Genomic DNA, 243,793 nt, shown 5'->3' with positions numbered 1-243,793 from the left:
GATGGAATTGTTGTAAAGCATAAATGGATTTGTCATTAAGGAAGAATAGGTTACAAGAGGCGAAACTACCTTGAGGAAGGCATTCCCGCCTGGAGTTCTCTCCAAGTGAGGAAGCCCACCCATCCCACACAGGCAGTCACCAGAAGCACGTTGCTTCTCTCCTCCCGCTCCCAGAACAAATAATAATAATAATAATAATAATAATAATAATAATAATAATAATAATAATAATAATAATAATAATAATAATAATAATAATAATATCGTTTTGCTGATATACATGTTCCCAAAACTGGGATGGAAAAGAGAACAGGAGGAAGGTACAGTACTCCTAGAGCAAGGGGGTAAGTTTCTCTGCTTTGGTTTGGTTCTCTTTGGCAGGAGGCAGCCCCATTCAGAGCAGACACCTCTGCAGGAGGATGGGGACACCCCTCCCGCCTCTCCAGGACCCCCTGTCCCACCGCGGGCACGGCGAGGAGCGAACTTCAGCGGGGTGAAACCACCAGCGCTCAGGAAAACATTAAAAAAAAATGCACTTTTAGCCCCGACTGGCTGGGTTATCACAGTTCTTTTTATCCTGGTTTAAGTGCCCCGTTTCCAAGTCATCCTGAACGGGTCCGTTCCCGACCTCTGTGCGAGGTACCAGTATCCCTGGAGGGATGCTATTCGGAATGCATAATAACACAACAAAAATAGTATATTACATTGTACTTATTGTAGTTAGTACAGCATTACTATTACTATTGCTGTTGCTATTGCTGTTACTGCCACTATTACTACTATTACTACTATTTCTACTATTTCTACTATTACTACTATTACTATTACTACTATTACTATTACTATTACTATTACTATTACTATTGCTATTGCTATTGCTATTACTGCTACTAATGCTATTATTGCTATTACTATTACTATTACTATTACTATTACTATTGATATTACTACTATTGCTATTATTACTATTAATACTATTAATTACCGTAATTAAAAGAAAGGACAAAGAAACCAACCTGCGGACTGGACCACTCTCCCCCACGGACGGACAGATAGACAGACAGGTCTGCCGGTCCCTGTGGGTCCGTGAGGGGCGGTGAAAATCCCGGTGTGGGGTTGGAACGGGATGGGAAGGGGAACAGGGATGGGAATGGGAACAGGGATGCTGGGAGGGATACAGCGGAGCACGGGGCGCTGCTGCCCCCTGGCGTTGAAAATGCCCCCTCCGCCAGCGCCCTCCGGGCTTCCCTAGAAATAAAGAGGATTTTCTGCTTTTTTAAGAGTTGCCCGAAACTTGGGAAACCGCCGGGAAACGTGGCGGTGTTGCCGGGACGGCGCGGAGCTTCCCGAAGGGTGGAACAGGGGAAAAGGCTGAAATTCTGAAACGGGGAGGGAAGGAGATGAGAGAGGAGAGGGCGGCAAGGCAGAAAGTTTCGGAAAATGCGGCAGAATGAGGTTGAGGAGAGGAGCAGCACCAAGCGCGAGGGCAGAGGAAGGGACACGGCCGAAAGGGACGTGAAAAGAATGTGAAAAATCACCCGGAGCAGGGAAAAAAGTTGTGTGTGTGCTGTTTTTTTAATGCTTTTCTCCTTTTTTCTTTTTCTTTTTCTTTTTCTTTTTCTTTTTCTTTTTCTTTTTCTTTTTCTTTTTCTTTTTCTTTTTCTTTTTCTTTTTCTTTTTTGGGAGAAAGAGATAGTAAAATAAGAATTATTTTATTATTAGCAATATTTTCCTACGAAGAAATTCACACACTATGGTAACAGACAGCAATACTGGAAGGCCATGCTGAGTTAAATAGGTTATTTAGTAAAAGCAAAAAAGGCTATATTTGCAGATAAACATTTTTTTATACAATCACAGATGACATCTGCTGACATCTGCTACAGGCAGATTGATCCTGATGTTTTAATATGAGTCTAGCATGAAGAGTGGAGCTATTCAAGGATCCTCGAAGAATCCTTAGTTTCTGCATTGAATGGTTTTATTCTTGGCAACAGGGTAGCAGTCTTCCTTCACTAATGAAATTCAGTATTGTTAGATGATACAACTGTGTGAGATTTGGAGGGACTGAATAACAGAACCTGACCAATGGCATTTGCAGGGGTTTCCAGCAGTGATGGTAACTACAAGGAAGTCTGGTGGGGAATCAGACTAAGTGAGCTGTGGGTATTTATTCCCCTCAGCGACAAACTAAAAGATACAACTGAGTATGTGTCACACGCTGTTCCTTAATAACTAACCGTTCATGATCAGCTCGTGACAAGCAACCAATCCCACGTGAGATCTTGGTTTATTTGCAAACCCCTTCGTCAAGGTTCCAAAAGAAGGAGACAGTGTGTGTCGACACTTGTTTCCTCTCAATATCCTTTTAAGTTTTCCATTTTTCTCAGGTCGTGTTGATGGCAGGGTTTTCAGATCAATTGTTGACATTCCCCTATAAAACCTTCCTTCTCTCAGCATATTACATTTGTGACAAAGATGGCTTTTCACTACTTCCTACTACATTGTAGCTATTCAACAATAACAAGCACTGCCCCTCTAGATTGCCCAGTCATTGATTTTCACACTTGCTACTGCTAGGTTCTTATAACATGTCTGTTTAGCATTCAGCATGGGATTTCTTTCCTGTTGCCTACAGCTAGTCTGGAATGCAGAGGTGTTGCAGACTTTGTGTCTCAAATAAATCCCAAGCATCCGTCCTTTGATCACTCTTCTGCCTTCTTACATGAAGTAGCGTGTTTCTCCAGTGGACTGCAGCCTCCATCCTCATCTTTACCCATCCCAGCTAACTAAGTCTACATTTGTCTTGTTCCTCTGCTGAATCTACCTTCAGTCACTGACAGGTTTCTCCTTAAGGAGTCTGTGACCTCCAGTTCACACTCTGTGACCTGCCTCTGCCTTAAATGTTATGTCCTGCCTTCTTTCTAAATCCCTTCTCTCAGGTTGCTACATGTTCTGTCTGTTTTTCATCCAGAAGGCCTTTATTTAACATTTCTTTCCACCTATACCCAGCCTCATGAGCTCTTAGTGCTAAGACACCAAGACACTAAGACCATCTTCGGCAGCATAAAGTGCATCATATCCTCAATTCATGCAAATGAAATAGAAAAGCACCATTCCCTATCAGTTGCACATACAAGAAAAATGTTTATTTTTGTCAGTGCTATGTCAGTAACATGACACAACTCACTAAATTGTGTGGATTAGACTTATAGAAACAGCAGTGATTCAGGTCTTGTTTGCTTGCTGTCTTTTATATTTTAGGTAGAGGGTTTAGTTCACTGTACAAAATGAAGATGAACAACAATAAGGTCTTGGCTTTTGATCATGAGCTCAAAGATGAACAGAGAAGATAACCCCCACTTCATACAATATGGCTCTGTGTAACCCTGCTTTTTTGTAAGAAAGAAGCATGAGAAGTTTTGGTACTAAGTGTTAAAATTGCCTCTATCCAGAAAGGTCACTGAAGGCTTTCTGAACCCATCGGCCTTTTTGAAGAACGTGTCAAATTCAGCATGGCTATTGAGCACTAAAAACAAACTGCTGTGCCTTGAAGTCCACTGATAGCATTGCTTCCTCAAGAACATGTGCTTGCAGAAGGTAAATCAGGGTGATACATGTGTGCATTTTTTTTTCACATGATGGGAAATGCCTGGCTTTCCTAATCCATCCATCCAGATGATGGAAAACAGAGGCACCATCATGACTTCCACCTTACAAGTGTCAGACAATGTAGAGAGCCATCTGCTTATCCTGTCACTAGAGGCTTTCTGAACACGATGTTCCAATTCTTCGTCCCTTCAGTGATTTATTGGTGAATATTGCAGTTGCACCACTTAGAAACTGCAATAGTCACAGATACAAAGTCTCCCGGTTTTTTGCTAAAGTCGTTTTGTGGGAGAGAGCCAAAATGCAGGCAAAGTTAGTGGATAATGTGTCTAAAGCTTTCTTTAGAAACACTTTCACTCCTCACACTCATTTCTTCAAAATCTAGACTTTTGTGATTGGCAAAATCAGCTCTGGAGATTTATACTTCAGGAAACATATCATCTATAACCCACCTGTGTTTTATCATTGATTTCTGTTGACTGAAGGCAATTTTTTTTGATGGTACTATTGTGCAAGTGCTCTTAGGGGAAAGAAGTAGTAATCTGTTCCTTCTTTTCCACTGTATGTCACTTGTTCTCCAGCCTTGCAAAAAACCTGAACTGTAGACACATGTCATTAGTTAGTCATTGAACAACATACTCATGCAATTTTGAGTAGTTTTGTTTGTGTGCTGTGCTTTTGGGATCATATTTATTGCCTACCACGTCAGTAGAGACATACAAAAAAATCTCATTCATGATACATTTTGTAATGAGACATTTCCTGGGGCAGCATTATGGTCCTTATGTCCAAAAATTGATGTTTTCCTGTGAAAGCTGTCTGATTTTATATGCAGACCTCTGGGTCTTTTCAGCCTCAGAATAAGGATGACACTAACTGCAAACAACAGAGGAGTGACTATTGGAAAACTCAGTTCTTTTCCTGTGATAATTTTTTTTTAAGTGCATGAGGTGTGTGATCGAAGCTATTCACAATGTTTTTTCAGCAAGGTCTTGAGCTGCTTTGAATGGCAATCGATTTTTGTTTCTCCAAAGGTGTACGTTACTGCCAGTACCAACACATTTTGTATCAAACAAAGTACCAAGTACAGTTCTTCTAGACCCTATGCCGAAACACATGGAGGATGGGGGGGCGATTAATGTTAGTCAACACGGCTTCACCAGGGGCAAGTCCTGTATGACCAACTTAGTGGCTTTCTATGATGGGGAAACTGCAGCAGTGGAAACAGGAAAACCAATGGATGTCATCTATCTAGATTTCTGTAAAGCCTTTGACATGGTACCTCACAAGATCCTTCTCTCTAAGTTGGAGAGATATGGGTTTGATGGGTGGACAGTTTGGTGGATAAGAAATTGATTGGATGGTCATATTCGAAGAGTAGTTTTCAATGGCTCAAATTCCACATGGAGATCTATGACAAGTGGTGTCCCTCAGGGGTCTGTACTGGGACCAGTGCTGTTTAATATCTTCATCAATGATATTGACAGCAAGACTGAGTGCACGCTTAGCAAATTCGCAGATGACACCAAGCTGAGTGGTGTAGTTGCCACACCAGAAGGACGAGATGAATCCAGAGGGACCTGGACAAGCCGGAGAAGTGGGGCTGTGAGAACCTCATGAGATTCAACAAGGCCAACTGCAAGGTCCTACACCTGGGTCGGGGCAATCTGCAGTTTCAGTACAGGATGGGGGATGATGTGATAGAGAGCTGCCCTGCAGAGAAGGTCTTGGGGGTGCTGGTTGATAAGAAGCTCAATATGAACTGGCAATGCACACTCATTTCCCAGAATGCCAACTATATCCCGGGCTGCATCAAAAGAAGTGTGGCCAGCAGGTCGAGGGAGGTGATTCTGCCCCTCTCTTCCTCTCTTGTGAGACCTCACCTGGAGTATTGTGTCCAGTTCTGGAATCCTCAACATAAGAAGAATGTGGAACTGTTGGAATGGGTCCAGACGAGGGCTACAAAGATGATCAGAGGGCTGGAGCACCTCTGATATGAGGACAGGCTGAGAGAGTTGGGCTTGTTCAGCCTGGAGAAGAGAAGGCTCCTAGGAGATATTATAGACACCTTCCAGTACCTGAAAGGGGCTACAAAAAAGCTGGAGAGGGACTATTCATAAAGGCACATAGTGATAGGACTAGCAACAATAGGTATAAACTGGAGCGGGGCAGATTTAGACTAGACACAAGGAAGAATTTCTTCACTATGGGAGTGGTGAGGCCCTGGAACAAGTTGCCCAGGCAAGCTGTATCTGCCCCATCCCTGGAGGTGTTCAAGGTCAGGTTGGAAGGGGCCTTGGGCAGCCTGATTTAGTGGGACATGTCCCTGCCCATAGCAGGGGGGTTGGAACAGGGCGATCTTTAAGGTCTTCTCCAACTCAAACTATTCTATGATTCTGTTCTATGATTCTCCATCACCCATGATAAAGTTTCTACCTTTCATACAGTCCTACTTTTTTTTAGGACACCACGTAACTCAGGAGAAATTAAAGAATGAATTCAACATCAATCTGAGACAGCATAGTGAAGAAACTAATGTATGATTAATCAATAAGATATTGAAGGATGGTGGTGCAACTAGTGCCAATTCACAGTTTTATGGAAAACAATTTTAATCAAAGAAACATGATTTCTGTGTTTATGAGATAAATGGCTTGACTGATAAGAATAACTGTATAGTTTTGCAGTGTTGTTTGATTTAGTGATGCATGACAGTCTGGCAGAAGACTATTAGGCTATCAATAAAGCGAACTGCATTATGGATTAGGAACTATTCAACTGGTAGACATGCCAGTGGAAAATCTGTCAAACAAGTGTCTTTCTGACATTTGCCTTTTCTGACAGGATTCTCATTCATCAGCTGAGTCTGTTTTTTTCTGGTATTTTATTAACAAGCAGAAAATAAATGTAAAATCACAGCTGGCAATATTTGTTTATGATTTAAGCTTTGGACAATGATTGCAACAGGGTAGTCTTACAGCATATTCTAGGTTTTCACTCAGAGTATTTTCTAGTACATTCAAGTCAAATGTGAAGTCACACATCACAGGACAACAACAGCAACCTCCTGCAAAGTGGCGGTTCTTTTGAAAACTAATTCTTATTACTTTTCAAAGTAATAAAGAAAGAAAAAAAGAATCTCTTGTTCTCAAAGAATGGTAAAGAATTATTGTGCACAGAAGATATTTTTTCATTTTCATACTGCTCAGGTTGTCGAAGCCAGGACATTGTCCCATGTTTTGAGGTTCACCTTTTAGAATGGAAGTTGAAAAGGTGGAGAGCATGTCTAAAAACTCTTTTAATACTGGAGACCACAAAAGCGTAAATCACGCACATAAATGTACATCTGCCTACCAACAAGAGACTTGCTCATAAGCATAAGTAGCTTTATAGGGAGAGAGGTACTGAAAAGGTCTTCCTTGGAGAAGGGAAAAACAGTGCAGATGAAAAATACTTATTTATCAAGGGTAGGCATATATCTTTAATGGACAAGTGAGATGCCTTAAATACATATTTTAGCATGTTAGTAAGCTCAAAGTATGTTGTCATATGAAAATCTACAGCCCACAAGACTTCAGCTGAGACGATCTCAGGTTGGTCTGGTTTTCTAACCTGAGGGGATTGCTTATACCACCTAACATTAAACACTTAATTTAGGACGTTGTTCCTTGTAGGTATTCAGTAGTCACTGGAGGGAGACAGAGTCCTCTGTGAGAGCATTTAGGGACTGTTTTCAGAAGGAGCCTCATCTTTCTGTATCAGCTGTATAAGGTGTCCACAAAGAGAACGATGTCCTGATGCTGCTGGTAAGGCAGGGTTGTGTGGTGATGATACGTATCCATCTCATTGCTTCTCAGCAGCTGGAAGCACTTGGAAAACAGTACTTACCCAAGCAGGCATGGGAACAGGACACCCCAAAAGTGTTGTCTCAGGTGTTCTTGTGAGAAACAGAATGGTCTCCAAGAAAAGGGTGGTCCAGAAGCAGGTGGTATTTCAGGTATGGTGTCTGCACAGAAACAAATGAGGACAGGGTGCCTGAAGGACTAGACTCTGCTCTGGAACAGCAGCAGGTGGTTATTTGGAATGTATTTAGGTTCCATTATTGTGTATCACAATCAATAATTTTAACTGTAAAATAGCTATATACTTAAGCATAAATATATAATCAATTTGTCTTACTTAAGGTTTGTAAGTTATGGAAAATACTGGCCACGTATTTCTTAATTGCAAACCCAGATACAATTATCAAATGACCCTCAAAGCCTTTTCAAATACACCATGGGCTTCTCCAAAGTGAGAAGACAAAACCCAACTCATGAAAAAACCCCAGAATTCCCACCTGCACATTCAGAGATTAGAAAGGATCATTTGTATCATATCATCAGATTGTGTCTATTTTGAAGCTCTAGATGTTTGCACAAGAAGGTAACATGAGTGATATTTCTACCAAAGGCTTGCCAGCTGAGAGCAGCAAAGCAGCAGCACTAGCGGTTTCTATAGCTGCTCTGCCCGATGGGAGCTGCCTTTGTGTGTCTGAGGGAAGAGATGGGCCCACAGGGACCATTAACAAGCTTGGGTTTTACTGGCAAATCCATCAAAACATAGTTATTAACACATGTGCACACAGAGAGAAGAGTGCACAATTGCTTCCAGCGATGCTAAACTTAGGGACTGTAGATCACAAAAATGGTGCGGTAGTGTCACAACACCCATCTTCATTGTGCCCACTTTGACAGGTACCTGCTCCTGAAGAAGAAAAGGAGCTCCTGCTGCTCACCGAGGAGCTGGGAATGGGAGTGCTAAGGAAGGACACAGAGTCAAGCTCCCACCAGAGTCAAGAGGTTTTAAAATAACTCTTAAATTGTTCTGTCATGTTTTCCCTTGTGAAACTAGGGTGTCAGAAGCAGGGATTGTCGCACAAAGGGGCAGGTCATGGTTTTATGGTGTGGCTTAGACTGTGTCTGCACTGCTGTACTGCTGTGCAGCAGAAATAGCAGACACTCAAGGGAGATGCCTCGGTGCTGCTTCACAGAGGACGTGGTGCCTGCCTGCAGCTTTCATTACACAGATCCCGAGGCCCCTACTGAGTGTTAGAGAATTGCCTTCGGACAAACAGGTCCTACTATAAAGTCCATTGAAGGCTACTGGAGCCCGTCCCACAGATTAAGTGCGCTTCAGCTTGAAACATGCTGTGGACATGCCTGGCCAGTTCAAGCAAAATGGTTATATAGCTGTGCAAGGGTGTCTTGGCAAAACTCTTTAATCAGACTTTTATTTCACATTTCTTTGTCTATGAAGCTGGATTGATAGTCACACAAGTGGTGCCAAGCCACCAAAGCTCTCTCCCTCTTTGTAGAGATGGCAGAAGCTAATTTAATCAACAGATAGCCTTCTCCATTCCAGCATGCAAGCAAAGGCAAGTCTGACATCATCCCTCACCCTTAATACACTATGTATGTTTACATCTGTCTTTTGCTTACTCAGAGATTTGCAGTTGAAAAGGTCCTGAATAGATCAAGAATCTCTCTGACACAGGAGAAAACCAAGATGCAGATTGCCTGGGAGGGACTGTGGAATATTCATTCATTTAAATTTAAATGGCAATCAAGGTGAAAAAATTGCCTAAATAAAACTCAAGGCATCTAATACATATTTAATAATAATATAAAATTCCAGCAGTAAAAATAATGATTTGAAACAGTATCTTAGCCAGTCAGTTAGAAAAGCTTTGTTGCAGTCCTACGTCACTCTAGGAAAAATATTCCCATTGCTCTCCAAAAAACCCTTACTGAACAGATTTCTTTTGCAGCATGCCCAGAAGAGTGACAACCCTAAATTGTACACATTACATAAAAGAGGGGAGATTGGGATTAACCTTGTAGCCTTAACTTCAACATGACACCCATGCACCCTGGCTTGTCATTCCTTTGCAAACTCCAAGACCTCTGTTATTAAAGACTTTCGAAAGCATTTCTGCCTTGTTGCCTATCTGTTCACCAACTCTGTTATAAAAATTAAAATTTTCATCTCCTAGCACATATTAAAAAAAGAGAGACAGAGGATCAAAAATGAGTGGGAAAAAACCAAGAATTTTGTCTTTAAAAACATTGCAAAGCCCTTTTAAACCTAAGCTTGTGGATGGGAAACATTTTTATTTTTTATAAGAAGGTGAAAGTCAATGGTTTAGGAGACAGTTTTTTCTCTTCTGTGCTACACAGGCAGGTAGATGATGAGAAACTTGAGATCCAAAGCACTTAATGTTATTTGTCGTACAGACACCAACACTTCAGAGATGGCCCACACACTGACAGACTGGTCTGGCACAGTAAGGAGAACTGGGTAGTAACCTCCTGTGTAAAGCCCAAGTATCACAGACCTTACACGGGGGATCTACGTGGGATTTGAGTAATCTCTGAAAAATCTGCTCTGCTTGACCTGTTCTTGGTCTCTTCTAAACCCCTTGCCTTTCAGCAGAGGTGTCTGTGGATGCTCGTCCCATCACCAGCTTCTTGGCCCTCACATTGGTGTGCAGCTTGTATTTCCAGCTACGAAAACTGAGCCATGTCTTTAAAAGCATCACCAGTTTATGTAAGAGCTGCCCTCCAGGAGCACTACGTGATGAAGGCTATGCATGCCTCCATCACCTGAGTACCCCACAGAGCAGAGCAAGTTGCTTTATTCTGCTTTGGGCATTGTAAGCACAGGATGAGGTTTTTCTGTGTATTGTACCAACAGAGAAGAGTTTTACACTGTAAATTAAATCCAGTCCTGCTTAGCCCATACTCTGGGATAAAAAAGCATTAACCTCAGGGAAATAAGGTCTCCAACACATGAGGCTGAGTCAAGGTGTTGCTGTGCAAAGCCAATGTGGCCTTTTTACCCATTTCTGGCTGACTGCATTTACCAGTAGTTGGTAAACCTGGTATAGGAAGGAAAGAAGGAAAGCACAGGAGTGGGGCCTCCTGGTGGAGAGAGCATGGTTGCACCTGTTCTCCTAAAATCTGAGGAAATTCAGGTAGGCAGCAGTGAAGTATGAGGTTCCTCTAAAGTAACTGGATTTAGTACAACAAGTGGAATTGGATTTATTTTGGTAAGGAATGGGTCACTGGTAGCCAAAGAGCAAGATCAGAGGAAAATCAAACACCTCAGATAAAAAGGAAAGACCTTTTCTGAAGCCTCTCTAAGTTTAATACTCTGCATCTCCAAAAAATAGGGCAGAAAAACTGTATGGGAGAGACTAGTACTTCTGTCTACTTATAAAATTAGCTTCCTTATAATCTAGTAGGCTGGAGAAATCTGCTGCTGTTCAGAAGGTGGGAAGAGGAAAGGTCTGGCTAATGCTGCCTCTTCGGCAGCTATTCAAGGATTGTTTGAAGGAGACTGATGTTAGCATTAGCAGAAAAACTACCCAAGCTCAGCTATGCAGCTTGACCCCAGCTGGCAGCATAACTACAGAAGTTTCTCAGAAACAGCAGTCGGTCTGTTTAGCTTTGTCAGAGGAAATTGGTGCGAGTGGGCAGCTCACACTCCCACAGCTATAAAAACTTCTATGATAAGAGACTATATTGGATAAAAAAGATCTAGAGTGTTATACTCTCTACTGAAAAATCAGCCGTAGTTTAAGGTGATTTTACTGTCTTATATACAAGCATTATCTTTCCGTGCTTGGCAAATAGGCCAAATAATTTTGATGCAAACTGGGTCTCCATAGCACAAATATGTTATAGTTTAATCAGAACGCATTTCATATTTATTTCTCTGTGAAGCTGGATTGATAGTCACACAACTGATGCCAAGCCATCAAGTGTCTCTGCTCCTTTGCAGAGACAGACAAAGCCAGAGGAGGCCACAAAGACGATCCAGGGCTGAAGTGGGTCCCATATAAGGACAGACTGAGAAACTTGAAGTCATTCAGCATGGAGAAGAGAAGGCTCTGGGGAAACTTCATAGCAGCCTTCCAGTACTTAAATGGGGTTACAGGAAAGCTGGGAAAGGGCTATTTATCAAGGGGTGCGGGGGCAGGATGAGGAGGGACGGTTTTCAGCTGAAAGAGGTGAGACTTAGAAGAGATATTAGGAAGAAATTTGTTACTGTGAGGATGGTGAGGCACTGGCACAGATTGCCCACAGATGTCATGTGTGCCCCATCCCTGGAGGTGTTCAAGGCTAGGTTTTGTGAGGCTTCGAGCAACCTGGTGCAGTGGAAGAGGTCTCTGTCCATGGCAGGGGGGTCAGAACTGACTGAACTTTAAGGTCCCTTACAACCCAAACGATTCTATGATTCCATGATCTTTTTCCCTTCCTTTCTGCTTCTGATGAGGAAAAAGTAAATTTTCAGTTAGTAAGTAGCCAGAGAGGGATTATACAACAAAACACAGAACAAACCTTCTGGTACAGCCTAACTGATGCTTGTGCAGCCACAGCCACTTGGAATCTGAGTCCTGATATCCTCAACTAAATGTGTGATGAGAGCCTTGGCTTAGCTGAGCCTTCCAGTGATGCTGTTAGACTTTTTCTTACTGTGAGTATCCCCACTGGGGTCACTTCTCAAGCAAGGTTTACTTAAAATGTTAAATACCAGACATAAGACAATTTTAATCAAAACACCAATTCTGCAGGAAAAGATACTAAACACCACCAGGGAATAAATTCCCTTCTCTTCCTATACCTTGTAGCCTTTACTACTGGTCTTGTGCTCCACTCCAGCAGCCTTTGACAGCCTCTTGCAATGTACAATCTTTAGACAATTCCCCTCAGCCTCTGAGGAAAAGTTCCTTCCCTCTCTCATCTTAATGTTTTCTAGGGGAGGAGATTTCTTCTTGTGATCAGTTCCCCATCCCTGTTCAGCCTGATAGTATGCACCACTCCAGAAAACTCCCTGCTCAGTTTCTCCCAGTAAGACTCCCTCTCTGTGTTTTTTCCAGAAGGCTTTGGTTGCATGAAAGAGTAAGAGTCATGGTAAAGCAAACTGGTTGGCTTCCTAGACACAGCCTTTCAAAGAAAGCATATGACATGAATACAAGGAACTACAGAGAGACCGAACACCCCACTGCAAGGTTTATGTTTAGGATACAGGATGCAGCAGCAGAACAGAGACCAAGTCAAAGGAATCATAGAATCATAGAATGGTTTGGGTTGGAAGAGACATTAAAGCTTATCCAGTTCCACCTCTCTGCCATGGGCAGGGATACTTTCCACCTTCCATCATCTTATTCAATGACTTCAATATATAAAAAACTTGCAAAGTCTCAGAATTATAAGCACTCGATTATAGTTTCCATGTTCCTTCCCTCAAGACTGTCATTCAGATGTTACTTGGCCTGTGATTTTCAATTAGATCTCCTTACATGGAGTGTAAGTAAAATTGGACAAATTATTATCTCTGAGAAGGTGAACACCTCCCCTGTCATCCTGGCTCAAACTGGAAGCCTTGATCTGATCTGAGGAGGGGAGATGACACTGACCTGATTGCTACTCTCCAGCATGAACAAGTGGATAGGAGAGGGGCAGAAGACATCTGTGATCATAATTATTATCAATCACTCAGGAATGGGCAAGCCAAAAAAGCTGAATCAAAGGCAAAATATGATCCAAGTGATATGCAGCAGCTATAATGAGGAGCAACAGAACTCTCGCTTATGTAACGGTGTCCTCAAACTAGAATTTTCACAAAGCATTTCTTTAAGGTGAAGCCTTCCTGCCTGCGTAGATGCACATTTAAACAGCCACATGTAGACCGACCACAAATTCTCAGTCTATATATTATGATTAAAATTATTTACCTCACTAATATGATAGCATTCTGTCTCAAAGTTTGTTAAGTTATATAAAAATATCACCAGAAAAATTAAAAAGGAACAAATTTGCACCTTGTAAACACAGCATATTAAAAAAAAATAGAAGTTGTTATGATGAGTCAAGAGAAATTTGGGATATCATTTTGCATAGGGAAATCTTCTGAAAAATAAATCCATACGTATATGCTATTGCACTAAATAGTCTTTCTTTTCTGCTCCCCATCTTAAAATGTATCAGAAGGACATCAGTAATCCCTGAGGTCCAGTGTAAAAGAAATGTGCTTCAAAGCCTTCCTTCTAGCCAGAGCACATCTCAGACAGTGTGGCTGAAGGGAGATAAAAGAAGAAAACTGATTTTTCTCCTCTTCCTATTACTCATCTGCAGCTCAATGCTTGCCATGGCATTGCCTTCACTGACTATGTAAGTTGTCAGAACATCTATTTTTCTGTGGCGTTTAGTTCATAGAATCACAGAATCACAGAGTGGTTTGGGTTGGAAGGCACCTTAAGCCCATCCAGTTCCAACCCACTACCTTCAGCTGCCCCTGGATCGGGCTGCTCAAAGCCCCATCCAACCTGGCCTTGAACACCTCCAGGGATGGTGTAGCCATGATTTTTCTGGGCAACACGTGTCAGTGCCTCACCACCACTGCAGGAAATCATTTCTTCCTAATACCTCTTCTAAATCTCCGCTCTTTCAGCTGAAAACTGTTCCCCCTTGTCCTGTCCCTGTAATCCCTGATAAAGAACTCTCCCCAGCTTTCCTGGAGCCCCTTTCAGTTCTGCTATAAGATGCTATAAGGTCTTCCTGGAGCTTTCTTTTCTCTAGGCTGAAACACAGTGACAGCTGAAGAGGAGAGGCTGGGGTTGTTCAGCCTAGAGAAGAGAAGGCTCCAGGGAGTGTAGGAATAGGACTAGTTGCACATGTAGTTGACTAGTTGCACCTAATAATGTAACGTGATAGTTAATTAGTTGCACCTCTAACTTCCATTGCTTGATCTATAGATTGATTCCAGTTCTGCAAGTTCCCAATTTCTGTATGCACTTGTGAACACTTGTAACACTGACACAGCCATATATAAAACTAGATCAGGATTAGCATTACAACTATTAACATGTAGCTTCTATTTTTTAATCATTCAGATTTAGAACAGCTGAGATTTTGAACAGAATTCAAAAAGATAGCACTGAAATGATGTTTGTAGATTGATTACTCTTCTTGTATGCTTTTTAATTTGTCCATCTGTCTCTTTCTATCTGCCTTCTATGTTTGGACAAAGTCTGTTTTGCTGCAAGAATCAAGTTACTCGATACACTGAATTGTTCAGCTAATATTCAAAGGGTATAAATAAAGAAGAATTCATTGCAGGAGCCTGTGTTTGATAAAGGCTCAGCCTCTTCCTCTACACACTAAGGCAGTACAAGACCGCTTTTTTACACTGCATCTGTCATGAGCATTTCTCATGAGTTGCTAAATTACTCTCACTAAATGACTTCATGGTGAGACTATTAATAGACTTGACTAGTTCACAGAGATACAGAAATGTTTTTGGAAACTCCTAAAATACCTCAGTTTACACTCAAAGATATTAGAAGCACTATAAGCCATCATCTAACAGCCCCTGTTCTAGATCTGTGTAACATGTCCATGGAATCTTACTCAGTGGTTTCTGCACCTAGCCCTTTAATTTTGCATAAACCACAGTGTATCCTTTGTTAAGTTAGTCAGCCTAGACACAGAAAACAAAGTCTGTGCAGGGATGGCTAATCCAGCACATCCGTTTGCACACTGATCCCATGGGCTGCTTGCAAAAGCAGTCTGAAGCCCTGACATAAGTACATGGAATACATTTCCCAATAATGCTGTTCTGTGAAATTACCCATGTAGCTGGGTGCTCTAAGAGTGAACAAAGATTTCATTATTTATCCTGTGCATGTGTGTGTTTCATTAATGAATTTTGATGCCTAATACTGGCATATTTGCAGATGCAAGCAATTTTTTTCACGGTGGGAACTGTCGCAGTGCCTTAGCTGGCACTTTGCAGACAACTACAAATTCATACTTCTGAGCAAATTTCTGGTAATTGGTTGAACAGAAGTACCTGAAATTACAGCCCCAGGCCTATGTCGGCATCATTTCCGTGTTTTCATTTCCCATCTCTATACTTATACACTAATATTGTCTCATTCCTATATGTGCACATTAGTTTTATCAATCACACACGTTTAACTGTACTTATGTGTCTGTAAGTTATGTAGTTATTATTTTTTCCTGGCTATTGGGCAATTAACAAACAGGTTCACGTTTACACTTCAGTCAGCTGGGTGGGCCCCACAGTATTGAAAAGGCAAAGCTGTACTAAATGGAAAGGCCTGGCAGTTTCAGATCTTGGCTTGTTATGCATGCTGACTGCTTCACTTGTACCACATTAATTTCTAAAACTGCAAAATCAATAGGTATAGTGTGAAAAAAAACGGCTTGCAGGGAAAAGAAGGATGGTTACATTATGTGCTATCTAGACACAAGAACTCCCATATAGATTCAGATCAGAAGTCCATTTATCTCATTATCTTCTCCATGTTGTCTGTAGAGGATTTTCAGGGGGAAGTACATAAAAAAAAGGCATGTATGAAGACTCTAACTTCCTTTATGCTACCTGAGGATGGTAAGTGTATCGTCACACTTAACAGGGCAAATGGAGCTACATCCTGTTAACTTATCTAAGCCCTTATGAACTTACCCAGGCTTCTGGCTTCCATGATATTTTAAGGTCGCAAATCCTGCTACTTAATTATATGTAAAGTAAGTGTGTAATGGTATGTCCTCGTAAACCTGCTGTCTGATGGTTTCTTTGGACATCCCTTGCTTCTTCTGTTTTTGAGGGAGAGAACACAGTAGTTTCCTGTAGATCTGCTGTTTTCATACCATTCACTAAAGGATATACTCTCTCATTCACTTATTTTCCAACCTGAAAACACAGGGCTTTTTTTTGTAATTTCTCCTTTCATGCACTTTTTTCCCCAGATCATCTTATTGTATACTCTTTTTGAGGTGGAGTAATGTGTATTAGATCAGGGTTTCCCACTGTACAAACACCTCTGCAAAGGATGTCATATTAGACATTTCATAGCTCCCAGTTCCTTCCCCAAAAAATTCTAGCATAGTGTAAAAAGTTGTAAAAAAGTGACTTTGGGCATCTGACATGGAGAGATAGATTTACTTCAGAAGACTAAGTCCCACATGCATTACATTTTCACAACTGTATCTTCGAAGGTGTGAAACATTGCTGTGACACAACCGTGGCAGTGCCGCCTCCTCCAAGTTTATGTCATAATCTTTGCTGAGTGAAAGTTCAGTGTCCACAGGCTGAGAGCTCTGCTGTCAACCAGTCTATTTTTCCATGGCTACTGACAATGAACTAACGATATGTAGGCCAGGAACCTCTTTTCAGCTTTCCGAGTTAACCAATATGTAATACAGTAAATCATAATTAGAAAAAGTGATGTTTTTCCCAATAAATACATGTCAGAGAGAAACAAACGCATTGCATTTCAAGTGCCATTGTTTTGAGATGTATTCAGATATGAAGGTATAGAACGGCAGAAATTAATGTGCGGGTCATTTTTTTTTAATATGAAATTCCTTCCTTTGTGATGACTTTCTCAGTGGTTCAAAATGCAGACCGGTAAATACAAATGACTGGATTTATGCTGGCTGTTTTGGTGGTCTGCACGCTGTATCGTGGCTGGTCAGCTCCTTGTAGTCACGTTCCAGATGTTTTTTTCCTTGTTTCTTCCTTTTGAGTTTTGGTGATACAACACAATTCTGTACATATTTGTCACAGGATGATGTGTTTTTACTGTGAGACTGCATGACCTACCCTGAGCAACTCCCCTAAATTCAGAAAGTGATTTGCTACTTACTGTACTGTCATAACAAAACTGTGGTTTACACCAATTATGTTTGTCATGCAAATGTGCTACTTTAAAGTTATTCCCACACAGTGAAATGTTCTATTGCATCACTTCTTGCCTTCAGTCAAAGAAGTGAAACCTTCACAGCTAACAGTGATCAGCACACACCCTGACCTCACCCCCTCAAATGAAACAGTATGTTTTCTAGCCTAAAACAACTCATGGGTCATTGTCCAGACTCTTACAGATACTTGAAAGTCAAAACCCTCGGCAGGCTGTGATGGAATCACAAACAAAAGCAGAAAGACAGAAGAGGGTAGAAAGGACCATTAGAACAGCACACTTCACAGCTTTCAGAAGCAGCGCAATCATTACAAATTCATTTGCACAAGCATCTCTGTGTTAGCTTTGAACTATCTCTAGCAAACAAGGTGACGCAGAATGGAACCAAAGTACACTCCAAAATCTGATGGGAGAGGAGGAAGAAATACCTTCAACAGCAGGAATACTACTGTTAGTCATAATGCCTGATAACAACAGTTGAAGTCATGACAGACGTGTTTACATGAGCTGCAGAGAATTCAACTAGATTTACCTACTGCACATGCTTTGAATGCTCAGTGTAAACTTAGGAGTGCAGCACATGAGTATGAAGTAAACATAGCTTGAGTTTGCTACGGATAAGCAGACTCAGCTTCCCAAAATTAAGGACTCCAGAAAACTGGAGTTCAATTTACTTGTATGTGGGAACATTCATGGAGTAGGTAAATCCTTGCTGCATTGGTCTGCAATGGGAAATTTCCACCGAATTAGTGAGGTACAAGCTGCGTTTGTCACTAGAGGCAGAACGGTGTCCTTCTGCTCTTTAGAGACTAAATGTCTAATTGTTTTAAAATCATTTGTCTTTGCTGGTTACTCTCAGCCCCCCGTGGGAATGTAAGCGTTACATTTGAGGAAGGGTTAGGTGTGAATGGGTCACATTGACAATAAGCAATGGCATGGACACAACCAACAACCTGAGCTCTATTTTATGAGAGGTATGCAACAGCTGCATAGTTTCCCACTTCTAAAAAGATGCTATGTTGATTTTTACTAAAGAAAAAAAGGGAAAACTTTGGAGGGAAAGCAAACGCTTTGGATGGATAAGGTACATGGCTCAATTATCTCAGATCACACAATTTACAACTGTTCTTCAGAATGATACATGTAAGCCTAAAGAGAGAGAGCTTATTTAAAGAACTAGTGACCTCCCCATGCCCACTGCAATACAACACTTTAAAAATTGTTTATAGTTCACAGAATCTGAATCAAAGTAATCAGTATGTGCATGGATATTTTTCCAGAGTAATAGATAAGAAAGCAGAGTATATAACAGATTCATTTGTTAACGAATTCCTTTTCCAGTGCAGATATAGCATTATCAATACTAATCACACAGATGACTGATTGCAGGAGCAAGTACTCCCAGATATGAATTCTCAGAGATTTCAGAGACTGTTACACTTCAAGTGGCTTTCCAGAAATATTTTGCTTATACTTGCCAATGATGACAAGAAGTGATTTACTTGAGAAAAACATATTATGTAATAAACCCAATGATATTTAATTTCAGTTTTAGCATCCAATTATTACGCTGTGTCCGACACTGCAATGCTAGAAATGCTTCCCTTTAAGAAAAAATTCGTTAAAAGCAACAGGTAAATAACAGTACAGTTGTTTTCTTTCATAAACATATTTAGAAACTAAGACTTGTAATGTTATTTTTTGAAATTGCCACATTCACCAAGCACCTTCAGTAATTAATAGCTTGCCTGCCTCTGGCATGGGAAAAAACCTTGCTGAATTAAAGTGATCCTTGTATTTTTAGACTCCAGAATGATAAATGTTAGCTGGGAAAAAATAAATTAAGCAACAGCAAAAATACAAAAAGGGAAAAGATTAATTCTGACACAGGCCCTATGAAGCTATCACTCTACAGAACATCTATAAAGCACAGACCTAATAATAGAGGATTTCAACACAGAACATGCTCTTTTTGTAGGGTTTTTGCATGGTTCTCTGCACAAGGAGAAATTGCAGGACATGTATATATAGGAATCTGGATTCCTTGTCAGGGACTAAGTACCTAAAAAGCCAGAGTTCATCTCACCTAGCTCCTTCGCTTGCTCAGACATTAGGGCCAAATTCAGATGGCTGCATCAAAACAACACTAACTTCCAGAGCAGTAACGAGCTTTCCCTAACTTGTTGGGATGATGGGTAGTGAGGTATTAATATTTATGAGCCACTGATATGATCAGGATGCCACAAAAATGTGCTTAACTTTCTAAGCAAGCACAAGTGACAGGCAGGACCTTGAGGCAACTGATGGCAGCTAATGTGCTGATTCTTTCATGCGTTGCAGTGCTAACACCGAAAACAGAACACTATTTAAATTAATAAAAAAATGCACCACAGACACAATGTCACTAAGAAAGCCAGTAACTTTACTGATTTGTCTGCAAAATACAAATTATACCTTATTTCCAGCAGGAGAATCTTTTGAAATTTTCTCATTTTTGTTCACTACAGACAGCTGAATTAAGTCCCTTGAGATACACAGATGTGGTTTAACTTAGTTATAACATCTTGTCATCTAGTGGCGACAAAGTCCAGCTTATGCCGCTGTGAGCCTCTACTTTAATATTTGTTGCAAATGCTTGTATGCTCCCATTTACAAGCTATTTTGTTATCACCATTGTTTATGGAAGCAAATCCCCATGAAAGAGAAGAAATAAAAGGAAAAAAAAAGGATACAACAAACCATCTGAAGCAATCCAAGTGTAATGCCTGCGGTAACCCAGGTCTGGTGTTAAGTTACTCCACAAAAGACTCTGGTACTGCATTTGATGTTTTTATTTTTATTTTTTTTTTAAATGAGTTACTTAACTGACCTTTTTTGAATCAAACTGAGGTATGGATCAGTCTGAGGTATGAGCAGGGAAGGTAGAAATGCAACACCTGATTATGAAAATAATCAAACAGATACTTTTGATGCAGAAGGTCTGTGGCTCAAAGCTTGGATTGCTCCACATCTTTGGTTAAAATATATTAACAAAAGCCTTTTATTACATCTACAGTCTGAAGCATTCTAACAGACACCAACGTTCCATCAGTCCTTCAAGAGACCTGTAGTGGCAGGAAATTAATGCCATATAACTGACGACATCACAGCAGATGGCACAAACAGGAACAGATGAAGTATGCCGTGTTTAGGCAACAGCCTTTATTGAGGTTTCAAGTGGCTTTTAAAAAATTACAAAGCATTTACCTTCAAGGCGAAGGAAGAAGGAAAACAAAACAGCTCTGTTAGGACTATAGATAAAAGAGGGTATATAGGATAACACATACAATACAAAAGGGTTGACATCCTTGAAAACGGTCTATGAGTTCTTTTATTCTTACGCTAGCTTTACCTGAAAAAGATCTGAGGACAACAGATATTTTTATATTATTCATTAAAAACTGCTAAATTCCTCTTCTGGGAAAAATATAAGCCATTTTGTTATAAAACACAACTTTTGAAAAACACTGAAATGACAAAAGCTTTACTGCGAATGGCTCAATGCATACAATATACAGGGTGTGCAGGTAGGGTATATCATATAATTGTCACCAGCAATTAAACACTAACTGACAACACCTTTTAATAGAGGTTAGCTTAGCTATAACAATACTTGCAGATGTCTAGAATGCCACTTCAGGTGTTTGAACTTACAATTAAGAATGTTGCCTAAAACATTATATAGCATGGGTTAAGGTAAAGTAAATGTTAATACTCTTTCAGGGCTCTGCCCCAAACTCCTTAAATACAAAGGAATCACACAATAAACCCAAATTAGCTTTGCAAATACAATAAATGGTAAGGTACAGATAAAGGAACAAGAAAGGTAGACAGTTATAGTTTACAGAAAGTGACTTCACAATCAAAGTTGTGCTTCTTATCATTAGATCAGTTTGCAAATATGCATTATCCCCCACAATTTTGCCAGTATAAGTAAGTTAGTTGCCCTCTGCAGCAGGAACAAGAGGGATGACTGGCATTTATTTTCATGTGATTCTGTTCTACTCTTGTTTATATAAAAATCACTGTCAGAGTTAATATAAATTGCCCAGGCAATACTTTTCACGCTACTTTCTGCTTTGTTACTTGCAGTAATATATTACACTGCATCTTCATTAAATACGGTATCTGTCATTTTTCATGCGTTGCTGAGGCAAATCGCAAGGTAAACTATTAATATGGCTATTCTTCATATATCAATAGACCAAATCCCCGTCCCCACTGACAAGTTTCTACTACAATACTGATAAAGTTGTATTTTTTCTTGAAATTACAAGGTACATTTGTGATATATTTGCATATTTTTGACACACCGAAGTTTAAAATTCTCAGAAGAGAATATGAGTATAGGTTCATTTGAAGGTGAAGAAAGTGGTTTCAAAAACAGTTTTTTTGTGTTTTAAAATTAATCATGGGCCCCATTTTACCTTTTTTTTTGTTGTCTTTTGTTCTTTTTAAATTTTTTTGGGTTTTTTTGGTTTTTTTTTTTTTTAAAGACATGCGTATCTTTTTCTTTACCCTGCAGATTGCTACTCAAGATAAGATGGACGCAGTAGTAGCACAGTATTCCGCTCAAAGAGTTTCCCGATTATGCACTAGCCCCTGCACGGCTGAGAGTGCCTGTAAGGCAGGCTTTTTTAAAGTCGTGATAAGTGAAAAGCATATGTCTTAATGCACACTGTGGTCTGTTCATCGTTCTCTGCTAGAGAGAGGTACACTCTGTCATCAAGCAGTGCACAGCAACTGCATGTATAGGTGGGAAATAGGAGTGTGGATTTCCCTTAACAAAATATTCTGTGTCAATATTTAGCTGTCGCAGATATATTCTTCATCATAGTGTCAATGCATGTAGGTGAGAGCTGGAAGGACTCTTGGAAAAAGGAGAAATATTACAGTTTTACTATGGCACTAACATTTTTCTTAAACACTTTTTCCCTTCAACAGAAAAGTTAAACTGAAACACTCGAATACACCATTTTTTTTTTCTAATAAGCAAGAGGGACAAAAAGGGACTTAAAGAAATGATACATTCCCTCTGTTCAAGCTGTTTTAGTCAAAGGAACAATATGAGGCAGGAGAAAATGTGGACGCGGTATGCTGAAGCAAATCTTGCCTGGGTGGAAACACACAGAGAGCATTGTTCAACAATGTGCCCACTGTGAGACAACGTGACCGCAGAGGGACCCGACAGCCAGCACTGGCTGTGTAGGATAAATCGGCTTTTGAGTGGTACTTTAGCTGATGATCTCCCTAAGAGTTTTAAATCTGTGAGAGAGGGGAGTAATCTTTGTAACGGGCATCTTCATGCTCCCTTTAACTCTTCCTACTGCTTCTGCAAATATTCACCTGCACTCACGTAACTGACAGCCGTTAGAGCTGTACATCCCATTCTGACAGGCAGAATACCAGCTTCATTAATGAGAAAGGGCCGAGTAATGCCGCTTCATCATTTAACCCATGGAAAACTACAAGATACGCAGGACATTAAGTAATAGAAGGGCCCTTAACTTGTTACAATGCACAAAACAGCATGAAAGAACTAATCAGTATATACAATGGATCGCAGTTCACTCAACTGATTGTAAAATGCTGTATTAAAATGATTTTAAGTTGTTACATCATGGGTAAATTCTAACTTTTCTACAGATCAGTCTTTCAACAGCTGACTTTGATCTGTAAAATGTATACCCAGTAAAAGAAAACCAAAAGAAAATAGTTAAATGTGCAACTGCACAAATATATTTCCCCACTATTAAGATAACAAAAACTTTTGCTATTACCATAATTATTATATATATTAGAAAGCTATACACAAGCATGTTAATTTCACAGATTTTTTTAAAAGATTCTTAATATTTTATATAATTAGAAATACACATTTCAAAAACAAAACTTCTGCAAAGAGAAAACAGTTATCTTGGTTAGCAAAGCATGGAGTTCTTCATGGCTTAGGGTAGTGCTTTCTATACAAAAGAGTCCTTTTTGCTTGTTTCTTCAGGACTGTTTAAAAGATTAGCGAAGCTATCAAGGAGAAAAGAACACATTTTGGCTTAAGGAAACTACAAAAGCCACAAATGCTTTGCAAACTCTGTCTTACTTTTTAATATGAAAATAAGCAAAATGTAATGTACATATTTTTATAATTTTTTTTTATTTAATAAGTGATGCAGACCCAGAATATTTAAAATTAAATATGTTAGCCCTCGAACTCAATGTTTTCACAAGTATGGTCCTCTTTAAATGGTTTGATCCTTTTTAAACTGAGTGCCATACTGTAATGATATGCCTGCATGTTTGTGAGCATTTTCGGTGTGTTAGGTGACCCAGTCTCTTTCCATCATCAATTCACGGCCACCCAACTGCTGGGTCTGTCAAAACATCTGTACATTTTCTATATGTTGCATAACAGCTGCTTTCTCTCTCAGTAAAGATCTGCCGTTTCTGGCAAATGTTTTCTTTTTGTCTATTTACATGTAAATAACGTTGAACCTGCAACATGACACTATCTATTGTAACATACATTTTGCAAGGGAGCACAACAGTGAAAAGAAGTTAGCCTTAAAATCTATTTTGTACAAGTGTTCTGTTGTACAACTCAAGTGCTAAGCTTATCTCAGCATTTCTGTTTATCCTTATACTGTATCACTGAGGCAATTTAAAAGTACTTTTACAAAACAGAGTACCTGACTTATTTTTTTTTTTCCACACACAGCACATATAATGCATATCGACCCCCCCTCCCCCATTAAGGTATAGCACACACACACTGCAAGAAAAAAACAAAACCTAATAGGTAATAATGTTATCATGTCGCCCATCCTTCAGAGAGCCGCATGCGCTTGACAGAGGGGCTTTCCCTTTCGTCCGGCGAAGGTCTGGTGAGTCCAATGGGGGAGTGGAATTCATTCCGGTGATCTTCTCGGTCACTTCCATCGTAGGAACTGCTACAGCTGCTCAAACTGTCAACAGGAGATCTCCCCGCCTCATGGCGCGTGTGCTGTGGGTATCTCGAGGGTGTGGTGGTACGGTCTCTAGGAGGAGAAACAGGTTCTGACTTGATGTTGAGGCTTTGAGTAGAAGGCAGGGAGAGATTTGTACTCTGAGATAAATGAGTGCTAGTGCAAGCTCTGTAGGAGGAAAGGAAACCCAGTTACAGACGGAGGAGGCATGGAGCCCCCAGATATGCACAAACACTCGCACAAAACACCAGTGTAAAGGCTTGCACAGGACCAGCACATGCTGAGAGCAGGAGGGCTGTTTTCTGGGCAGAATCACAAATTTGATGAGATGAAAGCATCTCCACAATTGCAGTTGGCTTGAGCAGGACGTGCCCTTGGTTTGAAAGAAGGTCTCACTTTCAGTCTCTCCTTTTTTCAACAACAAGTTTTGGAACGCAAGCCTTTGCACTGTTGAACCACCTGCAGGTTTCTTTATGACTAATGCTTGTGTGTGTTTGCGTGTGTGTATGCGCCAGCTGAGACAGAGGAGGCACAGACTTTCTGCTGCAATTAATCCATTTAGTTTGAAAGCACTCAACTATTTTTATCACTGCTCATTCTGACATTTGACTTTAGATGCAAAACAGAAACAAAAATTTGGGCTGGGTACATTTTATACCTTTTGGAATAGAGCTGAAATTACTGGTCCTAGGGTTGACCTTAATAAAATACCCCAGGCAGGCAAGGATTTAGATATGATTTTATGGTTTAAATCTATGAATTCATAACTCAGTTGAGAATGTTTTTGAATAAACTACCAAAGAAAAGCTGAAGAGTAGTGAAAGATGTCAGAGGTATTTCTTATTTGCCTTTTGGAGAGTCCAGATTAGAGGATGCTCCAAGCATCAAGTGAAACTGCTATGCTAAAACTTTTTCAGAGGCAAACTATATTACTACTATAAGTGTATTTTGTAAGCAAGTAGTGGTGGAGGAAAGCTGAAACAGGCAGGGGGGAGAGTGAACACTGAGACTGCACTTCTTCTCTATGGGAGAAACGAGATCACTTGCATCAGCAGGATGCTTTGTGCAAAAGCACCACCTCCCGGTAAAACCTGAATTTTCTCATTATTAAAATCAAGGTCTCAGCTTGCAGTTCACATTATGCTCCACATCAGGGACTGTTTGCTAGGCTGAAGTTAGTGTCCAAGCCCAGAAGTTAGTGTCTAAGCCCAGTGACACACTTCCAAGGTTTCTAGTATTGAGTATTTATACAGGGGGAAATTGAAGGCAGCAGGAGCAACAGGACACTTAGCCTTATAAGATTTTAAACCCTAAGGGATGCGCAGGCATTTTCATAGAAAGTAGAAGAAATATTGGTATTTGGAGGTAATTTTTAAACATGAAACAATGAAGTTTAGGTGTAGTTCTTTCACCTAGTGAAATATTCCACTTGTCCTCATTAACTGGGTTTTGGCTTTACTTAAGGAGCATTTACTATAACTTTGATGAAAGGCAAAATGTTGTTTACTTTTCTTCTGACAGATTTAAAATGGAACTATATGACTTCAATATTGAATGATACCAGCTGCTTTTATCAGGAAGTGTTGCAGTCTTTAATAATGGATGAATCTTGTTAGGAAACAAAGAAAACAGGATGTTCTATCTCTAATTGCTTTTATCTACCTTTCATCCCTATACAGATGAGTGTATCAACATCTGCAGCCATCCCTTTCACAAGTCACAGAGTTATTGAGTAGTAGTCCTCATGGTAGCAAATGCAGGCATTTTTTTTTTTTTTGGCAAAGAGGACATTTTCTTTGATTTTGTAACTATTGAATTAACACATATATGATACTGTAAATATAAGACTTTGTCATTCCAATTTAGTGAAATAGTCCACTCTTTTCCTGAAAACTTTTTGAAAAGAATCCAATAAGAATTAAAAATACATTTATGGGGTTTTGTTTTGCTTTTCATTTCCAGTGACTTTACTTTTCACTTGCTCAGGATGCTAGGACTTCACCTAGGAAAACAGGCTGCCAGTTTAGCATGTGTGATAAGATTACATATGATTTTAGATGTCAAGCTTATATCTGAACCTAAAAGTCCTGTAATACTGAATGGTGGAGCCTGAGGATTTGATTTAGAAGTGTTTGATATGAGCAGATGACATGCTGCTTTGCAAAGCTGGGGACAGCTAAAAAAACCCTGCTAGTTAAACCCAACCACACTCAGTCAAATTTGTTCACATGGAACATACTCGCATTCTACTGTGTGACAGCCCTCCAAAGGAACAAATCTAGAGGGATAAAGTGTATTTCCTGTGAAACAGAGGTAGCATTGCTACACTGCAATGTTGCTTTTTAAACAGTGTTTAAGAAGTGAGGATGAGAATGCTTCATTACAGACTTTTCTTTAGATTCCTTGTGATGCTTTTGACACATCATATGTAAATAGTTGGCATACAGATTTGTGGCAGTTTCAAAAATGCTACAGGTTCATCTGCATTTTTAACACTTTTTTTGTGAATTGAAAAAAAAGGTTAAGAAGTCATTTTGGCAGGTCAGGACTAAATTTTTGATGTTGAAAAATACAAATAAATTAAAGCAATTAATTCAGGTCACCATTCAATTTTTTTTTCTTAAATATGGTCTCTAAAATGTCTTTTGCTGCTAAAAATATTTCTGAGTTTTAATATCTGTGTTTTGTTGACTATCATTTACATTATTTCATTATCACTTTCTGAAACATTTTAATGAGAATGTCTTGGAAGTGAATATAACAAGAAAATGTCAATTACAAGGAAAAGATTCTGTTACACATAGATGCGAAATAGTACATACTTATATAGTCTTTAGATCTATACTCTAAACAGATGACTGATCTCTATTTAGAGTAGAGCTGTATTATAAAACGTGAGAATTCTATTTGCTATTAAATTATTTCTTTTCTTGTACGTGTGAGTGTAGAAACATCTGTTTGTATCTGCATGTATCTATCTATATTTTTACACAGTCACTTAATTTAATTACATAATTTTGGTTCAGGCATGCTCTGTTTTCATAATTTGAAACCTACGCTAAGTTCACTGAAAAACAAACAGGTTTTAAATATCAAAAATCCACAGAGAAAATGAAGCAAATAACTTTAAAGGATATAACTATAAGCACTCACTAAGTGCCATACAGTCTAGTCATACTGATGCAATTACCTTTTTTTCATACATTGTATCAAACAATTTCATTTTAAGGGGAAAAATTAAGAAAATGAAAGATTTAATTTCACACAGCAGTTACTATTCCAGCCAGTATGAATGAAAATGTGACATTATTTAGAATACAATAGCAACATTGGAGAAATGTTGGTTCCTTTCTGGGTTCAGCACTGACCAACTACTCAGCTCTGCTTCTAAGAGGTGGGAAGCAAATCAGGAAATCAGGATGCAACAAGCTTGCAAGTGAGTTTAGTCCTTGCAGATGCCAGTGAGATCAGTTCTGTGTGTCCATCTATTCAAATCTCCAACTGGTATGGAAGCTCATCATGCACAGATAGACGTGCAGGTGTGAACAGGTAATGAGTGAGGACATGAATGTGCACCAGATAGACAGATTTTACAGAGCGAGAAAGCAGTCTACTAAAGGAAGAAAGAGCCTCATGTACCTTTTTTTTTAATGCCCATACTTTCTTCTCTAAATTACTTTACTTCCTCACTTCATGTAATTTTTCCCCATAAATATATCTAAGGAAGCATTGAAAATTCACTGCAAAATCTGGCTAAGTAACTACCAATGCACTAGTCTGCAGCTAGAAGAATAGAGGATACCTTTGAACTGCTAGCAATGCAACCTTCCTCCCTCCCCTCTGCTTTTCTTTCAGGTAAAAGCAAAGTTGTGTTTTCTTATTTTTTGATCAGTGTAAAAGACTGTCTGTGTCAAGATAATTTAATTCGCTTTCACACATTAAAGTCTATGCTTTAAAAAGCAATTTCTAAACGAAACTAAATCACTGGAACGTCTTATTTACAATGATGGCATAAGAAAAAAAGGCTCAGTCCTAAATATTTAAGGTTTTTATTCAAAACAAGGAAGTTAGCAGAACTGATACAAAGGCACATAATATAATGTCATTGCATCTATATTTTTCAGTAAAAATGTTTCAATGGATAATATTACCTAATCAAAACTTATTGTTGTTAAGTAATAAGCTTGCTATGCAAGAGCCACAGAAAAAGTAAACAGTGTGCATGGATTTGGACAATATTTTTTCATTCAAGGGGGTAGAAATTTGAAGAAACTTCCTTTATGTAAACAAATATCTATACTAAGGATTCTTCAAATAAAATACTGTGACTGAATTTCTAAGTTTGCACTCATAATTTACAAAATCCAAAATTTTACCCATGCAGAAAAGAAAAAGGACTGAGAAAAGGGTCTCTCAGACTGTGAAATATGGATGAAAGGGAACACTTTCCATATAATGGACTTGTGCGTAGAAAAGTTTAGATAATTTATTTCAAAGTTTGTAATGGACTTCCCTTCTGGTTAGCAGTAATTAATTTCTAGCAGACTCTTTGGTCCATCTTAAATACACAGTTGCCCTCCCTGTTAAGGGCATTGCAGCAATATTAAAAAAACATCCCAAAGTTTTGGGGAGGGATCGATTGTCAATAGAATTTCTGTGTATTTTTTCTCCAGCTGCAGACCCAATTAAAACTAGTGAAAGTACTATTTTGCTTTTTAATCTAAAATGTTGAGAAGCATGACTTGTTTTCATGTCCTAGTTGTATCAAAACAGGCTCTACCTTGTTATCCTATTCAAAAGCTGTGCAGACATGGGAAGTGAACTGCTCCCATGTTTTCATGCCCCTCAAGCCCACTGGCATTGATATAGCTGTGAATTGCAGAGTCAGCATCAAGAGTGACAGGTTGTAGGGATCAACAGTTGTATTAAAGATGGTTCTGATAGTGCTGCTATGATTACTGGGGACTTATCTGGAGAAAGCGAATAGGTCTAACTACATTCTATTCTATTGCTAACCATATTCTGCCAGGCATTGAGGAAGCAGAGCTGTTTTTCACCTTTAGGCTTTAGAGAAAAACAAAATCTGCCGGAGAAGTAGGATGTCTTGTCAAGTAATTCTGTTTTCTCACAGGTTTATCATTATCAACAAACATCTCTCAGTTGCCAAATCTTTCCAATACAGATGTCACTCAGTATAAGGATTTGGGCTGTCAGACCTTTTCTAGATACATTTTCTCAAATGCCTGAGGATGACTATAATTTTTTGTGATTGTTTTAATCCTCCTGCAAATTCTAGTTTAGGTTGACATGCATTGAATATGTCCTGTATAATTTCAAGTTTTTCAAACAATCCAAAAGTTAGCATAGTTGCTTTTATATATAGAACTCAATGACTAAAATAAAATAAAGACATGATTATGATTTTCTGCACAGAGAGAAGACTTCTTCAGAACTGTCAGTGAAGTAGCTTTCATAGCTGAATTCATTTACAAATCACTGAAAGAATAATAATAAAAGTAGCAACTCAGAATGTATTCCACCAACCACAGCCATTACACTTTGACATTCTGTGATATGAATTAGAAACAGATGATGATGTGTGACATATCTTAGAAGGCATGTAGTTAGTTTAGGATTTAATGTAAACTTTTTTTGGTTAACCAAATACCCTAGTTACATTCTTTGGTACACCACTGAAAACAATCAGCTTATTGTAAGGTTATACACTGATATCTAACATGTGAGTTTTCAATTTATTTGAGATTTTATGTCTTTAGTTGTACAGTTACTCTGATTGTTGCCCCAGACATGGTGCAAACTCAAAATGGAAATAGAAGAAGTGTAAGAGGAAGGTATTAAGGCTACATTTTCTAGCACAGCAACTATTTCAGTTGCATGTTTTCGTGAAGTTAGCATCTATATGTGCTTATTTACATAGAAATGAGGTTCAAAATATTTTTTCCTCTGAAAAAATTGTATAGCTGTCCTTTAAAACCCCAAACCCTCTGTGCATGGTAAGGAAATTACATTAAGTTACAAAATGTGCTGAGATAAGTTAGAAGGAAAATTTTGAAGTTTAAGCCACATTTATAGTATTGAATAGTTCCACATTACAGCAATCATCTTGCAAAACAAATAGTGCATACCTGCAATACCTGAAAAAAAAGTTTACTTTTGAAATGCATGTGAATTAAGTTTACCCTCATAAATCCATTCCAGTTGCCTTCGGCTTCTATTTTTCTAATGAAAACTTTTACTATTCTAACATGTCTAGCCATACCATAGGCTATGTGTGCTGAGCTGGTGACTGTGTAGAGTCTTACTCAATAGAAACTGAGGATGCCAGGATTTTTGAAAATCATATTTTAAAGTTCACTTTCAGTAAGCCAAATAGCTTGTTTTTTTTTTTTTTTCAGGAATGCATCAGGTGACTTCCCTGTGTGAATTTTGACCCTTTCAAAAATCCTGAAATGATTTAGCAGAGTGCTTCATCAATCTTGAACAAATGTCTTGAAATCAGCCACTAGAGGGCACGAACACCTATCCTCCTCAACAAGCAAATAAATCACAGTGAGTTCTGTGGGCTTATGTCTCTTAGGCCTAATTACGTTATTTGAGAGTAGAAAGCATTTCCAAATAAATGAAACTTGAATGTCAGAGCTGAGCAGAAGGGAGTATGTGATTATTATTATTAAAGGTTAATGCTTAATCTTAGGTCAAATCATTATGTCACTCTTACTTGATTAAAAATATTTAGAAAATTTTCAAGTTTACTGTAAATGTTTGTGCTATAGTAACTGGAAATAAAAAGCATAAATGGAAAAATACAGAAACAGCACAATATAAGTGTTTAGTTTGGTCTTAAGTAATGAAATAAAATGCTATTTAAAGAAACAGAGAGTGAAACAGGAATAGTAGTCTTTACTGAGAAAATATCATGGACACAGAATATTTAGTTTTAGCTACCTAGAAAACTTCTCATGAAACACATAATTCCAGTTTTGGGAAACGGAGCTCTTATGCATAGTAAATATGTCCTGGTATGTTTCAGATTTGGGATTCCCGGGGTCACTGTGGAACAAAAAAACAAAGGAAGTACTGCTTACCCCAACTGGCTGAGGGCAGATGGTGGCATGTTATGTAGGTGTTGTTGTTGCCAGCCAGTCACAGAACCAAGATGAAGAGCACTGGCTGTATTAAACCCAGAGAGAGATGATATATCTGCGCTACTCAGAGAATATTCTAGATATGAAAACAGAAGAGACAATAATTAAGAGATAATTAAGGAGGAAGCAATTAAACAATAACTAGCATCATAATTTTCACATGTCACTTTTAAAGTCTTTTAATTTTAATTACACCAATCACATTAAGTTGCAACAGAGAAAGTAGACCTTCCTCTTTCCTCAACCCATTAACTTGGGAGCAAATAATGCACTAGTAATTATTTTCTAATTTAGTAGTGCTTTTCTGGATCTGGAAGATCTGAAGCATTCTTAGCGTTTATATCCACCATAACTACAGATCCATTCTCATAGAGCCAAAGACTTGAAAAACATAATAATATTTTGATTACAGTATTCCTTACAGAACCCAGCAGACTGCCTGAACAATGCATGTCTTCTCTAAGAGCATTCAATCTGTATGCCAGCATGCTCTGTACAACAACAATGTCCCATGGGATCAGGAAAGAACCTCTTGAAGCTTCATTTCCAGTCTCTCTATGTATAAATGCGATATCCCACTAAGTTACTGAACTCTACTTTTAAGCCATGGAAACTGCTTGCTCCTCCTACTCTTATGACTTTAGGAAGGCACTCAACTACATGAAATTACCCGTTGTACTAGAGAATACTAAGAAGTGTCTTTTAAGTTACATTTTTTAATCAAAGCCTATGAAAGAAAGCTATCAAAGTAGTTTTCCATTAGAACAATATAGCTAACTTTTAAATAGAAATGTCTCAAGTTAGCGACAAATCATACAAAATAAGTAAATGAAGTGAAAAAGCATATCAGCTATGAATTTTTCAGTTTCTTCCAAAGAACATTAGCTACTTCATTAGCACTGAGACAGACATTTTTCAGCATCTTGCTCCCTCCCCCAGCCTTTACATCTTGCAGTGATACTTACCAGTACCATATGTTGTTGAGATGGCTGATGGGTATCCTCCCATCCCTTGCCCTGGTAGAGTAGGAGTTGCTACGGAAACCACTGGAGTAGCCAATGACTGAGCAGACTGGGAGTTATTTATCCTCTGATTCTTTTAAAGTAAGTAAAATAAACATATTATTCACTAGTTTTAAGTCAGCTGAGTGTATTAGCTTTCTCGGTAAGTTTTGTACATGAGAAATAAAGGCTGATATATGTTTCTAGAAATTAATCATTAAACATGTGGTTTTTATGAACTCTGCCAACCCTATCATTTACAAGCCTTCAAGAGACCAGTTGTCACCATAGTAACCCATTACATCAATATCTCCTAGGTAACTGAACTAGTAACAAGTAAGATATATTTTATTGTGGGTAGAAGAACAGATCGTGTGAAAAACTAATGAAATATGTAAACTCTATTCCCATTGTTTTCCTTTTCACTCAAATGGAAAAAGAAAAAAAGTCATATTAAACTCCAAAGCTAGTCTCACTGGATTTTATGCTTTGAAAGTTAGGGGCAACCTGATACTGCTGAACACCTAACTCTTACCAGCAGATGGTGCTCTGACTATTTCTTTTCTGTGCAATAACACTAACTTCAAGAGCTGCTGGACAGCACAGCAGCTACCCGTTTATCTTTAACTACAGGCCACTAGATGTTGCACTCTGAAAATTGTGCTAGACAACTCTAATCCTGTGAGTGGCAGGATTAAATGACCTGAGACCCACCAAAAACCTGTCATCTTGAGTGGCAGAAGTTTACATGCTCTCTAAGCACCAGCAACAAGAGGGATTTATTCTAGCATGCGTAATTTGAATATATGCAACAACTGCACCTGGCCCTCCATACTGCTGTATTTCAAAAATTATCGTGACCTTTCTGCTCACAAAACAGTTATGCTGAATTTTTCAATTTTATTTCAACCAATGCTTCATCTACACAAGTGTTAACCATAGAAAAGAACTGATTGTTTTTTCCTCGTTATTAAGGTGAACATCACTACCACTTACCAGAAGCAGATCAACATCCTCAGACTGAGTGCATAGGAAAGGAGCATTAACAATTAGTGAATATAAATATTTACCAGGATGCAGATTTCTAGCCTATGGGATTAGCCTAATCTGATAGGGGCAACAAATTAAACACTTTCTGAGCATAGTTTAGAAAACTAACACTTCATAGATCTCCTCTTTGTTCTACTAACAAGATGTTTGTCTCACCTGTGAGGACAATCTACCCATTTTTCAGCGCAAGACTTTCTCTAAGAATTCATTTTTTCTTCCACAGCCCCAGTGGCTGTAGAATGTGTTGTTATACCTGGTTTCAGGAGACCTGACTATTCACAAAATCCCTTGGAAAGTATCAGTTTTAAGGACCTTGGAATAAATCATTGGATGCAGACAGCTTGTCGTCATTGCCTTGGTCAACTTTAAGCATTGCCTTGTAAGAGACTGTTACTTATCCTCTCAGAAGGCAGCACCACATTTATAGGAGGTTTTAGTCTGACATTAAAAGTTAATTTATTATGCTTTGAGCCGAACTAGACCACTTGGAAATTGTTTTAATAGCATCTGTTAAATAATAGAAAAATGTGTTTACAGTGCCACTGTAAACTCACTTTTAATGCTAAATCTCTCATGACTGATTTACTTGCAACCACTAACTGACTTTTGGAAGAGAAATACATGATAGGCACCTTTTGTATAATAGCCTGCCTAATTTTTGTTAATCCTGTCAGGAGATAGTGCAGTTTTGTGCTTCTTGTATCCTGCTCTATCTATTAACTAACTCTTTTCATTGCAAAATTTGGCCTTTGGAGCTCAGAGTGATAGAGGTAAAATTCATTTATCTTTAGTTTATCTGCCATCTGCTAAGTGTGTGTGTTTAAGTATTTAAGAAAAACATAGTAGGTTAGGAATATCCAGGGTTAAATTCAGCCTTTATAACAAACCCAGGAAAGGCTCTTTCAGCCACTAGGAAAGAGAATGCAGAAATTTAGACCGTGCAGGACACAGTTACTATTTTGCAACTCAACAGAAAAAAGAGAGGAAGTAAATATGACTTCAGAAAAGCAATCAAACAGGCTCTGCCTACATCCTCAGTTTGATGTCAAGACTTACAGTTAGACAGAAAGAACAAGCAAGCAGGAATGTGGAATGTTGTTCTGCTGACTTTAGCTGCTTCAGCAGGTCTTGAAATTCCTAAATATCTAGATTGAAAAAGCTATGAAAACACATTACCACTGATGGCATTGTATTCTTGCTGCCAGGTGGAATAAGCACGCGGAGATCTGGTTTACGGTTGTTCATTCCTAAATTCATTGGAGGCGGAGATTTTGCTTGCATATTCTTGTTCAAGTTGCCAGGTGAGACCAGCAGACCTGGTGAGTTACGGGGGTTGCCATATCCGTTTCCTGCAAAGATTAGAAAACAAAAAAAAAAAGAAAAAAAGCAAAGAAAAAAAAGAGAGACTGTAATTATAAATGCCAATGTATTACTTACAATCATAGAATGCTTTGGATTGGAAGGGACATTTACAGGCCATCTAGTCCACCACCTCTGCAGGAGCAGGGACATCTTCCACTGGACCAGGTTGCTCAGAGTCCCATCCAACCTGACCTTGAATGTTTCCAGGGATGGGGCATCCACTACCTCCCTGAGGAACATGTAGCAGTATTTCACTACCCTCATCGTAAAAAATTTCTTCCTTTTACCTTAAATCTTATAAGGCTTAAGATTGAACAGTAAAAACGTCAAATAAAAAAACTCAAGGTAAATACCTGTGCCATGTAATGTATCTTTGAAGGAAAATAAAATTTATGCCATATTTGGAAAAACTGGCCTTAAAATGCTTTCTCTCATGGCAGCCAACACCTCCGTGATGTGCTGAAGTATACGACTCTGTTTACAGTACCATGGTGCATAGCACAATATACTGCATGCTCAAAGCAGCCAAGATCTATTTGCTTTACAAGACAATCAGGAAAATCAGACAATCCTATGGCTTAGGAAAATGTCAAAGCCATGCTGTGTTTTCTCTACAACTACAGAGGATTCTGCTTTGCCTGACTCAGCCCTTTCCAGGTCAGGATTTTGTTTTGTTTTTAAACAAAGGATGAGTATAGCAAGGCTATAATTTCCAGAAAAGGCAGGGGGTGGACTAAGAAGATTCTTAAATGCTTTTGGCTCTCTTTCACCACACTTTTTGGACCTGATTCTGTCAACACCAAAGTCAATGGGAGCAAGAGCATGACCTTATTTGGAAAATACCACGGTATCTTTTGTCTTCATCTCTTCCCTGCTTTCTGCAGGCCCTAGGAACAATTCTGACAGGCAAATGCTTTGTTTGCCTTTTTCAGAAAAGCATTCCCTTCTCTCACTATGTAGTACTGACAACAGTGTATCCACAAGGTTACTGACCTACCATTCCACTTAAAATGAGATCTTCTATTTAATCCATGTAATTTTACCCACACAAAGTCTGTGGAAAGAGATGACTTTCACTGTAGTCTTGAAATCCTGTCTACCCAGGTTCAAGAGAAACATAGAAACTGCCCAGTAGTAGAGAGGGAATTGTATGAAATGAGTACAGAAAGAGAAAATGTTTATGGATAAATACCAAGAAAACAAATGCAAGGTGAGATTTTCTGCGCTGGGCTTATCTTTGGTACACAACTTGCAAGCTGCAACACAGAACCTAAAAAGTGCTGGATGATGACCGAGTGAGTGTGGCAGACTCCTGTGAGTTAGATGCCTTGCAGCTTCAAATTTCCTTTGTAATCCCAAAGTCAGTGAAGAACTCGTTGAGGTTTACAGCCCTAAAGGACATGAATGGATTATGGAACGAAATTTGATAAAGTCTCTGAGGTGAACATGACAATGAGAGTGAATCTCTCTTCTAGTTAGGATAATGAAGCATGTCCAAACATGACCAACATTATATCATGATTTTAAAACACAAGCACATCAGCTTATTGTGTTTATCACATCTGCAAATCCATGAAGAAATAAAAATTGTCAAAATACAAAAATATTACTCCAAGCTCCGGAAGACCTTAGGCTTAGGACACAGGAAAAATGTCAAAAAGTGCTTGAGTTTGGTATTTGTGATGTACCTTTAGTCACAGGTCTGCCTTGTCTTGTTTATCCTCATGCTTTTAATTATAATGGCCTCCCAAGCCTTTGCAAGATGTAATTAATACAAAAACTTAGAAGCACTCAGATAATTTCAGATATTTCCTACAAAAATATTCTTCACAGTTGATTTTGTTTATTTCCTCAATAGCATCTTACAGCTAGTAAGATAAAAAGAGTTAATAAAAATAGTGTATTTTACACATACCATGCTAAAATACCAGAAGGCTGTCAAGAATTTTTGCTTTTACATGGGACGGTTTTTTTAAACGAATGATTGCTCTTAGCATGGATTTGCCACATACTATGCTCTAATTAATGTTATGTTTTACTAGGTAGGGCAAATTCAGATGGAGTATTTTTAATATATAACAATGTTTTCTTTGAGGAGCTATAAAATGAGCTCTGAAAAGCAGTAAGGACGTGGAGAAGTAACCAACAGACAAAAGGCAAGCAAAAGTAAAGGTTCTTTGGTGCTGGTATCATACAGGGAACATTTCGCCAGTAAGTTATAAAATTGCTCTGTGAAATCTGTTGTGCATTGAGCATTTTTTTTCAGACAGTGAAAATGAAGTTGTTTGAAGAAGCAGTGTATTTTCTTTTTTAGTTTTACAACATAAACCCTAAGATACTTTTAAAAAAACAGCACACAGTGTAATCTATATATTTGTTTCTATGGTTGTGATTTTCAGAGAACAGATTCCCTTACCGGACAGAATTCTCATTGTCTACAGAATATTTACTTAATATAAATTTCTGTTAAGAGGAAGAATGCACCAGTGTCAAACTTCAGTCTTCAGAATCTTTCATCTGACTTTCATATTATTTACCTGCCGATGTAAAATACTTTGAATAGTGATAACAAAAAATATTTTGCACAGTGACAACGTTTCTTACATCGATATTTTTAGAAAATCAAATTATTTTAAAGAATAATTGCAATCTTCTCTTTACCAGCAGATTTCTGCTGTTCGTGGCATATTATGCGAGCTAGCATTTTGGAGCCATATAATAACCATTCCTCTTTCCAGCCACCAAATTGTTATTCTTTGGCATAATGTGGATTCAGGAATGTAAGACTGTGGGTCTTTAACCAATGATACAGAAACCCATCATTTGAAAATCAATGATGAATGCATGTATGCAGTTTCCAGTTAAGAAGAGTCTGCTCTTAAACCAGCTCTTTAAGCTGTATCCTCTTTACTCAGAAATCTGTGGCCTGCTCTGAGGCAGCTGTCCCACCTTCAGATAAATCCACCAAAGAAAACGGCCTCATTTACATTCAGAGGCAAAAAACCCGTATAAGACTTCTAATACACAAATTAAACCTTCCTTCATCCTATACTTTAAAATTACACTCTGCCTGGACAATTATCAATTTAGATGTGACTGTATGCAGAACATTGCATTCCACTATCCACTTGAAAGAGCAAAAATTATATGTCATGTACGAATGGATTTCCTGATTATAGATTATAAGAAAATGAAAGCCAGATGGATTTTAGAGCAAGTTGGCTTTACATTTTTATTTGGTTAAAAGCCATATTTTTTGCTGCAATAGAAAATTTTTAAACATTACTGATATAACTTGTAATGTATAATGAAAATAAAAACAGTAGATGCACAAGTTTTAAAGGGCATATGTCAGAATCTGTAAATTTGCAGCATTTTCAATTCAAGAACTTTTCAGAGAAAATATTTTTTCCTCATGTTGTTTGTTATGCTGACTTGAAAGAGTAAAAATATTTTACACAGAAAAGATTTTGTTTCTAGACAGAATTAGTGGAGCAGCACGTGTCATGAAATAATGCAATGCCAGACTTTGTATTTGGACTAATGATAGAATAAAAAGACAAATGCTTTTCTGAGCATAAAATACTCTTCTTGGGCACGTTCCCACATTTTGCAATTAGGCACAATGAAACTGACTTTAGAAGGAATTCTGTCCAAGTGCAGACTGAATGATCAATCCCTGCAACACCACTTTTTAAAAGCATCCAGAAAAGGTATTTCTGTGCACTAGTACTTAGTCAGTTAATAAGAACAAGTAAAAAGAAAAAAAATTTACTCATGGAATACTATAATTTGAACTATGTTACAAATTCGTGTTCTACCATCTTAAATTGTTTTAAGAATTTTTAAGGGCATTAATAGGGTAAAAGTTTATTTCGGACAAGATAGAGAGCAATGTTTACTTTTCTTCTTTCATCTCCCATTAGTAACACTTGTACCTTACATGCAGTTTTGGTCATTGCTATGACAGTGGTTGCAAAGTGGCTGCAGTTCTTGACATTCTCAGAGTTAGTGCAATAATTCTGTACTGAGTGTTTAAGCCAGGAAACTTTCCACGTTAACACAAATGAGGAAAGAATAAAGTATATACATATCTCTCAGCACTCTTGAACAACATTGTTGTGATTTGAAGTTCTCAAGTCTTGAAAAACTGGAAAAAATCGTATTTTAGATTTCTTGAAGTTTTAAATCTGTCATGTCCTTTCTTTGATTTCTCATCCATTTACTCTAATACTTTTCACTGACCATATGGGTTTAGAATTTACAGGATTTTTAGGAAACCGGGATGTCTACTTCCCTTCAATTTTAATAGGAAAAGAGCTTTCAGATTCTTAAAGGAATTATAGTAATTGTCATTTCAGGTTTCCAAAAAGTGTATGCTCTTACTTGTGGAAACTGTTATAATTCTTCCAAGAAAAATGCAAACATTCCATTTCATGGAGGATTCCTGTTCTTACATGGTTATGTTAAATGCACATCCTATATATATATATGGTTTTATGACTGACCACCAAGCCTCTCAAAAAGAATGTTGAATTAATCTCTATCAAGATGAAAGCCAACTATGTTACAATTTACCTCTACTTAAAAATTTACATATATATAACTAATCAATGAAGTAACAGAAATTTTGCTGAATTTACACCTAGTTTTGCACTCTTCACTCAGTTAATTTTCCACTTACTGGAGGAAAGGTAAATATTCCTAATAATAATTAAAAGGCAATAAAAGGGTTCCTTTTCTCTCTTACACCATGTGTGTTTTTTTTTTTTTTTAATGCAAACACACTGTTAGAACAGGCAACACTTTATTACACAAACAAAATACATACCAACAGTAAAGCACTAATGCCAGGAAGCTGTACTGGCGTTCATCTAAACACAATTTTAAAAAGAGATAATTGAAGGTTCTTGCTCACACATTGGGTGCTCGTCATTTCACAATACATGACCTCTACCAACTGCAGGCGGTAAAACAAAACCAATGTGCAGATATGCTCGCCCAGAAAAAAGAAAATCTTTATGTTAAAGTAGCTGCCCATTCCCACAACATAACACTAATGGACATTCTTTACTGAATTACTGAGAGCCAACTCAGACAAATGTGGTATATAAAACCTACTGACTTTGTGTGAAAGAATTCTGAGGCATCTTGTGATGCTGCTTTTTGGACTGAAATAGGATGAAAGTACTGGGAATGCATATGCAGCTGGAAGAATGGGAAGGGAATGGGGGAAAAACTACCTCAACAACCCTTTTTTATAGTTTTAGAAATGAATCATTTAGATATAATGTAAATAAAATATAGAGATTCTTACAACAATATAAAACTAAGTTGATACCCAGGTCTCACTCTTGCCATGTAGGTTGTATAACTGCATTAGTGGGAAGTTCTTCCTCTTAAGTCTAAAGCAACGTAATGGCACTGTTGTCCTATGCTGGGGAAAGAGAGAATATTTGGGAATCACTAAAATACTGCTAATATTGTAGCCAATTTATGTGTACATAAGGGCCACCTGCACTGGGGCTGCACAAAGCTAAAGGCTACGTCGTATATCACATTTTACAGATCAAGGTGTTTTTGAGATCTCATTCTGGAAACCAGGGTAAAAATCCACTGCTTCCACTGCAAAGGAGAGAAATGGTCTCACCAAATTTCCCAAGAAAAAACTGTGTGCATGATCTGCTTAAATTTTTAGAATATTATAAAGCAAGTGACTTCTCTGTTCGGTGGCTCACATTTTGTTGGTCTACTGTGTCCCTGAGCTGGTTCAAGTACTTGGGCTACATACTAAGACAGTACGGGTCTTACTGCTATATCCTCGTGTTTGGTGTCACTAATGGTCCTCTAACCAATCCTATGGTTCTCGTCACCAGGTCAGATCCAGCCCAGGCTGACATTCTGGCCCATCCCTGTCCCCATGGAGGTGCCTGATGCCTGGAGATGGGTCTGCTGCTCGCTCACCTGCCCTGCTCCCTGGCCAGGACAGTGAAATGGTCCTGGATGCAAAGCCCTGCCCTGCTGACCCCAGGGATCCTCTGCTATTCCCGGACCCCTTGCTGCCCCCAGCCCCCAGGGTGTCCTGGCAGAATGTTTCTCATCATGAAAGAATTGAAAAATAACTCTTTCTCTTCAAATCTTCATGTTGAGTACTGCCAGCTACCTTAATGAACTGTTTACACTGGTGAAATACTCAAAATTATTTCTTACCCTTGGGCTAGTGCCATACAAAATCTGGAACATCCTAACAATGTACTTTATGTGGAGCATTTGCAGGTGCACACAACTATTGCTGAAAAAGGGCATGTATCCCACACTGCAGCAACGGGGCTCAGATTGCCTTCAGGACAGAGATGATGTTTCTCAGGCAGAAGGTGAATGGCCACATAACAACGTGAAACACTTTGCAAAACACATTTCTAAGGACATGCTGTGAATCTAGGAGGCTAGAAATCTGAGATGCTTTTGCAGTCAAATGGAGAAATAGATGAGTTAATTTAGATGCAGAATGAAAGACCATGAGAACAGAAACTTGACCTGTGTATCACAGATCATTACACTTCATGCAAATACTTTACTGCTGAGTCAAGTGCATAACTAAGTGCATGGCAAACTAACCTGATCACCAACATTGCGGTTATGTTTTGTTTCTATAATAAGAGCCATATTTAAATGTTTCTAAAGTAGTTTTTGCAGTAAGTATTCTCCCTCTTTAGTCTAGAAATTCACACCTTAATAAAATAAATGTAAAGGTGGCACCTGATTGTCTACAGAATTAGCCAGTGGCTACCCACATAAGGAACTGTGAGCAACCCTTCAAAACATTTCTTATTGCACTTAGGTTTCCCAAGCTGCAGGCAGATATTTCAGCACATCTCTGGCCTCCCTGCAGCCTTTGGAATAGTGGTATATTACGGGGCAGCGAGGGTCTGCTGCAAACGATGCACTGAGAGAAGAGGAAGTGTTCTTCCTCTTCAAGGATGATCATCTGTAGCCCTCATTGTTTCGCTTAGCAAAGAAACAGAGCAATAGATGATCTAAGTTCAGGTCCTGTTTGTGCTTTTTTTTGTTTGTTTTAATTTTGCAATACAGTTACTGCTGCCAGTATGCTTATGTTCTTATATTGTCTGATCACAGCATCTTACTATTTGCCTTTGTAATCCTTTAATGTCACCTCATTTCAGGCATCTCATAGCATATAGCTTTAATGCAGAAACACTATCTTTCCAATAACTTTACTTCTGATTGTATTGATTCATTTATTTCCACTTCCACAGCACTATTTTGTTCTAACATGGTTACTTATCAGTAGCTATGCTCATCTCAAAATCCAGATATTACAAGTTACCTTGTTTGGCTTGAAGCTTCACCGAAACGGCACAGAAACTAAGTTGTAATTATTCAGAAAAATAACTTAAAATTACAAATTGGTCTTTATTTTTTGTACCTTATAAATATTACACTTCTGTAATTCAAACATACGAGCACTGCAAAATGAGTTTTGGAACTACATTACGGTGTGTTTTAAGGTCCAAACAAAATGTCTGGGATCAGAGAGTCATTTAAAAGTCTCCTACCATGGTAAAACAGGTAGCCTGTCTGTGCTGCTGGCTACTGACATGAGGAGCAGGCACAGTGCAATGTCACTGACTATGTGTAGTGCTCTCTTGTCACTCTCTGTTCATATTTGCAAAGGTTAGCCTGCATTTTGTGCTAGGAATGCAGTGATCTTCCAGACCAAGATTTAGCTTAGCAGAAGAGGTCAACACCAAAAACCGAGGTGAATTTTCAATGGTGCTCATCTGAAATTTAGCTTGCAAAACAGCTTTTCTGAAAATTTTGCAGTAAGGAGCATAGGCATGATCTCTTAACATGCAGGATGTTCAGATCACATCTGGATGTCACTTGTCTGAGACACTCTCCTCTTGAAAACATGTTTTCAGGACTTAGCTTGCCTCTTATAAGTTAATTCTTCTTCCAGTAAAATAATTACATAACACATTTTAGGAGTCTTTATCTCTTTTCATCTCATGTGCTAGCTGAAAAGATGCTCCATTGTAGTCCTGTTTATACAAAAAGCACAAAGTATTTCTTTTTTAAAATGATCTATTCTAGAGTCAGAAGAAGGAAAAAAAAAAGACTTACATTAGAGAGAAAACTACATAACTGAAAACCAGAATATTTTCTGAAGATATATTGGAGAAATATATGAGCATGGGAAGAGTGAAGGACATCTTTCTCCTCCTGACTGCCTGAGTGAGAGCCTTGGACAAATCATCTGCTTTTCTCAAATTATTTGCTGATGACAAATAATACCCTTTTTTTTGGTGTTTGAAATTAATTATAATTTTGAAGAAACCTGCCTTTTTAATGAAAAATATTTCAAGATGAAGTACTTCTAAATATAAATGTAATATATTATTTGAAAATGTACTTTCTTGCTTCCTAAAGAAATTTAAAAAAACTGATAAAAGTTTTTTTCATAAACGTGTAGCAAAACTGTCGACTTCTTTATTAAATCAAAAAAATTATAAAAAAACAATTAATCATGCATAATTTAAAATTCAGTGTCAGGAAAATTTTGTGACTGTATACATTAAACACATACGATACAAACAAATTTTTAACTTACTAATGCTACTAACACAGACACACACCCAAAAGGAAAGTGTTTCACACATAGATAATACTACTTAGATTTGATCTGAAATTTAAGCAGATGCAAAGAAAATCTCAGTAGTTAATGCATACTTTTCTCCTCTGGCTTTTATTTCTGGGAGGCTATTCCAACTGTTACTAAAGGAAAAATCTGCTTGTGAGAGATTTTGAAAACAAATGGAATTTATGGATTGAATATCTTAATTGGGTAATCATGTTAAAAGTTAAAAGGCAGGGGTCATGTTAACTTAATGCTGCCAGGATCTTCCATGTGTGTCTGCAGTCCTGGCTTCAAGAGGTTAAAAGCATTTCTTGCTTTCTTTCTCAGGGCAGTCATTGCTGCATTCCAGATCCAGGAGGCATCAACTATCTCTTTCAGGACTCCGGACAGGCATGAAATCCAGATATTTGCTAATTTGCAATTCCTTCTTATATTTTCTCAATTTGAACAAGAATATGGATTGCAGTGCCCTACAGAAGACATTGCGGTGTCTTAATGAGCAAGAATGCAGAGACAAAAAACACTGAGACCCCTGTCTCACTGAAGTAAAGCATAAAATTCCCCCAGACTTCACTAGAGAAGGATTTTATCTAAAGAATCCAAATTATTTTTGAGGAACGTTTGAAACTGCTTGTCATAAAGGAAAAGAAGTCAATCACGCCTGTCTTTAAAATCCCACTTACAAAGAACCACAGTTTGTATGACTCACTTAATTGTTCATTACATGTGAACTTAGGGCTTTCTCCCTTTCAATCCTTTCAAGCTGTCTTTTTATAAATACAAATATTGAGACACTTTTGATTAGTGAGATGATGAGACAGAGAATAACTAAATAAATTTCTAAGTCAACACTTACACAACTGATGGAAACCTAATAAAGGCCAAATTCTCACAGATTTTCATTGAGGTCTAGTCCAAATGAGGTTAAGTGGATCTCTTCATTGGCAAGAGGTCACACAAGTTAGCTGTAAATACACACATCCAACCTTTGTATACAACACCCACTGCAGGGTGCTGGTTTTTTTTTCCCATTTATCCTTTTTAACCTATTCTCAAAGTTTCACTGATGAGATTTTTTTCCTGCATGAAAATGAGTCTGGATAAGCTGTACAAAACAGATGAGTTGCTTAGGACAGAACCAGGACTTAATTTTGGAAAGTTCTGTGCTGACTGCCTACACAGATATGAAATTCAGGTACTGTTAGATAGACAATTTCCTTCATACTATGGATTAGAGCTGTCAAACAAGTTCTAGTGTTCTTTCTCTTTTATCACAAATCTCCTACCTGTAGGTACTTCCCTTAAAACACTGAAAGAAAAAGATATATATTGTCCTGATGTGGAGGAAAGCTTGGAAAAAGAACACTTAATGGCATAACAAGAGTGGAATAAGAGAAAAGAAAAGAAAAGGAGCATTGTTATGTTTTTAATTTCTTCTCCGCCTCCACGGTTTTAAGTCAACCTGCCAATTTATGAATTCTTACTGTTTGGATTTGGCACTATTGCATCACAAAGTCTGTTATGAATGACTGTGTATTCTTTCTTTTGGACCGTAAACTTCCTTGGACAGGAACTATTGTTTACTATACTTTTGTACCGCATCTTGCCTAATCATTGGATCAGAGGTCTGTGGGCGACTGCACTCATCGAGTAATAAGGGAAGGGCAATGAACTTATCATGCTCTCCCTGGCAAACACAGTTCTAATAGGTTGCCCATAAACTGAGGTTTGGGAATCATTGTTCTAAGCTCACTTGTTTATTTAACCTATTCCACACTTGTAGCCTGAGATTTATCTTCTCCTTACTATACTAAGCATAATTTCAGGGCACAGCGCAGAATATTTATTTTACCTTTTAATTTTTCTTTTTTTTTAAAATTAGTTTGGTTATTTGTATTTGTAGTTTCAAAAGACACTAACGCAAGCAGGTTTGAAATCCTTGCTTATTTTTAGTACTGCTTGTAGGCTTATTTGGGCAGATTGCTTCTTTTTAGTAAATCACACTTTTCTGAGAAGATACAATCTGGATTGCCTCTACCCTCAGGGCTTATGAGTTAAAAACCCCTACTATTACATATATTCCCATGTGGCTTGAAATACTAGTAGAATATATAATACATTCACCCACAGTCAGTACAAGACCATGAAAAGAAAAAGGAGTAGGAAAGAACTAGCAAATTCTGATATTGGCTGGCAGATCCAGGACCTCAGCCCTCAGAAGATGAGAAGGCAGCTGTTAGCTTGTGGTTAATTTCCAGAAGGAAATGACTAGCTGCTGATTTATAGGTAAATATGGCATTCAGTTATTAAAAGACATGGGATGAATTTTTCAAAATGCATTGCTGATCTTTTCAGTTTCTAGTCAATTTAAAGAATATGTTTAAAGATAGCCTGAAGATGCTTAGTTTAAAGAGGACAAGCACTTATTCCCTCTGACAGCATACGTAGAATCCCAGGTAGTTATGAATAACTTGCTTTTTTAGTGTAACGTTAGTGTCAAGAAGAAGGCTGTACAGAAATCAGATCATGAAATAAACATATTACAGAAAATAAATAAACAATTAAAGCAACTATATTTTTTGTTATATCCATTGTGATTTCAAAACTTCAGATTGAATTTCTCCTTTGATTTTACCATTTATCATGGTTTAAAACATAAAGAAATTCTGTTGATTTAGATGGGCTTATTCCGTTCAAAATCCCACTTAATTATGAAAACTAAAATGTAATAATCTGAAAATCAAACAGTGAAAAATATAACTCAATCTAAATACAAAACTCAGTTTGAAAATTGAAAGTTTAAAGCACGGATTCAAAGAAAAATGTCCTCTGAATACTGTTTTACTTTGATTTTAAAACCATTGTCATATTTTTAGAGTTTGATTCTTTTATCAGGCTTTCAAAATGAATATTGAGCCACTAAACAAAGCCTGAGTTCAGATCATCTATAGTATTAAAACTTTGTAGACGTTACTTATTTCTGGTCGAGTTACTGCTAAGTGGTTTTGTTAAAGAATACTCTCTCTAAAAATTAAAAGAACTTCACATAGTGTGTTAGGTAAATGGGTAACATATCACTTAGTCTTCATATTAGTTATGGGGTAAGATTGAATTAGTTTTAAAGCATATCAGTTTGGTCCAAGAATTTCTTGTTCTCTCTATCAAAAGCTTCTGGTTTGAGAGAACAATGCCAAAGACATTGTTGTGTTCCTAATTTAGCAACTATACTAAATGTAAAGTTCACTACAATTTTGTTGGCAGTTGCTTCAATCACATGATTGAAATGATTCGTTTCGTTAAGAACAAATTTACTTTAACAAACCTGAGATAACCTTGGTTTAACTTAAAAATACCACTGATGGTATTTAGTTGTGTAGAATAATAAAGAAGTATTCAGCTTTTTAAAGTTCTATTTATGTCTTGGGTTGACTCCCAAGGTAAATTGTGGATGATTTCAGGGCTATTACTTCAAATAATCCAAACCAACAAAATAACATACTTCTCAAAACACAGGCTTAACTAATCTTTTTCTGTTTCTGATATTGCAGTTATAATGCAATTTGTTATAATGTAATTTGTTGAAGTAGTGCAGAAATGGAGGGGTGGTGTTAGTAACCAAAAGTAGTTTCATTTTATAATGGCAGAAATGAAACTCCTTAGACTCCTCTTCATGGACTATGCTATTTTGAATATATGCTATTTTTGGACACTGCAGAAAAATGCAAATTCATAAGGTTCTAATTTGGCCAGAAATGTGAACCCCAACAAATTAAACCACATGATCATGCTACCAGCTTCTAAGATGCCAAATAGAAGAAAACATAGAGGTCTCTGTTTCTTGTGAAGAATGATAAACAAAGAGAACTTTTGATGTTTATTCTTCTGCACCCTAAAGAAAGAGGACTGTCCAAAATAGTGCCATTGTGGAATGATGCAATTAAGACAGAGGATTCAACCTTATAATGACCTTTTCGTCTTCCTTCAGTCCTGTATCAAATACTTCCTACTGCTCTGCATTTGAGAGATTTAGAAAACACTTCTGTAATGGTGTTTAAAGCTCTTATTGCCAAATAAAGAACAAAGACCATTCATACAATTAAATATTTATGATGCATTCCTAGCAATGCCCCTCATATATACGCCCCTCAAATCAATTGCCTACTCCAAAGTTACATTGCTTGCGAGCTTAATGCATAACCCTGCATGCAGGAAACACAAATTCTTAGTTTGTGGGTAAATAATCAAGCTATCCTACTCCCTATGCTTATATATGCTTTTAATATATTTTGAAGAAAATATGTATTTAGAAAGAACATAAATTTTCAACTGGCGTATTTATATACAGATTTTATTAAGCTAGAAGATTATTAAGCCAAATGCAAGTGCAAACGAACTTTTATTTTAATGCGTGCCCCGTTTAAAAGAAAACATTGCCTTCTTTACTAATTGCTTTCCAGCATCCTTCCAAAGGAGCAGGGAAACCAGTAAGGAGGCGATGCTATTTCTTCCAGAGGCAGTAGAGGGACCCCTTTAACAGGGCAACCCATTCCCAATTCTGCCTCCTGAGCTGCTGCCACGCGTGAGCCTGAAGTTAGATGAAACGCGAACATCGCCAGAACGAATCTTTCTTTAGCTAACAAAAGATAATTAACAAAACTGTAATTTCCTATCATGCTTTCTTTCCTTCTTCTTCTTCTTCTTTTTTTTTCTGAGAACAAAAGATACTAATAGCTAAGTTCCCATGGTCTGCCTTCCCTACTCTTGAATTAACACAAACCGACCCTTCAAAGCGCCGGCATGGGTTTAACGTGCTTTTTTGATACAATGCTGTGCAGCTTCAGCTTTACTAGAAATGCATCACGCGAACATCTGTGGCTCATCTATGCACAAAGATAAAAGGGAGGGTGGTCTAACACAGGCGGAGAAGAGTCAGGGAAGAAAAGATCACTCTATCCAGAATTTATTTATAAGTTATTTTATGAGACGTCAGAATCAGCATGTATGTCAGTCTTGGTTTATAATGCACAAAATGGATCTTCCAACTATTTTTCCATACGGTTCTTGCTGAGAGCAGTTAACCCAGTAAAATTGGACGTACTCCATGTTTTACCACTCCGATTATTTTCTTCTAACATATGTGTTTACTTCTCAAACTGAAACAGTAATCTTGCCATTGTCTTTTGTAATCTTTATTTGTAATAATGCAACATTGCTGACATTGCTAACAAACCACTGGGTTTACTGAGCAAAGGGGACTACTCTGACAACATTGCTTTGATAACACAGACCCGAGCAAGTACACTTCTCTTTACTTCTACGGGAGCAGGTTTAAAAGGGCTAATCTTTTTCTCTGCATGGGCATTTTGAAAATCCTTTCCCCTGTTGTGTACCAAGCACTTGAGCAAATACATAAAACTAAGCTTAAGTTAATTACTGATTATTTAAGTAAATGCTAACAGATTTTGCTGACGAGGAAGGGTCTTAGAGCAGGGGCTTGAGATCAAACCTGTGCTTGGTAGATTGAAATCTAATGAGCGACTCAATATTGAAATCTTTACTCAGGCTTAAATTCATGAAGTGAAATCCCAGTTCCACTAAAGCCAATGGAAATAAACCCTGTGACTTCAGAAGGATCAAGGTTTCTGACACTGGCCTCAGTAGTTTTTCCTGAACAGGGCCATGCAATGGACTCAAAAATTTGTATGGAAAGGCTAATGTGAAGGAAAGCAGGTATTTGTATCTCTGGAATTTGTTGAGGTGCCAGATTTTTGAAATTGCTGAAAACAAGCCTCTCTCTAATAGTAAGAAAAGCACAAATATCAATTCCCCACCCTGTAGCTGGGGAAAATAAACGGATGCTGATCACTTTCTAATACTCCGCTTCCAATATGGAGCTATTTTAGGACTCAGCCTTTGAAGGAAGTCCTTTTTTTCAGTTAGAAAAACAAATTCTTTTCTCTTTACCTGCACTGGTGCCTGCACCGGTTGTGAGGTCCCCACCCATCAGGCCACCTAGGGGGTTGAAATGAAATACTACAAGTGAGCACATTAAATTATAACAGGCAAACATTCAAAACATTTTCTCAAACTTCAAACAGCCTGCTCTAGTACACACCACTGTTTTCCTCTGACTTCTACAGCCAGATCAGACTCACAGTCATAAAATTGTAATGTTTAATGCTACCCTACGAGACGTTTGCCTTTCAAGGACAAACAAAACATGTAGTCCACAACATTTTATTATTTTATTTGCAGTCACTCACAGCATATGGAAAATCACTTATATTTGAAAGTTACTTATAGCAGTCCTTCACTTGAAAACTACCTTTAGTTCAGTATTAGTCAGAAAAGCAAAGGCTTCCACATAGGATTCGGAAGAAGACACTGAAAGTTCCTGGATAAGAAAGTTACTCAGAAGCTATAATATATATATATACATAGCTTTTGAATTTAATTTCTGCAGCCTTTCATGGGCATTTACTCTAAGGACTTTAAAACTTCTATTTGCACTTGGGGACCTCAGATGGTCCTGTGAACCCAGTATACTTAAGGATCTTGGTGTTGCTTCAGCCAGACAGATTGTATGAACTTAATCTGTATTTATCCTATTCAGAGGTGAGCCCTCATCATCACCAGAGCAGAGCACAGCCTCTTGCTGTACAAGGCACTGAAGTATAGAGTTCAACTATCGTTTACCCATTAAGGAATTTGTGAATGCTTAAATAATAATAAATTCTGCACTTAGCTTCTAGACTGCTGACTTAAGTAATGAGTGTCCTTTTATTCTTTGTTCAACTTGTTTGCACCAGCTGCATTTTCTCCTCTGCCCCCTTAAGCTTTATGGTATAGTGAGTTCCTGCATGAATTAAGTAGACAAGCTGCCTTTTTATGAAACAGCAAATTGTCTGCCCTTTTATCCTTTATTGATTTCCTTTAACCTTAGTCAATATGCAGCTTTTTCCAGACCTTTTTTATTTTCTAAATTGAGAATACAAAACTCTTGGCTTTTCTTTTGATTTTTCAACACAGCAAATTTGGACAAATTGTTACAACTGGTAAAACCACAGTTCTTGTTTCTCAGGGTGGAGCTTAAAGTGACTTAAGGCACCCGAGCAGCTGATAGAAGATCATTTAAATAGATGGATGTAACAGAGCCTACCTGTGTTACCTGCACTCGGAGGCCGATGTGTCACGCCAGGAGACATGCTATTTCTTTGCAATGAAGGATGAGCCAGCGGCAAAAGGTTGGGGTTTCCCAGTGAGCTGACTGGGTTACTGTATACCAGACTGTTGTGGTTGGACACTGGGATAGAAACTGGCATCTCAAAGTTTGGTGGTGGAACAGCCTATATAAGCAAAAAAGGGAAACAAAGACAAGAATAGTACAGAAGCACAACAGCCTTCAAGTACAGTTACTCTATATTTAGTTCAAATATGTTTTAGTTGGTGGTTAAAACATTTACACTTGTTCCCTTCCCCCAAGAGTTGAGAGAAGTGTTTCCAAAGAGTTACCAAGGCTTTTAAATATGATTTTTCAAATCATGATTCCATCTTCCAGTAATGCAGATTGCACATTTACTTTTTAAGAACTGGGAAGATTTTTTTTTTTGTTTAAAACATAACCCTGCTTTATGAAGCTTAATTTTCTTTTTCTTTCATTCTATGAAGTTGTAATTTTTCACTTGTGATATCTTAATCTAGTGTCACAGATGACTGCAAGATCAAAGGTACATGATTATGATGACTTCATTGCATGGAGAAAAATTAGAAGGGGTGGAATGCAAAAGGGAAAGCTTTAATTTCAGCTTATGTTGCTTTAGCAACCAGAATGATCCCAAATCACATTAAAGGCACCAACACAGTACATTACCTTTTATAAAGATTCTGTCTTTGCTTGGAGGGGCTTAAAGAAACAAAGTTCTACTCAGGGACAGGTAGCAAATATAGGAAGTTTAGATACAACCAGTCATTGGGTTCTTTGTGCTTTTTATGGTTTTTATAATTATTTTTGGGGGTGGTGGTGTTTGCTGATGCCTTTTCAATACGCTATTTTCATACTGTAAGGCAAGATCCTCTCCTGAGCTGCTTTCCTTTGCAGGAATCCCTTTCACCAACAACCAAATTATTGTCCAGTTTGACAGAGGGTGTAAGGAGATGTAGTACCCAATCCTCGTTATCCTCTTAGAAAGCTCAGCTCATGTTTTCTTGGTCAGTTGGTGGATTTATTGGTTGGGGTTCTCTTGGGTGGTAGTTGCCTGGATTTATCTAAAATACATGACTCTGGTGGCATTCAAATGCATTAGATCTTCATATTTAAATTATCTGTTTTAAAAAACAACTAATTTCTTGCCTTTGTGAACAGAAAGAAAACTTTTCTGGAACTACCTGACAGCATTTTAGATATTCAAATACCTGAATGCAAACAAAGTACCTCTTAATTTGCCATTTAAAAATCTGATAAACTTCAAGATCCCAAACCCATAAAAAAATTCTTTAAACCAGACTTGTAACATCATCAGAGGGAGGAAATCAGAGAATTTAATTTTGTTCCTGGCAGCTAATAGCACTAGTAAGTCTTCAAGGACCTAGGGAGTATGTTGAGAGCTGGGCATATAATCTGCTGTGTCAGGCGACCGAGGTGCCCTGACCTTGTGCCACCCACATATCTCTTCTCTAGCTGGCCAGAGCTGTTGGCTGCACCCTGTGTATTACACCACTGGCCATCAAATTACAGTTATTCTTTTAGGTTTTTTTTTTTTTTTTTTGTCCTCTTCCCTTTCTAGAGGCAGACATAATTTTGCTGTAAGTATAGAGGAAACATTTTGCTTGACCACTGAAATTCACAGCAAGATTTTAGCTCAGGGTATGATGTGAAGGATACATTACACAAATGCCTCGGGACTTATTTCAAGCTGTTAATTTAGCTCTGAAACCCTTTACATAGTCTGTAGCCTGGTTTTTGAGATATGCCCATGGTATAACGGCTGAGATCAGGTAGAGCACTCAAGCAGACAGACCCGGCTGCATTACTCCCCAGCCAGGGGACTGTTTGTTGGGACTCACTTCCCTTTGCCAAGAAGCACAAAGGCACTCCAGGGGCCACATTTTCATAGAGTTGTTTTGCTTGAGTAGTGTGGGAAGTGGAAGAGAGTTATCTTGGAAATTTCTGTGTTCAGTGTGTAAGAAGCAAAACTACACTGCTGCTGGGTCTGTGTATGGATGCTGAAACATAAAAACGTTTGTGTCTCACAAACAGAAAAAAAACCCCAGAATAAATGATTATGTAATTAATAATGTAATTGCTGAAATATATTCTTTATTTCTTTCAGAAGCAACCTTTTTCTTGCCTGCAGATGTTCTGACAGTTGGAAGTCTAGCTCGCTAGCTGCATGTGTGACTTATCTTTCAAAGGAAAAATTGCATGTTATATTGAATAATAGAATCATAGAATGGTTTGGGTTGGAAGAAACCTTAAAGATCATCCAGTTCCCGCCCCCCGCAACGTGGGCAGGGCCACCTTCCACTAGACCAGGTTGCTCAAAGAAAGGAGTACCACTGTACATCACAACTGACATCTAGGCTTAGTGGAAAAGGGTTAACATAGCATAATTTCAAACATTTTGTCAGCCTGAGGGTACGTTTTGAAGCAAAACGTTCTCTTCACTGGCCACAGAAGAACTCAAAGTGTTCCCAAATCCAATGTAAGTCAGAAGCACGTGGCTGCTTCTAGAGCTCAAAGTCAACTGCTGTTGCTGGTTTCTGCCTTTTCAAAAGATTTTAGCAACTGAATTCACATGAGGATAGACATCTTATCTTTACCTCCAATCTTATCCAAGATGTGAATAAGCCAACACAGGACCTCTTGTTATTGCAGCGTTTGGGGCTGTGATGGAGATTGCACTACCTGATAACTTCAAGAGCATGATCCTGCCCTCTTGAGTGCCAGTCCATGCCAGACCGAGTTTTACCCACTGGAGACCACTTTGTGCAATGTCTTCTTCACCTCTGTCATGGAATCTGTGAAACCTGCCCTCTGAGCCTGGGTAGATACTAATATTGCCTCTATTTTCTTAATTTATTTTCCTAATTCAGATTTCTGATGAGTTACTTAAACTAGAACATGGATAGAAATGCAAATTTAAAAGTCTTTTCCACCCTCAGCAGGCTTATCTGCTTTCATTATTATGCTCTGTCTTTCTTCCATGTATGAACCAAGCCCTTCAAGGGCTGGAATATTTTATTTCTACATTAGTACAGCACAGAAGAGCTCCAGCCTTCGTTGTTTTTGTGGCTGCCGGTCTCACTAGTCATCATTTCTGTAGTAATGGTGTCATTTTCACCATTCTACCTACTGTCTGGATGTACTTGTATCTATTTATGGAGCACTTCAAAGGCAACATTCTCTGGTCAAAGTCAGTTGACTAACTCTCTGCTTTGCAGCACAATATGCACTTCCTCTGGAATGCAGTAGTTTTTGTTTCTTCTTCTTGGGAATCAAACATTAGAGAGAGAAGTTTAGCTGTATAAACACCAGTATTAAACATTAAGTCTCTAGCTACAGTTCTGCTCTGGTTGCTCAAATTTTCTTGTCTTTTATGTCCTTCCCCAAGAACTGCAACCTGCTGCAGATTCCCTAGTCATTCTTGGTAGTAAGTCATGGGGCATATCTATTCCAGCTAGTCCCGATGGACATTAAAGCTTATGATGCAATTGCGTAGTATCTATATTAGTAAATTAAACTTGCCTGGGTATTGAGGCCATCTGAGGCCACGGAGCACTCCATGTCCATACTATTAAGTTTTCTCAACCTCAAAAACATCATGACTACATATAAACTGTCAGTAGGGAATTGTTCCTGGCCTGGGCTAACAACCAAGCAGAGCTCAGAAATTGCCTAGAAGAGCGTTATTTTGACCTGTGCCAAAAGCATGCCAGGGACGATTCAAACAATTCAGGGCAGAGATAAGCACCTCCTGCTGCCTTGGTATGTTCTTTGCCATTTGCTAATTTACTAATATAGATGGAGCCTTGCTCTAACATGTGTGCAGCTTGCCACATTTCGCTTTTTATTTTTCTCTGTCTTTTCTCCTTTGGACTCAAGTGCCAAAGCAAGCAGATGGCTCACCCTAGAGTATACCGCCAGCGTACAGCACACGCTGTGTTAGGTACGTGCTCCACAAGCTGGGGTGTGCTGTGCAAAGTGTTGAGGACTCAAACTCCTTAGAAATTACTGGACCAAACATTCTATGTTAAATATTGTTTTTATCCCTCCCATGTTCAACCAGACTTTCATTTGTTTAGAGACAGAGATACTTATAGCTCCCTTCTAGTGGACTATTTCTGTCTCCTTGGCTTTCATCACTCTTATGAAAACTACAAATAAATGTCTAATTATTATCAGATGTTTTAGAACAATATAAATACTTATCCACAGAAAATTATCTGAGGAAACGTTATTGGCCTTAGCTGTTAGGAGCAAAAGCCAATTTTGTTTTTATTTGGCAGCAGCTTTATTCTGTTACAAGACCAGACATAGGCATTGCATTGTTTTATGTATTTTGTAAGTGGTGATTTAATGCCTCAACTTGGTGACTTTTTGTTCAATTTTGCTTTCCCCCTCCAAATTTCTTGGCTGCCTTTGATGATTACAAGTAAATGAATACAACTGTCCTGACTTCCCTGAAGTTATACTGATTTGTACAGTTAAATATATTATTGTATATAATAGAGCACATTATATGTATACTATAAAATACATTATCTTTACAAATTTCCATTATGTACTAGCTTTGATCTCCATATTGCCTGTTACATCTCAGCTTATGCTGGGAGAAGGAGCTGCTGTTGGGGAGGGCACCTACTGATTCTTTCTTTTGTGGTAAGCAGCTTGATGGAGTGCACAGACCTTGAGCTCTGCATGTGAGGTATTCAAAGAAGGGATATCCTGTCTTACATGAAAAGAAATGCTAACATAACAGTTCTGTGTCTCTGAAGCATCTCTGAATTTCACAAAAAGATAATGCATTGTACCTTGTATCATCCTTGCAAGATAGGAAGACACATTATACCCAAAACACAGCTCAGGAAACCAAGCTAATTGCTGAAGCAGGTCTGCATTTGATGCCAAAAGGTTGAATTTAATGAAAGCAATCAGAGGGAGAATCCATTAATTTTTGGTAGAACAAAAGTGATGTACCATGTTTAGATTAACTGTGTTGTTTCTGATTCCTAGAACTTTCCCAGTTTTACTAAAAAGATGATTTTTGCAAATGCTTATGGAGGTAAGGAAAGTGACCGAACTCACTACCACAGGAATGAGGTTTTTTGCAAGGCTTTTTTTTCTCACATGTTAAGATTTCAAATGGTTATAATGTCCTGCTTTGAACAAAAACAAGCAGCAGGAGAGAAACAGAGGATCTGAAGGACCATTCCAAACACAATTTTTAAGTTAGACAAGACTTGGTTAAGTATTATCTGATTGAAAATTCTGTCACTTTGATTTAAACAAGCCAAAGGTCATCCTTGAAAGAGAGAAAGAATGGCAATTGGTAAGATTTTGACATGAAAAAGTGTTAAGCATTCCAGCTTATAACAGCCACCCTAAATGTTGCAGTCACTGTCAAACTGAGTTCTATCCTGAGAAACTAAATCCATGGTGACAGTTTTAGAGTTGGGTTTTTTTTTTCCAGAGAAAAACAAATATGCAAAAGAACCAAATGAATAGGGAGGTAGAAAAAGATGGAATATATATGTATTCCTCCCAGATATTTTATATACATATTGGACATTCTTTACCAGCCATTCCAAACACTAAATTATCAATTTTGGTACCATTATGATCTCTGGGAAAATCTTTATTATTTAACACCTTTAAAATCCTTCAGCTGAGACTTAACGTGAAGAATGCTTACACTGCATGAGATGGAATCAGAGCAACCTTAAGAGGCGACCTCAGCTTAGCTGTCATATTTTGTACGCACAATTGACTAGCATTACAGAAGAGACTTTGCTCATTCTGGGTGTACAGACATCCATTTTGGCAGCTAACCATACAACCTACATGTGGGAATGAGGAATGAGCAGATCCAAGTGACCTCTTCTAGAAGCAGGCAGAGACTTATTCAAATCCAGCTGCTTAGTTGGACCTGGGTAAACCTTTGGTTTGCTACCCTGTCTTCCACGCACAGTTGGAAGGAGGACCAAATAGAACCTCCAAACATCCACATTCTTTTTTTAATGGCTTTATGAGTGTAATACTAAAACATAATGACAAAGTATTTTTCTCCTGTACGTCTTGTGCAAACGAAACAGCACATGCAGAGTTATTTCTCTTAGATATCTGGCAAGGCATACGACTGATGGTTAGAAATTTTGACTTGGTTAAAACAAAATTTAGCTCATGTTAAAGCATTAAAGAAATGCTGATGAGGTCAAAGCAAATTCTCTGACAAAGCTGTAAAATCACCCCAGCACACAAACATGTCTGAATCCTACCATTAGGCTCTCATGCACTCTGTTTCTCTGCAGCGAGCAAGTAGCTGTAACCCTTCAGTGCTGCAACTGAGTTTAGCAGAGACACTTGAGAACTGAAGCGACACGCACAGAATACACTGATTACTATATATAAAGGAATTTCAGTTCTACATTGTTTTTTTTTCTATACCACCACTGAAAGTATTCTGTGGGTTTGTCAGCCTGTCCACAAAGGAAGATTTCCATTGTTATTTTTTAGATATAATTTGGGCAAGTATTGTGGTAAAACAGTTCTGTAAATCAAGTGAATATAATGTGTATATGTATATTTCACTTCCTTCTGTAGGTTTCACCTGTAGCAGGCTTTGTCTGTGTGTCAGAGGTAAAGACTTGGAAGAAAGATATGTGTCGTGAAATTTTCTGACCACAGTGTTTAATTATATACTGAACTATTAAGAGCCTGTTTCCAGCTGAAATGTTTTCCTTAAGAAGCCAGAACTGAAAGGGTTATGGTTTGTTACTGCAGCAGTTATCAGCAGCCAGCCATCTAACCTTTGGTACTTACAGGTATTTTATGGCTCTTGATCATATTATCAAATTCTTCATTAATTTTTTTGTATTTTTCTTCAGTGCGTGGGGTGAGAGCGTAAGAGGAGTCAGGTTCGGGGCTTTCACAACCTTTGTTTTCTTTCTTGTTCAATGCCTGCCAGGTTCAGAGAAATATCAAGAAGTAAAAAAAAAATGAAAGAGAGCTCAGAGTACTTACACATAATCTTTGCCTGCTGATCATTAGATCAATATCTTCATTAATTTTTCTGTACTTGTCCTCAGACTCAGGGCTGTGACCTACTGAATCGTCTGCATCGGGGTCTGGGCTGTCACAGCCATTAAGTCCTTTCTTTCTCAATGTCTGAAACAGATAATTTGGAAAGTTCAATCCTTGACATGGGCTGCAAGAAAAACTCATAAGTATTACAATAACACAAACTGCCCAACGATGGAAGGTGTTACATCATGCTGTAGGGAAAGAAAGTGACTGCAGATCCACCACGCTGATCCTGTAGGTCGCTAATTACAAGTGGAAGGAGAGGATCTCACAAACCTCCTTCTTCTGAAACTGGAATCAATCAAAAAAGGATGGAACTGACAGTCTGGCAAAGTGCCTGTGCTAGTACCCCTCCTCCCACCACATCTGATAGCATTAAGGGGTTAAGACACCCACCCAGAATGCAATTTATTTTAACATATATATCCACTTGAAAAGAATGAACACTAAAAGCCAAAGATGCATACTGTTTACAGTGGAATACCCTGGTGTTTTCCTTTTCTCTAAAGAAAGACACAGGAGGAAGAAAGGGGAAAAAAACAAACAACAAACCACATAACATATTTGGGAATTCATGTTCTTCACAGAAGAAGAAGGAGAAGTATCTAAATTGAATTCTTCCTTTGAAAAGTATGTAAGGGATGACATTAGCTATGCCCTGCCATTCCTAAGTGTATGCTTTTGATAGGACAAGGAGCAGGACAGAGTTGCTAATGTGGCTGTGAAGTACTGATTAAGAGCTTCTAGACATGGTGTTTACATTTATTGACTGCAGTTACAGTGCTACAAATGCACAGTGCCAAAGCTTAATGTACAGGAAAAAGCACTGCTAAAACAGATGCTTAGTGAAAAGTCAAACCAGATGAATTTCAGGTTGAGCAACTCAAATCAACTCTCACAACCATGATCATCACCTCCAAGATAAATAATAGAGATAAAAATGCTTAAAACTAGAATGAAATCAGTAGCTAACAATTCAGAATTGTTGCCTGGTCTCAAACTGGTTTTATCTGATCTGCCTTGACAGATGACCAAAGAAGAGTCGCTCATTATGGTAAAGAACCATGAGAAGCAATAGTACACAAAGTCAACATTTGTTAGATTTCTCAAATTTAAGTTTAAGAATTTAATAGTCAAAAAATCTTCAAAGAACCCATTTGTCTGCTACTGCTTTTATTAAACTGCTTGCAGTTCCTTCTGAGTTGAAAACTCTCTGAGCAATGTCAGTTACAACGTAGATAGCACCCTTGTGTGGCTATGGTTGTGCTGTGTATTAGTGTGGGATGCTCTAACTAATTTCTTTTTTTGCCTTCAAAGAATGTCTGCCTTTCATCTGAATTTTTTGTTCCTTTTGAAAATGTACATTTCCTAATTATTTTCTTTTGTAACAATGCACAGTTTACCACCATTGCAGCCCCCAAGTAATATATCATACCTTGTTTCTGTAGTATTGCATTTAATCACTAAAAATTAGACTCAATTTTCTCCATTTTACCCAAGACTTAAGACACAGCCCACACATTCCTGCAAAAGCTGTTCTTGTGAAGATGCACCCCTTGAACCTCTCATTTTCAGCAAGTCAGCAAAGTGTTAGTGGTCTGCTGTAAGGGATCTGAGCTATCCAGGCTCATCATGGACCTCTGAAACAGAATGGGCAAATGTGGAAGGCTGTCTCAATGTAGAGCTTTCTTTTCAAACTTTGTACCTATGCAGGCTTCATGTCTAATTCCATGAGCTACAACTGAGACACAGACAATTATAAACGCATTTGAATCAAACCTTAAGAAGCTAAACCAGCCTGAATCATTCTCCCTCTTTTCTCTCCTTTACCTTTTAAATGTGAACAGGCAGAACTGACATAGTCACATATGATTTCTACTGCCACTATCTTGAAACAAGCCAGTTACAAAGCGCTTTTGCAATCAGCGGTTGTCTGATAGATTTAGTAGATAATATATATTAAAAGTGAAAGTTCTCTTTTACATCTGAATAACTAATCTTAAACTAACGTTGTTCTCTTCATGTAAGTACAAAATAGTTGCACTCTGAATATGTAAAATACCATGTTTTCAAGATCCATTGGATCAAGCTGTGCAGACATGAATTCCAGATCAGCACACTTGGGACATTTCCTTGAGCTCCATGTAGTCAGTGATGGATCCCTGCTGATTCACATGGACCCTCTGAGGAATGACACTGTTGTAAACTGGATTGGCTGGCACCCTCCAGTCAAATCTTTGAGATGAAAGTCCAGCTCCTCTATTTATAAATGGCAAGGACCTCTTTTTTTTTTTTCACCAGGGGTCAACAGAGCTGCAACTGAACAGACTTAAGCGAGGGAGGTGTGCAATTGTTACCCCTCCAGATGAAGAGTAACATGAAAAGACAGGAGGGGGAATGTTTTGCAGTCTCTTTCAATCTTTTCCATCATTCCCAAATCCTTGTCTGCTATATTCACTAGACTGTATCTGGCTGAAGGATGCACCTTGTCTTCACACACTCACAATGCCCTGAAGTTCTGTGATTGACTACTTAGCTCTTATGTGAAACAGTCACTTCTGTGGTTTGTAGATCAGGAATACACTACTATCTTTCAGACAACCAGAGGAAGAAAGGCCATGTAACCCAATGGAAGTCTTGCAGTGGTCCCCCAAAAGAGACCAGATTGCTTCCCAACATAGCAGTATTTTTATAAATATTTACATTTGTTTTTTTCCCTATCCTTACAAAGCAGGTTGCTGCCACACCAGGCAGAGAAGATGCAGTCTCAGAAAGGCCAAATACCAAGTTTAACAAAATCATGCTGGAATTCTACCTAAAATTAATTTTTAGCCCTAAAAAATAGAGGTAAACCCCATCTGTCCAGTGTGTTTGGCTGGTACCTTGGCTGACACTGCTAATTAAGCTCATTAATGCAGTGCAGCTCGCCATCCTGCCCTTGTTTGCCCCTTGCTCCCAGAAGAGAAAACAAGAAAAGAAGAACATGCTTCAATGAGTTGAAGCAAGGTTAGACAACAGAAATTTCCACAAGTGTGCTGCAGTCAGGGGCAAATCTCCCAAACTTTGTAATTGCAGTAACTAGTGTCTAGTTATCTGTAAATTTGGGATAAAGTGCAATATCCAGAGAAGCTTTCCAGTGGCTGTGTTTCTTGGTGTTTCTCTTCCCCCCTGTCAACCCTTCTGCTGATCTGGGTAGTTTCTGGGTGTAAGGACTCATGGTGTAAATTTGCCTTCAGCCGAGAGTCTTTCTGGGAGTAATTTCTGGTTTCCTTTTTCTGCACAAGAACATATAATTTCCAACTTGCTGGAATTTCATTGTCTTTGAGACCCCTCCTTGTGTGCCAGATTTTCTTGGCACTGAATAAAAAAAAGAAAAGTTACAAGGGAAAAGACAGAAGAATAGACTGATAGACTGCACAGGCACATGATCACACGCACTCACATACCCAGTCTTCCTCTCGAGAGGTGAGCAGGCTGAAAGTGACATACTTATCCTCTGAACTAAGGTACTGAGTGGTATTCAGGACAAATATAATGATCCTGAGCGTGTTAGCATGCTCTGGCTTCTCAAGACACAGACTGCAGTTTTGCATGTTATCTTGCCTTGTTTGTTAACTTGCTCTCCTTCACATCATTACCTACCCCATTATACCTCTCATAAATGTCCTTTATTTCTGTGTTGTAATGCATCTGATACCAATTGGTACTAAAAGTGGCACTGGCCAATATCTAAGTGATCCATCCACATTCACAAGCTCTCTGACCTCTGTGACAATTTTCTGCTTATCTTTTGCTCTGTGTCACGTCTTGAAAGCAGAGGCTGATTCTAGACATTGGAAAAGAGTGGAGTCCTTAAGACCAACTGGGTTTCAGTAGGCTAAAGTCTTTGACCCAGTCTTGTAGTGATTTATAAATCATTTTTCTTACCATGTTAAGCTGTCCGCAGCCTCTTGCAAACCCTGGAAAATAGCCAGACCTATCGTATCCTCCTAGAGATTAGCTAGTTTCCAAAGTTTTAATGACTATTCAGGGAATTTTTAAGAGGATAAAATTACACAATTGTATAGTGCATTGCATTTTAGAGAACCCCAAGCCAAATTTCAGTTATTTTTAAAGAAAAGAAACCATTTTTGAACTACGGAAGCTCTACTTCCAAGCAATTAAACAAGTAATTATATTGGACTCCAATATCCTAAAACCAGCCAAGGCATTTGAAAAACAAAATGGTTAAAGGAAAACAACCTTTGGCTGAAATCTCATATGCCAACAATTTAGCCTAAATCCTGCTCTATAAATCTCACGGAAGTGCTGACTTTGTGACATACTGGCTGCTGTTAAATGAAGTATAAACAACTATTTACTTTCATTTCACGCAAAATTTATCATCAGTACAAAAGCACAAAAGAAAATATGACACTACCAGCCAGGTCTGATTTTATCAAGGCAATGGAAATCATTGCAATTTGAAGGCTTTTGAGGAGGAGAAGCCTTTCATTTTCCTAATCCTGTTTCTGCAGTATTATTATCTTCTGTTAGCATTTATTCAATGGGAAGAGTAGAGAAGGTTAGAAATACAATTTTTGATTCACTCTTTCAGTTTGCTCATCTTTGTAGAGAGGTATCTATTTTCTTCTTAGCAGGATCACTAGGCCTTGATATTTGGGCTTCGGAATACTTACTTTATAGCTGCCAAATTAAAAAGACCAATCTGACTGAAAAGTTCCCCCAAAGATTCAGACCAGCCACTTTGTCTATTCCATTTTGATATCCTCTGCAACAAAGACCAAACTATTGCAGAATTAATCACTATCTTCATTTGTGTCATGAAAAGTGTGATCTGCTGACACTTCATCTTTAATCAAAGTTTACAGTGTGGAAAAACTCAGAATTGCCGATCTACTTCTAAAAATTCCCGTATCTGTTATGTTGTTTAGAGGCCACCACAATGATTTCTAACTAATAATCCCAACAGTGACCATGGCAGTCCAAAGTTGTAATTTGGTAAATTATATTCCACTGTCAGAAGACAAACCTCACAAGTACCCTTCATTTTCCACTATCTACGTGGCAAAGCAGACAATAGCCCATTATAGAGGAATGATATGCTATTGTGTTCAAATGCTTTATTATTTACAGCCATTTCAAAGAAACTGACTGTATTTATGGGGGACCCTCAGAAAAGCAGAGACTATTTACTTCATGGACCTGATTAACTTAAGCATCAGTTTGCTCTCTGTGCAACAGAAACTTTAAAGTTAGAAGGTGTTGAGTAAAGACAACCTTCACTCTCTTCTCTCGCACAGTTATATAATGATGAAATTTCATGATGAAATTGCATGATACAATGTATGGTGCAATCAAGTAATGAAAGGTTCTAGTGAAATGAAAAACACAAAGAGGAAGAGATAGGTTGCTATGGGAACCGTCCATCTGAATTCCCTGACTTCTGTGTAACTAAAATCTTAAATTTTATGTTCCATTAATGTAGAGTTCTTAGATTTTTACATTTAATAATGAACATAGACTAGTATGCTGGTACTAATGTACTTTAATTGCATGTTTAGGAGAATCAGATAAAACATTATTATACTTACTGTTATCTAGCAAGATCCAGACCAAAAAAAAGAATGTATACCAGTAACACAATAAAAATGGAACATTTCTTACGTCTTTTGTATAAATCATAAAATGCTTTTGTGGTTTATACTCTTTTTGAAACAAGCTACGGGGCTTATATAATAGCTGAGCTTCTATAACCACATGTTAACCTCTTTGTTACTATTTTATTTTCAGCGAAGTTTCAAAGAAAAAAAAATTTCCATTGTCTGTTCACATATGTCTGTCTTCTTCAAGCACGCATTAAGTGTGCTTTTTATGACAATACACCAAACCCTCTGCTTGGATTTGCTTCTCATTTTTGCATGCCAAGTGATTATTCTCTCCTTCTTCAAGTACCTTCTCTAATCACACCTCTTGTGAAACCAAACAATGCCAACACCCTTTGCCAGTAACATCTGCTTCTCTTTGCTTAAGAATGATCGACCAGCATGTTATGAATGTTTATCCACGTATGCTGCAAGCTCATCAGGACATGAGGTTTCTACCTGCTTAGAGTTCAGCCTGTTCTCTTCCACTCCTGCTTTCAATGTGCCAAGGCATACCCACAGTATTTTGTAATATAAAATTGATCCACGTTTTTTAGAAATGGCCCTGGGACAGTGACGTTTTTACTTCTTTTTTTCCCCATAGCTGTGCTATGTACATAACCTGGGTGCTGGGAGCTGTGCAAGGCATCACGCCTGGAGCTGAGGTGACACACAGTCCTCCAGAGGTGTAGCCTGTTCACTCTGAACTTGCAGCCTGTAGCAGGCAGGTCAGCCTCACCACATTTCCTCCTGCCTCTCTGCAGAGGGTCTCCTGCATCCAGATGAGAGAGCACAGCCTGGCCGCTGTGCTTGTGTTGCCCCTCCAGAGGGACAGTGGGACTGGAGATGGGTAGATGACAGAGCTTTGCTCTCTAAAAGAAACCAAGAACAATCCCTTTCCTTAAGGTTCAATCTCACCCACTTTTCTATATAGTATTGACTTAAATTACACAGGGCAACTTCGGCTTTTTAAATATAAATAGAATAAGGGTATGTCAGATTCAGAGATCTCATAGCAGTTAATCTAAACCTCGTATCTCTCTGGAAGTTTTCAGAAAGAAACAAAAGCAAATCACGTGAAGACTCCAGCACTAATGATTTGTATTAAAACTTCTGTTAATGTATACAATTAAGCTCAAATCTTCCTATGTTCGTAACTATTTCATGGGACACACAAAAGACTTCTGCCCTCCACTGTGCTTGTAAACTGTTTTTAAAAAAAGAATATAGATCTTAATAATTCCCGAAGTTCTAAGTAAGGATATTTCCTCATCCTTCAGGCTTTTCCCATCCGTCGTTGTGGCGCAAAAGGTCTGAAAACCCGACAAATCCCCCTGGGCAGCTGACGTAGGATTCCTACGCCAACCCTCAATGAAGGGGATCATGTTTCCCTGGCCTTGACAGAGGAGACGGGTGTCAGCACCCGCCAAGCCCAGCCACCCGGGAATCCAGGGGGGGAGTGGAGCATCAAGTGACCGTCGGCACTGGCTGGCACGATGTGGCCACATCCCGGCGGGGAGTGGGTCCCCAGCCTGGCCACAGCAATGCCATGCATCCCTGCCATCCGCACCTGTCAGCGCCGGCACCTGCTGCCCCATGGCCATAGATGGCTGTCTCTGGGGCTGCAGCGCTGATTGGGGATGCTACGCTCCTGGTCCTGCTGGCTGACCGCTTTGGGGTTGGGTTTTTTTGGTTTTTCATGACTCGTGCTGCTGCCAGACTTCTCGTCTCTCATGTGGTCACAGCCTACAGGAAAGCAACATTTGCACTGTACAGGTATATACACATAAATACATGTATATATAGATCTATGCATATATTTATATATACGCATACACACCCTCCCCTAGTTCATTTCTCAACAACATTTTGTTCAAATCTAGAGGGATTTATAGAAGTCTTCACACATAAGCATGACCATCCTCTGTTTGCTATGTTGCAGTATAATACTGACTTAATATTGCTGGTATGTTGGATTAGTGAAGACAAAAAAAGAGAAGTGCTTTTCAAGATAAGATCGGCATTTTCTAAATCATGAATTCACATGTGAGATTAATTGGAGGTGATAAGATTAGTGACATAAATGCAATGCTGACCTAATTGTGATTCCAGCTTCTGGTAAAATCACCTCTATAGATATGTAAGATTTAAAAAGAAAAAAAACCAACAATGAACCTTGGACAAACATAATTCCTTTTAAATGTTAGTCAAAATTTACTCTGCTGTCAAATGCACCCTTTACATCCAAAGTGTGTTAAAATGAAACTTCTCTGCAGCTGTTTTTAAACTTGTACTAACTGAACAGACAATCAAATTCTGCCCTGTTGTGTTAAAAAAGCCTGACAGCTTTCCACAGACTGTCTGTCTTCATGCGCAAAATTAACAGAGTATTTGCTTAGATCACAAGGTATTTGTGGTTTAAGAGTGGAACAGTTATCACAACTCCTTGAGCACCCCAGTGATTATAACCTCTTACTGAGGGTCTAAAGGCCTCTCACTGACACTGTTTTCCACCAATGGAAATACAGAAGATGTACACAAGGGCAGTAAACTTCAACTTGCCTTTCTGTTCTTCCCATCAGTCTTCATGCAAGCCACCCTGCCCAAAAATGTGTGCCTTCTCCTGCAGAATGAAGGATAGCACCACAGCCTAGTAATAAATACCTTGTTTTCCATAATTCATTTTTGAAGGTACATTTACAAAAAGAAGACTTTCACTAATTCTGAAGGCTCAGTATTTGTGGAATGATTGCATGAAGACAAAACTTCTATACACTGGCTAGTTCCACTAATTTGCTGGCAGGTGCACCTCCAGCCGACAAGCAGACCTGATCTACCAATAGGTGAAAAGATGGCCTAAGAACAGAATAGATCATGGAATCATAGAATCATAGAACAGTTTGGGCTGGAAGGGACATTAAAGCCCATACAGTTCCAACCCCCATACCATTAGCAAGGACATCTCCCTTTGGATCAGGCTGCCCAAAGCCCTGTGCAACTTGGCCTTGAACACCTCCAGGGATGAGGCATCCATGACTTCTCTGGGTAAGCTATGCCAGTACTTCACCACCCTCATAGAAAAAAAATCTTCCTAATATCTAATCTAACTTTCCCCTCTCAGATTGCCCTTCATTCTATGCCTGTATTCCCTGATAAAAAGTCCCTCCCTAGATTTCTTGTAGCCCCTTTCAGTACTGGAAGACTGCTAGAAGGACTCCCTGGAACCTTTCCTTCTCCAGGCAGAACAATCCCAACTCTCTCAGCCTGTTCTCATGTGGGAGGTCCTCCAGCCCTTGGATCACCTTCGTGGCCTCCACTGGACTTGCTTTAATCCATGCATCTCTGACTTGCCTCTTGCCCCCTGGCTAATGTCAGTTCCAGCATAATATCAGTCCATTATGCCCTTTACTGATTTTTCAAAACAGGTTAAGTGTATGAAGTATTTAAAAGATTTTCTCTTAGCTTTATTGAGCATATTTAAAATAGAAGAAGATATTGGTGAGACACAGTGCATTTGATTTGTACTGGGTTTTGTCGCCAGATACAGAAAGTATATGAATGGAAAAATAAACTTTACGGTAGTTCAGCAGAATTCTCTCAGCTTCTTTAGGGAATATGAGGCCACTTAAAAATAAACACTGTAATCATCAACAGGTTGTTATTTCCCTCCTTCTTTTTATGTTCGTCCATCTATAATCCTTCTCCACTGACTCCAGTCCTTCCAGATGGAGCAGGGCCCTCAATATTTTCATTTGTGTCTAATTTAGTCAGACATATACACAAATACTAGGCTGAAGTCAGGTCCCATTTACACTAGTGTAAATCTGTAGCTGGATTTGGAACAGCTGTAAAGACACCACTTGAGTTATTCTAGATGTACAGTGGTGTTACCAAGCCTGTTACATCAGTGTTACTATCTCTTGAAACATACAGTATTTGAAATATTCAGGGCTTAGTATAAATGGCTGCAGAAACAATTAACTATTTAAAAGGCAGCTGGTGTTTTTCCATGCTATAAATGGGAACTTTTAATGCTAAATGCCGTATCAAAATACTTGAGAAATGTGACATATAGAGTAACACATACATTGTACAGCATCCTTTGTGGCAAAAACTTATTACAGAAAGAGTGGTAGCTGAAAGGAATTAGACTTTGCATGCATTTTGAGTCCTATCTATGTTCTAAAACATCCCAAAGAGATTAATACATGCTGAAATTATATATTTAAGGACTGCTTCACGCATCAATTAAAAAAAGCCATCCAAAGGCGACTGTATTGTCAACTTGTGTAGCTACACTAGCCAATGAAGTTGTCAGGAGTAGAAATGATCTGTACCTGAGACAAATAAAACTGTAACAGACAACATAAGTTACTTGGGATAGAATTTTTCCTTGGCCATGGGGCAAACAACTTCAACCATTAACCATGGGGCCAGCGAATATCTGATGACCACAACATGGTGCTTTTCCATTTCATCTGAAACAGAGCACCTCCAGCAGCACTGAACTGACTCAGCAATGAAAACGCCACCCACTGAGACAAGAACAGCACTTCCTTTAGCACCTGGGTTATCCTTGGAGATCTCCCATAAAAATGTTGAATGTATCAATGTTCTGAACAGATTTTTCTTTTTTTTTCCCAGAGTTTGAATATTTATTTTACAGCAGATCAGATTACAGGGTATTACAAAAAAATGGTACCAATATGACCATGAGCAAATGCTGCTGTACAGTGGTTCATTTCAGAGGAAAAAGAACATTCCCTTTTATTTTTACTGTACTGTAATTGTTTCATCCATTGGTAAAAATGCCCAAATCAATACATTGTGTAAAAATGGTGAGTAATAATAGAGATTAGGTCTCTGAAACTCTAGACTCCTGTTTCTTTGCAGGACAGAGGCCTTAAATAGCAACAAAGCAATAACCATCAACTCCCGTTCTGCTGATAGAGTCAGGTTTTCACCAAGAAAAAAGAGAAAGAAGTCTCTCCACTAAGTTCAGAGTGAGCAAGCACTATTTAAGAAGAAAAATTGGCCCATGGTTTTAACTATGAGAGCAAGATGACTCAAACGATGCAGACTTTTATACTTAATTTAAGATGGCTTTGTTTTTTTCTGTTAGACCAACAATTCATATAAGTTCTGTTATTTTCCAGAAACATTTGTGCAAATTTTATGTATCTTTGATCAGTTGCTAAAATCTCCGGACTAGGATATGCATTTGTCTGCTTACCAGTTTCATCTGCTAGAAACAAAGGACTGGGTTTTGTTTTCTCACGGAAAATCCTATGGGAGTGGCATGATCCAGACAGAAACTTTGCAAGTTGAAACTTGCAGATTATTCAACTAAATACTAGCCAAAAAAGGAAAGAGAAAGTACAGTCAGCAGCGGAATAAAACTCCAGAACTGTGGATTATCCTAGAAAGCTGGTCCTTCAAGGTTTCCTGAAGTGTAACCCCTTCAAAATTCATTGTGTTCCTATCACTCTGCAATCCCTTTTTTGTCTCAAAAGGAAAGAACCAGAAATGACAGAATTAGAAAAAACTGGTCAGATTTGCAAAACATTTTTGATAATTTACAAAGCTTTCCAGGCAAAAGAATTCTAGATTTCCATTACTCCAAACTGTGCCATCATGGAGGCAAGAGATTATCCCCTTTATAAAAGATTATCAAAGGGTTCAGCTGCTTCTGTTTACCCCAGGAAACAAGTCCCCCTTTAAGTCCCCTTTCTGACACTAACTTCCTGCAAGGACATTGCTAATTCAGTTTTCTATCATTCTCCCTCTATAAAAAGTTAAATGCTAGTGACAACCAGCATAATTGGGGGGTTATAAGAAGGAAAAACCCAAGCAAACTGTAATGTACTCTATAAGAAGTCTAAATTTAATATAGACAGAGAGACCCTTTGCATACATCTGCAAAAAAACCACTGGCTAGCATGTTACCCTCTGTATCTAAGCTAAATTAACAACATATTGGTCAGTTTTAGTGCCTTGGAGGAGAGGAGAGGAGAGGAGAGGAGAGGAGAGGAGAGGAGAGGAGAGGAGAGGAGAGGAGAGGAGAGGAGAGGAGAGGAGAGGAGAGGAGAGGAGAGGAGAGGAGAGGAGAGGAGAGGAGAGGAGAGGAGAGGAGAGGAGAGGAGAGGAGAGGAGAGGAGAGGAGAGGAGAGGAGAGGAGAGGAGAGGAGAGGAGAGGAGAGGAGAGGAGAGGAGAGGAGAGGAGAGGAGAGGAGAGGAGAGGAGAGGAGAGGAGAGGAGAGAGATCAGATCTTAATTCAGAAACTCAGCATCTTTTCATGAAAAATTCAGCTATCTCCAGAAGCATCTAAAACATACTTTGAATGTTAGGGTTTTTCATTGTAAAACTGGATTTCTTTTTTTGGACAAAATTATAGTTTTGTAAAGAAGAATTGGTGTATTGTCCTGCCAAAGACCTACTCTCTGAAGTCTTCAAACCTTTAATCATATGGTATTCCCACACAGAGAATTCTGTGGGCTTACAAAAGATGTTTCTGCTTGGGTCCCCTCTTTCTGCAGGAAAGCTGGACAAGCAGAGAAAGATTTCAGCCTGTTTAATTTCTTCCAAGACTTGGTAGAGATGGGAAGGAAGGACACCGTGAACATGTGCATGACCGGTATGTTCATTTGGTGAAGACTGAGCTGTGGGCTCTGAACAGCTTTGGTGGCTGTCAGTGCTGCAGAATAAATGAGTGTGCATTGCAGCCTGCTGTGCCCTGCTATCTAGAATTACTCACCCCATACCAGAACTGTGGGGGTGAAGTAGCTGAGGGGTGGGCATGCATTCCCTTCCTCTGAGTCTGCTGCGAAGGTGGCAACCTCCAATGGAGGAAAGGCAATAAATAGCTCAGGGGTACTCACATCTCCAGATACCACAGCTGTTTCCTTAGACAGCCTCCATCAGTGTGTCACAGAGCCTTGTTACATATAAGAAAGGGAACATTTCCAGTTGGGAATCCCAAACCCAGAACAGACTGAAGGACTGTATTTGTTCTTTAAGGAACTAGCCTGCTTCATGATTTTACCACTTTACTGTGCTTTGTAACATGGACACAGGTAGCATTTTGGGGATTGTGTTCCTGAAAAAAAGGTAAATCTTCCAGCTATCCAGAGAAATGTTCAGAAGTCAGTAACATTCTGACTGTTTTCCTAACACACTCAGTTGGTGTACAAGGGAGAACCAAACTGGATCCCTAGCTAGAGAGAGCCTGAAATCCACAGGTGCACAAGCACTACTACTCCCAGTCCCAAAATCTAACTGTGCTAGAGCTACTTGGAACAAGTACAGGCTGAACCTGAAACCATTTGGCTGAGAGATGGAACAATAGCACTTTCTATTGACGTTATTGTGGCAAGAAAAACAAATTCCTTTACTTATTCCATCATCTTGGCTACCTTCTAAGCTGTTTGCAGCCATCATCCTGCTGTCACAGTAGTGAGGGTTCTTTCCTAAGCTCTGCAGAGCATTTACAATACAATAAGGCAATCTAGAGGAAGAGTATTACATTGAATAATAAGGGAATAGTTCAGGTTCTCTAACATTTATTTTATATTTGCATATGAAAATTCTGTTTTAAAATCAATCAGAAGCTGACTGTGCCAAAGAAATTAGAGACTGTGATAAGATTGAAGGTGAGATAAACTCAAAATATATGTGGCTTTGCCTCTTAGCATTGATGTATTAAAGTCAAAGATCTGGCAAAGATATCCTGACTGATTTCAATAGGCCCAGGCTTTCACACAGCACTTAGAGTAGCAAAAGGGACCAGCAATATCCTAAATAACCAAAATTTCATGGAAAATCAGAAATGCTATTAGATCCTTTCTGTGAAAAGGTCATCAGGCATATAAACAATGAGCATACAAGATTTTGTCCAGTTCAGACGAGCACAATTTTGTTCCTAGTATCTGCAGAAAGGTTCACAGTCCTGAGGTTTGCCTGAAGTATCTCAGCAACAAGAAATTTTCAAACAAACCACAGCAAAGCTTACTTACATTGATTCCAAAGTTTGGCAGGATTCCTTTTTCTGCCTGGGGTATGCAAGATCACAAGATCCCAGAATAAAATAGTGATAGAAGGAATGGATAAGTACTTCTTTTATTCCTGCCACTGAATTGGTCACAGAGATCATTTAGTCAGCTCTTTTGCTCCCATCACTCTCCGTGAAGGAGGAGGTGGAATTAAGAACATTTCTCCCATGAAAAAGACTGTAGGAGTAGGAGGATTTCTCAGACTCCTTAACAGGAAGGGAATGAAAAGTTTAGTCTGTGGGAGAGACGAGAGGTTTCAATAACCCTTGGGGATCCAGCATTTCACCTGAAGTCCAAGCCCAGAGGTATCTAACATCATTGGGCACTGGAACAGTCTGCCCAGGGAGGTGGTTGAGTCCCCTTCCCTGGAGGTGTTTAAGGCACGGGTGGACGAGGTGCTAAGGGGCATGGTTTAGTGTTTGATAGGAATGGTTGGACTCGATGATCCGGTGGGTCTCTTCCAACCTGGTTATTCTGTGATTCTATGATTCTATGATCTGTCCAGGCTACAGTTGTGAATTCCGTATGGGAATTACTATCAGGTGAGTTTAGTCCTACTAAACAAAATCCCTACTATTGATGCGGGTCAAGTCAGAATTTTCAAATGTAATTATCTATGGGGGTCCTAACAGTTCAAGGATTCTGCTAATGAAGTAAGTTAGGCAGAACCCCCTATACCTGCCAAAGTTTGAAAGCTCCAGCACATAGAAACAAGAGCACACCTTTCTAAGCACCCTTTGGAACAGGAGCATTTTTTAAAGTGACAGGATAGGAAAATGGTCAATGAGGAGTGTTCCTTCTTAGCCACATTGCTTTGAGCTTACACTGAAACCATAAAGAGCAGTCCACACCCTGCTGCAATTCCCTTGATGCAAGGAAGGGCCCTGTGACAGGAAAGGGCTATGGAATAGGTCCAACAAAGGATTTAGGGACACACAAAGCTCAGTTTGGCAATACTTACTATTTAGGTACCTGACCTCCAGAGTGGAATTCACACTGTGTTAGGATCTGAGGCTTTCTGTGCAGGGCACCGGAAGAGTTTGGTGCTACAGAACAGGATACAAACCTCACAGCATCCAATGAAGCTGTGAGTGACCCAGACCAAGCAAACAGAGTTTTGCAAATCCTATCACTCATCAGAAGTTACACTGCTTATCCAGGGCTGCAGAGACACCTTCATCCACGTACTGGGCGTTGGGGAATTGACTCAAACATACTGTCCTCTCCTACTGTCTCCCAAAGACTTGAGGAAGAGTCACTTATCCCTTTTAAGAAAAGGATGCTGCTCCAGATTTTCCATAGGACAACTACTGTTTAGAAATCTGATACAAAACTGGAAATATAGCTTCTGGGTTTTTTTCTGACCTGAATGGGCTCAAATCTGTTCTCTACCATATCCCTGTAAGGGATAGGATTTATCCAGCTTCCCATGCTTCACAAAGTTCTAGATAGGTTAAATCTCTGTTCTTCCCTGTAATATTTTGCTTTTAGATAGGTTAAATCTCTGTTCTTCCCTGTAATATTTTACTTTTGTGCATTAACAAATGCAACATTTGTTGGGTCAGAGAAACAGAACTCAGTAGGGGACAGAGCTGTATGACTTGTTTGCATTTCTTGGGGGTGAGAATCTGTTGAAATCTGATTTCTGTTCCAGAGCTGGTGTTTGCATTTTACGTTGAACAGGCTCTCAATAAAATGCAGAAATAATCCTTTAATAAAGGAATTAAACTGAAGTCTCTGTCCCTTTGATATTACTTAAACATGAGTAATATTTCCTCATTCTCTTTTGTGAAAAGCTTGATCCTATACTCATGCATTTCATTAGGAATCCTTTGCCAGGGATATTTTGTTTGTGGAGGACTAAGGGTTCCTAGGTATTTTGGAGCTTGAACGCAGAAAAGACTCTCAATTTTGGGCCAGATTAGGTTAATACTTAGTAAGCACAGACCCTTAGGAATTTTCAAGGTCAAATAATAAGATCTTTCACAAAGTTCATGTGCTTCCGGATTAGATTTTTGGATAAATGACCTTAGCTGCCATATTTTATCATTTATGTTTAGTTACTCCTGTGAAAAACTTTTAGGTATAGAGTAGAAAGTACTGAGCTTAATTATGAGTTTTTATTCATGAGTTAAATAATATATGTGGGTTGTGTAAAAAATTTACATCTGAGAAGGCAAGCTTCTTTTCACATAGGTTACAAAAATACAGATTAAACGCTAAGGCACATACTGGTAACTCATGGAGTCAAAAGTGTGAAGCTTCCATTTTGCTGATCCATGTTTGAATATGCTAGAAGTATGTAGCAACTAAGCCATAGATTGAAATAATGAAAGGAAAAATTATGTTTTATATGTTTTTCACATTATAGCCATGAATTTATTTTAGTAAGCTAAATACACTTAGAACACAATATACTCCATTACAAACTGCTTCTTTGTCAAGATTTTTATCTCTTTTGAATCAATCTATAGCAGTCTTCTGTTGTTTAAAGTACTCTTATTGACTCTTCTATAATTTGCTTTCTTTGAACAGCCTGTGTGCTGTAACATTTGATCAAAGAAATAAATACATACTTTAACAACCCAAAGTAAAGTGCATGCATGTTTTTATAACTCTGCACTATAAAATGTAATTATAGTTGTCTATAGATCACACAGGATGTTATAAATAAATGGGTTTGGGATTTTTTTAATGCAAGCCTGTCGGGTATATAATGGAAATTTTCCTTTAACATCACTGTCTATCATGCAAAAACATTAATGAACTGTTTAGAACACAGATGATGCAACTCCTTTTAATAGACGATTTTACTCCTCCATTAACTGGTAACCATATGTAAAAACAGTCATAGCAAAATTAAGTAAGGAAAACACAACAGCTTAAAGCTGTGATTTATAAATTACCACAAAAAGAATGTGTTAATTGAAACTGTTCTACAGGCTCGCTTTAAATTAAAAAAAAACTATTTAAGATGTAACTACATTCAAGAGTTCTGGACTTTGGACATTAATTCACAGCTGACCACTAGACTTGTGATTATTAAAAATGTAGAACAACAAAGCATATGTGTTTGAGGTTTTATAACCCTGCAAATTTTGGTAACTTACTTTAACGTCAACTGTCTTTTATATAAACAAACACATAGAGGCCTCCCTGAATTCAGGGCAAATGGAGTCTGATCAATATGAACTACATAATACATAAAGGATGGATGCAAATTTTATAGTACACAAATAAATAATTAATTAATGCCTTCTTACTGTAACAAGGAATAAAAGTCAGCATATTTTGAAGTTTAACAGAACTTTTGCCAGAACAATGAGAACTGTGGAAAGGCATCTCAAGAACAGATAGTGTTATCTGTGTGCAGTCCAGGGAACGAGAGCTATGGAGGCATTTAGCTGCCTGCAAAACAGAAGGTTAAGGTGCTCTGGCCTGAGCAGAGCATTTAAAATGCCGGCTCCCTTACAGGTGGAATGAAGTAGGCAAAAAGCCAGGGTGAGGATGACCTTTTGTATCCCCATCCTCTTTGGTGATGATGCTCCTCTTGCACAGTGCCTTTGTTACTCAGGGAAGGGGGTTATCTTACTGCCAGCTCTCTGTGGTGTGGAACGGAGGTGGACATTTTTACTTCTCGGTATAGACACATAAATGCTACTCATGCTTTAGATCCCAATTCTGACACCCTTACTGGCCCTGGAACTGCTTCAGAAATAAAGCCATGATTCTGCTGGTATTTGCAAGAGCATTCAATTTTGTTCTTGTGAGTAGTTTCACTGTTCAAAACAGGACTTCTATGAACCTTTGTAGAAATAAGACGTATTCCAGTATTGTTTACTACAAAAGGAAATTGAATGCATAGAATTTGGAGTCTGTGCTAGGAGCTGTAACTAGAGACTTTTGAATTAAGTCAGAAAGCTCCAGGTGACCACCCTAGGCTTTAAAACAGGGGTCTAATTGAACCTGAATGGTGGACCTTACATATCAGTGTTTTTTGGCTTTTGATGGCATAGGTCTCTTTTTACCTAACAGAACTATGAACAGTGGCCAAAGCCCAGCATCTGGAAACTTTTAACACACTAAAAAACCCTACCTTTGCTTGTGTGTAACCCTATGAAGAACAGTGCAACACTTGCTGATTTTGCTAGGTACTTCGTGCTGCATAATCTTCATCACTGGTTTGATAAAAAAACACTTGTCAGCTTATGGGAGCCTAATAAAACAAAAAATCTTGGGGGAAAAGAGGGCAAGGTCAGTAGTTTGCATTAAAGATAGTTGTGAGATAAGAGAAGATTTGGTACTTCAATGCTTGTAATTATTACTGTTGTGTAAGAATCCAGGTAAACAAACACACTTTGTATTTGCTTTACAAAGCAGGGATGTCTCAATGATGAAAATGAAAAATGGGTTTGCTCACAAAAATCTTTGTGTCTGGAACACAGCTATAAGTAGCTCACTATCTAGGTTGAAAATGGTAATGCAGGGTAGTGTGTCCTATTTTTCCATGCTTGCAGTGAAGATACAATACGGGAATTCAGCCTTGGTAATTACTAATACACCACACAGACACAATTACACCCTGTGTACTGCATAAAGGAATCACTTGTGGTCTGCCTCCATTACAAAGAGCAGTAGGGGGCCAACATGCAAGAAGACAAAATGCTTTACAAGGAGGAAGGAGACCAGAAGAGTCGATGTACCAAATACAAGGACCTTGATTCTTTTTGGGGTAATTTAAGTCCCTTTCCATCAATTATCGTCCTTTGTCTCCAGAGTCTTATCATAAACAGCATTACAGGAACTGAACAGAACAATACTGAGGCTCAAATAACCCTGTGAACTGTGCTGACATTTCCACACCCTGTTGCTGTGTTTGACCAGGTTACTCAGCTTTAAAAAAAAAAAAAACAAACAAAAACAAGACCCTGAAAAACTCCATGCAGAACAACCACAAACATTCCTGCTTTAAGTAACATACTCTCAACCCTTCCTGGTGTCTTTTCTGCCACCTAGTATTACTGATAGCCCACACTGCAATACCACAGCGGTGATGTGATATAAAAACCTCTGCAGCACAAATGATGGTCGACTTTCTCTAATATGACAGCTTTTCAAATGAAAAGTTCCCTGCTTTGCAGGGTTCTCAACAGGTTTATTTTTAAGTTAATTAGATCCTGCCCCTTGCCATTCCCATCTCCTCTGCTCTCTTGGTGAAATCTGAGTTTCAGAATTACAAATTAAAAAAATCACTTCTGTGTATATATATGTAGAAGTGCTCAGCAGCTAAAGTTTGATTTTTTCAGTGAAATAAATCAGCTGTCTGCTCATTTGCTTTTACTGCTCAGAATCAAAGTAATAAATTTTTCTTTCTTATTGATATATGATGTTTTGAGGGCACAATTTTAAGTATGAAATCAATGAAAAGCATCTATTTTTTTCATTCATTCACACTAGATATGTGACATTTCATGGTAATTGCAGCCATTGCTCATCTTAAAATAAATTAAAAAACATGTGGAAAGTTAAAAAAAGGGATCTTAGGAAAGTCAGCTATTTTTGACAGTAAGTTAGCTTCTGTGAAACAAAGCCTTGTCTTTCAGAAAGTGTTTACGATCTATGAGAAAAAAAAAATATATCCTTGGGCTAGAATGTTTATTGGCACCTAGGAGTCTGCAGAGAGCAAGTCAGGCCTGTGGTTTTTTGAGGGCACTTTATCATCGCATGCATTCTCAAAGGGATCTGTGAATGAATAGAGCTGGATTACTCAGCCTTCTATTCCACGCCTATTCCTCTCCATTTTCCTTGGCAAGACTGAGGGCCAAGCTATTTTTAGTTAGGCAGTTTTCTATTTTTAGACAAATATCAGTTAACAGGCATTTGTTAGGAAAAATTTAAAAAAAGAAAAACACAAAAGGGGGAGGGGAAGAGGCTTCCCATCTCATATTGTGAAGCAAGCCCTTCAACCTGTAACTCCAGGCGTTTCAGCTGCTTCCAATCTTAGAAAAATAAAGAAAATTCAGAGTTCAGGGATTTAAAAATAAACCTACCCTCTGGCAAACAGACCAAAATACAACAAGCTGTTACTATGTGAAACAGTGACTACAAAAACAAAGAACGTTCTCCAATGACTAGATTGGGATAAAACTTTGGAGCTATTAAGTTATAAGAATGTTACATAGACATGTAAGATTTTTCCAACTTCTCAGCCAGATATATCATGTTTTGGAGAAAGAATCAGTGATCTGTGAAATAGACCATGCTGTAAGAAATACAGATTTAAGTTTCCAGTTTGACAAAGAAAGGAACTATGAGTAGAGCTTGAAACACATTTACATTCTGCATATATTTTTCACCTTTTTTTATCACAGCGTTTTTAAAATAATCAATCCAAAACATTTCCTAAGTTGTTAAGATATTTTTAAAATGATACTAAGATCAAAAGACTAGAAGAAAGACAATGCGGGGACATAACCAATAACAAGAACTGATCCTGAAGAAATAAAAATCAGCAGAGATTCCTCAAAATATACACAAAAATATCTTCTGCTCTACCATATGCTTCAGAGTAATGAATTTTGCATCCATTCTAGCTTTCTCTGTCCCTATTCTCTTCTATCAGATACAGAAAAAACAAGCTATAAGGTGAGCTGCTTCAGTTTCATTTGAGATACACTAGGATTACAAACTATGCTTCATGTCAAGCAAATCCTTGCTGCAAATAAGTTATAATGGAAACTTTATTTTTTTGAGAGAGAAAGCAAACCAAAACAACTCAATATGCAACTTTACCTTAGCTGCATTTTTCACACACAGGATTAATTTGAAATATTTTAGAAAAAAACATGAGTGCCAACACTTGACCCTCTACTTCTCTTCTTCTAGGTTGCAAAGCATCAAAATCTATCACTTACTAGATGTACCACAACCGGATGCTTCAGAGTTACCAAGAAGAGCCTAAACAATAGCTTGTGGATACAATGATGGAGTCAAAACCCACATGTGGATAAGGGGGAGGAAGGAAATAAATTGCTATCTTTTGGAGTAGTAGAGGGACTAATTTGGACAATCCCACTGTCTGGAACAGTACTGAGGAACTGCTTTGGACATAACCAAATTGCCTTACACAGTTTTCCAGCTTTGAAGTTTTTCTTGCAGTGTTGTTATAGCAAATATTTACACAGAACCCAAACTGATGCAATAATAAGAATATCAGCTTTTGTTTAAAGAAGATGTATTTCTAAATTAATTGCTTGAAAAACTGAAATTAATAAAGTGGAGAGTTTTTAAAAATATTTTTGAAAAGGAGATATTCTCCTCTCCAAGTCCATTTTGTTATTATCAGGGCCAGAAAAAACTCACATGAAGATATTAGGTTACAAATACATTTTCCAAAGGCTCAAAACTCAGAAGGCAAACAAAGAAAGACCAAACAAATATTAAAAAAATGCTGAACATCTTGAAGCCAATCCCACGATTTTGTCACACATGAGGTTAGCAGTAACGGTTTGGCTCATATTCACTAAAAATGAAACAAGAAGTAAGCATTTAAAAAGCCTATATCACCATCCAAAGGAAATTCTTTGGCCAGTTGACCCTGTCTAATCATCTCCTGGCTGGTGGAAACTGGTAACAGTAGCTGTTTTTTTTAACAAGCTGGTCTTCAACCAATTTACAGAGGAAATCAATAATGCTAGCCCCATTTTACAGATAGGGAAACTGAAGCGTTAGGAGGAAATGTGACTTGTCCAAGGTCACACAACAGTATTTGGCAAAGCTATTAATAAAATCCAAGTCTCATGAGTCCTAGTCCAGGGCAGTATCCAATAGACTGTACTGTCTTTAGATCACCCTGAATAACCTTTTCTTATATACAGGCTTACTTTCTATACTGTCCCAGATCTTCAGCCCATGGTAGCTGTAATAATTCCCCTGATTTCACAGGCTGAAGATCTGACTTGATGTGTATTTCACTGCATGTTTGGATGCAGTATTATGATAACAAGAGAAGAAAATCCACTTATTACATTAAGCTACAACAGTTGCCTTACTTATCCTAAAAAGAGAATATTTAGAGAGTTACATGGGCTTATTTACTACAAATATACAGATAAGAGTCTTAATTGACATGAAGAGGCTTTCAGAATCTAATTAACCTCCTAGCTAGTCATTAGCTCCATGACCTTTAGAAATAATTGACAGAAGGACTTCTTTTCCCCTCTTCATCTCATTCAGAACTTCTACACCAAGTGACTGGTCCTATATGTGCTACAGGACCCACAGCACACCTGTAAGAACTGATGGGAGAGTGTGCATTAAGTCCATCAGCAAAACAAGAATTCCTGTGGCATTCCTCCCTGGCACAATACACCGCTTGTGCAGCATGTCACATTCACACACCTCTCACTGCCTGACTGCCACCCTCAAAAACTCCAGCCTTTCAAGGTAGTAAAGCTGTACTAAGTTTTAAGTCTGAAAACCCTCAAGCCTGTAGGAGATTTAATATTATTTCATGCCTGTTAGGACTCTGTGGCTGGTCATACTGGAAGCAATTGCATTTTTTATTCAAGCTAGTTCTACAAACCTGTGGAAGTATTTATTGTTATCTACCATTAGTTGCATGTTTTCATCAGAGATATTTTTTTTAGAACATTTTTTTTACCAACCAATAACACACATACAAAAGCAAAATTCTGAATTGCACCACCCTGCAGGGCTTGGTTTTACTTTGTTCCCTATCATCTTAACTTCAGGGTCTGTAAAGATGTCTCTGTGTGTTGTAAAACACAAACTACGTGTAATCTGTAGGGAGAATTTCACATCTCCACAAGCTCGCTTATTCCCCTAGAGGGAAAATGATACAGCAAATGGCACTCATCTTTCAGGATATATTCAGTTCATTCTCCCACACCAAATACTGGAGTCCATGGTGGAAGCAAAAATACTCTGCAAAAGGCCAATTCATCGGCAGTTACTAAAGCAATGAAGATAGATAACCATATGAAAAACAAGTTAAAAAGATGATGCTAGATGCTAGATGCTCATTATCTATGAAAAAGAATCTATAATTTGTAAATTATTTAAAATCTGACTTATTATTGCAAATTAGAACTAGGTTTTTTCCCCATGACCCACCATCAACCCTATTGCAATGGCCCTAGGATAATTAAATTCTCCTAGAGGACCTCAGCCTAACTCTTGATGAGGTGTTCAGTATCACAAGATACTGAACAAGAGTCCACCCAATGTGAATTTCTCCAAACTTATCCAATTTTGGTGAGAAAGGAGAGGGAAAAGGGCATGGAGGAGCATCAAATGTAATGGAAAAGTCATACCTAACAGGCAGACTGAAAGAGCAGCTGGTGAGACAAAGGAGAACACAACTTAATCACACTCTCAGGGCAGGAAAACAGAAAAAGAAGTATGTTTTGAAGAGCAGTTGATAAGAGATTAAGGTGGATGAAACTGAGGATGTGTTGAAGATTAGGTGACCCTCAGAAATGGTCCTTGGTATGAAAGGTATAAACACTGTTTGATTGAAACAGGAATGATGTACCTTGCATGGAGAATGATGTTATTTTATCATCATCACCTTATTTTGCTACCTGTACTTACTGTGCCCTGTAGGCTGTAAATATTTTGCGGTAGGACCTATTAGTATGCACTAGAAAGAGCAAAATTACAAGAGGGAGTGGAGAGGTGGCTGAAAGGACATGTTATGCTTGATAAACATTCAGATGGAAAACCCCTGCAGAGTAAGATAATGTATTGCTGAGAAGCCAAACAAGGCTAAGTTTTTATTGAAGCAGTATATGACAGCTTGCAGGAGCTGACATCTTCCTATATCCAGAAGTCTATGTCGAGGACCCTGAACTCCTTCTCGTTGAAGCCACATGCCAGTAAAAGACAGAGCCAAAGGTAGATAGCAAAAGATATATTTCAGAAAAGGAAAAGACACTGGGGTCCTAGAAGAGCGATAAAAGGCAGCTGCAAATATCAGGCAGATGTGTGTGCATGCATGCAAAGTAGCAGCTGTAAGTTTGAAATTCACAAAATTCAGAGAAGGTTTGGTGGGTGATCAGCACAGATAACACAGAACCTCAGTTAACAACAAGAAAAATAAAGGAAGTTTGTGTTGTTCCTCTTTTTTCTTTACTAGTAATTAGAGGAATGGCAGAGGGGAACTGAGGAGGTGGATGTATGCTGGACAGAAAATGGAAGATACATTTAATGAGATTAATTTGGAAGGGCTGACCTAGAAGGAGAACTTGAGTTACAGGTAGCGGCCACTGAAACAGCAGAGGAATAGAAGCCAATTGGAGAAAGAGGGACAATTAGAGTAGCAGGGTCAAAGAAACTGATGGATTGGGGGCTTGAAGAGAGCTGAAAGATGAAATCATTAGTGATTTGTGGAGGAATGATTTATGTGCACACAGAGCAGGGATCAGCGTATTAGATTCAGTATCTAAGAAAAAGAATCAAACCCAGAACTCAGTAAAAACTCACTAGAGGTCTGCTAAAGCTGAGACAGTAGCTGATACTCTGATGTGAAAGAAGTGACAAGGCAGAAGGGACAGTGAGAGAGAGAGAACGCAGGCAGGAAGTTTCACCTTAAATCAGCAAAGGCTTGATGGCTTAGCTGAAGAATCACAGCAGATTCCTGTAACATGGTCAGGGCTGTAACCACGCTTGGAGCCAAGATGCAAAGCATTTCCCTCTATTCCTGCTCTGAAATATGCCCCTTGCAATCTGAGGGCTACTTCCTTTCTCAGCCACTCAGTGGAGGGCTTACAGTGCTTTGGCACTGGATTCTCATTACTTACAGTAATGTGGCAGTGAAATATCACTGAAATAAATTGTTTTACAACCAGTTCTGACAGATACAAGGAGGGGATCTGGTCTCATTTTAAACAAATGCGAAAAATGCATAATGCACGTACCTGTCTGTTGTAAAACTCTGACATTTAGTCTTCTCCATCTCCTTGCTGCCTTAAGAAAATTATTGCCTAGTCCTACACAACTCTGCTGGTAACATTAAATGAGAAACTCCTAAGATATTTTTTTTCTGATAAAGTAGATAGGAATTGGATGTACCGACAAACTTCAAAGGACAGACAGGAACTCTAGTTGTAAAAAACCTACTTCTGTTACAAAGACTGTGTAATAAATGCTACAGGATTTTGTACGAGACAAGATGTAATCCCATTTTAAAGTAAAGAATTACAAGTCTTTGTGTAATTATATTACCAGATTTTAAATGAGAACTGCTGAATGTATTGTTGTTGGTATTTACATACAGCACTTGGAAGTTAGCATAAAGTTGAAATTAATCTATTTTTCCCTCGGTGTTGAGGGAACCCTGCATAGGTTCTGCTGTTCCTTAAAATAAGTTTCTATATCCAGCAAGCATGCTGTACTTTTTAACTGAAGCAAAATTGAATGAACGTCTGTGGTGTGAGTGGTTTGGTGGGTAAAGACATAAAGGCTTCAGTTTTAAGAATCCAGTTAACTCTAAACAGAAGTCTCAGAATGAACAGTTTTCTTGCAGAACTAAAGTGTATCATGAAAACTCCACACAGAAATTGGTGAGAATCACTCATAATTGTCACTGGTGCTTAGAATAGATAAACTCAAATGTTGAATGCAAATATTTTCTCCTTCATAAGTACACATTGACTTTTATTTGCCTGTGGATGTTGCAAGTATATTTATTTACTGGGTAATAACTGAAACACATTCTGCTGGTAGATGATTTTTGTGATCTAAAGAACTCAGATATACCAAAATGAATGTTAATCAACTCCATTTTGACTGAAGCAACTGAGAAAGACCATCTCAGTTGTATTTATTACACATAAATAAAATTACTACATGTGAAAAGGAAGTATAAGCTTTTTGTTTAAACCATTAAACCAAAAGAGCTCAAAGAAAAACAGCAACTGAGCTTTAGCATTCTCTTCATATTAGCCACTAAATTTTACATCATGACAGATGTAGCCAGATCACATACCTATAAGCTGAGTAGGATCAAATTGCTTGATTTGCAGTTATACAAGTATTAAAATAAATGTAGAATAATTTTTCCCTTGAAAAGCAGTGCAATGTTTATTATATGCGTGATACTTGGTCTCTTCTGACACTACAAATAACACATTATGTCCTGAAGACTCATTCCTTCATAAATGCTAAGTAAAATTAATTTTGGTAATTAAATTGAAAATATTTGCTTAATAAAATTAACAGCTTTAGACATACCTACATGAAAATTCCTGTATTTTTTCCATTTGAGTAGCAGTGATTGAAATTAAAAGTAATTAATTAGATATCGGAGTCCTACTTTTTTGATTTTCTTTGAATGGAGATTGTTCAAAGAAGTTATACCACAGTCTACTGACACAGTTCTACCAAAACCAAAAAGTAACTAAATAGCTAATACTATGCTGAATGTGAACAGAAATTGGATTCTAAGTTAAAGACCTTTATTGGACTGACAGTCATACTTCAAATTTTTGTTAGGCTACCTAAAAAAGTTTTCTTTCTGTAGTACTGTGCAGAGATCTGTGAGCACAGCTATGCCCTTTTCTTCCACTGAAATATAGTTATTGAACAGTCATTTAGTTGAAAATGATCCAATTTAATAATACTGTCTGATTCTCAGCTGCTGTTGATTGCTCTGGAAGAACAAGATTAAAAACTTGTAAATGTGAAATCTAGCTGTCTTAAAGTGAAAAAATGGACTAATTGGAAAGAAAATATGTGTAATATAGTCAGTTTGACTGATCAATTTAAATATTTAAATGTGTGGCAGATTTATATCCTTTACCTAAAAATATATCCAAATTACACTGTGAGTCAAGCCATTTCTCAGGCTCTGTACTTTCAGAGTCTCTATTCCTCTATTGTACTTGTAACTGTGATGTTGCCTATCGAGCGAAGGCACGATAATATGAAACCCTTGTTCAGAACCTTCACTCTCTACAAGTACTCCTGAAACAGTACTCCCATTGGCATGGCTCGAGTATTTTGCATTACAGGCAGAACAAGGGAAAATGTAACAGCAAAATGATCAAATGACTGAATTCACAGCTGACAGCATACAGAAAAACTATAAATGTAGATTTAATTTGGCCTTTCCTGCCTATTGTTAGGTTACTCAGTCTAAATAATAATTCAACTAGCTACTTTTATTTGGCTCCTCTTAGAGGAACGAAAAGGGATGCCAGCCAACTTTAGATACAGATACAAAATTCCATGTCTGCATGCAAAACTGCCTATCAGCCTGTCCAAACTGGCCCTCTGTTTTTGCAGGGAAGGGACTTTGCTGGTGCAGAGAGTGCTCTTTCTGAAAATCTCAAAGTCCCAACACAAGAGACATCATTTTAAATATTACTTTTTCATTTAAGTTTCCTGAAAAAACATAGTCCTCATGATCAAAAGTATTCATTCATTGTGAAGTAAGTAATAAAACCCTGATTACTGGCTTACTCACCTATTCCCACAAGAAAGCCTGCAGGAAGAAGTAAAGGTATCACAGGAAACTTTTCCTGCTAAGAATATTCTGGCGTTTTGCCATGAAAAGAGGACAGGGAATTATTTTGGAGACAGAATTTGAATTCTGCTGGACAGGACATGGGCTAACCAGAGCTAGGTGACAGGAAAGGCTTCATGTCTATATAAGAGGAAAAGAGATGATGGAGAGGAGGAAGAAATTATGTACTTTCCTCTTAGTCTTAACTCACATAAATTTTTGTTCTGCTGTCAGAACCTCATCCTCTCCTAACTGGGGAGAAAATCTGCTGGGAGATCATGAAGGAAGCAAAACAGTATCATTCTGTGATTTGATGATTCTGTCATCCTTTATGCTGACGTAAGGGTAGACAGAAAAGTAATATATATTCCTGGGTTGCCGTCCCTGCCAACATACAGTGGCGTGACTGTGACATCGTGTAACAAGTGTAGCAATGTCTATTATAGAGTAATTTTTCTCCATCAAAAACATATGTACTTCACACACTTACTTTCTTCCATTGCCAGTCTCAAGCACACGACTAACCTGGGTGAAAATTCCAAAAGCAGTGAAGTCTCATTGTAGACAATATCCAGATTATTTAAAAATGTGAAACTAATGCCTTTAAAAATATCTGAAATTGTCTAAGCATATAGGGCAAAGTATTCAGTAGTATCTATGAATAAATTTTCATTGATTTTAAAGACAGGACCTCGTCCTTCAAATAATTTTTAAATGATACCATCTAATCACTTAGGTGCTTTGAAAACTGGAGTTGCACAACTGGTCTGAGTGTTTCACTTCTGCAACAAAGTTATTGAAAGCTTTGTTTATATTGCATGACTTGAATCGTAATGTGATTATAAGCAAACTGACTTTTCTGCAAATATTAGAATGTTAAATTTTAATTAATAGTTTTCAGTAATTGCAAATACAACTTGCCATGTATAATCATTTTTTAAAAAATAATTACAAGGTGTCTCCAGCATTCTGATAGTGTTGCTTTGATACTGTTATTACTATGCTATTACGCATTCTGTGAGAGGTAGCTGAAACATTTTAACTGTGCAGCTGGTAAGTGGAGTTTTCTTGCATTTTATTAAACCTCCTTCTGTAAATAAAAAAAATCTCAATGAGCCAGTGATCCTGCATCTTTTTATTCCACATCTTTTACACTGTATTTTTCAGTTCTTCCTGGACAGATGGGATTGTAAACTTTTGGAGTGTGGACACAAGATACAATATTTTTTGGAGAGTATGTCACCAGGAGCAACTAGGGGACAAGGGGGAAATTGAGATGCAAGGTAGTGGAGAAGGCATGGAGTGGACAAATAGAATAAAGGGGCAAAGTAGCACAGAAAGCTGGACAACAGGGAGACAGAGCTCCCATCGAGATTCAGCAGGATAAAACTCACAACAGACTGGATCCCCTCCTGTCTCTGCTGCATCATCTCCAGTCCCCAAACCTACACTCGATCGCCCCTATTCTGCTCTCCTGCTGCCTTGTAGCCTCCAGGATAAGACTAGGACCCTTGAGAAAGATGATCAGCCCTCTCACTTTGAGTACCTCCATCTGAGAGTAAAGTGAAAAAAGAATCCTCCCTGACACCTAATCTTACCTCGACAATGTCTGAATTTGTTCGACTCTCGTGAGGCTCATTGTACTCGGTGTATTTCAGCAACACCTTGTCCATATCAGTGCTGGCATACTGGAACAGTTTGTTGGTGCTGTTGAAGATGATCAGAGCAATCTCACAGTCACACAGAACACTCAGCTCATAAGCCTTCTTCATTAACCCAAATTTCCTCTTTGTAAACGTCACCTGGAAAAAAAGAAAAAAAGAGGTCCATCAAAAATCACCTTGCTGGTCTTTGTAGTGTTTTGTTTTTGGAAATACAAAAAATTTTGTGACTGCTGTAGTCTTTGAACTGAATACATTCAAAAGGCAAATATATAAATATAAATATAGTTCCAAAATAAAATATAAGTATATGTGTGTGTGTGTGTTGTGTAAGTGAGGAAATACGCCTAATTCTCACTGCACAAAACTCAAGGTATGGGTAAGGGCACGGGTCATTTTCATTAAGTAGTTCTACGAAGTGTTGGTTCTGCATCTTTCCCTGTAACTTTTTAATTAGTACACTCCTTATACTGCATTCATCTTTCCCGACAATATTTTAAAATTGCACCTCAGATCTGCAGCTGTAAATAGTTTGAACATGTGGGATCAATTCTTATTTTTCATAGTGATTGACTTTGTTTCCATGTCCCTCAACTCCTTCTAGATTTTTAGTGTAAGAGAACATTTCATACAGAATTAAAGTTGTCTGAAACAGATGCATTCTTTCTTTAAACACACACAATAGTTTTGAAGAAACTAGTGAGAGAAATGAGAATTATAAAGCATGAATGAAGAACAAACGATAGGTGACCATAAATAATGCCACTTTTGAAACAAGGTCTTTTCTAAGCACAGATGCAGTATACTTTATTTCATTTCAAATTTGAGGCTTAGGAATATGAACTGGCATTTTTTAGTACAAAGAACTTTGTGTCATATTGTATTGGAAAAATTAGGGCTCCGCTTCTCAGTAGGCCAGCTAATGCCCTGACATCATGCAAAAGCTAATCAGGATGGAAAACATCATTACTCTGTACAAAACCAAAATTTCCCTGAGGGACTATTTTGACAACATAAGACATGTGCATCAAATAATTTTTTCTCTTTTCTGCACTAGCTTACAAGTTCCAGTAAGAAATGTGACTCAGAATAAGAAAATACCACGAGCAGGTTCAGCTAATTGTATGATTGAATTTTTCTTCTTCGGTTTCTCCATATACACAATTTCCACTAAATGCATACAATGACCATGCCTTTTTTTTATATCTATCTTTTTTGTCTCCTAATTTTCAGTGACAAGAAATTTTAAGATGAAAATACAGTTTTGCTAAGCCTATTATTTAATTTAACATGAAGTCGAGGTGCTTGATACGTCAAGGACAGGCATGCAACCAAATTTGTAGGTCTGCCTAATCCTGCACTTGTTGCTAACATTCCTTAATACCCATAAGCAGTAGCACCTCTGCACTTTAATGCTGAGGCAAGAAGATTCGTCTGTATGCTGTTCATATGGCTGCTATTTTATCTTGTCACGCTCCTAATGCAAGTTAATGCTAACTGCGACCCCAGACTACCTTAAAATCCCAACGCGTCAGGCCATGGAAAACGTGACCTTTAAGTATTGCTAATCCCTATTTGCTAGTCCATCTCAGAAAGATGGAGCTCTGTGCCAATTCTATGAAAATTTATTCTCCCAAATGTACACTGAATGTTATTCCTTTCATTGTCATTTCAATCTCCTTAGCCTCTGTCAACATACTGCTAGAAAAGATGGATTGCCATTAAATACAATTATTCAAGCATTTTAAAAAAACCCCAAACCTTCCACAGCACTGGTCTCAAGTATGCATAATTGATAGCAAGTTCTTTCTAAATTTGTCTGTCTCAATGGTTTTTGATATTTGGAATGAAAAACATGATAGGTATTAAAACTTCATTCATTATTCTGAAAAAAAACCCATGTCTTTCAAATACTCCTTTAATGTTTTCTATGATTACAGAAAATTGCAATGCATTTGTTGAAACATATATATCTTTATATATAAAAGCATGTTTTAGAAAAAGCTAAACATACAGAAAGTAAAATGTACTAACTCAACATATTTTTCTGCATCTAAAATGCCTTTCAATCAATTTTTTGACCACAGGGCTGTAGGTGGAGTGTCTCGGTACAGTATGGTTTCTGTTGCACAAAAACCTCAGAATTCAGCATGTTACAGCTTCTTGCCATCAAAGTACACTCCAGTATAGAAATATCTTTAAAGCCACTGTTTGTGTTTACTGCTAGATGCTCCCGAACATTTAGAATAACCACACAGCTGTGCTGCATAGCACATACTTATTTCATAATAATTATCACTGGAATGATACTGGTTAGAGTTCCTTCTTGTGGAAAGTGGAAAAAAGAAAAAATCAGGCAGATTTTTTTTCTTTCTTCAAATATGATCTTATTTTCCCTGAATTTGATTTATTTTTAATTCCTTGATCTTTCTAACATTTTCTAAATCTATCAGAGAATGCTTCCTGCCACTGCTGATAAATGCATTAAAAAAAAAAATTGTATGTGCTACTGTTTCTATGGTGAACTAGAATATTAGTTTTCTTTTTAAATATGCAGTTCATTGTGGCTTATCTTCACATACACATATTACATGTGTATATCTAAACTTATTGTGTTTTTACTGCGCTTTATTGTAGTAGCGAACCTGTATTTTTAACAGTACAGTGAAAGGCGAGTAACTTCGGGTAATATTAGGAATATTCTTCAAACCATTTAAAAACAATGATCCTTCTTCAAACTTTCTTCTATGTGGTCACACAATGAAGATGAATAAACCTCTCTTCCATATGCTAAAATATTTTTGTGGGGAACGTAAGTAGACAGCATCTTTATTATAATACTTAACTTTTTCTAGGTCTGAGTTTGTTAATCATTTTGTTATGTTAACCATACTAACCCAAAATAGAAGTATCTAATATATATTTTCTAAGATAACAGATAATACTCTAGTGTTACAGAAATTTTGCTGAGTGGTAAAAATTAGCATAAATTATTTAAAAAGTTGGTCTCTTCTGATAAGTGGAAGGCAATGTGCAATCTACACTTGAGAAGCTTTCATTATACTTGAACTGACTCAGTGCTGAGAATGAACAAAACATACAAAATTCTCATGAACCCAAGCTTTTGAGTAGCTGTAGCTACAGTATCAAAAAATCCGGGTGGTATCATAGTTTTGTTGTCATATATTGCATTCAAAGTGCGCAGTCATAATAGCATCACAGAACAAGCAATGCAATTTTGTCATTTGACATAAAGAACACTAGCGAGACTGAAAGAAAACACACATACCATGAGACATTTCATGAACATATTTAAAACTAGACATCTCAAAAAGTGCATGCATTTTGATATCTGTTTAATATTCAGATTTTTTTTCAGCAACAAGAATCTAATCACTATATTTTCTTCCCTGGCAACATCAGTCAAGGTATGATTAATTATCCCTGCAGACTAAACCATTGCTAATTGGTAGGTTTTTTTCAGGTTCACATTTTTTCTCCTTTTTAGGAGAATGATAGGCAATTTAGGAAGTCCTTCTCTTTTTGGAATATAATATTTTATAATGACAGTGTGAGAAGTGGGGAGAATGAAAGTGGAGTGAAGAGAGGAAGTGGAACAGATAAAAGGCCAGCATTCAACTGACTTTAAAACCTTTATAAGTATGGGTATATAAAACACAAGGTTTGAAACACCGATACAGTTTCTAAATTTTGTTATGAAGTGGTTTTATGCATTGTTTTACATATATTGCAAAAAGAACGGTTTGCAGAGAGTGCCACATCTACCTCTGAAACGTACCAAAAAATAACCTAATTCCATCCCTTCTTATTACCTGAAAACCCACCGGTCTGTTAATGTTTGTCTTAGCCCTATGGTTATTTTACTTATCCAAAGATTATTATTAAAAATTTAAGACCCAAACTGTCCTCATATTGAGAATGGTGCTGCCGAGAAGGTGGTTTACTAAAGCCTGCAGCATTTTTGTATATGAAGAAGCATAAACGTTGTGGACTTTATAGACTGTGAGCAAATCAGATGCCACTTTCAAATATTGGGAAGGTTAGAAAAAAACCCCAGTAGTGAAGCAGCAAGCTTCCACCTTCCTTGATATAAATCAAGGTGAGCTTTTGATGCATATTGGATGAAATTCTGACTAAAGGTGAAACCCACTGTATGTGCTAAAGGAAAGGCATTGACAAAAGAGGATTGCTAAAAGGATGCTTTTTTCCACTTCAACTCTGGCTCTTGAATACCATAGAAAACACGTCTCACCTAGCAATTCAAGCATAAAGAGGCAAGAGTCTTCTGAGAGGTGGTTCATGGACTCATGGCAAGGTCTGTAAGTGGGCTGCAGGCAACGTGAATTCAAGTACATGTAGCACACATTGCAAAGTGCTCTGCTTAGAGGGTAATGTGGCTCAGAGCAGACTTTCTTGTTTAATCACTTGTAGGTAAAACTTACCTAAACTAAATAAACTAGAAAGTTTTGTTGCTTGGTTACGAGTACAAACTCTTTCACATGCTGAAATTTAAATTTCAATACTTCTGTGTGTAAAAAGTAGTAGTGGCCACCGGCAGCAGACTTTATTTAGCTAAATGCATAACAAAAATTATATGCTTCTTACAGATGTTAATACATCATTGGAAGAACAGAAGCGGCCACAAATAATGCCATTAAATGCATACAGCTTTCAGGATACATTATTTTTCTTTGTTGCAATGTGGACATTGCTTCTTGGTTTTGTTTTTTTTTTATTTTTAATTTGTGTCCTTTTCTCAAAAATCTCACACAATCTGAGAGGCTGAGACATTACAGCAATCTGTATTTGTCACTAAAAGTCTCTAATATTTTGTGTTTTGAAAGTAGCTGTCCTGTGATCTTTCAAGCAACTCAGTTCGGGCAATGGCAAAATATTTGTGGTCCACTTACTTCTTCCTACGCTGATTATAAAGATGTATAGCTGCTGACATAAGAAAATGAGACAAATAGGGAATCCGCATATAATCCTTCCCAAATTCATTTCCTGCCATTAAACATATCTGAATGACTACTGAAAATCAGGGACAACTGATGCACAGAAGTGTCTGATACAAACACTGCTTCTTCTTGTTTCTTCTGGAATATCTACCTTTCTAAAACGGGGATTAGAGCAAGCATGGTAGATACGATGTGTGTGACAAACAGAAGGCACTACATGTCCAATCTAACTGCAACCATCATAAAGTCAAGTTGGCCACCTGTAAACTAAGGGATTCTTGATAAAAGGTCACTGGCAGGCACCTACTCCTGTCACAGGCTGAAACACCAAATAACTACTCGAGAGGCAACTGCTTGTCATACCCTCTCTTCCACTTACTTCTATTTGATTTTTGTAAAGATCAGTTTGCCGAATGAAAAGTCCTGGCTGTAGCAACCTTTATGGCAAACCTCAGTGGGACTGGGAAGCAGCATCAGTGCAGGATTCGCTCCAGACAAACCTTCGTTTGTGCAATAGCTGGATGGAGCATGTTAAATCAAAGAGCCTTTAAAGAGCAATAAAGGACTTTTAGCAGCCTACTCCCATGTTCTTACGACCCTCCAGCACAACTTGCAGGATGAGACAGCAGTGATTTATGCTGGTAAAAGAGCTATTGTCCTGGAACGCCTCAAGCATATTGAGCTATTGCTTGCTCAACAGACAGATACAGAGGAGTTCTAAGCAGCATGCCCTAAAATTATAGCTGTAACAAATAAAATGTTCAAGATGAACCCACAGAAAAAGAAAATTTTTGTATTTGCATGTTACTTCTCATTTTTAGTATAGTAGTATGTAAATAACAGATAAAATACTTAAAATAGTGATATTATTTAGTCTGCCCAAATGCAACACAAGGGTGATCTCTTGTATGATAATTTTCTTTGTAAGTAAAGACAGGAGGGATAACTGGAAGATGTGCTAATTAACATGATATAGCAACTCAGAAATTAGTAGATTGCGCAGTATCAATAGGCTTCCCAGTTTGACTTACAAATTAAGACCTAAAACCAGACAGGGATGCAGGAATAGTGATGGTTAATCTCTGATACTTCGTTTCAATTGCTGAATCGGAGAAATAAGATCAAACCCATTACAAATATATGTACAGATACTTATGTATTTCAGGGAAAACCCATCTTCTCTATCAAAAACACAGTAAGTAATACAATATACAAGAAAGTCAACTTCTTTTTTTCGGTATGCTATACCAGTTCTGGAACAAATAGATGTTTAGGGTAAAAAACATGTTTACTAGTTCTCTGCTGCTAAAATGTTCATAAGGTAAAGGTCAAAGAATATTTCATTCCCTGCTGAGCAAATGGTCAGGAAGCACATTTGTCTGCATTTCCTGTCATAACAGGAAGAGTGTAACTTCTTCCTCTCCACAATGGCTTCAGTTCTGCTTCCCACCTCCAGCTCTTTCTCCCCCAGGGCTTTCCAAACCATTCCTTACAAGACAGCAAGGCTGTGCCTGTGTCTGCGCTGGTTTTTAGCTCTGCTGTGTTGGCAGATGCCTCATTCATTACCACGCTCTCTTTACTTAGGCTTCTTGCTCACACTTTGAATTAAAGGTAATTTGACCTAAATATTTACCTTATGCTAATTCGCTCTAAATTATGTTCAGAACATACATTTATCATACAAGCACCCTTAAATATAATGCATTCTAGAAATTCACAGTTCAGGAACTCCCTTTAAACTTTACTTCTCAAGCAGTCTGCCATAATGTGAGAAGTGCTGCCAGAGTTGTGCGGTTCACTACAATTTAGGAGTCAAGAAAAATTGGGGTGGGTTGTTTTCTTACAGAAACCTAATGTTACCCCTGAAAAAACAGGATCAAAGGCTAAATGTAATGCTATATAACATGCACAAGTCTTATTGTGTGCAATGTAATGTAAGCAAGAGAGGGAACTCAAATGAAAAAGAGAAAAATCATGTGATGTTTGAGACAAAGGTTCATTGAACAGAAAGATGGTTAGCTGCATAGCTAAGCAGTTATGTTTCAATATGAAAACATTTTCCTCGGGGGTAAAAATCATAAAATCTCAGATCCTGGATAAAATGAAGACATCCTGTGAGGGCAGGCTGAACATATCAGGAAAATGGTGGAAAAAATGTTTTCTAACTTGTGTTCATGTTAGCACTGATATGCAAATATCTTCTCTCTTTCTACAGGGGAGTTCTGATTCAGCTGATAGTCTCATACTCTTTCCTTTTAAATAGAGCTGAAATATGGATAAAAATAGATACTTGAGGCTGAAATTAGTTTTGAAACTACCAGCATTAGGTATCGAAGTCAGTAGAACAAATCTAGGTCTTCCTGCAACCTGTCGTTTCCCTCGAGGATATTCTTCCCCTGCCCCATAACCTCACTTTACTTATCTGCTTTACTTTGTTCTCTATTGAGCTGATAACTGCAGTGAGTCTTGGTTTATAGCTTTACAGTTTTGCTGGAATCAAAGAACAATAAAAAGCCTGTGCATGAACAAGTTAAACAGTATTTGTTTCTGTTGTACCCCATAGAATTACACAGACATGATACTTCAGAAAGGATCTCTTACTATTTCAGGATCTTAATATTGAAGTGTACACTTTCTATCGTATTTAATAACACTTAAGCTCCCAGCAGCTCATTATAGATTGAAAGAGATATTTAAAAAGTATGCAGAATCATTAGCTAAGCTCAACTTGGTTTAAGCTGTGGATCTGACAACAGCATGCTTTACAAACAGGAAGAAAAATGCAGAACTAATAAGCAGATGATCGGAGGGGTGGAAAATGGGGGATCGCCTTATGAGACCTGACATTTCTTAATACTAATGAGAAAAAACCAGCGAATTAAAAGCAAGGAGATGTTCCAGACCTGATACCAGAATGTCATGGGGTCAGTATGCCCTCTTTCCTTGGTGAATGTATCTCTGGATTTAGCTCACATACCATGGATTTAATGAGATATTTTGTAAGTGACCTTCTATAACAGTAACACAATATCATTTATGTCATTACACCTATTTATTTCAGGCCTGGGCAGCCTTGCCTGGATTGCTGCAAAGAGAGTTTCAGATGATCCCAGTCTAGGGCAGACCACAAAAGGCCTTCATTAAAACTACTAAAACATTTCAAACAGATGAAATAGCACAAGTACAAGGACTTTTCTGAGGCAGATTAATGCATTTTTTCCATCATGTGTTTGCCATAATATAACTAGTTAAATTACATTTTTTCTATTAGGAAAACACAGGAAAATAAAGTTCATCTGAGTTTTTGCAAATGCCCTTCCTCTTTTTTTTTTTTTTTTAAACAACCTAGGACTCTTCTCAACAGCATTGTCCAATCTTGATTTCTGGATTGCAATTTCTGCACAAAGAATTAGTAGCAGACAGGAGCTTCCAACAGTCAGTGCTAATATTTGTGGCTACTGGTTCTATTCATGGTGCTACTAATATAACATTTGTGTCTACTTGAATGGGCTGTTGACAAGACTGCCACAACTTCATGAGCAACACTACCAGAAATTCATTCCACATTTTTGAAGACTATATTATCCAGTGCTGCAATAATAAAAAGTAAGACTCTGGTCACATTGGCTGCTTACAACAGGATTCTCTCTGAGAGCTTTCATTTCCATTGAATATCACGATGGCAACTAAACTACATAAATAAATACACACTTAGTCTAGCCCTGGCAATTACTCATACTTCTCCCTGTGGCTAAAAGCAGAGGAAAAGGGAATTCTTCAGATGTGCTTTTCTGAAACTTTCACAACCCGACAGAATTCAAACATCCTTGCTACCTTTGTCACCACATGGTGATTATGAGGGCCAGGAAAATACAGCCTGCTGGCAGCCCACATGAAACAACATTAAATTAATGGCTCCTGCTAGTTAAAAGCCTGAATTTTGCACTCAGTGGAGTAAATGACAGAGCTCTTATGTAGTCCAGGGTAAAAAGGACTGGGCCTGTAATGTCTGGGTTTCAGTAATTCTGAATGTTCAAGTTTCAGATGGTTTTTTTAAAAGTACAGATCATATCCCCCATTGTGTGTTTCTAGAGATTTGCAGCCAGACTTCTGACTCTGGGCAGTTTCAACTTACATTTAGTACCTGTATGGTCACTACATTACACAAATCCAACTGACTAGACTTGTTCAGGAGAAATCCTCTTGAAGGGAGATCAGCACTATTTTCGTCCTTCCCAATCCACTCACACAAGCACTTTGAACAGTAGAGGAGTCTCCTACTGTAGCAGACAGTAGTGTGGAAGAATACTGCTGTTGTACTGATAGAACAATTACTCCATTCAATGGTTAACCTAAATAGCTAGTCTGGACACTAGGCTAATGAGTGGAAAAGCAAGGACAGAAATTACCTTCCACAGGCCTTGTAAAAACTTAAAACTTTTGCAAAAGCTCTGTTGTCCAAATAGATTGACTCTTGCACTGAGGGAAGTCAGAATTAAGTTGTTGCTAAATCCCCTCGTTTGATATGTGTTCCTCCTATTTTTCCCTCTGTGTGCTGTCCTGCAGAGAATTTAAGTGCTTGGAAACAGCTGAGGATGCAGTATCCATGTGTATCGTATTCCCATCTAACATGACTTGTGTTGTGAAACTGCATGGAGTTTGAATATAAGCAATGATAAGGCAGTTTCAAGTCATGCGTTTGCTGCTGTTCTTCCAAACTTCTTTCAGTGAGGTAGTAAGAAACAAAAGGACAGTCTCCATCCATATCATAGTAAAAGGAGCCACAAATAAGATTTGTGGAACTATGCTTCAGCTTGTATCTTAATTTTATTGATCGAATTCCCTGATGCAACTTCTTAACATGCATTCAGATATATTTATGTCATCATGTAAAAAATAATATAGGAACATAAATGAGTAATTATTTTAAGATTACTGGAAGTGTGTAAGTTAGAAAACAAATAAACAGATGCATCTTCACAGAAGCAGCAACAGGACATTGAATACTTTATATTTTAAGGAACAGCGAGGCTTGTGAGAGAGTCTCTCTTGTATAAATGGTTAAAAGATTAATCAGCTATTAGTGAAAATCCAGTTGTACTTAATCACATATGTATCAGTACAACTAAAGTGCCTGATCCAACAGTTCAAATGAATCAATGAAAATCTTTTCATTGGATTTACTGAGCTTTACATCACGGCACTAAATGCAAAGGGGATAAAATGAGTAGAAACACTTCCTTAAATTATGTTTCAATGTAAGTATAAACAAGAAGGAGAATAAAGCCAATTACACTACCTGGATGGAAAAGTAACCTAAATCTATACCTTCAGCCTCACAGTGACTAATCAACATGATGAATATTATGAAATGCTAGCAAGATGAACACTTTCTGCAGTAATGCTGCATTTGTTAGTATTCTAATATTAGGGTTTTATTCATAATTATTAGTTCTGAAAGCTGGTGCTAGAAGCCTTGAAACTCTACTATGAATGACTTGAAAGACTAGCTATCTTCATTTTTTAAAGTGAATTTAGTGTCTTGAAAGGTATCTCCATGACAAAACAGGAGATTAAATTCTCCATAAATCCTGTATTTGAATAAGCAAGTTGAAACTGAAGCTATCGTATGAACTAATGTTACTAATGGCCAGATTTTGTAGTATCATTTACAAAATAATTCAGATTCACTTTGAAAAGTTCCAGACAACTAGCGTCTTAGTGTTTAATGATAAATTCAGTTCAATATTTCAAATACAAATTAAATTCCAAGCTTTAAATCAATTAAAATTAATACGGTTATGGTTTTACATTGATGGGATTATTGCTTTTTGGCTTGGCCCAGAGCAACAGGCAGCCTTCAGGGAAAACACAAAATGTATCCATTATAAATATAATATTGGTTTTATACATGATTTTATGCCATGGAGAATACAAGCGACTACAAACACTACAAAATTTAAAAATTCTTGGAAAGCTTATTTAAAAACTATAATTTGTTGTTATGAATAAGATGAGGTTTCTAAGGCTTTATAAAATCCTCAAACACAAACTGCATAACCTTTCAAAACCAACCTGAATATATGAAGAAATTCATAGACCAAATGAGTAGAACTAATATATTAATAGTAACTCATTATAAAGTTCTTAAAAACAACTGCTGAAGGTTACTCCTAAATTGCAGCCACATATATGAAGAACACTAATCACAGTTTTAAATACTTTATGGAGAGTTTCTCACACTTAGGAATCTGCACTTTCAATAAAATATCCATCTGTTTATGTAAAATTTAAACAGCAGCAGCTTTTCACTGATTTTAACATGCCAATTGTTGAGTTTTATTTTTCTGAAAACCGGAAAGTAGTTTCTCTAATTTCTGACCATGTTTTATCTAGCTGAGATATTTGATACCATGTGACAGCCATGCAGCTGTTTCATCTAAAGCAGTGGTAATAATTAATTAATCAGTCCTGCTGGACCTATTTAGCCATAGCACCAGCCACAGAGACTTCATTTCATATTTGCAACATGCCAATACTATTGTATGTGGGATTAAGAATGTGTTAAGTCTATTAAAATTCTTTCTACAGTTCAGAGAGGAAAAGATGAGCTTTTTTATGAGGTGCCAATTTTTTATGAAGGAGGTAAAAATAAAAACACTACAAACATGTAGAAACATAAATAATTTGGTTCTATGAATTTAAATGCAAGTCATCCTGCAAATAAACTCATAATAGTTTGCAAAATAGAGTATTAAAAGCCTGCATCTTGTAACAACTTGCAGATGCATTTAACCATGAATATTACACACTATAGTCAAAGCAAGTGCAGAAGGGGACCAAAGTGGAGCATACACAACAGTCTTCGTAGAATCAAGGTCTCAAGTAATAAATTCCTAACTATGCATGTTCCTAAACTTGAAAAAATTGCGTGTGAGGTTGCTAGTTGTTTCCAAAAGTACTTTTTCTTTGATAGTCTTCCATACATGATGTATATGTCCACATACATGTACGCATGTGTTTATGTATATGTATATGTACATGAAATTATCAACTTTTTAACCACATGAGAATAAGCACCTTAGAAATGTAATATGATGTTCAAATGCAGTATTTTTGCTACTCACCTGTCTGTTACGTTCGTCCATAATCCTCGTAATCTGAATCTTTTTTCTCCCCATAGTCCCCGTTTTTTTTTCTCTCCTTCTTCCTTAAAATTATGTCTTTTCCCTTTCTCTTTTCTTCCTCTTTCCCGTTTCCTCAAAACAAACCTTCTTCAGCACTTGCACTACTCAGTTCACAGTCCCCTGCATCCGTTCCTAGTAAACATAGAAAGGAAATCAAATGTTATGAGAAAATTGATAACTAGATGAAGTTTGTATGAAACTGACCAAGCATCCTAGGTATAATTTATTGTACAAGTAAATTATAAGAAAAATTTACTGCATCTATAATATAAGTAATGCATAGAGAAACAATAATTTAATTCAAAGGCTTCTGTTTATGAACAAGTGTGCCAATATATCAAGAAATGAAGAAAAGGACTGAAATGCACATTGCCAAAACTTTAATGGAATTAGGTATCTCTAGTTTTAAATATCACTCACTGCTCTAATATGAAAAATTACCTAAATCAGAGAGTTAATGAACCTTTCTATGTATGCTAAGTAGGCCAGCTAATTCATTTCTGAAGGAAAAACAATCTTGTGTTTTGACAGCAGAGGTGATAATGTCCCTCATTATGCAAATATGATGGACCTTTATTAAAGTGTTATTTGATATATGAGAGATGGCAGCTACTTTAAATCCAAATTTTTTAACCTTATTCTTTAAGGATATGAGTTAGTGCTAGTATTACTCAAGATACTTGAAGTAAACAGTAGTTCATTTTCCCCTCATTTCATTCCAATGTAAACTCTGAAATGTTCTGACGAATGATTTATAGCCAGCGAACACAGACACCTTTCCTTATAAAAATTCTTGCACCAAAAGCCAAGCTATGTAGCACAGAATAATTAGGACAGATGATAATTTAAGAATATATTGAAAAATATTTTCACAGTGTTAGTAATGCACTGATTCTCCCTCCCTGAACTTTACAATACCAGTTCTGTCATAAAAGTAAGGACAGTTAGATGTGATGTATAAAAATACATAATGCAGGACACATTCCACATTTCAAAAAAATGTCATAAATCCAGAATTAATTTAAATCATATGCAAAGTATTTTTAGCAATAAAGAGCTTGATAGAAATACAAGAAAATACAGAAATTATGTTCAGTCCAGCACTAAAAATGCAACTTTTTTTCCCTTTTTAACCTTAATCTGTACAAGGTTAATTTAAAATTACTTTCAAAAGTTTTTTGTTATATCCATGCTGTATTAGAAATATTGCCTTGGAAATAAAAAAAAAATCAGTAGTATTAAAACAGAGGCTGGTGTTTCCTCATTTATTTTAAGCTCTTAGTCTTGTAGCCAGCCTGGTAAATTCTTGCAATATGTTACATAAGAGTAAGTCAATGTCCTGGCCATTTAATCCATTATTTGGCTCTGATTCAAAGCTACTGAGGTAGAAAAGCAAGACCTCACTCATTCTGATCTTCAATATTCTGATTTTCTTTCCATACATTAAACTTTAAGCTGCACAAGTGTTTTATTGCTCTAAGAAAAAAATAATTTAACAAATAAGTAGTCAGTCTGAGTTTTCTAATTAGCCACTGTGATATAATTAATCTGCTGGGCAAAACAAATTTTCAAGTACACTCTTATTAACTCCCTAAACATGAAGGGCTTTCCATGTTATTTGCTAGGCTATTTGCTATGGTAAATGATTACCATATTACAGAACATAGAAGAATTCACGTGGACAATATAATAAAGTGTAAAGGACGCAAATTTTTTTTGCTGCTTTTTACTTATTGGAAAACAGTCCAACTTGTCACTTCTTAAAAAGACACAAAAGTGTTTGATCATATTTACAGCAAAAAAAAATGAAATTCCCAAACTTTGAAATAAATTGATTAGATGCAATTATAAAACCTTTTTTTCCAAAACAAAGCTAGGAGCTAGTCTTATCTGATATTCAGTGTTGACAAACAAACCCAGTCTATTTTTAGAAACAGTTTTAAATTTCCTTGGATTGGGTTTCTTTCCTGTTTTTCCTATAGTCTTACCTCTGATACAAAGAGCAAGTTAGAATGGTGTTTCCCATGCACATGTAGGACCCAAAGGAGTCTAACAAGCTTTCTCTGTAACAGTAAGCCAGTACGCTAATCCACAGCAAATGCATATGGAACAATTTCCTTTCCTTTCATTCAGCTGAAGCCGGTGGCACTATCGGCTTACAGCACTGCGCCTGCCTAAGCTCTTATTCACGCCAAGGTGGAAGGTCAGGGTGGCCAGATTAGATCAGTGGTGACAGTTTAGAAAGGATGAGAGCTGCTCTGCAGATCAAGATGTTGATGCTGAGTTCAGAAAAATCACTGAATACTGAGAGAATCTAACAGAAAGGGCAAAAATCTTAGTGGAGGAGCAAGATGCTGAGTCCTTGCCACACATTTAAGACCAGTCTTCAAACAACAAAAGACTTCATAGACAGTTTAAAGTCAGAACACTCAGAATTCCTATGATCTACACAAAATCATCTTAAAGTAATTTAGGCAATGCTTGATGAGCAGAATCTTCTTCTTCATTACCTGAAGTAATCCACTAAATACACTAGTATGATTTTAAGAGGAAAAATAGATGTGCCAGAACATAAAGTTGAAGGGATCAAAGATGATTTAGTTATTATGTCATACATTCCTAGAGAACCTGAAGGAGAAGGCAGAATGTGTTAGGTCATATGTATCCAACATACAATTTGCAAAGAAACATAATTTTCCCTTATCAGGCAGCTGATTAAATTTTCTTGCTTTGATGGAAAAAAAAATCTCACTCCTGTTCACTTTTTGCTTACTAGTATAATTTCAAATAAAATCTTTTCAGTTTTCTACCAAATTTGTTTCCTTTTTTAAAAATAATATCTGCTATTTTTACTGCTACTAGAAGCAAATTGGTAATGCTGTGGTATTCTCTAGATCAGTCTAAGTCTTTTACAAAAATATACATATCAACACATACTGCTTCATGCAGTGCTACTCTTACTACGCGTTTCCCTGCAGTTCTATTCCTTTCATTAGCATACACATTTGCACATGGACCTGTATAAAGCAGATAGCTGGATTGATTCCAGATCAATTAGATTCAGATGAGTAAATCAAGACATCTGATTCAAGGGCTATAACCTTCAAAGGCTGGTAACTTCCGAGTCATACAGAACGTAAAGAGCTCTGGAGACCATCAAATCCCCATGGCTGCTCCAGGACTTCACCAGTGTTCTCAGTACTTTTTGAAAGTTCCTGCAGGATTAAGGATTATATATTAAGTATATAAAGTTCCTGTTGACTGATAAATTGCATTTCCCCAACATAATAAAGCACACTAGCTACAAAAGTTAAAGGTACTACAAAACTCAAATACAGCTGCAGGGTTTCATTATCCAAGAGAGTCTAAAAAAGAACTTAAAATAATTCCAGAAGCTTTGTTGAAGCAACTCTCCACATAAAAGAAACCTTCCAACCTAATGACATGGTTACATGCAAACAAATTGTACTTAAAGAAACACATAGTTACATGCTATGGTGTTACAGCCTTCAGCATTTTTTCTTTTTGCAAACCCAAACATAAAAAAAAATATAATCAGACTGCTTACAAAAAGAGGAACTTCATTTTTGGCGGGCTGCTGTTCACTATATGATTTGGCAGAGGCAGTGGTGGTGACAGAAGGTTGGTCTGAACCTTGAGAAGGGAAAAGAGCTAATGGACAAATGCAGCTGATCACTTGACCGCTCCTGTCCCTCTCTCGTACATTCACAGTCTTACACGCGCGCACATACACACACACACACACACACACACACACACACAGAGGCTGTCCCTTCTCTGCAACACAGAGGAATCTTGACAGAATGGCAGGAAACACGCACAGAGTGGTCAGGGAAGGATATGATGTCAGCAACCACGAACAATAAAAGGTGTAAAGGTGCTTCCTTCCCTAAACTGTTCCAGAAGTGCAAAATGGGAACCAAAACTCTCCACTTCCTTCTCCGAGCAGAACTGTCTGAATCTGCTCTGCTGCAACACCCCAGACAGAGAGTTCTTTGAACAGTCACACCAGGGGCAACAAGGAGTATCAAAACAGGAGAGTCAAAATATTTAATTTATAAACAAGAAGGCAGCCAGAGAAAAACTAAGTTAAAATGTGGTCGGGTTTAGCATTTTCATGGTTGCTTTACAAAAGAAACAAACTTGCCATAAAGATCTCCCTGTTCCATTAAGCAGCTTGGGTTAATTAGGTTAAAACTACAGAACCAAACCAACTTTTTTTATTTTCCTGACATAAGAAAGAAAACAAAAAAATGCTGTGCTCATTTTCTTGCATTCTTATCTCAGTAAATAAAAATAACTTCAAAGATCTATGAACTTTTTTTTTTACAAGCCTTTCTGTTTACTCAAAAGTTTTGAATCAGATTGTAACTAAAAGTCTAAATATACTGAGTGAGAATATATCAGCTACTTCTCTGATGAAACATTAGCTGCAAAACCTGCAACATAACCATGAAAATCCACAGTGGGGAACACATATTTAAATAAAATGGTCACTGAAATGTTTTCTATAAAAACCCTGGTTGGCTATGTTTTGTACACCGACAAAGACAGCCACACAGTAAAGAAGCAGCCGGGAACACTGCATCAAATAGACGCTGATCAGTTTGGGTCTGTCACCTTGAGCTGGATGAAGTTGAAAGAAATAAAGAAAAGGGTGAAAGTAACAATCACCTCTCATGTTATCTGACTTAAATCAGCTGACGTTAAAGACAGAATTGGTCCCTCGCATTCAGTGTGGTTTGGTTGCATGGTCAATACAGAAGACACAGTTTGGCCATTTACAGAAAGGTTATGATAAAATTATATATGTCATCACTACCGTAATGCATCAGTAAAGCAGGAATGGCACAATCTACAGTACGGTTATCCAGGCAGAAAGCCATGCAACAAATGAATCTGAGTCATCCTAAGGTTTCAAACATCTGTCCACAACACCCTGATTTAGAAATTAAACATAACCTACATTTATGTGTTTTGATCTTATGGCTAGGCTGCCACATGAAAGGACTGGAAGAGAGTTAATTTTAATCTACTAAATTTAACTCTCAAGAGATCATGCATTTTGCTGCAAGAAGTAAGACATAAACATTTAAGCCATAATGGATATAACGTGATGTGAAATGCTATGGACTGTTGGAGAGAGAGTAGTCAAACTTAAAAATTCTGTACATAAGGAAAATGTTTGCACTCTTTAACTACCAAAGCTTTTCTTTATCTTTTCCTTTATCTAATCTGATTCCCAATTTATGGTGTGAGTTTAATGTATAGCAAAGAACAATTCAAGAATAAAGAAGTTCTGCATCATATGTTCATAAACTTGCACTGCAAAATGATTCCCTATATTTACGTTGTTAATTAAAAGTTTTAGAGAAAACTTGAATACTTTGATCTGAATTCATATTTCACTAGTTTTCCTACTGTTTTTGAAAACAACTGCTGAATTCTAAGATACTCTATTCCAACTGGTAACCTATTTAATTATCTGTTTATTTGTAAGGAGAGCAGAATGTGTTTTTGTTAAGCCTGAGCTTCAGGTGACACACTTTATTTGCTTTTCACATTTATATTTGAACACGTTCCTATCACACTGACAATGATGCAATGAATTGCAGAAAATTCCTCTTTCAGTCAAACTACTATCTTATAATGAATCACATTATTTGTATGCTGAGGAGGAAGAGGCATGAGAATATCTAACATTGTGAACTATTTGGAGTTAAGCACTTCTGAACACTAGCTGTAAGAATACTTCAATACTCCTTTGAATCAGACAACTATGGTCCCCATTACTTACAACTCAAATGTGGCATCAAGTTATCTCACAGACCACAAAGTTATGCAATGTAGGTGGAAGGATTTGACTTGCTAGTGTTTAGCCAAGTTCCCCTGAAAAGATTTTTTTGGCAAACTGAGAATCCCTGCTGAAACAGTGAGGAAGATGGTACTTCCTAATAGTATTCCTATTTCATTATGCTACAGACCCTGCTTTTCTAAGTTATCCAGGTGCTGAACATCCAGTCTGCAGCCACCTACCAATTTAAGCCGGTCCATGCCTATATGAAAATGAAAAGACTGACTTCAGGTTTACTTTCCAGAGGAAGGTGCTAAGAGTTTTCTATCAGGCACAGTGAAGGAGGGTTTTCTGAGCAGTTTGTATGTTTTATACCAAAGTTGGACATCTTGATAAAGATCCATGATAGGAGTCCAAAGGCTTTCCAAGGGACTGTGGGATTTGCCACAGGTGGTGAATCATTCCTTGCAGTGGTGCACCAAAAGAGGAAGCAACCACTGGCAATCTAGATGAAAGCTGATTGCCTGCAGCCTAGTAAGAAGAGATATGTGCCTGCTATGCTTGATGAAGAAAGGAAGGTTTGGCTAATTTACAGCATTTCTGCAGAATAAATGAAGTAGAATATTGAATTCGTAAAACAAGGAATGCAGATACTCATGTATGTTTTGAGGAAAACAACTAAGTGAAATGCAAGTATTCTAAAAAACATTCCCCTGAAAAGTTGCTTTTAAATCTAGGGTGACAGGCAGATGATATTTCATTGTCTACCCACCACCCAGCTGAAAAAAATGGAAAGCAAAGAGTTTGAAGACAAACTTTACAGGTTTATGATTAGGTTCGTAATGTGCCTTTCGCAGCTAGACAGGCATAATGGGAGTCTGACCAATAAATATGGAATAGGATCCTTGAAGTGCTTGGGAGACTGGATCAAGCATAACAGTTTATTGAATCAGACAAGCTAATAATACAAAGGGAAAAATAAAGGACTGAAAACTGATTTATCTAATTGGTCTGAAATGGAGACGGTGAGGAGGAATGGGAACCTGTCTGAAAACGGAGTAGGGAGATTAGAGTGCTGCAGTTTCAGCTATGAGTCTTGATAGTTTTGAGCTAATAATTTGATTGGATTGCATTAAAGTTAATAGATGTACAATAAGTATCAAGAAAGGTGTTCTACAAATTCAGTCTCATTTAATGAGCTGGAGAAGGGGAAGCATGTCAGTGGTCATCAGAGTATGATTTATGCCTTGTATACTGAAAAGGTGTTTTGGAACTACTCTGATCTTGGTCTACCTGTATTTAAAGACATCGTTCACACCAGTAAGATAATAATGCTTCTAGCTCGGGAGCAGCAGACAAGTACAAAGGCCTTTGGAAGGTGTTGGCTTATTACAGGAAAACTGAGATCTCTAGAGTTAAGTCATTGCATCACTGAAAGCAGTCTCTGGCTGTGGTTAAATCTAGATTTAGAGTGTTACAAGTGCTTGTATGTGAGGAAGTCTGTGGCGAGGCACACAAATCCCCACAACGGCTTTTAAGAATCAGGAGACACTTCCAGGTACTACTGGAAAAAGCTGCATACTGCAATATCAGTTCACAGTCTGAAGGTGGGCATAAGTGTTTGGTAATACAAATACCAATGGCAGGCAATTTTAGACTGTCCTCTATGTTCTCAAAAGGATTCTTTGTTAGTAGAAAAGATTTTTGATTACTTTCTGCCTATGATTTGCTGAAATGCAGAAATGGAAGTAAGCTTGGTTACTTAGGCACTTAGGCAAGACAGCTGGAGACAGCAGTGTCTGAGCTACAGTCAGTGATCGGTCTTGAAGCAACAGACAGAGTAGCTAGAGAAGAGAATTAAATTTGGAGTAAAACAGGATCTGTTTTCAGATCTACACAGACATGGTCTCCTTCATCTTCATCCTGCAAGCTCTGGAGCAATTAGATACGCTGTGAGCCAGGATCCTCCCTTTTCTCACCCAAAGGAGACTGTAATCACAGCTATCTATGTTTCACAATGCAAGCTGAGTTCTGCTCTTCTAGGTTGGTGCTGCACCACCACTTCATTTCTGTGAGGAGGAACAAAGATGTGGATTGTAGAAACCTAATAATCATATTTTGAAAAGGGATATCTTAGACATTTGCGAATGAAACTTTTCAGGAAGTATTTAGAGAAAAGAGAAAGCTTTCAGAAACAGGAAATTTGTGGCATGAACAGGACAAAACATAATAAGAGCCCAGAGACTCTTTAAAGCAAATAAGTGAGTGAGCACTGTACCTGGTTCAAAGCTGAAAATTAGGAAGGAGGTAGGAGAGGGGCAAAAATGAGGATGAAAGTGCCTTAAAACTCAGAATATAAGTGTAGAAATTAAGACAGGGAAAAATGAGATAGGAGTAAGTTCCTTGTTAAAAAAAAAATTGTGCCAGACAACAGGTTCTATGGAAATACTATGAAGGGATTATTAAAAGGCATCTTTTCTGCCATGATCAAAGTGAGGGACAAAACTTGTGTAAAGTCTGGATGAAAGGAAAACTGTCTTGGGTTAGTAATGGGACATAGCTTGACAGGAAAATTGTATTAATAAGTTAAAGTGGTATAACATTTTTTTCTAGCTGGGAAGTGTTGCTTACGGTGCTGCTATTTTAAAAGTAATTTGAGTAACGGTTGGAGGAGGAGGGAAGGTAGAAGGGGTAGGATTACTGCTAGTAAGCATAACTTCTGTGATCTTAAACACTTGAATACTTGAATAAACAACTGCAAAGAACTTTGCTAGGTATTATTTTATGGAGTTATGTGATTTGTGACCATGGAGAGAAGCTGAGAAATGAGAGACACTGGGAAAGAGCTCAGTTACAGAAAATACTGGGTAGAAGTAAACTGACACAGAGAAATGGCTTTGGAATTATTGCTGATTTGAAAGGGAATTCAAATAGTAATACTAGATAATGGACATTAATCCTCAAGTCTTTCCACATTTAGAGACATAAGATATCTGTGTAAACAAACAATATCAAGGAAATAGTGAATCACTTGCCAGTTTCCCTGCTTTAATGGAAGCAACCAGGAGTACCCTGAATTTGGCTGGCTACTCAAGTCAAAAGGGCTAATATCTCTTAAGCATATCCTTTAATGTGGTTCAGCTTCTCTCCAGAAAAACTGAAGCAATCAAGTGGGAAAGACTTCAGGCAGCTGTCCCTGAGACACAGCTGTTCCTCAGAATCTGGCCAAATCTTGGAAGATCCATGGAAGTTGTGTGCGACAGTCTCAGTAGTTTGCCGTTATTTTGTACAGGCTTAAAAATAACTGATTTTATGTGGATTGACTAATGCCTTAGGTATTGTTTTTATTTGTTTGGGATTTTTTTTGTTTATCCTTCACCAGTATATCTTGTATTATACAACAGATCACCCAAACCAGTCACCAACTTGTTAAAGATGGAGTAAGACTCAAGCAGATATGATTTTAAATCCAGAAAATGCCAATGATTTCTGTGTGGCTACTCCTCTATACTAATGTAGACATGAGAACAGATCTATCACTAGTACGGAAGAAGTTAGACAAGCTTTGTAAGCAGAGTTAGTATCTGATATGATTAACAAAGCTGGCAAAAATAAGTTCTCTTTATGGTGTACAAGCCCTTCTTTAGATCTTCAGCATACTCCAAATTCATCCATCTATGTAACCTGGCTTAGTGAAAGCTATTACCTCTGCCTAGGAACTGTCTCCCATTTGTGGTGTCAGACCATCTCAGCTACAACTATATTACTACAGTAACAGAAAGTTGGTTTTCCTACAACATAGATAGGACATGTAACTTTACATAAATATGTAAATTTATGTAAATATGTATCTTTCTTATCTAAATACCTTTATTAGATTTCTAAGGCAACCTCAGACCAGTATATCCTTCATCTGTCAATTCATTTCTTGGAGAGGAATTTTTAGAGATAGAGATGTTCTGCTTCTCTCTTTCATATATCCAGTTCTAGAAACATACCTTTTTCCCTTTAATTCCTGACCTTCCCAGAAATGTTGAAAATTAAATATAGTTCTTCTGAAATGTAAAGTAGACTGCATAGCCTGGTGAAGAGCTGCTAACTGTTCATTCATTCAGTCTAAATGTTAATATGATAAATATGAGTATAAAACCTATGACACTCCCTGAACTCAACTGCTTGCCCAGAGACAGCTGCAGGCTTAAAATGAGGGGGAAGATGGAAAAAAAAAAAGGAAATATATCAATCTTCCCAATGACCATGACAGCTGAAAAGTCTACGTTAATGCTTCCAATCCCACCCAGACATTTTTTTCCCAAGGACAAAAGAAGATGAAATGTATGTCAGGTACATAATAAGGCTAATAAAAAAATGAAAACAACTGCATTTCACTGAATAGTGGTGAGGAACTGCCTCTGTCTGTGAAATATATGTCTATTTCTATTGGCAAAGCTCAGAAATTAGAACAGGTTGCTGCTTTTTAAATATACAAAATACACACAATTTAATGAGAAACACATGAACTCAGAATACATCTGTTCTGAGAAAAGGGAAAAAGGAAAGTACAGAGGCAGCATAGCAAAGAAGTACTTATATTATGATTACAAAGTTCTGATACGTCTTATAAGCCACATGACAGGAAATAAACCTTGCACATATATTGTCTGGTGCATCATGTCTGAAATTCTGCATACTTAGGATGAGGCTTCTATTAGAAAAATGGAAGGTACTGACTACCAAGAAATACAGTACTTGTCCATATCTGCTAGTTCTAGCACACCATCACTCATTTGCTGAAGCTACTTAATTTCTAGCTCCTGGCTGTATCTCGTCAAGAGGCAACTCTCTTCTCTGGAAGTTCTGAACTGGATTCCCACTGATTTGGAACTAGAAAAAATATGTGTAAACAGACTTGATTATGAGAAATGAAAGATAAAATAGAAATTGTTATGAGGGAGAAAACAGAAAGAGATGTCTCATGGGAGAAGAAACAGGAAGGGTGCCTAAAAAGATTGACTCATGCTGTTTGTTAAGGAAAGATTTTTCTGTTGTTCCATCTTAGTGGGATATTCTACAGATTTTTTTTGTCCCTCATAGTGGAGAAAGAGGCAATAGATGCATTTGTATTAACAGTATTCGCGTGAAAAGAGAGAGAGAATGGACAAATGTTAAAATATACAGCATGCTGAGGAGTTATGCTTTGGCATAAAGAGCTAAAAGAGCTGCACTTCAGACACTAAAGATATATCTTGAGCCAATAAAATAGACATAAATAGCCCCATCTAGTTTAGTGTGCTGTTCAACCACATCATATTTCACATTCAATTTTTGAAAATTGTCTTAAGTAACAAATTCATACTTTCCACATGATGATGTGTTCTGATTTTTCAGAGAATCAGAGTCTAACAGCTCTCACTTCAGGACCTGTAAAAGCGTACTGAAATGGAAGGTGTTTACCACCTATCACTGTCTGCAACTACAAAAGCCACAAGTGAGCATCACACCCTGGCTACTGAACCTCATCTGTAACCACTCCATTAGCACATGCAGCTGGATTTATTTATTTTATTCCTCACACGTACAAAACACATTGCATTTGGAAAAAAATAAAAAAAAAAGCAAAACTTCAACATCCTTCCTTGACAAATATCAGAAGAAAACAGATATATAAAATGTGCTTAATTGCAGAGGAAATACAATGCAATTTGCCTGACAGTGTCCATTTTATCTTGAATGAGCAGTCTTTTTTCTAAACGAATCATTGCCCATATTCCTTATTTTATTATTGTCCTAGAAGCCTGCAGAAAGACCAAAACATAATCAATACAAAGATACATTAGCTAAGTCTTTTTTGTGGCCTTGAAAATGCATTATGTTTTCTCAGAAATGACACTTTTCAAGCTCTATTGATATGCAAGGTGATTTCTGACAAGAAATATTCTTAGAAACAGAAAGCTGCAGCAAAAGTAGCAGGCAGTACAGAGTAAAGAATTGGATCTAAGGTTGGGATGCAAACGTAGCTGAGATCTGCTTCTTTTTATGCCAAAAGTATTTCATGCCACCTTCGTCTTTAACTCAGTTTCTCTGTTGGAAACCTGAGGATAAGAAACACGGGGATTTGTTCATGCAAGTATTCTGAGAAGTAAGTACAGTGGATATTTACTACATAATAGAGAAATTCTGAGGGACTTCGGTAAATATGCTATAATTCTCATCTGGCATAGTCAGTGAGTATGTAAACAAATACAGAAAGTCATTTAGCAGATTTAAAAATGTATGAAAGTAGTGTTAAAGGCATGATTACGATCATAAAAATATTAATATCTGGGATTAAAACCACTGATTTCCAAAAGTCATAATTATTTTATGTGCCTAAAGCATTTATATATACATGTTCTTGCACTATAACCCGTTATGCTAATGTATATCTTCTGGAAATAAAGATATTTGACAGTACTGTCATACGAGGTCCAACATGGTACACAGCAGATCCATCAATTTCCTGTTTCTTACTCTCTCTCTTACAGCATCCTAATCAACCTAATTAAAGCTTCGTTCATTTGAAACCTCAGATGACAATTTGTTTAACTCTATCCCACTGTGGTCTTTTTATAAAGAGAATTAAATTTGATCTTCTGACAGCAATTATTAAATGATCCCAACTGGCCCCAATTAAGACACACGGCTCACAGGCCTCAAAATCCAATAATGTGCCAAGCCCTCTCTTTCACTTGTACATCTTCCTTTACCTTACTTTATTTTCTTATACCCAATTTAGCTCATCTTATCAAGTGGAACTGAATGCCATTGTGTAGGCTAATTCAGGATACAATACATCAATTTACTTCCACGGACATGGTGAGGTAGGGACAACACGCTCAAAATCATCATTCTGAAACCCCTCCCTGACTCAACTCACCTAGCTTTAATGCCTCTCACTGTTCTGCACATGACCTACATATGCTGACTTTTAAAACAGTGCCTACAATGAGCAGTGATTAGAGGAATATATTAAATATCCACAATGTGGGTTTTGCACTGCTCACAGTTCTCCTTGCAGTAACATGTCTCTTATTTAAGCATCTCCACTTGGGCATGCACGTGTCTGTTTCAGAAATCTGAAAGAAGCCTGACACTCGTGTAACTTCTAAGGTTAACCTTTCTTTAACTTCTGCTCTAATTTTTCCACACGTGTTCAGGGGTATGCTGTGAAGAAATGTTCCCATGATTTCAGGTAAAGGCAGGTAGCCCCAGGATTTAGGACTCATTGATTGTGTGGTACTTCAGGGAAACAGCTGAATTAAAACCAGCCTCAGGAGACCGAAGTAGCTTCCATACACATCTGGCTCTTCTTATTCTAAACTCTAACACCTGCCTGGAAATTTAACCCCCGTCTTTTCTCTGAAGAGCAAATGGGACAGATTTTTCTACTGCCATTTGGTTTAGGTCAAGGCTGAGCAGTGTGGTGTTCTGCTAAATTAATTGCAATGTAATTGATATTGTTTGACACAGTTTTTGAAAAGATGATGCTCCATCCATTTTATGACCAGACTGATCTCTCTGCATTAAAATAGATAAGATGTTGTACTTCTGCACTTTTACCTTAAGTACTGTTTTGAGTAATAACATACTAAAATACAACACACATTTTCTATCTCTATATTTCTAATGAATTGCTATACAAGATAAGATTCAGTATGCGATTATCATCAGGAGAGTAAGTAACAAGTAAAAAAAGCTCAAAGCAATACTACTTCCATGGTGCTGAATGCTTTCTGTATTTCTTTAATTTGCATACAGAACAAATGTAAGCACAATATACTGTAAACACAAAAAAGTTAGAAAGACATTCAATTTCAGTGCAATGTCTTCTTCACTAGCAGGAAGATGTGCAACTTTATGTAAAACATAATTAGACACATTTCCTGTCCAGCTGGAAAACATACTTTTCTTTGTAAAAAATTTAAAAACTTTAGTGTTGCCAATGACTTCCCAAAAAGTAATATAAAATTATTTTTAAAGAACTTGCAAATGTTGCATCTAGCAATTTAAAAAAAAAACCAACAAAACCCCAAAAGACTTCAGAATGCTGGCAACAGTTTTACTCCCGGAAATAATATTTGACTGGTAAATTTGGACTGCAACATGCAATAAGAATTGGCAGAGAATTTCTAATAGTGCATTGATGCTTCTGAAGATTAGTAAAGATTTCAGTATAGTGTGCTGCAAATTATTTCTCATTGTATTCTAATAATCCCACATGAGATGTTAATTTTAGATCATTCTTTCGCAAAAAACAGCAAGCCCTGTAACAGATTTAGTGTGAAGAGCTGAAAATATCCTGTGGAAAAAAATCTGTACAGAAATCAGATCAACCCAAATCCTGCCATTACTCAGCACTGCAGTGACGTGCAGATGTTTGTAGTGGTTTAAGGAGCCAGCGGGGGCTGGAAACTCTATGTACTCAACTCCAACATGATTGCAATTGAACCTCATCAAAGTAAGAGCTCATAATTTGTCACAGAAAACAGCCAATTAACATATGTTAGGAAAAGGCTCCCATAAAGATAATATATGATTAAAGATCCAATGCAGCTGTCACAAATCAAAATTCTGCATTTTAAAAAGAAATATTAGTCTGGGTTTCTGATTGTTTACATCAATAATGGATGCTATATTTAAAAATAAAACCTACAAATCCCCCCAGTTATAGTATTTCCTCCAAGTTTGGGCTTGGAGTTACAGCTTACGGAGATCTGGGTACTAAAGTAGTACTTATTGTTCTGACTGTTGTGCTGTAAATAGTTAAGACCCTTTCAAAACAGAAGTTATTTTGTTTTAGTGCTTTTTTAAAAGACAGACTTTCATTGTGAATGGTGTGGCCTTCATTGATGTGCTTTGTTGTCAAGACATTCCTCTGAAAACACAGCATGTCCTTATGGCTATAAAAAAATACAGTATTGCAAAAAAATGTATGATAGCCCCAGGACCAGTGCTGTGATCCTAGGTACTCAAATGCACAGCCATGACCGAGACTGCACTGCGGCTAGTTCCGTTATTTCACATTTACATTGGTGAAAATGAGATCTGAATGTAGCCTGCAAACATCCTGTAAGTAAATACATTAATTAAAAATAGTTTTCATGTATGTATGCATGGAAAATGAAGCCTGTTGCTTTATTAACACAGAACCCTGTCTACAATGCCTAGTCTGAACAATTATCTTTATTCCTTATATCTTGCACATTCCTTGTATTTTTAATTACTGGAACACTGCATAATTAAATTTCTGGTTTTTACAAGCATTATGCATTTTTTTCCTGCCAGCGTTTAGGACCCTGTGTATCGGTCAGTAAAATCCAAGGCAATCTGAATAGTACCTTGTTTGTGTGTGTGCATATGTGAGCGTGTGTGTCCTTGTCTTGACACTGTGTTTTAAAAGGAAGTGCTTCCTCTTTTCTGTTTGAAAGAGACCCAAGAAAAACAAAGTTTTCAACTCAGTGTGACTAGACACTAGTCAATGTATTTTTAAAAGTGCTTTTAACTCCTGTTCAGCCAAACATAATTTTGTGTTGATGAATAAAAGCAGGGACAAATTTTAATCAATGTTAACAGAGAACAATATAACGGAGACAGTCTTCTCCTGAAGTGGAATATGATGATATTTAAGGTTTTTTTTCTCCTCTTTAAAGTCCTTCAATGATTCAGAAAGGCTGTTTCCATTAAAGTTAGAAGCTGTAATTTCTGTCATCAGCACAAAGTTAATTCTTTTAAATCAGCACTCATTATACCGATACTGAAGTATCTGTCGACTTTAAAGCTGTAGTTTCAAACCCCCTGAATAGGCACAGACTTCTGAATATGCTAAAACTTAATATGCCATGAGGTCAAAAGGAAAACTCTTCAGTGTTTAAAGCTACTGGTGTGTAAGGCTCACTCAAGAAGATCAAAAGCACTGAACGTTTCTGACCCATTTATATGGAGCAAAAATTCTAAATGTTCTTTAATATTCTTCAATACTTTATACTAAGATAAAAAATAATCATTATGAATCACTGTCCCTTTTAGCAAAACACTGTGAATAATGTTAAGGTTATGCTGCCTTTTTTTTTTTTTCCTCAGGAGTGTGTTCATTGATTCCCAAGCAATCAGTAATATTTTTGATTAAGATCTCAGAAACAGCTGAAAATCCCAAGGCTTCTCTACTATTGAAACTTCACATGTCTTTGGCTGTCCCCAACTAATGACAGTAAACTATGCAGCCTCCAGCTAAAGAGATTAATTTCCATTTTGCAATGAATAGACAAAAGGACTGGACAAAATCCATTCCATATCAAGTACATTGTCTTGTCTATTACAGAAAATACACTTCTGGCCCTAGAGACTGTTTGAGATGGGAATAATAAAATTCAAGCTGCCACAGAAGTAGTACTTAACAAATGATATAATAAACAAGAGTCAGATGAGAGCTATATTTTTCCTCATACTTTTTTTTTTAAAGTATAAAACTACTTAAGCCAGCTTCAAATTTAGTATTTATTCCTGGTAATAAATCTTCTTTAATAAACTGTGGCTAACAGTAACAGCAGAATAATTAAAAGCAAGTTCTTCATAATAAGGAAATATTGTGTCAGAGTGATTTCCTATTCTGTAGACCTAAATTTCCTCTCTTCATAGGTAAAATCAGATAATTTTACAATTAGACCATGCATAAATGACAAGTCCACTGCTATTAAGCAGCATATTCTCCAAGCATAATTATCAAATTTATCTGCTGTTGACTCATCACAATACCTCTCAGTAAGAAATCTCCAGAATTCTTTTTTTTCTCTCACTTCATTATGCATGATGAAATACTCTGAAAATGTTCATCCTCCTATCTATCCATGTTGTGCTGCAGAAGTGAAAAATATCTGAGTCAGTAATGGCTTCTACTAAATGGAAATATTGATGGCATGTCATAACCCAATTCAAGATATTACAGGGTTTTTAACAATTATGTTAAATATCTAATTGGAAAGCTTGGAAACAGAATTCCTTAAAAATCCCACTTTCTGATTGCTTCTGTGGGTATGGAAGTTAGGAGCATTTTTTCTATTTAACAATAGCAGCACTGAGTCTTGGGGAAAAATATTGAGAATAATGCATTAAATGTTGAAGATTACTCTAGTATCAAGGCTGCAGACTCCATATGTTCTTACCCACACATGTCTATGTTATTTTCCTGTGTAAATAAAGGGATAATATGCTGATGCTTCTTAGAATCTCTGATGAGTCCACAGAGTGGCTCTGGAGAGAAGAGATGAGTTACTGTGATATGGAAGGCTCTAAATCCTCACAGGCTGCAGCAGTACTATACAGTAACAAAGCATCATAAAAACGAGGCATGAAATTTTCGACTTATATAAAAATAACAATAATAATAGTAATAGTAACCATAGTAGTAGTAGTAATAATAATGATAATAATAGATTGTTCTGGATCAGCCATGTTAGTGTAAAGGTGTAGTCCTGTATGCTACCTAGAGATGACCACTAAGGAATCAAAGACTCTTCTGCATGAAACAGTTATAGAGTATATTGAATATATTCAAGTAGAAACTAAAAACTTTTAACAGCTTTTGCTGTTAAAATTTCTACATTACTGAAAAGATAAAGGGATACTTTCAAGTCCTTTTAATAATGCAGCATTTTCCCATATCATCTCATGGACTTAGTTTTCAACACCACCAGCCTGAGACAAGAATAAACTGATTTATAGCCCATGTTAGAGGAACTTGCTGCTCTGTTGTCACTTTTTTTCTTGGCTTCAGTACATGGAAGAGTCTCTCTTGCTGGGTTTTACATTTAGTGTGGTTTTGGGGCTGTTTTTTAGGCCAAAGTATTTAATTTTATATTTATTTTGTTTTCTGTTGATCCTTTGATGTTAGATTCCCAGATAATTTGTTCCAGTTGACAGAGCAGTTTCTTCAGATGAGAGCCATGCATTACTAAGCCTGTAGCTCCTGCTGAAACCTCTTGCAGGGATAAGCAGAGCCTGTAGCAAATCTGCATGAGCCTGTTCTGGTAACCCCATTGCTGTATCATTCTATAGAAATAACCACTAACAAGGCACATGCAAAAAAATTGTGGTCTGGATTCAAGTGTGCATAGGCTGGCAGTTGTCAGTCTTACAGCACAATACCTTGTCTGATAAAAAGACATGGAAACACGGCGTCCTGCATTCTTCTGCTAACGTTGGCTAAGACAGCGCATCACTGGCTTCCCTTCACCAGCCAAAAAATATGCTGACCATGACATTCGTAAAATCACAGAATGGTTTGGGTCAGAAGGCACCATACATATCATCCAGTTCCATCCCTCCTGCTATAGGCAGCGCCACCTTCCACTGGATCAGGCTTCTCAAATCCATGTTCAATCTGGCCTCGAACACCTCCAGGGAAGCGGCAGCCATGCCCTCACCACTCTGAGCAACAAAACTCTTCTTCATATCTAAATCTGCCCTCTTTTGTCTCAAAAACATTAACTCTGGTTTTAACACTGCACTCCCTGATAAAGCCCCCCTCCCTAGATTTCCTCTAGCCCCTTTCAGTACTGGGAGGCTGTTATAAGGTCTCCCTGAAGACTTGTCTTCTCTATGCTGAACAGTGCAAACTCTCTCAGCCTGTACTCATATGAGAGGTGCTGCAGCCCTTAGATCATCTCCGTGGCCTCCTTTGGACTTTGTCCAGCAGATCCATGTCCTGCGCTGAGGACTTCAGAACTGAAGACAATACTCCAGTGAGGTCTCATTCAGCAACACGGTCGTGGCAGGCAGGTGTTAGTAGGACTTCAAGTATAGGGTTTTAGGACCACAGCCGCCTTACTCAACCTGGCTTGTCTGATGAAAAGCAGAGAGCAGCAAGAATAGAAAGTCTGATGGTACTAGGAGCAGACTCCAAGGGTTCCTTCAAAATTAAGCAGGCTTTGCAACTGCCACAGGCAAAGCGTATTCCATATCAAGGTAGATAGGCATACAGCAGAGTAGTAATATTTTCCTGTTTTCTCAATCCTTAATCAGTGCCATGCTTTTCTGCTGTGTAAGAGGGTGAGATTAGATGTTCATCTTTTTAAAGACTTGTCACCCTCGATTAAAGAGGTGTCAACTGCCCTTAACTAGTATGGCATATGGCCACCCTTGTTAATGAAAGAGACACTTCCCTGCGTTGCTGCAGTCAAACCGTGTGCTGGGATCCTGTTGATTCTCATAAGCTAATCAGGATCAAGCTGGGTCAGATTTACGTACTGCAAATTCTTTAGGACAGGGACAGTCTCTTCTTACAAGATTCTGTGGTACAAAAAATAACAAGTGTAATAAAAAATATTCGGTCATAACTGGAACATCAGAATATGACTGAACTCTTTTACATGTTTCACTGTAGTTAACAGAAGACCTCCAAGCATTTGCAGGTAATAATTGAAGTTAAGACACATTTCAATCAATGGTGGTTTAAAGCACCATGCTGTCAGAAAAGAGTATGTTGCAATGAATTTGAAAACCAAGATCCTGATCACTGAGATCATTAAGTATTTCATGCCAGTCTTTACAGAATGATTTATGTCTACTGTCCTGGCCAAATTCCATCTTGGATCATTGTTCTGTCCATATGAATTCTAATGCAGTTGAAGGAGTTCTTTACTTTTTGGTTTAGACAGATTTGGTAATGTTCTGTTTTGTTAGAAGAGGCATTTCACCATGTCTCTGCACTCAGAGTCACGTGAATTAATCGCGTTCCTTGCTTATAGTTTCCCATCAACAGGTTGAGGTCTATTTCATACTATAAAATTAGAAACCATCTCTATTAATAGGAATTTCAGTGTGTCTGAACTAAGCAAAGTCTGCCTCTCTTACTAGCTTTTTGAAAAAAGTAACACAGAATGAAAGAACATAAGAACCTCCCTTCAAAGTAATGGAGATTAATGAAACCATGAAAATTTTGCATGCAAAAAACCCAAATGAAAATAATACCTACATTTCCGCTTCTCTGATATAATTGATTGCAACATGGACTTTTTGGAAATACCATCTTATGGATGACCGTAATGATGCCATGGAAGAAAATAGTGGTCTAAACCTAAAGGGATGATAATGCTTAATTCTTGAGAGCTTTCATAACTGATAAACTTTTCTTAACAATCACTTGGTTTATATGAACAAAACTAACTGCTCAAAGAAAAAAACACCTTCATATCACTCAGAGCTGTTCTTCTTATCACAACAGCAGAAACGCGTTCCTGTAAAAGTTTCAGTAGCCTATGCTTTTACTTGCATTGGTTTGCATACAGAGCGATACGGATCAAACTGGTGGACATAATTCAATCTTAAACAAGCAATTCCCATGGCTAAATTGCGTGAATAGTAAATTGGATCACTGGAATTTACTAAGAAACACAATTTTTGACAATAAGGCCAACTCCTTAGAAACAGGGAAGGACAGTCTCCATGAAAACAAGTTCCTGGTAACATAAGAACGGATTAAGAAGAAGCACACACAGAGGACATGAAAGTTAGCACTGCACGGCTGACATGGTATCGTGCAAAAGACAGAACAGAAAATTCTCCACACAAAAGAAATTAGGTAGGAAGAGAGGAACAAGACTCTTTCTCCTCAAATATGTTTACAGTTTAACCAGTCAAAGATAGAGTTTCAGGTATCGTAGGTAATTTTTTTTAATAGTACTCAGTTATTAAATTTTACAGGTGAATTCCAAATTCTCTATACTTTTATGAGATGTAGAAATAAAAGAAATACCTGCTAATTAAGAAACTGTCTCGATTATAAATTCTTCCTCCAAGTACTTCTTAGAACAGAAATTTCCACACTGTAATAAGTCAGAAAACAGAGATAGAGGTACTGCAATGTGCTATAACACGGTAGAGTTGAAGGCATTTTTATTTTAGAAAAAAATAGATTGTGTTTCCTAGCAATATTCTGTCACATACAGTTATCTGTTCTTGGTGCAGAGATTTTATGCTCTTCCCAGTGATGGGAAGGCAGAGATTTAGATATTGTCCATTTGATTAAATAGGTTGAGAAAGTTCTATTTCTGAAAACTTAATTGTCTATAAATTCTATAAGTTGGAAATGATAGTATGAACTTTCTTCTACACATGTATATCTTCTTACTAAAGTCAGGCAAACTTCTATGGGTATTGAATGTGCTTGCCTGCTCTCCTGGAATAATGTTTGGAATAACAGCTTTTGGCCCAGTCGATTTGAATACTAGCATAAAAAGAAAAAATGAAAATCACAAAATTATTATTTGTTCCTTCTCATAATGTGTCACATTACAGGAACCTACACAAGGGAACATATTGGCACAGGAATGTTCAGGCAATTCTGGGACAGACACATCAGTCAGAAACAGTAACTTTCAGTGGGTACAGATCTTGAGGTTAGTTGAGACTAAACTGAGGGAAAATTACAGTGTATGCACTGATTTACTTCCTATTGGATAATATTAAAAATAAGAAACTTTCAAATTTTAAGCAGACTGTATTTTAGTGTGTTACTTTTCATCTGGCTGACCGAATTAAACTGTCTATCAAATGAATTTTTTTTAAGTAGTTAAGCAAGATGAAGGTGGTGCTGCAACACAAGCTTGAGTTTCTTAGTGTTCACTTTAGAGCAGTTCAAGGGCAAATCTTCTGTCCAAGGCTGAGCCTCAGTTCACTTTTGCCAAATAGCAGCACTGACTTAAAGGAGATGGTTTAATGTTTGCAACCAGCAATGAGATACTTCCTAAGCCTGAAATTATAGCCTATAACTAAACAACTTAATCTCACATTTTCCAAGGTTTTTCCAAGGTTTTTCCAAGATTTTTAATTCAGTCAAAAAAACCAATTTATAATTAAATTTAGGAATGACATTTTAGATTCCAGTTTGCTGTAAATCTGCATGTGAGAATATAGTGTTAGATGTGTAGATAAGTATAGTGCAAATAAGAATATTTAATTCTACTTTTATGGGGGTCTTCCCCCCACAGTTTGGCTGTTTTTCCACTGAGATTAATGGATTTTTCCATTCAGTCAGGTGAAAACCAGTGGTATCATTTGGGCCTGCTCTCACTGAAAGAAAGGCACCTTGTGAAAAATATGATACAATATATTCAGTACAATAAGATCATTAGCAAGTAATTACATATATTTTAATCAATATCTATTGTGAGATAGATTTTTTTATAAGCATCATAAACTTAATCCTTTGTGAACTACAGAATGAATAGTAATATAAACTGTCACATTGTTTTTGACTACCTGCATGACTTTTCATGTTTTACTGCAGAAAATGGGCGCAGTGTCGTGGCTGCAGGGTTTGTATCCGTGTAGCAGGATTACATGTCATGCACATTATGAAGCTGAGAAGTGTGAAGGGTAAATATGTGCATTGCATATTGGTGGCTCATCTTAGTGATGTTGTGCACCTGTTGTGGGATGCTGTCACTCGTCTTAACTCTTCCCTGTTCTTGGAATAATGATCAGTAACGATAAGTAATTTAGTTCTACATTCTTCTTCTCTTCTGCCAGTGAGATAAGAAGGAAAAAATTCCTAGTTTGCCTTGTAAGAATGACTACGTACTCCCTGTAAATGAAAATCTGGTAATGCTGTCGTACAACATTTTGCCCTTGCTGTCTTCAATAAATCTAAAATGAGTTTTAAAGATCTGCTGTAGCACAGTGCTGCAGAAAATATATTCTACATCTTCAGTCCATTTTTAATCACTTGTTTCTTATCAATGATTCAATCTGAGATTATGAAGCAGGTTCCCTTTATTGTATTATAGTCTGAAGTCTCTGTTCTGACTTTTTGCATTCAAGCACACGTATCTTAATTCTCTTCTGCTGTTCATAAAAGATGAATTTACTACTTAGGTAAAATGGAAGAAAAAAGGAAAACACTTTGAAAATGTGTAATAATGTTACAACTTCTGCATGTATGTTTAAGGAAAACTGCTGTGTAAATAAAGGTTATATGCAATATCCTGAAGAGATGAAGGTTCCATTAGAACCAAACACACAGAAATTTAAGTAACTGAAAAGCTCTGATTTGTTCGGTCATCTGACTTATCACTTGTCCTCCATCTTATCATATGGTGAAACCCATGGCCACACTACTTTTACCTCTGCCTTGTCTGTTTGTAGTAGTTTATCTCCTTGGATAATGATGATGATTATTTCATAATTTTAGTTTTTCTTATGTCAGTAGACCAAGAATATGTCCCAGCTGCCACCTCATTCATTTTCATGTAATATTCCAGCATTAAGTCACTAAGCAACACCATCTGAACTTGTCAAAATTAATGTCAGAAAATGACTCAAGAAATAACCTTCACTTATGGACTTCATCAGGTTCCAGGGCACTGCAGAAAGGACTAAGATCAAACAAGAGACAGAGGATTGAAGATCCTGGGCAGCAGCTTGTTTTAAATATATTTTTTCAAGAAAATAAAGAAAAAGAAAATATGCATCCTTTCATTAATGGAACAGCTTTTCTGGGTCTAATAAATCAGAGAAATTGTTCAACAAGAGTTCATCCTTGCACAGAGATTACTTGTGAGACGCTGCCAAGGTCAGAGTCAGCCTGGGTTATCAGCCTTGGGCTGGTAAGTGCCAGACGAGCGAGTTAAGCTGTCTTGATTCTCCTGTCTGTGCTGCATAACAGCCAGTTTCTAATTGCATGTGGAGAAACAGGTAAGTGAGTAACAGCTTCTCTCAGTTTACAGAGAAACGTTACATTCTGACACACTACTTTTTCAGTTGTATAAATTCAGACATATGTAGGGTGTAAATCCCTGAAGAACGGTGTCCTAAGTATCCAACAAAGAGGGAAAAATAATATAAAATATTGTCATTCTTTAAGGATAATTTTGAGTCAGCTCACTAGGAGTATTTTTTGTAGTGCACATTTGTAACCAGTATTGAAATACGTTATCTATTATTTAATGTAGCAATTTTGTGCTTTTGATTTACACCAGTGTTTTGGAAAAATATCTGAAACAGAGGAATGTATTATTTAGCGATGGATGACCTATAAAATGTGCTGCACATCCGTACCTGTAATTGACAAATATTCTTACTGTGAGCATCAGGTATGGCATAAGTAAAAATAAGTAGTGTGTTCTTACTGGTTATTCAATCCCTGAACTGTAACAGAGACATTTCTCTACTTTGAATAAAAATAGATTTACACATCTCTTTTATAGTTTTGTATCTAGGGAGAATAAATCAGAAAGCAAAAGAATGCATGTTATTCCACGATGCCACAATAAAATTTGCTCATAAGAACCAGTGCTATTAAAAACATCACATTCTGTGGGGATTGTGGTTCAAGGTCTAATGATTAAGAGTAAGTTACCCTGAAGACTATCCAGTAATGAGGATTTGTAAATTCACAGCTTAATAATATGCAATACTTTTAGATTGTTTAAAGAATTATTTGGGCTAAAAATTTCCTTGGTATTCTCACTGACTGTAATTCATCAGAAGACTGCTAAAAATAACAAGACAGAAAAACATGTTAAAAAATCATCTGTTTAGCTGACCTGGCAGAACAAGGAGTTTGCACTGAAGCTAAATTTAGAAAGATCTAAATATAATGAAGTTAACTTCAGGTATGAATGTCAGCTTCCTCCATTTCCTTCTTTTTTTTCCTAAAATAACTAATTTGTAAAATTTGATTTAAGAAAAAAGCCCCACCACCAACCCTTAGAACTAGATTTTCATTTTGTAGTAAAACATAAAATCTAGAATATGTTCTGAATTGTGATAATTTTAATCAGACTATTTAAGTAACTTGTATCCACGTAATACTTTAAAATCCTAAGGCTTTAAAATAATTCATAAGCACACCATCACACCAACCAGTCAAGTGAAGGCTTAATGGGTGGGCTTTTTACTTGACAAAAATATTCGTGACATTGCTAAAACATCCAAAAATAGTAAACTTGAACAACTGTGCAAGTCTTTGCAGCACTATGGCTTGTAGCCCCAAACCCACAAGCATGAATGTATATGTCTAATTTGAAACACTTGAATAGTTCACTGAAGGCTGCAGAACTGCTCATGCACCTAAAATTAAGCACACATGTAACGGCTAATATGAATGAAATCACAAACGTTGTTACTGCATCCCAATGAGTGAAGCAAGCCAATGAGAATCTAAAATCAAAGAGTATATGAGAGATGCAAAAGCAAAACCTCTGGTGGACACATGCATCTAAACATGGGTACTGTGTTGAGGTGAAAGGTGGTACTATCAGTGCATGGAACAGTGTTTAGAATGATTTGGTAAAAAGTGTCCCAGCTGGTTCCAGAATGGAATTCAGGTGTGAAAAATGCAATCAATTATTGGGCTGAAAATGCAGGCATGGCACTGAAGGAAAAAAACGTTATGTATTGCACAAAGTCCTTTATGAATGCCCATGAGTGCAGGAGCCATCTGACCTCACTGAAGCCATCAACATCCGGCATGTGATCTAAGCTTCTTCAGCCAAAGTCTTACTTTATATCGATGGAGAACATCAATGTAGCTGTAGAGAGCTCCCCATAATTACAAGGACTGTAACAGAAGTAGAAAGACAGACAGCAAGACAAACAAACATGAGGATTCCTCTCTATTTGCATAGCTGGAGCCTAGCAACTTAGGCTGTACAATGGAAACAACAAAAGGAGTAATTCTTCATGAGGAAAAGGAATAAAGACTCAAACACCTTTTTTTTTTTTCTAATATTATAATGGCCCACATGTCCTATTTAATTAGCAATTATATTGATGGTCTGCTTATGTTAACATGGAAAAGCTTGTACCCTTATTATGCAGCATGAAACTCATCATGAAGAAGTTACTATCGATAACTACTCCACTAACATGCTTATATTACTCCGTAAATAACAAAGCAAGAAACAACACAATAACAACTCAGCAAGAATTATTCAGAGCAACCATAATAAATATGGTCTTAATAGAAATTACACTGAAAATTAATAATGGAGAAAAAATAAATAGCCAAAAATTTAAGTTTAATTTTAATGTTTTCTGATAAGGATATATGGTTCAAGACAGATTTCCTGGGGGAGTTCCTTAACTGAAGGCCTATCACAGCAAAGGACATAACTTGCCAACCTAAGATGTGATGCTGAGATTCCTAAAATGTGCTATGGGGGTGGTGATATCTGTCAAGATGATATTTGTGGAGGAGTTCTTGAAAATAGCCAGGATCTAAACCATTAAGGATTTCAAAACTAAGAGAGCAAACTTTAAAATTAAACTGCTACTTCATAGCAGACAAAGTAAATGAGTTAAGGTACATGAGGGAGGATCATATTTGCTCAAGACAGGACGGGAGTGTGTCACTGCATTCTGAACAGGCTGCAAGTGACAGAGCTGAGCTGCTGGAAGCCTTTCTAGGAGGGAATTACAATAATCCTCTCCATCAAGAAGGCATGTGCTTCTGCTACGAGGTCATCACAGGATAAATAAGGGCACTGTCTGTATCAAGTACACCACTAAAAAGACATTTTTCAATCTCATTCACTGCAGAAGTTTCCACAGAGGAGAGGGGAATGAACTGGGCATCAGAATTTTTACTACAATTTCCTACTGCACTCAAATCCCCCAAATCAGTCTGTAGCGGCATGTAAAAAGAGAGACCAATCTCTTACATGCTGCTAAGATGTGTGCTTTCCCTATGGCTAAGGCAGAGGTATCTGGCAATCCTGCCTGTGTGAAAGCAGAGCTGCACTTGTGGAATCCCTGGAGTTAGAGGCACACAGCTCCTTATCGCTCAAACTGGGATGAAGTCTTTGATATTTAGCATTCCCACAAAACCCACTGCAAGAACACTTTGTGACATGATTCGTGTGTCTGCCAAACTAACCTTGAACTTCAGCACTGCCTTGAAGAACCACAATTTTTTTTATTGTTAATATGATATTCTGCACAACAAAATAATTGGCTAATGATGTCAGGAAGCTTATCATTTGGAATGGAAAACACTTGTTTTCCCCATGCTTGTGCAAATTAAGGTTTCCTTACATTTGTGCATGTTGAATTGGCCTATAAACTGAAAAGTATATTCTAATAGCACAGAAAACCTTTTATTCTTAAATTATGAAAATATTAAACATGTACACAATTAAAATGTTGGAGGTTTTGGTTTATCAAGTTGAATTAAGCTAATAAAGTATCATTACATATAATTTCTAATACATTTATAAAACAGCTACATCTTCAAAGCATATCAAATTATTCACTTTATCTGTGAATTAAAGTATTCAAAATTAAGCATTTATCCTCCCCAGTGAACAATAAACAACTTCCCTAAAACAGAAAGCTTATGTGATGTACAGTGTAGGAAACTTCTTGTAGCATGTTTATGAAAAGTAACAGCTTGTACCCCTAGAGCCTGACTGAGTCTGGAAGAAAGTTCAGAACGGAGTGGGGGAATTAGCTGATGAACTTCTGTCAACTATAGCAGTCGCCTTCATGAATAATTCAATATATGCCCCATCCCCTCAATGTCTCAACAGACTAACAGCTGCAGCTCTCAAATGACAAGTGTTATTTTTTCAGAAGCTTCTGAAAATAGTATACTGATTATAAAATAACATATATCATAAAATAAAGCTTTCCCTCCCTGCTTATCATTTCTAACTTACGGTAACTAGTGAATTTTCATGGCAAAAGAAAGAATTTTCAAATGAGCTTTCCTACAGCACATCTATGGAAGCCGTTGGGAAAAGAATTCAAGTCTGCTTTACAGATTTGGTCCTTTACCTTGGCACAACCACACAAGTCACCCAGATGACTGCATCTCCCAAACCTCGCTCAGAGTGCCTTTGTGGATAAAAGCTACAAAATCACATTTTCATAGTATGGCTCTTTGTCTTGGCTTGGTACAAACATGAAGAAAATTTCTGGTCTGAGGTATTTGTATCCAACATTTTCTGTAATATCATCTACTTCATTCTGAAAAGTTGGCGCTTAGGATATCAGGAAATTGACTGAACGTGTTTAATGAATATTCTGATTTGGAACAGAGTTTCTTTTGAGCTACAAAGACTTCAGAAAAAGGTGAGAGAAGCTTAAGGAGAGGTAACACAAGTTTCCTTGATTACAGTGCATCTATCAGTCCAGTTTAGGAGTAGAAATGGTTCTCACAGTGTTTTCTCACACTCCAATCATTCTGAACAGAAACTGTACAAATCCAATTAGGTATTTTTTTATAAAGCAAAGTAGGGAAAGAAACCAAAACTAGGCAAGTTCTAATGACTCAGAAAAAGACTTTCCACTGTCACCAGGCCTTACTGCTGAAAGGAAGATATTTTAAACAATTTGAGTATTTCTTAGTTTGGTGAAAAGATTTTTTGGTGGGATAATGTAGCAGTGAGTATTTAGGGAAGGAAAACATTAGCTTAATGTAATGCTGAAATAGCTACACGTATCTGTTTCCTGATTTACTGAGAAGCTACTATGTGCAGCACTTCTGACTGAAAGCAGTAGTGGACAAAATCTTTTTGATGATACAGACTGAAGGATCGGCTTGCTGCTCTGCATTTTTAAAAAATTATAAATATATAATCTTGCTGTCCATGACCCAGCTTCTGTTTGTAAGAAGTCTGTTCTATGCACAAAAGAAGAAAAACTCTTTGCCTTGATTGCCCTGCACGGACATATGCCACAAAAAATTACGCAAATATCAAAGATTTGAAGGTGGTTTTGTTGCCAAGAGATAAGCTGAAAGGTTTCTGAAATATCTGCTTTACTTTCTTGTAACGAATTGTTTTTCTTCTCACCTCCAGAGATGTCCTGGCTCTTCTTGTTCAACATAACAGCAAGATCTTTCAGTGCTAGAGTTACCCAATGATCTCATCTAGGCATGACTTTAAAATTATTTAACTGACCATTTCAGTAAAAGCTTTCTTGCGCTCAAGTTTTTTTCAGAATTGAAGTTCTGTCTCTGTTTGTCATAGAAACCTAAAGGAAGTAGATTTATATGATGGTTTGGAATTTATGATGCTAATTCTAATATAGTATACTGAAGAGAGAGGTTTCATTTTATCCCATCAAATGGACATTTTTCTATAAAATAGGACTCTGCAAAACCAGACAGCTATAATGCATGTCATATTTCTAGCTGCTTACATTTCTTATTTTAACAGTTGAGTTTTCAAACAAACTAAAACAGAATTATAAGGCTTTGGAAACAAAAAAAGCTCTCTGTCCTTATTTTCACATTTTTTTAGCTAACAGAAATAAAAAATTGGAACAGCCATTGAGAAAGTGTGTTTGAAAGCTTAATAACACTGCCAATTTTTTTTTAAAAAATGTTAATATGATATTAGATAGCTTTGTCAGTTGAACGGTTTTCAAAATAACTTAGAAGTGTTGCTACCGAAAGGCTGCTTCATCTTCCACCATCTTAACATAGTTAACATAGTTAATTTTGCCAAATACTGTGAAAAGTGCATTTGAAAATACATTTTTCTTCAAAATAATATTCATAATTAAAGCACTGTCTGTTTTTTTTTTTTGTCAGGGACAAATTGCAACAGAAATGGAAAGCTGTAGTAGAATTGACCAGCGAATTGATTACTGACATTTTTGTTTGCTGAATATAGTGACTGGATTCAAACTGAATGATTTGTAAGATATCTCCCACAATATACAAATACAACCAACTTCTGCTTGTGAGATTTATGCAGGTGGAGCATGACTGTGTAACACAGCCAAATCTGTGTGCCGTTTAAGGGTCAGCAGTCAACTCTGACTCCAACCAGACAGTCGCCTTCTCTCTTAGATTGTGGATAAGTATAATTTGTTCTTGAGCAATGTGTTGGTCCCTCATCCTGGGGCAAACAGGTAAAAAAGGGTAAGTGTATTTTTAAAAAGCAAAAAAATCCCCAAACAAACAGTGCTTTCACTAGGGGCAGTACTAGCCTGAGAAATCCAAGCTATCATTACTGGTGAAGAACCCTGCTCCATGAATAATACATTTCTGGGGCCAGCTCACATCTCAAAAATAGGTTGTCTCTGCTCATGAAAGGTCCACATCTAGGCTGATACAGGGAAAAAATCTGCATTCTAGCACTACGGTGGGTGGTTCCCCCATTGGAAACAGGCTGCTGGCAAGCACTGGAAAGTATTCTTAATTGAAAAAGCCCATACTGTTGTGAACAACAAGAAAACGTAAATTTTTGTATTGATTTTACCTTAATTTTCCAGTGTTTATTCATACATCAAATGAATGTTCCATGATGTTTTTCTGTTAAGTTACTGTTAAGAGTCAGAAAGCATGAAGTGCAAACATATACAGGACTTAATGACTTATTCTATATATTTGTTTATCTGAATATGCATGGATATCTTCATACTATCACTTAAATGACTATCAATATTTATTCCCAAAACATTACCTGAAGACTGAAAATACTAGTCCCTATTCAATAAAGGTGAAAATGATGGAACACAAAGCTAAGTGCTCGACACTATGTAAACTAAAGCCAGCAGTGTCTATGGACAAGCAGCTCCAAACCTATTGTCTTTCTGCTAAGCACCTTATCAACTTTCCTTATGCGCTCTTTTTTTTTGAGATGGACATTATCAGGCATATATAAAAAGGGAGAAGAAACAATCTTGACTTTCCATCTTCTCACTTGTGATACATCTACAGCTAAGATGTCTGAAACAGACTTTGAAACTGGTAAGGTGAGGGAATAGAGTTCTATATAATAAGTCTTCAGCTTTGGAATTTATCATCTGAGTTGTCCAATCTGGATGTGTATAAATTTCATCTTTTTTTACCGTATCAGGTTCCGAGTAGGATTGTGAAGTAGTAGGCAAACAGATTTGAGATTCTTGTGCTTATCATTTGGATCTACTAGGAATATATTGCTCTGCTGAATTACAATTCAGTTTATAGGTTGTTTTTTCACAAAGAAAGTATAATTGATAGCTTAAGTTTAAAAGAAAGTGCATTGAGAAAAATCAAGAAAAATACAGGTTGATGTAATGAAAGAGTGCTCTGTTTCTTAGTCGTTTGTTGCGTCTTTGGTCTCTTTCCTCCCACTTTGTAGAAGTATCAGTTCTTGTGACATATATCAGGATATAAGATCTACTCTTCTAGAAATATATTAAATTATCCTGTTTATTTCTCACTGCATGACTTACTAATAGGCATGCTTGTCCTGTTGCAATCTTGGTCTAAAAAGTGTAATAGCTAAGTGGCAACAGTATTTCTGGAGTTGAAGTTAGCCTCGTAATCAATGCAGAGGGGTAGCAAAAGAAATCGTTTAGGCACCCCATTTCCTCTTAGCCTTTTTTTTTACATGATGTGTACTATACTGAAAAATATTTGAGATATACATATTAATGACTCCTATCCAAAAATAATTTTATGACTACTTAAAAAAGTTAGTATTAGCTACAGAAACCCTAGAAATATCTAGCTGTAACAAAAAATAATATTAAAAGTACAGTCATCTTCTAATCCAACTTGTCTATAAAACCAGGAGAAGTTATTTTTGGGATTCTTACATATATCTTTCCCATACCTGCATGCATAAACAAATATAAAAGTACATACAAAATAATCACTAAAAAAAAATGTATTTCTGACCCATAATATATAAGGACTGTATATCTAGAACAACAGGAGAAAGACTTTCATTTTATATAGTAACTGTATATATGTGAATAAAGAGCACCATGTGTTTATGGACTGATTATTTTTATGAGGTCTAACTGTGAAAAGACATTTTGACAGTTTTATTTACAGTGTAAGGCAGACCGAGAGGCGTGCAAGCATAGTTTAAAAACCATATATATCTGTACATAAAGCACACAGATATATATATATATGTACATATATAAAAATATATGTACAGGATCATAGGAAGTGATTTTACAGAAAAACCACAATCCCAGCTAACATGGCAGCCTATCACTGAGGTGTATTTCTAGATAGCCTTTTTAACATATATATCCTACCTATTACAGAAAATCTACAGTTATGTGAGGTACAAAAATATGAATTAAGAATTTTAAATATGTAAAGGCATTCCCCAAAATTAAATGGTGTTTAAAAATATGTCCTAGAAATACAGATAAAATTTCTTTGTATGTATTTAATTTCTATTAGTGTATATATACAGCTATTTAAGATGCAGCCAGGTCACTAAGCTCATTAATTTAGTTTTTGATTTGGGGAATTAATGGAGATTTCCACTGTTGAAGATTGTTTTTTTGAGCTACTGATAAACAAAAGCCAGAGACATCAACCCCTCTGAATAATGTACAATTCAAAGATAGACCAGTAAAGATGAAAGTAATAGGATTACAGGCAATATCACCTTGTAAAACAAATTCTGTTCTTTAATAAACACCTACTGTGCCCATACATATTTAATGTTAACCGTTTTTTAACAGCTTAGGCTGTAACCTTAGTAGCCCAGTGTGGAATTTGCTACTGCCATCCCTGCCCTCAACAGGGCAGAGGCAGAAAGCATCGAAGTGGTAACTCAAAGTTATATTTACCAAATTTCAGTTCTTAATTAATTTTCTTCTGTCAACGGCATAATGGGAACACCCCATCACCTCATAAACCATATTATGCTGGTTAGACAGCTTTCATGAAGTTTAATTAATGCATTGACTGTTCCTACTGTACACTGAGAAGGACTGAAGACATCCTTAATGGTAAAACTACCCTCATTTGTTTTCCTTCTACCTTTATTTACCCTGTTCATATCGCTAATGCCTTGAGGTAGAGGCTGTCCGTTGATGTCTACTGGCACAGCATCAGGCGTTATGGGCCCTCATCTCTGCTCAGACCTGTAGCTGTTACCACAACACAACAGTAAGTGGTAATGTTAATTATGTTTAAAGACTTTTTTCTGTAGGCAGTAAAGTCTAGAAGAATTTAGTTTTTCTATTTGTGCCGGCTCAGCCTCCTTCTAGACAAGTGCTTTCACCAGGAGGAACACCCTTCTAATGCAATACCCTTTTGTATGTTTCATATGCATGCAGGATGCTTAAGTCTCCACATTTTTAGATGATAAACAATATTTATAAATTGGGACATAAAATGTAAAAGAAATACCATAATATTTTCTAAATAAGAGTCGGAAATTTATTCCAGAATGGTCAGGATAGCAGCCACCACTTGAAACCGAGCTCTGTCGATATATTGTGACGGTTTCTTATATACATTATCTATATTTTAAAAACTAGGAATTAGCTGATGGATAGTAGTATGGATAAAACCCTATGACTGAAGAATATGTAAAAAATTTAAAAACCGAATTTATTCTCAGTTACTTTTTAGAAAAGAGAATCCTGTATAAGTGACTACAGCAGCATGTTCTGTCACATTCTTCCCATAAACTGAGCCCTGTCAGTGACAGCAAAACAGATTGTGTGCATCTGCTGGGAATGAGCCAGATGACAGTGGAAGAAACACACATGGATACCTTGGCACAACAACTAAAGAAGCAGAAGAGAAATGGACAGAAAGAAGCAGAAAGTTCTAAACTTTAATTAAAATGGCTCTCCAACAAAAGCGAAGTTTTCTAAGAGTCTGTTGCAGACGATATGCTTTGCTTGCAGCAGTAACTTTCCAAAAGCAACTATATATTTACATTCTTCATTGCCTTGTTTACTCCCTATGGTACTCATATGGCTACCATTCCCACAGTTTCTGGGTCCCACAGAATTTGCCTCAGGGAAATATTGTCCTTATTCTACAGGCAGGGAATTGATGCACCAACAAAGCAAAATCCTTGCAGTCATCTAAAACAGGTTCTGATGAAAGAGTTAAATCCACACGGCCCAAATCCAGCCTGCCATCCTAAAAGCGAGAATATCCTTCTTGTGCTTAGCTCTGCTTTCAGACAGAAATACCGTTACATCCAAATTTGACATTAAGCAAATAACCTGCTAGTGCTCTAGCATTACAGGTCTGGTGACCCTGACAAGTTAAATTAGCACAAATGGTAACTGAGTCATCTTGTATCCTATTGCTGATCGTTCCTCTAAAGCTTTACTGTTAAATATGTGGACCAAACGTCCAAGATGCTTCTGAAAAGAATCAATGCATTACAGTCTTCAGTACAGACTTGCTACCGCAAATCATGGTAGCTTGTGTATTCTCAAATGAAAGGAGAACTTGATCTGCACTAATAGTTAAAAAGCACTCCCAGATATTGACTCGTCATGGCAGTAGAAGTGCACGCTGATGCTCTGGAATGAAGTCAAGAATTTTGCTGAGTCTCTAAAATAAATCTTTTATTTCAGGTGTAAATTAACTTACATTGTTTCTCTTTTGGCTAGTCACTTGAAGATAGACCAAACAGATACGGAAACACATTTTTTTTTTTTTTTTTTTAAAGAAAACAGTATTCCGACTGCAAGGAGAGACAAACTATTCTGAATTTTGGACTATTGTTTTACATACTGTTTGGCCTTGTATATCAGGAGTAAGATGTGGATGCCAGCTGAGTAAAGATTAGTATAGCACCTAATAGTCTGAGCAGCTCAAGTGATCTATTTAGAGCATCTGGAAGCCTCATGAGACCAGTGGTCTCAGCCTGTTATGTATTCCATATGCAGTGACTATCTAATATTCTGATTGTACTTCAGCATGATATTAATAAAATGAAACAATTTAGTATTTATGAAACTCATATATATTATTGCAGAGTACAATTAACAACCAGCAGACAGAAGCTGACATATACTCTCCTAGTCTAAGAAAAGCTCTAGAACAGCATATAATGCACCTTCGTGTTCCATCTCATTTCACAATGCGTGAAAGGCAGCTGCACATATATGGACTTTAACCCCAATGACGGTCTTTGTAAACTGTTTAAGTCTGCTTGTAATATTATTGATCAAAGAAGTGGTAGATCTCTACATATTCTTCCCGGCATGATCCGGAAGAGAAGATAAGGAGATCTTCTTTTTAATGATCTATTCAAATCATACCTTTTTTTTCCTAATGAGTCTGGAAAAAGAGTCAGAGTGGAACTGAGAAAAAGAGGTGGATGTTAATTAACAGCAAGAATGATAATCCTGTATATAAAGCAGTTTTCAGTAGGTCATCAAGTCAGTGGAGTTACGCTGGAATACATGAGCAAAGAACACAGTTTCACATATTCAGTTGCATACAAAAACCTGTTGAATAAACGTATTAATGGCTGTGGATGCAAGTTCTCTTTGTATTTTGAAATCAGAATTACCCAACTATAGTCGCAACAGAAGAAAATAAGCACCACGTTTTTACAACTTGTAAGCTGTTTCAATCTCTTGGATAAATACTAGTCAAGACTGAATAGCAGCACAACTTCTTAACTGGAGTTGTTATTCTTCTTCATTAATTCAAGCATAATAATGTGGTCAGGAAGTCAGGTTTGGATTCACACCCACATATTCAACAGGCGCATTAACTGTACAAGAAACTGGCTGAAGAGGCATGCGTGCTAGGCCACAAGGTCTTTCCTAAAGGACCACCCAAGCTCTGCTGAAGATGACTGAGAACATGCACATAATGGCTATTTTTGAACTATTTGTTCTCAGGAAGGCTTATTAAACACTTTTAGGTAGCCCGAGCAATTTATTGCACCCTGAAGCTGTACTTCCTGTCTCAACCAACCTCTAATCAATCTGTTAGTCACTTACAGCGTGCTCATTGTCCTCATACTCAAACACCTTTTCATGTTTCTAACCGCCATCCTAGATTTCAGAGCTTTGCTAGGTATGGTATGTCTTAATTCAAGAAACAAACTCAGATGAAAGAATGAGGCCACTAAAAATTGTGAAAGACTGACACAGAGGTATTTATAAAAGATCTGGTTTCACATATTTTGATGAATGCACTTGTAAAAGTAAAGACAAAACAAAAGGCACTTTCTTCTGACTCCCTTTCTTATCTTGTAAGCACTGGACTGTTGTGCAGTTTCTGCACGTCATCTGCAGACTTTATTACCTTGCATCTGTTGCCTCAGATAAAGTTCAGGTGTTGTTTTAGAAATTATGATTAGGGAATTTTGTGTTATAGATATATGTTATATTTTTAAAATTCCCCCTGTATTTTTGAGTTCTCGAATTCATAGTGAAGGATTCCACTCCTGCTCCTCTAGTAAATTGTCAGCGATGAGGTGCCTCAGGCACTGGAGATCATAATAGCCAAGAAAGTTGTGTAAGATTTGGAGCACGCTTTGGATATGATTGTACCGTAGGTTCCAATTTTCAATAGAAACTCCATATTTTCATCTCAGATATCTTGTTTAGATCACAATATATTCAAAACGTGCTCTGTGAACAGACACAATAGTGGGTATTTATTCAACTGTACTACATTTAACACTAGCATTTAGACCAACATATGAAAATAGAATACTGATGATTCTTCTTTTCTGCAAGTATCAGCAAGGGAATCTCACAGAACTATATGTTTATAGATTCCTTGTTATTTTAGAGGCTTGTTTTGATATATCTACACTCTATATTGAACTTTTTTCTATCAAACATGGAAGCTTTTATGTTTAATTCACAGCACAATCTTCTGATTCATTAGTGGAACAGCTGCTTCTTTCCAGTCACATCTGGAAAACAGTAGAGCAAAAACAGAGAACAAATACTTTCTTCCTGACCATCCTCAAACTTACTTTTTATCAGAAATCTACAGAGTGCTATTTTGTGTCCTGTTTGGGGTAGTCAGAGTAGTGATGGTCTCACGACAGGCTTGCATTTAATCTTATACAGAAATATGTGATAGAACATAGTGCTACTGCTTTACAGACGATATTTAGTGACTAGTAACAGAAGGCAGCGCCAGAAAATCACCACTTGTCCAGATAGATTTGACAAGCACTACTCTTCAAAACAGACAAGAATATATTTCTTTGTGTCGTGGTTCTCTGCTGGATCGGATATTGCTTCATATTGTTCTTAAGTGACACAAAAATAAAAAAGGTAAATAAAGAACTTGCTTTGCCTCCATTGAGAAATCCTCATACACTCAATTAAGTATTTTTCTACAGAAGGAGGGAAAAAAATTCTCAATGGCATTAAATTTCCATGCAAAAATGCTACTTCTTCTATTGATTTTTTTGTATTTGTCATAAGGATTCAAATTATGCCTATCACCGCCACATCTTACCCTGATATATTTTTTAAAAAACATGGAATTCCAGAAAACATAGTGCTCGGTAAGATTGTCTTCAAGATGACTATACTGCTGGTAAACATAGAATGCAATATTCAGCGTGTGACTATATCTCCCAGAAGCATAACTGGACTAAATGTAATGTTCTGGATGGGGACTGAAGGACTGAACTTGTACTAAAGACAGATTCTCATTTTACTTTTTCAATATCAAGTTTTGGAAAAAACACAAAAAATATTAGTCCAGTTTTCAACTCGCATGCCACGACTATTACAAGAAACATAAAAGGATATTCTTCTGTTTCTATCCTATGCATTTTTTTTTTTTATTGCAGCATCAACAGTAGAACAGAAACACTAGCTACTATTGTTATCCTAGTGAATATACACAGATTTCTACCTATGAAGACTACAGATAGGCATTCTCCATTTCTGTACCTGTAATTACAGGCAGTTCTTCTTTAATTAGGTAGCTTGCATATCAATTCATCGTGTTTCCTTTTAAGAAAAAAACTGGACTATTATTTTCTAATTAATACACATTGAAAAATTTAATTAAATATTATTTACAGTTGCTGGGAACACATTACATAAATAGTAGTACTACTATTCCAACAAGACTGAGCTAAATAAATTTTTAAGTGTGTGCTCCCAGGACATGGATGAAATTCTGCTTCATCCTATTTAGTTCTAAATGAATGTATGAGTCCATAGGCTTGTACTAACATGTATGGTCATATTTCTGATCTCTAAAATTTATGTAAGTCTGTTTTGGGTCAAGTTGTACATTTTGCATGCCACTGAAAGGATGCATTTCTTGGCTCAGTATTCCGGCATAAAAATGTGTCAGGTACAAGTTTGGTAAGTGTGCAGTTGCATACTTAATTCTTGTATTTCAGAGAGGTAATAAGCTGGATTTTTCCTCACTCTGCTGCTATATCAATCCCCTTTCAGCATCTCATACACATAGACAAGAAAAAGGAAAATTGACCAGTTCTCCAGGACTCTGCAGGCAAAACAAGTTCTCATAAAATCCTGGTTTAATTATCAGTTCCTTATAGATATAGAATACATTTAGAAAGTAATTGTTATTTTAAGACCCATTTTAAGACCATTGCCCTATGGCTGCAACAATTCAGGTTTATTCATAGCAAGACAAATTCTACACATTTCAATGTGAAATTTGTTTGAAATAACTCTGCAAGATCAAGGTTTTAAGTTTGACTACCACGTATTGTCCTCGCTCCTGTATTTGCACACCGTTTTACTAAGTTATCTGTAGCCACATTCCTCCTGACCTTCCAGAGAGCCTTCCTCCTTTTTTTTTTGCTGTTTCTCGCGCTTCTCATTATAGGCAGAAGCAACATTCAGGACAGGGACGGACAGAGACAAAGAGGGCCTGAGGGTAACTGCAAAGAACATACTGTCTCCTGCTGGTTCTACAGAATATCCTCAAACTACATTAACTTTTTCTACAAACTGCCCAGGCATTCCTGGGGGCTACGGCAACCAGAGGGGAGTTCTGGGAGTGCACATCTGCAGCCAAAAATGCCAGGCTGAAGGCGACACGTGGGTCAGCGCTACAGGATGGTCACAGAACTTCAGTGTCCTCTTGTGTCTCTTGAACCGTCCCCCCCCCCATCTTTAGGAACAGCTTTTCCACCCAAATGCAATGAAATGATTTAAAACAGTCTCTGCAGAAAAGTCCATATGGACTTCTTAAATAAAAAGTGCTGTAGTCTAGCTTCTTACGCTGGTGGATCCGCCCTGGAACATTTTAATTTCTGTAGTGAACTGACAATAACTGAATTACATGTAATAAAATAATGCACCGTTATTTTGAATATAATGTCATATCACAATACTCTTGTCAGTAGGGGGAAGAATTTATTAGAAATCAAATAAATAGCACGTGCCACTACATTACTTCTTATTTACATTACTAAAAGTAATGTTTCACGTGGACAATGTTCTGCATTATATTTACTTTTGTAGATGTGTTTTAGAAACAATTTCACAATGCTCCCTCCTTGTCCTTTGTACATACTTTGCTAACAGCTATTGATTGACTTCTTTAAAGTAAACAGTGAAATTTAACTGAGCATGGGTTCCACAAATGCCATGGGTCCTGTGTCTATTAAAACAACGATAAATAATGTTATTTAAATTTCAGTTTACTTAATTGTACATTTTGTGATTACAGGATGAGAGAGAAAAGACGGTGATGTGTAAGGTGAGCTCCTGCTATTGCACATAATAATTTTCATGATAAACTTCCCTTAATTACACAGTTGAAGAAATAAGGGTCAGAGAATATCTGTTAGGCTAGATTCTCAGTTTCCTATCAGCAGCACTTTACAACCTGGAAAAAGGAGGCAGAGGAGCCCTATGCCATTTGTTCCATTCCATCCCTAACCTGTGGGCTGCCCGATGGTTAACTTCTACGGAGGCAGCAGATACTGATGTTCCAGGAGTTGCTGTACCGGCCAGGACCTCTGAAACAACTTCCACTCAAACGCTCATAGTCCTCCAATGTCAGGGAAGGTGGCAGAAGGCAGAGATAAGTACATCTACCCTGCTGAAGCAGGTGACTGCTAAGTCACCTGTGCAGGGAACTGCAAAAGGATCTCAGGCTACAGACCTTGCTGGGGCAATTACTGAATCCATCTTGCAAAGAAGTTTATTCCACACGATTTTAAAATAAATAATAATAAAAAAAATTATTCAGACCTGTTTCTAGTCAGATAATGCACTTCTAGGATTTCCTAGGATATATCTCTGCAATCTAAATGTATTTAGTTGTTAAAAAGGGACAGAAGCGAGGGGGGGAAGACAAAAAAAAGAAAAAAAAAGGAAAAAAGCTGGGTGGAGTTGTGTTTAGCTGCATTTCAAACTAATTGTCCTATACTTGAACTGCCTTGAAGATTCTTTTTCTCTATACTTCCCTCTATTTCTCTTACAAATTTACTTTCTCTTTGCAAGGGAAGAAACAATGCAGCTATATGACAAAATCCTATCGCTTTTACATGTTAGCTATCCTAGCTGAATAACGGGTGCCATTTTCATACTTTGAAATACTTTGAAGATGCAAGGAAGTTTTAAGGCTAAGACGCTATCCGATATTTAGTGGCATGAACAAATGGCAGGTCTCAGAAAGGCCTCTTTGCAGTTTAAAACTAGTGACAGAAAAATGTGACACCAACAGGGTTGATGGCAGAACACAACTCTGAAACCTGCATTTTGTACGTATATCCTAATACTAAACAAAAACTAGCATGTCTGTGATCTGCCTGGGTAGATTTAACTCTCTGTATCGAGTGGGACACAATTATTTAATCTGTATGCAGACACCTAAATTTACCAAATCTGCATTGAGAAGACACAAATTCTTGTGAATTTTTTTAATTGCAAAACAATTCTATTCCTCTTTAGAACTTTCTTAGTAGAACAAGTACCTACAGATTTCACTGCTTTTCTTGAAAGCCTTAGAATAACAGCCTATATTTCTAGTGTCATCATTAAATTGATTTTGTACTTTACATAAAAATGTGTAACATTAAAATGTGCAAAAGTGCACTCAGCCTTGCTTGCTTCTTTATCATTATAAGTCCATACTTGACAGCTCAAATATACAGCTGGGGCCAATAAGTTCTATTTTGTCACACTAATGCTAGGTAACTTTTTGAAAATTACACCCTCCCGTCAAGAAAAAAAATAAAATAAATAAATCTGCAGTTCTATGATATAAATCTAATATAACTGAATGTTTTTTTTCAGGTATTCATGAGATATATGGCCAGAATGAACTTGTAAGGAAAGGACACTATATTTCAGTCTTTACCATTCCAAGACCCGTTTCAATATTTTACACATATGAATTCCTTTTCAAAAGTACTGATCATCCACATGTACAATTAAAAGTGTAAGGTGCACATTTGGCACATTTGAAGACTGACCTAATACAGTTTTTTTGCTTATGCAGCAGAAAAAAAAAACAGGAACAATTTCAAAATGTGATAACTTAACTATTCTTCAAGGGCTGTATTGAGCGAGCCTGTCTCAGATCAGGTTTTATTATCTTATTTAGCAATGAGGTACTTTAGGATATTTCAAACGCTTCTGTAACTGCATTTATTGCCTGTTTCCAAGGGGTTACTTTTCGAAACATTACCCTAGCAAAATATCTAAAATTCCCGTTTAAGCCTCATAATACATTGTTGAGAAGTCAGTATAATGCACATAGGAAACCAAGGGGGAAAAAGAAAATGTACTTTACATATAACATAAACTTTTCAAAATATAGCTAGGCAAAGCTAGAATAAAGGAAAATCAAAATGTGCTTTTAGTGTCCACTAAGATGAAATATCTGAATATACAGGAGTTTCCTGTCTAATTATAATAAAACATACAAAATTAAATACATAAATATTAATTTTATGTATCACATAAGATGAAGACAATGAAAAAACAATGTTTACATTTACGGCTGACTCATTAGTGTTTTATTATGTGAAACACTAGGAGGCATCAGTTGGGTAAAAAAAGAGAGTTCTTCTTTTGAAAAATGGTATGAAATTAGCATAGAAGTTATCAGCTTGGAAGTTTCATACTTCCAAATGTTAAAGGCTGTGCATTATAAGTAAATTATGCAAATAGCCAAAACTCTCTGCTCTCACTAATAAATGACATATTTAAAAACACAGGGACAATATTTGATTTCCTAACTATTTTCAAACCAGGCTACTACGTTCACATATGGAACACACAGCAGTTTTACATCACATTACATTTCTAAAAAGGACAGTATAGAGGTAAGCTGACTGACTTATTCCTCAGTATTACACATTCTGATCAATCTGCAAAGCGCAGACACGCTTTATGTGCCCTGCTCTGCACGTAAGGTCTCAATAGGTTAAGTGCAGTGAAGTCAGTGCAGTCCTAGGCACTTCTAAGAACTTTTGATTGTTATTACCAGATAACTTCTAGGCAAAAATCTTTCAAAAAATACCAGGATAATAATCCTCTAAATTTTAAATGTATTTCCCCAAAGTGGTGAGGGAAACAGCATTTTCAAAAATTTGTGTAGCAATGCTACAAGTGGCTCTACTTTTTGCTATGAAGTCATACGAAACCAGTAATGTCAAAATTGAGTTTTCCTTCCTTCAAATTTCATTTAACAATGACTAAGCAAGAGTTATAGTTGTCTTATAAAATAATCAATTGAAATTGAAGTGTGCCTTGCCATGCTGCAGCAATCAGCTTTATCTCTGCCCAATCAAAATGACATGTGAAGTGCCTAATCCTTCTTTTGTAAGGCACATAAGACTTTGTTGCCACTGTTGGTTTTGTGAATCGCCTCTATAAGCTGGTCTGATTTCCTAAAGATGACAGATCCCAGTGAATAGACAAGCTCTACTGCACTGCAGTCAATGAGACAGTGAGATTAAAGTGGAGACTGAAGACACCAGCTTTTAATCACCTGTGCACTTGTAACATTGGCCATCAGTTCTGAGCAAATTATCTTAAAGCTGCTCAGAGGACCCAAATAATGCCTGTATTTTAAAAACAGAAAATTAGGAAATTAAATTTTTCAGTTTTTCACTTGCACCATTAGTTGTATTTGCTGATCAAAGTTCTTCTTAGCCCATTTTGTTTCTGAAATCAGATACAAAACTGTGTTTTCAGCCTTTCCAAATACCGGAATACTAACCCTACCCTTAAGCTTAAGTTTTCAAGCTGCTTGGAATTACATATATAATTATTTATATTTTAAGGATAAGTCACTGTAGAGCCTAAATGAGTACAGAGCAAAATCTCTCAGCTGATATTATATATAAAAATTTAAAAATCTTAAAATACATCAGAAATAAAACTGCTTCGATTATTCTTCAGAATGCTGAAGCAAAGACTGTAAACTTGAAATTATATAGCACCTTATTTATGTTCATCTTCATAATTAGCTTTTTCAAAAGAATACCACTACACCTTACTTGATTTTTGGATAAATTATCATGTAATTTAGAATAATGATGTCCAACAGGTAAAAATGGAGGCTGCGTATCAAAAATCAAACGCTTATTCTTTCAAGCACTTAATAGCAGTTAATGACTTCTTGTTCAATGAGATGTAGAAATATTCTTAGCTGCCTCTGAAGATGAGCTGAACCCATTACAGAGAAAAGTGAAATTAAAAGAAATGAAGTTGACAAAAGTATTCTGTTCACAACTGCTGCTCAGCTCCTAAGTTGCTATTTAGTTGTGTTTATCTACTAAATAGTGAGTTATCAAAATCTTCCAGAGGTAAACTTTTGGAAAAAGCTTCAGAAAGCTAAACTGCTTTTTGTCTACAGTATTTTTGATGTTTTAAAAACCAGAACCACTTAAGATAGGCATCTTTCTGGTTTTGAATATACCTGCAGGTACAAGAAAGTCTCTCTGATCCCATGTTGCAAGAAAAATCACAGTAAGAGAGTATTTGTATGAATTTTCTTACGACACTCCAAAACTAGCAACTTAGGAACATAACTTTAAAGACTTAATTTCATACACTATTCATCATCTAGTACCAGTTTCCATAAAGGCTAAGTTTCCTTTATTCTTGGCCAAATAAGAGGATACTGACCTACCTGATTGCTGCATTAATTTATAGGGCATCGAAAGTGACATTCTTTACATCTTTGTTCTAAGAGAGCTATGGGACAAGCAAGAGGTTTAGGTCCCCTCGGGTCCTGATCCTGTAAATCATTACTCCTGTGACTTGTTCATTTTCACACGAGGAGACTCAGCATTGTCAGTGGGACGCGTGGTGTAAACTCTGCGTGCATGAAAGAAAGCTTTCATATTCAGGTCCCAGAACTATTTTTTATGGAGGGCATGTTAGCATAAAATACATATAAACAGCAATTTTTTAAAAGAAAAGGATGTGTACTACAAGGAACACAGACACTCTGAATCAAGGGCTATTCTCCTAAGTTTTTCAAAGATTTTTTTCCATTACTTCCAGAGGGATTTAAGTTTAAGCAGAGACTTTGGTATTAGACTCAATATGAATTATGTAGTCATTAACCGAGATAAAATAATACAACAGGTATTTTAATGAAACTGATAAAGTAAGAAAGCGTTGCAGGTTTTTCAACTTGATGTTAGGTACCTAAAATCAGGTACCAAAAGTAGTTTCAAATATAATAAATCCCTGAAATAGACATTTGCCTGAGTGTTTGAACTGGAAATCGGTATGCATGTAATACAGAGGTTAGAGCTGGTTCACAGGTGGTTATGTTTCCATGCCCTGCCAAGCCTCTAGGGATTAGAGTTATTATACTCCATATAAACATCTTTACTCTTCAACCACAATACCCGGGAAAGTGCCAATAAAAGAAATCTAGTCACATTTGCATCTAATATAATTGGTTTATCATCCCTCTTGTTGTTCTTTTAAAGTAAAGATGTGAAACTAGGACATTTTTTCATTAAGCTGATTGCCAGATACATGCTAGGAAAATGCATTTTGTGTCAAGGCAATTATTTTCTGATCACCAGTGAAATACAGGCAAAGTGCCTTTTTCTGTTTATTTCTGAGAAATTCTGAGAAAACAGAACTCTTCCATAAAAGACAATGCTTAGGTTCCCACAATGATTCATTAAGTTTAGTTTTGCATTATGCTGTTTTTTTTCTTAAGAAAAGGAATTAATAATTTGCCTTTTATACTTGCTTTGTTTTTCAGGCTGACAGAAGGTCACACTAAGTTTTGAGGGAAATGCAAAGTATCATACTTACATAATGCACCAATAGTCTTGTAAGTCCCCCCATTTACATTAAACTTTATCTTAGCCTGTAAGTAGCTGTACTACAACTAAACTGGCCAGTTTTTAAGGCTGATTAGCTCTGCTCCCTTGTGTAACAAGATGTACAGATTACTCAGTGTACTATGTAAAGACCACAGCATAGTACTCCAAAAGAAGTTTGCAGCCTATGACTTAAATTCCCACATTAGTGCAAGGGGTTTTTTTTCTGTCTCAAACGTTCAAATGAAAGATGCACAAAGTTAAGCACTTGGAAGCATGCAATACCTAAACTCCAGAACTGAAGATCCTATGATACAATGAAGTTTAAGAGCGTTCCACTCACATGGGATTGTTTCCTCACCCTGATAAATCAGGGTGCAGGCACTACAAGGTCACAGCATTCAGTGAACTACTCAAGTCAAAAAAGCTTTGAACACTTCACAGTATTGAGCACACAAATGATGTAAACTAACTTCATCAAAGTTTACACAATGAAGACACTGACAGAGACAAGTCAGCAACAATTTACTAAACAGTGATTTAACTATGTTACTTGTCTTAAAAGTTACTTTTAAGCAATTGACGGTGCAGCCATACACTCAGAAAGTCTGCAAGCAGTCTCAATCCCACTCCACATACAATGACTGATACATTCTTTAAATGCAATAGGAAATGCGCATCTGGCTTTTGTAACAAGCCCTCTACATTTTGTTCCGATGCTGGATTTCACATGTACTTACATTATAAACATTTAGCTGTTTGGATGATCAGACTAGTCCTTGAGATATTTTCCTTTCATAGGAAAAAGAAAAAATCCCTTTACTTCTTCCAGCCTTAAATATTCACCACCTGGTTCAACATGCAGCCTCCTTGAATCACACACACAACCTTCAAAGTCAATCCAATAAGCAGCCGGGAGATGCCTGGGGTGTGTGTGTGTGTGTGCGTCTGTGCAGCCTGGAGGAGGAGAAAGTGGCTGAGCTGCTGGTCGGATTAAAAGTAACCGGACTCGTCCTGAAAGCGTCCAGGAAGGAAGTGACAGCAGGCGAATGGGGAAAGGCAAGCAGCTCACAGCCTTTGTAGCATCGCGGAGGGGATGGGGGGAGGCGAGGCAGGGATTCAAACTACACGCCTGATGAGGTGTCCTTCTCTGCTCCGCTCCCTCTTCCTCTCTTTTCTTCTCCTTCTCTCCGCGCTCTCTATTTCTCTCTCTCTCTCTCTCCCTCTCTCTCTCCCACAATCCCAAACGAATGACTCTCTCCTCCCGAGCTGGAGAAATAATCAGTTTCACTCTTGCAAAAAAAAAAAAAAAAAAAAAAAAAAAAAAAAAAAAAAGGGGGCGGGATCAGATCCCGAAAGCGTTTTAATAAAACAAACATAGAGCAGCAGCAGCGGCAGCAGCTCCCTTCCTTGCCCCTCTAGTCTAAACTAGATTGATAAATTACTCCACTACACTACTTTAATTATGTATATGGTATGCAGAATAAATCACTGAACATCAGCACCTCAATCAAGCACTTTTTAAATGATAATTGCATCTTGGGCGAATCAATCTTCCCATGGCTGACATTTTGCTAATTTTAGTTTTACGGTGGGGGGAATGGCACATGCCACACGCGAACCTAATGACAATCCTTTATTCCCTGTCCCCCAGCTCCCGGCGAGGTACGGGATGAGCGGGGGGCAGCTCCGCCGCCGTCCCCGCTCCCTGGTGGTGGGGACGGGGGGCCGAAGGGATGCGCTGGGAGCAGGGGGCTGGGCTCTGAGTCCCCCAAAAGCCTCGCCACCCCGTCCCGCTGCCGCTGCATCGGGATAACGGGAGGATAGGGGGATGCGGGACCGTGGTCCTCGCCCGGGCGCCGGGGATGCTGACCCCGGAGGGGAGCCTCGCCGGTCGCATTCCCACCCCTCGGCGTTCGCATTCCCGCCCCTCGGCATTCTCATTCCTCCTCCTTGCTCCTTTTTGCCGAGCTCCTTCTCCATCTGCTAAGCAGCCCCGACTTCCCGAACTCGTCGGGATGCGCATCCCGCCGCGGGCGGCTCCCTCCCCACCACCCCGAGGGATAAAGTTTGGGGCGGCAGCACCTTCCCGGACAGGAATGCTGGCCAGATAAAATCGCGCTGGCCTCTTCGCCCTGTCCTGGTCTCGCCGGGGAGGTTCTCTTGTCAGAGCTGCCCACAGAAACGCAGCACGACCAGCACGCTGTGTGAAAGGACAGGACTCTAAAATTGGTTCATTTGCTCTTAAAACCGGGCTGAAAGGAGCGTACTGTGTGTCAGCTTGAGTCCAAATTAAGCACAGGCAGTAATCTGTAAGTAAAACTGGACTTTGCAGATACGTGCTTTAATTTCTACGCAGACAACCAACTTTTACGATCCTTCGAGAGCAGCAGGGGAGTTTATAAAGGCACAGGCTATTATTTTTATGATAGATTAAGGTACTGGAAATAACAACACGTGTGATAAAACCAAATGGCTGAATTCGAATAGCAGTGATAAATATACATTTGGTTTATTTTAATGCATGTCCTTGGTCTTGTAGTCTTTCCCCCCTATAAACATCTCATTGGGCCACTGACCTATTTCTGAAGTTCTGTGTCTGACAGTGAATAAGTGCCTTTGCAATACAACTGTACCTCTTAATACATGGATGCTTAGAGCATGGTCAGAGCAAAACGAAGCTCAGGCACCTCTAGCAAGCACCCCACAATCGCTCTCTACTCAGATTCCTAGAGGATACCCTTTAGTGACTGTGGATTTCATCGCACCCTACTCTGTCTTGATGAGAATTAGACAGAGTGGACAACCGATGGTTGCATGCTCTAAATGCACCCACAACAACAACAGCAGCAGCAATGTGCTTGGAGCCACTAGGCAGCCAGGCACCAGCCGAGCATGTCGTATACAGTGGTGAGAGGCACATATGCTCGGCAGTGTCAGCGGCGCAGCCCCAGTCACGCTGGGGAAGAAAGACTTTCTCAGCCTCAGGTTCGGCGTGAAGCGCAGCAGGAAAGAAATATGGAACAGTTACATGGGTGGTACCCTTGCTTACACCCCTTCTGCAGACAACTTCAGTCTCCCAGCACAGCATCCAACTATCTGGTAATATTCATATTTTCTACGTGGCAAAAATAGAAACCTGTGTTACGTCTTCACACTTTTGTGGTCTAATTGAAAATGACTGTCATCTGCTTTATTTTCTGCAGGATATGTAAGTTTTCAGGTTTCTGGCTACGTGGTAACACAGCCCTTCAGCTGGCAAGACAGAACATAAGCACTGTCATATTGTGAAAGCCATTATTAGAGTGGGCAAATATTTCAGAAAACAAAAGTATACAGCAGCTTAGCACATCTACTACACCTCCGTGTGGGCACTTGTGGCTGAATCTTTAAATAGTTGTGACCTTCACATACTGGAGTACCTTAAAGCCATGCCAAGTTTTTGTAGTGAATACAATTCATCAAATCCACGTAAAGGACACCTCGATTTTTAAAAAGGAGTTCAGATGCTAGATGGACAAAGAAATACCTGGGGAGGGATCAGGCTTTCTCACTCATCTCAGGGTTAGATGAGACATGAATTTATGCAGTATCTTTTGGAGCATTTAGAATTTTTTTCTCTTTTGCTGTGTTTAATTTTAAAATCTGGAATAATTTCAAACAGTGAAAAACCTTTGTTCTGGTGTCTTTGCTTGTACTGGTGCTCCACAAATGCATTGAATTTCTGGCATGAGACTCAAATCTGCCCTTTTTGGCCGTCCATAGGTCAATGTGCTGACAGATTTTTTTTTTTTTTTTCTTAATCCATCACCTGAGGCACGCACTGTTTTAAACAATGAGACATCAGTCAAAATGCAAAATTAAAAATCAGATCTCCAAAGTTTTATCAAAGACTGGAGTGTGTATCCAAGTATCTCTTTTCCTTACAAGTGTGATTATCTCAAGGTAACATTCCTTTGAAGATGATTGTCAAAGTCCAGTTTTGTTCTTTTGTGGATGCAGAATGTATCTTTCCCTTAGGAGAAATGAGGTTGCCGGCTTACATCTTTTAATGGTGTTCAAACTGAAAAGCAGTAAGGTTACTATGAAATAATCTACCTCCTTTGCATCTTAACCCTGGGGTGGCTTGGTTTCTATTTTCTGTTTAAAGTTCTGCTCAACCCCACTCCACTCCACGCCTCGTTCTCTTCCACCACCTCCCTATCTTGTAAGAGCAACACAGTATAACACTTCTTCCCATGTCTGGCTGCTTTTAAACTTGGCCCACGCTGGGTGCAGCGCTTGAAGTGAGCTTTACAAAATTATTTTAAAGTGAGCTGGGGCGGTTGCCACAGCAACCCACCCTGAGAGAAATCGAGGCTATAGATTAATCTACCCCACAAGATTATTCAACAGTACTGTATTTGTTCCTCATTCATTCAGAATATTCCCTCAATCCATATGCTTTTCTAATGAACAAAAGATGTAAACTCAGATAATTTCAAAGATAATAGGATATATATTCCAGGAGCACAATTCAAATGCTTTGTAAACCATGGCAAAGGGATGAAATGTACACGATTCTTTGCAAAATCACTTTAATTGTGAAAAAAAAAAAAATTTGCAAGGTAGGCACAACTGACACGTGAACTTTAAACAAAATGGCATGCCATTACTAAAATGGTGCAAAACACATCAAGCAATGATTACAGAAAGCCTTTGTCACAGGTGTACCTGTAAGTACATAATACAGCATAGCTTGCTCTCCAGGCTTTGCTTTTAACATTAAATCTGAAAACAATAAATAGTACTTTGTAATATTAAATGCAATAAATATTAAACACTCACCACATACACCCTCTTTATTGTCAAAATCATCCGCCTCCAATGCTTTACTTAATCTTTCCCATAGTAGTTGCTTCACAGTTTACAATTCTTGTTCGGCACCTTGGATGTTTAAAAGCACAAAAGTAGTGTATTATTAAAATGCAAACCTACAGTACTTAAATATATTTAAAGAGATTTATGAAACAATGTCTATAAAAAGAATACGAGTCTTTACTGATGTGCACTTAGGCCTAAAAGGAATATCGCTTGTGAGCGATGTTTCCAGAAGCCGTAATAAACTTCATCTAAATCCCATCTGAGGGTTGTTATACTGTTAATAAAAATCACATGCCTATTGATCTTGGACAGTATATTTATCCTCCAACTGGTACTTTGAAAATTATTTATGCTTTTTATCTGCATTTTTGAAAACATGGCTGTATTGTTGTTTAATAAACACCAATTTAGAGGTCTGGGCCAAATGCTAAGATATGTTAGAGCATATTAATATCTTCTTTTAATGACAGATGTAGCCATGCCATCCCCCAGAGATGGCCATCCTCTGGGAAGGCATTGCAAGGATCCCTTTTTTAGAATCATAGAAGCATAGAATTATTTTAGTGGGAAAAGACCTTTAAAATCATAGAATTATAGAATGACCTGAGATAGAAGGGTCCCACAAGGATAATCATTAGACTAGATGATCTCAAAGGTCTTTTCCAACCAACCAACCAACTATACCTGCCCACTACTAAACCACATGCCTGAGCACCTCATCTAGCTGTCTTTTAAACATCTACGGGGATGATGATTCCTCCACTCAAACCAGCCATTTTTCCATGCACCTGTGGCTTTGGCAAGGGGGTCCCCACCAGACCTGGCTGAACGGATCTCTGCCCCAATCCCTCGCACCCTGGACACTCACTCCCTCAGGTTCTTGTTAGTTTTATTTCTAGGGGCTGGGGTTGGGGCAGAGACCCAGTGCAGGGCTGTTCAGGTTGCATCCTTCTTCTTTCCATGGGAAGGCACCGAGGTGAAGAGAGATGGGGAAAGGATGTAATTTCTGCTGGTAATGAGAGAGTGGGTGGTCCAAGGGAGGGAGGGAGGGAGGGAGGAAAGTGGCAGAAGAGCAGTGAAAGCCCCGTGAGGCCATGGCTCTTTGAACGGGGTGGGAATAGTGCAGGGTAGGAAGGACTGGCCAAAGGTTAGTCCTGGGAAAGACGAGGAGCAAATGGCAGCTGGATTCCCTGCTGTACTGCCACCTCCTTTGCAGTGTGTCCCTACCATTCCCACTTATGGAATAAACGTTTGGGAAGCCTAAAAAGCCCTGTGGTGGAGGAGGCATTGGGGTGGGTGAGGGCAAGGTCTGTGGGGAGCATGGCCAGGGGTCAGGGCTGAGGGGTGGTTGGGGGCCCCACAGGTCAGGGAGGGTGTTGGGTGCCGAGCAGTCCAGGAACGATGACCAGCAGACCAGGGAGGTGTTGGGTGCCCCACAGGGCATGCAGATGTTGGGTGCCCAGCAGTCTTGAAGGGTGCTGAGCAGGTCAGGGAGGGTGCCCAGCATTCCAGGGAGGTGTTAGGTGCCCCCCAGGCCAGAAAAGGTGTTAGGTGCCCCCAGGACTCTCCTGAGTGTGCTTTGATGCCATGGAGCAAGAGCAGGCAGCAGCAGCTAGAAAGATGGCAAAAATTGCGTTCCCAGAGAGCTTACAGGTAGACTAATCTGAGGCATTATCTTTTACTTTCCAGGCTTTTGGAAAGTTGTTTTTTCAACAACTCCTTTCTAAAAAAAAAAGTGGAATTTCATTTGCGCTCCCTTGCTGATATTTTCAAGAGCCTTTACAGGGAAGACTCTGATTGTAGTGGGAAAAAGGCTGCCAGATGCACAAAGTCAACAATGAAAAGGGGGTTGGTTTGTTTTGCTAAATTGATCCAGTTCTAGTAATCTGAAGTGTTTCATTGTTACAAAAGGCAGTTTCTGAAACTGCAGCTTGCAAGTTGATATTGTCCTTTGAGTATCTCATAAAGTTTTCCAAAGGTTATTTTTATTTAAGACTTTTTTTTCTGTAATGCTTCTTTCATTTCTTTTTTTAGTTTTCTTTTTTAAAACTTAGAGATAGGAGGTGACTTCTTCATAGATAGATACATTTTCTCTTAAAAATTAGCTATTACTATATTTGTTCTAGAAGTGTAAAACCAGTATATATTGCTTTGTGAATGACAACACAGACTAATATTAGAATCAGATCTGAACCTAGTGATAACTTTTTTGTTTGCCATAAGTGCCTTTTAGACATATGCTAATACTTAAGGCCTGTCATTTGTTTGAAAGTGAGGCTAAATTTGCATCTGAAGGAGTTAACATCTATAGGAGTCTTGAATCTCATGCTTGGTGTGGAATGGGGATGCTGTGGAGCTCATGCACTGCATCCGAAATCCCCTGAATTCTGTTGACATCCGCTAGGCTTCAAATGAGACCCTAAAATGGAAGCCTGGCCCTGCATCATTGGCCACCCAGATCCTATTCCTGCCCCAGAATTAGTCTTTGAGCATGCTGTTACTGCAGTTCCTGCATCAGCCGCTGTCTCACTGTAAGGGATTCGTGTGTCCTCATCATCCTATGAGAAAGTTACACCAAATGTATATAGTTTATATTTATGCCTATGTATTTTAGGAGGACAACACTTATAGCCAATGATCTTACTGAAGTGTAACTAAAGGAAGAATTTAACCTACTAATCTTTCCCTCGTTGAGATTCAGGGACTCCAAAAAATGTGAGTCTAGACTTGTGTGGAAGAAATGTATCCAGGGTTTTGGAGTTCTTCAGTGCCACTCAGAAATCAGCAAGCAAAACTCCAGTTTTAGACAAACTTGAAAGCTCAGTAACTAGTTTCAATTCTGCTCCCCCCGCCTCCCTCTCACCCCTCTGCCCCCCCTCCCCCTTTCTGACATAAAGTTGATTAGGTGAAATTTCAGGCTAAGTGGGCTTTTTTCCTATGCAAAAATACAAAATAGATGAAATATGAGCTGAGAGTGGAAATTTGGAATCAATTCCCCATCTTAATAGGTTTTAAGTACAGGAATGTATTTGAAGAATAATTTTGGAAATGCTGCCGTTTTCATGAACTGCTGTTCGTCAGACTGATAATGCTGCATCTTCATGTGCCTAAGAAAAATTACATATTTAAAAAAAGCAAGGTATTTGGCGGGTGTCTGATCTATCTTATGGTTTAACACAACTGTGATTAAAGTCTACCTAGTTTATTAAACAGCCTTTGCCCAAGAATTAGAGTATATTTGCTGTTCAGATTGGTCGCTAATACCGAAAAGCACGCTGGAGGGAGACGTGCTGTACTTTGCTGTACTTTGCTGACTGGTTGTTCTGAAGCATCTATGTCTGAACAGAGCAGCTGTGAGGTCACTTGAATTTACTGAAGGGATCAGGTAGGTTACTGCCTGCTGCAGAGTATGGCACTGGGAGTCCCTGCCTTTGGAATCTTTATCTTTCTTCCAGTATCTTACGCAACTTCTAGAGTTTATTCAGAGGAAGATAACTTTATTTCATTGTTAATTTATTCAGGTTTAGAAGGTTTAAACCTCTTCACCGTTCGCTGGTCCTTTCAAAAGAAGTTTCTGCTAGGAAGGTTCCCCCTACTTCCCTCCAAGAAGAGAGGCTTCCAGAAAATCTGTTTCAGAACTAGCATTTTAAGTAAGGACAACTTTTCTCATTTCTGCTACCACATTTTTTCTCCGTGTGATTGCTTGCAACTGAATGAAGAGAATTTCCCTGTGATCCCCTTTCATTTTGGGAGAGGTTGTGGGGGGGATGATTATTTTTTAGGCTGTGAATTCCTTCTGTTTTCCTGAATTGGAATTGCCTTACTAAGGTATTGTGATATTTTCAGATATTTTGCCAAAAAATGCACGAACCAAATAAAAAAATATGATTGCACCCCCTTGCTAATTGTGTGGCACTTGAGCATTTGTCTATCTTGCACTCCATGATGATGCTATACAGAAGCAGACAGCCATGGATGGCCAAAAAAGGCTTAATTAAGTATTCTGCAGCTGCTACAAATTAGATCAGCATCTGCATCTGTGTAGACAATGAAGTTCATGGTAATTTTGAGGGCCAAGCAAAGTAGAGATCTGTTTTGGATAGACCCCTAGGCCACAATTCAAACAAAATTCAAATCAAACCTTTTCAAATGGGTAGAAACACGTTGGTCAACTTCATCTCCTGTTGCTGCAGGCCACTATAGTTCCCTGTCCTGGCTACAGATACAGATGCCAATGTGCCGCATGAAAGGCAGCTGTAATGGTATTCCCAACTAGAAGAGGAAATGCCTTTATTTCTTTTTCTTTTCTTTTTATTTTTTCTTTATTTTTCCTTCTTTTTTTTTTTTATTTTTGAGAAACCCAGTCCTCAGGAGTTTTCTAGACTAGACTTTGAGATATATCTTAGATAAGCATCCAGCTTTTTGGCTGTTTCACTGACAATTTACCTCTATTCCAAATGGTGTACCATTTTCTGTAACCAGAGTTGCAGTAAATGCTATGCAAATTTAAAAGGTCAATCATCGTGCCTGCTGTAACAGCATATGCTGTATGATATTTGCAGCATAAATGGGGTATAGACTACAATAACAGTAGTTAGTGTATGGAACGAGGGGATAAAGGTGTTGGCAAACTGTTTTGTACAGATATACTTGCATGCAGATATCAAGAAGCAATAGGTGAGTCTGGGTGTTTTGAAAATATGCACCATTACAATTTTAAATCCTTATAAACTCTTCAGTACTAAAATAATGTTTTTGGTTTGCATTTGAACAGCTCCAAACACAAACACTGATCCTTAAGTGTGTCTTCTAAGTGCTGCTGCAATAGTAATATTTCTATTATTAAAGCAATAATTAATATAAAACTTTTATTAGACTTTTAGAGAGGCCTTTTGGAGTTTGACAGCTCTTGTTGGTAGGTAAAGAAGAACTTGTAACCTCTGTGGCCATAAAATGTAATTGCATGATAGTCAGGTCAGCTTTTAGATGTTCTTGTGCCACTTATGTTTGTCTATATTAAAACTTCCATGAGCCCCCAGCTGTGATGTCATTGGTTATAATTCTTCCCATGGAAGCACTTGAAAAAGTTGATATAACTGAGGTTAAAAGGAAGTTAAACCTCAGAGGTCATGTTTGGATATGTACTCTGGTTTAGATGTATTTCATCTGAAGTTATTACTGCTGTCGTATGATCTAGTTTGAGCATCTTTGCACAGCTCCTGTATGGTACGGACAGATTTAAGTTCCCACTTCTGGTCCATTATGTTCTAGAAGCCTGTACTAATCAGACCAGCAAATTCTGATTTTGGCAGTGGCTTCACAGATAGCTAGGCTGACACAGTTAAAGGAGAAGAAATCTGGTTTCCAAATCAAAGAAATTTCTGGAAGTGAGGCTTATTATTTTTGCCAGGCAAGTAAAGACAATACAGTGACAACTACAGTTCTTTTTTAATTAACCAGTTAATTTCCAGCCAAGTACTTATTTAAACCTTTTGAACTCTCCCATGAAATATGTCATCGCCCTCTCCATTTTGGAACTCATAGTCACACTCAGATAAATCAGTACAGTGGCATCTAACTTCTAGATCTGCAACAGTCTAAGGGTTTGTGCTCTAAATCTCCTTTCTGCTAATACCTCTGGACATGGCTTAGTTGTCCTCTTGGCTGTGACTTGCATGAAGCAGTAAGGGCTAGAGAACAGTTATGTCCTTGGAAGGGAGTTACGAGATTTTCTTGCTCTGAAGTGAGAGAAAAGGGTGTTTTGGAATCTGTAGATATTAAGGTAGAGTGAAGATGGGTCAAACGGCATATAAGCAGGAATAATTTGAGAAGGACTGTCAATAACAGGGATAAACAGGTTAAGAATTTCTAGATTGAAGTGAGATCCAATGAGGAGTTCCTGTATTCTTTTTGCAGATTAAATGTAGCATCTTTTAAACTATTTAAGGAACAGTTTCTCCCAGGAACAAAGGAACAAGTGCTTCTCTGCCCTAAGCAGGAGCCACCAGTTCTCTCATATTTCCAAGAAAGAATACAAGCCAAAATCTCATTTCAGTGAGGTGTATGTACTTAAGATCTAAAGTGCAAGGACTTATATTTAAATGGAGAGCCATACTTTTCCAGGAGTATGAACTATCTCCTGGTGCACAAGTTGATACTTTTACCATCCCTTCTGTTCTTCTCAATGTTTGTAGACTCTTCATTAACTTTTATAATTGCTGCACACTGTACTGATTTCTTATTGCCAAGTATTCTTCTACAGTAATTTCAAACTCAGGAGAGAGACTGATAATAGGGAAAGGGCTATTTGCATGTAGTTATATTGGATAGAGAGTATCCTGCCACTGATTAAGAAAGCAAAGAGAAAAGAATGAATGCTGCAAATATCTATAGCAAAAAAATGTAGGAACTATTAATTTTGTATACTTCCCTATCATTACTGGTATAGCAAAATAATATAGAAAAGAGATATGAAAATTACTGGAGAAGAGCTTTTTTTTTTTTTTAAAAAAAATCCAAACCGACTCCCAAACAACCCAGATACAGAAAGCGTACATTGTGTTGCTGAAGTAATCCTTAACAGCTGGGTGTCATACTATTCAGCTCTTAATTTCTTTGCCCTGACAGATGCTGTCATGTTTGAGGGTACAGTGCATAGGTTGCGTTACCATTAGATGGAATTTCATGTGCTGGGAGCCCAACTTTTAAGTGCAGAACTAGCATTATACTATATATTTATTTATGAACAAAGCAGTTATTGCTGTTTCTGTACAGTCACTTTACGAGCTTCCAGCAAACTTGTGTGCCCTAGCTTGAAACTATATGTTTATCCTTTGTAAACTGCATTTATTGAACTTGATTCATAATCCACTGCTTTTGGAATTCCGCATAGAACACACTGTTGCTTTTGTCTATTGAAAATGTCTTCAGTGGTGCTTTCAGAACTTGCCTCATAATGCTAGTCGCTTTCAAAGGATCAACCCCCAGTTTAACTGTGCAATAGATTGTTTGTACTTTCCTTGGAGGAGACAACTTGGGTAACAGTTTGTGTGTCAGTACATCATGGCAAGGGGTACGCTGCAAGGTCTGTCCGCGTTACCTTGTTTATGGTGAACTACACAACGCAACAGCGTTTTTGAAATGGGATAGCAGGGAGGAGCTGCATTAAGCCATGGGGTGTGGTATGGGAATGCTGAGGGTGTCTACACAGGGGAATTGGCCACAGTGGGGTGCAGGGGTGGGGAGCGGCGGCAAAGGAGTCCATCTACAGCTGCTGTGACAGCTCAGGGGTGTTGAAGCCACCAGGCGAGGCAGCAGCTCCCTACATTGCCAGAAGACTGGCAAGGAGGAGAATTCTCCACTGCTTCTTAATGTGAATGTGTTTGTCTGGTTTTCAGGGAGACAGTCTCAGACCAACAGCCAATGAGTTTTTGGAAAAAAAAAAAAAGAATTAAAAGTCTGTGAAGAAAAATTGTGTATATTTTGTAGAATAGCATATTTCTTACTGTATTGAAGGAAAATAATTATAGATTCAAAGTGTATTTACACATTCTTATGTGTATGCATGTACGCACACACTTTACAGACACAGATATATATATGTACACACACACGCACTCTTTAAATTTATAGTTGAAATATAAACTGGAAAATTTACACGTTTGCAATGCTGATATATGAAACAGCAATAAAGGCAATTATTCCTGCTTTTCCCCCTAATTTTTTATTGTGCAGTTCATCTTTGTATCTAACTTTTAAATGCAGCTTCATTGCCTTCAGTGGAAAGTGTCCAGTTCTCGCCAGCATTAAGTGAAAAGAGAGTAAAGCACGATATGCTTTGAAGCTGCCATGTAACACTGTATGAAAAACCTTGAATCAACTTTTAAAGAACACAACATAATGTCTCTAAGTTCTGATTTTTGCCAAAACTTTGTGGTTAAATCCCATTTTGTATTTACACATGCTATGGAATAACTAATATAGATGTCTTCCTGACACTAAAGCTTGGATTTATTGGAAAAGACAAACATGTGGTTGAAAGCCGAGCTAGAGTGTAGCTTTTCAAAATAAAAGAGATAAAAAGATAGTTGTAGAATAAATTGCCATAGCTTACAAAACAGACAACAGAGCACTTACTTAAAAGGGAATAGTTGGCACAGAAATAAATGAGTGTACCAGGCATTTTAGGACTGATTCTGTTTCTATCTGAAATAGTAGCAACATTTCAGGGAATTTAATAAGGTTTTTCTGTTTCTTAATGGCTCAATATTTGATTAATATTAGAAATACTTTAGAATTTTACTTAATGTGTTTAAGTCTGATGACGAGAAAAGTAGAAACAGAAAGATCAGTAAAAGGCACTCATTTAAGTGTAATGGTATAAATTATCTAGTGTGCAATCTTCACCTTTTGCAACTTTAAATACTCTTTTTCTAGAAAAATAAAACATTCTGTACTGGAGTTCTATTTTACAAAATATTCCTTTCCCCAAATGTAGTGAAATATAGATTAACTTAATAGGATTTCACGAAATTACCCAGGAGTTTGTGGCATTAATTACTACTTCTGAGCCTTTAAAATCAATACAGTAAAATGCTGATGAACTTACTGTATACAGAATTAAAGGCTCTAAACCAAAGGCTATCTGTTTTTCTTGGTTAGTGTAGCACGTACAGTATCTAGTTAACTCTAGGAGCTGTTGTAACTATTTACTGTCTTCGGATTTAACAGTGCTTAGTTTTAATGTCTGTTCAGGGGATTTGGTTTCCATACATTACAAATGCTATGCATGAAACAGTGAGGTTTTACAGACATTGCTTAGTTTAAAGGCAGCTCTATTTTTTGGGTTTTGTTTAGTTTTATGTTTCGTACTTCATCCGAGAAAGTATCTTTCATATTTAGAGTTTTACTTTATACTTTGTCTGGTAATGTTTTATTTTACTGGTCGTTTATTCTCACATGATAATATCTCACTGAGATACTCTTATAGCAAACAAACTCGTGATTATTTTCATTTTTTCATTCATTATTTTCATTTTCACATTCCAAAACCAAAAATAATCTCTGCTGCCCTTTTCTTGCCTCCCTAAATGAAGAAAATGGACAACAATTAAGGGCTGATCTACCTCTGCTGAGGTTGGATTTCCCTGTCCCTCACCAAGCAGTCTAGCTGAAAAAAATCATGGACTGGGGCCTCGGATATTCTTAGGGTGTCCATTGCTGATAAATCACTTATTTGACGTACAGGGAATACCCACTACCAAAGTAGTCTGACTGTATATTGACCTGTGATTCTTTTCCTTCTCCCATTAATAACTTCTGTGATGTGCATATGAATCGTGGATGTGGAATCTGTTTACTGAAAAAGATTCATATGGTCAAGTGATCTGTCTGCTTACTTGCTTAAATAAGTGTTTTCAATTTAACACAACAATTTGTAATGAATACACTGAAACAAAGCTAATTGAGTTTTTGAAAGAGAAATCATAATAAATTGGCTTTTCTCCCCTCAAAAATATTTATTTTAACATGTGGTCACATTTTCCTACACTTTCCCATTAACTGAAATCTTCTTGTTCTAGAAAAATAAATCTTTTTTCCTTTTACCTAGTTTACCAGCTCTTACACAAATTACATAATATACACACAGGCATAATTGGATGGTTTAAAATAAGGAAAACTGTGTAAATTCACAATATCTTTAAAAAGCATCATGCCAAGCAGTGCTCTCATATAGCCTCTGTTTTGTAATTTACCTTTTCACTTTAGGGAAAGGCAGCAGTATTGTCTGATGATTCTTTGCTTACTGAGTTTTTTAAAATACTCTAAAGTTTGTTAATTTCTCTTGTTTATTGCAAAGTAATTTTATGTTGATGTTAAGAAGAAGTTTCAAAGGAACTGGAATGTCCACTGAAGCTCCAGATACTGGGAAATCTACAGACAACACCATCCTTTCTATTTATTTGGAAATTACCAGGATAACTCTTTTATTTTAAAGGAGGCAGATGCGGGGGGGCACAGAGTACACCCCCAGTGCTGTCTGGCTTCTGGTGTTACTGTATGTAATCTATGTTCTTTCCATTCAGATTCAAGAAACAGTTTGAAAGAAACTGACTATAAATATCCAGTCACTTTCAAGAAACTTTTCTTGGCAGCAGAAGCTAACATCAAGCACCGTATCAAATAAAATGCGAAACATGCTGCAAAGCTTATCTGCTTTCTCTTGAAGAAAGCTTTGTGAGCATAGCCACGAGCCTGGAGCCGAAGAACCCAGTGCTGCAGCAAGCAGAACAACTCCAAAGACTTAAGAAACATTTTTTTTTTTAATTGTTTTTGCTATAAAAACTCACCAGTGCCCTTCTTCTGCTTCTCCAGGAAGTCGTACCCGTCAGCACCTGCTGAGGGCTTCGTTGATCAAACTGGCAGGTAAAAAAATTCCTGTAGAATAAAGCCAGACCAGCTGGCTTTGAAGAGAAACCCCCCAGTTTGGGTTCTGTTTGCCTCACTCACCCTCTGCTCTGCAGCCCCGGGCTTTTTCTCCTTTGGATGCTGACCTGTAGGCTGCGTGATGTGGGTGCACAAGTGTCTGGCAGGCCAGGGTCCACCTGCTTCTGTCGCTCCCGAGTAAATTTAGCTGTAAAAGGTATCGCTGACAAGCAGACCTTTGTCAGCACTGGCAGGCGAACGTGGCGTTGCTGTCCCCCTGTCCAAGTACGCTGCCAGTTGAAATGGAAAATATTAAATCGGTCATCTTATCCAGGAATCGCTTCTTCAAGAAGAAGGAAGGCCAAATTGCTTGCACGTGGCAAAAAACTTTCCTCTTCCACATAGATGTTAAAATCATAGTATTCCAAGAATAATCTCTGAACAAGACAGGGTTTTGTTCTATTAATTGTGGCTGGAAGGAAACTTTTTTAAATGGAAATACAGCACACATATATTTCAATTCAGGTTATTAAACTGTGTTAAGTATTGAAGTTGATTGCCTTTCTTTTCACTAACTCATTGTGCTTTTTTATCCAAAGAAATATTAGAAGACTAAAACCTCTCAAATAGGAGATATTAATCTCATTCCCAAAATTAGAAAGCATGCAGTGTTGAGAGAATGGATGTCAAAATTACATCTGCGTAGCACTTATGGAGTGGGAAACTGGGAACCAACGACTTTTAAAAAGGGAGCTTAAAGTAAATGGAGACTTTTGTGAGAGAAGTGATCAAAAACTGGCATTCTTGTCCTTATTGGAGTGAGGTAAGGGTATTTATCATTTATGTCTGGTCCTTGCTTTCCCCCCCCACCCCCTTCCTGGAACTGGCTTCTGGTGATTGAAATAGAAGGGTGTAATTTGCATCAGTGCGTCTGAAAAAAAGAGTCACCAACTGAGGTTTGCCAGGATTGGTAGTAGCATACCTAGATACTCCATTTTCTGCTTAAAAAACTGTCATAAACTCAAATAACTTTGAGGAAAATTTTCAAATCTTTGTATTTTGCTACAATATGCTGCTTAAAGGACGCAAAACGTTCCTTCTAAAAACTGATGAGAAAAATTGTGGGTCAGGAGCTCTTTGTATAATAAACAAAGTTCCTATTTACTTACTTGTATAAACAACCACTCACCAAGCTGTATGTCTCTGCAGGGGCACTCTTTCAGATAAAAACATGCACCTGATTGGCATCATCCTGTATCCATGGAAACGGTTTAAGTACCTCTCTCTCAATATGTACTTCTCTTTTTCAGGGTTTAAAAGCTGAGTACCAAATAAGTAAGTGTTTTTATTTAATAATTATACAGGAGGTACTTCGTGGAATCTTGGTTCTTAGCATTTGTATCTGCCATAATAAAGATCTTCCGTCTTCATCATATTTGATAAAATCAAGTGTTTCATTTCAAGCTTCATTCTTAGATTAAAGATGCTGTTTAAAAAGCCCTATTGAATGAAAATTCTAAAATTCTTCATGCTCCATTGCTGTTTGAAATCATTGATCACAGCTCATATTGCCATCAGACTTGGGCACTACTCTAATTGTATTACACTAGTCTGCTTTTCTGTCTTTTTGAAAAATAAATAGGAAAGGTACTAAGAAAACAGACTATTTCCTTTTGGCAACAGCCATACCTACTTATGTCACTGTTCAGTAGGTCACAGAAGTTAAGAGCTCATCAATTGTCTTGAAACTGAACCAAAACACTGTTAATAAAGAAGGTGTTTTAGCAAAGAAGTAAGTCAAGTGCAAAATATTTCTTCCAATTAAGGTGTATCTGCACCAATACTTCGTTAAAATATCAAAGCAAAGAACTAACATAGATAAGGGATTTTCTGTCTCCATATTCCCACATGGAGAAAGAAGCGTAGACATCAACTACATTTATTTTCAAAACTATAAGACTGAAGAAGATCCTTTGCAGATCAGATGTCATTCTTTCAAAGTTGCCTTGGCTCATATTAGAAACTCTTTAAGAATTCTGCTTATTAACTGGTACAACTGATGGACAATTTTAGTATAATTTGATTTAAGAGGTATGAAAATGAGCCATTGCTATTCATTAGTTGACATTCTGTATGTATTTTGTAAACATTCTATCTTCATTTTTTGATGGGAAACATTTCTCCACCTGAGCCAGTGGTTGTAACACTGAGATGCTTTGCTAATCACAACTGCTATCAGAAAAACTCATATCTGTCTAGAAAGATCCAGTAGCTCTCACTGAAATCCAACTGGTTTAGTGTCTTGGTTTGCTAAGTGTTCACATGCTGGATTCTCCATAGCAGGCTTATGCTTGTCTTTCTGTTTATACCTTTACACATGTGTAGTGATTTAAATTAAGAAGTACAAATGCAGTGTGGGATGGTTGACTCTGCTTGGCTTTTCTGTGGAGGCTTTAGTGGGCTGGCCCCTTCATCTAGCAGATTGCCATGTGAGACCTAGGGTTGTGATTGCTGTCAAGAACTTTTTCTTGGAACCAACTAGGCATATCAGAGAGGTAAAACTTTCAGCCTCCAGGGAAGAACGCAGCACACATGACAATTTTGTATGTTTCCCTTCTATCACATGCCTGTTCCTGCTACTAGGTCAAGTTTGCTGAGGCGTTAACTGGGGACGTAGAAGTAGAGATTAGTCTCAGCTCAGCCCTTTACACATTCAGTCTGGTGTGGACAAGGAAGCCCTGACCTTGTCCACCATCCTGAAGAAATGAAATTCCAGTGATGTACTTGAGAGGCAGGGCTGCTCTGGTACAGTACAAAATCCTACAAAGACTGATCTTGACCCTGCTGCACTGAAATCAAGGAAATGAGATTTGCCCCACTGCCACTGTAATGGGCAAAAATCTGATGCTTCCTAGCCACAGATCTCAGGGAAAGAAAGGGATGACAAAAATTTATGGTGGTATCACTTGGTCACATAAATCTTCATCTAAGTAATATGTTCTCAGCTTTATGATTTTTAGCTTTTTAATCCAAGATGTCTTTTTTTTCTAGCATTTGTTAAAGAATCACTTCCAAAATGCTAGAAAGTCAGCCTGAGCATATTGCAGATAAAATCTGTCTCCCTTCTCTATCACGTAAAATAGAGATACAACATTTGGCCTATATTCAGTTTTTCAGGTGCTAAAACGCTATGACAAAATTGCACAGATCGTATGATAACGGGCATATTATACAACTCTAGATCATCATATGCCCAACTTATTATTACTATTTTAGTTTTCCACAGACCACTTTTATAGCACCATCAACTTAAATATGTTTCACAAACATGAAGGCTCATAGCATGCGTTTTGAATTTGTAGATCAAATACAAATACGCAGGAGAAAAAAAAATACAAACCCAGGAAAATGTTTAAGAATGCGGCAAAGGTGTAGGGAGTATTGCTATGAAAAGAAAAGTCAGCTGAGTTGTTTGAAGGCTTTTAAAGATCATCAGAAGACTAAAGTGCAGACATGAAATTCTCCAAGGGGCACCTCCTGTTGTTTTGTAACCATCAGAGTGAAAACAGGCCCTAAATTCTGACCCTTCCATGCTTTAAATGTACCCAGCTGAAAAGGACTGAATAAAGTGGACTGACTGGAAAGGATCTGCATTTGAGGAACTTGTGTGTAACAAAGATGGCTCAAATTTGGGCTTGAAAAAGTGGTGGGAAAACTGAAAACACCAAATCTGCTTGCGCTGGTAGGAGCAGGCAGTTGCTATGTGGGAAATTTACAATAGCAGTGTGATAGAGCATGAAACTCCCCTGTTCATAAATGTACTCAAATTTGTGTATACAGCACTGGACATATGTATATGGAGTTGTATATGGCCTTCCCTATATAATTGTGTGTCATCTGAGAGCTGAAGGAGTGTAAACCTATATCTGATATGTGAAACAAAGGGCAGTGTTATGTAGGTTTTCCTAATGCAGTAGAAGAGCTGTTTTTTTTTTTTTCCCAGAAAAGACAGTAAATTGTGAGTTTATATATAAACAGCAGAGGTGTTGTAGGAAAAAGATGAGTTTAGCCATGGTGTGCTGAACAGTTTTGAGGGAAGTTTGTAGGGCAGGGTTAGAGGAGATAAGGTGAGATGTCTGTCCATTTCAGTTGCTGTTAGCATGGGTGGGGAGCCATGTTTCAAAGCAGAACTTCTTTTTTTTAGGTAGTGAAAGTTTAGGAATATGTAGGACCATAAGTTAAAAAAGAGAACGGAGTAAATACAGAGTGAGATAGGAGATAGAGAAGGAGTCAGAAGGAAGAGACAGTCTTTAAGAAGTGTTTGTGGCAGTGGCTGTTTGTAGCCAGAGGGAGATGCATGCTGTGTTGCAGAAAGAGATTTGGCATAAATGCAGCAGAAGGCAGGGAAAAAGATAATCATAGAATACCAGGTTGGAAGGGACAGCAAAGATTGTCTGGTCCAGCCTTTCTTGGCAAAAGCACATATCTGAGAGTGAGGAAAAGAGATAGCTTTGGAATATGTTTCTCTAGTTTTCAGTTTTTATGTTCTAAAGTGAAGGCAACTTTTTAAAAAGGAAAATTAAAGCCACTGAAGGGGGAAGTTAGGCAGGTGAATGGGAGAGTAGAACCAGACCTTGCAGTGAGTTACTCATTCTGCTGAAATACCATCTCTAGGAGGGCTGTGTACACCCGTGTACAAGCACATCAAATATCCCTGTCTCCAGATCTTACATCTTGTGTGATGTAATATTGAAAGCACGCAGACAGTGAGGGATGAGATGACATGGTAGGGCCCAAACTTGGTGTGTTGAGCAGAGCAGCCTCTGTGCAGCTATGTGTAGGCTGTCACTGCCTCTGTCACACCAGGCTCACATACAGGTGTTAGATGTCTGCCTGATTCCAGGACATAGCACGTCCTGGGAACTACAGATACCTAACTCACAATAAACCTCTGTCTTTGGCTGGAGCTAAAAAATAAGAAGCGGTTCTGGGAATCACGTGAAGAGATCTATAGCATTGCACTGGGTGCATGAAAGTGGTGTGAGCAGCTGCAGTCTGTGGGAGCACAGGTACATATTTGCCATTAATATAAATGTGCTCCAGGTTTCTGCCAGCAAAGAAAAGAGGGAAGAGATTCTCCAGGAATTTTTACTGCAGAACAGTTACACTGATTGTAAGTTGCTTTAAACTAATAAATTAATAGTGACCTTCTCTGCCAAAGTATGATTTATTACAGACCGATCTGCTGTTTTGTATAACTGTTTTACATACTAATTGCCAATGTAGTTGCCCAAGAACTGAAATATAAATATGATGGGGAGTGATTCATAGACAGTATCTAAAAGCAAAACCAAAACCCTCAAAATGTTACAAGCTTTTAGAACTAAAACATTTTAGTGCAGATCAGCAATATGGTGTGTTGTCAAATTGATTATTTGAAAAGGAATATTTATAATAAACATTGGAAAGGATCAGTGGAATAAAGGGTTTCACTAAACAGTCCCAGTTTCATGTAAAAATGATTCAACTCCTGCTCCCGCAAATAATTTTTCATGTTTTGCCATTGTCTCCCAAACTCCTGCAAGCTCCAGCTTTATAAATATGTTCCATCCAATAGATAAGGCATTAGTTTTGCATTTGTCCTGGTGTGTACAAAAGACACCCTAACAAACAAGTAAACGGGCCTCCTTACTGTTTTAAGCCTTTTATACCACATGAATAGTTGATTTGAAATCTATTTGAGGTGGACCTGGTGCCCCAGCCATGCACAAGGTTGCCTACTGTTTCTCATTAAAATTTCTCAATGCCACATTTCAACCACCAAAATTTAAAGTTGTGTTTCCTGGGTATGCGCTTTATCCAGGATTTTCTGGAGTGATTCAGCAGTTACTTGAACTGAAGGAGAGGTATTCTAGATTACGTGGGTTAAAAAAAAAAGACAAGTTATTTTGCAGAGAATGTGTAACACCTATAGATTTTGAAATAACGGACAGAATTCAGGGGCAGTCCTAGGAATTTTCCTGATGTCTGCCTGAACACTGCATCTGCCAAAGAGAAATTTGCCAGGAAAATACCAGGTCGTGTGTGCTTGTCTGAGGCTTCAGTTGGGAATGTGGCAACAAAGAGAGGGAGGAAGTGATTAAAAGCCATTGGCATGCCTGTATGCATAGAGCCAACTTAGAGTTGCATGGATAACTAATTCTGATATTTGTGATATTTTAAGCACTGAACATTATGTTATCACAGAATATGAGGGCTTACTAAGGTGCACACTAAACTGTGCATGTTTGCCTTGGATAGGGATAGATGTTTCATCTGTGGTCCCCTTCTTATCTGCTTGGTCTCAATTTCTAGTTCAAAAAGATGAATATATAGATTGTCCTGTCTCTCTGCACTCCTTTTCCCTGCTCCTTGGTATGATACAGGGACATAACCTCACCTTGACAGGAGTCTTTGTCCCACGTCCCCAACTCTTATTACGGCTACAAGCATTGCCCATCCTTCCACAGCAGAAAGAGAAATTTCTGGTAGGATTCATACATTCCGAAGAACTGAGTTTTGCAGTAGCAACTTCTATGTACAAAAATGTAATTCTAATTCTCTGTTGTTTTTTTGGCATTAACGTACCCTATTCATTGAGGCTGAGACAAAACTGCTGCCTCTAAGAGCCACTGATTTGGACAATTATCCAAAATCAGATTATAATAAATGGCAGTCTTAGGAATTTTGATTAACCTCTAAATAAATGTTACTTTGGAAAAACCCTGTCAAATGCATTAATGACAAGTTGTGAAGTACTAGTAATTGCAGGCATGGCATTATAGATAACATAGCTAATTGATACCACCCTCTCAAAGATGTATAGCACATCAGCTGCCACGAAGCTGTAGTGATTATAATAGTATTTACAACAGTTTAAATACATCAGATAAGATGTGTAAAATGGAAACTTATGTTGCTTACTATGATCAACTCACTTGGTCATTTAATGACTAATTTGGGCGAATATTGCTTGGCCATTAACAGCATTCTGATGAGGTAAGAATATGCTGAGCTGCTTTAATTACGTTTTAAGAGAGTGTCATGTGGTCCAGGTTGAAAAATGTAATTAGTCCAGTTAGTCTATACAATGTGAAGTCATCAGTCGGGTCCAGAGATCACCTGGAAAGCACAGTAAGGAGTAACCAGTCAGGGCCAGGAGTTAGACTCAGTGATCTTTGTGGGTCCCTTCCAACTCCGGACATGCTATGATTCTACGATTCTTAGTCTATGCAGAGGACAGGACCAAAGACAGGACATTTGAGAAAGCGGCAACAAATCAGGGGCCTCTCCAGGAGGCAGCTACCCACAGCAAAGATTTTCTGTCTCTCCAGAAACTACTACACTTAAAACATAGCTCTGGCTAATTAAGACCCTGGGCTGAGCTTAAATGGAACTCATGAGTCTTGGGGCATTGGTGTATGGGGGCCCTGCGGGAGGCTTATCAGGGCCATTACAACCTGTCAGGACAATCAGAGCCTTGACAGATTCTTCCTTTCTCTTTTCCTTATCAATACTTGCAGTCACAGGGTTCACAAAATCCATCTGCCTAGGTCTCCTTTTGTCATGATGGTCAGAAGGAAAAATGTGTTTTGGATGAGTTCAGATTGAGATTACAAAAGCAAGTGGAAAACACGTCCATGTCTTGAAGGTGTGTTTGCAGAAATGCAGTGGAGTTTATACATGCATACTCCAGGGAATAATGTGCTGGCTTTGTTTCTTTGAGGGATGAATGACACACATTTGATGAAGAGTCCTTCATTCATCTTGTTTTAAGCCTGGCTGCAGCCCTCACCATTAAATTAGGAAAAATAAGTTGTGTGGTTTTGATATAGATGCAACAGTTTCATTGAACTACAAGTAGGATTTTTTTTTTCAACAAGATGAAGGCGTGGGCAGAATAAAAAACTGGGAAGCATGCAGAGGACAGCTACCACCAGCCATTTCATTGTCTCCCAGCACACGAATCCATGTAAAAGGATTACTTTTTTATGGAGATCTTTTGGTCATAGCACAGATTGAACAACAATTGCATGACAGAAAGAAAGAAGAAAAATGGTGGATATATGTGTTTCTAACTTCAGCAATGGTGGAAAAAGGGTGCCACTTCCCAGGACAGAGCATCAAAAAATAATTTCTCACCTGGGCAACTTCTGTACCAGCAGCTGATCATCACATATCTGGAGAGCAGTGCAATTCCATTGTCATAGAAATCCATGTATTTCATAACCGGGATAAAACATGTAGTCTTCTGCTTGGGTAGAGGCTTCTAGACAACAGTGACAAGAGTAGAGATCAGCTATGCTTGAAGTGGACCTTCTGCTCCTGGTTAGAGGCTTGTCCATCTTACCCCTTAGCATGCTAGGTGGCACAACTGTCTCTACTTTTGCATCTCAGCCAGGATAATCACTTGTTATAAAGGCAGTGGGTTGGAGGAAAGCTATTGGGTACAAACTGGATCTGCTGAAGTATGGCTTGGACATGCTCACTTATGAATTAAAGAGGACAGAGTGACAGATTTGACCCAGTTGGTCTAGCAAACGCAAACCTCAGGCTACCAAAGACATTGGTAAGCATTGGTGGGAGAGCTTCGGGGCTCCATTCCCTACCCTTGAGGTCACAGGTTGTGAAATATAGTAGGACACCCTTTTCAGGAAAGACATAACATCAGCTTACCTTCCTTATGTAAATGTTCTGGGCAAAGGTGGAGTGTAGCTTCTTGAGAAAGGGAGTTGGAATGCTTTTGGGAAGATAAAGTTGAAACTAAAACCTCAGGCTACAGAATGCATTTTGTAAATGCTGGTTTTAGGGGAACAATTTGCAGGTTAATGCAATTATTTTGATGGGTTATTCTGCCATTTTAAGCCAGCTTACTTGTAGTATAAATCCATGAGATCTATTTACGACTCTTCAGTTAGGAGTAGGTCTTGCCCATTTTCAAGTGAAAACTACCAGCTGTGAAAATTTCACCATTCTGGTGAGGGTAAAATACCATTGTTTAGTCCATAAGTGTAGTTAAAATAGGGTGAAATGAGCTAAGTCTTATATTTTCTTAAAGGTTGCCTTGAATGAGGTTTTGTTAACTATGTATAAAGGCGGTTAATAATTCTTTTTGTTTGTTTGTTCGTTTAAAGTAACATGATGGATTTATTCAAGTAAACATTATCGTACCCCCAACCCATGCTCCAAATTACAGAAAAGCCAAAATCTCCAGAAGGAATCAGAGCTGTTCTATGAACACTAATGTGTTCTTACCACTTTTGTCAATTATATGATTTGTTTTCCGGTATTAAAGCCTGCATGAAGGAGTACTTTGCATTGAATAAAGTCTACAGTCTTAAATGGTAAGAACAATTTTTTAAGCTGAAGTTTTTCTTTTGAGAGTTGTCCAAGGTTTCATTCCATGACTTCTTCCTAAAGCTACAGCTACATAAATCAGGCCAGAAGCATACCTGTTTACACAGCTGTGCCAGGAGAACAGGGCAGGAACTTCACCTTGGCAAGGGAAGGATTGCAGTCTGGCATAGATCAACTCCCTTTCTCGTGCCTAACTTCTTTCTCAAGGTTGATGAGTAATAATTTGTGTCCTAAGAGCAGAAAATGGGGCAATGCCCCTGACTGATCGACTGTGATTTTCATAGCTGACTGAGAAGTAAACTTCAAGGAAAACTGAGGGCTTTTTTCTTGTTTTTAATTTTGTGAGGACAAGGAGACAGCCTCTCATCTCTTTGGGAATGCTTGAACATAATATTGCTAATAGGAAACATTATACACAGTTCCATCTATATTTTCCTAGTCATTTTCCATGCACTAATCCTCAGCCAACACAACTGGCATCACTCCCACTGAACAGACACTAATTTACACCAGCTGAGGTCCTGGATCTTATGTTACTTTTATATTCATATACTTTAGTCTGGGAAATGTCAATAAAGCATGCAGGTTTTGAAATGGATAAGATACATGAGCGCACCATAAATATTTTAAGAAAGAACTTGAATCAGAACTGTTACTTATGGCTGGCATACTATGATACACTTTCTTTATGACCCTATCGTATGCTGCAGCTCACTTGACCTAAATTCTGCTGACGTTTTCTGTTGCAAAAGACTGAGAATTCAGACACTGCTGCAAGTAAATAAAGAAAATGTAAGTCTTTACCAAAATGATACGATGAATTCAGCATTGCGTGGCATTTAATCTTATATTGCATCCTATTGATTTTATGCCAGACTCAATTTTTCATTTTTAAGTGAGCTGCAGACTGCAGTATTAGTACTGAGAGTTGCCAGAACAATAAACAGAAGGTTTGGGGAGTAGATATGGGGAAGTTGAAATTTATCAAATTTGTCAAGAATATGAAGGTGGTCTGGGAAGCAGAGATTAGGATAACAAGCAGCTGTGAAATACTTAGCATTATTGACCAGTTAAATAATGGCTATGAAGTTTTCTGGTTTAATTAACAATTAAAACCGAAGGGCAGCTCATGCCTATTAGAGCCATTGTGTTATGCTGCCTACAAGCTTGGGCATGTATCTCTGCATGACTTTATTTCCACTTAACATCTGGAAGATTTTCTTTGCCACTGAAGTCCCCTTCCCCCCCCATTATAGTTTCAAAAATGACAGTCTGCATCCTGCAGTGTATGTCTGCAGCAGTGGGTGGATTCACTGGCAAATTTAATTGCCAGAGGATCACATAGGGCCCTGACTATTACCAAATGGTGTGTGATAAACAAACACAGAACTTATTTTACTGAAGTTTTCTCTTCATTTAGTACTTAAATGCACTAGAAGTGGCCTTTTGAAAAGCATAGGTCATGGAATAGCAATTGCTTTTGGAGTTTCTGGGTTGCTTCATTGTTTATTTAACTTGACAGCAGGCTAGCTACAGTTTCACAATTTAGATCATTTATTTTTATGGTCAAAATGTTTGTACAGTAGCAAAATGGTTTAACATATCTCTGCAACAGGATAGTGCCTCATTCTACAGCTCCTCTGGTTTTCTTTAATTCAGGCTTCATGCACAGTGGATGCTTCAAGAATCTGGCAAACTGTTAAACCAGCAATACTTTGTTCTGCCAGTGTACTGTGCCCACAACAAGGAAACTTTGGAAAGCTCATTTCAGTATGAATTTCTGGTGTTTCAGGTAGCCCTGAGGAGAGAAAGAGATGTACTCTGTGATTTCTTTTGAGTGAAAAAACATGCAGATATGAAGGCAGAATTCAAAAGGCTCCTGAAGAGAAGAAAAGACAAAGCTATTCATGTGTTGGTGGTATTTTTTTTTGTGAAACATGTCAGTGAATATGAGAAGTTAGCTAGTAACATGAAAATTTCACATTCACAGAGGCTTGGGACAGTCAGTAATAGACTTTATCTCAGTCTTTGGTAGTCTTCTTCACCCTATGGTATTTTGCATGTGCACTCACAACATCTTTCTGTGACTAGTATGTCATATGTAATAAATCAGAAGGAAAAATACTGCCTTCCTCTGCTACCTTTAGTGCACTTTCACTCATGTGCTAGGAGAGCATCAGAAGAAGAAGAGGAAGAAGGACAAAAGGAGTGTTACTTTTAGATGCTTTACTGGAAGGCATCTGATTTTCTCTCTGTAGCACAAGAATGTCCTAGGGAGAGACTCAAACTCCTCTCAAGAGATTTTGGTAAGGAACCAAGAATTTGAGCGATAGTGGACATATTGAGAGGGATGCCTGTGTGGTAGTCCTTGCTTATGATATCTTCCCTGAAGTAACTGAAGGTCTTTTGTTATCTCTGAGTATAATTTCTACAGTGGCAAGAGTAAAAATCAGCTAAAGTAGCAGCAAACATTCGGCTTGCCAGGGCTGCCTACAGGCACAGAGAACCACATGTCCTGGTGGTGGAGAATGAGTCCTTGTGCAGTTTTTGAGAAGCTGGTGAGATCTTGGTTCCATGGATCTGGATACGAGGTAAAAATTCAGCCATATGTAAATTTTCCATTGTAAATTCACTATTTGTTCAGGCTGTGCATGCATGCAAAAAACAAGAGTCTGAGCTTTTTCAGCTAACACTGGATGTTTTTTATCCTTTAAGAGCTTCATAAGATTGGCATTATCCTGTAGTAGTGTCACAGCCTGCAGTCATTTAATGCCTCTTCTTGTGGGGCCAGGATTCCACGCCCAAATGCATTTAGTAGGTCAGTACAGTAATTTTAAATGTCTTTCTTTCAGTCTTTTGCCATCTTCAATTATACCTTTCCACCCTACTATTTGTGTAATTTTCTTCTGTCTGAAGTCTCTTTACTGTTGTTCTCTATTGCACAGCATGACAAATTACCCATCAAGCCGTATCTTTTCAGCCCAGAAATGCACAGTAACACAGAGTCATGGCATTATCACATGTTGTGCACTTTATTTCCTCACAGTTCATTCAAGTGTGTCACTTTACTTTCCGGCTTCCTTTTGTCATCATGAAGATTAACAGTTTTATTCTTCCTAAACTTTAAGAACAATTAGAAATGTGTTACTTTGTAAGCTTGAAGCAACACCTATACAATCCTGTATAACGCTTCCCTGCGTGGGAAAAACATGTCCATGACTGAGTCTTTGCAGAAGCCAGAGCTTTCATCCTTATTATACAGCTGACTAACCTTGGCTGTGGGCAACAGAATTATTTGTAGCCCCCAGCCACCAACCAAATTAACTGTGAGACACCATTCAGTTTGACAGTGTGCACTAGATTCTCTTGGGCATTATGAATTTCTCTGGGCCTAATGTGTACTGTGTCCACAATCCTTCCTCTCCTTTCTTTCCTCCCCCCCTTCCTCTTTAATTCAAGATAAATACCAGTAATTGTGCAGTTTGTTGTGAGATATCTCTCAGGCATTGCAAGTCTGTGTCAGAAAAATCGATTGGAACAATTCAGAGGGTCAACAGGGCTATAGCTGATACATGTATAAAATGCATCTTTAGAAACATTAAGATGATTAAGCGATTAAGATGATATAGAGAAAGTTTGTTGTTAATGGCATTGTTGAGAGCACAGGTCTCTCATTAGCATCCCACAGGGCCAGTGCAGGAGCTCAGGGGCTGGTAGCTCCTGCAGCATTAATACACACTCTGAAGAGAACCACAGGAATAAAGGTAAAACTGTCCTCATAATGTCTCTGAGATGTGAGACAGGGGCTGTTTGGGTGTACACATCTGGTTCTTCTGTACAAGTTATTTTATGGAGTGATACGAAGAATGGTTGATTGAAAGGGAGAAAAACCCACACTTCTATAAGGCAAACTAGAGAGATTAGGACATCAGGCAATCAGAAACAGCACTAAGCCTGAAATACGATTACAGAAAACTTCATACACTTTCATATTGTTATTAACAAAATGCTGACTGTTTAATAATGTTAGATTTTATGATTTTTTAAAACACTTATACCTAAGAAAGGATAAGAGCAGAACATAATAAGCTGAAAGATGTGTCATGCCAAGGGTGCTGAGACATTTGCAGATTTGTGTTAGTGGTCCAGTAACTTGAAGAGTCTCAGATGCTAAGAAACAGGTTTTGAACTGCCAATAGCTGGTATAGGCAAAGGTTAGGGACCAGTCTGAAGTCTAAATTAATCTCATCGTAATTAAGGTTTCTGTGCCACCCTCTGCAGCATTTTACCATGTACTTTGTAGTCTTTACCTATTCCGTAACTATTACAAGCCCTTCATACTGGGTTTAAAAAAAATCCCAGGTATCGACTAGCACCATACAAAATTTAATTATGATACTTTTTTCAAGCTGCAGGTTCAGTGGCAAGATTAGTATAGAAAGAAAAATTAAGAATTTAGAATAGACCCTAACTTTTAGATGAAAGACAATATATGTTTACTTCAGTTTTTGAAGCTTTTTGTAAAAACTCTCAAAATTAGTTTAAATGAGGCTGGAAGCTCTGTTGTAATTCATTTATCTTGTGATGTTTTTTAATCGAGTTTCTTCAGAGTATCCGGTAGGAGCTAGTAATAGAAAATCCAGCCCCAGTATGTGTGTCCGTATATCCCCCCTTATAGAAACTTGTTACTGCAGCTGATAAACAGAATTGTACAAGCTTTGTCACACAAATCACATTATAAAAGGTTCCAAAAAACTTGACAATGTTGACAGTTGTTTTCAGCAAATGGCTGCTTTACTATAGCACTGTCAATGTTGATGTCCTTGTGCACATGTAAAAGAGCAATGTGATTAAGGCAAGCTTGTCCATGCTAGACATGAGCCAAGTTTTCAATCTCCTCATGGCACTGAAAGATTGCTCAGCTGTTGCAGATAAGGCAAGAATAGCTAGCAGATTTCTGCCATTAAAAAAAAAAAAAAGATACTTCTCTTTGGGCATGCGTCTGTAGGAATTTGTAACATCTGCTACTGACCTTAAGTTCTAGATAAGAACAGCTCGTATTTGTAACTCCAAATTGATATTACTTGGTTTAGATTATGCACTTCCATTACTGAAGAATCTTTGCAAGAAGAGATTAATCGAGACAGCAGTCTAAAGCATGATACACTTCTGTAAGGTGCTGCAGTAGTGAATTATCTCCATCCATCTAATGTCACTTACCACCTTATGTTCAATTTAATTTGGACAAATAATCTTTATTGTCTTCCATTACAAGAATGTTTCATATTTATACATGAAAACTGATGCTTATGCCCTACCTAGAACATCAGTCATCTTTTCTATATATATTTTTTTATCACTATCAACTAGATGAAAGCAGTGGAAAACTCAGTTCTTTAGCCAAAACTTTGTCAAGGGAAATGGGGCTGAGTTAACACAGTCATATTTCCATCCTATTGACCCTGAATTCTTTATGTAAGATGTCAAAGCCTTGGGACTCAGCAAATTTTTTGTCATGTCTGGGTGTGGAAATAGTGAGAAGAAGCCAATTACAACAAAATAATCTTATAACAAACCCATGGGGATTTTCTCATTTAAATTTGTGTAGACTTTGTTAGTCTAAACATACTCAGATTTCCACTTTGTATCTACTAAAAACTTTTTTTGAAAAGCCTGGATTTCTGACAAGAGCTGGAGGGGAAGGAGGGCATGGATTTCATGTTGGCCCAGGGTGACCAGCTGCGCATTTCCGCGAACATTCAGTGCAATGATCTGCACATCTTGGAATATCATAGATGAGTCTGTGCCTCTATGAAATGATATGGAAAAATCTGGGAGCCGAAGCTGTCTCTCAGTGCCTTTTTCTGAGAAGCTTGTACAATGGCAGTGTCGTAGTGAAGGGCAGCAGTCTTTTATTACAAACCCGTCTTTTCTTGGAAACCTGTGACACGTTCCCTTTTCTCCAAACATATCCTGAAACAAATGTGTCAGACAAAAGGCTTCTTCATCAAACAAGTCTAATCAAGCCCCGAAAACAGTCTACTGTCTGCATTGACTGAGATTGGACTCCCATAGAAAAAAAAGTTTATGATAAGGTATTCAAAGAACATGGCATAATATATGCAACCAAGGTGGGAACAAGATAAAGATGTGCTTCTGACCTTAAATCTGGTATTTCCCTGTATTTTAAGACTTGATGCTATAACGTAAACATCTTCATAAAAAAGAATCTTATTGTGGGAAATCATGGGCAGCCTTAGCTACAAGCAGCACCACCTGTGCCTCCTATTATTACCAGGTTTAAAATAAAAGTTATAGCAAGTGTAATGAGCAGGGCTTTGCTCTTAAGGGAAACCATTATTAGTTTTGCGTTTGGCGTCATAAGGGTAAAATTAGGTGCTGCAATAAAAGCTACATTGCAGGAAGACATGTTCATCTTTATGTCACCTTGTGAAATTCAAGGTGACAATACTCTTTTTCCTTCCACAGTCTCAGGTGAAGATTCATACCTCAATATTTTTGACTTGGAAAGTAGCAGTTTGACTCATATTTCGTTTTTAGGCTGTCTGGCTGAAAATCTAAATCTTGTAAATGAAAGGCTGTAATTATCAGCTAGTAAATCTTTCTACCAGTGGTTATTCTTTAAGGTCAATTAGAGTGAAGAATATTTCAATCTGGGCATATCACAAAGGAAAATTTTTCATGCAAAACTGATGAAATGGGAGTGCTTCTCCCTATACCCATCTACTCATTGCTCTTGTGTGTTCCTCCACTACAGCTGCATGCATTAGCAGCCTGACTCCACTTTGAAAACCTTAAGCCGCATTCTTCAGAACAGTTGCTTGGTGTTGGTCGAATTTCTCTGCAGTTCTTTTTTCCATTTGGAGCCACCGAGGCTGACACATAGTTTCCAAGAACTGCAGCATGTCTTCTGTCTCCTGAATCGTCTCCTGAATCCCAAATATTTCTCAAGTGGCTAGCAAAAGAATATCCAGATAATCTTCAGCCTGATGATATGAGCTTCAAGAAGAAAGGCCAGCTGGCTCTGAAAACAAATTGTAAAGTAATTATTTTGTTTTGTGTTAGCTTGTTGTCTTTAATACATGTGTACTTTCATTGTTACAGTCAGAGCATTCATGAGATCTGAAGAGACTATGCAATCCCACAATTTCTAGCACTAATAACAGCTTTTGTTGGTCAGACTGTAAATGATATTGCACAATGATTCATTTGAAAATGCGATAATACAGATTGAAAAAAAAAAAAGAGAAATAAAATAAAACAAAAGAACTCATTACCTTTCACAAAACAACATTTTTTCATTCCTGACCTGGGTTTATTTTTTTCTCCCATTTCTTTAAGCATCCTTTACATTATACACTAAAAATAAATGCATTCAAGGTTCAAACTTTAAGTCCGAAATTACTGCCTTTCAGATCCTTTATTATCCTTTCAGGCATCTAAAAAAATAGGTCAAAGCAGCACTGCATAATTTGGAAAGTTAACAAAATGTTGTTTACGGAACAAAAATGTAAGTAGATGTAATTATAATAAACTTTAAACACGCTGTTTCTCTTTGATTGTCAATTAAATATTTTGAAGAACTGAAGTTTTACATAATTTTTTTTGCCTTCTCTCAACAAGATGAAGGGAAAAAAATAACTTCAAGTGACGTGACATGAAGTGCACCTGGGTCAGTGTCCCCTTTCCAGCAATACGTGTGAGCTTTGGCTCACAGCTTCATTTTGTTCTCACTCAAAACATTGTGCCTAGAAACCACCCGGGAGATGAACACTGAAGATTGACATGCAGCAACTGTAGATACAAACATACATTTCAATAAAAAACGCCCTGATCCTTTAAGTGGCCTTGTACAGACACCGCTCCCCTCCAGTTCTTTGCTCTACCACAGTCAGCCTACATATTTTTCTCTTCAATTTCAGCATTATCATGGGCTTTAACTTGCTCAAGGCCAAGTGACTAGCAGACATAACATTGATAGCACTCGATAATGGAGAAACACTGTGCAAAAAAAGGGAAATATTTTTTTTCTGGCCATACCTGAAAATAACGAAAGACAAAACATTCAAGAATTTTTATGAACATCTGGCAACAGACAGTGCCAAAGTTCTCTTTGATTTTCTGCGTTCTGTACACTAGATAAGCTAGGTTTCCCAAGCTTTGGGAGAAATTTCTGAACATGTTTTGGATGAGCCCATAGGCTGCAACACAGATTGAAGGAGAGAGTCCCTGGAGATGTCTGCACAAGGCTTGCTTAGATGTTCCACTCCTACATTACAGTGCCACAGGCAGAAGACACAAGGAAAGTGGAAAAGAAGATAAGGCCCTGCTGGTATTTTGAGTCCAATGAGTGGTATTCTTCTTGCCAGGTGAATTTTTGAGTCTAAACTTACCTTTTAAGTTCATTTCGTAGTCAGTGGCAAGAAGTAGATATCTCATAACAATTAATGTTTTGAAGCAATGAACCCTACCTACAGGTGCCCACCAGTCTTATGACTGTCTAGCAAGTTTGGATAGCTTGCTTCCTGTCTTTAAGTGTATAACATACCACCAGGCAGGAACCAGATGAGAAGAATCCAAGCATTAGCCAGGATTATTTCTTGCTGGTGTAATCATAGAATGGTTGGGGCTTAAAGGAAACTCTGGAGACCATCTAGTTCACCCCCACCTGCCACAGGCAGGGACAACTTTCACTAGATTGGGTGGGTCAAATCCTCATCCACTCTGACCTTAAACACCTCCAGAGATGGGCCATCAATAAAGTAAGTAGCCCCAGGACATTCTCCCTCCCTAGTCTTCGGGAACTAAATTTTAGAAGTAATGTGTCACTGCTGAGTGTCTCTACCTGGGTGTGCCATGGAGATGCTCTCCATGACCTCCCTTTCCTATGCCCAAGTGCTTTAGGACTTCTATAATTAAGCCTGCCATTTATTTCTACAGCCAGTATTCTTTTCCGTCAGTGCTGCTCTTACTTTAAGGCTCAATCGTAAGCATGGAAAACACATGATGTATTTTGAATGACATTTTAAGATTTTCTTCACATGGACTGTGCAATGCACAGTGTACAGTAAATAGTTGAAATTAGTCAACTAATTGTGTGCCCCTGCTTTCTAGCCTGCACACGAGCTAGCACACAGAAACACACAACTAAAGCACGGATAAAGACAGCCTAAATTTCTGAAGCATAACTGTCTTGCCAGTTATAAATGTATAGGACAACCAAACTCTGATATTTTATCAGATTAGTGGCATGATTTAATGAAGACATATTTGTAAAAATGTTGTTGGAGGATAGTTTCCACTCAGTGGTATCTGCATAAGAAAAATAAGGTGAGAATAAGTACCTCCTGTGCATCAGAACACACTATGCATATATGTTTAAACAATATAAACTTAATAATGATGATTTTAAAGAATGATTGGGACTTCCTTTTTTCCACACTTACTAGCTGCTAAAGAGATTGTCCAATGTGGATAAAAGGAGGATCTAAGGATGTTCTTTTGCACACAGAAGAAGAAGTTTTGCACACATTCAAGGAATTTTTAAAACAGTGTTAAACTAAATTTGGGTTAAATGCCAAAAATCAATGAATTATGTGACCACTAAATCAATGTCTTGCAGACCTGTCATATATTGATTTACTACTATATGGATTTTAAGAGTCCTGGGCTCCTCATCTTTTCTGATGTGATCAGGGAAAATGCAGTAGGCTTTCAGGGTGAGGGAAGAGATTGGTATGGTATAAGAAAATGGCCTTTGCAGAACCATTTCAGGAGTTTGTGTTTATGTGCTGGTAGTGAAAATAACAAGCAATTTCTAAAAAATTCCTTTTTATTTTTAAGAAGAAGATGGATGTAAGGCTTGTTTTCCCAAATTCTTTAGAACCTTGGGAGTATCTAGTGTTAGGCAAAGTTTCAAGATTTTCTTTTTCTTACTTGATTCATTTAAATCTTGAAATAACACAGTTGTGATCCATATCTGAAAATTATTTACTATAGAAAGCAGTACCTCAGTCCTTGAGGAATGTGTGTAGCCTCCCCACCTGTAGAACTGTGGCTGTGATTAAGCAAAAATATATGACTTAAAAACAAAGTGTTGAAAAATAGAAGTTTTACGGAGGAAACATGAGTTTTGTGCATGTGTGTGTTTGGTATATTTGTTTAATCTGTCTTTATTTTGGTAGTTACATAATTAATTGGCTCTCTTGTGCCTCAGAAATCTAGTTGTACTTGAAATGAGAGCTTATTCACAGGAACGTCTTCAGAAGCTTTCTTCCTCAATATCTTCATTTTCACATGCTGCTCTCCAGACTTATAAAGCCATATCAGACCTCTTATGCAGCACAGTGCAATGAGCAGGCTTTGTTGGTGCCAGGTCCCCTAGATATCTTGATGGTATTCAGTAAAAAAGAGGCTACTCCTTGGCTGGGATTGGAAAGAGTGCCGGAGCTGGAGCTGTGTTTTGTCTACAATACATCGCCAAGGAGTTGGTTAAAATGCATCTTTGTTTAGGACTGTGTGGGAAGGTGTGTGCTTGTGGGGCACGAGGAGCTCACAGTCCTGCAGGGATGCCCAGAGGAGGGTTTGGAGAGCAGTGCACAGAGTGCTGCCGAATTATACCCCATGATGCTGTTCATCAGAGCTGTGGCCAACTCCAGGCTCTGTAATCGGGACACCCAAGCCCATCTATTTAATGGAGAGGGTGTGGTGTGTTGCCATATGACTTTTTGGGATAGAAGCGTGCATAGAATCATAGAATCATAGAATCATAGAATCATAGAATCATAGAATCATAGAATCATAGAATCATAGAATCATAGAATCATAGAATAAGCAGGTTGGAAGAGACCCACCGGATCATTGAGTCCAACCATTCCTATCAAACACTAAACCATGCCCCTTAGCACCTCGTCCACCCGTGCCTTAAATACCTCCAGGGAAGGTGAACCCCATTTTTGGTGGTTGATGTGAAAGGAAGAGAGGTAACCAAGCCACTCTACTCCTGCCCAACTGTCCCTCTTTGGTACGGCTGATGCCCTCATAGTGATTGCACAGATGCTGACTGGGGGATGGTGGTGGCAAGAAGGCTGCTGTGTGTCTTGCAATCCTAGCCACCAGTCCATCACCACAGGCTGTTTTTCAGACCATCTATCCACTTATGTCCTGCTGTATCAGCTTTGCTAGGAAAAAACACTTCAGCCCCAGGAATGGTACTAATAATTATGGTGTAGAGGATAATTTCAATGACACTGTCTTGGCTCTGGTACAGTTTCAGGGAAATACATCCAAGGCAGAATTCAGACCATGTTAGGACCAGAGACAAGTTATTTAGCTGATTTCCAATTGTTGGAAGATCAAGGGAAACACACTGTTGAGCCTCTTGACCTGTGCTGAAACCCTTGGCTCGTTGTTACATCTGATACTGGTCCCCTCTGTGGGCAACAGAGCTGACAGGGTCAGTATGAGAGAGCAAGTGTTTTGCCTTTCGTGCAAAGTTATTTGGTACTTTCCTGATATACATTAATCATTCTTTAGCAACAAGCAGTGAAGTGCCCTACAGATGCCTGAAGTAACAGCAACACCATGGAGTGATTTTATGAATTAATAGGTGAGTGAGTAATAAGTACCAGAAGGATCATGGTGGAAGACTAAAATATAATCATCTGCATGCAACTTCAGAAAGAGGCAAGTCCTGTTTACCCTTTTGTGCAGTTGTATTCATTTTACAGCAGTGGATCAGAGTGTGCACTGATATTGTGCTTTGTTCTGAATACTGTTCTTGAACCATTGCTAACATGCAGAGCTTGATGTAGAGTGGTAGGTCCCAGCACACGAAGTTTTGTTAGGGAAACCTATCACGACCTGCCTTCAAAGCCTTGCCTTGCAAAGCATGGGAACACTACTTATTGAAGAGGAAATGTTTTTTTTCAAATTTGAATTGCCTGAAAGGTTTAACAATGGCTTTTTTTCAGTATTAAAAATGGCATGCTGCACATTTGTCTTTGGTGGCAATTCAAGACCTTATGCCCTTATTTAAGATTTCAAATTTCCATGTGACTTCAACAAAACTATGGAGAATATGATTTTATCACTACTGATTTGAGTAGGGTAAAGAATTACATTATACCAAACCTACTTTCCTCCCACTTATTTTTTTGGCATTGAAGACCTTTCAGAACGTACCCATTTATGATAAATCTGTTGTTCTTCCCCTGTGAATCTTCATTAAGAAGACACAGTGCATGCAGTGTCCTAGTGCCTGGTGTAAAATTCACTAAAGCCAATGGAAGTCTATCCAAGCATTTCACTAGACTGTGGTTTGAAAAATCCCTTGCAAAGAGCATATTTCATGGCTCTGCAACACAAATATCCTTTAGTTTTAATGGAAGATTTACTGGCCCAAAGTAAGTAGTCTGTGGCCTAGCATTTTGTTAATGAGAATGCAACGTAGCCTGTCTGTTAAAACTAAAAAATGTATATTGATCTGTGGTAGATAGCACTCTGAAGGATCCTGTAGCAACAGCAAAACCTTCAATATTTAGTTGGCAATGCTATTTATTTTTGTTTAAGATAATCAGCTGTTTGACAGAAAATTGGGGTGACATCAACCATTTGAAAGTACTTTGTCAAAGCCTTTTTGGAAAGCCAAGAACTAAACCCTAATGGCCCAGTTCTCAAACACGTTAGCAGAAACAGTTGCAGTGGATCAGAAGCACTGCTTCCTTCAATTATATTACTGAAGAAGATAGGCATGTTCAGAACTAGCCCTTGGCATTTAGTATGTTCTTGCAATCCTGAGTTTTAAAAAAAAGTATATTTTTTTTAAATTTTATTATGGAAATGAGATTGGACAGTCTTCATCTGGCACAAAAAGAGTGGCAAAATTCCTTGTTTCTTCTTATCTCTGCTCATGTAAGTACAGAGATGTGAAATCAAGCCATACACACTATTGCCAGTTGTTTTAAGGCCACCACATTTATGCCTGTAGATGAAAATCTTTTAAAGAGTTATTATAATTATAGACAGCAGCCTTGTTATTTAATTACATCCCAGTGTAGCCTCTGCAACTCAAAAAGTTTACAGGCAGGCTAAGAACTGAGAAGTTAAATGTATTTTAAAATGTGTACACTGTGGTGCTTCTGAATAATTCCTTGCTGCTAGTCAGTGCCAGCTCAGAATTTCACACCCTTGAACAGATTGACTGGTTTGGCTTGTGTAATAGGTACCCTGCTATCCTGGACTGCTTGGTGGGTGGGTGGAGATGGGTGCTTTTGGAAATGCCAATTGATAGCTAACCATAACAACTCAGTTATGTGTGAGTTGAGAAGGTAGAAACATCTATCTGAAGTAAAATGGATCTACTGAGCTTCCTAGGAGGAACCATGAAATTAGAAAGGATGCTTTAAAAATCAGCCAAGACACAGTTTTGAGGTCAGTGAAAGGTTTCTGGTGGAGCTTTTCGGGAGCAGCCATAAGGATGCATGAGCTGGTTGACTAAACCTGCAGCGATGCTGTGTTGGGGGTTCATTTACTAGGGAATTGCTCTCCATGACAGTATTGAATTGCTTGTCATCCTTTTGCTTTCTGAACAGGAAAGAAAGGTACATGGGAAGTCTAGGAAAGGAGAATTTTATTTCAAAGATGCTATAAAACATTCCTCTCAAAATACTCACTCCCATGGTGTATGCTACTGAGTAAAGATTACTGCCTTTCAACCAATTACACACACAATATACTTGGACGATTTTTGCCTTTCCATTTGGAGAGGAAACACAGACTGATATTTTGTTATTTAAGGACCAGCTTACCTAAGGTTTGGGGAATTTTTTGCTTTCCAAAAAGAATCATCAAAATAAATGCATTAATTTTTAATTAATTCTTACATTAGAAACATTATTAGCAGCGCTTTCTGTGCAAGCAACATCTTTGCCTTGGAGTTACTTCAGTATTTAGCAGTTGAAAGACTTAAAGACAAGCTTCACTGTTAACTTCATGAGCTGACTTCTGTCATAGTCACCTTAGCCCAACAGGTTTAGTCAGAAATGTCTGCAATCCTCCCAAGTCTCAGGAAGACAGGCTGCCTGAGATCCTATAGGGCACTGCTGGCAGCACACAGCACATTCCTGGGTTTACAGGCCCTACATGATATTTCAGGCAGCTCTTGTTTCTGTGGCTGTGACCTGTTGCTGAGAGTCAAGCCACTATGTAAACATGAAGGGCTTCAAACTCACAGTGTGCTGCTTTCCAGAGCAAGTGGTCATTTGTTCCAGTTTCCCATGACCACATTACTGGGTTTGCTGTTCAGAAAAATATATCAATTTGCAGCATTAATGCTAGACAGGGAAGAGGGGTTGGAAATACAGGCTGCATTAGTACATATTATTAAATGTGCCAAGAGGATAATGTTACCTTATCCCCGGGTTTCAGCACATTAAAACGCTCTCCTTATTAAAATAAAAAAAAAAATGTTCAAACATTCAAGCTTGTGTGGCCAAAATCCAACTTAGAAAACACATTATTTAGCTATATAGCAAGATGATGTGACTTTTTAACTCCATCCGTGATACTCATTTTTCCACTGGTGCCATTCAAAATCATTTATTTTTCATTGCATTTATAACTCTATCCAGAAAGAGAAAGGAAAAGCAGTATTGGAGGGCGATTTACATTATGCAGAATTTTACTGCACGTCAGCATTGTGAATGAAACTCTGGAATACTTGAAAAGTACATAAGGAAAAAGTGCATAGGGAAAAAAGTCAGTTTCTAATTTGCTGAAGAAAATATTCTGACATGGTGATAAGTGAGGTGACCAAAAAATCGTGGCTCAAAAAACATTCTGAGCGATTGCTGTTTCAGCTGTCCCAATCCACAAGCTGGTATTAAAATAGGCTGGTAGTAAAAAACACTCACAGCCTTTTTCTACCTGAGGATATTAACTCTCACTCTGTGGCTGTTACATGGAATTAATGTGGACATTTCCAGTCGTATGCATTAGTACAGCTTTTGTTTGTAGAATCAGAGATTTGCATTTAGTAGTGTGCAGCAATAAAACAGAGCCTGATTTGACATCTTTAATTCGTGTGTAAGTACAAGGCAACTACTCTGAAGTTAGAGAGGTTTGTTCAGATTTATATCACCATTGCTAAATATAGAATCTTACGCTCTGTTTTTAGATAATCCTGAGCTGTTATACATTGACAACTTGCAACTGTGTTACCTACTCTTCTGTCTTCCTTAACAAACTCAAGCATGTTTGAAAATGCACAATTAATTTTAATACAGTTTGGGAACCTTCTTTACATGTAAATATGCCACCGCTTCCCGGAATCTATATCTACTACCTCATCTAATTGCTGATGGATGAAGGTCCTTTCCCACTGCAGAACCTTTAAGATAAGCCTTGTTTATGCCATAGAAATTACTTTTTTCATGCAACACTTGAAGAGTACTTAAATATTTAATACAGCACATTTTTTACTGAAGAGAGATGTGTTGATTTTGCTGATTCTGTTTTGTCCCAGCCGCCTAAAAGACAGCAAAATCTTTCCTCACCCAGAGCTAGGAAAACCAGAAGTCTTAGCAACAAAGCTGATGGAAATATTTTCCCCTTTCAATAGTCTGCCTAGTACAGCAAGAAGAAAGAAGCAAGTGATGCTAGGGAAAGGGAATGCCCCTATTCATGGGGGATCCCACCAGCGTGAATCCATCTGAGTGTACCCAGACAGAGCCAGTGGTCAGGGCAGCCAAGCTTTCCAGGCCTAGCAATTAAGTATAAAAAGCCTGTCTTTATCCAAACAGACTGTCTATATTTTGGAAATTTCCACCACACTTCCTTCTGAAGTCCTAGTTTTCTTAAAGTGCACAGCAGCATGATCAGCAGTAGTTATCCTGGGATAGCGGTGGCCAGAAAGTCATCCATGCTGAAGAACTAGGGCAATCTATTAAGTTAACATGAGTGATCCATGTCACTATCAATTTGTTTGCTATTTTTACCAGTGAGTTGGATTTTTCTTAGGTTTTTTTCCATTTTTTTTTTGGAGGATTTTAGAATCCTCCAAATTTTCCATTGTCTGCTGGAGATCAGCTGTTGTCAGTGAAAGTTTGACACGGATGACAGTGGCCGTGGGTGGCACAGCCAACATTTGGTGTTACCCCAGTGTTACTTGTAATCTGAGAAGACTTGAGCTTCTAAAACGTTGGTGCCTTTCGTTGGGGCTTTGGTCAGACATTCCAGGAATTGTGGGGAAGCTCCAGTGCTGGTCCTGGAAATGGGGTGGGCAGTGGCAGAGAGAAGTAAAAAAAGGAGGAAAATAAAATAAAAAAAAAAGAAAAGGAGACTGAAACCCAGAGAAATGTTATTAAATCAGCAGCACTGCAGCTCCCAGATTTTCAGAAATCATGAACTAAATCCTCAAAAGTGAGGTTGGCTTCTGAATTACAATAAAACCAACAATGACCAAACAAAAAAGAGAGAAAAAAACCCTATCATGTGAACATCAAAGCCAGAAATGCCTGTGTTTTGTTCCATCTGTTCATCATTTTTTATTTGTTTTCTATTTTTTCATTTGTTAAGACTCATGACTTTTTTAATAGTTGTAAGAGGCAAAGATTTAAAAATGCTGGATCTAATTACTCAAGAAAAAGAGTGAGGATTTTATGGAAACCACCAAATATCCCATGATTGGTGATAAACTTGCAAATGCTAGCCATACTGATTAGGGTAAAGTTATTATATTAACTCAGTTATAATAATTCAATAAATCAAATGTTTTGTTTTCTTTGTTTAGTGTTGTATATGATTGGAAGGAGAATTTGTTATCCTCAATGTGGTTCTCAGCCAAAGTTGTGATTAGCAGCTGCTAGTATTATTCAAGCATTGACTAGAGCAAAATATCAAGTGTCAAAATGTATCCTACCTTCTATAGTTGAAATGAAGCAGGTAGAAAAAAGTGTATTACCTACAGCAGAATAAAATTAAACTACGCAGTGTGTGTGGCAACTCTTACGTGGTGTCTATTAAAAATTGCAATTTTGAAATGTCTTTATGCAGATTCTTGTGTTTATTTCTTACAGTATTTCTGTGAAAACCACCTAAACTTTAACATGCAGAGGGACATCTACAAAACCTGAGAGAGTGAAGGCATCAAAGCCAGCCACCAAGCACAACATGCATGACAAGTCTCAGGTAAAAGAAGACATGAGCTTACAATGTGGCACTTTTAAACAATGTTTTCAGACATATGTAATTGTACTTCCTGCATCTCGAAAAGAGAAGTAAACTGGGAGAAGAGGAAGCAAAGGTAGGTCAAATTTTTTTTTTTTTTAATTTGTGTAAGTAAAATGATACCTTAACTGTGCTCTCTTTAGATAGTATGTTTTCCTGCTGAAATAAAATTCCTTCCTCACAATGCACATTTAGCTAAATCACTTCCTCACAAGTATGTGGGAAAATTAATAATTAAAAGAATTCCTGTGTTATTAACATGATAATGAACACTGTAAGAGTCCATCATACTTGTGCATTTTAAACAGTAACACAAAGAACCAATAGGCATGTGAAGACAGGTTATCCCCTCTTGTAGTGCACAAGATCTGAGAGTCTTTGCATACAGTCCATCCTACTGACATATGGTGTATTTGTGGCTACAACACTATGCAGAACTAGACAGAAAAAGCTGGAAAATGATGCGTTCTCTGATTGTGCCTGTCTTTTAATTGTTGGAAAAACCTGCTGCCATGGCTTAGTTAATCATAGATTCATAGAATCATAGAAGCGTTTGGTTAGAAAAGACCTTTGAGATCGTAGAGTCCAATCGTATCTGTCCACTACTAAACCACATCCTTAAGTACTTTGCCTACCTGTCTTTTAAAAGCCCCAGGAATGGGGACCCAACCACCTCCCTGGGCAACTGCCTGAGTGCCTGTTAACCCTTTCAGTAAAGACATTTTTCCTGTAATCTAATCTATTAAATCCTCCGGGTCAGTCCCTGTGGGCTGTGCTAAAGTGGACCCTACCAGTGGGCCAGTTCGTGCACAGCCACCTTCTCTGTTCCCTTTCCACTCCATCACTCCACACTCAGAGATAACCATTGCTCCAAAATCAAACTGTCCCCTTATGGTTTAGAAAAAAATAATAAAGCACTGACGCTGATCAAATCCACCCTCTCTACCCTCTTACATTAGTGAAGACAAATATGATGGTCTGAATATTGTCATAATAGAGCTCCCAAGAAGTATGAAAAGGAGAAAAGTCAGTTGCTTTTACTAATCTCTTCATCCACGTGGCAGTCATACTTCTGGCAGTTTAGAGGAACTGTGCTCAGCACCCCAGTGAATGGAACTTGGCGTGCTTTTTGGTTTTGCCTCTGTGCTTGCACTGATGACCCTCATTGGGTTGAACCTGAATGTCCCAGTACATCTTGTTTCTGGAGAAAAACGCTGGCAGAAGAAGTAGTTATTAAGGACATAGAGATATGAAACAGTGAATAGGGAAAGTAGATAAAATAGTGAATAAAGAAATTGATTTTTGTCATCTTGGATAGAAATATACACCAAAATTAGTTTGCTAGGGAAGCTGCATTTCTGGGTGATACCCTTGACCCATGGGTGGGAAGAAGGAAGAAGGGAGGGAGAGCAGTTGTGGCAGCTCCAGACCAGGGGCCAAATATCTCCTGAGGCCAATAACTCCTAATATCTCCTGGAGGTGCGATGTATGGGCTGCCTTCCTCCACCTCAGTCCTGGCACTGTGGCTGCGGCAGGAATGGGGCTGTCTGATTCAGACCCAGATCTTGGAACCAAAAAAACCCTTGTTGGCCTGCCTGAGTGGCTAAGAAAAGTGAGCAACAAATGTATTGAAGCATGTGGAAGGCAATTCAGGCTTCCAGCAGTTGCCCTACTCATTTTAACAATTTTACAGCATGTTTTTCACATAACATTGCCCTAAAGAAATGCAGCAGTTCTTGCTGCTTTTTACAATCAGATCTCCTAAGCCCTGCTAGTTTTCTAGACCATGGCATAACTGCAGCTAGCTACTGTGAAAAACAACACCTTATTTTCCTCTCCTCCAGTGGTTTGGGATATGAAAAAAAACCCCAACAACCGAACCCAAAACAAAAATCCAACAAAAACCATACTGCTAGTAACTGTGACCTACAACTGGAGCTGGTGCCAGAAGCCCAAACCATGATTTCTTTAAGTTATGAAATGCTTCACATCATAGCCTAATACCACAGCAGTGACCCTACTAGGTCTCTTCTGAATTAGTAGAGCAAAAAATAAGAGGGGAGAAAAAGAAGGGAAGAAACCCAATGTTTTAAGCATCAAATTACTAAATAATAGAAATTGTATTTTCTGACTTAGATGTTTAAGAAAAGTTCATGAAAGAGATGAATATTAAGCCAAACATTTTTTTGGCTTTGCTGCAGCCGGCTGCAGGAATGTAAACTTTTTCTTCAATGACTTCAACTCCTAATTTAAAAGCTAGGATTTTTAGCAGTGAGCAAGAGACTATATTTGGCTAAAAAATTCTGCTGGCTTTACTTAGTTACCCGGCACATTCAAAACAATACTCCTTTATCAAAAAACAATAGTCTGTTTTATTCACAACACATGTAGAAGTTGGACCATCCATGAAATTCCACTTTCTTCTCCTGCAATATGTCTGTTGCTGGTTAATGAGCTGTGACAGTGCCTGTGCTTCATTTTCAGCAAATTAAACTTGTGCCTCGCAGGAATTGTGGTCTGGTCGTGGCACTGCTCCTAGGTATGGGTGGGGTTTGTTTCTTCAACCAGCTCTTGGTTAGCCACATGGGTACGTGCTGTCGCACCACACAACAAAATCTGCTCTATAATAACTGGTGTAAGTAGCCATCCACCCCGCAAAAGTGGATCCCATTTAATTTACTTTGTGTTTACAGCGCTCCCTTTCAAACTGTATTGTTGGCACAGATGGGTATTTATACAACTTTTATTTTAAACTATTTATTTAGAGTTGGGACTTCAGTAACACTCTCTGTCAGCTTTATAGTGCACATTTAAAATCAAGGTTCTAAAAATGTAATATTTCAAAGAGGAAGAAGCAGACAATGAACTTACTTACACACTTGGGAGCCTATTCTGTCTCTGGATGTGATGGGAGCTGTGTACACTGTTTATGAAGAAGTCAGCTGATATACCAGAGTGTGTGCATCTGTGTTTGTACAATTATGTTTGATCAAAACCCCTCAAGATTATATGTTGTTCTTAGACTTAATGTAAAACCAACAGGCTGCTGAAGGAAGGTAAATTTTTAATCTTGGATCACTGTGTTTCCCTGGCAAAGGCAGATCTAGTGGGATACTCCATCGCTCATGGGTAGGCTCAGACCTGGTACTGACCTCAGAGGGAAATGAAATGAACAAAATAAAGTGCACAAAAATAAAAAAAAAAAGAGAAAATGGCTCTTGCTCAGCCTCTGAAAACAGGGTTAATAAAAAAAATGGCTTTTAGAAAATCTTTTTCGAAACTAGTAGAACAAAACCAACTTCCATTTTCAAGTAAGAGCTTTCAGGTTTATTGTAGGACAGGGGAAAGCATTATTTGGGCAATAATTGAAAAAAAATCTTCATAAAAATAGATATTATCACCTGAACATTTGCTTTTGGTGCCCCAGTTCTCCATGGCTTGTAGAAGAATGAATGTCAGTGTGTATGGAGCACACAGCATACTTTATGTCTACAGGAACAAAAATTACTTTTAATGGAGGCAAAACTTGGCCTAAAAAAATTTAGTTCCTCTTTTTCATAAATCTATGTAATTCCTCTGGTCTTCCACCCCTGTAAAAGTATTCTCTCAAAGCTCCATTTTAGAAAGCAACCTGTGTATACGTCTCAGCATTCCTTGCAATAATTAAACACTGTGCAAAAATAATGAAGGAAAAATCCTTGTTAAGGATTTGGGTTTTCAGGCTTCTTGCAAGTTGCGACAACAACCGTAAAATCACTTGGCAAATTCGTACCCCTCCCCTTCTCCTGAGATCCCAAAATTAAAACTTCAAGTTTTACAACGTTGCTGTGAAATAACAGGGAAACAAGTGAAATGGCATAACCACTCTTTGCTCAGAAATTCAATGAGGAAATTAACAATAGATTTCAGCACTCTTGAATCTCCATCCCAAGCTGTAGCTTAGAGGGCTCCAGCCTTTAAAAGCTTAACTCTTAATCATATTTACTACAAGCAGTTCTGTATGAGTTGGATTACTTGTAGTGTGAGAAAGGTTAAAAACTTGAGCTAAAGTTGGAAGGAGCCTTGTCAGCTTCTTTTCTCTCTTCTTTTGTTCTAAACTCAAAGAAATACTAAAATAAAATAATAAAAAATGATAGAAAATAGACATGTACATGCCAATATATGTCTGTATGTGTATATGTATGTGTAAATGAGTGTTAGCTTTGAAACCTCACAATAACCCTCATTGTATAACTCTACTATGTTCTCCACATTCAAATAACTATCTTTGATGCCTTCCCTTTATGTAAAGAAATATAAACTGGACACACACACAAAAATATAGCCTGTCAAACCTGCCCTTTCAAAGGGCCCTGTATTTTAGACTAGTGAGTAGAAATGGAGATTGAGCTTGGAAAATGCAGTATGATCCTCATAGCATAGGGTATAGAAAGGGACGGTTACGCAGACAGGGTCAGTGTTTCTGAATGGTGCAAAATGCTCTGTAACACAAGAATACTGTTTTATCTGCATCGAGAGCGTGCAGAGGACTGAAGCAGGGGCCTCAAAGATTTGTTCATCTCTGCAGAGGGCAGCAGCTGAACAACTGCACCCCTTTCTGGGTAGGCATTGGGGAGAATAGGTGAATTTTACTCATGCAGAGTGTAAATACAGAATTACAAATGACAATACAGTTCTCTTAGTGCAGGGAAAACATCATGAAATAATTCGATTCATAATAAGATTATAATACTAACGGTAGTAATATAATCAATTGATAATTGATCTATATAGGACCTGTTTTCTAGGTCCCTGCAGAGAAAGAAAATAGTATTATCGTAACCACATAATCAGATACCTTTCAGGAGTTATTTACAGGACGTTCCTGTCTCAGAGCTAGTTCTTACCTCAGTTGGATGTTACAAAGTCACACAGTTAGTTTTTGATTCCATGTGACTTTGAGAACAAAAAGCCTTTGCAGGAGTGCAAAACCTAATTGCTGTTAGTACCTTGTCAGTTAAGATGAACCCTCCTCTTTCTGTGAAACCACCACAGGTAAAATTGTTGCCAGACATTGAAAAGGTGCAAAGCTATGAGAATGCAAATATGCAAAGATGGTGCAAAGGTGATCCAAAGATGATGCAAAGAGTGTAATTTAGATGGTAGCAATTTTATTTTCAGATTACTTTTATCTATCTGATTACTAAAAGTCCCCACATTCTTATTCGTTTCCTTGCGCTGCATCGAGTCTCTGCCTGCGGTGCGGTGCGAGCCATTTTTTAAAACATCAGGGTGGAATCTTACTGCCTGAGCTGTGAATGGAGTTTCAAGTGGTTGCAGGCAAGTGTAGGTGGTCAACACCGAAAAAGTGTCATTGTCAAGCATTTTACCTAATTTATAAGTGGTAAAAGAAAGCCATTGCTGCAATGAATCCCTCAGCTCTTGCAGCCATAAAGTGGGGAGGACACCGCTGAGCAGGTTTGCAGGAAATTAATTGTGCTCTGGCAGGCAATTTGTTATAAGCAGCGTGGAAAGGAGTGTTTTTCCCTTTTTTTCCTTTTTTTTTTTCCCTTTTTTTCCTTTTTTTCTTTTTTTTTTTTTAAATAGGAATGATTCAAACAAAGCTGTTAGGGTTAACTGATCTGTAATAGCAGCACAGATTTCTGTAAATGTGTATGCGCACTTTCATGTTATTTTCAGTTATTTTGCACTCACTCTTCTTTAGGTGGTACAAACTGCATATATGAAATACAATTGTGCCTGTAATAATCCCACATTCCTCACAGTGATTTCAGTGGTGGCTACAGAGACCTTTAAGCTCGGCTGTCCTACAGAAATGGGCCACTGTTGGCTCGCTCTCAAAAATAATAGGAAGCTGAATTTGCCATTTTTTGCTTGCATTGCCCTGTGTGATAGAGTACACAATTTAGGACGCTGGTATCTAAAAATAGACCTGGGCTTTTTCCAAGAGAGTCAGAAAGTAGCACCCCTGTTAAAATGCCTTTCTAGAGTATAAGGTAAAGGTAAACATTCAAGTAGAGCTGTTTGTACATAAATATTTTCTAGTAGAGTTTTGACGGGTTTGGTTCTCAGAATGACAAAAAAAACCCACCAAAACCAAACTGAACTAAAATCCAAATAAATGTACAGTATAATTCTTGCTTCAAAGTTTATTTTTGGAGAATTTTTGTAAGCAAGCTCTTTACTAAATCCAGGGTTTATTTAAAGGCCAACAAAAACACCTTCAAAAGATACCATGCTCTAATGATAAATAAACAATTTCCAAGTAGACTTTCAATTGTTGAATTATTTGATGTCAAAAGCTAGGAAATGAAATATTTCTAAATATAGTGCATTGGAATTTTCTTATCAGTTAATTTTTTAGAAGCTCTACACTTAAGAGCACCATAGTAACAGCTCTGCAAGCTGATTCTTCATTACAGTTATCCACTGAGAGCTTCACTGAAGACATTTCCTCTGGGATCAGAGAGACTAAAAATCAATTCTGATAAATTAGAACAAATTTAAAGAGCAAAAAGCCCTAGAAAGTATGTGATGAATAAATAGGGAGATCTTTATTCCCTGGGTAATCTTTTTTTGCCTCTTTTCTTCTTTGTTGTTCTGTAAACAAATACTTCTGGATTGGAAATGTTAACACCTTTTAATTCCTTCAAAAGGCTTTGTAAAACTGGGGCTGAAATAATTCACTCTAAATTATGCAAGTATTTAAGGTATGCAAGTATTTAAGGTATGCACAAGTATTTAAGTTACTGAGCTACTAGTATGTAAAAAGTAGACTGTGAGAAGGTCAAAATAATGAAGGCACTGATGACATCTTTGCCAGACATCTATGGTTTGAACATATGTCTGTCTGGTGTACGTTTTCCTCGTAGCCTCAAATCTGTTTTGAGAAGTGAATCAGAATACCATTTATCTCCCCTCAAAAGTACAAAGGTTATGACAATGAAGGCAGCACACTAAGCAGAATTCCAGCTGTTGCTCCAGCCTTGTGGTGTGCTGAAGGGGGGGAATGTGTTTTGCATGGCTGTTGCAACCTCACTCTGCAATCTCCTGCTCTGAGGCCAACAAAGTCTGCCCAAGCATGTTTATTTAACTTACTGCATTCATTAAATGAGGCTTCAGGATTGTTCGCTGTTGACAATTAAGAACTGTATTGTGCGCCACAGACAGTCTTGGTTCTCCTGGAGGGGAAACAGCAGAACTGTCATACCACCTTGTTGTCAGCTGCAACTCTCCTTTTGTAGTGCAAGCAGCAGCTGTGCTAGGCAAAATAATCTGAATTCTCACATGCACTTTTCCTTTAGGAAGCAGCTTACACTGAATAGCATTTCTGGTACTGATTGCTCCTGTGCCTGAGTGCAGTTGTGCTGGAAAAAAAATAGTTAAACATTTTATGAAAATAAAGCACTGACTCTTCATCTTCTGTAATTTTAAGTCATAGTCCTCCATCATGCCATCAACACAGTGCGGAGTGCTCAAAGTTGTCCAGGGGATGTTTGTTAATGTGTCTCAGCCTGCGTGCACATCCTGTATCCAGGACACAATGTCAGTGGTGGTGTCAACACTTCTGATGGCAGATCTGCAGAAACAGGGAAAAGGATGGTTGCTATTTATCTCACTTTCTTCAAATTTTCATTTGCATCATTTTTTAACACTGTTTTGGCCAAAGGAAGAATGAGATATTGCCTTCTATACAAACTCTATTCAATAAAGAGTTTGAAGATGTGGTGACTGATGCCAGGAGCAGCCCTGCTGAGAGGGGGCATGAGGGTGCAACTTCCCAGCTGCAGGCAGCCATCTCACTGAAATCCTGGTGCAATTGTTTCTAGAAGTGCAATTGGCTTCAGAGGGAGAACAACAAGGTCCTTTTTATCCGTGTGTGTGAAATCCATGTGCCTACTCTGGCCTCAGTCCATGGCTTGGCGGTATGGCTGGGGAGCTGTGAAGGCTGGCTCTGAGACATCTCAGAGCACAACTCCACTCAAGTCTGTCCAAAAATTGTTTACAGGTTAACTTTGCAGGCCTAAGTATCTCCTGCCAAAGCACTCTACTTTTCTGCCAAAGCAGATATTATCTTTCCTGAAGCTTACCTAAATCTGGCATGAAGAAGTAAGTTTTCCAGTGTATAGCATGGCTTAAAAACACATATCAGTGCAACCCTAGGGAGGTGAAACACAGGGTATGGGAATGTGAGACATAAGTTTCTGAGTCTGGCTTTATTGCTGGAGAAAATGGCACAGTGCCTAACTGCGTCCTCTGCCATACCTGTTCATACAAAATGCTCCACCAACTCACAGTTTCTGTGGCATAATTTTTCATACAAGTGAAACAATGACATAAAAGATAAGCTGGGATCTCTTGTTATGGTGAAGCGTGATGTAGCTGGTGGCTGTGAACAGAGGGAGGTTTGTTTTATCTGTTGCAGGCTGAGTTGCAGATAGTTTAGGTAGTTTTAGCAGCAGAGTGCCTGAGCCCCAGGGTGCTGTGCATGGTTTAGGGTGTCTGCACTGGAGGGGAGTGCTCAGTCCCCTGGAAATTCAACAGTCCTTGCTCTACTGAATCTGTGGTCAAGTACTGATAAAACAAAGAAGTAGAAGACAATTATAAAATAAGTTTGACGTTCACTTTGTCCTATTCCCTGTTTTATGCATTAAAGAATAACTTTGAGATGATTGTCCCGTAAGGATTGCAGCAAATGTTGACTTTTCTGGAAGCATTTGAGTAAAGATGAGTATATGTGGGATGCGAGCAAAAGGAGACTGAAGAGGCGTGCAGGAGTGTAGGAAAGGTACTTCTGAAGAAAAAAGGAAGAAAAATCAAAGGGATTTAGAAAAGGTGGGTTACTCAGTCCCCTTCAAGGGGTAGAGAGATATTCTGGAAGATGACAAAACCTTTAAAATGACTGCATGGTTTTTAATACGCATATGTGAAACTTAGAATCTAGGAGAAGACCTTAAAGGGAAGTTATATTTCCCCTACACAGTTTTATTTTCATGTTATTTTATGTTGTTCAAAACATTGAAAAGTAAGATCTGAATTTCAAACCTTGTTGTAACTTAGTCTCTCTATAGCCTTCTACAGGTACGTCAATCAGAAAGGAAGATTAAAGAGAGCATACCCCCACAGATGGATGAAAATGGTGATCTCTTATCAACAGATGAAGAGAAGGCTGAGGTACTCAACAATTTTGTTGCCTCAGTCTTTACTGACAGCTGCTTTCCTCAACCCTCCTGGGTGAATGGACAACAAGATGGTGACCAGGGGGATAAACCCCCTCCCACTCTAGAGGAGGATCAGGTTCGTGACCACCTGAGGAACCTGAACATGTATAAGTCTATGGGACCTGATGAGATGTATCCCAGTGTCCTGAAAGAATTGGCTGATGTGGTTGCCAAGCCACTCTCCATGATATTCAAGAAGTCATGGCAGTCAGAAGAAGCTCTTGGTGACTCGAAGAAGGGTAATGTTGTGCCCGTTTTTAAAAAGATGATCCTGGGGACTACCAACCTGTCAGCCTCACCTCTGTACCTGGGAAGATAATGGAAGAAATCTTAGAAGCTGTGCTGAAGTGCATGAAGGACAGGAAGGTGATTAGAGGCACCCAACATGATTTCATCGAGGGCGAGTCCTGTATAATCAACCTAGTGGCTTTCTATGATGGGGTAACCACAGCAGTGGACATGTGGAAACTAACTGATGTGATCTATCTGGACTCCTGTAAAGCCGTTGACATGGTCACCCACAAGATCCTCTTCTGAGGGGGAATGGCTATAAACTGGAGAGGGGCAGATTTAGACTAGACATAAGGAGGAATTTCTTCACAAGGAGATTGATGAGACAATGACATGGGTTGCCCAGGGAAGTTGTGGATTATCCATCCCTGGAAGTGTTTGAGGTTAGGCTGGGTAAGGCCTTGGGCAGCCTGATCAAGTTGGAGGTGTCTCTGCCCATGGCAGGGGAGTTGAATTGATCTTTAAGGTCCTTTCTAACCCAAACCATTCTATGATTTTATGATTCTATGATTCTGTGATTCCATGATTCTATGATTGAATGATTCCATGATTCTATGCTAAACAAAGACCTATTAGTATTTAACATTTCTGTACTGTACTTGAAGATATATGCTAGATCCAGCCAAGATGCTGCCATGATTAAGCAAAAATTCCAGTGTATAAGAACAGTGAGACCAGCAGTTCAAGACCAGAATAGCTTCTAAAAGAAACAACAGGGATGTTTTCCAATTATTAAATAATATTTTTGAAATAGTTTTGCAGTCACTCTCATCTGGAGATCTCAATACGCTCAAGTCATTTTAATAAGGAATGACTGAGAACTTGGAACTCTACCATGATATAGAGCAGTAAATACTGTCAAACAAATACATAGAAATGAGGAAAAAAAATAATGGGAATATGTGGAATTTCCCAAAGTCATGGTTCTGGAACAGCAGAATGCTCTTTCCTGGAATGGCAGGAAGATGTGCCAGGGGAGGTTTAGGTTGGAAATTAGGAAAAGTTTCTTCATTCAGAGGGTGGTGGAGCACTGGAACAGCTCTCCAGGGAAGCAGTCACGGTGCCAACCTTAAAAATATTCAAGAATCATTTGGACAACACCCTAAGAAACATGGTGTAAATTTTGGGATTGTCCTGTGCAAGGATAGGAGTCATAATCAATGACCCTCATGTGTCCCTTTCAACTCAGGTCATTCTATGATTCTGTGCTCATTATTCCATTTTTACTTGTTGAGGCAAATAAAGGTGTTGTAATACCTCATGTGAGCTCAGAGACATGGTTCAGTAGTGTTATTCTGAGACACATCTTCAGCACATATAACTAAGTATCCCATGCTATTTTCCAGAATTGTACAAAGGGAATTAGTAATTTCTGGGCAGCAAAATTTTACCAGGGGCAGGACGATGTCAGCACTTTCACCACAAAATCATCATTGTTCAGCAAGCAGAGAAAATGCTTGAGTCATTTGCGTCTGAGGGAGTGGCAACCATACAAGACGGAAAAAAGGAAAATTTCCAGCCATTTTCTTGGTTAGAAATATGAATAATATTAGTGCCAAAGAAAAGGGAAATTTGCCACATTGACAACTCATCCCACACTTTCAAAAGTCTTGAAAAGAAAAGCCACTGTTGGCATTTTTCATGTTCCAAGACTACAGAAAAGAAAACTGAGTACAGCTCCATCACTATGTGATAATGAGGTAATAGCAGGTCATGGCCCTTCACAAAAAACTTTTGAAGCAGGCAGCCCTGTGTAGAAGTACAAGCAGAACAGAATTGAGAGAGGGCAGCACGTTTCACCTGGGACTAAACGACTTCTAAGCAAGTGATGGGTCTTAGATAATATCTCTAGAAAAAATCTTTTGAAGCTGGACACTGCTGGCTGGGATGGCTAAAAGAATGTAATCATTTTGGGGCTCTTTGTGTCATCATGGATTGGTTACATTTTCATCTGCAAGTGGGTGTTAGGGTGGGATGTCTACTGTGGAGCCAGTTGTGAGCTAGATTTCATCTCCCTGAGAGGTGGAAAAGGTGATCGTTGTGGGCTTGGAAGAATAATCAATCACGAGTCACACAGTGGGACACTAACATGTGGAGTTGAGTAAGGATGACTATGTCCTATTGGGTGAAGCAGGAGAGTGAAATGTTACGTGGTGAGCCAGTATGACTGAGCAACACATGTCTCCTTGCAGAACAAGGCTGGTATAAATGGCTACAGGATAAATCTACCAAATCCCTTCTAAATAAAGATGATGAGCTGTAGTAATACTAAATATCACATGCAAAAAGAAATCTCTGTAAACATGTGTGTCCGGAAGACAAACATGAAGTAAGCCATGGGCTGAAAATGAAGCTTCAGGCACTGTATTACTATTTTTTTGGTTGGGTTTCCCCATGAAGTGAGTTATACAGTGTCACAATGATTAGCTTACTGTCCCCATTTAGCTCTCCAATGAGGTGTGAATATTTTAGTGCTGATACACAGCCCATTTTCACTAGTGTTTCATCTGCCTTTCATCATGCTGGCAGAAATGCATCTTCAGGCATTTCTGAGGACTGCTGTGAGCAGGGAAGGCATGTTTCCTCATCATTTTGTCATGAGGTATGATGAGGTTCTTCTTTCATGTAGTGCCAACCTGATTTGGGGGAGTCTTGGAATAAATATGAAGCATGTGGTGCTCTTGTTTGTTAGGGTTTGCTTTGTGACCTTGGCACTGACAGGGATATGTGAGCCTGAGCGGAGGCTATATAATGGGTGCACCGAAGCAGTCAACTAATTTAGGGAAGGAGAACTGTCTTACAGTTTTCCTTTTCATACATTTTGAAAGAGAAGGAGCCCGGTTTATCTCTCACACTATTTTCATGTTTTAAACAAGGTGACTGGTATCACAACAGTGAACACAGAGAGGAATACCAGAGGTAACTGTCATTAGCAGAGATATCATCAACTTGACAGGACAAACACAACCTATAGACCTTCCTGTTGTTACAAAACACAGCTATCCCTGAAAATGTGGTTTTGTAAAGGATTTTGCAAATCTTCCACATTGTGATCAGGCTTGGGGTGTAAAACTCTGTCTAAGCTAAGCATTTTTTCTGTACTCCATGAGCTGCATTTAGTCCTTTGAGAAAGATTGACTAATGTTAGTACCGGAGAGTAGGTCTCTGTAAGGTAAATGTCTTAAATGTAGCTTTGTCTTAAAATTGGCTATAGCTTGTTTTAGAGGAAATAATAAATGTGCCAGCTTACATTCTTTAAATAAGCCAATGTGCTCCTAGAGTGCTCACTCCCCTCTTCAGCCTTTGGAGCATCTCTTAGTTACTGCCCATCTCTCAGGAAGATCCCCATCCATTAAGCCTGTCCTTTCTGAAACTATTGCAGCTCAATGATGCCTTAACACACAAAAGCTTGATTTAATCTCAAGCCATATGCATACAAACAATCCAAACTACTGCAGGTGATAGAACCCTGGTTCTGAAGAGCTATACTAGAATAGCATGTTTCCTAAAGCAACTTGGTGCTGACCAAAGCAAGGCTGGAAGATTCAGAGTGTTGTTTATCATACCTGCATGTACTCTATTTCAAGATGCTACTGGTTGCTTCATGCAGCTGCTGAAGTTCTCTTGCAGTTTGAGCTTTGAACATCCCTCCTCGGCTCAGAGGCTGAGAGCAAGAGCTTGGCTTGTTCCCAGTGGGCTTGGTAGGACAATGGCAAGAATAACACTTTGGCAGTTAGATCTACTGAGCCTTCCCTGCTTTTGGTCAGAGGCCATGTGCCGCAATCAACTGTCTTCTTCCTCCAGACACCCCAACCGTTCCCAGCATGTGGGCTCCCAAAACTGCCTTTGACAGGTGGGGCAGTCACTCACTGATGAGGGTATTAAATGAGGGTGTTGCAAGCCCTTAGAACATTGCAAATCCCCACAGTAAATCTACTGTAACAGAGCAGTAGACATCACTATGTACCTCTTCACTCATTACCATTGCTTTTTATATGAAGGTCCCTGTTGCATGGGATACGGACATATGTTCATAAAAATTGTTGCAGTCCTTAGTTAATAGTATTGAAGAGACTTGGATGAAACATGTGTCTGCAAGCCCCTAGCAGACCTCTCAGCAGGTGATGTTACTCTGTTTTCCTGTAAGAATTCCGTAGAAACACGTGTTGTGTAATGTAATACTGTGCTGTTCCCTTTCCAATACTGTTGCCGTTATACAGTTTAATTCTACTTAAATTATTAGATAGTAATTGATGTATTTATTTATTAACTGGGTTAAAAAGAAAGATGTACTCAACCAATGGAAATCAGTCCTGCTTTAATAAATGAAGGCACTTATCCATTCTTACTTTGCATGGATAAGCTCACATGTATCTCCCTTAAAACTGCAGGGTTTTCAGGGGTACTAGGGCATATCTGAAGCCACTGACACAACGAAGGCTAGCCTTAGGGTAAGACTTGAATCCAGCAGGAATGGAAATCTTTAACCATTGCTTAGATCATGGAAAAAGATTGAGCTCACAGCTCTCAGATATCTGTCCTTGAGCACAGAACAACTGCATACCTCTTAAGCCTTCATCCCCTCCCCCTGCCCCAAAGTAATGGCAGTGCAGGCAGTTCCCAGCCCTTGATTCCTGATATGCCAATATATGTTGGCAGAGCTTCGCTTTGCACAAATTTATATTTCCCTTGGGAGCAGGTTTCACTAGTCTGGGAAAATAACAGACTGTTCTCTCTTTCCCTCTTTCACATCTGAGTATGTATGTCTCGTATCCTGTACGTTGGCTCTGACATATATATCATACCTACATCTATGAGATGCTGCTAAATTTCAGAGCTGCCCTTTGTCAAATGGCCATACAATTATAGTGTCATGTTTGACCTTAGGTTTTTGAAAAGGAATGATAAAGCACTAAAAGTAGCAAAGGTTTTAATTTATTTGTCCCTAGGACTTTGGGAAATCCAGCAATGTGTCAGGATTTTGCATTTCCACGTCTATAAAATTTTGCTGCTCTCTACGTGCACTTACAGGAGACAACAGGCAGAACATATGTACAATAACTACACTCACGGTTTGAAATACAGTACCTTGTGCTGCTCCTGTTTGGACTTCACTTCCAGCTGATGCTGTCCTTACCCTGAGACCAGCTCTTCCACTATACAAGGAAGAGTATGCAAAGGTTAAGTGCCAGCTTTTCTTCAGGAATGCCCTTCTCCTCTCAGCTGTCAATGTTCTGTCATGGTCAATCTTCTTCAACCTTCCATCTCTTTAAAGTATATTAAGGAAGTATTAATTTAAATATTACATTTTTTTTGCAGCAATTTTCTTTTAAAAGCAGTTTGAGAATAGCTGGATTTGCTTTTACTTCTTCTGGTGACTTTACTTAAAGGCAGTACATCCCTTATCTGTATTTCCAGATACTTCAGCATCACTTTGTTCAAGATGAGTAATACAATAATGATTCCATTTAATAGGTAGCTGGAGGAGGATAGGTGGATTAGGGTGCTGTTCTTAATAGAAAATACCTCTGTGCAGTGTGGCAATGTTGTACAGCATGACACAAATCTGAAATTCACATCGTGTCATGTACTAATAGGAAAAGAGAATAAGTTACAAAAGGGAGGGCTGCAACAAGGAAACAGTGATGTATCACTTGCTCTTGGACAATCTACAACTACCTCAAATGAATGGTTTAGTTATGCCAGTGGAATTGTTTCTGATAAATGTTGACTAAGTGGGTTTACAAATCTGGATCATCAAAACAAGTCACAACCAAAAGCTGATTTGAAAGGTCTTGTGGCCAGTCAAAGATCAATCGACACTTACAAAGTGGATGAGGAGAGCAGAAAGGGGAGAAAAGAGGCTGCATTGAAAACCTCAGTGGAGCTCCAGGCCCCGACAAGCTGTAGCCTGCCAGTGTTTTGCTTAGTCTGTATGAGATTTATTTGGTGCAAAGCCTCCTGCTTCCTCTTGCGCTTTGAGGACGTGAAGGAAGGTGTAAGCAAGGGAAAACATTGTCAGATAAAATCTTGCAGAAGTGTTGAAGCTGAAAAAGGAGCTGTGCTCCGTGTGCTGTTTGGCCTAAATTCTGCACAACCATCCCCTGAACCTGCCAACCTCTGCGTGTGCTCAAGACTTAGATCTCATACAGATAGTGCTTGTACAGGAGTAGCATGCACATCATGGAGGTTGGGTTTTCTTCTATTCTTTTTCTTATTATAGAGGTAAATTAATTTCTCCACATTTTTTTTTTGTTAAAGCTAAGGTCTGTGGAGAGGTGCTTGCTTAGTTCCTGGCAAAGAACTAGCAACCAAATGTTTTCTTTCCTTGCCTTACGTTATGGATGAGGGCCTGTAAAAGGTTAACATTAGCAAAGTAAATTAAGACTTTTATTAATAAGCAAGTGCTGTATTATCAGTCCCATAGCCCTTCTTGGAGTAAGACCCTGATTTCCTGATTAAAAGTAATTATTGGGAATAGTTTCATTGATTTCAGTGGTACTGAGTCTGACATGGGTTATTCAGACTTCACAAGCATACCTGACTCTGGCCTGTGTTTCTTTCTCTGTAGATCAGCCCTGGAGGGAGAACTTGTACACTTCTAGCTTTACCAAACACTTCCAGTGTCCCTGGATATACTGTGAAAAACTGTTAAGGCATTTTTGTTACAACATCCTTCTTTCCCCTAAGAGAAATTGGCTGTATTGCAATACAATTTTTTCCCCCCTAAGTAAATAGATATAGTTTATATCTTCTGGCATGAATAAGAAAGCAAAAAATAAACCAAACCCTCACAATTCTTGGCGAGATGAATCTTCCAGGGTTTGATCCTTTGGCAGAGCTCTGTGGTTTGGCTTTCTCTCCTCTCTTAGTATTGTGTGTGTATGCCTCATTTTCTTTGATTTCATAGCACTATTTATGTTTATCTGCTAGCTTTTGTCTCAGTTGCCAGTTCCTTTTCCTTTTCAAGATACTTCGTCTACTTGACTACTAAATGCCCTCTTTTCTGTACAGTTTGGTTTGCTCATTTCCTCAGTGTCCATTCCTCAGGACATATGTCTGTATAACACATCTATGCTGCTTTCTCCCTCTTCTCCATCTATGTCTTTTCCAATTTCCCTTTTCCCCCTGTAACTCTGTTACTTCTTGCATCTAATTTTGCTTTCTGAAATCTGTCCTCCTCCAAATGAAGTGCCCTCTTCTTTTGTTCTCTTTTTTTCCTCCCAGCTTTTGTACCTTTTTGTGTTATTAACATTCCTGTTATTGATACAATAATATTTACTTACTTTTGAATTTCCAGAAAAAAATCCAATATTTTATTTCATTAGGCATTTTGGAAATCAAAATATTGACTTCAAAATGTTGAAATCAAAATTGACTCCTCATCTTGCTACTGGTTTAGATGACACTTCCTCAATTTTTGGTGAAACTAGAAGTGGAAACTCTATCTCCCAGTCTACTTTCTCCAGCAAAAGGAAACCTCTACTTTCAGTTGAAGGGTTTTGTCATTGAATGAGGAATTTTGGATCAAACCAGACAATTTGCTGGTTTGGTGATAGAAAAGTTATGACAGAACTTCTTAGTGTGATGTTGAAGACCTCTGAGGAAATGAGCCTTTTGGGCTCACAACTGCTTCCTCTGAATTCAGCTTTTGATCTCTTGTTGACTGAATGGGAGCAGCGTTAGTTCCCCAGTGTAGAACTTGGAAAATAGTTTTTGGTACCAGCAGTTGTGAGCCTTTTCTAAACTGCAAGACTTTCTAGCTACAGGAACCTGTGCTGCTAGTCTGCGAATCAAAGCTGCTTTGTGATGTTTCCAGCTGCTGACTACCCAGCCCAGCTGACTGTGGTGGGGATGGGACGGATAGTCAGGGATACTAATCTCATCTGCTTTTGTGGTTTAAGTTGTTCCTGTTCTTTGTTACTTAGAGCCTAAGGGGGAAAAAAAATCTCATTTACTAACAGCATTGTCTGTCCAGAAAAGTACGAGTAATTCAGTACTGAGATGCTTTTACAGAATCAAACCTGGATTTTTAGAATTAATAATTTTTATTTGCTCCAAAGTGCATTACAAACATTATTCAGTTTGGTAGACAGTGTTTTATAAGATATTTTGTCAAATATACGGGATTTAATAGACTCTAATGAAAATGATTAAACATATATTTATTTTAATTACAGAAAATTAAAAGGAACATCTTAACTTAAACTCTAATTTGGTGTTCTGCCAACTCAAGCAAAGATGAATGAGGCATAATAAAAATGAACACAGTTCTTATTTTTATTGGTTAAATGGTCACCTTTCTCACTACATACATCAGTTAGCAAAGTCTGCTTTCAGCAGTGGAAATTTCATTATCACTTCTAATTCTGGCTTTGTAGCACATTAAAGTTTCCAACAGTTAATGACTCTGGTTTCTTTCTTTGAAGGTTCACCTTTCATGAAAGAACATGGAAGAGGAAAGAAATGACAGTAAGACTGAATTATGAACTCTCAGAGGCTGAGAACAAGAACTGATTGTGGAAGCTGAATTCTCTGCTCTTGAGTAATGCTGGGCAACAGTGATCACATGCATGAGATTGCTGACGCAGATGTACCTAATGTATTACTCATGCAGGTTAGAAGAGACAAAAAGAAAACATTTATCCCAGTTTTCAATTCAATACTTTAAGAATACCACAAACACCACTTTAAAAGCCTGTCAGTTACTTGAAAACTGACGGCTGTATTTCCTCACCTTAATTGAATCTTCTTTCTACTCTTGGACAGAGATCATTGTCCTCCAGGCTTCTTTACTAATATTAAACTTTCTTCTTTTCTGCTCCGAGTTGTGCACTTATGGCCCAGAGATGGGGTGATGGAAAGGTGTCATGTCCCATCAGCAGTGCTGTCACCATGCCCGTATACTGTCCATGTCACTCTTCCATCTGGTGGTTACCAAAGCCAGAACACTTTGATTACTACTCAGGTATTCACCCGAGTGACTCAGCATCAATCTGAGCATCACCTCACTGCAGGATGACTGCAATCATATATCACAGAGGTATCATGGAATTTACATCTTCTGCAAAGTGCTTAGAGGTTCTCTGACAAAAGTGATTTCAGCATGCAAAGTACTGCAGCAAAATAAACTGATCTAGATAGCAGAGGTCAGTCCTGTCTGCCTATGTTAACCTAACAGCCTGTACTTTTCCTCTTCCCTTCAACATTTGCCAAAACAGATACAGTTTGTTTTTCCTTTGATCCCATGGAGATGACAGTGACAGATTACTTTCAGTTTGTCATCCTGAACCTTCCCACTTTCCTGGTGATGTGACCCATGACATGAAGGAGAACTGTAATCACAGACAGCTGCCTTTCTGAGCCATGTTCAGATACCACAGGAGAGATGGGACAGGACCACACAGAAGTCATCATCTTCCCAGCTCAGTTTCTGAGTCCCAGAGATGGGTGGTGAGAAACAATTCTTAGAGGATCAAGAGTTTTTCAGAAGCTGTGTGGTTCTTAAATTTTTCACAAGGCAGCTCACTGCTCTAGAGAGTCTCATTTCCTCAGCAGAGTTTCAGACCATTTTGAATGTACATATAAGAGACTGTCTCCAATACTGGGGCCCCGAGCTCTATTTTTGTGATGTTTTCACATCAGCCTGTGCTACTGGGAATAATCATATTTTGGTGTTCAATTTTCATAATTTGGAAAACCACTGATTTTTTTTTTTTTTAAATGAAAAGTAAGACTCATTCAGGTTCCAATGTATGCACATCAGATTTAGTGTATGTACATCAGTGAAACCAAGCAAATAACCTTAGGGACTTAGGATAGAAACAGGCCCCAAAATGGTCAAGATCAGTCAGTTCTGCTCTTTGCAGCATCCCAAAACTCACAGTGTGGGATTAAAAAAAAAATTATATCTCATAAAGCCATATGAAGTGCAGCATCAAAACATAATTATCACCTGAAGATTCACCAGAGTTGTCCTGGAATTTTAAAATATTGAGCACACAAGACAGATGTAATTCATACTAGAAGGGACCTCTGGTCCCACCTCATCCTCAAAGCAGGGACAGAGCAGGATGTGCAGGGCTTTTTCCAGCCTCAGCCTGAAAATCTCTGAAGCTGGATACTAGACATACACCCTGGGTTATTTTAACCCCTGCTTGGTATCCTCATGGGGAGAAAATCTCTACCTGCATCCTGTCTGAGCCTCTCTTGTCCTCGCACCACATACTGTTGCGAAGCATCCATATCCATTGCTTTGATGGCCCCCTGGGCCCCTTCAGTCTCATCTGCAAACCTGGTGGGAGACCACTCCAGTAACTCCTCCCAGACACTGATAAAGATCATAAACAGGACAGATCCCACAAATATTTGGACAAACAGTCACAATTGATAGTAGTATGTGATGTCAGAACACCATGTCACCTTTAGAACAGATTGAGATTCTCAGAGCTCGGAAAGTTGGACTCGATGATCCGGTGGGTCTCTTCCAACCTGGTTATTCTGTGATTCTGTGAAAGACTGGCAGACATGGAGATCTCATGGAGAAAAACATAGTGATACCTATGACATGTAAAGCAATTCTGTAAGTGAGACTGAGATTCTTTATCTAATTCAATGGGTCCTTTTGCAACGCTTGAAACATGTCGATTTCAATAATATCTTGATCACAGCCTAACATATTTGATTAAAAGCAAAGGGACTCTATTTTGCCTTTTTCAGCTGTTTCATGTAAGAAGTAATAGCTAATTAATGGTATTTCTTAAAGAGTTCTCCAAACTGCTTTAGCAAATGTCTGATTAGAGACACTTGGGTTTTTAGTAGCTAATCACCAAACCCACTGTGAAGGCTCCTTTGACAATGCTATTGACCCATAAAGAACAATTGTCAGGAGGAGTCGTTTGTGGGACAAGCTTCTGTGGGGACGTTGTCAGCCATGAATAATAAAAAGCTCCTGCATTTGGAGCTCATCATTCTCATGGATGAAGGCCTTTAGGGCAAGACACAAGGAAGAGTATTTAACTTCAGTTTGATTATATTTTCATTTGTTTTGCTTTGGTAAACTCAACTCTGAAAACCAACTTGTTTACACTGCCTTGGCAGCCATAGTGGTCAGTTTCTGTTGTCTGAGTAAGGGTAATTTTCTGTTGCTCTTGGTTTTGAATTTTATAAATCTGCTAAAGCCTGGGGGTGGTATATAAATCACAAGTTGTGCCAGCAAGTTCTAAGTTAATGCTTTGTTTTATGCGAAGTAACATAATCTATTGTCCAATACTTTTATATGTAGAGTAAGTACAAAAACCTTGCGATGTCCACGAAGTTGTTCAGATGCAGGAACTCTCTGATTGTTCTGCAATGGAAAACCTGCTAATATGCAACTAGAACTTGTCCTTCTCCTAAAGAAATGTCATCTTGTAATGGAATACATTAAGTAACCTATATTTTGACCAGAGTGTACTTGGTGTACGTGCATAACAATTTCTGTTCAAAGTTTTGTACATTTTTAAACTTATCTTGGAAGAACATTTTGGAAACTTTCCCATGAAACTCTTAAAGGTCACTCCTAAAACAAGCTACTCACAGAAGCCCATAGGAATAGCATCGTCCATGTCATCCTACAACTGTGCAGTACCAATTTAATTCTTTCATGTCTCTGTGCATATGTAGTAAATCCACTCCCGGGAGGATCCCACATTTGCTCCATAGGTAGAGCCTAAGTTCTGTGCCTCTGCACTTCTGCCATTTGTTCACAATTTATGTTCATGTCGGGTAATCCTGGTGGAGCTATTGCTACTGCTCTCCTCCAACTGAGCTGTCAGACATCCAGAAATCCAAGCATCTAGGAGTTGTTTAAAATCATGTATATTTCTCAGCTTTTGGAATAGTGAATGAAATTAGAGGCAAAGAAACTTGGATGTCCTAGTACAGTAGTGATAGGCTGACTCTTCCTGCCATTGGCAGACATTAAACCTACATGTCCACGTTTTAAATATATTCAGACGCTTCTGAGTTAATTCTGTAACTTCTAAAAACTGGAGTTAAGTTCCTTAACTGTTTTAAAAAATACAGCCTTCAGATTTGTTATTTTGTTTTTTTTTTTTTTTTTTTTAGAATTGTTAGAAAATAACAGAGTAGATGGACTTGCAAGAGGAATAATAACAAAATCTTAAATATATATCGAAATATTTCTGTCAATGGCAACTGCTTCTTACCCTCTATCAGTATTAGGGAGACAGAATTAATTGCATCACAGCCTATATTTTTAGAATTATATAATATAAAAGTGACTTACTATGTAAAGAGTATAGTTTTGAGATGATACCACAGGATAAAGCAACTAAAACCTCTTTATTCTGTACAGGCAGCAAAGACCTATCCTATTTACAGGAAAATATATCACCACTCTCCTTGCACAAGAAATACTTGAGTGACTTTTGCAAAAACAAACATTAAATGCAGCTTCTTAGAAGGGCAAGTATCACTGACTGTGACTGGCTACCTTGGAGATTTTGTGTTTTCTCTGTCCTAGTGAAGCTTATCTCTATAATTCCTTTTTTTTTTTTTTTTCTGGTAGGCCAGCTTACACTGACACCTCAAAGGCTAAACTCCTTTTCCTTCCCTCCCACTACCTGATTTGCTTTTCTATCACTACATGCTGCACATGCGACGTGGAGCTGCCTTTTAAGTTCAGAGATCAGCACGATAGGAGGGCAGTGGAAATCAAACAAACCTTCAAAAACACAAGGGCAGCAAGGCACCCACAAAACTAGCACTTGGATCCAAAACTAAATGGGTGGCCAGCTTTATCCCAGACAGTCCATCAACAGCCTAACCACAGGTCAGACCAACTTCACTGTTGCTCATGCTGTCCTCTGGCATTCACCAAGAAGCCAGATATTCCTGCCTAAGGAATTTCCTCCACAGGGATTGCCATTAAAGAGGGAGGGGGAAGTCAGTCTCCTAGAGAAAATGCACATGTATGCCACCTAATGAAAGACTTAAAAAGCCAGAAGGCAAATCAAACTTACCTTGTTGACTGTATAATCCTGAGGAAAGGGAATTGTGCTTCCACTTCATTTGACATCAGCCTGAGGACTCCTAGACTTGAGAGGAAAAAAAATGTTCATAACAGTTTGTTTTCGTATGTAAATTAACTCAGATGGGGTTCTCCTAATTCAGTCCCTGTCCATTCAGTTGCCAGGATAAGTATCCAAAACATTAATTTTTGAGGCTTGTTTCCTACAGCTGAACAACTTTTTGTTGTTCTTCATTTCATATTACCGATGTAAGACAAAGGAACTTGGTACTTTTGGCAGGTGGTGAGCTGTATTATATTTTTTATGAATGCACATGCTCTTGATCTAGAAACTCGCGTGAAGCAAAATGATGGTTAAGCAGAAAAATGACAGCCCCAGTGAGCCTGCAATATGAGACAATCGGCAGTGCAGACATGTTCATTTAGTGCAAACTCTAATGTTAGTTATTTGATTCAATCAGTTTAGGTTCTGGAGACTGTCTTAAACAGGCAAAGGGGAGCTGATGATAGTCTCAGTGGAAAGACAAATCCACCCATATGTAACCTATGCAGGGAGGAGCTTGAAGGTCTTTATGACAAGGTTTGGGTTGAACCCCTGGTTTATCTTTTTAGCTATTGCCTAACTTCATTCTGTGTTTTAAAGTGAATTCCAGTAAAAAATCCAAAAGCCCAAGCTAAATGTACCTGGTTTGCTTTCCCTTCACTTTCAGCTTTCCTACCTACGTGTGCTTCTGTCTGCTAAACAGAAATGACTTGACTGGATTTGTAATAAGAAAAAGTGTGATTTCCAGCTCTTCATCCAATTTCTTGTTAACAGAATTTTGACAGTTAGACACATGTAGGAACTTGGACAAGGTGCGGTTTTAAGGAACCAGCACAGAAAATGTGTTCATAGCCAAAATATTCAACTGTGTATGTTCCAAGTGTACAGGTAGGTTTCTTAGGATCAGCTATGTAGGGTGACACTGAGTGGAAAAGAGTTGGTAAAATTACAAAGAATTGTGCCATTAGTTCTGCCCTAAATTCTGCAGGACAGATGAGAAGCAAGAGTACCTCACATTTTTTCTGTAATTAACTTTCACTACATGTGCAGGAAAATCTTTGATATTCTTATCCCTGCAGTTTCCAATCAGCTCAGCTGTGTGTTATGCTGTTGTAAAGTATCTTTTTTACTTACTGACTAGAACAAGGCAGGCATTAACTTCTTTGCCACAGAACAAAGTGGAATTCTATACAATCCCCATGTTATGGCTCCAGTTCTATCGAGTTTAATCTACAACACTGGGAATTTGTTATACAACAAGAAACACATTTTAGGAATTGTCACATTTTGCAATTCCTTTTTGTGTTTGGAGCGTCACAAGCATTGTGGCTCTGGTTCAAGCCAACTGCAGACTGGAAAACGAAATATAATCTAAAAATACCATAAAAATGGAAATTTTTAGTGTTAATCTCGTGCAAGGCTTTTACATTCTGCAGTGAAGCTAGCTGAACCTGAAAGACACTCTGAAAATCGAGGATCTTTGCAGTTATTTGTATCTGCTGTCATCCACCTAGGCTGTACCCATGGGTCTCATCCATGAAAGGGGCTTTGCAAGGAGATTTTGCTTCATCCAAGGACCTATCAAAGAGCCTGCAGAAGCTTTCATGACAAGCTGGCTCTGTATCAAAGGAAAGGACAGAGGGTTAGTGGCACCAAGGAGGATGAGGGCAAGAATGGCTCAACAGATAAAGCTGACAGTTTAAAATTCAGGCAATCTGGGTTGTAGTTCCTGTCCTGCTGCTGGTTTCTGGTGAAGTCCCAGGCATATCTCTTGCTCTGTGTTGCAGGTGGTTGACCACGCAATGGGGAGAACAGCCCTGAAAAGAATGACAGCAGGGGTATTTGCAAAAAAAAAAAAAAAAAAAAAAACAAAAAGGAAGGAAGGAGGTGTAGGATAAGCCTATCCCATGCCAGACATCAGGGTTCCCAGAAAGGGTAGATATGATCAACCCTCCAGTCCTATCCAGATCTATCAGAGGAATGAGACGTCTCCTAAATGTGCCTTTCAGGATCTCCAGCAGCTTCTGAAGGGTGAGGACCTGGCAGGATATGCTTTCCTATTGATGACAGGAACCGCTGCCAAGTATGTGAAGTGGAAGAACCAATGGGACCTTCCCTCCCTCCCCTTTCAATTATGCAAAATTCTGTGGTTTACACAGGTTGTGTGTCAGGGCTGAATAGGGGCATATAAACTTTGCAAATATATATTAACAAATTATCATGCTGCCAAAATCATTTGCATTGGTAACACATCTAATGCTTTTAAGCAGTGCTGTGGGTGAACCAGAAAGGCAGAAATAATATTTTTATGTTAATATGCTGTAAAATGTCTTAGCAAAGTAAGCAAGTCCCTCTGCAGTGGGTGTTTATTTTCCTTGATATGATTTAGAAGATTCTCATGTGACAATCTTTTGTGTTGTATTTGTAAAGTGGTCTCTATGAGAATAGCACAGTATTATAATACATTACAAACTAAAGTTGCTTGAGCAGCAGAAAGCTCCTAATACGGCACTTCACAATGGAGCACTTAAACAGTTTAGTGCAGCTTTCATGTACAGTATTTTAAAGAACTGTTACAAGCCATGTTTGCAGTGCTTTCAGGAAAGCAGGGTAATATTGAGGAGAAAGCTCCTTACCAGTGAGCTTCCTGTCACTGAATGATCATGTTGCTGTTCCAGCAAATCCAGGTGGGAACATTTTCAAGAAAATGTCGAATACTTCTCCTTTTGCCCAGAAACAGCATAGCTATTTTTAGGGATATTTTCCACTGGCCTGCAGCACATTTCAGTTGCTGTAGCATAATGGAGAGTGGCATATTGTATGTTACGTTGAATTGAGAAAATGACTATGTTGCATCACGTCTGAATTTGGCACTGAAGGATGCTGAGATATTCATATTTCCTTGTACTTGTGCCAATTTGTATGCAACGCAGATATATCATAAATAGAATGTAGGGTATGGGATCTATCCTATGCTCATTTAACCCTGTGACATCTCAATAGCATATGACTTTCTTGAGGGAGGCTGGAGTCAGTCCTACTGTGTCTCGGTCATAGTCTGTTCTTGGTACTTATGTATGAGGCCCTGTTTGTGCTGTGGAAGGAACTGTTATTGTAATGTATACTTTATGGGCTCTATCTATATAGACATGTGACACTCAACAATATAAATATCCAAAAATTATTCAATATTCAGGGCATTTTATAATTAATTATACACACCAGAAGGCTCTAGGTAGATCTTATAGCAGCCTTCCAGGGGGCTACAGGAAAGCTGGGGAGGGGCTCTTTATCATGGAGTGCAGTGATAGGATGAGGGGTAATGGTTTTCAGCTGAAAGAGGGGAGGTTTAGATAAGATGTTAGGAAGAAATTTGTTAGTGTGAGGGTGGTGAGACACTGACCCAGAGAAGTTGTGGATGCCCCACCCCTGGAGGTGTTCAAGGCCAGGTTGGATGGTGCTTGGAGCAACCTGATCCATTGGAAGGTGTCTATGGCAGGGGGTTGGAACTGGATGGGCTTTAGGGCCCCTTCCCACCTAAACCATTCCATGATTCTGTGATTCCGTGTTAATGCCCTGCATGTGAGACCCGTTGAAGGGAAAACATCAGGTATCCACCCCAGAACAGTCAGGTTCAGATCCTCAGGGGCAACAGGCTGCTTACTGAGCAGATACAGCTCTACAGTCAGAAGGTGCCTCTGTCCTGAAAAGCTGCATGGGGTGATCTGTAGCTGTTTCTCTTCACCCCCATTTATTCGTGACACCCTTTCTGCTGGGGCATGCAATGGGGCAGGATCAGACTCTGTTGCCTCTATTGCACTTAAGAGTAGATGAAATGCATGGCCAAGCCAAACTGGGTGCCAGATAATATGCTGCAAAGTTTCTTGCTTCAATTTCCTCCTTAAATCTTATATCACAATTGAGGGCAAAACGTAAAAGTCTTGGGCATTCTACTTTAATCTACATAACTCTTACTCATACAGCTGGTGTGATATTAAGTCAATTTTATATCACTGACCAAAACGTGAGCAGTTACAAAACTGTCTTTATAGAATACAGAAATTGCAGTGATTTTCCATATCAAAATTGCAGTGATTTTCCATGTCGGTTTTGTGAACATTCAGTAGTAATTTGTCTCACCTCGCTTGATGCAAGCCACCAGGCTGAATTTGCATAGGCATTGCATTACTATTAACCCTAAAGGTTGACACTGACCAAGTAATGGGGGCATTGCTATCTAATATTAGTAACTCTGACATTAGAAACAAGAGATTTTAGTTTTCAAGTCTGCCATTATTTCAACCTTTAGGTACATGCATCTCTATTTCCTTAGAAAATGGTACAGCTTTTATGTGCAGATCTCAGCAATAACCAAGGAAAGACTTTCTGATTTAAATTGGAAAGATCAGCTACACTCTGTTTGGCAAGCTGAACTGCGTATTAAAGTCACTTTTGATTTAGTCATTTTAAGAGATCTGTCCCTGTCATGGTTGTTTTCTTTAACCCTTGATAGTGAGTTGAGGATGCACCTCATTTTTATATCTTGTTTAACTAAAATAGAAAATAAAAATTTTTCCAAAGATTCTCCGAAACTGTTTTTCAGGTGGTCGGGGAATATTAAGGGAATGAATTCATTTACACAGTCCAGTCTGCTGTGTCAAAAGATAAAATTTTAAACAGAGCTAAGAAACAGCCATTTTGGGACTAACTGGAGCACAGGCCCCTTGTTCACAGCAAGCTACATGAACACCAGTGAGGGCTTTGCCACAGACTCGAGGTTAGGATATGAGTAAGGATGGAATATCAGTATATTGATATTTAACCCTGTAGTCTCAGCTGGTGGTGAGTTAAGTAGCATGCTTATTAGGAGGCATAATTTATCCTGTGGAGTGAAGCCGTGATTGGGATTTCGTGTCCTTACATGGTTCCCGTTGCTGCCTGGTGTGTAGTCTGATGATGTACATATCTTTAAAAAATGAAGACATGAGCCACATTTTTCTTCTTATTTCCTATCTGTTCAAATGCAGGCTGTAACATGCAGCGCTATCACTGCTCATAACTATCACACTTAATTACACTTCATGTGCCGAATTTGGGATCTGAATGTCACTCAAGTGGTTCTTGCACACTTTATGATGGATATTTAATCCAAAAAACCTGAAGAAAACAGATCATTTAATTTTCTAATCAGTTTACCAGATACAGTCTGTGAGGCATGGAAATATTTTGAACATTTTCTATGTTTTTTAATGAAGTGTTACTACAATGAGAGGCGGATGTTACAGCCCAGCTGTTGCTATATGCAGCGGTGGCTGCTGTTCTCTGCACAGAGCATCACACGATGGCTTGTGGTGAAGCTCCAGGCCTCCAGCCAAGGATGGCTAGCAGCAAGCTGGAAACTTTTCTTTTTTTTATGTAATTTTTTTGTCTCCTTCCCAGTGGATAAACACCTCAAATATTTCAGAATTAGAGCTGGAATATTCCTAGAGGACAAAAAAGGGAGGATGGATGTTTCTTCTTGCTGCCTTTGCAAAGGTTTAGGCTGTGGTTCTGAGTCTCCCAGGAGCTCCATGAGTGAAGGGGACCCACTGAAGTCTGTCTCCATCTGGGTGTGTTTGCTTCTCCACCATAATACCCCTTCTGCTGTTTTCTTCTCCCTTCAAGTTAATCTCCTCCAACGATGTTGTTGTGCGGAGATGTGAGATTTATGTGTTCCCTGAAACATGCAGACTAAGTTTTTCCTTTCAGTGCAGAGCATCTAAAATAATGGGGAACACACTAGCAGCATTAAAGCAAATGTGCGTCAGATCCCCAGGGAACTTGGATGCCATGCATGCACTGTTTCCTCCAAACATCTGAGAAACAGCATCATTGTTCTTCCAGAGTGTTTCTGAACTGAAAGAAACAGTAGGATGTGCCCATAAATCTTTGCACGTGAGCATGCAAAGCCATAGGACTCAGACTTTTTGTTTGAATGGTACCTGACATGGGTAGACGTAACTGCTTCATCTGGGTCTTCACTTTCCAGGCATTTCCTGTAAATGAAAGCACACAATTTTTTTCCCACTGAAATGCATTGGTTGGTATTTTTTTTCTTTTCAATAATTAAATTATCATGGTAATTAAATAGTTGCCGTTAGAAGAATTATGTGTGGCTACAGAAACTTGAAAGTAAAATAAATGCTCTACCCATCAGGGCCACATACATAACTCATTTTATTAACAGCAGGTTACATAGTACTTTTAAAGAGCTGTTGCTATCTGAAATGAAAATGCAGAAGTGTCTTTAGGATGTCAGTATCCCAAGGCCTCTTAGACATAGAGCCAGCTGGTAGGCAACAGCAGAGATTAAGAACTGATTTTTTTTGGAAGGAATTATTTCAAAGTGATTGGATAAAACAGAGAGGGGTGTTATGAAACAGCTGAGGTTAATATTTTGTGTCCTGGGAGAGAAGATATACCTTTTGTTTGAGTGACCATGGCTCAATGCTTCATGCTTTGCTACTGTTATCTTTATATGCATTTAAAGTCAGATAATAGATGTACAGTGGTAAAAACCCGACATAAGTGGAAAGAAGGAAGCCTGTATTCCCTGGAACATTGATTCATTTACATGATTAGGAGTCAGAGCTCACAGATATTTATACTTTAAATCAATGCACAGTGAAACAACGTACAACTGACTTGAAAAGATGGAATCTGTGGTGTTAAGCTTTCCTGGGAGATGCTGAGCACTTTTGGCTCTACATTTCTAGAAAGTGAATGTGTTTTGTGGCCCTTCACCGCTGAGTTCTATAGAGATATGGGAATTTCCCATCCTTTCCTAACTTAATCCTGCTTTCCTCATGGTCTTGCACAAGCACCACAGACCCTCAGTGAGGGGCAACTAGACATGTTGTTCAGTTGTCTCAAAAAGCTGCTGTTGAATGTCACAAGCCACACCATTTTCGGTCCTTTATGACAGCAGAATAATAATGTAAAGAAGGAAAAGAGACTTCTCTGGCACTTGGAATACTCAGAGCTGTTAACAGACCCAGCATTTCCTCGTCTTTCTTTCTACCTCGCAATGCATCTAAGTGCCTGTTGATTTGACTCTGCTTTGCAAAATTACTCAGTGTCTGAGTAAAATGAGTGACTTCTTAAAGGTTGACACATCAAGTAGAAGAAAATCAACACAATAATTGTTTGGAGCTCTTATTGTCTTTTTGTAGACTATTACTTCAATATTTTTTTAACAGAATGGATATTGGGAATCCTTGTTCTTGTAGGCTCATATCTTAGCCAGCATTTGGCCTTTGGAAACCATGCCATATAGATTAATTAATAATTACCCAGTTTATTTATTAAGGCTCTGTACAGTCTAGATGCTGATATGGAGTTCCTTCAAGATGGCACAAATATTTGCTGCCCATGCTGAAAAATGTTATAGCTTTATTATGATGGCTAAAAATAAGTACTTGAATACTTCTATACTGTGATGAAATTGAGTCCAGTTGCACACAATGTCAAGTGTTTTCTAACTTAGTATTTGGGAATTCAGCCAAGAAACTGTGTTTTTTTCTGCCAGAAGTAGAATAACACACCGAGAATATTTCAGTACTCAACAGCATTTCTTATTAAAAGAACAGAGTCCTTAACAAGTTTTGCATTATTATGTCTCTCTCTAGGTAATTCAGGTGTTACCTTGAGATCTGCATATATTTTGCATGCATCGCGTGCAAAGAGAGATTAATTGCCTAACCAATTATTTTTGATCATTAACCAGCTTCTTTCATAGTAGGCTTATTTTTTTCTAAAACAGTACTGATGTTCACTTCACCAAATTCATCCAGGTATATGATGGTGATAAGCAGTGAGTTGGGCTTCATAGTTATCCATGAAAATGGATGTAAAATACCTTCAATATGGCCAATGCACACTAGAGGCTGCTGGCAAATGTCTCCTTGCAGTGGGATTCCACATGATGCCACAAACTGTAATAACTGATCCTTATGTGAGATGGCTGCACAATTGCAGAGTTATTATTTTCTCCTTATAAGGATTTCAATTAGTTTCTATTTTTTCAAAGCTGAATACTCAAAAATCCTCAGCAAGATGTTCACATTGGAAGCAGTCATGGACTTTACTGGAAGCAGAGCAAGACCCAAAAATTTAAACGCTTGCGGTCTAGTGCTTCTAGAAAGGCCCTGTGTACATAAATAGAATGTTTTTCTCTGTTGAAATAGTAGATATTTTTTTCTGCATTTTCACTACTTTGTTAGAATTTCCAAGGATTCCTACTAATATTTTCTAAGGAAAATCTATTTAGCCATATCTGTATGATATCTTAATAGTTTTAAACTAGGCTTTCAAAACACCCACCATACAATAAATAATCCACACAAAATTTCTGCAAGTTTAGTAAAAAAATATTGACTTCATTTTACACAGCAGGAAGCTGAGGGAAAAATTAAGTGACTTGAGCAAGCATTGTAAAAGAGAAAATTTCAGGCTTGCTAATCCCAGGAATTTTATAGTGTAGGTTGTATCTCTAAAACAGTTTTCCTATTTTTTGGCCATCACAGTAAAATACGCAGAAACGTATTTCTGAGTCCTCAGTATATGGTGTTTGCTTTTAGGTTGTGAACATAGTTAGATAATTTACTATTTTATATAGTGCCTAAGAGCATTCAGAACAGGTGACGGCAGCTTATGAACACTATTTAATATGTTTCAATTCATTACCCCTTGATGTTCTAAGAAAGCACTTCACGTTTGTGTACAGTTCCCTGCCAAAGTTCCCAGAAAACCTGTAAAACCTGTAATCCAAAGCAAGGCAGTCAGTAAAAGTAGATTGTCTGCAAGAGGCACCTGGATTCAAGAGAAACAGATAAAAGAGTAGCCACAGATGTGCTTCTGATGTTACAGAAATTGGTTACGTCCACATCTGCTCACTGGGTGAAAACAGTAAAAGGCACATTCTCAGTGCTTATATTGCACAGGAAAATTATGAACAATTCTCCTGAAAAGGAAAAAAAACATGAAGTGAATATTTCTGGCTACCATGAAGTTCATTAAAAAAGTAATGTGGTTACACTGATGTAAGTGTACATTAGTGGTAAGCTCATGCAGTACAGTCAGCACAGAGGTGTTCCTCAAAAGCTCAGATGAAGAAGTAGGCATGTGGTTCAATGCCCCTTTTCTAGACATATAGTAAAATTAAACCTGAGTTATCTTAAGAAGTTGGTGATTTCTTAGTCTGAAGCAATTGTTTAAGAGCATTTCTATACGTTTTCATGCTTTGTAAGTTTTAGGATTGGGGCTACTTATTAGAAGGACTTTATCTCTGAACCACCACCAGCTGGAGGAGTGCTTGGGGAAGCCTCGACCACAAGCTCATCCTTACAATTTGCCTGCAGTCGCCAATTTCCCATCACTGATGGAGACCTGGTAAAAGGCTGGATGTAGCTCTGCTTGGGGCCAAGGTGGCCACACTTGTAGGCTGAAGTTCTTTTGCTGATATAAAATATATTAACCCCATGTTATTTGATCTAATTTTTCTCCACGACTTCAGCTTCTTCCCAGAGTACCGACACACATGGCTAATTTGTAATGTCCTCAGGCATACCAGTATTTCTTGTACATACACAAGGACTTTTTGACAATCTGGTGTCCCTGATCTTCAGTTTTCAATCTAACAAGTCTATGTATGGTGCAATCTCAGCATGACTGCTATGCCGCCCTGTATTATTGCTTAAATACACCCCTGCTAAAATTAACGCACCACTACTGGGGGTGAACGAATATGAGATAAGAACTGAAGTTTGACTGTTTCAAAGGAAATGGCATAGGGATTTAATTAGATCCTCTGTGTGCGCCTCATTGGTTCCTAGAGAGGTTTTCATACTAGGGGAAGCAGATGTGGACAGTAGTGTTAGAGTCAGGATTATTTTGCTTGTTTTTATAGGTAACTTCAGAAAAAGTAAAATAGCCAGACATTAGAGGCCCAAACAGCAAACAAAGAAATTAGCTAGTTTGGGAATTAGCTGCACATTTTTCTCTAGTTTTCTGAGGCACAGTGTGTATTAAAACTGAGCAGCAGAGTACAACTGCAAGGCTATCAGGCTTCACTGAGGAGTTGTGGCTGTGTTTGGTCTCTGTTGAATGGCTGGCTGAGTTAGAATGAAGAAGCTGTGTAATCTCATCCAGTCACGACCTGCACATCTTGAACATCCACAGGATCCAAAGCAAGACATCGTATCTTTGTTATTTACAATTTGAATGAACATAAGGTGAAAGAACCCCAAGATCCACAGAAAACTGGTGAAAGTTTTAAGCAGTGTCAATAAACCATGGTCAGCCTTTGGAAAGCATGAAAAGCAGAGCTTTTTCATGCATTGCAGCAGACTCAGGTGGAGAACTGAATGAAGCTGAAATGCTGAAATGAAGTAATGCTCCCAAGAAGGTACATACAGAACTAGCTACTAGTCACACATCAAGAGAGGTCCCTTATGCATTAGTATCCTCCAGCTGGAGCAACAGATAGACAAATAGGTAACAAACAAAGCTAATGCAATTAATTATGTTGGTTTACCTGTGGTTTTGACATACATAGAGAATGGCAGCCTGGAGCTGCACCTCCATGGTAGCCAAGTCATTTCTGCTGGTGACAAGCACAGGTTTCTCAGCAGGGTCCTTAGCTTGTATTGCTGGGAGGATGGGTGAGTCAGGAATCAGGGTATCCTGGTTCCATTCGTAGCAAATACAGGCATTGTTCCTGGCAGTGACATTTAATGCCTGCCTCTAACATTAAAATATTGTGTCAGAATAGCATGGCTTCCATAAGGAAAGTGGTTACTAGTGGTCTGCACAGGAAATGATCTCTTGAAGCTTCTAGGTGTCACTTATTTTGAGCTGTTCTTTCTAAAGAAGACTGAGGAAGTTTTGACAGGTGTCCTTTGCAATATTCATGGTAATTTTCTGCACAGACTGGACTGTGGGACTGGGCTTGTTCTGATCACTTATCATCTCTTTTTGGCTACAAAGTAAGACAGAATTATTCTTTTAAATTCAGCCTTTTTTGTCACTGACTGTGAGTTGCTGCTGAAAAGTCTGAGAATACAACAAAGTGGTGAGATGCACTGTCCTTGGTGAATGCCCCAATTATTCTATGATAGACATGGTTGCTCACTTTTTCATTTACTATGACCTTACACAGGCACAAATAGCTGTTTCATCCTTGGCTGTTTACTGTGCAAGACACTGTCCAAAAGGCTTCATCTGAAATCATTAATTCACAGTTAACAGGGAATGCACAGTTCTCTGTAGATCTACTGACTGAAATCTGACTGAATTCAGCAATACTTACTTGCTACAGCTGAGTTTTGCAGATCCTTGATGCATGTCCATAATCCATTGTTATTATTATTATTATTACTATTATTTTCAGGAGATAGCCACTTTGTACAAGTCTCAGAGTAAAGATTCACATCAAAAGCATCCCCTGCAACCTGTGCTCTGCAGCAGACCAGTTCATGACAGCAAAGTGCAGTGAAAGTTTACATAGCGAGACTTCATCTATGTGATATGTGCCTTGTATTTCCATCCTGTTCCTAACAGGTCACCCTTTGATTTGCTCATTATTCTCCTTCATGCTGAAAGGTTTCAGCTTTCCTAAACAGAAGCTGATAGAATGAGAGGTTTTATTGTCTCAGTATGTTGAATTTCCAGGCTCTCACAAAGAGGATGGAGGAAGCAGACCAGATGCTCATTCAGATATGACAGCTTCAGTATTGCCCTGGTTCCAATACAGGTCATTTCTGGGGGTGACTATTCAAAGTTCATGCATGGGTATCCACTTTGTAGCTTTTCCCACCTTGCCATCAGATTCTCTATGAAATCATGAGGTGCTGCAAAACATGTTTTCTCCAGGGCCAGCACATCACATGTGCGTCACATGTCTAATGACAGTGCTAGAGAAGAAACTGTGACTCGCAATCCACAGTGCCAAGACCCCAGCTTTAGTTGCTCTGCTATGATAAAAAACTCTTCTATTACAGCTTATTTTTAAAAATATAGTGAATATACTCTCTTGCCTCGAATTTGTTCCTTAACTTATGAGGAGTCCTTACTGTGAAGATATTACAGTACCTAGAGTTGGTCATAGGGCTAGTTTTTCTCCTTTGGAAAACATGAGGAAACAGAATATTTCTTCTTGAAATCTGGCAAAATATGTTTTTCTTTTTCTTGCTATAATTTGCCAGAGATCCTGCTATAAATACAATTTTGTACTTCTTTGCTCTCTTCTTGGCTTAACATATGTTTAGATAAATTAAGAATTTTTGACCAAGGCTTTGAAAACTGAAGCATTTTAAAAGGAAGTTGATATATTAAATGGAAATTTTCACTGCTAACTCTATTCGCATACTTAGGCTTAGTATTTAAAGTTATAGTTAGCTAATGTTTAATTTTTTTAAAAAAATAAGAATATCATTATTTTCTTGGTTCCCAAGAAGTTAAGACTTCATTTATGTAAGGTCTAGCTGACAATAATGGCATTTCCTTTACAATCACATCATCGAACTATTCATCAAAAGTAGATATATTTTCTTACTTTGATAGAGTAAGACTGGAGGTTTGTATCACATCTTCATTCCATCACCAACTAAGGGGTTTTGTGAACATTTCTTTTTTTGGCATTCACTAACCTAATATATAGAGTTGAAAATCAGTTAGGGCAGGACACTATTCTTATGAAGAATTGATCTGCCAAATCTCTGTAGAGCAGAAGAAATATCAGGAAAATTTAGACTGTTGAAAGCAATTTACTCTACTAAAAGGACCTGAAAATTGTGAATGAAAGAGATCAATAGTAATATGCAGGAAAACAAAACAAACAACCTTTTGTTTATATGAGCACCATCTATCCAATGGTAGATTTTCTTAAGTGAAATGAAATGGCAAGAGTCCAAGCAAACTGTGAAAGGATTAAAGCGTATCTCAGTATGTGAGTGCACTACTTTTCAGGCAGAACTGCTAAGGCTCTGATTCTCTCTCTCATACGCAGTGACTGATTCAAAACATCTTCCTGCCAGTGGAAAAATCTTTATTAGCTTCAGAATTACAGGATACGTTAAAGGAGGGAGCACTATTATTTAAAAAATTTGCTTATTTTGAGATTTGGTCCATGCGTTCACGCTAGATAGAAGGTATTTCTTTCTTACTTAAAATATTCTTAAAAGCACTTTAAAGCAAGACAAGTTCAGGCTGTCTGCAGAGTACAGCCCTCCTTGGCATGACAGATCCAGAAATGCCCTGGGCTGTCACATCTGGCCAGAAGATGTGCCTATCTCACACTTGTTAGGGTCCTAACTTGCCCTACAGTCATGTAGGTTGCACTTACACAGAGTTTCACCATAGCACCCTTCTCCTTGTGCTTAGGAATTTAGGATTAAAACATCTATGCTGCTCCATTAACTATGAAACTGGGTAAATAATGAATTTCTGGCTGCTAAAAGAGGTCAGTGAAAAACTCAAGAAGTAAATGAGAGCAGATTAGTGGTTTCCTTTTTTTCTGGTGAAAATTTTGAAAAAAATGAAATTTTTATTTATGCGCTACCCTCATGAGATGTTTATTCTAACAATACATAGTTCAATGTGCAGCAATTTCCTTTAACCTTTTATGAATTCACAATGAAACATATTACAACTTAAAAATGTCAGAACAAAGCGTGCTGCACTCTTCCAAAGTAATACCTCTAGATTAGCAGGATGCTGAAATGACATGATTTTGAAACTCTAATCTCTAATTTTTGGCAAGGAATCTTGAGCTTTTGAGCATTTAAAATAACCTGTCAACTGCTATTGTATATTGTATATTGTATATTGTATATTGTATATTTTATGTTATATAAGGTATTTGATATTAATTGCAATTTTTTTTTTTCTCATCCCATTACCAAGGAAGGCAATGCTGAGCTGGATCAAAGGAAAGAATTAACACAGACTTGTAATATGTTTACAAATCATATTTCCTCCTTCCTTTCCTATAAATGGCTGAAACCTACAATTAAATGTAAAGCTTTTGTGAAGTAAAAGCTTATTTTAGTTGCTGATGAGGCAAAAAGTTCATCAGGATGGCAGGACGAACATGATGTCAGCAGCAGTTCTTGACAGAGTTGCAGAACAGCATTGCTATTTCTGGGTTTTCATTCAGAAGTATGAATGATTGATTGCATTCGACATTGCTTTCCATTTTCATACATTATTGCAAAATTATGTATTAAAAGAGTGAGATCCTTAAATGCAGAGGAAAAGGGAAAATGCAGTCTGTTTGGAAATTTAGATTCATATAGGTTTTCAAGATCTGAATTTTCATGGGCCATTGCTGCCAGTGACTGTTTTTGTAGCTGACCCGTGTTCACCTCATTTGTTGCATCAGTCATCTCTGTGTAGATTGATGCAGCTGTTTGTCTTGTTATTGTCTTGAGATTAATTATCTCTGATTATGTTAGACCTCTAAAATACGTATTATGCCAGTATTGTATAACAGAGGAAGCTGCATTGTTACCCTTTGAAAACAACCTTGCAGCCTGTTGACAGATAGTAATTTTTATAAAGGTAAGACTTAAATGAGGAGGATTTTTTGTTGTTGTTGAAGAACTATATTTTTCCTCTCAATTAAGTATTTTGATGGAAAATATGTTTAAAATAAAATTTAATCTTGGAAATCACCTTATAAATGCTAAACAGCTGATAGAAAGGTGACATTTCAGGTGCTTAGGAGTCTGAACATCTAAGATTTCCTCTCAGAGGTCTGTTTCTTGTACTGCAGCTGAGATGGGGGTTATGAGCCAGAAAAATTCTGGAGTTGGACCACAAAGGCAGCCCGAAGGACCCCATTTTGTACTGTACATTAGGCTCATGTCAAGCACGCTGTACCACATTAGGCAGCAAACAGTAAATAAGTGAATCTATGGGTCTAAAAAGGGATATTCTTAAAAGTAACAGCAGTGGCTCACATCTCCTACCACACTCAGAGACCCACCACAGGACTGCAGGTCAAAGAGACGTTGCTGAACTGTGGTCTTCTCTAGGCAAGTATGAAGCCAGCTAGCAGCAGGAGAGCTTTTAAATTGTCTTGCAAACATTTTCTTACAGTTTTGGACCTCTTTCTTTAAAAATGGCTCCAGCTACTCACTACTTTGGTCCGATCCCAGATTTCATATCCCTCTCACTGCCAAGTAATATTGCTGAACATAAGCATTGCATATTAACACTTAGAGACATCCAAGATCTACTTGAAAGAAAACAGGAGGAGGAAAAGAAACAGAGAAACAACCAGAGAACAGGTGCTGTGTGTCCTGATAACCAGGGCACTCCAAAGTGCCTCAAATCTCTTTCAGCAAATGATGGAGCGATGTCCAGGAGGAGGTAATGGGTTTATTTGCAGATACAGCTTCCTCCTAGGTAGCTCATCTTCCCTTGTTATCGGTGAATGGAGGAAAAGGACTCTACTCATGAAGCTCATAGGTTATGCAGCTGTCCTCAGCATTACCTCTAACAGTCCAAATAAGACGAAGCTGCTGCTTTCAGCACTGTTTTACACAGGTTACCTTATTGCAGAGTCAATTTGTCTTCTTTACCTGGAGGGGGACCATGCCCGGAGAAACCACACTGGAAAATATGTTGGAGCTGCAGGTTTTCTTGTTGACTTATACCCTCACCTTACAAATCATAGAATCACAGAATCATAGAATAACCAGGTTGGAAGAGACCCACCGGATCATCGAGTCCAACCATTCCTATCAAACACTAAACTATGCCCCTTAGCACCTCGTCCACCCGTGCCTTAAACCCCTCCAGGGAAGGTGACTCAACCACCTCCCTGGGCAGCCTCTGCCAGTGCCCAATGACCCTTTCTGTGAAGAATTTTTTCCTAATGTCCAGCCTAAACCTCCCCTGGCGGAGCTTGAGGCCATTTGCCCGAGGCGTCCTAAACAAAAGAAAAAAAAATCACAAAGGTTTTGTAGATCTTTTGACCAGGAAAACCAGGAATTACTCCAATTTTCTCCTGCTCGTCTGAGAAAGGGCAACTCTCTTCAATTTTTCTTTCCCCAGAGAAACCACGCTGTTTTGGGTTTCATTTCCCATGCTTGAGAGTGGTAGATGCTACAGTGAGCTTATGCTTCAGGTTTCCAGTTTCAGTAGGCTTCACTTTATGAAAATAAACCCAGAAGACACAGCCAGAAGATCCAGTCCTGCTCCTTTGGGTGTCAAGAGAGTGTGATTTTTGCAGGAGCAGATATTATAGTCGGAAATCTTCCACATGCCCTTACTTATGCAATTCCTTTGATACTGAAAGATACAAAAATGTTTTGTGAAGCTCATCCAAAGCTTTTAGGAACTGAGATGCAACCATTTCTGGGATTGAAGAAAAGCACAGGCCGTGGATATATGAAAATGAATACAATTATTTAAGCTGCAATTCAAGTCTGTGCCAGGGCATTAGTTGAGTACAAGTCACTGGGAAAGACGCCCTCTGATCAGTCACCAAAAAGTCTTTGTGATTTTTTTCCTCTGTGCTGTTTGGAAGTCACATCCTCAGCTCTTACATGCCAAAAATGAAAGGCTCAGGTCTTGATCTGCATGGTTGCCAACAGGCTGACCCTCAGCTTTGGACTCAGTGACATCAGCACATCTGCATTCGGATGTCTTGACAACTAATGTGTAGAGCACAAATTTCTCCACTTTTGAATCACAAAAGCTAAACAAGAAGCCAAATTAATCATCGTCATAACCCACCCTGAATCACACAAGCACAGCTCCCACTGGCTTGCTGAAGGTTGCCACTTCGATCAAGTTGCCATTTGTGCAAGTTCAGGATGCTGAAACATCTGGGGCATACGTGGATGTTCAGAGCCCTTGCCTACCATATTCTTTATCGAGTGCTTTAACCAGAAGCATTTAAGGAACTTTCCAGGTGGATAAAAAAGTTGCTGGAGGCTGAAGTATGGGGATCAAGGTCACGATTGTACAGAACCTTCAACTGAAGAAGAGTACATAAACTACCTGACAAAGAACTTGAATCATGCATATTTAAATGGTCGTAGTGCCTACAAGTTTTGCTGCTGCTCTGTGAAATACAGCTTCATTTTCCAGTGAATCAGTCTTATAAAAATGGTAATTGTGAAGTGCAGTTGCTAACTGTATCAAGAGAGAAGGGATTTTACGTGTAATGGAGATTCTTTTTAATGATAAATTATCTAGCTCCTGGCTACCATGTATGAGCTCTATTAACTGCCAATAAATTGTTCATCATTATATCTAGTTCACTCTTCTTAATTAGGCCAAGAGGTTTTTTCCCTTTAAATCTTTTCCTTACTTTAATATGGAAAGACATTAGAAATCCCATTGATCCTAACAACTGCACCAGACACTACTTTAGAGTCACTTAAGGACTGATGTTACACAGCTGAAATCTGGAAAGATCTGAAAACCTGTGCATTAGACAAACCAGACTTTGAAGCACGTAGTTAATAGAAGAGGCTGGTTATAGATGCAGCAAAATTCTGAGCACGCACCTATAATTTAGTTTAAAAAAACCCCAACAGTGCAGCGTAAGCTTGTTGGTTCTAGAAAAGATGCATAGAGTTATCTGGTTACTTTAAAAGGATTAAAAGATATGCTGCACAAATAATAAGGAAAACGTTAAGCCTATGAACTGCTTGTTAGGCAGTTCCTAGCGACGACTGTGTCAAAACAAAATAGAGAGTATTTCAGAGAAATAGAAATTCATAGAAAGACAGAGATCACCTTTCTGAATTCTACTTCATGGACCATTCATAGAGGTGAAATATATGTCGTCTAAAGTACAATACTAACATTCCTTTTAATTTTCATTGTTAACTTTAACTAGTTAGTGCATTACTACACAATGAGTGGTAACACTTAATCTTAGCTCAGTCCAACAGATCTCCATGGTGTTTCACTAGCACAACCGCATTATCTATTTTAAACAATGATCTATGTAAAATGCCGTCTAGAAAAAGTAATTAAGATTTGAGGTCTTGGCTCTCCATTGTTGGAAATGTGTTTCCATGCTACATCTTGTTGCCCTTCTGAAATAATAGGGTAAATGCACATGCATTTGATGTATGCATTATCACTCACTTTGCATTGCTAACTGGCTCTCTGGATACCATTTAAGGTTCGGACTTAATCAGTCAGCAATTTTCATACTTCTGCAAGATGTGAATCTTTTCTTCAGGGCAGACAGAGCACTGGACTTGAGCGACAGCAATTGCTACTGCAGGGAATCCCAGTTGTCAGAGTTGGAGTTGAGTCAAATTCATGTGACTTTTCCCATGGGATATAGTTAGCAAATCTCCCTGACAGAGGCCAGAGGCAAGAAGAGATCAGATGTGCTTGAGCTAAAACATGTTTGTGTGCACTGAAAGATAGCTCTGCTCTATCTGCTGAGCAATTAGGAGCAGTTTAGACAATTGTATTCCTGTGTTATGCCCCTCCTGTGGGTGTCCTTTTCTGCAATTTGGCCTGCTCTGGCACATTTCACATAAGTGGGAATTCAGGGCATTGAACATGTGCAGTCCAGAATGAGCAATGAAAAGGGGAAAAAATAGTGACTGCAGATTTTAAATATTATTAAAAACATCAGCTCCATGGTAACAAACTTCTGGGGCAGAACAAATGCTTATTTTGATTTGAATGGGTTTTGAAAATTTCTAAAAGCTCATCAAAATACTCAGTTTTAGCTATTTGCTTTGCTATCAGTATTTTATATCATTTCATATAAACACACGTCTTTTCAGAATAAAATACGTTGCATATAAAGGAAGAATAATTTCTAGTCTTTCCCAGTTTTAGGGGTCATAAGGACGGATGTATGTATTTGGTTTGATCAAAACAATAAATGTTTTCTCTGATAAGCCTCTTATCACGAAGTTTTATTTGGAGTGCAATATTTTAGTGTAGTTTGATCTGGTCCAGTAGATACTCATAGAAGCTTATCCATCAGTTATAATGAAATTATTTCAAACTACCTATATTTACTATACAATTTACTGCACATTCTTTCTCTTTGAGCGTTAGAGATATTTATTCTTGCTTTCCACCTTCCCTACTCTCCCCAGAGGTATTTCACACTTCCTTCCAAAAAAGCACATCCAAAACACTGCTTTTAAGTGGTCAATTTAAATCAGATAGCAGCAGAAGGTATGCTTCTCCTCCTTTCCCTGCACAAGCCAGGTGCCCTCCAGTGCTTATTGTTTCCCAGAAATGTTTTGTCTCGGTGGGTTACAGCATTACAGCAGACTTAATAATCAATAGCTAGCCTTCTCACTTCAAAAATATTCTCAGTGATATTAGACTGGATATATTTGATGGCATATTAGGCATGTTGAAATGGTGTCTAGAAATCAGAGAGAATTCGCTTGCATGACAAATGTAGAATGAATCTTTCTCGTACTTATTTTATATGATATTTATGTTCCTAGGTTCTTACTTCTCACAATGTATTTCACTCTTGTATTCAAAATATCATTAGTGGATTGTCAGTGGTCATTTAATTGGCATTTAAATTCAGAATTAAATATCAGCACTTAAACCACATGCAAGTCAATGCTAGTCATTAAACAAGGCAAAGCTAGCTGTGAATCAAAAGCCATACACATCCTAAATCTTATCAATAGATTTATTGCTTTTCTCACCTCCCTCCAAGGTTTTGTTAAGGCATAATCACTGGCCTGTTGCAAATTAAGACCACTGTAAGGTGCCTATTTTTCTCCAAAGATTTAATAGCCAATAACACAGTAAAGTTTGGACTTAAAATCAAGAATTTGAATCAGTCTCAAACTCCCCCTTTTAAGCAATTGTACACGTAACTGAACACTTAATTAAAGGGAAACTACTGTGGGTTCAATGTAAAACTTCTGACATCTCAGGTTAAAAAAAAATTGGTTTCATATATTTTTGGAGTCTGATCTTTCAATGTGGTAAACAACTTCAAGTCCTGTCCAACCCAATAAATTCTTAGGACATACAGTTTTAGTCAGAACGCACTCACCATCTTTCAGGCTAGTTCCTTGAATTGTAACACAATTATATTTATTTTGCTTCTCTTTCTTACGGTAGCATTGGTTTACTTTTCCAAAATATTTGTTATAAGGTTTATAAATAATTAAACCACTACTTTTCAAGGATAAAAACATGAGAGAAGGGTAAAGTTTTAGATTTCCTGTTCATAAAATGTTTCCAGCCTTTCATGATTTTAGTTTAAATATATCTAAGTGATGTCTCAGATCTTTCATGAATAATTAGTGTGCAATATTAACTGACGAAGAAATCATCCTGAAACACCTTGCTGTAATTAAACAGTGTTACATTAAATAGGTTCTGAGCCTTTTTTTTTTCTCATCATACAAATTTTAAACCAAACCAAAAATCAAGAAGGAGATTAAGGCACAGTCCAGCCTTCTTCCCTTTCTGCTCTTCAGTCTGGAGAGGGGACCACATGCCGGTTGAGCACCTCTAGCCCAACCGGTCATCTGCCATTCAATTTTGCTAGTTCCCTGTCTCTGCCTAGCCTCCTCCTCTGAACAGCAAACTTCTCTCAGCTTGTTGAAATGGGGGAAATAGCAAAAGAAAGTATTGACCATAGAAACTGTTCTGCATCTAGCAGGGTCTGTAGGTTCATCTGTTGAAAATTTAGACAGAAATCTGAGATATCCTTATCTCTGCACCTGCTCTATGCAGGATGGCATTAGTGTTTGGCTCCTGGCTTTGCAGCAGAGCCTGGAAGGCCACATCTCACTGTCTTAACAAGAGAATTTATCAGGAAGGATTTTCTTTCCTTCACTAACATTTGTCTAATTGCAGTGACAGGATTCAGTGTTACTGAAAATTCAGATTCATCCAGGGTTGATGAATATCGGTGATGGAATAGAAAGGCATGGAAAAGCTGCTGAGTATTTACATGAACATCTTTAAAGTCTACTCTATCATCTCTGCCTGTGGAGTGTTGCCTAATATTAAATTAGAGACCTATAGAACAAAAACCATTCTTGTGCAATAAAGCAGAAGAAACTGACTGTCATTTGGCAAAACCTGGGTCTGAAATGAAGGTGTTGGAAACATGTAGTTCCTCTGTGAAGTCAAGTTGCTGGAAAAGGCAGGCTTAAAAATATAAGAGAATGAAAAGTTTTGCTCTGGGTCTTATAAAAAAAAAGGCATGTAGTTGTGTGTGTGTGTGTGCGCGTGTGTGTGTGTAAAGAAGGCATGTAAAAGCTATTTTTCGCACCAGCTCTGTCTAGCCCTGTATTATGTCTTACTCATAAAATAATCTCAGCAAGTGTGGAAACTATTCACAGGTCCGCATTATAGAGTCGTGAATGCAGGAGAGCAGATGCCTGTTAACTCCTGTCAATCTGGAGGGGAAGAGAAGAGAGGAAATACAGAAGAAAACCAAAATGATTGTCCTGTAGAATACCCGAGTCCTCTTCCTCCCCTCACTCAAGTCTTCCCCTCCTCTCCTGAATGAACTGTGAAAAGACCTGGAGCTATTATAGAGCTACAAAGAAATAAGGAACTGGTACCAGATGGGACCTCTTGTCTCCATCTCTCTCCAGCCCAAACAATCTGCTTCAGAATTTAGAAGAGAAGGGTGGAGAATCTAATAGTGTCTCAGAGTCGGAAAGATGGCTCTGGCTCGAGCACTGCCAGCCTGTTCTGGAGGAGGATTATTATTATTCTGTGTGCCAAAGGATATGGCTATTTTTCTCTCTCACTCGCTCTTTGCAACAAACATTTGGCTACTATTAGCCAGCTGGCAAATATAAATGAAACATCACGTACCACTTAGTATGGAGAGTACCACCCGCGTTTTGCCAGTCGTGCAGCGGTATGACTGCCAGTGCACATCACGGCATGTGCCGCACGTCTACTGCTTTATCTGGGAGCACGTAGGAGAGCGGCGGGGAAATCTGTTGGGGAGAGACAAAGTCCATGGCACGGTTACAAGACATCTTACAGGAGAATCAGGCCAAGATCTGCCTAGTAAAATATGGTGGACTGGCTATACTCTCCTGAAAATTCATTCCACATTGCTTGTTTATAGCAAACTCACTCCTCTACGGTTACGCTGAAGAAAATGCAGAAATTGCATGTGGAGAGAATGATGTTTATACCTGATGTGAAAATAGATCCTTGGGAGTTGGTATAAACAAGCAGCAGACATTCTGCTCTCAGTTACACCCGTGCAGTTTCTGCCTCTGATGTTGCCTGGGTGTAACTGAGAGCAGGATCTGGCCCTGTGCCATTGTCCTCCTCCTGCTCTCCATCTTGCAGTTATCACTGCCTCTCTTTTCATCTCTTTCTTTTTTTTTTTTCTTTCTCCCTCTCATTTTTATGAATATTTATTTTATCTTTTTCACTGATCATGTTGAAGATTGATCAATTACTATTATTCTATTACATCTAGCCTTTCTTTCTTACTTCCCAAATAACTATCAAGTGTAGAGTATGAGACACATTTATTTCATTGGCAAGCAATATCCCAATGACCTACATTTAGTTGTACAGTAGCCTGGCAAGCTGAGTGTTTCAATACTTCTAATTATATCCTATCAGAGTTAACATTCAAGACGTTGAATATTTGCTCTTGGAACAAACAATGCCGTGTGGTATCATAAAATTGTTCCCAAAGATTTTACAGCAAAACTAAGTAGCTATTTACTTTAAATATGCCAATTAAGCATTACTAATGTACAGTACATTTCTAGGCTAAGGATGATTGATAGTAGCATGCAGTGAAATGTTCTAAAACTGCAGTTGGAAAATGTAAATGTACAAAATGAAAAAAAAAATCCTCACCAACTGACAGCACTATTTACATGTTTCAAAACAACGCTCGCAAATTGTTCTTTTATTGTTCTTCTGTTGTTCTTTAAAGTTTTCTTCTGTTCTCTTTTTCAACAAGGTGGAAGCCAATGTAGTCTTATAGTAAATTCTTTAAAGCTAGAACATATTTAGTATGTAGTTCTAAAAGACCTTATTTCTGTTTCCTTTACTTAATGGCAACATCATTAATTTAGGTATGGAGTGATGGAGAACAGGGACTTGACAGAAAACAAGAGCTACATTGTGCAATAATGTCAAGGTTTCCAGGTGTGGGTATATTTTTTTCTTTTATTTTGTATTAAAGCTAAGAAAATAATTTCAATGAGAGAGAAAGAAAGAACAAAGACACTTCACAGCTCTAGAATGTCCCCACAGAACCAAGAAGCCACTGTAAGGACATTTTTGCCAAAGTACATAATTTTTTTCGGGTTTCAAAATTGTCAGAAAATGATCTGCCTTGGTTAATCCTCAACATAGTGACTACTGAAACAATAAAAAAAAATGTGTCCTGTTTATGGTAGTATTGTGCCATTCCAGATGCTGTGAGAGAGCCTTTGGGCTATTTCATGCCTTAAAATGGGTCTTCTGCTTTTGAGCAAAGTTCTGATCTTGTTTCACTTCTTTAATCTAGGAGGAATCCAACATATGCATTGTTTGATACTCCAAGAAAGAACAATCTGCAAGTTCACAGAATTTTGACTAATGGTGGTTGTGAGAAGATATAACTATTTCCTCAGAAAAGGATTAATCAAAATAATACTGAACATTTGCACTGGAGATTTATCTTAAAAGCAAATAGTAATCAATCACCTGCTTCTTGCCATATTAGGTAGGTGGTTGATACGAATAATTAGTATAATTTTCTTTACTGCTTTTGGGACTTGGTCCTATATATGCATTTGATGTCCTCCGTTTTGTTGGCTGTTGAGGCTGGATGAAATCAAGAGGTGCATTTCTGTTGATTTTAATGAACTTTGGAATGTGTTGCAAAAAAATTCAGAAGTAACAGGCAGTGAAACTCCTGCCGGCAAAGAATTCACTTAGCTGGGTGCCCATTTTATCTGATGTATTTATACTGAGTAATTTGACAGCAGTGGAGTATGTGCAGTTGACCCATACACTGTCATTTCTTACTAACACACACTGGCTTTGTGAGACAATGTTAATAAGCACATTTCAGTTTCAAAGGCATCACCTGCATCATTCTTTTGGATTCCAACAGGTACAGCAAATAGACGCTTGTTTGTCATGGAAAGGTCTTGACTCAATAAATCATGAATGCAAAAGTAATTTATTTGTAGAAAGGCCCTTTGGGGCTTCTGTTGAGTGTCAAAGTCTAGTAACCATATTTCTGGAGGAAGGATAAAGTTTTGAACTCAGTGGATAACTTTCAAGACACGTATTTGTCATTTTCACATTTCAAGTTTTCTTTGTTATTTTTAAAGAATATTATAACCTTATATGTAACCTTATATATTATATTTAAACCTTATGTTCACTTACACTGGGATATATAGTCCTTGACAAATATCATGGCAGTTAACAAAGCAAAGTTTCTCCAATATCTTCTCTCTGGATTCGATTTTCTGATAGTAGTTAAAGTTCTTAGCAGGGAAGAGATTTTTCTAGACAAAAGCATCATGGTCAAGAAACCTAACATTTATTAAAAGTGGTCTTCTGACCAGCATGATCCATTAGCAATCACCGGCAGCAGCAGCAGGCATAAACTTTTAAGCCATCAACTGTCATGGTCGGGGCAATCCATGACATGTAGAAGTTGTGGGCAAAAGGACCATCTTTATTGTTTTTACAAGACTTTTTATACCCCTTCCTGAGCTGCGTGTCCATGCACGATTGGTTTAGCTAAAAACCGACAGTTCATAATTGGATGACTCCTTCTCAGTTGTAACTTCATAATTGGGTGATTCCACCTGCAGCCTGGCAGCTTCTTAATCTTGTTTACTTGGCTCTTCTTGGCACCTTCCAGCTTCTCCAAGGATACCTGGGCATCTGTTCGAGGCCGATGTTTAAGTTCACACACTCTAACTCCTCAGACCAGCTGAGGTTTCCCACAGTCTACTTTCCAGGATTATTTCCAATGACAAAGAATAACTGGCAACACTAAACTTTCAAAGAACACTTGTTTTTTTTTCTGTTAAACATCTTGTAATTTCACGAATAGCACATTAGCCATTGTAGTGGAGAATGCAAAGGGCTATGCAAGAGAACTGAACCTTCTGATCTGAACTATTCATGGCCCATTGCTACTGGCAACCTGGCACACCTGGAATGCACTGGCTCCTCCCTCCTCTTTAATTTCCTTCTTCCCTAACATGCCAGTTTTTATGATGCTTTATAAAAAATGTATTGTTGTTACAAACCATAGAGTTGAACCTCCTCCTTGACCTTAGAGCACAGAAGCGTCTTCTTGGGTAGTAAGTTGATGTTGGGGCAGGTCAGTGCTGGAGAATGAGGCACCTCTCATGAACCCATCACAACCTGTAAGAGCTCTTGACCTGCCCCTTCTAGGAGAGGTTGTGCTTACTTTGCTGTTTCAGTGCCTGTGCTACAAATCAAGTTTCTGCAATGATCTGATTAATAAAAAAACTCCAAAAAATCCAAACCAAACCAAATCAAAACAAAACAGAACACTTTTTTTTTTTTCTTTTTTCCCCCAAGTGGCCTCAGAGAACCTCTTAGATCATGGCAAGACCAATAACTGATTCATCTCTACTAAGGTACAATAAATTCTTGTTTTCCTAGAGTATAACCCTGGCAGGAAAGGGGGATGGAGGAAGTCTTGTCTCTGAGACAAGACTTGCTGACAAAAGAGATCACATTGTAGAAAAAAGATCTTCTTTTTCTCTTGCTTTGTTTTATTTTCCCCCATTGTTCCACTTTTTCATATTTTTGAAGAGCGTAGTTGACTTAAGACATTTTTTACTTTCTCTGATATTTTCATACGCTCAAAAACATTTCTTGTTCTCATCTCTCCATTGTACTACAGTTGCCATTGTTAAAGGACAGCTACAAATCTCATTAAATAATAAAATGAAACATATTGGGTGAAGCATGATACTTCTCTTTTTTTTTTGTTTTAAATACAGTTTTAACTGCCAAAGTAATTTTTTATTTCAATATCTGCATTAAAAATTAAAAATGCCCTCTATACCCTCCCTTCCTTGGTGCTTCTGTTTGTGTTTGTGGGGAGTGGGAGACGCTTCAATCCTCAGCGGAGGGTAAGGGCTGAGCAAGATGCAGAAGAGCTCTGTTAAAGATGCTGTTGAAGAACTTCACCTCTCTTCATAGCCTCAGAGGAGAGGATAGGTCTTTTGGCATCGTGTGACAGATGGGGGACGTAGTTTGTGGAAGCATGTCCTCAACATATTAGGGAGGCAGAGAAACGAAGTGAAAGAGAGTGGATCCATGCTCAAACTAGTTTCTTTAAACAAGAGAGATATTATTTCCCTCATTGACAATTTTTCACTCTGTAGAAGGTCCAAACAATTCCACACCAGGTACAATTAAGGGTTCAGTCCTGCAAGAAACTAAAATGACATTAGAGGTCTCATTTTCTGGGAGCTGAGCTGAAGATACTTTCTTTCTTAGAACTGCTCACCTTTAATTGCCTCAAGTTGGGCATCTAAAGCTGGAGCCTTTGAGATGATTAGTTAGTGTAGAAAACTTTGGCTCCAGTTCACACATATGCTTTCAGAGAGCAAACATCAGGCAGAGGTACTGCACCAAAAAGCATATGTTTTCAGACATCCACACATATGGGATATCTTTCAGCCTATCTGAAAGGGTTTTAATTGGTCTATCAATGACATAGTTGAATACCAGAGTGTGTATGGAGAGTAACTTAAAAGAAAATAATAATGAGGTAGGGACTTGACATCTCATGCCATGATTGCATTTCTACTTTATGTTGCCCCAGGGAGAGGAATTTGTCTTGCTGGCCAAAAGGTGATGGGTGCTAGACAAAATAATTCTATATTTGGAAATTTATGGTGAACAGAATGAGTGACAATTACAAGAGAAAGAAAAAAGAAATGTTGTCTTTGCTCTGTATTTCAAATCTTTTGCTTGGGACATGCAGTTCTGAGTTCAAAAAGTTGGTTTTAGGGAAATTGGTGTTCAATTTTCAGCCTTAATAATGAGAATATCAATGCCACATAGTGAATGCACAGTAGTAGTGGGAATCCTGGAAATATTACTCAGTAGTGCAAAGGCCTGACAGTTGGTTTATTTTATTAATTCTATGGGAAGCCTCTGATAGTCCAAATACCAAAATTATTAAACAAATATTTAATTATTACTCATTTGCATTTATGAAAATATGTTGTTGTAAGATTGGTAACAAACATGGCATGTGAAGCCCACATTTTTGCAGTGGTATTAGTTTTTTTTAATAATCCTGCTTTCACTGTTTCAGTGATATATTCACAGATTCTGGTATGAAAGGACTAGGGATATTTTGGATGGAGTATCTTCTCTTGTCAAAACAGAATGAGTTAAAGGTGGCCATGTTAACTTCAGCTCCATTTGAAACACAAGGAGAAAATTAAAAAAAATACCAAACAACTAAACACTCAGAAGTGTTATTCAGGATAAAATGAACTGGCTGGAAAAAATAATCTCATTAGCCAGTTGTAATCAGATGCAGCGATCACAGCAGGGACCTGAAATCCTAATGACCCTATGAGAAAAAGATCACTAGGAATGAATAGTCTGTGTTACTACCTTTACTATAGATGGGTATGGGTTTGATGAAAAGGCAAGAGTAAGCTCCAGAAACATTGTCCATGTGGTCTCTTAGAGAGGGAGCAGCTATTTTGAACTGTGAAACTAAAAAACTTTGCTGACAAAATCTTTGCGGATAATTATTTCTGTACAAAATGCTTTATTAGCTCTCTGTAAAAACTGGAAGAAGGAAATAATCACCAAAGTTCTTAGCATACTTACTATAAATGCAGGAAAAATAATACGCTTGTAAAGTTTCAATTATCACCTATTAGCTGTCTGTCATCTGTATGTCACTCCAAGAATTCATTCTGTTTTCCATAGCTCTATTCCTCATCTGCACTCCTTCCATTCTGATGTGGACAGACTGAGCTCTTCTGTGAGTTGCAACCAGACGTAGAAAGATATGCTCAAAATACTCCCTCCTCCGTCATTTTGGAGAAGCCAGACTGGTTTCCCATAGCTGAAGAACTGTCCCTCGTAATACATTCTGTGCTTAGCTTGTTAGGACGTACGTATCTACTTAGTGATGGAGCTGACAAGGATTTTTCCTTTGGGATTGTTTGAATTTTCCTGGGCTGAAACGTGATGTGCAATGATCAGAAAACTCCATGCAGTCTGAGTGTGGGTTCCATCATTTCAGCAAGTGCTGTGGTTGTAGAAGTGTACATTTTCTATTTGAAACACCATAAACTCCTGCCATGGAAGTTAATGAAAGGAGAATGACATTCAACCTCTCTGCTGCACTGGAGAGGTTAAATTCATGAATGAAATGCTACAGCTATGGATCTGGAGAGAAAATAGCCTTGAAACAAGAGGAGTAAATTCAGAGAAGTCAGAGATGGTTTAACACAAAAGCAGCTGTTTGTCATACAACACAGATTCATCTTGCTATAGGTGAATGATATCATCATTTGTTTTAACAAAACAAATGTGCAAACATATGTGCAAAACATGAGTAAACCTCTTCCACGTGACAAAGCGGTTTAGTGTTGAACATTTTCTGGTGAGAACTTTGTGAACTCTTGCTTGAAACAAAGTTTTTCATTATTCTCCCTAAATATCAATTATTGCAGACATTATAATCATAATATTTGTAACCTCCACCATCAGCCTGATAGTGGTTTACACATGTGCAGTCATGGTTTAGACTCAAAAAGCTGAGCTGAGGTGGTCACAGTGGATGATTTTTACTTCAAAAAGTATGATGTCAGCCCCAGTTATCAGGCAGGAGATGAGTTGGTACTTTAATAGGGGAAAATAACATTCCACAGTGGCTTCTTGTGCAAAAGTTAGATTTCCTTATCCTCATACTCCCTTATTTCTAAGTATCAATGAAAGAAGAGTAAACCTGTTACCACTGCTGCTTGGCATGCTTGTCAGAGTGCTTAAAATCAGAGGAGTTGTTTAGATCTCATTCTTTCAAATATTGCTACTTTGAATAAAATACTGTTTAACAAATCAGAAGCACCTTATAGCTAGTATACCAGCATTCATGTAGAGGTTTGCACCAGTTTATGAAAAGCCATTATAAAACTGATGTGATGGAACTGGGCATGCTACGAACCCTGAGTGGGCAATGGTAAGCTCTAATGGAAGAGACCTATGATGATTGTTTCCAGCAATGAGATCACAATATCAGATACATTAGAAAAACTATAACATCTTGCATCCAATTCACAGTGCTGATTATTACAGGTAACTTTCTGAGGGTTGAAATCGGTTTGCTTAGGACTGAGTGATGAGACACCTAATAAATACTTGCAACAATAATACCATTGAGCACTAGCTCCCATGTTCAGTCATTTCTTAAAATATTTTTTATTCTTCAGTGTTTGCTAAGATAGAAAGCTACAGGTAAAAAGAATCATGTTACTTTCTTCAAGGGGGAAGAGTGTGCAGTTTAAGCCAAAACTTTCAAAAGGCAAAAGTGTTTTACTGAATTTTGAATTCTTATTCCCTTTGAATACAAGATATGTTGACCATATGTGCTGTAAGTCCTACCTGAATCTCTTCTCATCCATATATCATCAGTTTTAACACAGGATATAGCATGACTGGCAGAAAATCTGGAATCAATCTGTTTATCTTTAAAATGCTGCTGGAAAGTTTTAGAAGTTGCAAGGTCCTGAACTGGAAAGAAAATCTTGGAAGTAACAACAAAGAAGTACTGGAAAGACAGACAATAACTTCAGAGTCTTCTATCTGGATCCTGTTGTGCAAAAGCATATATGCCATCTCTCAGAAAAAAACATTTCAGTAGAATAAAGTCTTCCTCATTTATTAATACAGCCAGGAATCAAGCAGGCAGTTTTTAATTAGCATTGTAATTTTCAAGAAGTGAAAGATGGTTGCTTTATAGACTTCATATGCAGCTCAGAAGGGGCTCCAAACACAGCTGCATTTGTTTATAATATACTGCTATTTTTTAAGAGGATGCATCTGAGATACTGTATGTACTTGAAGACCTTGTGCTGCATAGCCAGAAAAAATTTATCAAAAGCCATGAATTCAATGTATTGCAATTTTTCTCTCTGATGCTTTTCTAAGCATTAGAAATCATAGGCTGTAGATGGTTTGCAAATAACCATTCTAAAAGAAAGCTTCCACATGTATATTAATAAGAATAATATAAATATTCCACAAATAGACGACAGCTTATTGAGGGGCAAGTATAGGGCAAACCTTCTGTGTTTTGTTTGTTTTGCATTTCAGCCACATCTGACATTTAACTGCAATATTTTGCATTTCTTTATCTCCGATACTCAAGGATCACACAAATGCTTTACAAACTTCAAAGTCTCAAAACATTTCTGAAAACAGGACTCATACGTGCCTGATGTTTTTTTCTTCACTTCATAACTTTCTTACCATTCACATTATCCTACTGTTTTCTGAATGAAATGTAATAATTTTAGAAGGGATCCTACTTTACCTTCCTATTCTTCTGTAGCAGGTTCTGCTTGGAACAACATGTGTCTTAGAAGTTTTACATATTTCATTGTTGACTAAAAGAAAAAATCTTGCTTCCTTTCCTCAAAAAAAAAGAGATTATCGATTAGTTTCAAAAAAATTATAATAATTGTTATTATTATTCAAAATGGGCATGATTTGATTTCAGGAGTTGCAGAGTTTCTATTGATTTCTAGAGGAGGGACAGCATAACAGAGGGACAATTTTGGCCATAGGTTCCTGATAAATGAACTGTTTCTGTATTACTTATAGATACAGCACCTTGTAGATGCTGAATACAAAACAAGAAATGCATTTTTTAGTGACTAGTTTGAGGCCTCTACAAATAATGTCTTTCAAAATTTTATTTTCTCCACTAAGGTCAGTGTTTAGGGTCATTTAATCCTTTTCTGTTACAACTTGCAAAGGCTGGTAGGCTCAAGCTTATTAAAAAATCCATTGCCAAGGGGTACTAAAAACCAAAGCTGTTGTAAGATGCAGATTCCCCCCTGTTGTTTTCCATCTGAGCCATGTTGAGCATTTTATTGATGAAAGGAATAAGCAAAGGTTTCAGATTTGGCTCATATCCCTTAATTGTTCATAATCATTCAAAGTATCTTAAAAGACTTGCATAATCTAAGTTGGTAGGGCTTGAAGGTGAACTCAGGGAGGATTTCCAGGCTGATTTCCATAAACACTGTAGCTTCTCCACGCTCACAATAAGCTCAGCACTCAAGGTCTAATATCCAAGCTCTCGCTGTGGCTAACAAGATGCAGCCAGCATTTCTGGCTAGAGCTCCTGGCTGGCTCTTGTGTACTCACTCTGAACATGTGGCTCAGTCCTGTGAAGTGCTGACTGTTTTTTCTCCCCTAGAAGTCAATGGAAATTGTTTAACGTGCCCAGCAGTTCGGAGGCTGAAGCCCACAAAAAATGCTATTGTTTGGAGGCTTGGATTGTGGCAAGCCTTGCTTTTGTACAGTGAGTTTATTACTATATATGTTCACATTTCCTCACAATTCCTGCTTAAGCATATTTTGAATATCAAGCCCTCATGTTTTATTTGCTCGATGTGGTGCCAGTTTGGAGACACTCTTTTTTTTGTTTAGATTTTGTTGTTCCCCACAGGATATGGCCTTACTTTCACTAGATAGGAAAGTAAGGATGGCTCCAGGATGCAGTGCATTAAAAATCAATCAAATCATCAAGGGCTCTGTGTCTAGAAGTATCTATTGCTGAAATAAAAGAGGTCAAAATCCTAAAGGCGTTCTTTTTGCATTTTTTGAGCAAAATTCCTAATTTTTAACTGTCTTCCATTGCTGTTAATATAATACTCTTCAATTATTTGCTGTCCACTTGCAGAAGAGATTGCTGCAGCTCCTGCTTCAGCAAGGAACTTAAGTATAAACCTTCCTCTAAGCACATGGTAGTTCTCTGTGCAGTCAGTGGGGCCAGTATTTTAAAGTTTAAATCCCTTGCTGAATCCTGATCCAAAACCATCCAGACACTGGGAATATTTTATTCCTTTATTTATCAGGTTTCCCTTGAAGGACAAGGAGTAAAATCATATATATATCTCTAAAAGAAAACAAAACAACCCCCCCCCCCCAAAAAAAAAGAAAGGAAATTAACAGAGAAAGAAGCCAAAGTGAGCTTTTTCTTCAAAAAGCAAATTTACAGAAACTTCCATGGAAGGTTATAAAACCTACGCTGTTTGCCCGAGAGACTTTTCTAATCACTTAGGTAAACATGGGAGGTAGACTGGGTAAATACATATCTAGGATAGGCTAAATATTGAGGTATTTTAAAGGCATATTTATTGAGTTAAATATATTTATGTATACACACACACATACATACTGGTATCTGAAGAATATATATTTTGGTGTACTACCTCAGAGCCATAACAGCTCTTAGGTGTACAAATTTGGCAGTAGGAGGAATCCAATTTAAAAATCGATATCGAGCAAATCATAACAAAAAAAAATCTATAAAATTACAGTTTCAGTACATGGACAGTAATTTTTTCTCAGTTCAGTGATAAAAGGCCTCATAAACTCGATGGATCTCAAAATAACATTAGTGACTGTTGTTCATTTGAGTGATGCTTATAGAAATATATTGGTGTTATTTAAATAGCAGTTTCCTTTGTAATGAGCATATTATATAGTCATTGCCTTAAAATCTACAGGACATATTAATGGCTGGCAAAATTTTACTTGGATAAAGTCTTGGAAAGGAAACTTGAAATAAATCACCTTTAGAAGAAAACTGAAGTAGTTTGAAATAGTGAAATTAATCCTACAGATGATCTCTAAAATTCTCTATTATAGAAACTGGAAACTCACTACCCTTGTTCACAGATAAATGTCAAGGAACTTTGCAGGAAGATCTTTTAATTTATGAAGTGTAAAACAGAATGGTTAAAGAAATAAACACTAAATAAATGTTCTGACAAGTGCCATTGATGGGAAAGCTTCTAGAGGAGCATTAAAAATCACATTAAAATTATGATGTAAAAAAATGGTGCACACAGAACAAGAAGATATTAAGCCATCGATGGTCACAGACAAAATGCCTTTAAATTTTGAGTTTCTACACACTCTCTCTGGTCAACAGTCCTTTTAAATGAAGTTGTTACTGAGAGCAGATTTTACTTAAAATGAATGAATTAAAATGTAGACAAAATGATCCAGTTGCCACTTAATACGGCTGCGTATACTGTGAGTGCGACTGGTGAGAGAAGTGAGAAAGCAGATATCAAATCTTCTTTGCTCTTTAGAAGCAGATGGCCTCTGATACTTTTTAATTATGATTTGTTGCTGCTTTTATCCCAGCCATATTTTACTTTGTGGCTAGGCTCCCTGTTTCCATGTAATCTTCCTCTGGGAGCACAAACTGCTGACTCCAGATCTATGGACAGAAATACCACAACATAAATTAAGTAAAAAAAAATAAAAATTGCTGTGTTTTGGGTGCGGGGTGCCGTGGCAGATAAAAAGCCACTGTGCAGCTGCCTCATGTGAAACTGGCCAGCTGAGCACTGATAAAATTTATCACAGGGGCACACATAGGAATAAGCAGCTTAGCAGAGCAGCCTGTGGTAAAACGTGCAACAGCTAAAAATCTAAAAGGATGCTGTAGCTTGACAATGAAACAGTGGCAAAAAGCACGATAACATGGGCTTTTACAGCAGGTAACCTTCCGCTGTGGTGTATTTGGTTTATTTACTGAACCCCTCACTACTGTTTTGTCCCCAGACCTGGAGTGGAGGGTAGGATCGTGCATACTTGAACCTTCCCCAGTAGCTCATCTTCCTGCTGCATCTGTAGCATGGCATAAGCAAGAGAGGGGAATGCAAGAGTAGGGCCAGTGCCAACACTCGAAGCAATCTGATACTGAACTTTTGTCACTGAACGGTTCAGCTCCTTCTTCCTGCATTTATTTATTTATTTTTATTTAAAGTGATTTCTGAACTTAGCCTAAAAGAACAGAGACAATTCTCTGACCCAAAAGTAGTCAGAATTTCACCAAATCTCCATATGCTCTGAGGTCATCAGGTGATTTGATGGATTCAGAAAAGGTCCAGAATAAGCAAAATGCAGTGTAGTTACTTTCATTAGATGGAAATATACATGTATGGTTTCTCTTTCTATCTCCAGTTCAGATTGCACTGTGTGCCTTTTGGGAGGGTAAACATGACACCTCCATACTTGTATTTTTAGCTCAGTTCTCCCAGGGTCTGGAAGCTGTAAAAAAAATAAATCTCCAAAATCAAAGTGAAACATCCTCTTGTTTAAAGAGAAATCTGGATTAAAGGAGCCCTTGGGAACAATGCAGAGCTAGAGGGTTAAGCAATAGCATGAGGCAGTTTGTGAGAGATCAGGCAGTGATTAGGAGTGATTGGTGACTCACACAGATTTTGCTCATATGTATCTGACACTCCTGAAAGTCTGCTGATTCACTCTGGGAAGGGCAGGTTCTCCTTTCTCTTCTGCTGACATTTACAAGCAGCATAAATGAAAATGGTAGTATTTTACACCTGTGTCACACGTGTGTAAACGACCGTAGGAAGAACACAGCAGCTGCAAATCAGGTCCAGGGAGCTGAAATGAGAAGCAGCAGAAGGTTCATAAAAGAACATAAGCTAAGGACTATTGCCAACGTGGACAAAGAAGAGAGAGAAACAGAGAGGAAAAGGTCAAAGGAAGTGAGAGAGAGAGATAGGCAGAAACTGGAACCAGGTTCACAACAAAGAAAAAGACAGGAAAAAAGTTGGTTTTTTTTTTTAATATGAAACTATTCACAAGCAAAATGCAGGGACTGTTAACATAGAAAAGGGACAAGAACATAGGAAAAGTACAAGAATGTTCCCTTCCATTCCCAGACAAGCAAAAGCCAATGCTCACACCAATCATATTGCAAAGGCTACAAGGGATTAAAAACATAAATTAATTTAAAATGCACTTTTCAGTTTTATTATTGAAGGGAAGTTATATGAAGGGATTAGACAATGTGATGCCCCAGAGGGAAAAAAACCACACTGGGACCTGCTTTCAGATTTTGCCTGTGCAGCCTCCCCTGCACGATGCGGGGTGTTTGTTTAGCATCCTCCATGCCAAAGGGCAGACAGCCTCTGTCCCAAACAATCAGGGAGGCACAAGAGTGGAAATGCTGATTAACATTGCAGGACCAGCGTGTTGTAATTAGCGGTGAGGCGACAGCTGCTCACGTGCCAATTGTGTGTGGCACGCTGTCCTTGCTCTCCAGTGCAGTTCCTGTCTCACTTTTAACGTGTGAAGGGAGAGATTATTCACCAGGGTGGTAGACATATTTCTGTTCTCAAGAACACTGCAATATCATTAATCTTCTGGCAAGCCGGCAAGAGCGGGTTATGTGAATGCAAGTATTTTGCAAGGCTATAA

At 38.1% G+C, this 243,793-nt stretch overlaps 1 protein-coding gene across 12 annotated transcripts; it reads right to left on the bottom strand.

The window, feature by feature from the left end:
• Nucleotides 1–7,274: 7,274 nt before the first annotated feature.
• On the bottom strand, nucleotides 7,275–159,145 carry MEF2C (myocyte enhancer factor 2C). 12 transcript variants are annotated; one of them, XM_069880764.1, is made up of 12 exons: nucleotides 158,976–159,145; nucleotides 148,591–148,689; nucleotides 98,908–99,099; nucleotides 86,739–86,942; nucleotides 57,859–58,002; nucleotides 50,779–50,965; nucleotides 49,584–49,631; nucleotides 34,775–34,947; nucleotides 33,545–33,568; nucleotides 32,513–32,642; nucleotides 31,488–31,623; nucleotides 19,785–24,549 (listed from the first exon to the last, which is right to left on the bottom strand). In XM_069880764.1, exons 3-12 carry the CDS (start codon nucleotides 98,959–98,961, stop codon nucleotides 24,228–24,230), a joined length of 1,422 nt encoding a protein of 473 aa, XP_069736865.1. In that variant the 5' UTR covers nucleotides 98,962–99,099; nucleotides 148,591–148,689; nucleotides 158,976–159,145; the 3' UTR covers nucleotides 19,785–24,227. The 12 variants fall into 12 exon arrangements, with proteins under 12 accessions (XP_069736874.1, XP_069736865.1, XP_069736876.1 ...); XM_069880775.1 differs by lacking the exons at nucleotides 148,591–148,689; nucleotides 158,976–159,145 and adding exons at nucleotides 57,658–57,795; nucleotides 144,504–144,999; XM_069880773.1 differs by lacking the exons at nucleotides 19,785–24,549; nucleotides 148,591–148,689; nucleotides 158,976–159,145 and adding exons at nucleotides 7,275–7,615; nucleotides 144,504–144,996.
• Nucleotides 159,146–243,793: the final 84,648 nt, after the last annotated feature.

Source organism: Phaenicophaeus curvirostris, chromosome Z (genome assembly GCF_032191515.1).
Source record: "Phaenicophaeus curvirostris isolate KB17595 chromosome Z, BPBGC_Pcur_1.0, whole genome shotgun sequence".
Taxonomy (NCBI): Eukaryota; Metazoa; Chordata; class Aves; order Cuculiformes; family Cuculidae; genus Phaenicophaeus; species Phaenicophaeus curvirostris.
The sequence above is the reverse complement of the archived record's forward strand: the minus strand, read 5'-3'. Positions and strand labels throughout refer to the sequence as shown.

Coding starts and splice junctions, on each gene's coding strand:
- MEF2C (XM_069880775.1), bottom strand. CDS start 98,961: ATGGGGAGAAAAAAGATTCAGATTACGAGGATTATGGACGAACGTAAC. Junction 86,943..98,907: donor TGGACGAACGTAACAGACAG/GTGAGTAGCAAA, acceptor CTTTTTTTCCAG/GTGACGTTTACAAAGAGGAA. Junction 49,632..50,778: donor TCCGAGTGCAGGTAACACAG/GTAGGCTCTGTT, acceptor TCAACCCCCTAG/GTGGCCTGATGGGTGGGGAC.